Source organism: Prionailurus bengalensis, chromosome B4, assembly GCF_016509475.1.
Source record: "Prionailurus bengalensis isolate Pbe53 chromosome B4, Fcat_Pben_1.1_paternal_pri, whole genome shotgun sequence".
Lineage (NCBI taxonomy): Eukaryota > Metazoa > Chordata > Mammalia > Carnivora > Felidae > Prionailurus > Prionailurus bengalensis.
In genome coordinates this window covers 13,394,421-13,677,523 of record NC_057358.1, presented here as the reverse complement: position 1 = coordinate 13,677,523, position 283,103 = coordinate 13,394,421, and the positions used below count along the sequence as shown (strand labels likewise).

Here is a 283,103-nt window from a genome sequence, read left to right as displayed (position 1 = left end):
ATGCAGGGTGAGAGAGTTTGATGATCTGGAAACTAGGACTTTAAAGTGATCTTTGAGAAGCAGGCACATTCACATGACACACTTCTGGGTTTGAAGATGTTGCAAGGAATCGTCAAATAGAAATGACCGGAAGTGATTGGACTTCAATCAGTCATGGCCATAATGTGTTCTAGAATGCACCTGCGATCAGTAGTGAGCTATCTCTTGTGTGTGGGGTGACTCGATGTTTCTGAAGCATCCTGTAATTCTGTACACCTCCATGATGCTATTGCTTCATGTGAAATGCAGAAGAATTTAGGCCAACTGTCTTGTCAGACAACAAAAAGCCAGATGAATACGTTCCTGGATCTTTTTATTACGGCTACATGGACCAGTTGTCTGGAAACGCCTGAGAAATTTACTCGTCAGCATGTCTCTGGAATGCCTATTAACACTCTTGAAACCCAGCCATCTCAGATGAAGCACCTTTGAGTTGTGCTTCTTTGAACTAGTTTGACTATTAGTAATTGTCCTGTCTTCCCTTTTCTATTAGACAAAAAAATAATATACTATACTGTGATATTTTATTGTTCTGTTTTGAAGAGTTGCTTCTCACTTGTTTCAACTGTTCAAAAATATAGGGTTGGTTTCCTTTTCCTGTTTTCTTAGTAGTATCAATTATTTTCATCTAACCTATGCTTCTTGGAACAGACTCTATATAACTCTCTTCTGGAGGTAGGGGAAAATAGGTAATATAGTTCTTGGGAAAATCAGTATCTATGAATGTGCTTTGGTTAAAAAGCCTACCTGTGCCTTAATTTTCAGCCTAAAACTTCATGAGTCAATACTATAGTTAACAGACAAGGACACTTAAGTGCTTTTACTAATCAGTGCAGTTAACATGAATCAAATTTTTACCCCAGCTGTAAGAATGATGATGAATTGAAAATTCAATATTTTTAAAGTGACCATCATGTGTGGCTTAAGTGGAAGGATGACTGTGGCAGTGACACTTATAGACTTTTCACTCCTAAGAACTTGAGTCTTCGATGACAGTGTCACTTCTTAGGAAATGGAACCAAGCAGGAAGGACTCCTAGGATACCCTTTCTCTTAGCTTCACTAGCCCCATTGAACAAAATCAAAAGCCTCACAAAAATAACCACACAGAAGCTTACTTTCTGTTTATGCACAGAGATCCTACCTTGTATTTCCAGGAATTCCCCAGTGTTTTGGGGGTCAGTTTTGCAAGAGAAATGTCCAAGGCTCTGAATCCTCATCCTGGGCCAAGCTCTCTTCTTCTGTTGTATTTAATGTTCCCCCCAGGATGTTGGCAGGGTGATGATGGTTTGGATATGTCTGACCCAACCCTATCTTGCTTTGAGAAGCTTACATTCTTTCAGGGATGCCCCCCCCCCCCCGCAACTTCCCTCTTCTAATTAGGGAATAATGACATGTATGCAGAAACTGCCATCCCCAACAAGTGTTTCAAGAGAGAATCATTCTTTAGTGACAAACAAATACAGCAGACAAAATGGTTTCCTCTGATTCTGGTTTTTTTTTTTTCTTGCTGATTACCAATACGTCTGAATAATTTCACATGTGCAGGCGTTCTGGAAAATGCTTATAGCTGTAGGATAAGGGAAGAAATTGCAACACCCATTCCTAAGAAGACTGACAAAGAGGCCTCCTAAATCAAAGTAAAATCAAAACACTTGCTTTTTTTTTTTTCAAAAAAATTTTTTTAACGTTTATTTATTTTTGAGACAGAGAGAGACAGAGCATGAACTGGGGAGGAGCAGAGAGAGAGGGAGACACAGAATCGGAAGCAGGCTCCAGGCTCTGAGCTGTCAGCACAGAGCCCGACGGGGAGCTTGAACTCACGGACCGTGAGATCATGACCTGAGCCAAAGTCGGACGCCCAACCGATCAAGCCACCCAGGCGCCCCAAAACACTTGCTTTTAAAAGAAAGAAAGAAGATGAGGGAGACCCCTTGAAAATTTTCCAGATGCACTGCTAGAGAGTGGGCGTATGGGAAATTCAGGCCCCACTGAAGGGTCTTAATGATTTGTCCATTGGCACTAACCTTGCCTTGAATTTATCATTACTTTTGAATACTTGCATGACAAGTCTGAGGCTTTTTTTTTTCCTTCTATGACATGCAGTAGTTCACATGTTGATTTTAAACATGTGATCTTATTTGGTAGTAAAAGTGTAAAAAGGAAATAAATGTTTTAAAGGATACTAGGTAGCGACTTGAATATCTGCCAATGGGGAACTGGCTTAAAAATGATGGACGAGCGATATAAAGCAATTCTATGCAATAATTTAAAAAAAGACTGAGGTAGATTTATCTACACTGATATGGAAAGATTGCTAACATATATTTCTAAGTAAAAAAAGCAAGTTGCATTTGTTCAATACAATCCTGTTTTTAAAAACATCAATAAAGCCCCTATGTATGTACATAAACATAGAAAATTGTCTCAGATAATGACTCTCTAGAGCTTTCTCTGTATCTGTGTCTGTCTTGGTCTGTCTCTTTCTTCTTTACATGTATTATTTATTTCCTTTGCTAAACTCGAAGTTGGTGTTGAATTTTATCATACACTTTTTTGGGGAATTTTACTTTAATTTTTTTTAATGTTTTATTAATTTTTGAGACAGAGAGAGGCAGCATGAGCAGGGGAGGGGCAGAGAGAGAAGGAGACACAGAATCCAAAGCAGACCTCAGGCTCTGAGCTGTCAGCACAGAGCCCGACGCGGGGCTCGAACTCTCACAAACCGCGAGATCATGACCTGAGCCGAAGTCGGACACTTAACCGACTGAGCCACCCAGACACCCTGGGAACTTTTACTTTAAAATAGTTTTAAACCTAGAAAAAAATTCAATTTCAAGAATAGACTACAGAAGCGCTATATATCCTTCCCCAGATTCACAATTGCTGATACTCCACCATATTTTTCATCTCTCCATTTTCATCTCAACCATTTGAAATTAAGTTGCAAATGCCACAGTGCTCCATTACCTCTAAATGCTTCAATGTGTGTGTCCTTAAAGCAAGAACATTCCCTACATAGCCACAGGACACCTATCAAAATCAGGAAATGGACACTGATACTGTACTATCTTCTAATTCACAAATCCCTGCTGAAATTTCCCCAATTGTACCAGTGATGTCCTTTATAGTTCCAGAATCATGCCCTGCATGTCGTTAGAGTGTCTCTTCAGTTGTCTTCAATCTGGAACAAGCTATTCAGTCTTATGTTTTGTGACTTTGACAGTTTTGAAGTGTCCCAGTCCGTTACTTTGAAGAATATCCTTCAATTTGGACATTGTTTTGTCACGATTAGGTTCAAATGTAACTCGAGAGTACCACAGAAATGACTGTGTGTTCTTCTCAGTGCACATTATCAGCAGGTATGTGATGTTGATTTAACCTATTACTGGTGACACTGACTTTTGTCATTTGGTTAAGATGGTGTCTATCAGGTTTCTCCATAGTAAAGTTAATTAATGAGTACTTTGTGATGGGGTATTAATAAGTATTGTTAAGTATTCATTAAGATGTTAATATGTATTTTGTGGGGAGATACCTCAAGACTGTATAAATACCTGGTTCCTCATTACACCTTTCTCCATTATTTGTGGCATCCACAGATGCTTATGCCTGCCCAAATTATTATTAATATTATGGATAAGTAATTATATAATGGTACCATTTCTTCTACACATATTAGCTGGCATAAGGTAGAGTTTCCTCTTCCTTGTTTATATCAGCATGGATGCATGGATTCCTCTTTTATTAAATGAGTTAGAATCCATTACTAGTATTATTTACTGTGATGCTCAAGCTGACCCAGATTTGGCCAATGAGTGCCTTTACAAACTCCTGTGACTTTTGATAGTTACATGATTCTTGGAGAACTTCCTCATTTCTGCAATAAGAGATTTCGGGCTCATCTGATGCTTTAGCCATGTCTGCCAGGAGCCCTAGTTCTTTTTAGTTGAGAATGGTATTTAGAAATCAGGATTTAGGCATTAAAAGTGCTCAGTGCTACCAGACTGTCATCGAATCTGGGTCCTCTCAGTGGGTAGAGGTACACACACACACACACACACACACGCACACGTTATCAATATCTGTAGCAATATCTTTTAGAAACCCTATGTTCATGCCAAAGACCCTAATTACAATCCAATATCACATGGGTCTTGCCTTTTCCATATTTGTACCTCCCTTCTTCAATGGTGAGAAGACTGACTTCCATTATCCTCAATGTATTTGATTAATTCTTTTGGATGTGACCAATCTCCCATTCATGCTATCTTCTTATCTCTAGTGCTTCTGACTCATATTGGCCAGTGCAGGTCAAGAACAAAGAGATTCCCCCCAGCTCCGGTGGTATGCCAGCTGAGAATTCCACACCTGTATTGTTTTGAATGAATCTTGACTATTTAATTGAGGGACTATAATCTAATGGTTAAGTGCGAGGTCTCTATAGTCAGAATGTCAGGTCTACATAGTAGCTATGCCACTTGGTAGCTGTGCCATCCTGGGCACACTAGTTAACCTCTTCTGGTCTCTAAGATTCCTCTTTTCAAAGGGAGGCCATAAGCAGGAGAAAGCAAGCCACACTGTACTTCTTGACCAATGGGTATAGATCCTGAGTCTCAGAATAAAGGAAGCTGCCTTCTCTGATGAAGTAGCCATTGATTAAACAATGAGCAGCAACCTTCAGCAGGTCACAGGGGGTGGGGTGGAGAGTGTGATATGGCTTCAGGGCAGTGGGTGGCTGTATTAGCCATCAAAAACAGGGCTTGCCTGTGACGTCAGCTCACTTGGCATAAGTATAACCCAGTGCAGAATGATGAAGTTTGGGGCCTCATTTTCTTTATCTGCAAACTGAAGATGGTGACGTGGGTTTTCCCACCTTAGAGAATTGTTGTGTGACGGTCAACTGAGCTAATGTTCTCCAGTGTGTGAAGTGGGAGACATTTAGAGAACATTTCCCACCACCTAGCCCCCCCTTTTAAGAGTAACATATATTCACTGTAGAACATTTAGAAAACTGATACAAGCAAAAATAAAGTAACAGCTATTACTGATAATCCCATCAGGCAAAGATAACAACTGTTTACATTTGTGGATAGGTGCCCCCAGTCTTGTTTCTAGATACATCGAGTATAAGTCACTAACATGGAGTTCTCCTTTTCTTCTCTTCTCCCTATGCGAGATGAGAACCAGATTCTCTCCAGGTACCACTGTCTAATTTTCTTGAGCCTCTTGCTGGCTGGACCCAGCAGTACAATGCTCCATAAAGCAGTCGACGACGTGCAGGCCAGGGTCCATGCGTGCCCCCGGTGGAGAATACATCGTGTGCTCCTCCTGGTGGGCACTTTTGTCTACAGCAGCAACCTCAGATAACGCTCTCCTTCCTTCCCAGGTGCAGAAGGCCAGGGAACAGGTTCCCTCTCTCTTTGATCATAACGGTTTGTCTACTGCGGAAGCTGGCTGCGTCCAGCTTCCAGAGGAAACAGCAGGGCAAGCATTTTCTATTCAAGTTCTATTCCTTTGTGGCTCTCTGGGCTGAGGTGTTTGCAAGAGCAAGTGTGGCTCTAGAATAGATTCAGAGGATGTGGGGGGTTGTCTCGCTAGGAGATGTGGACACACTGACTCATAGCCTTCCCATCCCTCCTGCCCTTCCTTTGATGTTGGTGTCAGCTTATCTGGCTGATCCACTGACCATATGCTTGGCCATTTGGTAAATATTTTCTCAAACATTCCATAACACTATGTTTGTGCTTAGGGAGAAACGGGAGGAAGAAGAATTTGTAAAAGTTAGCTTTTTTTTCCCCCCTCCGAATTTTTAACCACATAACCAATGAAAGGATACTAGTCCGAGTTCACGTTGGCTCTATGGAACTTTGGAGTACTTCCTCCAAGGACTCACTGATCTTCCATCAGTTATGTCCACCAAAACTCACCAGTCTGGGCACCCTTCTGGCACTTCCATCTTGATATTGTCAGTCATTTAATACACATACTAACACGTGCTATGTGTTTGGCCCAAAATTTGTTCCTCGCTATCTATTAGTGCTTTGGAATTTCACCCTTCGAGATATGACATCTCTGTGTCTGGAAGACTTTATTCACCAAAAAGAAAGTGTCTGAATAAAACATAAATAACCCCTGAGCTATTTCAGTGTGCTGTGTCCGTTGATACAAGCTCTGTGTCAGGGAAGGAGGAGGGGGACATACCAAGGGAGATGGTAACAAGGGACCCAGGAGGAACGAAAGCCAAGCATCATCCCAGCACGTTTGTGGAGTCTGCTGGTTTCATCATTTAGCAAGAATATGGATATAGCTTGTTGCTTTTTCTTCTCCTTTTCCTTTTTTTTTTTCTTTTTCTTTTTTGACTCTTAGAGGAATGGGCCTAACCATGCATGGCACTTTATGGAAACAGTATTCACTGTTCTGTTGAAGGAATAGTTCTGGGAGGAAGGGCACATTTTAGGGATCTGGCGACGGTTGATGGTGTAGTTTCTGAGCAAATGGGTAGGACACTGATCCAGGGAATGAGTGTGAAAAAGGCTCTCAGGGTTCTTTGGCTTTCCTGCTGCATAAGCAAGGACTGTAAGACATGCATTCTCGGCTCTGCCTGCACACCTTCACAGGAGCCAGCTTCCAGAGCCATGGCAAACCTTGAGAAGATAGTAACAGGAACTGTTACTGATAGAATGAAATTTTGTGAAACCATCTACAGAAGGACTAAATTCAAGAAACTGTATGTTCGATAATTTTTGATGACAAGCAAAATTATTTCTTATTAAGGGGTTACAAATGGAACCAAAAAGAATAGTATTGAACTGAAAGAGAAGACAAATATTGTTCATAAAAAATATCATTGATATTAAGTAGATAATTCTATTTTGCTGTAGGGCGCCTGGGTGGCTTAGTCGGTTGAGCATCGGGCTCTTAATTTCAGTTCAGGTCACGCTCTCATGGTTGTGAGACTGAGCCCCACATTGGGCTCTGCGTTGAGTGCGGAGCCTGCTTAAGATTCTCTCCCTCCCTTTCCCTCTGCCCCCTTCCAGCTTGCACACACACATGTGCATGTGATCTCTCATTCTGAAAATAAAAAATAATTCTGTTTTGCTGAATGAAGATGTAAATATATGATACCTATTGTATATGTAATCTAGACCAATGATACATAACGTATTTTTAAATATGCAGTAATTGCAAAGGACACCACTTTAGAAGCAACATGTACTTGGAGAAATTCAAAGGGATAAGGAATATATAAATTGGAGGGTTATACAAGTGAAGATTGGGCATAGGCTTGTATTTTGAAAAAAAATTAATCACAAAATTACTATCTTTTAAAATATATCTTTTCTACATCTCTTTATTCTTTATTCTGTAAATCTTACCATCATGTTGGAATTTGTTTTCTAGTCTACATTTCTCATAACCTACCTCTCCTATTGTATTTCTCTTTCTTTCTCTTTAGCGAGTCCTTGATCATTTTCCGCAGCTCAGTCTTTCAGTACGTTCCTTCCTCAACTATATCTAATCTATCTATTATGCTGTTTAATCCATCAATTATGTTTTAAAATTGTAAATAAGTACATACATATTTAAATAACAGGCTTATTGAGACATAACTCACATACCACAAAATGTAACCTGGCAAAGTATACAATTCAGTGGTTTAGCAGACCATAGGATTAGGTAACGGTCACTATTACTTAATTTTAAAACATTTTTTTCACCCCCCAAAAGAAACTCTGTGCCCATTAGTAATCATTTCCCTTTTCCCTTGATCACCAACCCTAGCAAAGACTAGTCTCTTCTCTGTTTCTGTGGATTGCCCATTCTGGACATTTCATACAAACAGAATCATACCATACATGGCCTTTGATCTGGCCTCTGTCACTCAGCGTACTGTTTTCAAGGTTTATTCATGTTGTAACATGAATCAGTACTTAATTCCTTTTGTAATATTCTGCCATGTGGATATACCACTTCTTTTACTCCATTTGTGACTTGAGGACATTTGGGTTGTTATAGTCTTTAGGCTCTGATAATGAATGCTGCTATGAACACTTGTGCACAGGGTTTTTTTTTTGGGTGCACTTACTGGGGAGTTCTGCACCCTAGTAATAAATAGGAAACATTTGTGTCCACACCTAAATATGGTACAGGATTGGACTTTATCCTCACTCAGAATCCTTGGCAGTGATGATTTTCCTTTGTGCTTGTTGGCCTGTGAGAGGAGTTTTTCTGGGTCTCATAGAGCACACTGGTTTCATGACGGTCTCAGAGCCAGCCTCCTGCCTCATATGGCCAGGACACCATTCTGTGCCCATGGGGTTCTAACCACTGCCTCCTAACTGCTGGAATTTTTCCAGTACATATCTATGTAAATCACTCATTATTCACCAACACTTGCTTTTACTGGACTTGAAATGTATGTTCGATGAAAAAAATGTTGAAAAAAATGTTCAATGTAGTTGAGTATGTTATGGACTGTTATTATTGTTTTAATTTGTATCGTCTAGTAAGTTGGCTATCTTTTCATACAGTTATGTGTCCTATTCTGTGTTTTTCTTGGTTTTACCTTTTGTCCATTTGTCTCTTACCCTGTTTTTAATTTCCTTAGTGATTTGGGGAATTCTTTACATAAGTGAGAAATTATTTATCTGTCAGTTATATGCATTACAAGTATTTTGTTTTCCTGATCTATAGCTTTGCTTTTGTCTTTGTGTTGCCTTTTGCCATACAGAAAATTTTTCCTTTTAATGTAATCACACTTAGCAATGCTTTCCTTTAAGATTTATGCTTTTCCCATCATGTTAATTATTTCCTACCCTAATATCATACAAGTATTTTCCTATTATTCTTTTTAAAAAATATTTATTTATTTATGAGAGAGAGAAAGAGAGAGGCAGAGAGGGAGAGGCAGAGAGAGAATCCCAAGCAGGCTCCGCACTGTCAGTGCAGAGCCTGATAAAGAGCTCAAACTCACCAACCATGAGATTATGACCTGAGCCAAAATCAAGAGTCAGATGCTTAAGTGACTGAGCCACCCAGGTGCCCCTCCTATCTATTATTCTAAAAGAAATGTTTTCTTTTTACTTGTAATTAATTAATAAACATAGAAAAATTTTAATGGTGTCAGGTAAGGATTTAATTTTTATCTTTTTCTCCATTGTTATCATTTGGACAGTTTTTTCTTTTTCTACTAATTTATAATGATAGTTCCTTTATGATATATATCTGTCTGGGTCTAATTTTGCATTCTCTATTTTCTTCCATGGGTGAAATCCTACCATTTTAATAGCTGCTACTGTCCAATCACAAAATCTGATATGGAAATACATTTATTGTTATCACTGTTACCTTAAAAAATATTTGTATGGCTTTTCTTGGTCCTTTTCCATTCTATATGAATTTAAGAATCTCCTCATTAAGTTGCATGGAAAATGCAATTGGAAATTCTATTTGAATTGCAGTGAATTTATAGATTAATATGGGAAGAATTATCATCTTGCTGTTGATTTTTCCAAAATAACATTAAATTTATCCACTTGTTTAGGTCTCCTTTTATGTTACTTACTAGTTTGTCCCTAAATGTTTTCTCCCCAAATGTTTTACATAACTTTTTAAACATGTATTTTTAATTTTAATTATTTTTTTTTTGCATAGCTTTTGCTAGGTTAATTCCTAGGGCTTTATCTCTTGTAATTTTTGAGTCCATTTTATTTTCTTTTTACATTTATTTATTTGTTCATTCATTTTTTTCTGGAAGTTTTGACCTGTGAATATTCTTCACCTCTTTTGCCCATCCCCTTCAAGCACCCCTCTGGCAACCACCAGTTTTTTTTGTCTTGTATTTATGAGTCTGTTTCTGTTTTGTTTTGTTTGTTTTGTTTTTAGATTCCACATGTAAGTGAAATCATATGCGTTTTTTACATATTTGTGGTATAAGTATCTTATCAGATATAGGATTTGCAAAATATTTTCTCTCATTCAGTAGATTGCCTTTTCATTTTGTTGACGGTTTCCTTTGCTGTGAAGAAGCTTTTTAGTTTGATGCAGTTCATTTATTTGTTCTTGCTTTTGTTACTTTTGCTTTTGGTGTCAGATTAAAAAATAATTGGCAAGACCATTGTCAAGGAGTTTACTGCCTATGTTTTCTCTTAGGGTTTTCAGGTATTACTTTCAAGCCTTTAATCCCTTTTCAGTTAATTTTTGTACATGGTGTAAGATAATAGTCGAGTTTTAATCTTTTGCATGTGGCTGTCCAGTTTTCTCAACACTATTTATTGAAGAGATTGGCTTTTCCCCATTGCATATTCCTGGCTCCTCTATTGTAAATTAGTTGACCTCATATGTGCAGGTTTATTTCTAGGCTCTCTATACTGCTCCACTGATCTATGTGTCTTTTTTTTTAAGTGTTTACTTTTGAGACAGAGAAAGAGAGAGAGTGTGTGCACGTGCTCACGGACAAGTGGGGGAGGGGCAGGGAGAGAGGAAGACAGAGGATCCAAAGTGGGCTCCGCTGACAGCAGAGAGCCTGATGTTGGACTCGAACTCGTGAACCGTGAGATCATGACCTGAGCCAAAGTTGGATTCTTAACCGACTGAGACACCCAGGTGCCCCTGATCTATGTGTCTTTTTTTTCTAATGTTTTATTTACATTTGAGAGAGAGAGAGAGAGAGAGAGAGAGAAAGAGAGAATGCAAGTGGGGGAGAGGCAGAGAGACAGAGACAGAATCTGAAGCAGGCTTGAGGCTCTGAGCTGTTAGCACAGAGCCCTATGTGGGGCTCAAACTCACGAACCTTGAGATCATGACCGGAGCTGAAGTCGGATGCTTAACTGACTGAGCCACCTAGGAGCCCTTAGGTACCTTTTTATGCCAATACCATACTGTTTTAATTACTATAGCCTTGTAATGTCGTTTGAAATCAGAAAGCATTATGCCTCTAGCTTTGTTATTTCTCAAGATTACTTTGTGCTATTTGGAGTGTGTGTGTGTGTGTGTGTGTGTGTTCCATATAAATTTTAGGATTATTTGTTGTATTATTTTGAAAAATGCCATTGGAATTTAGATAGGGATTGCACTGAATCTGCAGATTGACTTGGGTAGTATGGACATTTTAACAATATTGATTCTTCCAATCCATGAACATATCTTTATGTTTATTTGTGTCTTCTTCAATTTCTTCAATACTATGTTGAATAAAGGTGGCAGGAGTGGGCATCCTTGTCTAGTTCCTGATTTTAGAGGAAATATTTTCAGCTTTCACCACTGAGTAGGATGTTAGCTGTGAGCTTGCCATATATGGCCTTTATTATGTTGAGGTATGTTCCCTCTATACCCAATTTGTTGAGAGTTTTTATTATAAATGGATGTTGAATTTTGATAAATGCTTTTTCTGCCTCTATTGACATGATCATATGATTTTTAAATTATTTATTTTTAATGTTTTTTTAAAATTTACATCCAAATTAGCATATGGTGCAAAAATGATTTCAGGAGTAGATTCCTTAATGCCCCTTACCCATTTAGCCCATTCCCCCTCCACAACCCCTCCAGTAACTGTCAGTTTGTTCTCCATATTTATGAGTCTCTTCTGTTTTGTTCCCCTCCCTGTTTTTATATTATTTTTGTTTCCCTTCCCTTATGTTCATCTGTTTTGTCTCTTAAAGTCCTCATATGAGTGAAGTCATAAGATTTTTGCCTTTCTCTGACTGACTAATTTCACTTAGCATAATACCCTCCAGTTCCATCCATGTAATTGCAAATGGCAAGATTTCATTCTTTTTGATTGCCAAGTAATACTCCATTGTATAAATATACCACATTTTCTTTATCCATTCATCCCTGGATGGACATTTGGGCTCTTTCCATACTTTGGCTATTGTTGATAGTGCTGCTGTAAACATGGGGGTGCATGTGCCCCTTCAAAACAGCACACCTGTATCCCTTGGATAAATGCCTACTAGTGCAATTGCTGGGTTGTAGGGTAGTTCTATTTTTAGTTTTTTGAGGAACCTTCATACTGTTTTCCAGAGTGGCTGCACCAGCTTGCATTCCCATCAGCAGTGCAGAAGACATCCTCTTTCTCTGTACCCTCGCCAACATCTGTTATTGCCTGAATTGTTAATGTTAGCTATTCTGACAAGTGTGAGGTGGTATCTCATTGTGGTTTTGATTTGTATTTCCCTGATGATGGGTGCTGTGGAGAATTTCTTCATGTGTCGGTTGGCCATCTGGATGTCTTCTTTGGAGAAGTGTCTATTCATGTCTTTTGCCCATTTCTTCACTGGATTATTTGCTTTTTGGGTGTTGAGTTTGATAAGTTCTTGATAGATTTTGTATACTAACCCTTTATCTGATATGTCATTTGCAAATATCTTCTCCCATTCTGTCAGCTGCCTTTTAGTTTTGCTGATTGTTTCCTTTGCTGTGCAGAAGCTTTTTATTTTGATGAGGTCCCCATAGCTCATTTTTGCTTTTGTTTCCCTTGCCTCCAGAGACATGTTGAGTAAGAAGTTGTTGTGGCCAAGATCAAAGAGGTTTTTGCTTGCTTTCTTCTCGAGGATTTTGATGGCTTCCTGTCTTATGTTTAGGTCTTTCATCCATTTTGAGTTTATTTTTGTATATGGTGTAAGAAAGTGGTCCAGGTTCATTCTTCTGCATGTCACCGTCCAGTTTTCCCAGCACCACTTGCTGAAGAGACTGTCTTTATTCCATTGGATACTCTTTCCTGCTTTGTCAAAGATTAGTTGGCCATACGTTCGTGGGTCCATTTCTGGGTTCTCTATTCTGTTCCATTGATCTGAGTATCTGGATCATATGATTTTTATCCTTCACTTGGTTAATATGACATATTATGATATGATATATCATATTGGCTGATTTACAGATCTTGGACCATCCTTACATCCCTGGAGTAAATCCCACTTGATCATGGTGTATGATCTTTTAGTATATTGTTGGATTCAGTTTCTTAATATTTTGTCAATGATTTTTGCATCTATGTTCATCTCAGATATTGCACTGTAATATTTTTTTTCCTCTGGCATTCTCATCTGGTTTTGGTATTAGGGTAATGCTGGCCTCATAAAATGATTTTGGAAGAGTTCCCTCTTTTATTTTTTGGAACAGTTTGAGAAGAATTGGTACTAATTCTTTGAATGTTTGGTAGAAGTTATCATTGAAGTAGTCTGGTCCTGGACTTTTGTTTGTTGGGAGGTTTTTGATTACAGATTTAATCTCCTTTTTAGTAATTGGTATGTTCAGATTTTCTATTTTATCATGATTCCTTCTTTGTAGGTTGTATGTTTATAGGAATTTATCCACTTCTTCTATGTTGTCTATTTTGTTGGCATTTAATTGCTCATAGTACTCTCTAGTGATCCTTTGTATTTCTATGGTATCAGTTGTATCACTGCCTCTTTCATTTCTGATTTTATTTATATGAGTCTTCTCATTTTTTCTTGTTAAGTCTAGCTAAAGGCTTATCAATTTTGTTTATCTTTTCAAGAATCCAGCTCTTGTTTCATTGATCTATATCATCCTTTTAGTCTCTATTTCATTTATTTCTGTTCTAATCTTTATTTCCTTTATCTCCTTCCATCTACTAACTTTGGGATTTTTCTTCTTTTTCTGTTCCTTTAGGTGTAAAGTTAGGTTGTTTATTTGAGGCTTTTCATGTTTCCTCAAGTAGGCATTTATCACTATGAATTTCCCTCTTAGAACTACTTTTGCTGCATCCCACAAATTGTGGTATGTTATAGATCCATTTATGTTTTTCTAAAGGTATTTTTCAATTTTCTCTTGATTTCTTCTTTGATCCAGTTGGTTGTTCAGGAGCATGTTGTTTAATCACCACATATTTGTGGCTTTTCCAGCTTGCTTCAAGTAATTAATTTCTACTTTCATACTATTGTGGGCAGAAAAGATGCTTGATAGGATTTCAGTCCTCTTAAATTTATTGAGACTTGTTTTGTGACCTAACATATGACCTATCCTGGAAAATGTTTCATCTGCATTTGAGAAGAATGTGTATTTTGCTTTGGGATGGAATGCTTTGTATATTCCTGTTAAGTCCTTCTGATCTAATGTGTCATTTAAGGACAATGTTTCCTTACTGATTTTCTTTCTGGATGATCTATTAATTGATGTAAGAGGAATATTAAAGTTCCCTACTATTTTTTTCAATTTTTAAAATACATTTATTTATTTTTGAGAGACAGAGTGAGACAGGGCACGAGCAGGGGAGGGGCAGAGAGAGAGGGAGACACAGAATCTGAAGCAGGCTACAGGCTGTGAGCTGTCAGCACAGAGCCTGACGTGGGGCTCAAACCCACGAACCATGAGATCATGACCTGAGCTGAAGTCAGACGCTTAACCGACTGAGCCACCAGGCACCCCTAAAGTCCTCTACTATTAATGTATTACTGTTTATTTCTCCCTTTACATTTATTAATATTTGCTTTATATATTTAGGTACTCCCATGTTGACTACATAAATATTTATAAATTTTATGTCCTCTTGTGGATTGATACTTTTATTGTTATGTAATGCCTGTCTTTGTTTTGTTTTGTTTTTTTCTTTTTTTTTTTCTGAAATTTATTGACAAATTGGTTTCCATACAACACCCAGTGCTCATCCCAAAAGGTGCCCTCCTCAATACCCATCACCCACCCTCTCCTCCCTCCCACCCCCCATCTACCCTCAGTTTGTTCTCAGTTTTTAACAGTCTCTTATGCTTTGGCTCTCTCCCATTCTAACCTCTTTTTTTTTTTTCCTTCCCCTCCCCCATGGGTTCCTGTTAAGTTTCTCAGGATCCACATAAGAGTGAAACCATATGGTATCTGTCTTTCTCTGTATGGCTTATTTCACTTAGCATCACACTCTCCAGTTCCATCCACGTTGCTACAAAAGGCCATATTTCATTTTTTCTCATTGCCACGTAATATTCCATTGTGTATATAAACCACAATTTCTTTATCCATTCATCAGTTGATGGACATTTAGGCTCTTTCCATAATTTGGCTATTGTTGAGAGTGCTGCTATGAACATTGGGGTACAAGTGGCCCTATGCATCAGTGCTCCTGTATCCCTTGGATAAATTCCTAGCAGTGCTATTGCTGGGTCATAGGGTAGGTCTATTTTTAATTTTCTGAGGAACCTCCACACTGCTTTCCAGAGCGGCTGCACCAATTTGCATTCCCACCAACAGTGCAAGAGGGTTCCTGTTTCTCCACATCCTCTCAAGCATCTATAGTCTCCTGATTTGTTCATTTTGGCCACTCTGACTGGCGTGAGGTGATACCTGAGTGTGGTTTTGATTTGTATTTCCCTGATGAGGAGCGACGCTGAACATCTTTTCATGTGCCTGTTGGCCATCCGGATGTCTTCTTTAGAGAAGTGTCTATTCATGTTTTCTGCCCATTTCTTCACTGGGTTATTTGTTTTTTGGGTGTGGAGTTTGGTGAGCTCTTTATAGATTTTGGATACTAGCCCTTTGTCCGATATGTCATTTGCGAATATCTTTTCCCATTCCGTTGGTTGCCTTTTAGTTTTGTTGGTTGTTTCCTTTGCTGTGCAGAAGCTTTTTATCTTCATAAGGTCCCAGTAATTCACTTTTGCTTTTAATTCCCTTGCCTTTGGGGATGTGTCGAGTAAGAGATTGCTACGGCTGAGGTCAGAGAGGTCTTTTCCTGCTTTCTCCTCTAAGGTTTTGATGGTTTCCTGTCTCACATTTAGGTCCTTTATCCATTTTGAGTTTATTTTTGTGAATGGTGTGAGAAAGTGGTCTAGTTTCAACCTTCTGCATGTTGCTGTCCAGTTCTCCCAGCACCATTTGTTAAAGAGGCTGTCTTTTTTCCATTGGATGTTCTTTCCTACATGGAAAATCCGATAGACTCCACCAAAAGTCTGCTAGAACTGATACAGGAATTCAGCAAAGTTGCAGGATACAAAATCAATGTACAGAAATCAGTTGCATTCTTATACACTAACAATGAAGCAACAGAAAGACAAGTAAAGAAACTGATCCCATTCACAATTGCACCAAGAAGCATAAAATACCTAGGAATAAATCTAACCAAAGATGTAAAGGATCTGTATGCTGAAAACTATAGAAAGCTTATGAAGGAAATTGAAGAAGATTTAAAGAAATGGAAAGACATTCCCTGCTCATGGATTGGAAAAATAAATATTGTTAAAATGTCAATACTACCCAAAGCTATCTACACATTCAATGCAATCCCAATCAAAATTGCACCAGCATTCTTCTCGAAACTAGAACAAGCAATCCTAAAATTCATATGGAACCACAAAAGGCCCCGAATAGCCAAAGGAATTTTGAAGAAGAAGACCAAAGCAGGAGGCATCACAATCCCAGACTTTAGCCTCTACTACAAAGCTGTCATCATCAAGACAGCATGGTATTGGCACCAAAACAGACACATAGACCAATGGAATAGAATAGAAACCCCAGAACTAGACCCACAAACGTATGGCCAACTCATCTTTGACAAAGCAGGAAAGAACATCCAATGTTTTGTTTTTTTCAACGTTTATTTATTTTTGGGACAGAGAGAGACAGAGCATGAACGGGGGAGGGGCAGAGAGAGAGGGAGACACAGAATCGGAAACAGGCTCCAGGCTCTGAGCCATCAGCCCAGAGCCCGACGCGGGGCTCGAACTCACGGACCGCGAGATCGTGACCTGGCTGAAGTCGGACGCTTAACCGACTGCGCCACCCAGGCGCCCCTGCCTGTCTTTGTTTTGAAGTCTATTTTGTCTAATATAAGTATAGCTATTCCAGGTTCCTTTTAGTTTCCATTGCATGGAATATCTTTTCCCATTCTGTCACTATCAGTCTGTATGTGTCCTTATCTAAAGTGAGTCTCTTGTAGGCAGCATATAGAAGGGTCTTGTTTTTTTAATTCATTGTCTTTTGATTGCAGAATTTAGCCCATTTAAATTTAATTATTGATATGTATGTACTTATTGTCATTTTGTTAATTGTTTACTGGCTGTTATCATAGTTCCTCTCTGTTTCTTCTTCTCTTGCTCTCTTTCTTTGTAGTTTGATGATTTTCTTTAGTGGTATAATTATATCCCTTCCTCTTTATCTTTTGTGTATTTACTATAGGTTTTTGCTTTGTGGTTACCTTCAGGCTTACATAAAACAACTTATACCTATAACAGTTTATTTTAAGTTGACAACAACTTAAGTTTGATCTCATTCTAAAGCTCAGCATTTTTACTTCCTCCAACCACATTTTATGTTTTTTTATGTCACATTTCACATCTTTTTATTTTGTGTATCATGGATATCCCTTAGCTTATTATTGTAAATATAGTTATTTTTACTATGCTTGTCTTTTAACCTTCATATTAGCCTTATAAGTGATTAATACACCATCTTTGCTATATATTTACAATTCTAGTGAGATTTATTATTTCATACGTTTTCTTGTTACTAAATTGGTACCCTATCTTTTCAGCTTAAAGAAGTCCCTTTAATAATTCTTATAAGGTCAGATTAGTGGTAATGAACTCCTTGAGCTTTTCCTTGCCTAGAAAACTCTTTATTTCTCCTTCAATTCTGAATGATAACTTTGCCAGGTAGAGTATTCTTGGTTGGAATTTTTTTTTCTTTTATTTTTCTCCTTTTTTGTTAGCACTTTGAATATATCATGCCACTCCCTTCCCTGCAAAGTTTTTGCTGAAAAACTGCTGATAGCCTTATGGGCATCCCCTGTATGTAACAAGTTGTTTTTCTCTGGCTGCTTTTAATACTCTCTCCTTGTCCTTAACTTCTGATATTTTAATTATAGTGTGTCTTGGTGTAGGTCTCTTTGAGTTCCTTTCATTTGGAACTCCCTGGGATTCCTGGATCTAGACGTTTATTTTCTTCCCCAGTTTAATAAACTTTTTGGCCATTATGTCTTCTAAAATTTCTGCCCCTTTCTCTATCTCTTCTTCTGAAATATCTATAATATGAGTGTTAGTCCATCTGATGTTGTCCCATAGGCTATCTTATGCTATCTTCACTTTTTAAAATTATTTTCTCTTTTTACTGCTTTGATGGGGTGAGTTCCACTGCCTTGTCTTTGAGTAGACTGATCCTTTCTTATGCTTCATCTAGTCTGCTAATGAGCCTGTCTAAAGTATTTTTTCAATTTAGCTATTGTATTCTGTAGCTCTGTGACTTCTATTTGCTACTTTATTATATTTTTCATCTCTTTGTTAAAGTTCTCACTGTGTTCATCCATCTTCTCAATTTGCTTAGCATCTGTATGGCCATTACTTTGAACTTCTTATCAGGTAAATTACTTATTTCTGTTTCATTAAGTTTTTTTTCCCTGAGGTTTTAGCTTGTTCTTTTAATTGGAGTATATTCCAATCTGATCCTTCATGTTGCTTAACTCTCTGTGTAAGATGAAGCAACCACCTCTCCCAGGCTTGAAAGAGTAATCCCTTATAGAAGGTGAACCTGTTGCTCACCCTTGCCTCAGCTCTTGGTTGTCTCTCAAACCTTTGTGCTTCTCCAAGCAGCCTATTACGTCTTTAATAGCCCCCAGTATTAAGGATGCACCAAGAACTGTCAGCGTCTCTAAGGGAAGGATCTCAGCACCTAGATTCAGGCTATTTGTAAGCTAGGCCCTCAGGCAGCAACTTTCAAATGCATGCAAATATATACAGTCCTGTGGGACTACAAGCATAAGCCCTGCTGGCCTGCTGATCTAGAGGCGTCCCCTGGGTGGTAGTTGCAAAAATTGGGTCTCCAGATGAATGTACAAGCTCTTTTGTAGTTGATACTGGCAAACTGGAACAAGGCAGAGAACCCAGATGGCATCTGCAGCCTACGTTCTTTGAGAGAAGCTCTGGAGGCTACTAAATGTGTATCAAGCCTGAAACCTGGTCAAATCTCCAGGACAAGCAAAGGGGCCTCCTTCACAGAAAGACTGGGGATGGTGCCTCAGTCTCTTATCTGTGTAGTGCCCTAGGAGTGGTAGCATGCCTAGAACCATCTCTCTGATTGCCAGTCCTGTGGGATCCAGGAATGCAAGCCCCTCTGGCCACTAGAGCTGGGTGGTTAAGGAGTGTTCCCTGGGCAAAAATTGAGGCACCAGACATAAAAACTAGGGCACCAACTGCATGTAACACTGCCCTCCAGGAGACACTGGTGTTCTAGAGCATGGCAGAGGGAGACTGCAAGGATAGGACCCACCCTCTGAGGTCCCTGGAAAGGATTATAGTCAACCCCTACATGCATGTTTAATTACAAGCCTGACCCTCAGCCTGCTGCCATGATGATTAGCCAATAGGCTTCCTTCACAGAAAGACTGAGCTGGGTTTATGGCCTCTTGCTATGCCCTGGGGGTTGGTAGCTGTTTAGGAATTTTTGTTGTTGTTGTTGTTGTTAATTAGATACCTGTGGGACCCATAACATAAGCCTCACTGGCCACCAGAGCCAGTCAATGTAGAGGTATTCCATGCCAGCAGCCTTTTAATCAGGGTGCCAGACAGGGGTATGAACTCTTTTCTGGGTGACATCGATTATAACAGTTCCACAGGACCAAGAATGTAAGCTGTCCTGGCCTCCAGAGTCACACAGTCAAGGTATGTCCTCTGGGCTTATTTCTTTATTTTCTTTCAATTCATCACTCCCATCCCATGCCTTACTTCCTTTCTCCACCAAGCTTACCAGGGTTATAATCACAATCATTGCTTTACATATATCCTTAATTCCTTTGATCTTTGCCCAGCAATCTCCTGGCAAACACTGATTAAATCTATCTCTGGCCATCTCTGTCCCTGCCCCTGAACTTCTAAGTGTGGTTGGAGGCCCCCAATTATGAAGGCTGTCTCACATTAGCTGCATGACTATCAACCTTAGGAAGCCCTCATTGCACCTGGCAGTTCTACCTCATTCCCCAATCAATTAACTCTTCTATTTACAGAGAAGACCAGTTCACATCTTCTGTCCTTTCTTAAAATTTCAGCACCTGCCCTGTTCTTCCTCTTAGCTCATGACCTTGATTCCAATTGAGAAACCAAACACAGTAACGAGAGAACATCCTTGACCAGATTCCCACCAAATTTGCCACCCTTCTTGGTTTTGGACCCAAGACAGTTTGTTTTCTCTTTTGTTACAAATGACGAACATCATGCTTATCCCATCTCACCTACTCCAGGACTTAGCTCCATACCCTCCTTTCTCCTGCATCCTTGGGTTCCTCTCCACTTTTGGGTCATTTCCATTAACACAAAAATAGGCTGGTTTAGAAATAAATTTTAGTTGTGATGAAGTACACACAACATAAAATGTGCCATTTTTTGTGGGCTGAATTGTGTCCTCCCAAATCCACAGGTCAAAGCCCTGACCCCCAAAACCTCAAATGTAACTGTATTTGAAGAAAGGCTTTACAACAGGTGATTAAGTTAAAATGGGGTCATCAGGGTGGGCCCTAATCCAGTCTGACAGGTGTCCTTATGAGAAGAGAAAATCAAGACACGGATGCCCACAGAGAGAGAAGATGTGAATGTACAGAGAGAAGGTGGCTATCTGCCAACCATGGAGGAGAGGACTCAGAGGAAACCCAACATGCTTCCACCTTGATCTTGGACTTCTAGCCTCCAGAAACATCAGAAAACAAATGACTACTGTTTAAGCCCTCCAGGTCTGTGGTAATTAGTTACGCAGCTCCAGAAAACTAATACACCATCTTACTAATTTTTAAGTGAGTGGTTCTGTGGCAGTAAGTCCATTCATATTGTTGTACAACCACAACCACCTTTCATCTCCAGAACTATATTCATTTTGAAAACTCAACTTCTGTACCCACGGAACAATAACTGTTTCAAATCCTCCCCTTTGCTCCAAAGAGATAATAGATTCTATACTTTGAACTAAAATTTAAGCTGTAAATAGCTTTGGGAACAAGGATTGAAGGATTGATGTGGCATGTTTTATTCTATGAAGTTTGCATTTTCTAACTGAATACATTTACTACTTTTGTTAAAATATGATATGTTAACCAGAGTAATCTGAGCAGGTAAACTGTAGCCTAATTTTGCTTGCTGTTTTCCCTTTTTATCTCTCTGAATTTCAAAGAAACCTAATACATGTTTTATTATTATTATTATTATTATTATTATTTAATTTTTTTAATGTTTACTTATTTTTGACAGAGAGAGAGACAGAGCATGAGTGGGGGTTGGGGGGCAGAGACAGAGGGAGACACAGAATCCAAAGCAGGCTCCAGGCTCTGAGCTGTCAGCACAGAGCCTGACTTGGGGCTTGAACTCACAGACCGTGAGATCATGACCTGAGCCGAAGTTGGACGCTCAACCGACTGAGCCACCCAGGTGCCCCCAATGTTTTATTATTTTTAATAAAAAGACCATATTTTCAAAACCTAGAATTTGAGTCACATTTTAAAAAAAGCATTATCAGCTAACAGAATCTTGTATTACAATCTTCTGCTTACTGCATCTTCCTTAGCCAGGGAGTCCTGTGATTACTGTTAAGAAGAAATATAGGGTACCTGGGTGGGTCAGTCGGTTGAGCATCTGACTTTGCCTTAGGTCATGATCTCACAGTTTGTGGGTTAGGGCCCAGTGTTGGGCTCTGTGCTGATGACTCAGAGCCTGCTTTGGATTCTGTGTCTCTTTCTCTGCCCCCCTCCCCTTTCTCTCTCTCTCTCTCTCTCTCAAAAATAAATAAACATTAAAAAAATTTTTAAAAAGAAGAAATAAAATTCACTCTTTCAGGAGAAGACTTGACAATTTCAAGAACCATGAAAATATTTCTATTATTTGTGCTACTTTCTTAGTAGGTTAATAGAAAATACAGGGAAAAAGCTGTATTCATGGAAATTCTCCAGTATGTTTATTATAGTGAAAAACAGAAAGTAGTCATACAACATAGAACAGATAGCTACTGAACATAATGTGAAGACTTTGTAGCAGTATGAAATGCTTATGCTATAATCAGTGAAGAATATAGGATTATTAAATTATATATAGACTATGATGTAGGAAAACATATTCAAATAAAAAGACTAGAAATTATATTAGTCTTAGTGTGGTGAAGTTATAAAAATTTTCAATATTTCCCTAGATTGTGTAACATTAAATGCATAATCAATAATTTAAAAATTTACTAAAAATAACTAATTCTTTTCTTTAATGTTTTAAAAATGTTTATTTATTTTTGAGAGATACAGAATGTGGGCAGAGAGGGGCAGAGAGAGAGGGAGACACAGAATCTGAAGCAGGTTCCAGGCTCTGAGCTGTCAGCACAGAGCTTGACTTGCGGCTCAAACCCATGAACTGTGAGATCATGACCCCAGCCGAAGGTGGATGCTTAACCCAGGCACCTCAAAATAACTAATTCTTTAAGAAAGTGGGAAGCTTTAAGAAGCAAAGGCGCTGTTATAAATTATGTAGCAAAACCACTGTACTTATGAATGGGGGGTTTTCATGGCATTACTTTGAGTGATTCTGTTAACATTTTAAGCAACATATGCTGCAAAGGAATAGGAACTATTTAAGAAACTTTAGTGACCTATCCTATGTTTGATGTGTTTTGGTTCTAAGTATTTCCGAATATTCTCTAATATTGCATGTGAAAATGCAAATATATATTTAAAACTTAAAAATACAAACTTTAAGTTTATATATAAAATATATATGTACTAACATACTTAAAAATATGTATATATATTTAAAATTAGGTTGGTGTTTCAGGATCAGAGAACAGAGTGCTTCTCCACATTATCTACTAAAGACTTTAAGATTTTTTGAATTTTGAGTACAAGTTCTTGGCATGGATGAGAATAAAGCTAGAGGTTGCCAGCCTTCTTTTGATTGTATTATTCCTTACCTTCTTAAATAATAGTTTTAAGTACATGGAATTATTTACGATCTTGGTCACAATAGGTGACATCTGAAATTAGGTCTGTTATTGTACGAACAAAGATAAATTGCTCTAAGCTAACTGATGTGATGACCAAAATCTAGAAAGTCTAAACCAATGGAACACTCTATGTGTGAGTTTCAGACACAAAAGAAATATATTTAAATCCTGGATACCCAAGACAGTTTTAGAAGGTGCATTACCACTAAGTACCTCAAAGTATAAGATTTTGAGTTCATTCACTTATGGGAATGGGTCAAGAACTTTTAGATGGTGGTAGGAAGTGGCCAGTAGAGAGTGAGAAGAAACGAGGAGTGGTGGGGGTAGGAGAACGTGGATAGAGCGATACGTTTGAGGAAACAGATCAGCACAAGTGAAGGGGTTGGTACGGGGCACCGTTACATCATCAAAGACAGAATAATAAAAGGATGGGTGGCATTTTGATTTACTTAGTACGTAAAGCAAGTTGATTAATTTCTCTTTTTTTAGCTTTTAAAAAATTTTAGCTTCTTAAACATTCATGCCTATTTTTTCTACATTAGTGACAATTTATGACATAAAGCAATGTTTAGTTATGCCTGACAGAAATGACTGTATGTACTAGAATGTTCATGGCATCACTATTTGTAAAAACCCAAACTGGGAGCTACCCAAATTCCCAGTAAAATAGATATTTTATTGTATTGACAGTCCAGGGTACTCACAACCTATGATTACAATATGGATGAATCCAACAGCATGATGTTGAGTGAAATAAGCCAGACTATACAATTACATTTACATACAGTTTAAAAAAACACAACCCCACATCTATGCTGCTGGAGTTCAGACAATTGTTTAACTTTGGGGAGTGGTAATAAAAAGAAGAGGGCACAAGGGGATCTTCTGGGACATTAGTAATATTTTTTGATCTGGGTGCCAGTTACAAGGATTTGTGTAATTTATAAAAATAGATTACACTGTACATTTATGATATATACCTTTCCTATATGTTTTTGTTATGCTTTGTAAACATTAAAAAAATTTTTTTTTCAACGTTTATTTATTTTTGGGACAGAGAGAGACAGAGCATGAATGGGGGAGGGGCAGAGAGAGAGGGAGACACAGAATCGGAAACAGGCTCCAGGCTCTGAGCCATCAGCCCAGAGCCTGACGCGGGGCTCGAACTCATGGACCGGGAGATCGTGACCTGGCTGAAGTCGGACGCTTAACCGACTGCGCCACCCAGGCACCCCTGTAAACATTAAAAAAAAAATTTTTTTTTAACGTTTATTTATTTTTGGGACAGAGAGAGACAGCATGAACGGGGGAGGGGCAGAGAGAGAGGGAGACACAGAATCGGAAACAGGCTCCAGGCTCTGAGCCATCAGCCCAGAGCCTGACGCGGGGCTCGAAGACGTGGGGCTTGAACTCACGGACTGCGAGATGGTGACCTGGCTGAAGTCGGACGCTTAACCGACTGCGCCACCCAGGCGCCCCTAAACATTTTTAAATTAAAAAAATTTAATTGGAGTATTGGCCCTGAGTCAGAGATCTTCAGTTTTTATGATCTTCTTGTAAAGCCTGATCGACATTACAAGAAAAAGAGATCATAAACCAATAGCCTTCATGAACAGAGACAAAAAACCCTGGCAAAATTCTAGCAAACCAAATTTAGCAGATTATAAAATTGGTAACACATCTCGACCACTTGGGGTTTATTCCAGGAATGCAAGGTTAATTTCCCATTCAAAAGCCGACATTATTCACCATATTAGACTAGAAAAGAACCATTAGATCATTTAGTACATTGAAAAAAAAAAGATTTGACAAAATTCAACACAGATTTATGATAAAAACTCCCAGAAAACCAGGAATAGAAGGGAACTTCCTCATTTTGATAGAAAACCTACAGCTAACATGATATAATATGGAATGAGTCTGGATGCATACCCTCCAGATTAGTAACAGGACAAAAATATCCATTTTGACACTTTAATTCAACATTATACTATAGTTCCTAGCCAGAGCAATTAGGAGTAAGGGGCAGGAAAAGACATATCAATTGGAGAGAAAGAAGTAAAACTTTTTATTCACAGGTGACATGATCATTTAAGTATAAAACCCTATGGAATCAGCAAAAATACCTACCAGAACTAATACATAAATTTAGCAAGGTCACAAGGTACAAGGTTAATAAGCAAAAATCAGTCACAGTGCTGTGGGCTGGAAATAAACAATTGCAAGTTGACATTTAAAAAATATTTACAGTAGCCCCTCAAAAATATGTAAGACATGGGATAAATTTAACAGAATATGTGCAAGATTGGTGTGTTTAAAACTATAAATATTGTTGAAAGAAATGAAATAAGACCTAAATAAATGGAGACACATTGTCATGGTTGGAAAGCTCAATTTTATTAAGATGTTAATTTTCCCCGTATTAGATCTCTACAGCTGCTATAACAAATTACCACAGACTTTGTGGCTTAAAAGTTCTCTCACAATTCTGGGGGCTGAAAGTCTGAAATCTATCCCTGGGATGAAAGCAAGGTGTTAGCAGGACCACACTCTCTCCAGAGTCTGTAGGGAAATCACTGCTTGCTTCTCATAGGTTCTGGTCGCTGCTGTAATCCCTAGGTTTGTGGCTCCATCACTTTAATCTCAGTCTCCCCGCCTCTCTTCTGTCTACAGTCTTCCCTTGTCTTCCTCTTATAAGGATACATGCGATTGCTTTTAGGGCCCATCTAGATAGTGCAGGATAATCTCCCCATCTCAAGATCCTTAATCATATGTGCCATATCAAAGTGCCATAAAAAGCATCATTTACAGGTTCTTTGGGAGGCCATTATTTAGCCTACTGTATTCCCCAAATCTATTGATTCAGTACAGTTCCAATCAGTGTCTTGGTAGAATTTTTTGGTAGAAATGGACAAATGGATGGTATATTTATATTCGATTGTGACGGAGGGAGAATAGACAAAATAATTTTTAAAAATGTTTTTTAATATTTGTTTTTGAGAGAGAGTGAGCAAGCATGAGTGGGAGAAGGACACAGAGAGAGACACACACAGAATTTGAAGCAGACTCCAGGCTCTGACTGTCAGCACAGTGCCCAACCTGGGGCTCAAACCCATGAACTGTGAGATCATGACCTGAGCTCAACTGACTGAGCCACCCAGGCACCCCCAAAAAATCATTTTGAAAATAAAGAACAGAGTTGGACAAGTCACACTACCTGATTTCAAGACTTACTACAAGGCTACAGTAAACAAAACCGTGTAGTATTGGCATAAATTTAGACACACAGATCAATGGAACAGAACTGAATCCAGAAATAGACAAACATGTATAATTAATGGTTTTTCCACAAAAAGTCTGAAATAATTCAATGGAGAAAGAATAGTCTTTACAATAAACTGTGCTGGCACATTTAGTTACCCACATGGAAAAAATAAACATTAACTGATGGTATCTCCAAACAATGAATTATTAGTATTAAAAAGGAAACAAAATACTGAAATTAACAACGTGGGTGAATCTCAAAAGCTAAATGAAAGAAGACAAGTACAAAAGGCTATATTCAGATGAGTCTATTCATGTGAAATTCTAGAAAAGTCAATATTATACACAGAGAATATCAGTGGTTGCCAGAGTTGAAGGACAGGATGAGGAGACTGACAAGGGTTGTAGGGAAATTTTAGGGTCACTGGTGACACCATGTCTTGACTATGGTGGTGGTTACATCACTTCAGCCATTTACTATCAACAAAACCAACACTTGAAATTAGCAAATTTTACTGTATGTAAATTGTTACTCAAGAAAACTGGTTTTTAAGGAACTGTCACAGCTTGGATGATACATTGCATGGTTATCCATAAATTCATCTCTTTTTTGGGGAAATGGATTCAGACAGTTGATTCCTACTTGTCACATGGGGATTCTTGTCTGGCATAGACTAAAGTCTTTTGTTTATTCCTATTACTCCCATTAGAGTAATTTAAAAAAGATTCTATTAGTAGACTATAATTTGATAAATTCTATAGAAGCAGTTAAAGGGAAAGTGACTGGAAAGCAGTTCTCAGGACTAGGTATTTATATACCTACTTTTGCCTTAAACTACCATAATCATTAGACCAGATGATAGGGCTGCCTGTTCTTCATTTCACGTTACTTTAGGCTCAGTTTTCATGATGCCTTCTATTTTTGAAGCTGTCCTTATTTATTCAGTGCTTTCCCAGAGCCTTCGGGATAAACCTCAGATTTTCAGTGACGGAAGACCAACTTCATCCATACGCCGCTTACTGTTAGAGCATTAGTTCTCACCTGTCCCACCTTTCAGCCATTTGAAGGGTTGGCCTTGCCCTAGGGAAACTTTGCTTTCTCCTGCTTCAAGACCTCACCATGTGCTCCACGTCTACCTGGAATGTCCTTTTTTCCTTCCCCCAATTTCCCTCTTTTCCCATATAATTCATCCTACTCATCTTTCAGGATTTAGTAATGTCACCTGCTCCTGGAAGCCTGACCTCTCAGGGTTATAGTAGATGTTTCTCTTGGGTGACACTTCTGTGACACTCTTCATGCCCCCAAGATCTGAAAACACCATTTGAGCCCCAGGTATAGCCTTCCCCAAAGCCGGTTCTAATACTCCCTTATGTGAAACAACAAATGTCTTACTTTGCTAAAACCATTTTATCTTGAGTTGTCTTTCTCATGCTACTAAGCCATCACGACTGATGCTTATGAAAACTGATACAATGACCTTCCAATATGCAGGGCAAAACACATTTACAAAGGCAGTGGAGAACAGGACTTTGAAATACAGTAATGTGAACAGGGAGGAAATTTAATAGATGCTGGTTGCATCCACTTACAGTCTCTGTTAGCTAGCCTCAGGCTAGCCTAAGAGGCTTGAAGCCTCCTGAATTTGCCTCTGGTTAGTCCAATTAACTCAGGTGGAAGAAGAAAAAGCCAAGGATATCAAGACTCAAACAAAGCAAAAGGGCTTCTATTACTGTGTTCTGAGCTCCACTAGTAAAGGTGATATGATCTTGAAAAGCAGACTTTATCAGTTGACAGCCTGTTCCTAAAGACAGGGGGAAGCTGGGAACCTCCAAGGTAAAGCTTCACCGAGAAAGAGCTCCTGGATGAACTCACAACTACCCCTGACAAGGCACTCTCAGTGATCCTACACCCAGGGCAGGTCGGTTGCTGTATCTGAATCATTTCTTAAGCATCTTAATCGATGCACATCATAATGCCCAAACTCCTTATGTATTACAACAATGGAGAGGTGGTATGTTTACAGATCAGGGATTTGTATATCATTTATTAATTAAAATTATTTAATAATGGACCTTACCTCATTGATCTCTGACAGAGAAACCCTTCCAGAATGGTCCCATAGCAGAAATAGGTCTAGATTTTTATTTTCCACCTGAAGAAATGAAAGCCAAGACAGACTTCATCATTTGTTCATGGTCACGTAGTTGTACAATGACAGAATTGGGACAAGATGAGACACAGCCCACCATCATCTGACATGTACCCAAACACACCTGTTTTATCCCTCATTGGCCTAGTAAGAGGAAACAAGGTCATACAAAGATGTGATCTTCCAACCAGCAAATGACAGTCTATTGGGAAATCTTAAAAGCATGGTTGGTTCCCTCTCGATTTGCAGTTTTCTGCTCCTTGATTCTTTCCAATTGGTAGCAGGCACAGCCTGGTTGTCTCAGTTCTGTCAACAGCTTGCTGTCTTTCAGCTATGCTCTCAGATATCAGACGACACATGGGATAGTAAAAGTAACATCTCATTAAAGAAAGGGTGAGGATAACTGTGATATATTAAATTTTATTAACTTCTGCTTGCAAGTTGTTTAAAAAATTTTAATTTACTGGTTATTTATGGGTAAATGTAAAAAGGCATTTTATTATGATCTGATCAGTTGTTGAAAAAATTTTTGTTTTAGTTGTTGAAATTTTCAATGTGTTATCAGCCCATTTTCTGTAAATGAAGTACATGAATGACAGTTTGCTCTTTGAAGCAAAGGATTCTGTAAGAGTCTATGTCAGCATCGATGCTCATTGTATAGCATTGATGAGGTACATTCGAGACCTAGGAGATGATATGGTTTAAAAAGGAATCCTTGAAATCATTTGTTTATTTTTTTCAAATATTGTGATCCAAAAGTGCAATACAAAGACTGTCGGGAAAGTTGTGGGTTTCACTAAATCAAAAGTTTTCTGTGTGATGGAAATTAAAATTCATGATCTCCCTTGCAATTGACATAAACATGTTGTATTTGTTTTCTAGGGCTGCCATTGCAAAGTGCTACAAACTCAAAGTTTAAATACAACAGAAGTGTGTTGTCTCACAGTACTGGAGGCTGAAGTCCAAAATCAAGGTGTTGGCAGGGCCATGCTCCCTCTGAAAAGTTTTGGGGGAGAATCCTTCCTTGCCTCTCCTAGCTTCTGGCATTTTCTGGCAATCCTTGGTGTTCCTTGGTTTGTAGACACATTGCTATCTCTACCTCTCTGGTCACATGACATTTCCCCTGTGTGTCTGTGTCTCTTCTCTTTTTTCTTTTTACAGACACAGGTCATATCGGATTAAGGGACAACTCTACTCCAGTATGACCTCATCTTCACTAATTACATCTGCAGTAACCTCATTTCCAAATAAGGTTGCTTTCTGAGGTACTGGGAGTTAGGCCTTCAACATATCTTTTTGGAGGACACAATTCAACCCACAAAACATATAAATGAAATTAAAATTTGTGATTTTTTTTCCTGACTCATGTAAACATACTCTCCATTTGTTCCCTGGTATAATTCTCTATGCTTCTTGCTCTATTGTGGGTTCCAGGAGGCTGAGCTCTGTAAATTTCTGTATTTTGGCTTTTGGTTGGGTTTGGTCGATGGGAAGAAGCACCAGGGGAGATCAGAAGGCAGGAGAGGGAGAGGTTGGGTATTTGTTTTCCCCATGCCCTGTTTGTATCGCTGCAGTTTTGGCAGGGGGTTCATTTCCCCACAACGACAGCTCCTGGCAGGCAACCCTGCATCTGGGGTTCCATCCCTCTGTGGGTCTGTGGTACCCTCCTCTTGACTTTTCAGACCCATGGCTTGGGATGCCTCTCCTTATTGGTTCCTTTAGACTTGCCCAAATCCCTGTACATAGTCCCTCATTAACTCTTTTAATGTAAGATTTTGGGTGTTCCATCTGTTGCCTGCTAAGACCTTGAATGACATAATACCCAAATTTATTGCCTTAGGGAAATGTAAATGTGGTGGTGGACAATCCCTCCCTTTGGAGAATTATGGTCCTTTGCTGAAGAGCAATTCGGAGTCCACTGGTATTCCTGCAGTGATTTTCTATTTCCCTCATTTCTATCTTTATTAATTTATATTTTCTGAAAGGAAGAGTTATCCCTTATCCCCAACTTATTTACTCAATTACTTATTTATATCATATGCTCTCAGGCATATTAATTCTGTTCTTTGGCTTATAAGCCAATATTATTGTTATTTATTTTGTTGATTAGTTTGTTCCAGCTTTAGGCATTGGAAGTTCTTTCAGGTTGAATTTTGTGTCCTTTTAACATGTCACCATTAAAAAAATTTTTTTATAATGTGTGTTTATTTTTGAGAGAGAAAGCATGCGGGGAGGGGCAGAGAGAGAGGGAGACAGAGGATCCAAAGCAGGCTCTGCGCTGACAGCAGAGAGCCCGATGCAGGGCTCAAACTCATGAACCGTGATAACATGACCTGAGCTGAAGCCAGCTGCGTAACCGACTGAGTCACCCAGGAGACCCTAACATGCCACCATTTTTTAAGTACATCTGTACTTTCTGGCATCATAAGGTACTTGAAACTAATCAGATTATTTTATTTGTCCTGACCACTCTAAAAGCCCTGTTTCCTTTCATTGGAGAATGGGTATTTGGAAACCAGGATGTTGGAATTAGGTGTGCACACTGCCACCAGGTGTCACTGCTTCTAGGTCCTCTCCTGGCAGAGCTAAGAAATGTATGTATTTATACTAATGTATACTATATACACACAAGGGTTAATATAAACACACATATATACATTTATTTCTCTGTGTGTATTCAATATAATATTATATACTGAATTTATATATTGAGATCGAATTGGGAGGAGGTGGGGTAAGGAATTAGATACCACCTCAAATGTATTCTAGTGAAGGTAGCCAAAGGCATCATACTTTTTTTTTTTTAATTTTTAATTTTTATTTAAAAAACAAAATTTTTTTTTCAACGTTTATTTATTTTTGGGACAGAGAGAGACAGAGCATGAACGGGGGAGGGGCAGAGAGAGAGGGAGACACAGAATCGGAAACAGGCTCCAGGCTCCGAGCCATCAGCCCAGAGCCTGACGCGGGGCTCGAACTCATGGACCGCGAGATCATGACCTGGCTGAAGTCGGACGCTTAACCGACTGCGCCACCCAGGCGCCCCAAGGCATCATACTTTTAACATGAGAAGTGATTTTAATATCCAATAAAATCGTACTATAAACAAGAAATATATTAAGGAACAAAGAGGGATGTTATATCTTGACAAAAGGAACAAACAGAGCAATAAGATATAATTGTCATGAACATATAGACACCTAAAAAATACCCTAAAAGTATAATAAGCAAGTGATAGTACACTTGGGGGAGATAGTACACATAGGGAGAAATATTTAAGTCAACACATGTAATTAAAAGTTTTAATATCATTAAAAGATATTGATAAATATGATTTATAAATATGATATGTAAATATAAATATGATAAATATGATTTAATATCATTAAAAGAAATTGATAAAACAAGCAGACTAAAAGTAAGGAAAGATACAGATCAGAATAATGAAATTAAGAAACTTAAACTATTAGGTGGTATTACATTTACTACAGACCTAGTATAAAATAACACAGACTTTGGGGCACCTGGGTCCCTCAGTCAGTTGAGCATCTGACTTTGGCTTAGGTCCTGATCTCACAGTTCATGAGTTTGAGCCCCACATCGGGTTTGCTGATGTCAGCCCAGAGCCTGTTTGGGATTCTCTGTCTCCCTCTCTCACTGCCCCCCACCCCCACTCCCTGCCCCTGCTCTCTCTCTCAAAAATAAACAAATTAAAAACAAAAGCAACAACACAGACTTACTGTCTTGTAGTTCTAGAGGCCGCAAGTCTAAAATGAGTTTTAGGAAGTTGAAGCCAAGATGTCTTCAATCTTCTTCCCTTTAGATTCTTGAGGGGGAGTATCTGCCCCGTGTGTCCTCCAGCCTCTGCTTCCATTGTCACATGCCATCCCCCTCTTCTGTACTCAAATCTCCCTGGGCCCCCCTCTCAGAAGGACACTTGCGATTGCATGTAGGGCCCACCCAAACTGTCCGGGATAACCTCCCCATGTCAAGGTCCTTAATTAATCACATTAGCGAAGTCCCTTTTTGCCATATAAAGTAATAGTCACAGGCTCTGGGGAGAGGACATGGATTTCTTTGTGGCCATTATTCAGCCTAACATAGACACAGAATTAAAGCTCGACACCAAGCAGGGGCGCCCGGGTGGTTCAGTCGGTTGAGCGTCTGACTTCAGCTCAGGTTGTAATCTCACAGTTGGGGAGTTTGAGCCCCACATCGGACTCTGCTGTCACTGTGAGCCTGCTTTGGATCCTCTGTCCCCCCCTCTCTCTGTACCTCGCCTGTTCATGAGCTCTCTCTCTCTCAAAAATAAAAATAAACATTAAAAAAGAAAAAACCAGGAAACTTGACACCAAGCAGAGAATACACTCCTTTCCCAAGTACACAGAGTAGATACAAAAGCAAACACATACTAGACCTAAAATGAAACTTCAATAGATTCCAAAGAACCAATATCATATAAATCTTGTGCTCTGATTATTACAGAAAAAACCCGTTAGAAATTAGTAATAAACAGATATTTAAAACAAACACCCCATGTCTAGGAAATTATTAAATACTGAAAAAACTGTATGTCAAAAAATTTTTGGCTGCATCTAAAACAATAGAGTAGTGCTGTTCCATTCTGTGATGATGGAAATGTTCCATATGTGCTCTGTTCAATATGGCAGCTACTAACTCCATGTCACTCTCCAGTATTTGAAATGTGGTTAGTGTGACAAAGAAATTGAAATTTTAAACTAGTTTTAATTTTAACGAACTTAAAGTTAAATAGCTACATGTGGAGAGTGGCTGCGAAATTGTATAGCACACAGAAAGAGAAATTGTGCCTTTAAATGTTCTTATAAGAAAATTTTAGGGGCGCCTGGGTGGCTCAGTTGGTTGAACGCCCGACTTCGGCTCAGTTCACAATCTTGCAGTTCATGGGTTCCAGCCCCGCATCGGGCTCTGTGCTGACAGCTCAGAGCCTGGAGCCTGCTTCCGATTCTGTGTCTCCCTCTCTCTCTGTCCCTGTCCCACTTGTGCTCTGTCTCTCTGTCTCTCAAAAATGAATAAATGTTAAAAAAAATTAAAAAAAAAAAAGAAAATTTTAAAAAGGTTGAAAAAAAGGGGCTAAAGAAGGGTTGAGAAAAAGCAAAGCCCTTATCTCATAGAGGTAAGGGCAAAATCAACAATAAAAGAGAATATAAATGAAACAAAAAATGAATTATTTGAATAGATTAATAAGATGGAAGGAACTCTGGCAAAACTAATTAAGAATGAAAGAGGATATGAATAAATAAAATACAAGATTACAGGTATAACAGCCAGAGAGCCACAGGGGCGGTGGAGGCCACTGTTAATAATGCGGGCTAGAGTGCCTTTACTCAGGCTGGGTGTGGTAGTATGTCCATGGGATGTGGATGCCATGTTAGCATTCTTTTTTTTTTTTTTTAATGTTTATTTATTTTTGAGAGAGAAGGAGCTGTCGGCACAGAGCCCCACGCGTGGCTGGAACACACAAACTGTGAGATCATAACCTGAGCCTAAGTCAGATGCTCAACAGACTGAGCCACCCAGGTGTCCCATTTTAGCATTATTTCTACCTGCATAGGCTTAAAATATGATTTTCTGGCTTTCTTGAAGATTCCCTGAGATACCAATATCTTATTATTTTAATGCAGGTTTATTAAGGTATAATTTACATGCAATAAAATTTCTTCTTTTCAAATATAGTTCTATGAGTTTTGACAAATGGAAAACCATTGGCCACCATCTTGGAATATTCCAGATGGTGCAATTACAAGATGGAGACAAACCGGTGTCATTGAGTCCTCACTTGGAGAAGAGCTGTCCAGAAGAGTTACATTGGACTGTGGCAAGAAAGAGAAAGCAACCTTTATTGGATTAAACTCTTGATTTTTTAAAGTTTATACATTTCTGCAAAGTAGTGTAGCCTCATCTAATTAATTCATTGCTCCCCTTCATTTTACAGGCTTTGCCTGAGCTTTAACTTTCCCTCAGTCCTAACGTGTCACTCGTTTCCCTCTCTGAGGCCTTTCTATACACTTGGGAGTGTATTCCTTATATCTCTCATGTGAATATGACTTGCTTATTTCTTATGAAGCCATGTTGGAGGCAGGCATGTAATTTAGAAGTAAATTTCAAGCTAAGGTTGTCATTACTTAAGTACTCTATACACCACTGAACCTTCTGAAAGTTAAAATTTCAGTTTCCACTCTCTTAAGAAATAAGTCAGCAACAATAAGAAGAGTAAAAATGTTATTTCAATTTTATAGCAACACCCCTCCCAACCCTGACACACACACAAATGAAATTGTCAACATTGTGTGGTATTTACCGGTAGGGAACTTCCAAGCCCTGATTCTTGCTCTACATTCCGGCATGAGTCTCAATGCTTGTTCCCATTGGTTTTCAATTCATCAGGCATCTGGTCCCAGGGAGGGGTTTATAGGACATTTTGAATTCACAACTGTGTCCAAGTTTATAGGGTAGGAGGCAGAAAGTTTCACGTGTTGATGACCAGAGATCTGAAAGATGTTAGTCTAAGCTGCAGCTCAAGCTAAGGTCATCCTTCATGACATTTATAGAGCGTTATTACTAAGTATAATATCGGTGAGACCAGAGTGCACCAGAAACAGAACCAGTGTAATTTAATGTGAGATGTGTCTTTCTGTACAATCAAGTGCTTGTCTCTTATGGAGCCAAATGTAAACATTGAGCCTGAGAGATAGAAGATTTTACGCTTTCTATTTTCTCTCAACTATCAGTCTCGGAGTTTTTGTGTGACATAGAGGTGAATAACAAGCCACATGTAATCTTTATTTCTTGGGCTCTAAGAATAGGGTAACAATAGTATCCACATAATAATATTTCTCTGTACCCCTACCACCCATTATATAGCAACCCCAACCTTCTCCCCTCCCTCAAATTGTTCTCTAACTGTTCCAAGAGCTGTTGGGAGTGCATATAAATAATGTTATGTGCTACCACCTTCAGGACCAAGGCACTCATCCCCCCCACATCAGGAGTGCTGGTGGCCTACAGTTCTCAGATGAGTCCCTTTCCCAGAAGTGCCCTCTGCCAAAGAGCTGCCCTGTCCAAAGCCCTGCCCCCTTTCTGGGAGCAGCCTGGATTCAGTAGCTGGTCACACAGGGGGATCACCTATTCCCAGCAGGAATCAATCCCAAGAGCACTCCTTGATAAGCTTTCCACACATCAAACTCCAGTTCAGAGTCGGCTTGCCAAGGAATGCAGTAGTTCAGGAAACAGACTCTGGAATTGAATTTTGATGGCGGGTCACCTACCAATTAGGCAATAGCTGCATAATTGGTGACGGTGGAGTGGTGATAACCCCTGGTGTGCAGCAGTATTACCATTGCTAAACTTTTTACTAGCCCGGAATAGGGACCAGAGCTAGTGATGGGACGGCACTGGAGGGAGGTATGAGTGCAATGTTTTAGGCAATTTGAAAAGCGGGCATTATTAATGATAAGGAATACTGAATTAGGTAGCTAATGCTAGAGAAAATCAATGAGTTGGAGAAAGACAATGACAGGCTGATAGTAATTCATTTTTTCTTTTTTCTTCCCTCCTTTTATTCTTCCTTTCTTTCTGGTAATTTCTTATCCATTATTTTCAGTGTTCTCTCTTTCTGGAATTTCTATTCACCAGATACTGAACTTTATGGGTTGATCTCATTTTTTTTCTGTCTTCCCTCTTCATTTCCACACCTTCCTCTTTCCCTAGACTCAACTCCACAAACATTCTGATTCAATTCCTCCAGAAAGTAAGTTAGTCTTCCCTGGGGGCGGCCACAGGGAGGTGGGGGGAGAGCAACAACGTGGCTGCCTGGACTAGAGAAAGGACATGGTGTCTAAGTGCTCTTTAACACATTTCCAAATAATCCCCCACTCCTAACCTCCAGATTGTTTTGTGCCCCTGGTTTCTAAGCCTTTGAGAGGGTTGGGAAGTGTGGTAGAGGAGAGGTGGATAACGGCTTAATGGAGATCAGCTGGTTGACCATCCTGTATCCCTTAACGTGTGGGTTTCTGTGTCAGCTCAGACAATGATCACTCTCCTTCCAGTTTCCTCTAATATCTCTGATTTTCTGTTCTCCTTTTCTGTCCTTTTTGTCCTTATGGCTTTAAACCCTTTAAATTATTGTTATGGAGGGTGCCTGGGTGGCTCAGTGAGTTGAGTGCCTGCCTCTTGATTTCGGCTCAGGTCACCATCTCACAGTTCATGAGTTCGAGACCTACGTGGGCCTCTGCGCTGACAGTATGAATCCTGCTTGGGATTCTCTCTCCCTTTCCCTCTGCCCCTACCCTGCTTGCTTGCATTCTCACTAAATAAATAAATAAACTTAAAAAAAATTTATTGTAATGGACTGAATGTTTGTGTCCTCCCAAAGCCCTGAATTGCAATCTGATGGTATTGGAGGTGAAGCCTTTGGGAAGTATTTAGGTTTAGGTGAGGTCTTGATGAGATTAGTGTCCTTGAAAAAACAGGAAGAGAGGCCAGATCTCGCTTGTTCCATCTCTCTCTCTCTCTCTCTCTCTCTCTCTCTCTCTCTCTCTGCTAGGTCCTAGGTGAGGACATAGTGAGAAGGCAGCCAGCCTTCTGTAAGCTAAAAACCCAATCGACTGGCACCTTGATCTTGGACTTCCCTGCCTCCAGAACTGTGAGACAATAAATGCCTGCTGTTGAAGCCACAGTCAGGGTATTTTGTTATAGCAGTCAGAGCTAAGACATTGTTTTACTGTTAAATTTTTTTACTGTTATTTTACTATTCTTTAGTTGTTTATAACTTGGACCAAAGCTTTGAACCATATCAGGAAACATATCCACTTTTAATTTCCTTTTTTAAAAAAATGTTTGTTTAAAGAGCACATGCGAGCAGGGGAGGCACAGAGAGGAAGGGAGAGAATCTGCACTGACAGTGCAGAGCCAGAATCAGCCTCGATCTCAGGAACTGTGAGATGATGACCTGAGCCAAAATCCAGAGTCAGACACTTAACCAAGTCAGCCGCCTCGGAGCCCCACTTTAATTTCAAATTCAGTGTCTCTTTAATAAATGAGATCATAAATGATGCTTTACAATCTTTTTTTTTTTTTTTTTTTTTTGGTACAGTGTAAAGATTTTTAGTCTGTAGTCAAACTACCAGGGCATCTGCCCTCCTCATTCCTTTGTCACCACCTGCCTGGGGTATGCGCCATGCAGGGAAACGGGTATGGTTACCACACCTGCCCCCTCAGGGGAGGGGAATTACAAGGGGCTGTAAGTTTTAAGTAAGGAGGGATGTGAGCACGGGATGAACCATTGTCTAGGCGCAGCTACTGAGAAAGAACATAACACATGTGGTTTAGGAAAGAAGCCTTTTTACTCTGAAACTGCGTGGAGTAAAACTTTATAGTTATCTAGCCACTCTCTATGGAAAAGACATCCTAATCACTGTATAGTGAGATGGACTATAGAAGAATACAATTCTATCTGCCTTTATTCACTCACCAGCACTGCCCTCAGTACCCGCTGTCTGTTCTTGTGGCTGCCCCCTGGGGGTGCTGAAAACACCCCTGAGTTGCAGGCTGTGGACCAGGAAGAATGGTGAACCGGGCTGGGAAATGAGCCCATCTGGGGAATCTCTGAATCCATGCAAAGATTAGGGGCCCAATGAAGGAAGCTAAGTAGGAACCTGAGAGATCAGTATTACCTCAGATGTACTGGAAGAAGCTATAATGATATAAATATCATCCTGATGCTTAGAGATTTGCTGGGCATTGAACAGACAATGTCTGCTTTTTTCAGTCTGACACATCTCACCTGTGCTTCTGAGTGGAAGCAGAAAATCTTTTGCTTATGCTCTCTAAGGAAGGTTACTTTGTAATCAGCTGGGATTTCTGTGTGAGGATTAAAAAGAGGGGTAAAAACAATTCTGGAAATGTGAGGGAGGGCCAGTCTTAGTTTGAGGCACATCCTGTGACAGTCAAATCTAGTTTTGCAACAATTAGGGCATTTTCAACAGTCTCAGAAATGTTTGAGAAATTTTTAATGACAACAAGGAAGCGTAACCTCATTTTAAATTCATTTTGATCTTAAAATGAATATGAGGGGGGTGTGTGAAATCAAACAATGACACTGTTATTGGCCTGCTCTAGAACCATGACTACGTTTGTGGGTCTTAGACTGGTTTCCTGCATCTTCCACTCCTCTCTTGCTTAGATCACCCTCCTTCCTTAACACTTAGAAAAAGGTTGACCCCTTCTACTACTTTCAGGGGTTGATACTGGATCCCTGAATTTTGTTGTGACTGTCTTGCTGGGATATGGGCTCTGGCCTGGGGGCGAGGGAAGTCTTCCCCTCAGGGCAGGGGATGTTCCCAGCATCAATCACACTGGGACAGGATGAGCCTAGAAAGGCAGTTGTCAAAGGAGAGACCGGCTCCTTTCTCTCACGGTCTTGTCTCTTGATCCTAGTTTCTAATGTGGTCTAAATGGGCAAGGGGGGTGGGAGGTGAGATGGTCATTACTAGTTGGAGACTGGACAGTAAAGAGGCAGTGAGGAAGTGCTGGGGGACACGGTAGGGATCAGTTAGGGCTTTGGGGCACTGACAATGATGTTACCTATGCAGCCAGTAAAACAAAACAAAACAAAACAAAACAAAACAAAACAAAACACAAAACAAAACAAAACCAATAACAAAAAACAAAAAACAAACCCAGGTTTTTAAGAGGAGCAATTCTCTTTTGTAATCAATAGTCTGCTTAAACGCCACTATATTAGGACTCATCAGAGAAGCGTCCTATCCAATGGGATAGACAAAATCAGATAGATAGGCATAGGAGCAGATTTATTATAGGAATTGGCTCCCACAGATCTGTTGTTTGCAAGGTGGAGAACTGGGGAAGCTGGTGGTGTAATTCAGTCTTCGTCCCAAGGCCCAAGAATCTGGGAGCTAAAGTATAAACCCCAGCTAAATCTCAAAGCCAAGAACCGGGAGCATGGATACCTAAGGGCCGGTGAAGGTGGTTGTCTCACCTCAAGCACTGAGAGCAAATTCACCCTTCCTCTGCCTGTTTGTGCTATTTTGGCCCTGGTGGATTGCCCACCCATTTTGGGGAGGGTGGTCTTTACTCAGTCCCCACTTCAAATGCTAACCAACCTCTTCGAGAGACACCCTCAGAGACACAGCCAGAAATATTGTTTCACCGGCTCTCTGGGCATCCCTTCACCCAGTCGACTCGGCTGAACTGTGGAGGAGAGGCGACAGGTGTGGCTTCTCTGGGGCTGATGTATAAAGGGGAAGGCAGTGCCTCCCAAGGTTGTTGTGGCAGGACAGGGACGAGTGGGATCCCCAAAGGGAAAGTGAATGTCAGCAGACAAGGACGTGGGCTGTAAGAGCAACCATCTTTCCCCACGCAAGTTATTTCATTTCTGGAGGCCAGCAGCTTTCCCTTATTGTACTTAGCATACTTGCTCATATGCCCTACTGGTCTCTGAACTCTAAGAAAGCAAGAATTCTGTCTTGTTTGCTCATATCCCCATAGCAGCCCCTACCTCAGAATCTTCAGTGTCATGGGTTCACAGTAGATATCTTTTGAATAAATGAGTCCTACTCTTAGTGTTTCACCTCTGAGTTCTATATGGACCATGACTAATATTCTTAAGGCATTCTGACAATGGCACCAAATGACTTCATTCGCTCTTAGGTCTTAGATCAGCCGTGTTAGTCTTCTCTTTGGAGAGATCGTTTGGGCCAAACCTTTGACTTATATCTGTGACCCTAGAAATAATTATGTTGGTACCATGTTACTTTGGAATGTTTCTATGTTAGCTTTTTATTTTAAATGGAAAGATTAATATTTGCATATGGTTACAAAAAAGTCAAACAAGAGGACATACCATGAAACGTGTCTTCTTCCCAGTCCAGATGTTTAGGGCTCTCTCTCCAGAGACAGATACTTCTTAGGCATACTTCCATAAATTTTCTATATAAGTATAAACACATATATGTATATATTTATACAGGCATATTTATAGATGTGTGCGCATATTTAACACAATTTGGAACATACAATATAACTTGTTTTTCAATTTGCTTTTATCATTCAAAATAAATCTTGGAGATTTTCCATATTGTCATATGTAAATTAGCCACATTCCTTTCTTTTAAAAAATGTATTGGAAAACTCACATATGATTTAAGTATAAACCATACATAAAGATTTATAATGGAAGAGAATCATCTGCCTCACATCCTCACCTCTATCCCTGTTCCCTTAAAGGCAACCAATTTTTATCTGTTTCTGTCTTTGGTTTTCTGATGCATAGAACCATATTATAAAGGTTTATACTTCTGTTTCTTAATTTATTGACCTGAAATATTATCTATTGAGATTCTGCTATGATAGATGACCATCTATCCCGCTAATATGGTTTTGTCTTTATTTATCAATTCTAGACATTACCATTGATTTGCTAATAGGGCAGGTGAGGATTTAGTTGGTTAGTCCGCCCTATATCTTCCTGATATGGTTCCATCTCTATTTAAATTCTCCTTCTGGTCACCTCTGCAGCTTTAGATATGACATGTAACTCCATTCCTCTTTTTTTTTTATATTTATTTATTTATTTTGAAAGAGAGAGAGGGAGAGAATGAGTGGAAGAGGTACAGAGGGAGAGAGAGAGAATCCCAAGTAGGCTCCACGCTCAGTGCAGAGCCCAATGTGGGGCTCGATCTTATGCACCACGAGGTCATGACCTGTGCCAAAGAAAAGAGCCAGAAGCCCAAATGACCAGGCCACCCAGGCTCCCCAAGTCCATTCCTCTTTGCACCAACCATAGGGAGTCCTTCTGACTTTGAAATATAACAATATTAGCAAACCTATCCTTCTCTCCAACTACATCACCACCTTACAACTTGTTCATTTCTCAAAATCTCCCAGCTCTCCTTTATTTTGCCATTGTCAAGTTGATAATGTTTTTATCCTATTCTGTAATCATAATGAAGTCTTCTGTGATTTGCTGGTACTTGTGGGCCATTTATTGAATAGGACTCTTTCACAGCAAGTGACAGAAAACTCAACTTACGCAAATGAAACAGGAAAGGAAATCCAGGGGGAAATGAAGACTATGCAAAGCTTCATTCAAAAGTATTTTCAGGACCCAGTTTCTTTCTCTCCATCTCTTAAATCCTGCTTTGTGCTGATTCTACCCTGCTTGTCTCCCCTCAAAAAGACAAGATGTTGGCAGCTGCTCCAGTCTTCTACTTTCTCAAGTTGAAATTGAGTTAATCCACTGGAAAGAAGAGGAAGTTTCTTCCAAGTCAAATTTGGGGATTTATTCTGATTGGAACAATATGTTCTCCTGTATATCCTTGAACCCATCACTGTGATCAGGGGCTTGGGGGATGTTGGTCACCTACCTCCCATCGCTAGAGCCAGGCCTAAAGCTCTATCCAAAGGACAGGAGGAGTTCCCCAAAAGGAAATCAGGGTGCTGTTACCAAAAGAAAGGGGGAAAGGATGCTGGGCAAATACCCACCATAGACCACAAGCTCTAATGTCTGTAGTGTTCCGTTTACATAAACTTGTGAACTGACTCAGTGAAAGATACAGAGAGTGGAGGTTTCTAACACAGAGAGTGGAGGTTTCTAACACAGAGAGTGGAGGTTTCTCTAACAGTGGTGGAATAAATTTTTTAAAATGTCATTAGCCAAACAAAACACATTTTTAGGCCTAATTTTGCTTGAGCATCACCAGTACACAACTCTTGGTCTGTGTATTAATTTCTGAAAGTTGAAAAAAAGAATGGGAATAGTATTTATTTTATTATAGCTATGTATACAGTTTTTACGGCAGCGCAAATGAATGTTTTCACGTTTTCTAGGACCCCTGTCATGACTTGTGCGGCACCCGAAGGTAATGTTCCTGGGATCAAGTTGCAAAGACTCTCCCCTCTTTGCTCTCCTCCCGTCACTCAGAGCTCAGCTGCTAGGTGTTGACTGCATACGCGAACCACACTTTAAAAGGCAGATACTGCTGCCTATCCCGCTGCCATTCCCTCATTCTTCCTTGCTAGGATCTTTTCTTCTGCCTTGCTTGTTGCCCTTGATGTTGGCAGTTCTCAAATGTCTTGTGATGTCTTATGATCTGTTTGTATTTTCACATGAGCGAACAGTTTGAGGATGGGGAGCTCTGTGAATGTTGACGAGACTCGGTAACTAACGGGTTCACTTTAAATGGATAGGCAGATGGGGTGCCTGAGTGGCTCAGTCGGTTAAGTGTCCGACTTCGGCTCAGGTCACAATCTCACGGTCCGTGAGTTTGAGCCCCGCGTTGGGCTCTGTGCTGGCAGCTCAGAGCCTGGAGCCTGTTTCAGATTCTGTCTCCCTCTCTCTCTGACCCTCCCCCGTTCATGCTCTGTCTCTCTGTCTCAAAAATAAGTAAACGTTAAAAAAAATTTTTTTTAATAAATGGATAGGCAGAGAACTCTCAGCTACTATATTGGGGCCGAAATAAAGCAGCAGAGGGCCTTTATTCTTGGACATTGACATCCACACTAGCTGGCCTTGTTAGTTCACTAGACAATTCATCAAATGGATAAGAACCGTAGATAAGAACTGATCAGAAAAAAACCTTTTTTTGAAGACAAATTTAAATAAAACCCTGACCCCCATACCTTAACTTTTATTTTATTTATTCACGCTTACTTATTTGATTTCATTCATTCATTCATTCATTTATTCATTCTCTTACTCATTTTGTAGCCTCTTTGCAGGTATAGGAAGGTATAGAAAAATTTGACTTTCAGAGGCAGACCTTCAGTTAAGCTCAATTTTCAGACCTTCTCTTTTTTTAAAAGAATTTTTAATGTTTATTTAGTTTTGAGAGAGAGACAGAGAGAGAGAGAGACAGAGTATAAGCAGGAGAAGGGCAGAGAGATAGAGGGAGACACAGAATCTGAAGCAGGCTCCAGGCTCCGAGCTGTCAGCACAGAGCCCAGCCCGATGCAGGGCTCAAACTCATAACCTGTGAGATCATGACCTGAACTGAAGTTGGGTGCTTAACCAACTGAGCCACCCAGGTGTCCCAGACCTTCTCTTAAGTTCCATTGTACCTGTTGCCCAAGACAAGAGGTTTCATGTGGTTATGCTCAGCATGCTGGCTTTCTGTTTTTTGAGTTTTCTTTTCATTAATTAATATTTCATCTGATTTTTGTTTTATAGGAATTTGTTGCATTTTCCTGTATGTTAACAGCTTCCTTCCTATTCTCTTTGGTATTGTAAATTCAAGTCTTTAAAAAAATTCCATTACTAGTATCTTAATGATTTCTTAGAAAGGGAAGAATATAAATCCATGTACTTAATTAGCATACCATATTAAAAATGAAGTCTCTACATCCTTCTTTTTAATAGTTGCATAGTTTTCAATTGGCTGCATTTTTAAAATATGTATTAACTTGTCTTCCACTGATTAACAATTAATTTTGTGATTCCAAACACTGCTGCAATGAACATTTCTAGACATATCTCTAAGCATAGGTATATCTGTAGAATAAATTCCTAGAGGTGAGTATGGGATTGAAGCCTGTTGGAAAGTTCCTCTTTGGGGCAGATGTGTATTTTTGGAAAGTGATATTGTATAGTGATTAACAGCATGAACTCTGGGGCCGGGCTGCCTGGGCTCATAATCCTGGCTCTCTTCCTTAGCAATTCTGTGACCTTGGGCAAGTTACTTAAGTTTCTGTGTCTTGTTTTTCTAATGGGTAAAAATGCAAATTAATAATATCACCTTTCTCCTAGAGTTGTGAGCATTAAATGAGTTAATTTGTTGAGACTCATGACTGCTAATAAACACTCAATAACCATTATCTGTTAATGTTGTTATTTTAGGTAAGACTTAGCTACCATGCTAGCTAAAAAGAAGTCACTGTTCTTCGTGGGCTGGGGCTGGCACTTTGGCCAGAGTTCCTGGGTGTGCCCCTTAAGGGAGACGAGGTGGTCCTTGTGGCTGGGCTGCAAACTCAGGGCCAAGAAGAGAGATACAATGGGTCTGAGGAAGGCTCAGAACTTTTTTGCCCAGAAGTCTACCAACTGTAGCCACTTGAAAGCTGCATTGTTAACTGTTGTCTCTCTAGTTCTAGACAGTGCTTGGCATGTAGTTGAGGGAATAAATGAATGAGTGAATGAGACCAGGTTTAGGAATGATTTTTACTTCTCTTTAATTCCTCCTATCATCCACAAGCCTTCAATAAACCATTAAACCATTGTTAATCATTATATATTCACTTGAGTGTAAACATACTTGGTAGAGAGGGGACCAAGAGGGCCCCATGTGAGGGACGCATCTTGGAGTCACCCTGCCTGAGGGGACGATAGCAACCATGGTAGAAGTGAAACAAAACACTTGGTGAGGGAGCCTGCTGAAAGCCTAGACTTCTTGCTATCTTGGGGAGGGGGGATTTACACTGCTTGTACTTGGATATTAAAAGGGGAATGATCTCTCAAGACTGGGAAATCTGGTATACCTGAGTTAGCACAGGCTTGCTGCATGGTAACCTCTCAAAAATGGTGGCTTTTTATTTAAAAAAATTTTTTTTGATGTTTATTTTTGTGAAAGAGAGACAGAGCACAAGTGGGGGAAGGGCAGAGAGAGAGAAGGAGACACAGAATCTGAAGCAGGCTCTAGGCTCTGAGCTGTTAGCACAGAGCCCAACATGGGGCTCTAACTCACAAACCACGAGATCATGACCTGAGCCGAAGTTGGACGCTTAACCAACTGAGCCACCCAGAGGCCTCATTTATTTCTAAATTTTGGTAAAGACTAAAGCAAAGTCTGCATTGATGCTGTATCTGCCTTCCTCAAGCCATATCTGACTTGGTGTATGTTGGCTATGACTGCCCATTCAGAGCAATGTTCCCAGTATAGCTGTTATGTTGATGACTGTCAGGTTGAATGAGACTCACAGATCAGATAGGGAGCAGTGATCTCGGACTTTCTACCAGCCCTTCTCAACAGTATAACCTAGCATTAGTCTCTTGAAATTTCAAAGAGTTGTTTTCTGTTTCTGTAAAATGGAGGATTAGTGCTATAATATCCACCACCTGTCTGGACTTAAAAGAACATCTTGACATTAAATTAAAAGAGAGAGAAAATGAATAAATTAGAATGGGTAATATACCCTGAAATCTTGATCTGAAAGTCACTATTAATGGTAAAACCATTACAGTATTATATTTCTCTAACATTTCTAGCAGATGTTTGGCTAAGGAAAAATCTCAATTTTGAGCATATTCTTAGAATATGGTTATAATTTGTTATTTTTCACCATTCACATATTGATGCACTGAAAAATAGAAGATCTATGTTCCAAAGGGGGTTATTTTCTAAAATTAAGTAATATATACAGTAAATGAATGGAACACGCATTCACACATAATACTTGTGTTAATTGTTCATTTGGGCTAATTAGTTTTTTGTTTCGGTGTTGTTGAAAATTAATCAAGGACCTAGATGGGTAGTGAAAAAGCAAATTAACAAAGACTCATTTATAGTTACCAGAAGGAGTAATATGGATCCTGAAGCCAGGAAGCTTGTTTGGAGAAAGATCCAGATAAGTCCCCGTGACATTAATCCCCAAAAACATGGATCTCTCCAGACAAAAGATTCAAATGTACCTCCTATTTTAATAATGAAACAGCTGCCAGGGTCGAGGACCCTCTGGGGGTCTTCGTTTGTGATGGATAAATGGGTGGTGTTTGTTTTGTTTGGGGGAATCAATATTTGAAGGGGGTAACCGAAGAAGGTTATGTTGCTGTTATGATGTTATTGATACACGGGCTAACGCTATTATGGTGGACGCTATCAGGCTACGTTATCTTTATGCCTCCAAGGTAACCTGAAGCAACTGTCTATTGACTTGGCACTACCTTACACTGGAGCGTCTGCCCGGCCTTGGGACTGTAACCCAAGCCAACACATGCCTCACAGGCAGCTTTCTTTAGCCACTGACGGCATCAAGGAAGGAAGAGCGTGAAATCACCCGGGATGGGATGGATGCTTCCGAAGGGGAGTTGGCTGCTAAGTGACTCTTAGGGAGGGTGGAATTGCCATCTCTTAATTTTGTATTTAGGAGTAACCACTAGTAAGTCCTTCTCTCAGACAAGGAGATAGTTATTAGAAGGAAACCGGAGGTGATCTGAATCCCTGGAAAAGTTTCCCCCACTTTGAACTTTGCAATGTTTCACTGCAGGTCATGTCCACCTGGAAAGCAAGGCTCACCAAGAGACTGAAATCTCCATCTAGAAGGATGCATCCATTTCCATGCTCAGCTCTGCTTGCTTGTTTCGGGAATACAAGGGAGAATGCGCCCTTTGATCAGCCCACCACAGCTGATCCTCATTCCACCATCTATGTTCAGCCCACGGCCAAAGCAGACCAGCACCCAAGTCGCTCGAGAGGGGAAGAAGGAACTCCAGAGAAAAGGCGAGATTCCAGCATCCGTTCAGAGAGAAATGGCAGTGCAAATCTGAGTTCAAGTAATCACAGTGCCAACCAGCCTGCTGAGACCCCTGAGGATTCGTCTGGGTCCTTAGAAGGTAAATCGGACTGTGAAGCAGTTACTTTCCAGACTTCTATCCCCAGACCATCAATTATTGAAATGCCAACGGTGAGTTTTCCCAATGCTGTTATAGAAGGAATAGTGTTGGAGGAGAGTTCTGATCATTGGTGGATTCCTTCGGGAAACAAACATGGTTAATGTTATTAGTGAATAAGATGTTGAGGGGAACTCTTAGTAGTGAGAGGAAGTGTGTGAAGCCTTTTAAATTCTCATAAGGTTCTTAAAGGATGTAGAGGGAAGCAATGACAATAAGCACTGGGGCCTTAATAATGGCCAAAATTGGCCTTTAATTAACTGCCCATGGTGCTTCAGAGCCAACGGTGTCTCAATAAAAGATTAAGGGTAAGGTAGTCTGGGAAAGCTTTTTCTTTTCTTTAACTGGTACATGAATTTATTTATATGAAAACCCACAATATAGAAGATTTGATCACAGAATTAAGAAATTGCCCCTACTTAAAAGGAATCACATGGTATCAAAGCAGTCTGGGAAAATTTGGAAATGATGAACCCTATGCATAGCAGTAAAGAAAGGAAGCGACCTATAAAACTATTCATAATATGGGTGTTCCTCTGACAGTTTTCCAAGACTTAGAGGCAGGAGAAGGAAGTTATTTGAAAAAAAAAAGTGCTGCTGCTCTTAAAAGGCATAATCTTGATATATTTATCTATTTTTTTAGAGGCATTACTGAATTTTTAATTGTTGAATATTCTGATTGGATTTAGCTGCACAGCCATGTCAAAGTTCTTGGTAATCCCAAGAGGCAGGGTTTCTTGAATAGTGTTTTCTAGAGATACCTCTTGAGCATTTTTTGGTTATATTTCTGGCCAAGCAGCTTAGGACCAGACTTAAAAAACTGAGAACTATTTGGGGATCCATTACTAAGACATTCTGATTTTTCAAAAATCATTTTTTTTCCATCTAGTCTAACATATTTTGTCTGACTTGCTCACCAAGAAGACTCATTAGCATTGAAAACTGCAAAACAGTGAAGATAGGGTTAAAACATATTTTAAAAAATAGTTTCATTTGATATTTTACATGCTTATCTTAAATTACTGAAGCTCAGCTCTATTTTCTACATCCTTCTATTCTGAGATTGGACAGAGGATTTCACCAAACCCTCTGTTATAGCAAGAACTGTAATGGTTTGTTTTTGTTTTTGTTTTTCCCCTAGCACCACTAAATCAAAACCTCAAAAAATAAACAAAAACCAAAACATTTGTTGGTCAATTTTCAGTTTATATACACATGCAGATTAAGATATTTTTAGTAGTACTGTAGTTAGCTGAGTGGACATCATGGCCAAGTTTTTATTTGTTGCATGTTAAAGGAACCAATGATGTACCATTTGATTCCAGCAACCTAGGACCCACCCTATATTGCTAACAGCAGCACATACAAAGGGTTGATTTTATTTTATCTTCCTGTTTTAGTGGCATATGTGATACAGGGACTCAAAGTAAATACGTGTATTCAAATATAACCAATTAAACACAGCAGAGTAACACCCATATTAATTGCCCACTAGTATGAGCAAAGGCATGGATAGACTACAGAGGTGAGGCAGGCCTTATGATGGAAACAACCTCAGTGCAAGATGAAATATAAGTGTCCCAAAGAAGACACACATGAGACAGTTGAAAGGAGGTTGGAAAGGTACATTGCAGGGGAGGTCGAATTTGAGACTGGTTTTTTAGAAGGTGGGTTAGGATTTTTAAAGGTAGAGACGAAGGGGAAGACATTACAATAGAAGAAAATTGTGTGAATAAAATGATGTGGGAGAATGTAGCATAGGGATAGGTACATCAGATTGGCTAAATTGGAGAGGTACCTTGGAAAGGTAGATTGAAGCCAAAAGTGGGATGTCTCGAATGCTGTGGTCAGAACTGAATTTAGTAGGCAGTGGGGAAGCTTTAAGAATTTTGAACAGAGAAATGTCATGCTTAGGATTTCATGAACAGGTACAGCTATGTAGGATGGATTAAAGTTGAGAAGATTGGAGCTGAGGTCACCATAACAATCCTGGCCTGAGGGATATCATAGAAAGAAGAGAGGAAGGTGAGGTGGATGGGGCAAAGAAGAATGGACCCTACGGTAGTAAATTCAGTAGCTGCCCAGGTCCCAAACTGGGTGGGGAGGGAAGTGAGACCAAACTGGCAGTGGCGAAATGAAAACATTATGAAACTAAGACCGGGCTGTCGGGGGGAAAGTGGGTCTGCGGGCATGGTAAATGGGCCTCTATTGTAGTTCTTTCTGTAGCGGGGAGCTAATATTTATAGAGCACTCACCGTATTTCTGCTTTACAGGGAATATTCCATGGACCCCAGTTACAGTGAGGTGCATATCCTTGTGAGTCCCATTTTACAAATAAGGACACTGACACTTAGAGATGGTAGGACACTTGCCCAAGGTCATGAAGGGAGGAAGAGCCAGGATTGAAGCCCAGATCCTTATTATTACTGGTGTGGTGCTTGAGGATTTACAATGAAATATTTGTCCATGATCTCACTAGACATGCAATTAAATTAAAATTTCATGTGTGTGTACGTGTATTTATATGTAAATGTATCTATGTATATAATCATCATCATTATTATTTGCTTTTTATTCATTTGCTTAACTTTAAAAAAAAACAACTTAGATTCATGGTGTATAACACAAAGGGACACTTTCCACTTTGCATCCTGCTGATGACAAGACTTTGTTGATGATAGTGTGGGGCTGTTTTGAGATCTTCTGATTAAAAGTGCCATAAGACTGCCCAGATTTTTCATTACCTAGTAATTTTGTAGTGACATGTTTTCCCTCGGCAGATGACGAATGAGCTTATTTTATTATAGTCTTGCCTGGAGGCAAAAGTACTTCCCACTGTGATACACTGATCCTCATCATTTAAGCTGCCTTGGTGGAAACAACAAATAATACTCTTTTTTAGAGCTGAGCCTCAGAACATAACCAAAGCTAAGAAATGGGGACAAGTCCCTCTACCTGTTTTTAGTTACCTGGTATTCAGACAAGAAAGTGATTTTTAAAAATCTGAAACAATGCCTTGTCTGAGAGGAAAAGCTGAAGATAGAGAGGCCAAGTGAACTAATTAAAAAAGCAGGTTTTTGGTGGTGTAGATGTATGTGCACATATATGTATTTATGAAGTGATATCAATTAGTCTTCAATCCTTTTGTGGCCATCTCTTCTATGTTCCAGGCCTGCAATCAAGGTGATAATAACCCTAAAATTGGAATGTTCTATGACTCCTGGTTTTCTTCTGATTGTAATTTTTTTTCTTTCTTGGTGGTCTTGCAATTGAAGTGTCTAATAACTGGTGGGGTTGTAGAGTTAATGAAACACAGCAGTATGCTGTTTATTTTTCTGGCCAAGAGTTATCATGTTCTTACTGTGTGCCAGGACAGCTCTAGTTCTGGGGAAACAAAGACTGAAGACAGAGTTTATGAAGTTCCCTCCATTCCAGTGGGAGATACAGTAAACAGGTGGTGTCAATGCAATATGAGAAGGTTTATGGGTCAAAAATAGACACCATAAGAGCACAAGGAAGAGACTCCTTTCCTACCCTTGGGAAGACAAGGGAGGCTGGAATACACAGAGAAGAAGGGGTTCTACCTTATTCTTTTAAACTTTGCTTCCTAGTTGAAAGGTACTATTTTCCTCCTCCCTCCCTCCCTCTCCCTTAAATGTTGGCAGTGTAAGGACACAGTTCCCACACTAAGCAAGTCTTTCTACAGCAGTGGTAAGTTTTATCTAGTTCTTACTTCAACAAAGTAGCCTGCCTGACACAGGAAGAGAAAATAATTGTGGTTTGGGAAATCATTCCTCGGTATTTTTAACTAAAAGTTAGTTTTAGGGGGGGTGCCTGGGTGGCTCAGTCAGTTAAGCATCTGACTCCTGATTTCAGCTCAGATAATGATCCCAGGGTCATGGGATTGAGCCCTGCATCTGGCTCCTTGCTGAGTGTGGAGCCTGCTTAAGATTCATTCTCTCTCTCTCTCTCTCTCTCTCTCTCCCCGCCTTGTCTCTCTGCCCCTGCCCCTGCTTGTGCACTCTTGCTCTGTCTCTCTCTCAAATAAATAAATAAATAAATAAATAAAATGAAAAAAATTTAGTTTTATAAAAAGGAAGGGAAACAGGGCCTATCTTGGAGTTGAAAACACCATTGCTTTTAGTAACAGGCTGGTTGTTGCTGCTAGACAGAGAAGTGGTAGCCAAGATATCCCTAGACCCCAGGCTTAGGCTGTCACTGCTTTTTAGGGTCTGAGTCTCCGTTATGCCATCAAGAAACACAGTTTTGTTAGTCATCCTTCTGTAAGACCTAGTTCCTTGATACCCACCCTTACAAGAGCCTGATGTATAAATCTGAATGACCGTTTAGTTGTCAGCCTGGAGGACTGTCAGGGTAGGGCTTACTAAGCCATCCATTTATTTTCTCTACAGGAAAATTATACACAAAGAGAAATGATAACCAGAAATCTGTTGGAGAGTACGAACTCAGAGGAAGTGGGGGCTACATTTTTTTTATTATAATAAAATATACATAAGATAAAATTTACATTTTTAATTATTTTTACATATACAGTTCTGTCGCATTAAGGACATCCACAGTGATGTGCAACCATCACTACCATCCATCTCCAGAATTCTTTTCATCTTCTCCAACTCAGACTCTGTATTCATAAAACACTAACTCCCCATTCACCATTTACCCTTCTTCTCATCCACTGGCAACCACCCTTATACTTTCGGTCTCTAGAAATTCAACTATTCTCAGTACCTATGTAAGTGGAATCAGACAGTATTTGTCCTTTTGAATCCAGCTTATTTCACTTAGCATAATGTCGTCAAGGTTCATCCATGTTGAAACATGTAAGAATATCCTTCCCTGTTAAAGCTGAATAATATTCCATCATATGTATATATCATGTTTTGTTTACACATTCATCTGTCAATGGACATTTGGGTCATTTCTACCTTTTGGCAACTGGGAATAATGCTGTTATGGACATGCATGTACAAATATCTCTTCAAGACCCTGTTTACAATTCTTTTGAGTATGTACCCAGAAGTGGAATTGCTGTGTCACATGGTAATTCTATCCGTAATTTTTCAAGGAATGAACATATTGTTTTCTATAGTGGTTGTACCAAATGCACCAGCAATGCACAAGGGCTCCAATTTCTCCACATTCATGCCACCACTTGTTTCTAAAGTTTTTGTTCATTTGTTTTGACAATAGCTATGATAATGGGAATGAAGTGGTATCTTGTGGTTTTGATTTTCATTTCCCTAATGATTAATGTGATATTGAACTTCTTTTCATGTGCTTACTGGTCACTTGTGATCTTCTTTGGAGAAATGTCTATTCAAGGCCTTTGCCTTTTTTTTTTTAAATTGAGTTGTTTTGTTGTTGTTGAATTATAGGAATTCTTTAAATATTTTTAATATTAATCCCTTGTCAGATATATATGATTTGCAAATATTTCTCTCCCATCCTGTGGGCTGCCTTTTCATTCTTTGGATAGTGTCCTTCGATGTACAAAAATTTTAATTTTGACAAAGTCCAATTTGTCTATTTTTTGTTTTGTTGCCTATGCTTTTAGTGTCACATTCAGTAAATCACTGCCAAATCTAATACCATCAAGCTTTTTCTCTATGCATTCCTCTAGGAGTTTTATAGTTTTAGCTATTACATTTAGATCTTTGATCCATTTTGAGTAAGGGTCCAAATGAATTCTTTTGCATGTGGATATCCAATTTTCCCAACACCATTTGTTGAAAAACTTGTCCTTTTTCCATTGAATGATCTTGGCACCCTTGTGAAAAGTCAATTCACCATATATATGAAGGTTTATTTCTGGACTCTATTACATTTCATTGGTTTATGTGTTTGTTTTTTATGTCAGTAGCACAATGTTTTGATTACTATAGCTTTGTAGTAAGTTTTGAAACCAGTAAGTGTGAGACCTCCAACTTTGTTCTTCCTTTTCAAGATTGTTTTGGCTATTTGGGATTCCATATGAATTTCAGGATGGATTTTTTTTTCTACTTCTGCAAAAAAACATCATTTGGATTTTGACAGGGATTACAGTGACTAGTTAGACTGCTGTGAGTAGTACTGACATCTTAACAATATTGGGTCTTCCAATCCATGAACACAGTTTATCTTTCCATTTATTTGTGTCTTCTTTAATTACTTTCAGCAATATTTTGTAGTTTATAGTATAAAAGTCTTTTGACTCTTCAGCTAAGTTTATCTCCAAGTATTTTATTCTTTTTGATGCTATTGTAAATGAAATTGTTTTCTTAATTTCCTTTTCAGATTGCTCATGTTGGTGTACAGAAATACAATTGATTTTTGTCCATGTGTTTTGTGTTCTGCAATTTTGCTGAATTCATTTATTATTTCTTTTTAAAAATTTATTTATTTTTAGAGAGATAGTGTGTGTGTGTGAGAGTGGGGGAGTGGGAGGGTTAGAGAGGAAAAGAGGAGGAGAGAGAGAATCCCAAGCAGGCTCCACACTGCCAGTGCAGAGCCCAATGGAGGGCTCGAACTCATGAGCCACAAGATCATGACCTGAGCCAAAATCAAGAGTCGGACACTTAGCCGACTGAGCCACCCAGGTGCCCCTCATTTATTACTTCTAATGGTGTGTGTGTGTGTGTGTGTGTAATCTTTATGGTTTCTACATATAAGAGTATATCATTTGTGAACAGATAATTTTACTTCTTCCTTTACAATTTGGATGCCTTTTATTTCTATTTCTTGTCTAATTGCTCTGACTGGAATTTGGAATGCTACTCAACAATATTGTGTTGGATAGAAGGGCAAAAGTTAACATCTTTGTCTTGTTCCTGATGTTAGAAGATAAACTTTCAGTCTTTCATCATTGGGTCTGATGCTGCCATTGAGCACAACATGGGTTTTTCAAATATGGCTTTTATTGTGTTGAAGTAGTTTCCTTCTATTCCTATTCTGTTGTGTATTTTCATCATGAAAGACAGTTAAAGTTGGTCAGTGCTTTTTCTGAATCAATTGATATGATAATTTTTCCTCTTTATTCTGTTAATGTGGTGTGTTACAGTGATTGCTATTTTGTATGTTGAACTATCCTTAGATTCCAGGGATAAATCCCACTTTGTCATGGTGTAATCTTCTTAACATGTGGATGGCATTCTGCTTACTATGATTTTGTTGAGGAGTTTTGCATCAATTGTCATCAGGGATATTGGCCTCTAGTTTTCTTTTCTTACAATGCCTCTGTCTAAGTTGGGTATCAGGGTAATGTTGGCCACACAGAATTATTTAAGAAGTGTTTCTTCCTCTTCAATTTGTTTTGGAAGAGTTTGAGAAGGGTTGATGTTAATTCTTTACACATTTGGTAGAATTCACCAGTGACACCATCTGGTCCAAGGCTTTTCTTTGTTGGAAGGTTTTTTGGTTACTGATTTAATTTCCTTACTAGTTATAGGTCTATTCAGATTTTCTATTTCATGATTTAGTCTTGGTGAAGAGGAGCTACTTTGATAGCATCACTGAAGTATGGTAATTATAATCATGATTACCAGTTATTGAGCACTATTAATAGACTAGGCATGGTGCTAAGGCCTTACATGGATTAGCTAATTTGATACTTCTAATCCTTTTGCAATGTTAGTTCCTGATAATCCCAATCACTCCTCTACTCAAAACTTTCCAAAGCCTCTGCGGTTCCCTAAAATATTAATCACGTCTTCATGGTGGCCTGCAGATCCTATACAAAGTATATCCTATTGCCTCTTGGAACTTATCTCCTACTGTTCTTACTGATGGGGAAACTAGGACTCAGTGGAGGTAAGAAATCTGAATCATTTCCACTCTAAGGGTAACCTTTTTAGCGGATAGGAAGCTCAATTCAACCAGTCAAAGCAAGACTTCCTTGGCCAGTGCAGAACTCATGCTACCAATAACTAAATAGCTGCTTATTCAGCTCTCCTTGTCTAGGCTCCATGCCCACCCTTCTTTTCTTGGCACAGTCTTTGTTAAGACCTGGGATAGTTTAATTAATTGGGTTTCAGCTTCCTTGGTTAGAATCAGATTCCAGTCATGTTCTGTTGGAGCTACATCAAGGCCACGCTAATTTGAATTTGGTGTTGGAGAGACTCCTGGATATCTATTAACAGAAAAGCTCCTGGAGCTATTCACCTCTACAGGCAAGTGATCTCATTCAACAAATTTATTTTTATTTTTAATGTCTTAAAGTTATCTTGAAGTTGATCCTTGAGAGTACCATCTGCAGAGGCTAGTACTACTTAGAAGCAAATTTTAAACTTGTGTGTGAACATCTATCATCCCTCATCCCACTGTTAACTCCACATCCCCCTTCTATAAGCATTATTGGTAGCGACTCTGCTACGCTGCATTTCCATTTTCTGGTACAAACCAGTTTTCCTGCATTTCTTTATAAGGAAATCTTCCCTTCCTTTTCTTATGGGCCAAAATAGAAGAGAACACAATTTTAGACTACGTATAAAAACAAATATCCTATTAAGGAAGTTCTCTGCTAGGCAGATGATTTTATATAAAAATTTTTTAATAGAAAAAACTTATAAATCCATGCAAATATTACTTTTCTAGTTCCTTTTCATGCTCCCTACCTCCCAACAAGGGGGGATATAAGCTGCTGGGGACTCCATCCCATTCATTTTAGGGTCTGACAATTTCTTACACTAGGTTTCTACTTTCAAAAGACGTTAAACACAGTGCCATGACAGTGCATGATATACCCAGTGTACTTAGGAATTTTCCAATCCAGATATTCAGTTTCATCCCAACTGGAAAAGAGATAGCTTTCTGGCTTCTCTTAGAATGAAAGAAAATAAATTATCCTCATAACACCATGAACATTTACATTGCACAGCTTTGACTATTGGAGACTGTCCATAAAAGACTACAGAGAATGGTAAAAATGCAAAATTTTCAGAAAATTTAGAGCTGAGGGGCATATACATTCCAAGCTAAGAAATAAAAATTGAGTGTATAATTTCATCAAATTTTAAAGCATAATTTTCAAGTGAGGTTACTCTGGCATTTACAATTCAAATAAGAATGATAAATACTATCTAAGTAGGTGTACATACGTTGGAGGGAGAGAAGTACAAAAGGAAGAGGTCAGCCCACTTTTGAGCAGCATCTATTTCTAGCTCATCAGAGAGAATCTGGCAATCTGCCCATGACCTACTTGATCTTTTGCCCTCATTTTCACAGGTGGTTAACAAAAGAGCAAGGCTTACTTTGTTCATAGTCACTGGCCTGGAGTGTCACACCAAAGAGCTACCAAAAAGATGCCAATTCATTGATTAGACCCACTTTCCCTCAATACTTGGATCTGTAGTGTTAGAATTTCCATTCTCTTGATTATATAACATGCAATTGTACCTCAGTTAAAAAAATTCCACTATTCTACTCACTGGGTATGCTGGAAATGAACATTTCTTCTGCTCCAGGACCCACAGGGGCTAGTTGAAAGAATGTGCTATATTAATCATGGTAAATTAGAGGTGGTTTTTTTCCCCCAGCCAAGGACACATGTTAACCTGATCTGAACTGCCTTTAGTTTTACATTCACAGTTCCTCCTTTCCAAAGAAAATAGAGCTCACTAAGTTAACACTCCTGATGTGAGGTTGACACACATGGTTTTGTAATTCTGTACCAGGGGAGGTGAGAGTTTGGAAATTTGGGGATTTAGAGGAAGGGGGAGAGTCTCTACAAGGGGCATAGGACTGCCATGGGAAGTGTTTATGATTTTGTTGTGGCAAGATGGTTTGTGGGTATCCCCCGTTTAGTTAAAGAGAAAATGACAACTCAGGCAACTGTTAGAAACTAAATACACTGGCATAATTTGGTTGTCCACAGAAAAAGAGAAACTTCCCCTCAAATAGACCACCCCCATAAGGAGAATCAGTTTCTGTAACTTAAAGCACCAAATCTCAAAAAGATGTGTCATACATTACTTATTACTAAGGGTAATTAATGTACTGCAATTTGGAAATCATAAACTGCCTTTAATACTTTTTTTATATAAAACAATGCATACTCTTATAAAAATTCAAATGTGATATATATACACTTGTCATTAGAGCTAATTCAAAGTTATCTCTTTTTTTAAAAGTCGCCCATGTATGTTCAAAAAAATCTTTGCCAAAGGCACCAAGAATACACAATGGGTAGAATGCACTCAAACTTCAGCACGTGATACAGAGAGATCATTCATGAAAGGAATAGCCAATCAATGTGCCAGATTTCATTGTTGTCTTATTTTAAGAAATTGCCACAGGCACCCCACCCGGATCAGTCAGCAGCCATTAACATTGAGGCAAGACCCTCTATCAGCAAAAAGATTATGATGTGATGAAAGCTCAGATGACGGTTAGCATTTTTTAGCAATAAAGTATTTTTTAATTAAAGTATGGAATTGTTTTTTTTCGACATAATGTTTTTGCACACTGTAAATAGACTACAGTACAGTGTAAGCTTAACTTTTTTTTTTTAATTTTTTTCAACGTTTTTTATTTATTTTTGGGACAGAGAGAGACAGAGCATGAACGGGGTAGGGGCAGAGAGAGAGGGAGACACAGAATCGGAAACAGGCTCCAGGCTCCGAGCCATCAGCCCAGAGCCCGACGCGGGGCTCGAACTCACGGACCGCGAGATCGTGACCTGGCTGAAGTCGGACGCTTAACCGACTGCGCCACCCAGGCGCCCCTAAGCTTAACTTTTAATATGCACTAGGAAACAAAAAAATTCATTTGACTCATTTTTTGTGCTATTTGCTCTATTGCAGTAGTCTGGAACTAAACCTACATATCTTTAAGGTATGCCTGTGCATAAAACTAAAAAGCTTCTGCATAGCAAAGGAAATAGTCAATAAGATTAAAAGGCAATCTATAGATTGGGAGAAAATATTGGCAAACCATATATCTGGTAAGGGGCTAATATCCAAAATATATAAGGCACTCATACAACTCAATAGCAAAAAACCAAATGACCCAATTAAAAGATGGGCAAAGGCCCTGTATAGACATTTTACCAAAGAAGATGTAAAAATGGCCAGTGGGTATATGAAAAGATGCTCAGTACTACTAATCATCATGGAAATACAAATCAAAGCCACAATGACATATCACTTCACATCTGTTAGGATGGCAGTTATCAAAAAGCCAGAAGGAGAGGAGAAAAGGTAATGTTTATCACTTACACACTGTTGATGGGAATGTCAACTGGTAGAGGCATTAAGGGAAACAGTATGGCAATTCCTCAGAAAATTAAAACTAGAACTACCATATAATCCATCAATCTTTTCTTCTAGGTACATATCCAAAGGAAATAAAATCACTTTGTTGAAGAGATATTTGCACTATGTTCACTGCAGCATTATTCATAGTACACAAGACATAGAAACAATTTGAGTGTCTGTCAATGGGTGAATGGATAAAGAAAATATAACCACACACACACACACACACACACACACACACACAGGTATATAACAGAGTAGAATTCTGTCATTTGTGACAACCTGGATAAACGGGGAGGACATATGTTAAGTGAAATAAGCCAGACACAGAAAGACAAATACTTTATGATTTCACTTATATGTGGAAGCTAAAAAAGTTGTCCTCATACTAACAGAGTGCTTGTTGCCAAGGGCTGGGGATGGTGGGGAAAGTATAACTTTCAGTTATAAAGTGGGTAAGTTCTGGAGACCTAGGGGGAGATAAGGGGAGGTGTTGAGCTGGGCAGTTGCTGGCCAGGAAGTGCTGATGGTGAATAGAGGGCGTGAGAAAATTGTGCAGTAGAAGCCCCATAAAGGGTACATGGGAGGCTATTTAAGGAAGAACTTGAGGGGGAGCATCCATGAACATACCCTGAACTAGTAAGAGTCCTCTTATCTGGGAATTGTTTGCCTTTCTGACTGATCTGGGTGTTTCAGGAGAAACACACCTGAAGCAGCGATGGACAAAAAAGACTAAATGATTAGACCCTGGTATGGAGTGAAGCAATGGCTCTCTCATAAGGCTCTCATTCTCAGGCCCTTTCCTAGGATTCCAGGAGGTCTGTCTGCAGGAAAGATTGTTCTTATGACTGAACTTCTACCAGGACTCCTCTGACCTGGATGTATAATACTTGAGTCTCTGTAGGGAGAAGTAACTTGGTGTAGTGGACTTACAAGTTATTCTGAGTTCTTTTGACCATTCAAAATTGTCCAGTAAACATTGGTATCCTCCAACTATTAGAGGCAGGTAGGGGCTATGCCTACCCATTCACAACCTGCTCCGTGATGATATGTTGCAATAAAGAAAGCTTCACATGAATTCTGCCACAGGTACAGATGTTTTTTGCCAAGCAGGCCCCAAAAGAGGCATATGGTGGATCCTCTTGTTCAGACGTAGCTAACCTCATTTGTAGTGCTTGATGTAGCTTAGTCTGAATACAGACCCCTGATTAGAGTCCTTCACATACTGACAACCTCTGAGCATCAACTCCGAGACTCTGTTTGCTCTCAAGAAAGAACAAGGAAAAATGTGCCCAAATTTGGCCTTTGGACATTTTGGGGTGTGAATGGGATGCTTAGTGCTGCTGTCACCATCTTGTGAGAGGAGAGAACAAACCTATGAATAAAAGCAAGTAATCTAGAGATGGAAGGGCAGGAAGGCAAGAAAGCATCTGGGTTGTTGAGGATGCCATGGGGCTACTTCAAGTGCAACTAACTATCCTTATGGGATAGATATTCAAAGTGTTTATGCGGAGGTTATGTTTTTTAAATTTATTATTTATTTTGAGAGAGAGAGTGAGCGAGCAAGAGCGCAAGCAGGGGAGGGGCATAGAGAGAGTGAGAAAAAGGATCCCAAGCAGGGTCCAACTGTCACCACAGAGCCCGACCTGAGGCTTGATCTTATGAACGTGAGATCATGACCCAAGTGGAAATCAAGAGTCGGAGGCTTAACCGACTGAGACGCCCAGGCTCCCCTATGCTGAGGTTATTTTAAAACAATGACTGTTTCGACAAGTACGGTCAGACCCACCTGTCCCTGGGAAATTTCCAGGTGGACCGACAGCCATTTCAAATTCAATGTGTGCAGAAATGAACTATCTTTCCCCCTAAACCTCCTCTACATAATCACTTAGGATGCTTTTAGCTGCAAGAGACAGAAAACCCTACTTAAATTTAGACAATATGGAAATGTATTCTTTCACTTAAAAACAAGCTCTGAGGTAGGGTGACTTTAGTGTTGACTGATTCAGCAGTTCAGTTCAATGAAGCCATCGACCACCTAGATTTTTCCATCTCTCTGCTCAGCCATCCGTAACATGGGCTTCACCCTACAAGTGGTTCCATTTGTGGTTATGAAATGACTACCAGTAGCAGCCGGGCCATGTGCTTTCTCCCTCCCGCCCCAGCACACACTTTGGACATGTCCTGCTCATTCTGCTCCTAGTCTGTCCCCCATTTCTGACACCATCCTCAACACCAGTTCCCAGTTGGTGCCCTATCCTGTCCTCTACTGGCACTTGGTGCTTACCTCACTTATGTGAGCACTTATTAAACTGCCCCATGTTTATGTGTCTGACTCTCATTGTGAAGAGCTTGAAGGGAAGGGGCTATATCTTTTTTTTTCTTTATATCTATAATGGGTGGCATCAAAAACTGTACTTGGCACATAGAAGGCACTTAACAAATGTTTATTAAATAAAGGGTGAATCAATAAAATAAAAATTAGGGGAGAGGCTTATGAGCCTTCATATATTTTTACCATGGGTATTTTATTTTGTATTGCCAATATATTTGTGGTCTATCAATTATTTTAGAAATTGATGGAAATAATTTAAGACTACACTAGGGAGAAGGGTTCAAGATATTTCCCCTTGAAGAACGAGCTGTTTATTACTCAGGTTTGAGATAAGAGACCCAGAAAAATTTATTCTGAAGTAAACTTGGCCAGAGGAAGTTTCCTTTCAACTGTCCTTGTGGTCCATTTTTTGAACCTCTCAGTGAATCTCCCACGTGGCAAAGCATTAGCCATTTCATGCTTCTGTTTTCCTACTTGCAAAATGAGGATGAGAGCTTTTATGATTCTAGTACTAGATTAGAAAGAATGACTATTTATATAGAACTTCAAGCATTACAGGAAAAAAATATAGGATATTAATAATATAAATAATGATGCCATTAAAATGGGAGGAGAACAAAGGGATGCATTTACCTCCTACTCTGTGTGACTTTAATAGCATGTGGAGAAGTGTATGGATAATACTGTTCACATTAATAAGACACCAAGCAGGGCGCCTGGGTGGCGCAGTCGGTTAAGCGCCCGACTTCAGCCAGGTCACGATCTTGCGCTCCGTGAGTTCGAGCCCCGCGTCGGGCTCTGGGCTGATGGCTCAGAGCCTGGAGCCTGTTTCCGATTCTGTGTCTCCCTCTCTCTCTGCCCTTCCCCCGTTCATGCTCTGTCTCTCTCTGTCCCAAAAATAAATAAACGTTGAAAAAAAAAATAAGACACCAAGCTGTACTGAAGACACTGCTAAGGATGGCTTAATGTTTTCCCCTAGTTCTGGCTTTACAATGCTTTTGGCTAAAAAAAAAAAAAAAAAAAAAAAAAAAAAAAATTCTGTTGAATTGCAGAGAACCCAATATCTAAAAGACCTTTTTAGTTAATCTGGTTTAAGTATCAAGCACATGATTTCCTACTTAATGGGTCACTTTCTAAGTCCAGGATAAAAGCTCATGATTTACATGTTATTGTTAAGCTAGAGAGTGTTAAAGAAGAAAAAAAGTAATTCGATTTAATGGGGAAAAATAATTTCAAATAAAATGTTCAGCAGGTTATTTCTTTTGTGCTTTCAGTAATCGGTGTGACATCTAACTCTGAAGCCTTCAAGTCTTCATTCAGTCCTCAGTTCAACAGCCCTTAATGGGTGCTGGACATGTGCTGGGTTCAGGGCTGGGCATGCCATGAAGACCCAAGCATTAGGCTTGCCTTTGAGTTGCTTGCCATTAGGACAGGACTCAGGCAAATTGACAGGTGCATTATGAGGTGATAAATGCCAAAATGGCATTAATGGTTATTTCTATGGCTTACTGTTAAAATAATTTATACAATTATACACAGATTTTTCTTTCCCATCCAATGAAATTTTCATAAACCTTAATTTGATCATATATCAGCTTCTCATACTCACAGTCTCATATTTTTCCCATTTTGTTCTCTCCTAACGGCCTGTTTCCACACTCTCCTTTATCATTCCTTTCCCTTTTTCTCTTGACTCATAATTATGTTTCAGCATTTCTGCTCTCACAGAGAATCTCTATCTCCAAGGTCATTCATTCATTCATTCATTCACCTTTGTTGTGTCAGGGACTCTGTCAGTTCTGGGGGGAAAGCCCTTCTTTTAAGGGCTTGCTGTCCAGCTGATAGAGCAGAGGTGCCACAATAGAAATCTGGAGCACTAAGAAGGGAGTCAGTGAATCAATGCTACACAAGAGCAGGGTCTCAAAACTGAGAAGGTGTTCACTAGGTGAAAAAGACAGAGACATTTTCAGCAGCAGGTGACCAAGAACCTGACTCTGATTGGCTTAAATGGAAGGAGATGTCTTATCTCACAGAACTAGAAGTCCAGAGGTCAGCTGCCTTCATAGTTGCTGAAAGAAGCAAAGGGGCAGAATTGTGAAAAGACATGTGCTCTGTACAGTGAATCAGGGTACTCAGATAGCACAGACAGGCTCTCAAGCAGACCCCCTCTTGCAGTCTCAGCCCATTTAGCACCCTGGGGCATATAAACCTATCTCAAAACATATGGCTAGATTTTTTTCAATGAAATTTTATTAAGAAATTAAGGGAGGGGTGCTTGGGTGGCTCAGTCGGTTAAGGGTCCGACTTTGGCTCAGGTCATGATCTCACGGTTCGAGCTCAGAGCCTGGAGCCTGCATTGGGTTCTCTGTCTCCCTCTCTCTCTCTGGTCCTACCCCACTTGCAGTCTGTCTGTCTGTCTGTCTGTCTCTCTATCTCTCAAAAATAAACTATTAAAAATAAAATAAACATTAAAAAAAAAAGAAGTTAAGGGAAATGAAACAAATACAGACAGTGTTGAATGTTTGGAGAGCTTAGATTTTCTTTTTTAATCCATTTGCTGGCACTATTTGTATGTTTTTCTTCAACTAACCTGAGAATGCATGTCAGTAGCTCCAGCAGCCCAGCACAGACTTTTAACTTTAGATGAAAGTTTTTGCATTGCTCACTTCTTCGGCAACCAGCTGGCTAGCATGTCCTGCAGATGGGGACCCCATGCCCAGCACCCAGGGCAAGCTGTCCATCACTCCACTCCTCTCCCTTGCAGACATTCTTAGAGAGGCACCACCACTAGCCTATCTCCCAAATGCCTGATCAGCTTCAGGCCTTTGAAACAAGCTATTCTTGTCCCAGGCTAGTTTTAAAATCTATATTTGCTTAAGATAATCACTAGCTGGTTGTTCTGGTGAATTCTTCACTTTAGAAAGAGTTTCTGTACATTTCATGTTTTTGTGTGGTACCATCTCTCTTGCTTGACCATCTGAATTCTATTAATTTCCTCCAAAGGCCAAAGGTGAAATCCTCCTTCTTGAGTTCCAGAGGCTCCTTGCTGAACGACGTACTAGGTTATTTATTCCTGAGGGATCTTCCAGTGTGGCTCATTTTCAGGACACAGATCGTTGACAAGTCCCAAACTAAGGTTGACCAGCTCTCCCAAGCATAGCATTAGCATTGTCACCATTGTATTTTTTTTTTAATTTTTTAAAATGGTTTTTTTCAATATATGAAATTTATTGTCAAATTGGTTTCCATACAACACCCAGTGCTTATCCCAAAAGGTGCCCTCCTCAATACCAATCACCCACCCTCCCTTCCCTCCCACCCCCATCAACCCTCAGTTTGTTCTCAGTTTTTAAGAGTCTCTTATGCTTTGGCTCTCTCTCCCACTCTAACCTCTTTTTTTTCCTTTTTTTTCCTTCCCCTCCCCCATGGATTTCTGTTAAGTTTCTCAGGATCCACATAAGAGTGAAAACATATGGTATCTGTCTTTCTCTGTATGGCTTATTTCACTTAGCATCACACTCTCCAGTTCCATCCACGTTGCTACAAAGGGCCATATTTCATTCTTTCTCATTGCCACGTAGTATTCCATTGTGTATATAAACCACAATTTCTTTATCCATTCATCAGTTGATGGACATTTAGGCTCTTTCCATAATTTGGCTATTGTTGAGAGTGCTGCTATAAACATTGGGGTACAAGTGCCCCTATGCATCAGTACTCCTGTATCCCTTGGGTAAATTCCTAGCAGTGCTATTGCTGGGTCATAGGGTAGGTCTATTTTTAATTTTTTGAGGAACCTCCACACTGTTTTCCAGAGTGGCTGCACCAATTTGCATTCCCACCAACAGTGCAAGAGGGTTCCTGTTTCTCCACATCCTCTCAAGCATCTATAGTCTTCTGATTTGTTCATTTTGGCCACTCTGACTGGCGTGAGGTGATATCTGAGTGTGGTTTTGATTTGTATTTCCCTGATGAGGAAGGACGTTGAGCATCTTTTCAGTCACCATTGTATTTTCCAACTGCTCTACACAGACAGTTCCCAAACCAGACATAATTCCCATCTATTCATTCCTTTTTCCAGCAAATAGTTAAGAACATAAAATGTGATCAGGCACTGGCCTAGGAGTTGGAAATCTATCCAGTTGTAAAGAAACACCGTTGTGGAGCTTCTAGTCTACTGAGGAAGGCAGGCAATAAATAAGATAAATTAGCAACTTAAGGAAAGGATATAAAATGTTGAAGTAAGTGGGTGAAGAGATTTTGAGGAGAGTGGCCATAAATTCTCTCTCTCTTACTTTGGGTTGATGGCTGTCTTATTCCCTTTGGGCAGCTATAACAAAATGGCACAGACTGGGTGACTTACAAACAACAGAAGTTTATTTCTCACAGTTCTGGAAGCTGCAAGTCCATGATCAGGGTGCCAGCATGGTTTGGTGAGGGCCTGCTTCCCATCCACAGACCTCTTGCTGTGTCTTCACAAGGGGCAAGAGAGCTCTCTGGAGTCTTCTTTATAAGGGCATTACTACCATTCATAAAGGTTCCACTCTCATGGCCTAATCACCTTTCAAAGGCCCCACCTCCAAATACTGCTACATGGGGGGTTAGGTCTCAACATGTGCATTTTAGGGGTTGGGAGGCACACAAACATTATACCCATTTTACGGCTGCTGCCATTCTTACTGTTCATGCTCTTGTTTAACTGATAGTTTGATCCCATTCTCTGTCCCAGCTGTTTTCAACCCTACTTGCGTCCAGAATAACTTGGGAAATTTTAAAAAGTTACTAATACTAATGTTGATACTCTGAGAAACCTGAGTTTAATTGATCAGAGCTGGGAATATTGCATCGGTAGTTTAAAAGCTCTCTCCAGCAATTCTAATGTGCAGCTGCTCTACCTCATAGAGACCAAAGAATTTGTGAAAGCCAGAATCTAAGAACTGGCTGATAGCATTTCTGTGAAATAAGCAATGAAAACAAAAACAAAAACAAAAACAACCAATCAACATCCTGCAACAAGATGTTCTTCTTTATGTTCTTGCACCCTCAATGTTCTAAGATCCTTAAGGTAGACAATGCTCATTACCAGGTGTGAAGGAGTCTTGGTAGTTTCTCTGTAAAGTGAATGGCAGGACAAAGTAAGAAGGGGAAAGGAAGTTTCTGTGATGTGTTAAGTGCTTTAAAATGACTATTACACACTCAGTAAGTCATACCTTGTCAAATCATCTTTGAAATGTAAAACAAAAATTGCCTTATCTGCACTTTATGTAGATGTATTTTTCACTCCTACTCTGCAAATAGAATCAATGGCATCCTTCAAATATTAGGCTCAACAGCACAGTTATATATTAGGCAACAGACTGGAAATCTTTCAAAACTTACCTTCAAGTTCCACAACTTGCCTCTAAGAAAGGAACCAAAAATTAACAACTCAGGAAACAACAGATGTTGGTGAGGATGTAGAGAAAGGGGAACACATTTGTACTGCTGTTGGGAATGCAAACTGGTACAGCCACTCTGGAGAACAGTATGGAGGTTCCTCAAAAAATAAAAAATAGAGCTACCTTACAACTCAACAATTGCACTACTAGGTATTTATCCAAAGGACACAGAAATGCTGATTTGAAGGGGCACATGCATCCTGATGTATAGCAGTGCTATCAACAATAGCCAAATTATGCAAAGAGCCTAAATGCACTTCGACTGATGAATGGATAAAGAAGATGTGGTACACACACACACACACACACACACACTGGAATATTACTTGGTGTTCAAAAAGAATGAAATCTTGTCATTTGCAGCAACGTGTAGGGAGCTAGAATGTATCATGCTAAGTGAAATCAGTCAGAGAAAGACAAATACCATATGATTTCACTCATATGTGGAATTTAAGAAACAAAACAGATGAACATAGGGGAAGGGAAGGAAAAATAAGATAAAAACAGAGAGGGAGGCAAACCATAAGAGACTCTTAAATACAGAGAACAAACTGAGGGTTGCTGGAGGGGAGGTGGGGGGGAGGGGCTAAATGGGTGATGGGCATTAAGGAGGGCACTTGTTGGGATGAGCACTGGGTATCATATGGAAGTGATGAATCATTGGGTTCTACTTCTGAAACCATTATCACACTCTATGTTAACTAACTAACTTGGATTTAAATAAAATTAAAAAAAAAAAAAAAAAAAGAAAAAAGGAGCCAGCGATGACAGAGCAGAAAAACAGAAAGAATCTGGGGCCCCAGGTATTATTGAACTATCCCTATGACAGCTGTGCCTTTGGAGCTCATATATTCCATTTTCCATCCCAAGGATTCTCTCTCAATTTATTGATATGCATCAGGGCAATTTTGGATTTGCCCTATCTCGCTTATTGAATAGTATATAAGTCAGGGTTCTCCAGAGAAACAAACCAACAGGGCGTGTGTGTGTGTGTGTGTGTGTGCGCACGCGTGTGTGTACGTGTGTTGTATTTATATACTTATATCTATTTCAGTATCTATCCATTTATGTATCTATGTATTTTATCAATCTATATATCTCTCATATATCCATCAATCATCTATGTATCTACTTTCTGTCTATCATCTATCTATCTACTTTCTGTCTATCATTTATCTATCTACTTTCTGTATATCTATCATCTATCTATTTGTTTATCTATGTAGACAGATTTTAAGGCATTGGCTCAGAAAGCTGTGGGGACTTACAAATTTGAATCCACAGGCCAGGCCAGCAGGCTAACTCAGGAAGGACTTGCTGCAGGCTTGAGGCAGAATGCCTTTTTCTTTGGAAAATCTCAGTGTTTGCTCTTAAGGCTTTTAAATGATTGGATGAGGGCTACTCACCCTACCAAAGGTAATATTCTTTACTTAAAGTCAGAGATTGTAGATGTTAAGGGAATCTACAAAATACCTATGCAGAAACACCTGGATTAGTGTTTGAGTAAATGTATGGGGGCCATATCCTAACCAAGCTGACACATAATATACCACAAAAAGTTTGATAAAGAGAAAAACATCAGATTTTGGAGTCTGAAGACCTGCTCTCTAGTCCAAATTCACCCATCAACTTGCTCAATGGGTCTTGGGCACATCTCACAAACTTTCAGAGGCTGATTTTGCTCTTCTGGAAATTTGAGGGTAGGGCATAGATGGGAGTTTCTAAGGCAGTGATGTCCCATTTGTCTCTAAAACTCTCAGAGCCTTTCAAGCTTATTCAGTATCCTGAAAGTTTCCCCCACTGTCATCTTAAAAGTACACCTGCTCTTGGGCTACAGATTTTGTGCTAGTTACCACTAGGAATTTGTAGTCGGTGAAAAGCTGTTCTCCAGGGAGGAATGGATGGAAAAGGAATTGATGGAATGCTTCCTGGAGAAAGCAGGAATTGATTGGATGGATGTCCATTGAGGATGATGCTGTAGCAGTGTGACTACAGAACTTCTGTTTTGGGAATCTCCGAGTTCTTTTTTTTCCATTGTTGGTAACTTTACTCTCCTAGAGTCAACAGTGGGCCCTTTACCTAGTTTCACCTGTTCTTGCTCAAAAATGATTTCTCTAGGACCGCTGAATCATTTTAAGCTTAATTTAGACCATGGTTAGAAAGACCTTGGAAGTGACAAGTCACCAAACCTATATATATTTGCTGACTTGGTTCAAATGGTCAGTTCCTAAGTTTCTGTTCCTCTAAAATATGCTTTCCCCTGACAGGGAAAATGTTGGCAGATCAATTAAACTGTCATAAAACAGCTCTTAACTCAAGCCCTGGCCCTGGCAAGCAAAGATTACCTCAGGCCTGTTTACTCACTACCTTGTGTCCTTAAATTTAATTCAACCTTTGGTGTTGAGAAATATTTTTCATTTTTTTTCCAGATCTGCATTTCATCTTTGACTGAATAACTTTAAAAGGAAAGAAGTTCATCATTTTCAGTATATAGTGGATTTCTTCCTAAAATTACCCACATGGTTGCCAACACACAGATATGCTGTTATCTGGGATGGTGCATTTGTGTCTTAGTGGAAGAAACCCCCAACTCAAATGATTAAAGAAAAGTACAGCTTTTATCACTGAACAGTCTGGAGTCAGGGCAGGCTTTGCAATGGCTGATATGGTAGCTCAAAGTGCATGAAGGATCAGCTCTTTGCATGTCGCCTCTCTGCTTTTCACAATGTCATTTGGTTTTAAAGGCTGGCTCCCCATAGTCACCACATGGCTGCCCGGGCTTCAGGCTTTCCCATCCTCATTTAGCTGGAGGAGAAAGGCAGGGAACAGGAGTATTTCTTTTCCACCATAAAACAAGTCTTGGGAGTTTTATTACCCCGATGTCCAAGGAAGGAGATCGAACTACTCTGCTTGGCTTGACAAACTAAGTCCTACTTCTGGGCTGGATATGAGGCCATCCTATTCAACAGCATGTTGCTGCTCATTAGCAGAGGGGCACAATGAATTCAAGGGAGGCTCAATGTCTCAGACACATATTTTTCAGAAATTATTTGGATTCACTTTTCCTTTAAAAAATATGAAAAAATTTGTTAGTTGAATTCAAGGTAATTTTTTTTTAGTCTTTACATACCTTAATTTTATATGGGGGAGGAAGATGTTGAACATTTGCAAAGTGGCTCACAAAGTACATTCTTTGGTTATCAAAATGGAAAAGTTGAAGAGTATATGTGAAGTAAAAAACTGGAATAAACTGAAAAGTCAGTCATTTAAATATTTATCCTCACCCCTTCATTCCATTCCTTTCCTCTCATTTCTTCCATCCATCCACACACAGGAAATTTAACATGAGTGTGGGGAAAACTTAAACAGCATTTTATTTTACCATTAAGTATTGGATAATTACGGTGGCTCTCTACGGTAAATGTAAAAGTTCCTTCTATATGCTGTGAATCTTGGCCAAGCATCAAGTCTGAGGAAGACCTGCCCACAGTTAAGGTGTGGGCATCCGGAGGGAGAACTTACTTTGTAATGGAATCCCATGTTTCCAGTATAATAGGAATTTAAACTCCTATTCCTAACTTGTAGTTTCTGCCACCATCCTCATTAGGGGCAAATAGTAGAGCTTGATTTGTTAGGAAAGGGGTAATCATAAAAACTCTACATGCGTGTCTCAGTGGGCGCGTGTGTTTGTGTGTGTCTGTGTGTGCGCGCACATGAATGGACATCTATTACCACTCTTTTCATTGCTACTCTTTTGATAATGTCATAAGTAGCTTTTGAACTAGAAACTAAAGAGTCAGCTTTGTAATTTGGGAGCACTTGTATTTTATTAAAATTATACTTGGGCTGATAAAAATTGCTTGTTCTTAAAATTTTCTTTTATATAATATTCTGTTTTAATGGCTAAGTTTGCATTTGGCCTTATCCATCCCATCTTAGAATCGTCAACAGGTACTGTCACACACAAGGGGGTCTCCAAACACATAATGAGATTATAAAATGCGGCACAAGTCTAGTTCCATTGGAATTGGATGTTTATCTCCTATGTCATACTCATATTATCAACAACCACGGTTTACTAGAAGCTATATGTCTTTGCATCTGGACTTGTCCCTTGAGAGGAAGTAACACTCTTTGTCTAGACTTTTTGCAGGTAGAATGGAAGAGGGAAACATTGGAGTGTAAAGCTGGGTCTATTCCAGGCACTCTGTTCCTTCCAGGGACATGGGCCAGGGTGGTTCAGAGGGCCACCTTTGAAGAGATGAGTGAGGAGCAAAAGGAAAGAAACTCTGACGTCATGGAGATTTCATGGGCAAAAAGTTCAGTCCCTTTTTCCAGGCATCACTTTCCAGGCTGCAGCAAAAACAGGAAGGAAGGATGCCCTCTCAGACCAGAGTGAATGGGCCTGTGTCTGCAGGAGTCAACTGCATTAGCAGATGGGATATCGGGAAACCTGTAGCCTGGGAATGACATCAACCTGAAATGGAAAAATCCACTGTGGCCCTGTAAATATTAAAATAGGGAGACTGGTGGGTATTTAAAAAAACATTTGGAGCTCAGAGCAAGAGATGTTGTGGATTAAATCTCTCTTCTAATTCCTTTCATTATTTTTGTAAGCTCTTTCTCTTCCCAGCCACTGGGAAAAGCTTTCTGGTCTTATTCACAAGTCTTTACCTTCTTTGGAGGTGGAGGTAGGGGCACAGGGCAGGTAGACTTCAGTCTAGGTATGTTATAATCTCTTAAGACCCTGGCATTTCTTTTTTTTTTTTTTTAATTTTTTTTTCAACATTTTTATTTTTATTTTTGGGACAGAGAGAGAGACAGAGCATGAACGGGGTAGGGGCAGAGAGAGAGGGAGACACAGAATCGGAAACAGGCTCCAGGCTCCGAGCCATCAGTCCAGAGCCTGACGCGGGGCTCGAACTCACGGACTGCGAGATCGTGACCTGGCTGAAGTCGGACGCTTACCCTACTGTGCCACCCAGGCACCCCAAGAACCTGGCATTTCTTTAAAAAAATTTTTTTTCAATGTTTACTTGAGAGACAGAGACAGAGCATGAGCAGGGGAGGGGCAGAGAGAGAGGGAGACACAGAATCTGAAGCAGGCTCCAGGTTCTGACTCCAACACAGAGCCCAAAGCGGGGCTCAAACCCACAAACCGTGAGATCATGACCTGAGCCAAAGTCAGATGCTTCACCAACTGAGCCACCCAGGTGCCCCAAGAACCTGGCATTTCTTTGCCCACTTGTCCCTGCAGCTCTCAGAGCCACAGACGAGGGCAGAGGGACACCCAGCGACAGCTCTGGGGGTATCTGGGATGGTCTAGGGAAATACCAATGTTCTAGAACTTTCCACAGTTTTTCAAAGGGTTAGCATATCAGGTCACTCCACTCGACTTGCTTCCCTTAAGAATGCTGATGCATAGGGGCACTTGTACCCCAATGTTTATAGCAGCACTTTCAACAATAGCTAAATTATGGAAAGAGCCTAAATGTCCATCAACTGATGAATGGATAAAGAAGTTGTGGTTTATATATACAATGGAATACTACTTGGCAATGAGAAAGAATGAAATATGGCCTTTGGTAGGAACGTAGATGGAACTGTAGAGTGTTATGCTAAGTGAAATAAGTCATACAGAGAAAGGCAGATACCATATGTTTTCATTCTTATGTGGATCCTGAGAAACTTAACAGAAGACCATGGGGGAGGGGAAGGGGAAAAAAGTTAGAGTGGGAGGGAGGCAAACCATGCGAGACTCTGAAAAACTGAGAATAAACTGAAGGCTGATGGGGGTGTGGGAGGGAGGGGAAAGTGGGTGATGGGCATTGAGGAGGGCACCTGTTGGTATGAGCACTGGGTGTTGTATGGAAACCGATTTGACAATAAACTTCATATTAAAAAAAAAAAGAACACTGCTCTATGTTTAATATCCCAGCCTTGTTCAGACTTCCTTTTCCCTGGTGGTTTCCCAGCCTTGATTGGTAAGCTCAAAAAGAGATGCAGAAGACAAGCTATCATAGCACACTCTGCTCCTTGCAGGACAAGGGCCATGTATCAGAAATTATAGAAAAACTGAATAGTTTCCCTAAATGTCCTCTAGTTTTAACAGCAAGGAGAGTTTCCTTAAAAATCCACATTTATGGGTTTGCTTTGGAACATTCTCCTGGGAAGACTTGGGGGTGGGGGAGTCTTTGTGTTTAGATTTAACCTTCCCCCAGAGATCATAATAAGGAAGGAAGGGAGCAGATGTGCACATCCCATCTGCCCAGCTGAGGTCAGTCATCTTCCTCCTTCTCATTACCTAGCGGATGTCCAATGGCACGGAGCTGGTCCCTTAACAGATGTGCTGACACAGAAATAATGCTTTAGACAGATCTGCTCCTAATATTTGCAGGACTTGAGCAAGAGTTAAAAAGAGCCTGAGACCAAGTTCCCTCTTTGTGCCACCCCTGATTCTGTCTTGTACCTTGAGGGGCCACTAGCACATGCGTTTGTACTCCTCAGCCTGCAGGTCCTACTGCTGTCCCATCCTGCCCCAAAGCAGGTCCTACTACTCTCCCATCCTGCCTCTTCCTGACTAGAAGTGCACATAACTGCCCTGTGGTCCTTCAGTAGTATAGGCCTGTGGAAGAAGGCTCCACCTACGATGGCCTATTCAGGGAATTCTTGGGTCCCAAGAACCTGCATCATGATCTAGAAGGGGAGAGGTGCTGAATGGGTACATCTCCTGGCCTAGGACTCCTTGAGTGGAATTCTCCAGAGCAAAGTGTTGCAGGCAGAGGACCTGATGCCTGGGTCTAAGGGCTAGATTCAGGGTCCTATGAATTCAATGATTCCTCCCATAACACATTCAGTTTCATGATATCTGTGGGATAGTATCAGCAAAAGTCATAAGCTGTGTTTGTACTTTTCATAGACTTGAATGTTGTCACCTGTGATAGCTTTACAGTGCTTGCAAAGTGCTTTTTCAGGGAATTCTATTTTTTGTAATGTCTTTCCATTATGATACAGTTTCCATGGTTTCCTCTGTTGGTTCACAAGCTTGGGAGTTCCCCAAATGAAATCCAATGGGGACACTGGTCCCCATACATGGAGGGCGAGGAGAGACCAAAGAAAGAGGCAGACCATTCCAGATTGGTAGTTGGCCATTTTAATAAGCAAAGGAACTGAAATATGTGGTTTGTCTTGACAGCTGCAAGAAGAATAGATCTCCCCACCCAGGAGCCAGACTCTTCAGAGTTTATATAAAGGCCTTAGTGGGGTTCAGCCACGTATACATTCTAGATGGTGCCAAAACACATTACTCTGTCAAGTAATGCATGCTTGAAGTGGCTCCTAGTGCAGCAACAGTGGGCAGAATGTACATTCCAAGGGAAGGGATAGGGTGAGGAGCCTCCAATTACCCAGGTCCAGCTCTTGGGTCAATTGGTGGTCATTCCTCTTGATGATCTCCTCCAGCATCTCAGACGTCCTATATCCCAAGATGTGGCTCAGGCCACAGTCAGTAGTTGTCTGGGGAAGATGTATTTAGAAGACATTTGTGAATGAAACCCATTCACTTCCATAAGAAGGAAGTCTTGGAGATGCTACCAATGGATTTTCAGACTGGTCTTGTCTCCAAATCATTCTCCTGGCCCCAGGGTTTTTTCCTAGGTAGTACTTCTTATTTGAGCTGTTGACTCTCATCTTTCCAAGTTCTCAAGTGCCTGGGCTCTTCAAGATGATCACTAAGATACCTCCTCCATGATTGGCTTCCATGACGGGATTAGACCTTTCTTTTTTCAGGTTGTCCTCTTCCCTATCTTAGATTTCATTCCCTCAAGGTCTACTATTGTGGATGTGTCAGTGGCTGTTAATGATTCCTCCCGTAACACATTTGCATTGTTATAAGTAGCTTTGGAGCTATGCATTGTCTCAAAGACATTATTGCTGCTGATTTTAGGCATTGCAGTGTAACAGTAGAGTGTGTATTATTGGAGAGGGTGGGCCCTTGATGTCTCTGCTCCCTGTGATGGCAGAGCCCCATGTTGATAAATGCTCCAGATAGAGTAATACTGGTATATTGCAACTACTGTCTTTCTAACTCATTTCACATCTCTGTATAGACGTTACTAAGACTAAGATGTGAACTTGGTTATACCTCAGCTCTAATAAGGCCACTGCATTATTCATTTGGCCAGGGAGTAAGGGTGCTGGTACTAGGGAAAATTATTATATGATGAAATATGTTTTTTACTTAGCAGATGAACTCACAGTGTAGTTTTGATCTACCTAGTGGATTTTAACCAGGAAGAAGGAATGAGGCACTAGTATTGAAGGCACTAGTGTATGAAGCCAGGTTGACTGAATAGGGAAGGGGGGGTGTCAGGGGAATGTCAAAACACGAGGATCTTACCGAGGTGTGCTGAGCAAACAATGCATTAGGTCATGTGAGCACAGAAATACTTCACTTACCAGCCACCCCTTGGAGTGTCACTCAGTTCCAAGTCCTCAGACAAACTGGCTTCCAAAGGGCTGGCAGATCACATGGTCTGTCTGGGCTTTTGTTTCTTAATGGCATTGTTCCCTGGCTTACAAACATAGCCACTCTACTTCAGCGATTCATCCTTCCCAGAAAGGCTGCCTGGAACCAAATTGCATCTGTCTTGTAGCTGTTTAATAGGTCTCATCTGGTGCTAAACTCTAGGCATGCCACGGAACATGCAGGCTTTGACTCTACAACAAGCATTCAGATTTTTTTCTTTTTTTAAAGAAAAGTTATTCTAGATCCCAAAGGTATAATCAAATCTATTCTTAACCTTGCTTTGAGGAAGGACAGGGGTAAAATCCAGGCCAGCTGCCACTTAAGCAAGCAGGTTATGCAGTCCCACTGGGTACTGCTAGACTTTGATGCCCCTGGAATTTTACTTGGGCCTTCTTTTGTGCTGCATCTTGGTTAAATGTTGTACCTTTGAAACCTTTAGGTACCAGTCAGTGTTTGTAGTTGCAAGCAACAGAAAAAAACTCTGGTTGATTTAAACAAAACTGACCAAGGGATAGCTACACAGCCCGGAACAACATCCCAAGCAGTGCTGGAAAACTTGTCCTGGGAAGATAGCTCTACTGCACTGCTAGGGTAGATGCCACTCCTGATTCTGCCAGTTCCAGGCTCTCCATGTGGCTACTCCCACTGCTGCTGTTGTGGCCTTGAAATGCAAATTACGCCTAATGGCCACTGTTTCCAGTTCCATCTATCTGAAGCTGCTAGTTTCCCACTCAAAGTCTTGGGGGAGAAGGTGTCCATCTGGATTGCAGGAAGTCAGACCAGAGCCTTTGCCACAGCTACAAGACTTGGAGAGTGAGCTACTGATATCTTCAGCATCAAGAGTGTGAGGTACGCTCTGACTCCCACTGAGAATCAGAGAAATTCTCTAGACATGGGAGGAAGGTTCAGATACTGGGTGGCCCAAAACAGTAACAGATGTCCACTACCCTTTGTCAGATCTTGTCTTGACCTCCCTGTACTTATCCTAGCTTGAAGACATTAATTCATTCAACATACATTTATTAAGCACTTGTTAAGAGGAAGACATTGTGACTGCTTTTGGCATGGGGGTGGGGGGGAGGTGGATATGCAGGGAAAAGAGAATGATGTTCTTCTCAAATAGCCCTCAATCTGGTTGGGAAGGTAGACAAAACAGAAAAAAAAAGGAAGGAACAATAGGTGTTTTGACATAAGTAAGCACTGAGGTACTTAATCAGAGAAGCTTACACATAAATGAAATCTTGAAGAATAAGTGGAAATTGCCAGAGCAAAGGTGGGTGAGGGTGTTTCAGAAAGAAACACTTCACTATAGCTACATATGGCTGCATGGAGGAATCTGGTGGGGAATAGGAGTAGAGTGACAGGTAGAGACAGATCATGAAGGCTTTGCATGCCTTACTGACGAGACTGGATTTTATACTGAAGATCATAGAGAATTACTAGGGAATTTTAAGGAAAATCATTTTAGGAACATCACTTCATCATGGGAAATTAATTGTTCAGCTAAGGAGCTCACTTGGGAAGTTCCTATAGAAACCTAGGGAATAAATAATGATAGATTCAAGAATGATATGATTAAGGAGATGTTTTGGAGACAGAATTGACAGGACTTGGAAACTGATTAAATATGGCATTGACATGAGGAGGAGAAATTATAGATGACTTGTAGCTTAAGGGTTGCACAATTATGGAGAAAGTGATGTTATAGATTTGGGAGGGAGACGATGTGTTTGAATTTGGACATGTTGAATTTGAAGTGCCTCTGAGGCACTAGAGTAGAGACAGCTGGGAGGCAGAGAAGCATGTAGAACTGAATTTTAGAAGGGTAGGTTAAGCCAGAGATAGAGTTTAGAAACCATTATTATCTTGGTCATTGTTGAAGTCATGGAGTGGCTGGATCACTTAGGGAGAAACAGAACAGAGGGAGGAAGGAGGTCTGTGGATACTGCATGGGCTTAAACTATCACCATTTTAAGAGCCAGTGAAGAATGTGAAAGGGGTCAAACTAACAGAGACAGAAAGAAAACCAGAAGAGTACGAAAGCCAGAAGAAGAGATACTTTTTAAAGGGAGGGAGTAGAAAGGTCAAGAGATGGAGAGCTAAAAAGTAACACTTGATTTTGGTAGAAAGACATCATTGGTGACCTTTAAGAGACTTGTTTCAATTAGAGTGGTGGCTGCAAGGACTATAATGAGTCTAGGAGATAAGGAGGGTTGAACAGTGGAGATGACAAATGCAGAATATTTTTCAGGAAATTTGATTACAAAAGAGAAAAAAAGAGAGACAGAGAAGGAGAACAGGAGCTAAGGAGTCATATAGGATCCAGGGAGGAATTGCTAAAGTTTGGGCATACAACCAATCCAGCATTTTATTACCTGGCCAGATACTGAGTTCTCAATGCATACAACATACTATCACTCTTCACTTACTCTCCCATGATTCAGCCAAGGGAGAAACAACTCATCCAGCACTTAACAAATATTTAGTGAGCACCTACCATATATATATAAATATATATATATATAAAAATATTTATATATATAAATATTTAGTGAGCACCTACCATATATATATACATATATACATATGTATACATATGTATACATAGATGTATGTATACATAGATGTATGTATACATACATCATATATGTGTGTGTGTGTGTGTATATATATATACACATCATATGTATATATGTATGTATATATATATACATCATATGTATATATCATATATATATATAGCTTTGGTTTTTTTTGAGGATCCAAGTGGGCTCTGTGCTGACAGCAGTGAGCCCGATGTGGGACTCAAACTCACAAACCGTGAGATCATGACCTGAGCCAAAGTCGGACTTGGCTTTGTCCGCAAGGTAAATGGTAAGGCAAGGTAATGTAACTGGGAGTCCCTATTGGGCAACATGCATTTGACATGTTAAATGGTCTGGTCAGAGTAGGCTTCATTGAGAAGTGACATTCATGCAAAACCTTGAAGGTGAGTCAAGTTCAGGAAAACTTAACTGTCACTGGACAGGTAGCAGAAGTCAAAGAATGGATGGAAGGTCATGGCGCCCGTGCTTCTACTGACTCAAAGAAGACCACCATTGAGACAGGTGTTCATTTTCATTCCTGAATTTCAGTAGCAATGTGTCTTTATTCAACTAATTTGTCTTGGGCAGTGATTTTCATGTCTTTTAAATTTTTTTCCAAGGAAAATTAGGGAAACCTTTTCAAAGGAAATTTTATTTGAAATCCCAATACATAAAACAGACAAAAACAGAGCCACTCTTGGGACACAAAGCTCCCTTTGTTACGCAATCAAGCTCCCTGGGGAACCATGTCACAACCTTAAAATGCCTCAACCTTAAAATGTGAAGAACTTCTATTCAGGTCAAGCTTCCCCTTGTTGATTAAGCTATGTCTTCACTTGGAGACATCCTGCCTACATTACTCAATCTGTATGGTGTGTGTGTCTTTATATTTTGGACTCAGTTCTTTTTGGGAAGGAAAGAATGAGGGGTTGATGGGCTATTTGACCTATCTCTCTAAAGATGACCATCAGTTTATTAAACCCATTAACGAGAAAGAAGAGAGGATCAGTTTGGCTGCCTACAGAGAGAGAGCTCTTAATTACAACCAAGATCAATAACACACTTTATTAGCATCACCTGATGTCAAAATTCACATTGAGCCTGGTCCTGAGATCCAGCTTCTTTTCACTGTCCAAGCTTCTTTGAAGAAAGAGTTAAAACACTGTTCACAGATGATTATAGAACATTTGTTAAGTCACACAAAATTTATTCAGAAAGTTGGGGAGTTAAGTGTGGAAAGAAGACAAGAGGAAGAATAATATCAACATGTCACATGTGACATCAGAAAAGAACTAACAGTGCTGGAATCTGGGTTTAAAGGAAATAGAGGGTTTTCAGGAATTCTATTTAAAGGGGACTCTTATGGAATCTGTGTTTGGTGGGCCAGAGGGTGCCCTCTGGTTTTTCTGGAGATACAGAGATTCACATCTTTCTCCACCCAGTTTGCTTTCCCTAATAGACTTTTTTGTAGGCTAGTGTGGCGATCAGACTGGATGCTCTCTGCCTGGCCTAAAACATAGAGCTCTTCTCCTCCCTTGTTCCTCCCTCCCCCTGAGGGTGGGGCAGACAATCCCAACTTGCAGGCTCACTGGCCTTCCACCTCCAGATCAGGGCCTAACTGGAGGCATCACTACTCTGTCACTCTAAGCTGCCCTCACTTCTTGGTATCTGGTTTTTGCCCTGCTCCCTGGGCTTGGCAATCTCTTCAATACTTCAGCTCCCACCTTGCTCTTTCCATTCTCCATTATCTAGTCCAGAGTCCCACCCCTGACTTGGCACCTTAATTCCGGCTGGCATATTGTCTAATCACCAAAGCCATGGGGAGCCCCACCATAGTGCTGCCTTATTGTTGGGAAATCCTCACATCCCATGCTAACTGCTGTTGTGGCTCCATCAAGTCTTGTCATAGTCTTCTCATGTCACTTCCTGGCCACTAAGCTAGGCTTTATCTCAAAACCCTATCAGAACTTTTTAAAATCGCAAGTGCTTGCTTAAGTAAAAAGGAGATTATTGACTTGCAGCTTATTCTTTACAGAAATTTTAAGTTTTCAAAAAAATAGAGCAGAAATTACAGAATCGCCATATAACCTCTCTTACACAATTTGTCCCCTGCACACAGCTTTCTCTAATATTAACGTCTCACATTAGTGTGGTACATTGGTAAAAACTGATGAACCAATATGGATACACTATTATTAACGAAGTCCATAGTTTATCTGAGGGTTCACTTTTTGGGTTGTACATTCTATGGGTTTTGACAAATGTATAATGGCACATATCCACCAATATGGTGTTATAGAGAATATTTTCACTGCCCTAAAAATGCCGTGTTCCACCTATTCATACTTTCCTTTCTCTCTCCACTTGAACCCCTCTATAATTTTGCCTTTTCCAAAATGTCATATAGTTGGAATCATACAGTATGCAGCCCTTAGCCCTTCACTCTGACTGCTTTCACTTAACAACATGCACTTAAGTTTCCTGCATGACTTTTTGTGACTCCAAAGCTCATTTATTTTATTTCTGAAAAATAGTACATTGTATGGATGTACCACAGTTCATTTACCCATTTACCTACTACAGAAAATCTTGTTTCCAATTTGAGGCAATTATGAACAAATCTGCCATAGATACTCATGTTCAGGTTTTTGTGTGAACATGTTTTTAACTCATTTGGGTAAATGAGCAAAATTGCTAGATTGTACAGTGAGACGATATTCAGGTCTTTAAGAAGTGACCAAACTCCCCTCTCCAAGGTGGCTGTACCATTTGGCGTTCTCAGCAAAGAATGAGTTCTTGTCACTCCACATCCTTGCCAGCATTTGGTGGTGTCAGTGTTGTGGATTTTAGCCAGTTAGCTGAATTGTCTTAGGGGTCAGACTAACTTTAGGCACAACTGGATGTCAAACAATGTCATCAAGACTCTGTCTCTTTTCATCTCTCAGCTTTTGTTTCCCCTAGGTGAGTTCCATTCCCTTGCAGGGATTTACCTCATGGTGTCTGTCACTAGCTTTGCATTACATGCCTAAAATTCCGAGTCCAGCATAAGGAGGATACCTCTTTCCTAGTCGTTCCAGAAGAAGTCCTAGAATTTGAATCACGTATCCCTGAAACAATCCTTGTGGCCAGAGGAATGCAATATTCCTCTTTTATTCATTCATATTGAGCACCTACTATGTGCCAGGCACTGTTCTAGGCACTGATGATGCTTGCTCAGGCCCAAGTCACATGTTTCAGGGGTAAAAGCTATCTTCTATCCAAACCATATGAACTGAGAGCTGAGGAGGTCAGGTTCCCCAAAGTGCTGCTGCCAGAAGACAGCTGGTTGAATCAAGAATGCCAGGCAGCCAAAACTGCTAGGCATGCCATAGGCTGTGGGTGGTTGTAATTCTTTGTCCTGGATCACTCCACTTCCTCCAAATCTAGTAGTTATCTGGCTCTTTTCTGGTCAGATCTTCAGGTGAGACACCGTGGGAGATCGATACTTTTGCCATTGAAAGGTGGAAGCTGTTTCCCCTCCCTTTGAATCTGGACTACTCTGTGATTACTCTGATTCACAAAACAGTAACATTATTCTACTTCAAGGCAGGGCCTTTGAGAATACTAGCAGGTTTGTCTTGGTCTTTTGGAAGCTACTGCCATATTGGAAGTATGAATAACTTGAGACCACCATGCTAGAAGAAGTCTTAGCCAGAGGAAGGGGCCCAAGTAGATGAGAAGCCGTGTGGAGAGAGAGACTCCAGACATGTGCATGAGAAGGCCATCTGGGAAGGGTATCCTCTAGCCCCAGCTACCCCAGCTGATGCATGTGGGTCAGAGTTAAACAGCTCATTCCAAGTCCTTTCCAAATTTCTGACTCCACAATTGTGAACAAAATAAAATAGTTGCCTTCAGCCACTAGTTTTGGGATTGCTTGTTACACAGCAATAATATCCAGAACAAACAGCAACTAGTATAGCAACACATTCAACTGAAACTTAGCACACCAACCCATTCAGCCCAAATAATTTGTTAGTCTAAATGTCCGGACACCCTGTATTCACTAGTCCTATAGGTCCTCCAAGTGCTGTTGACCTAATTTTGTATTTTTGCATCTAACCTCCTTTTTCAAATGGTGTGTGACATGCTTCCGGCTACCCAGAAATAGGCTACCCCTGGGAATCCTAAGGGAATGTTTGGGAGCTGAAAGGGCCCTGAGAGACCATCTCATTTTACAGATAAGATTTAAGGAGACTAAGGAGGTTAAGAGGCGTGGCTGTGGTCAGGAGAAATAGCCTGGCCTGGCATCCAAGAAAACCATCACTTACATCACGGTCTAGTCAATAATCAAGTTTCTGTACAAATGCATGTGCTCAGTGGTAGGGTGGATAATTCCAGCTTTGCTTTGAAACAGACTTCATCTCTCACTCCCAACAAACCCATTATTCTCATTGCTTTATCTCATATAATTTAAGGCTGTTTTGAAGAGAGCCTGGGCTCTAGAGTCAGATGTAGATACTGGTTTGGATTCAGACATTTATTACCTTTGTAGTAAGTTAGTTACATTTCCTGTGTTTCAGCTTCTTTAGCTGCAGAATGTGGAAAACTTGTTCCCTGGTTGTTACACATTTGTGTGTATACTGTTCAATTCCACCGAGGCTTTGTGTGTAAATTGCTCCTCACAATACTGGCACACGGTAAATGTTCCACACGGGTGGCACTAGCTGGTGCGGAGTGTCAGGAGAATGAAATTCCCAGAGATAGAGCTTTTGTCCATGAACAAGTTATGTTCCAAAATGTTCAGCATGTTTTACAACATCACCATCAGTCGGTGGTGTAAGTTACATTTTCAGATGGAGAAAAAAGATAAGCCGAGGCACTGAATTGGTACCTAGTCGAAGTAAAGCCAAGGAGCCAGCTGGAAAGAACTGTACTCCACAGGGATGGACTGGCCTATTGACCTGGGGAGCATTTTCAAAGAAGTCTCTTGGTTGGGGAAGATAAATTTATCTTAGAACATTTCCCTGTGGAAATAAAATGCTTTTTTCTGATGAAAGGAAGTGCTTTTCTTCATTCTTATCCCCTCTCCTCCCTCTCCTACTTCCCTGTTTTCCTCAGATCATCCTGACTCCAACTCTGTGACATATGAATAAAAAAGAAACCATGTGAGCAAAACAAAAGAGCCTACTGTAAAGCAGAAATGAATGGAGTCTCTTTGCTTTTTTCTCAGAGCTCTGACAAGATCTCTGGCTCCATCGTGCTCTGGGAATTCCTCTGGGCTCATTTGCTTTACTGCCTCCTTTATTTCTCCTTCCCTTATTCCTTTGTCCTTCTGTGAGTTCACAGAACTTCCTGCTTCTCACTCTTTCTCAGGCAGTGAAGTCTTTCCCCAGGATGTCAACAGAGCTACCCTGTGCTGCCTTCTGAGGGCTGGGGGATGACATTATCAAGGCTCCAGTGGGTTCTGTGCAGCTTTAAGCCATAACATACACTCTGTATTCTACTGCCAACATTTCCCATTGCATTCGTTTAAAATTTATTTTTAGTTGATCTTTTTGACATTACAGCACTGACTATCCTGAAATAATATTGCATGCTTGTGAGTAAAAATAAATCCAAGTAATAGTTAACCCTGGCTGGAGTTAAAATAAATTTTTGGAAATGAACAGTTAATGATTTATGATGTTTGTACTTAGTAAATGTTTTTAGTGTATCTTGGACTCAGAAAATAGCGGTGATTCATAGAGCCAGTGAAGGAGAATTGAGTGAAAATGGGGTTTGGGTTTTTTATTTTGCAGCAGACTTACTGTACTTATATAAAGTATTATTCAATTTAGTGGAATAGGAAGTGAAAGAATATACAAATGGATAGCCTTATCCATGAGTCTGTAAGAAAGCTATCCCAAACAGTTTGCCTTGTCCCTTAGACTGAGTGGGAGTGGGGAGGGAGAGACTACGCATATCATCAGAGACCTGAAAGTAGGTTGACAAATTTGTGGCAAGGTATTATTTCTTTTAACTTCTGCAAGCAACATAGTAGAGCATGAGTTTTGTATTCTATCATTCATTCATTTATTACTATCTCTTTGTTGTTTTCTTTTTCCTTCAATTAATTTATCAAACCATTCAACAAATACTTATTGACTAGTGCCAAGCACTGACCACATAGAATAAGTTTATACAGAAGACTCAATCATGTTACTGAACCACTGACAGAGCAATGAAGTCCCAATGCTTCTTCGGTCTTTCGGGCCTCACTTTCTGACTCAGTTGTGAACATAATCTGGATATAAATATTCTGCTACTGTGTCAAGACTGCCTTCGTTTCCTCCGTATCATATTTTCCCCCCACATAGCTTCTTCTCTTTACTATCCAACCTGGGTTCTGGGGTAGGTCACTTCTGGCATTCTCCTGACAAGACCCTCAGCGCCGTCATTTCCTGAACAAAGTGTGCATCTACCTGGCAGATCCACAATATGGATTATTCCAACCATCTACTTTCTCCAGCTCTATATGTGAGTTTCTGAGGACTGTTGAAGGAAGTGACAATTGGACCATCGTTGTCACTAACATCATACATTCATTCTACATGCCAGGCACGGTTTAAGCACAGGCATGCGATGAGCAAGGCAGATGAAGTCCCTGTTTTTCCCGAGCATACATTCTTGTGAGGAGATGAACAATAAAGAAAGGCATAAATAAAAATAGGATGGCCATAATTTCCCAGCAATGAATTATACTACATTGCCGTGAAATCCAGTGACCAAACAGCGATCCCAAATTCAGTGTTCAGAGAAGGCCTTTCAGATGTAGTGACATTGGGGCTAAGACCCAAACAAATGGAAGGAGTTAGTCATGCAAAGATCAGAGGACTAGCATTCTTAGCTGAAGAAGAGAACTGGTACCAATGCCCTGGGAACGAGCTGGGTGTACTCAAAAAGGAAGTCCAGAAGCAGCCGGAACACCATGCCAAAAGATACAGTTTCAAAAGTAGGTAATGGCCAGATAAAAAAAGTGGGGTTGTGTAAATCAGGAAAGGAATTTAGACTTCACTGGAAGTTTGAAAACAAAAAGGTTTTAAACAAGTGAATGATATGATATGACTTATTTTTCTAAAACCTCGGCTGCTATGCAGAGAAGGAGTTGAGGACAAAAGTAATGGGGTAGAAGGTGAGATAACAGTTACACCTGGAGCTTGAACAATTAGGTAGGTACAGTGGCATTTATGATGTGGGGGAAATTCAAGAAAGATAGGCTTAGGGGGAAATATCAAGGATCTCTCTCCCTTGGTCCAGCAATTCCACTTCTAAGAAAATATCCAACAGAAATGAGTGCTTATAGCCACCAACACATGTATGAGAATGTTCATAGCAGCTTTATTTGTAATAACTCAAAGTGTAGTTAACCTAAATGCCCATCAACAGGAGCACGGATAAACACATTGTGATAAAATCACATGCAGAACACACAATACACGTACCAATGAAAAAGATGAAACAACAGGTACTACAACGACCTGAAAGAGTCCCATAGACATTATATTGAGTGAAAGAACACAAACCCAATTTTTAAGAAGTTCAAGAAGAGGCAAAACTAATCAATGGTGACAGAAATCAGAAAAGCGATGATTTCTGGAGGGACAGAAATATTGACTAGAAATGTGTCTATTTCTATTTGTCTATTGTCTATTGACATAGACATGAAGGAATTTCCTGGTCTGACAGAAATACATGAAGTCTAGGTGGTAGCTCTACAGGGGTATACTTCATCAAGCTATACACTTGAATTGTATTAACTATATAAATTACACCTCATTTTAAAACATACTTTTTTGGGGGCGATGTTTAGTTTAAGATACTTATTAGGTGTCTAAAGATGCCAAATAATTGACTGGATGTAGAAGTCTGTATTCCAATAAGATGTCAGGGTTGGAAACAGATTTTTTTCAAGTTAACTTTATTGAGGTATAATTTATATATCGTAAGATTAATCCATTTTAAGTGTACAATTCAATGATTTTTAGGAAGCTTACCCAAGTCGTATATCCACAACCCAGTTTCAGAACATTTTCATCACCACAGTGAGATCCCTCATGCCCATTTACATTAACCTCTGTTCCCATTCTTAGCCTAAGGCAGCCACTAATCTTTCTATATTCATAGATTTGTCTTTTCTGGACATTTCCATATAATATGCGGTCTTATATGTCTGGCATCTTTGACTTAGCATGATATTTTTGAAGTTCACTCATGTTGTAACTTGTATCAATAATCATCAATACTTCTTTCTTTTTTATTGCTGAATAATATTCTATTGCATTATGATGCCACGTTCTATTTATCCATTCACCAGTTGAAAGACATTTGTTTCTACTTTCAGGCTATTATGAATAAGGCTTCCATGAAAATTCACATACAAGTCTTTGTATGAATGTAAGTTTTCATTTCTTTTGGGTTGACACCTACGAGTGGAACTGCGGGATCATATAAACTAACTGTTTTCCAAAATGGCTGCACCATTTTCTATTCACACCAGCGATGTAGGAGCATTTCAACTTCTCCACATCCTTGCCAATATTTGTTAATGTACATCCTCTTGATTATAGACATCCTTGCTAGTAGGTGTGACCTGGTATCTCACTGTAGTTTTAATTTGTACTTTCTTAATGACCAATGGCATTGAGCATGTCTTCATAGGAAATAAAGATTTGAGGATCATGAGCACAGAAATATTACTAAATATTAAAAGTAATATTAAGATATTAAAAATCACAGAGCAGGATGAGATCACCTAGGAAGTGTGTGGCTTAGAGAAAAGAAAATGGCAAGGACAGAGCAATAAATTCTCTACCATGTCAAGAATAAGGTGGAGGAGGCTGCAAAAGCCACCAAAAAGGAATGGCCAAAGAATCTAGAGGACAATTTCCTCAGCCTTCCAAAAGGTCTCCAGTCTTTCAGTGCATCCTACCCCCATCACTGTATTATTCCTTGTGAAATATAAATCTGACCATATCTGTCTCTCCTTAAAAGTCAACATCAAATCCCTTAGAGTGACAGTGAAGGTTTTCCACGATCTGGTCACACTTACATCTGCAGCCCTATCTCTTGCTACACTCACACTTGCTAGGCTATAGTAACACCAAGCCACACCCAAGAGTGTTTTGTTCCTTTACGCTTCTGTGGTTTTGCACACATATGTCCCTCTAGTGGGACCTATCTTGTTCATTGTTGTCTTGTTCCATCCCTTATACCTTACATAGTTGCTGCAAATGCCTGGCACTCAGAAATATTTAATGACTAGCTGGATAAATTTATCATGGAATAAAAATAGTGAATGTGGGTGTATTGCCTTCTAATTCAAAAACCTTCTTGGCTTTTGTAATTTTTACTATCAGTCTTACTATCCATAACTATTTTTCCTACTTATTTGTTATTTAAAACTAGCACTTAAAAGTTAAAATGATGTGTACAGTATTTTTCTTATAGGCAATAGGTTAAAATGATTTCTTGATCACTTATGATGTTTTAAGCTCGGGTTCCTGGTAAGAATGAGGTATGAAACGGAAAGACATCAGGATTACAGGGGAGACTGTGTGGACAAGTGGAAAGAGTAGAGCGTTGGAAGTTATGAGACTGGTGTTTTTCCTCAGTTCTGCTTCTCTCTTGACATGTGAACTTGGTCTGATCACTTCCCTTTCATGGACTCATTTCTTTACTTAAAAACGAGAATAAACTTCATGACCGCTCAGGTCCCTTTCAGCTTGTCCAGTTTAAGACTGGCTTTCCTAATATACTCTAGAGGCACACACATGCTTTGCCAAAGAGAGGAATATTTTTGGAGGACTGCTATCTTTGCTATCTGCTCCCTCTCCATACTACTCCCCCTCTTGCAGTATTTTATCTCATTTAAATTATTACCATGCCCTACCTTCCTCGGAGGTTTCCTGATGGTACTTTGGGGAATTATAGAGTAATATGCAAATTAGATGTTAGCATTACTGTATTTCCTAGGAAGGGATTCTAGAATCCTATTAAGCTAGATATCGACAGATCTGTGGAAGCTGAATATGAATGGCATTTCAGTCCATGTCCTGGTTCAGAGAAGCTTGACAGAACATTAGATGCTCTTTTGCTTTAAACCCTCTGGAAAGGAGTCTTCTCAATCTCCTCTCCCTGAATAATGCACTACAATGTGTTAGCCCCTTGAAACTGGGGAATTCTTCCTATAATCATTCTAAAAACACAGTCTTTTTGCCCCAAATTTTCTTGCTAATTTTCAATGCTTCATTTCTCTGGATCTGGAATTCAAGTTCTTTTTCCTTTACTGAACAGACAGACACCCTGAGGAGTCATCTAACCAGCCATCACCCGGTTTTCAATCAAGACCACCCTTAAATAGCTCCAACAGATGTGTGTATCTGGACCATCATGAAAGGCCATTGGATTTGGGGGGATGAATTCCACCTATTTTTCCCGCCAGCACACACAGGACTTTAGAATGAACAAACACCGAAATACAACCCAATTTTGCAATACAAGCCTCGAGACAGCAGGTTGGCGACATCTTTCTGGACACCAGCCTGCACGGCAGCCAACACTAGCTGGCTCAGGACTGAGCTGACTTGGCAGGTTAGGCTGGGACAGATGGGCTTCCATGTGCCACAGGGGGAGATGACGTATATTAATTTGTTTTCTTTGAGAGATTTGCAAAACCATACCCACTGCATTTCACTACTAAGGTAACGGAAAGTGAACTATTTAAAAGCACAGAGCTGTAAGGAAATGCCAAGAGCAGTGGTAAATTTGCAGACTCAAATTGTTACTCAGCTTGAACAATGAAGATGTGGCCTAAACTTTGGGAAACAAGTCCTGCTAATTCCTAATAATCACCTTGACAGTCATTTTAGTAGATGCTTCCAATTCCCTACTGATCCAGAAGGGCCAATGTAAGAAAAGTGTAATGGCTATATAGCTTGTGTTTGACAATGTTGGTATCCGTGAGCGCTCCAGGGAAAGTCTTCATCTTGTCATTCAATATACTTCCCCTCCCTCCCATTGTTTAATAAGCAATAAAACAATGGATTTTTGACTATGTATGGCAGGACATTTATTCTCCTTGCTAACATTTTAATTCATTACAAATGAATCAGTGTTGTTTTCAGTGAAGAAGATTCTATTGAAATGAATTTAAGTGTGTGTGCCTGAACAAATCTAGTCCCAAATTTATGGGGGTGGCTAGCAGTCCATTTATTTGAATCAATGGCTGAAGTGATGACAACATTGGTTTAGGACCAGTTTTCCTTGCCAAAGTCCTCTATAAACACCAGGGGACCAGTATTTTCAGGGACTGGGATAGTTAATTTTATGTGTCAACTTGACTGGATCAGGGATATCCCAATACCTGGTTAAACATTGTTTCTGAGTATATCTGTGAGGGTGTCTGTAGATGAGATTAGCATTTGAACCAGTATTTTAGTAGAGTAGATTACTGCCCTCCCCACTGTGGGTGGATATCATCCAATCTGTTGAGGGCCTGAACAGAAAAAAAGTTAGAGGAAGGAGGAAAGTGCCCCCCTTTGCTGCCTCACTGCTTGAGCTGGGACATCTCATCTCATCTCATCCCCGCCCTTCGGTGAGGATTTAAATCAACTTTGGTTCTCAGGCTTTCAGACTCAGACCAAATCACCCCACTGGCTTTCCTGGGTCTCCAGCTTGCAGATGACAGATTGTGGGACTTGGTAGCCTATATAATTATGTGAACCGATTCTTTTTACATCCTATTGATTTTGTTTCTCTAGAAAATCCTGACTAATATAGGGACATCCATGGAAATTAATTCTGAAGAGTTTATGCAGTTAATATAATCAAATTAGACATCTATTGAAGAAGAAAATGTTGACAAGCAGTGTGGTTTTCTGGAAAGAACATGAACGCTGGAATCAGAAAGACTTGGAAGTTGAATCTTGGCTTGGCTACTTGCTGTTTGATGTTGGGCAAGTTGCACAGCCTCTCTGAACCACAGTGTTCTCATTGTTAAATGGGAATTATAAAACCCACCTCTCAGGGTGGTAAGACAAATAAGTGAGATAACAGAAGCTGAATTTACCACAGTCTTGCCTTATCATTCATATGAACAAATTTCTCCAGCGCTATGTGTATCTATTCTAGTATTTCAAGAGCCCCATGACATATCACTTGCCAGTGTAATTTCCTGGTTGTGACAGGCAGACTGTTGTCACGATACCCTGCATCTAGGAACTAGTTTGTCATCATGTGTAAAAAATACTATCTTAGTGAATATCCTTTTTGCTGAACATGTAACTTTAGTCAGGTGTGTATACAACTTGATGGCATTTTTGTTAACAAAATACCTTAGAGATCTCTGCATGTGGCTGACAGAGATGGAAACAAAAATGTGATGTCCTTTGGCAAAACTAAATAAGATATAGTAGACTGACTCTGGGGCTATTTTATTTTAAAAAGTTGGGTGGGGTTGACTGCTGATACTATTGCTTGTATTTTTTTCTGTGAAATTGGCATAATGGCTGTGATTAGTTAGAATACTGTATGATTCAGTAATTTATTCTGAGTATCTAATGTTATATATTATATGTAATATATTAAATATCAAAATTTCTCCTAATATTATTTTAATATTATCATGCCATCAAAATATTTGTACTTTATACACAGACAGTATATGTTTTTTTTTTTAATTTTTTTTCAATGTTTATTTATTTTTGGGACAGAGAGAGACAGAGCATGAATGAGGGAGGGGCAGAGAGAGAGGGAGACACAGAATCGGAAACAGGCTCCAGGCTCCGAGCCGTCAGCCCAGAGCCCGACGCGGGGCTCGAACTCACGGACCGCGAGATCGTGACCTGGCTGAAGTCGGACGCTTAACCGACTGCGCCACCCAGGCGCCCCGACAGTATATGTTTTTATTAGCAAGAATCATAATTTGGATTAACTATGTCAATTGCAACATAAAATATCAAGTGTGTTCTACTTGCATATTTATAACACTTTACATTTGTATAGCACTTTACAGTTTAGAGATACTTTCTCGTATATTTGCTTCTCAAAAAAACCCTCTAAAAGTAGTCCAGGCAGGTGTTACTATCCCCATTTTGAAGATAAGGCCACTTACTAAAGCTCCAGCAAGTTTAATGACATCTAGTAAATGGCAAAGCGATCACTGAAAACAGCTCTTGGACTCCTGGCCCAATCAATATTTTCCCGCTACACAGCACTGCCTGCCTGACAAGTTGACTAATTGTCTATCTGTGGGACAGACTGGTTTATAGAGTGAAGAAAGAGATTTGCCTTGCTTCCTCACTCTTGCTCATGAGGTGTTCAGAATGTGGTCAATACCTGCTGAATGATGATGTCTGTCTGGAGAGCTAGCTGTTGTAAGAAAATGGAACACAGAAAATCAATAGTGGGATTGAAGGGGTGTAGAGAGGGTAGTTACAGTTAAGTCTTCATGTAATTTACCCCAGAAACTGGGGCACTTTTGAGAGTGGAAGGTGTCATCATTAATAATTACATTGGGACAGCAGGAGTAAACTGGTAATGTTCCAGGGAAGCCAGACATTTGGTCACCTTAGATATAATGGGATTAAGGGGAATGATGCGGTAAAAACAGAGGAGTATATGTTATGTGTTGAGAAAGAAATATTTTTTGCGAAGTTATTGATTTAATTCCTCTGTTCCACTGGGCTGAGAGTTCCATAAGGGCAGGCATTCTCTGTCTTGTTTTTTCAGTGCCTGGCACCTAGTAGGTGTTCAGTAAATAAATCAATAAATTGACTGGTATTTGGATACCATTATTGACAGTTTGGATTTTCTCTTGGGTATTGGAAAGTGAGCATGTTCCAAAAAAAGCTGTAGGTGAATATAAGTAGTGTTATATGATCACTGGAAACTTTAAAAGCATCTGTCCTCTTCAGCTGATTGCTTTGCAAGCTTGTATGTGATTCAGAATTTTGCAAATAAATTACCATGCAGTGAAAGGAAAATATGACCTCCTAATCCAATATTCTAGTCTATATGGATACATCAGGGTGGCGAAGCTGTTGACAAAGAAAGAAATCTATTTCTTGAGGCCCTCAGTGATGGATGGCTCACATAAATGACCCCTGCTGGCCCAGCTGGGCGTCCACACCACTTGGAATTGGTACCCTCGGGGTGGTTCTCTTCTCCTTTCTCCTTCATCTCTACTTAGTGTGTTCTGTTTTTATATTTCTCACTGCTTTACTTTCAAGTTATGACTTCTACCATTGGCAGTTAAAAAGAAAACACACACACACACACACACACACACGTAGTAAAAACCGCAACACCAAAGAAATAACCAAAAAGGGAGAAAGATAATTGTCGATTATTCTTTAAGAAAGTTGGTAGACTGAAGTGAGTTTGATCAACGGAAAACCTTTGCTAAAGAAAACAGTGTAAATGAAGTTGATCTTAAAGGTTTAAATAATAACCCAGACCATAGCTTTGAGCTTAGGTCTCAGACCACCCAGTAGCTCACAAGCATTGTGTTGGCTGGACATTTAAGTTTACATTAGGGGTTATTCCGTAAAGCTTTCTTGCTCCATATGAGGGTGAGTGTGGCAGTGAATAAGAAAGCAGGGGGAAGACACACACACACACACACATACACACACACACACACACACAGAGAGAGAGAGAGAGAGAGAGAGAGAGAGAGAGAGAGAGAGAATGATGGAATGATGACAGGGAATGCCCATGCCCAGCCCTCTTTACTTATTTGGAATTTAAGAGTTTCCTAGAGGGTATTTTGTCTTCTTACACCTGCTTAGAGCTTTTTGATGTACCCAAAATTTGCTGTAATCATTTTCTTTTCTGTTTTTCTTTGAGAGAGCGAGCATGCGAGTGGGGAAGAGGCAGAGGGAGAGGGGGAGAGAGAGAGACGGTTAGATCATGACCTGAGTCGAAAGCAAGAGTTGGACACTTAACCAACTGAGCCACCCAGGCACCCTATCTGTAATCACTTTCTAAGCTTCTTGCTTAAAATTAGGAAGTGAGTTGGGCTGCTAAAGTATGGAGATTTAGCTAAGCATTTTAGTGCCTATTTTAGTGTAGGTTTTCCCCAGAAGCCCCAGGAAGAAAGTGGAGGAAGTGATTCAAGGAAAAGAAGCCTGACACTAAATTAACTACCACAGTGGACAAACTGGAGTTTAATACCGCAGAGGAAGTCTGGGAAGTGTGTAAAACACATGACTCAGCATGATCCCACTGAGGGAGATGGGGTATATATACATCAACTCCCAAGAGTCATCAGTTGAGAGTTGCTAATGGGAGGTGTTGATTGCCTGGTAACTATGGTGTGCTGAGTCTCAGGCTACAGTATGCCTTAGTTCTAGAAAAAGTCCCATGGCACTGAGATACATCTACTGACAGTTGGAAGTCCAGGCTGGAACAAACCGTCATAGTTAAGATTCAAGAGACATGGCTCCAGCAATGCGACCAAAGCCCAAATCATGATGGTGCTATCTTTAGAATAATACACCTCTGCTTTTGAAGATCAGAGAATGATCACAGTTTACAGGACTTTTTTATGGAAGAAGGCACAAAAAGAAAGAATGAAAGAGTCATTTAAGCTGCACTTGTCCTTTTGAGTAATACCTCCTGTGTAGGATCAAGCCATTTGCAGAATGTTTGTACAGATTGCTAGCTGCCATGCAGGTAACATGGTTTCTAGGGAGAAGTGTAACACTATTGTCCTTAAATGTTGAATGTTTTTTAAAAAGTGTACCCTCAAAGATCTAACAAACAACTGTTTACAATTTGGTTCCAGGTTATCCTATACTGTGGATTCAGTCCTTTCTTTCTTTAAGGGTAGCCCAGACATCCAATCCTGCTATATTTCCCTTCTCAGCTCTGAGGCAGTACACACATCAAACCATTGTACCTGCTTTGCAACAGAAGATACCTCCCAATGAACATTTTCCTGTGTTCACTTTCCCCCCAGACTTAATTGGGAGCTGCTAGGGACTAAATGTTTATGTCCCCTCAAAATTCATTTGTTGAAATCTTCACTTCCAATATGATGGTGTTAGGAGGTGGGATCTTTGGGAGGTAACTATCTCCTAAGAGTGGAGCCCTTGTGAGGGGATTAGAGCTTTCATAAAAGGAGGCTCCAGAGAGCTTCTCCTCCTTTCCCTACACCCCTCGCTTCATGTGAGAATACAATGTGAGAATACAATGAAGAAAATGGCCATCCACAAACCAGGAAGCAGGTCCTCACAAGGCACTGGAACTGTGAGCACTTTGATTTTGGACTTGCCAGTCTCCAAATGAATATTTGTCGTTTAAGCGACCCCATCTATGGTGTATTTGTTATAGTAGCCCAAACTGATTAAGAGCTTTGACTGATCATAAAATCTAGAGTAAAAGATATTCTGTGGTTCATAAACCTTGCCTTTTAAGCAGTAAATCTCAATCTCTCCTTCTCCACCTCCCCCATCTTACTGTCTTCTTTAAGAGACTCCCTAAGAATCTCTCATTTCAAGTCAAGATTCTAGCCCCTAGAAAACCCAACCAAGCTTCATTACCCCGCCTAGTGAGGCAGTACAGGCCCTGCAGGGAGCTAGAATATTGCTTAGGGCCTGAGAATCCCAACTCTTTCTGTAAGGCTTATGGGTTTACAAACACAAAGGCCCACCCAAAGGCATATGGCCTTCAGGTGCTTTTTCTATTCCCTCTGTGGAGCTGGGTTTATTTTCATGGAAATCTAAATCATATGTGTCTGTTTCACTTGCAACAAATTCATAGCAATGTTGTTTCCTTACAACCCTTTGAAGTTATGAGAGCCTTATACATGGATTCCACAACGTTTATTTTTGTGATTTCCTTCTCAAACTAGCTTTACAAATGTCCATGCTTCATTTTCTCAAGCCAGTGACCCTGGAACCGAAGAAACTGGAGCCTCTGTGTATTTGAGGCCCAAGGACTTGTCTATTCTTCAGATGTGGATGAGTTTCTGTTGTCTCCTCCTTTATTCTTCTCCCTGTCTTCACTAGTACTGGCCTCCTGGGAATTTGTGTTAAGACTGTGTGAGGGCCAATTTTCCATCCGGGAGGATTCTGGTATAGACTTCTCATCCTAGAGGATACTCTCCTCCTGAAAATGAAATGTGAGCACACGCTCCAGACAATTTCTAAAGTTGATCCAAAATATGGAGTGGAGCTGGAGTTCTGTGTCACTCTAGATGAACTATCTGACTACATGGGATCACTGCAGGACTAGGTTCTAGGTCTCTGGAACCTAAGCCTAGGTCTCTGTGATCTCTTTGGAGCTAAGGACCATATCATACTAACCTTTATGTTCTACTATGTGCAGACACTACCTGGCATACTGTAGGCATTTTATGTTTAAAGAATGAACTGATGACTACTCAGAAGGTAAGAGAAATCCATATAAACATATATGATTACAAATACATATTCATGCATGTGGTTTTATACATGTTAATCTCTCAACATGTTCCAGTAAGCCTAGGTTCTAAAATGAGTCAAGGTTTTTTACTTTCTTCTTTTTTAATTTTTTACTATTAAGGGAAAAAGAAAACTTTCTCCCTGTATAAATGCTGCTGTGGTCTGAATGCTGGTGTCCTCCCAAAATTCATATATTGAAAACTTAATGCCTGAGGGCCTCTGGGAAGAGATTAGGTCAATGCGGGTAAAGCGTTCCTGACTAGGGTTAGTGCCCTTAAAAAAAGACGCCTCAGAGAACTAGCTAGATCCTCTCACCATGTAAGGACACAGCAAGGAGTCTCTGAGTTGGAAGAGGGCTCTCACCGGACCCTCCTGGCACCCTGCTTTCAGACTTCCAACCCCATAACTTTCAAGAAGTAAATTTCTGTTGTTTGTAAGCTGCTCACTCTGTGATATTTTGTTAGAGCAGCCCAGACGGACTAAGACAAATGCCCAGTGTAAAACAACCCTGAGTATATAAATATTCAGGGTTTGTTAAAGTGAGAGAAGTTGAATTAGGGTGATGCCAGCCATTGACACAAACACTGAACTTCCACAAGTTTAATACAACCGAGTTTTATTTCTCCCTCAGATAACAGTGCTGGTAGAAGAGTTGTTCAGGGATCAGGGGTGATGCAATTTACCACCTTTAACTCTCTAGAAGTTATCTATCTATATTCCATCCAGGATGAAATAAGAGTATGGAGAGCCCCCACAATGTTTTATGAGTGGCCCAAAAAGTGGCATCGCCTCTGTGGATGCTCCATTAGAGAACTCAGTCACACGGTGGCACCCACCTGCATGAACGGTGGTGCCTGGCTGAGTTGCCACTTTCCAGGGACAAGTGTGGCGAGGGAAAGGGAGCATGTATTCTGGGGGGACAACTGTCTGTCTCTGCAAAAAAAAAAAAAAAAGTCAAGAAAAGTTCAGCCCGAATTCCCATAAGGGGTGTTAGGGAAAGTACCCACCTTGAGAGTTAAGAAAATAGAAGAGACAGGGCTTGAAAATGGGTTGTTCCCAAGGACAGTCCGTGACCCCTCCCCCGCACTCCCAGCCTTGCACAAACGGCAGCAGCAGGCAGCACAGGAGTCCACCTCTGAGGTGGCGGGAAGCACGTCTGTGGGAGGAACTGTTCCCTCTGGGACAGGAAAAGAGGCTCATGCTCAATGTCTCTGTCTACTTAATAACGTTGAGAAGCAATATCTACAGCACATTACTTTTTCTTTTATTTCTAGAAAATCTTTTTAAGCTAATTAAAACGCTGAGGATAAAGTAAAACTGCTGTAGGCCTGGATTTTCAAAATGACCTTCAAATATTCTTTCTGTGTCTAAGTTGATCTTCAAACCCACAGACTCAGAAATGGTGGAACATTTGACAAGCTACGGTAACTGGAAGTGGGGGCTGTCATGATGGCTATTAGACTCTAACTAACGGACTTCCTTTCTGCTTTCTAAATGACTCGTTCTTATGCCTATGCAAATGCCAAACAGCCTGTGAGATGTGAAATAGAGACACAGAGCTCAGATGTGGCTAAGTTTGGGAAGCTTGGTAATAATAAGGACGATAGGAGCTAACTGTCCAAGTGTCAGGCACTAACTTAGTACTTTACCCAGATGTACGCCTCTCCACAAGTTATACTCAGATCATTTTAGATGGGGAAATTAAAGCACAGAGAGATTAAGTAATTGGCTCCAGGCTACACAGCGAGGAAAGCATGACCCCAATCCCTACCCACCTTCCACAAATATAGAGAAAGGCACACTAATGTCAACTGCTGTGGGATAACAGGAAGAAGGGACTCAAGCACCAATAGACTTGTGGTATCAATAAATAGATTCAGTTTTACCACAGTATACTTTTCTTTTTACATTTTAGTACCATGAACGCTTTATACATTATAGAACATCCTAAATACCTTTCTAAGCAGCCTAACTGCTTTGTTCAATCTGAGGGAATAAGCCAGTTAGTGGGAACAGATCAAATGTAGCTATTTGCTGTCATTTCCATGGAACTAGAAGAATAATTTAGAGTAGTAGAGACTAAAAGATTTATGGGTTAGGGCAGGGCACAAAAGTATATTCCTTTAACAAAAACACTGAAAACCAATCAAAAAAGCTTGGAATAGAAGGGAATTTTATCAACCTGATAAAAAGCATCTGAAAAATTCACAGCCAACAACACACTTCATGGTGAATGACTGAAAGCTTCTGCTTTAATATCAGGAAAAAGACCAAGTTGTCTACTCTTGCCACTTCTATTAAACATGGTACTGGTGGTTCTAATTGGGGCAGTTAGGCTGGAAAAAGAAATAAAAAGTATCCAGATTGTAAAGGAGTAAGTAAAATAATCTCTATTTGTAGATGACATGATACTGTATATAGAAAAATCTAACTGATCCACTAAAAAACAATTGAAACTAATGAGTAAGTATGACAAGGTTGCAGGCTACAAGATAAATATATAAAAATAAATTGTTTCTATACATAAGCAATCAACACTCCAAAAATGAAATTAAGAAAATGATTCCATTTATAAGAGAATCAAGAAAATACTTAGCAGTAAATTAAACAAAAGAGGCACAATACTTGTACACTGAAAACTACAAAATATTGAAAAGATGAAAGAAGGGGCAGCTGGGTGGCTCAGATGGTTGAGCATCTGACTCTTGATTTTGGCTCAGGTCATGATCCCAGGGGTGTGGGATTCAACCCTGCATTGGGCTTTGTGCTGAGCGTGGAGACTGCTTAAGATTCTCTCTCTCTCTCTCTCTCTCTCTCTCTCTCTCTCTTTCTCTCTCTCTCTCTCTCCCCCCCCACCTCCCCACACTCCTCTCCTCCAGTCTCCTTTCTCTCTCTAAAATAAAAAATAAAAAAATTAGAGAAGATCTAAACAAATGGAAAGACATCCATGTCCATGGATTGGGAGACTTTTATATCATTAATACTTCCCATAGTGGTTTATGGATTCAACACAATATCAAAATTCTAGCCACGTTTTTTGCACAAATTGATAAACTGATCTTAAAATTTGTATAGAAATGAGAGAGTGCCTGGGTGGCTCAGTCAGTTAAGTGTCCAACTTCGGCTCAGGTCATGATCTCACGGTCTGTGGGTTTGAGCCCCGTGCCGGGCTCTGTGCCGACAGCTTGGAACCTGGAGCCTGCTTCAGATTCTGTGTCTCCCTCTCTCTCTCGGCCCCTCCCCCACTCACACTCTGTCTCTCTCACTCTCAAAAATAAACAAACATAAAAAAATTATATAAAAACATAAGGGACCCAGAATAACCAAAAACAATCATTTTTAAAAAAGAATATAGCTGGAAGGCTCACACTTCCTGATTTTCTTTTTTTATGTGAGTATAGCTGACATACGATGTCATGTCAGTTTCAAGTGTACAACATAGTGATTCAACAAATTTACACGTTATGTTATGCTCTTCACAAGTACAGCTACCATCTCTCCTGATACATTGCTACTACAATATCATTGACTATATTCCCTATACTGTGCCTCGTGACTTATTCATTCCATAACTGCAAGTCCCTATCTCCCACTCCCTCTCACCCATTTTTGCCCAACCCCCTATACCCTGCACTCTGTCAACCATCAGTTTGTTCTCTGTATTTACAGGTCTGATTTTGCTTTTTATTTATTCTTTTGTTTTAGTTATTGTTTTTTCTAGATTCCATTTATGAGTGAAATCATATGGTGTTTATCTTTTCAGTCTGACTTATTTCATTCAGCATAATACCCTCTAGGTCCATCCATGTTGTCTCAAATGGCACAATCTCATCCTTTTTAATGGCTGCATAATATTCCTTTGCATTTACATACCACATCTTCCTTATTCATTCATCTATTTATGGACACTTAGGTTGTTTCCATGTCTTGGCTATTATAAATAATGCTACAATAAACAGAGGGGTGCATGTATCTTTTCAAATTAGTGATTTGTTTTCTTTGGGTAAATACCCAACAGTGGAATTATTTAATCATATGGTAATTCTATTTTTAATTTTGGGGGGAACCTCCTTAGAGTTTTCCATAGTGGCTATACCAATTTGCATTGCCACTAAAAGTACACAGGGTCCTTTTTTTTCCATATCTTTGTCAACATTTGTTGTTTCCTGTCTTTTTTGTTCTAGCCATTCTGACAGCTGTACGGTAATATCACATTGTGGTTGTGATTTGCATTTCCCTAGTGATTGGTGATATTGGGCATCTCTTCATGTATCTGTTGGCCATTTGAATGTCTTCTTTAGAAAAATTTGTTTTCAGGTACTCTGGCAATTTTTTAATGAGATTGTTTTTTCAGTGTTGTGTAAACTCTTGATATATTTTGGATATTAACCCCTTATCGTATATATCACATGCAAATATCTTCTCCCATTCAGTAGGTTGTCTTTTTGTCTTATTGATGGTTTTCTTTGGTATGCAAAAGCTTTTTACTTTGGTGTATTCTCAACAGCTTATTTTTGATTTTGTGTCTCTTGCCTTAGGAGACATATCTAGAAAACTGTTGCTATAGTCAGAGAAATTACTGCCTGTGTTCTCTTGTAGGATTTTTATGTTTTCAGGTCTCACATTTAGGTCTTTAATCCATTTTGTTTTCTTTTGTGTATGGTGTTAAAAGGTGATCCAGTTTCATTCTTTTACAAGTAGCTGTCCTATTTTCCCAATATCATTTAATGAAGAGACTGTCTTTTCTCCACTGTATATTCTTGCCTTTGTCATAGATTAATTGACTTTATAATTGTGGGTTTATTTCTGGGTTCTCTATTCTTTTCCATTGATCTTTGTTTCTATCTTTGTGCCAATACCATACTGTTTTCATTACTACAGTTTTGTAGTATATCTTGGAATCTGGAATTGTGATTTCTACAGCTTTGTTCTTTCTCAAGATTCCTTTGGCTATTCAGGGTCTTTTGTGATTCCATATAAATTTTAGGATTATTTGTTCTAGTTTTGTGAAAAATGCTGTTGGTAATTTTACAAGGATTGCACTGAATCTGTAGATTGATTGGGGTAAATGGACATTTTAACAGTATTAATTCATCTAATACATGAGCAGGGGAAATCTTTCCATTTGTTTGTATCATCTTCAATGTCTTTCCTCAATGTTTCATAGCTTTTGAAGTACAGGTCTTTCACTTCTTTGGTTAGGTTTATTTCTATGTAGTTCATTCTTTTTGATGCAATTGTAAATGGTGTAGTTTTCCTAATCTTTCTTTCTGCTCCTTTGTTATGTGTGTAAAAAACCACTGGTAGTTTCTGGGTATTAATTTTGTATCCTGCAACTTTACCGAGTTCATTTATTACTTCTAATATTTTTTGGTGGTCTTTAAGATTTTCTACATATATTAGTATCATGTCCTCTGCAAATAGTGACACTTTCATTTCTTCTTTACCAATACGGATGCCTCTTTCTTTTTCTTGCCTGATTGCTGTGGCTAGGACTTTCTAGTAATATGTCGGATAAAACAAGGTAAGAATGGACATCCTTGTTTCATTTCTTTATTTTTCTCTTTTTAATAATTTATTTTTAATTTACATCCAAGTTAATTAGCACATAGTGCAACATGATTTCAGGAGTAGATTCCCTAATGCCCCTTACCCATTTAGCCTATCCCCCCTCCCACAACCCCTCCAGCAACCCTCTGTTTGTTCTCTATATTTAAGAGTCTCTTATGTTTTGTCACCCTCCCTGTTTTTATATTATTTTTGCTTCCCTTCCCTTATGTTCATGTGTTTTGTATCTTGAAGTCCTCATATGAGTGAAGTCATATGACATTTGTCTTTCTCTAATTTCGTTTAGCATAATACCCTCTAGTTCCATCCATGTAGTTGCAAATATCAAGATTTCATTCTTTTTCATTGCCAAGTAATACTCCATTGTATATATTTACCACATCGTTTTTAATTTTATTTTTAAAAATTTTTATTATTTTTTATTTTATTCTTTTAATTTACATCCAAATTAGTTAGCATATAATGCAACAATGATTTCAGGAGTAGATTCCCTAATGCCCCCTATTCATTTAGCCCATCCCCCCTCCCACAACCCCTCCAGTAACCCTCTGTTTCTTCTCCATATTTAAGAGTCTCTTACATTTTTTGTCCCCCTCCCTGTTTTTATATTATTTTTGCTTCCCTTCCCTTATGTTCATCTGTTCTATGTCTTAAAGTCCTCATATGAGTGAAGTCATATATTTGTCTTTCCCTGACTAATTTCACTTAGCATAATACCCTCTAGTTCCATCCACATTGTTGCAAATGGCAAGATTTCATTCTTTTTGATTGCTGAGTGATATTCCATTGTATATATGTACCACATCTTCTTTATCGATTCATCCATCGATGGACATTTGTGCTCTTTCCAGACTTTGGCTATCGTTAATAGTGCTGCTATAAACATTGGGGTGCATGTGTCCCTTCGAAACAGCACGCCTGTATCCCTTGGATAAATACCTAGTAGTGCAGCTCCTGGGTTGTAGGGTAGTTCTATTTTTAATTTTTTGAGGAACCTCCATACTGTTTTCCAGAGTGGCTGCACCAGCTTGCATTCCCACCAGGAGCGCAAAAGAGATCCTCTTCCTCTGCATCCTTGCCAACATCTGTTGTTGCCTGAGTTGTTACTGTTAGCCATTCTGATAGGTGTAAGGTGGTATCTCATTGCGGTTTTGATTTGTAATTCCCTGATGATGAGTGATGTGGAGCATTTTTTCATGTGTCGGTTGGCCATCTGGGTGTCTTCTTTGGAGAAGTGTCTATTCATGTCTTCTGCCCATTTCTTCACTGGATTTTTTGTTTTTTTGGGTGTTGAGTTTGATAGGTTCTTTCTAGATTTTGGATACTAACCCTTTATCTGATGTCATTTGCAAATATCTTCTCCCATTCTGTCGGCTGCCTTTTAGTTTTTCTGATTGTTTCCTTTGTTGTGCAGAAGCTTTTTATTTTGATGAAGTCCCAATAGTTCATATTTGCTTTTGTTTCCCTTGCCTCTGGAGATGTGTTGAGTCAGAAGCTGCTGTGGCCAAGGTCAAAAAGGTTTTGCTTGCTTTCTCTTTGAGGATTTTGATGGCTTCCTGTCTTACATTTAGGTCTTTCATCCATTTTGAGTTTATTTTTGTGTATGGTACAAGAAAGTGGTCCAGGTTCATTTTTCTGCATGGACATCCTTGTTTTGTTTCTGATCTAAGAGAAAAAGCTCTCAGTTTTTCACTATTGAGTATGATGTTAGCTGTGGATTTTTCATATATGGCCTTTATTATGTTGAGGTATGTTCCCTCTCATCCCACTTTGTTAAGAGTTTTATCATGAATGGATGTTGAATTTTTCAAATGCTTTTTCTGCATCTATTGAGATGATCATATGATTTTTATCCTTTGTTTGGTTCATGTGGTATACCACACTGACTGATTTGAAAATATTGACCCATCCTTGCATCCCCAGAATAAATCCTACTTAATCATGGTCAATGTTCTTTTTAATGTACTGTTGAATTCGGTTTACTAATATTTTGTTGAGGATTTTTGCGTCTATGTTCATTAGGGATATTGGCCTATAGTTTTCTTTTTTTGTGTGTGTGATGTCTTTGTCTGGTTTTGATATCAGGGTAATGCTGGCCTTATAGAATGTATTTGGAAGCTTTTCTTCCTCTTCTACTTTTTGGAATAGTTTGAGAAGAATAGGTATTAACTCTTCTTGAAATGTTTGGTAAAATTCTCCAGTGAATCCATCTGGTCCTGGACTTTCATTTTTTGGTAGTTTTTTTTATTGCTGATTCAATTGTGTTACTTGTAATCAGTCTCTTCAGATTTTCTATTTCTTCCTGGTTCAGTTTTGGAAGATTGTATGTTTCTAAGATTTGTCCATTTCTTCTAGGTTATCCAATTTGTTGACATATAATTTTTCATACTATTCTCTTATAATTCTCTGTATTTCTGTGGTGTTAGATGTTGTTTCTCCTCTTGTTTCTGGTTTTATTTATTTAGGTCCTTTCTATTTATTTTTCTTGATGAGTGTGGTGGCAGGTTTATCAATTTTATTTATCTTTTGAAGGAGCCAGCTCTTAGTTGCATTGATTTTTTTTTTCTGTTTTTAGTTTCTATGCCATTTACTTCTGCTCTGTTCTTTATCATTTCCTTTCTCTACTCACCTTGGGTTTTGTTTGTTCTTCTTTTCCTAGTCCTATTAGCTATAAAGTTAAATTGTTTATTTGAGCTTTTTCGTATTTCTTGAGTTAGGACTGTATCTTTATACATTTCCCTCTTAGAACTGCTTTTGCTATGGCCCAAAGATTTTCAACTGTTGTGTCTTCTTTTTTTTTTTTCTTTTTAAGAATTTTATTTGAGAGAGAAAGTGTGTGTGCATGAGCAGATGAGAGGGACAGAGAGACAGACAGGGAAAGAGAGAATCCCAAGCAGGCTCCATGCTGTCAGTGCAGAGCCCAATGTGGGGCTCAGTCTCATGAACTGTGAGATCATGACCTGAGCAGAGATTAAGAGTCAGACACTTAACCAACTGATCCCCCCAGGTGTCCCTGGACTGTTATGTTTTTATTTTTATTTGTCTCCATGTATTTTTAAAAATTTTTTCTTGTTTTGTTGACCCACTTGTTGTTTAGTATCATGTTGTTTCATCACCATGTATTTGTGTTTTTTCCAGATTTTTTCTTGTAATTTATTTCTAGTTTCATACCATTGTGATCAGAAAAGATATATGGTATGATTCCAATCTTCTTAAATTTATTGAGGCTTATTTTGTGACCTAATATGTGATCTATTCTGGAGGACATTCCATGTGCATCTGAAAAGAATGTATATTCTGTTGGTTCTGTATGGAATATTCTGTATATATCTGTTATGTCCATCTGATCCAATGTATCATTCAAAGACACAGTTTCCTTGTTCAGTTTCTGCCTGGATGATCTATACATTGATATCAGTGAGATATTAAAGGCCTCTAGTATTACTTTATTACCATCAATACCATCACTTTCTCTTTTTTTATATATGTTTGTTTACTTGTTTATTTATTTAGAGTAAGCGAGCAGTGGAGGGGCAGAAAGAGGAAGAGAGAAAATCCCAAGCAGGCTCTGTGCTGTCAGCATAGAGCCCAACGTGGGGCTCTATCCTATGAACTATGAGATGATGGTCTGAGCAGAGATCAAGAGTCAGATGCTTAACTGACTGAGCCACCCAGGTGCCCCCTTCAATTTCTCTTTTATGTCCAATAATATTTACTTCATGTATTTAGGTACTCTAGTATTGGATGCATAGATATTTATAACTGTTACATTCTCTTGTTGGACTGACCCCCTAATCATTACATAATGCTCATCTTTGTCTCTTCTTACAGTCTTTGTTTTAAAGTCTATTTTGTCTGATATAAGTATTGCTCTTCTGGATTTTTTTTCTCTTCTATTTGCATGGTAATGTTTTTCCATCCCTTCACTTTCAGTCTGTATGTGTCTTTAGGTCTGAGTTGAGTCTCTTATAGACCGCATATAGACAGGTCTTGCTTTTTATCCATTTTGTTCCCCTATGTCTTTTGATAAGAGCATTTAGGCCATTTACATTTAAAGTAATTATTGATAGGTATATACTTATTGCCATTTTGTTACTTGTTTTATGGTTGTTTTTATGTTCCTTGTTCCTTTATTCTTCTCTTGCTCTTTCTTTGTGACTGATGAGTTTCTACAGTGTTATGTTTGGTTTTTTTTCTCTTGTTTGTGTATCTATCACAGGTTTTAGATTTGTGGTTACCATGAGATTCATATATACCATACTAAGTAAATAGCAATCTATATTAATTTGATGGTCATTTTTTTTTCTTTTCTTCAATAATTTTTTGTCTTTTTCCTCTACTGTTCTTTTCCTCTTTATTCCCTCCTCCACATTTTATGTAGATGTTGTCATATTTTACATCCTTTTAGTTGTAATTTTATTATGTCCAATTATAGCCATTTTTTTCCACTTAAAGAAGTACCTTTAAGGGGGCACCTGGCTGGCTCAGTGGGTAGAATGTGCAATTCATGATCTTGGGGTTGTGAGTTCGAGCCCCACATTGGGTGTAGAGATTACTCAAAACAAACAAACAAACAAACAAACAAACAAACAAACAGAAATAAACAATTAAAAAAATAAGTGCTTTTAACATTTCTTGTAAGGGTGGTTTAGTGGTGATAAACTATTTTTTGTCTGAGAAACTATCTCTCCTTCCAATTTGAATGATAACCTAGCTAGGTAAAGTATTATTGGTTGTAAGTTTTTGCCTTTTAGCCCTTTGAATGTATCATGCCACTCCTTTCTGGCCTGCGAAGTTTCTGCTGAATCAGCTGGTAGCCTTATAGGTTTTCCCTTGTATGTAATTTTTCGTTTCTTTCTTGCTGCTTTTAAGATTCTGTTTTTACCTTTTGACATTTTAATTACTATGTGTCATGGTTTGGACCTCCTTGGGTTCATCTTGTTTGGAACTTTGTGCTTCTTGGACTTGGATGTCTATGTCTTTCTCTACATGAGATAAGTTTTCAGCTATTATTTCTTCAAGTAAGGTTTCTACCCATTTCTCTCTCTCTCTCTCTTCTTCTGAGACCCCTATAATGTGAATGTTTGTTCGCTTGATATTGTCAAAGAGATCCCTTAACCTATTAAAAAAATTTTTAAGGTCCTTTTCTGTTTTTGCTGTTCGGCTTGGGTGCTTTCCGTTACCCTGTCTTCCATACTGCTGATACGTTCCTCTGCTGTTGATTCCCTCTAGGTGTTCTAGAATTTTTTTTCAGTTATTGTAAGCTTCAATGTTAACTGGTTACTTTTAACATTTTCTCTCTTTATTGAAGGTCTGAGTTTTTCCACGCTTCTCTCCAGGTGCGTATCTTTAAGATTATTACTTTAAATTCTTTATCAGACATATTGCTTATCTCCATTTCATTTAGTTCTTTTTCTGAAGTTTTTTCTTGTCCTTTCTTTTGGAGCATGTTCCTCTGTTTCCCCATTGTACTTGCCCTTCTCTGTTTTTTTCTACAGATTAGGCAGAACAGCTACTTCTCCTAAACTTGAAGGAATGGTCATGTGTTTGGTTGTGTCCTATGTAGACTGTATGTGTTCGGTGACTTTTGCTGGCTGGCTGGAGCTGTGACCGGCATAGGCTGGGCGTCCTGGGCTTTGCACATAGTGGGTGCCCTGTCAGGACAGCTAAAACTGAACTGGATGTAGGCTGCAGTATCCCAGGGTCTATGCACTGAAGGTATCCTGACAGGAAAGCTGAAGCTGAAACCAGTGCCAGCCAGGTTGTCCCAGGGTGCAATGCACAGGGGGTGCTTTGGTAGGGTGGCTGGAGTTGATGTAGTGTGTGAGCCAGGAAGTCCCTGAGCTCTTTGCACAGAGAATGTTCTTGCAGGATAGCTGAAACTAAAGTGGATGCAAGCTAGAGAGATCTGGCATTTTACACACACAGGGCATCTTGGCAGGATAGTTGAAGTAGAAGTGGATATAAATCAGGGTGTTCCTAGATTCTCCACACCGAGGGTGCCCTGAAGGGGCTACTGAAGCTGAAGTGAGGTTCAGACCAGGATGTCCTAGGGCACTCTACACTGGAAATGTCCTGGCAGGCAGCTAGAGCTAAACTGGGCATGGGCCAATGTGGTCCCGGGACTCTCTGCAAAATGTTCCCTGGAAGGACAGCTGAAGCTGAATTAAGTGCAAGCTGAGGTGTCCCAGGGCTCTCCACAGAGGTGTCTTGGCAGGTCAGCTGAAGCTGAATTGGGTGCAAGCTGGAGTGGCCCAAATTGTTCAGCACAGCAGGCAGCCTAGCTGCGTGGCTGGATCTGAGGCCAGCATGGGAGAGAGTGTTCTGGGGCACTCTCCACAGGGGGTGTCCTGTGGGGTGGCTGAAACCTATGCAGGCATGGGCCTGGGGTACTGGGGCACTCCTCACAAGGGGCACCCTAGCAAGGCAGCTGAATTTGAAGCAGATGTCAAACAAGATGTTTTGGGGTGCTCTGTACTGAGGGTACCCTAGCAAGTTGTCTAAAGCCAAAGTCGGGTGGTCCTGGAGAGTTCTTGGGTGCTTTGCACCTGTCACATTGGTGCAAAGGCTGGGGTTGTAGTGGGAGCTAACCAGGGGTGTCCCTGTGTATACACTGCCCTGGTATACCCACAGGGTATACTGCCCTGTGGCTGTCTTGGTGGGACAATTGGGGCTGGCGTGGGCTAGGGCTCCAGGGTTTACTGAAATGGCAGGCTGATTATGGTACTGGTCTGTGCTTTCACGGTGGAGGGGGAGTATAAACTGTCCCCATTAGTCCCTCCCACCTAGAGAGCAAGGGAGCCCAAAAAATGTAGTGGGGAGAGGACAGAATGAATCTGAAAACAAATGGGCAAATGACTTGTGTGGTTTTTCCAAAGCAAATTATTGACACTTTTGTATCTTTCATCCTCCACAAGATACTTAGTTAATGGAAATATTATGAATTTCTTTTAGATTCTCAAGAGGAAAAAAAATGCGTCACAGAAGGCAAAGTATTATTACATTGTATCAGGACATTTACAAACACATTTCTAATTTTCTCTAAAAATATTTATCTCTTCCCTGAGGACAGTTGAACAAAGTAGGTCAGGATTCTCATTTTAGAGCCAAGAAACCATGGCCAAAAGAGAGTATGTCCCTGGCTAAACTGAGGCCTAAGGCCCATGCTTGAGCATGTGTCACTGGGGCAGGCTTTGTCCAGTGAGCCTCAAATCAGAGGGCCAGGGATCCTGCTCTGATGCCACCATCTGATAGTGAAGGCTCCTCCCCTCCTATCACTAGTGAAGTGCCATGGGATGGGAGGTGATGGGACGTGCATTGGACCCTGTGAAGACCTGAACTCTGATCTTAGTTCTGCACAAACAAGTATGATTTCAGGAATGTTGCTTCATTTTTTTTTTTTTTTTGCGTTTGTTTCCTCATCTGTAGAACTAGGAATGAAAATTTCAATTCTTCCCACTTTTCAAGTTGTTGATCAACAACTGTAATGGCCGCATAAAATAGGGATGGTGCACACAAACCAAAGTTGGAATTATTACTGATGTAATTCACCTACCTCAAAAATCCAAACCAACGTCACAAAAAGCTGTACTGTTTTTCCATGTCCCACATCACTGATTTCATAAAAGCCAGGTAGGTTATAAACAGGAACGCACTTTGTTTACTGAGGGGTGGATGGAGAACCAAAATTAGGCCTAAATTTACCAATGAATGCTGGTCTCACTAGGGGAGTTTTGATGTCAGGATGGTTGATGACTTTGTGCCACTCACTAAATCATGCTGTTATTGACTCTGCTGTGAGGTTGGAGATTCAAACATATTTTGGCAAAAGACCTGCCAAGAACTAAAAACTAAAACATGACCTTCACTAGCTGAAGTTTCCTCCAAATCCACACACCCATATGCCAGAGGGCTTTTTTTATGGGCTCTAGGCAGAATCCACATCATCATTCAGAAATGACAGAGCAAAGCACTGCACTTGCTTAGTTGCTGATTAGTGAGGCCATCCAGAGGGGGTTTTGCTGTTTTTCTGAGTTCTGGTTTGGGATGTAGCCAGGACATCAGAATAAACCACATCCTTTCTATTTTACTCAAAGGCATTACAATATTAATAATAGTAACTGTAATTTATTGGTCACCGACACTGTGCAAGTCACCTTAAACGGTTTATTCTCAACTCACTAAAACCAAGTACAGTGGTATCATATGCATTTTAGAGGGGAGAAAACTGAAGAGAGGTTAATTTGCTTGAGGAGGGGCCAAGATTCAAGCCCATGACCATCTGACATCAGCACCTGTGTTCTTTCCACCTCATGAACCACTGCCTGGCAAAACTATGAGTCATTTCATTACCATTAATCCTTTCTAGCTCCCTTTCTCTGGGACAGACTTAGTGACTCACTTCTAGCAAGCAGAATGTGATGGAAGGGTTGGTATGTTACTTCTGAAAGGCACTGCAACTTCCTACTTGCTCTCTCTCTTGGATTATTTGTTCCGGGGCAAGCCAGCTGCCATGTCACGAGGACACTCAAGAAGCTCTATACAGAGGCCCACATGACCAGGGACAGCCTGCCAACAGCCAGCGACGAGCTGCCCTATGAGGGAGCCATCTTGGGAGTGACCCTGCAGTCCAGTCAAGCCCTATGTGACTGCAGGCCTAGCCAACATCTTGCTTGACCACAAGCTCAGGACAGACCCCAAGCCAGAACCACTCAGCTAACTACTGGGTGACCCACAAACACTGTGTGGGATAATAAATGTTTATTGTTGTTTTCAGCCACTACATTTGGGGGTAACTAATTACATAGTGATCGGTAACTAAAACAGCCCTAAATTGATCTTTTTCTTTTCCTTTTCTATCCTACTGAACTTTCTGTTTCATTTCCTGGGAGATACCTTTGATTTTTATCTTCTGGCCTCTTTTAATTTCACTGTCATATTTGTAATTTCTAAAGGTTCTTTCTTGAGCTCTGATTATTTCCTTTCTGCATATCATCTGTTGTTTTATTTTTTTTTTTTAATTTTTTTTTCAACGTTTTTTATTTTATTTTTGGGACAGAGAGAGACAGAGCATGAACGGGGGAGGGGCAGAGAGAGAGGGAGACACAGAATCAGAAACAGGCTCCAGGCTCCGAGCCATCAGCCCAGAGCCTGACGCGGGGCTCGAACTCACGGACCGCGAGATCGTGACCTGGCTGAAGTCGGACGCTTAACCGACTGCACCACCCAGGCGCCCCTCATCTGTTGTTTTAAAGATCTTCTCCTTTCTCTCTGAAGATGTTAATGACTTTAAAAATTTCCCCCCCTACTCTTTGTATTATCTCTGATTCTTCTGAGTTCCCCATTTTTTTTGTTTGTTTGTTTCTCTCTCATGTTGTTAAGTTCTCAAGTGAGCTTTGCTGAGCCTTGATTGTCCACTCATAGTTACAAGAAAGTAGCAAAAAGGAGGTCAGAAACTCTTTTTGTGAGATCTGGAGTTTGCCAATTAGTGATTTCACTACAGGATAATGGGTGGACCACCAGCTTTGTATCATAAACACTCCCAACAACAATAATCAATGTTCCCTTCCCTGGGTTAGGTCTCTGAAGAAGGGTCCTCCAACCTCCTGCCTAAGGGTAACTTGGCTATATGGTAAATGTAGTGGTTTGAAAATTTAACACAGCACTACACAGATGAGCCAAGAAATGTCATTTATTTTCCATCATTGATGTAATCTGGCCTCCAACACTATTGTAGGAAGAAAATGAAAATTCTGTTTTTTCTGGATTAAGTAATTCCATTCAGGTCAGTTTCTTTGAATGAATGTTCAGTTTCCAAGTTTCCTCCCTGAGTTTGAGTCTGAACTTCTGGTAGGACAGGTGGGGTTGTGGTTTAAGGCTTTGGATCCATATTGCCCTCTAACGAAGATTAGTGGTTTTGATTTGTCCTGGGCCTGATGTCTGTTGAGCTGTAACAGTCTCTTATGACCTCTGGAGCCATTATGTGGCTCCTACTACTGGATTTCCTGGTACCAGCCATTTGAATCTTATGTTAAAGTCCCAGCACATTATCACCTCTGTGTCCTGAGCCAAGAACACTAGCCTACCAATCCTCTGTGCCCACATTAAGGCACATAGACACTTGTAAAGTCTCTGGGCTAACAGACTGAAGGAGTCCAGGAATATATCCTTGGGGTACCCCAACAGCCCCCTCCTACCACCAGTGCTGAGATGGCAGCTCTCCAGCCCCATTTGGGACATGACTGAATGAGAACCTTCTCCCAAATGCTTGCAGGAGCCCCTAAGCTAGACAACCATGAACCCTGATGTTCTGATTTTTCTGCTCAACTCATTTAACAAGTCTTACTCCAGAATTCCGATGCAAAATAAGGAAAACAGAATACCCACATCTGCCTATCCCCAACCCCCCCCTTCCCAAGTTCCCTAGTCTCTTTCCCTCTCCTCCAGAAATGTCAAGTGATTTGCATTATTTTTTCCTGCTCAAAGACTTTCCTGTCACAAATTCCTCCAGCTCTAGGTAGCATTCCCTCCCTCCTCTCCTTGGGGCCATAAAGGTGATGGTTACAGGTAAAGTTTTTGAGAAGGAGTCCCCTGTAAAATATTTTCAAAATGTTTTCTGTGTAATATTAACCACGCTGTAAAGCAGACATCCTTATAGCTAAAGTTTTGCTGACATTTATGGAATTGCAGGGCCAAGGGACATGAACCATATAGAGGCTTTTGATGCATAGTGTCATTGTTGACAGAGAGTAACATAATAGTCCATTATCCCCCATTACAACAATGTAGTTAACTTAATCTGGTTAGCCAGAAGTGACCATGGATTTGAGTGAGATTCTAACCCTGTCTGTACAGTAAGAAGCAGCAGGGTGTCCACTTCTGTGGGAGTGGTGGGAGGAGGGAAGGGCCATCCTGAGGCTCAGCAGCCAAGACCAGGGCTGCACCAGAAACCCGGTGTTTAGGAAGAGAAGTCCAAGGAGATAAGAAGCCCTAAAGGGAAAGGGGGGCACACTGCTAGTCTCGGTCACCACTAAGGACATCTCTAGAAACTGTAGCCCAAAGCAAGTATGAATTCTGGACTCATGTTCTGAAACAAAGCCTTTCTTAAGAACTTCTGAGAAAGAATTTAGTATAAAAGCCACTTGTCACCTGAAGCTCTAACAATTTTTCTCCTTAAACCTTTTTCCAGCAATGAGTTTATAAATCATTAAGCCTCAGACTCTGTACCAATGGCCTTGGCTTCCAGTCAGTCCCCCTTCCTTCTGTGACTTCCTAAAATATCAGTAGATGTGTACACTTATCTTAAGTGATGCTGATGGACCAGTCTGGAAAATCATGTCTTCCTGACTTGGTAACTTGGGGGATTTCTTGCTCTTTGGCAGCAAACTGTGGATTTAAGCCTAAGACTACTTTGGGGAAACCCGTGTGTCAAATAAGAATCTTTGGATTAGAGCCTAGTAATCAGTATTTTTTAAACACTCCCGAATATATGTATATATATTTTTTAAATCAATAAACTTTTTGGGGGGATTAGTTTTAGGTTTATAGAAAAACTGAGTGGAAAGCAGAGAGTTCCCATACCTCCCGGCCCTTCCTCCCCCTCTCCTCACCCCCCCTTCACCCACTAACATCTTGCTTTGACATGGTACCTTTGTAACAACTGATGAGCCAAGGCTGATACATTATGCTAACTAAAGTCCATAGTTTACATTAAGGTTCACTCTTTGTGTTGTACATTTCATGAGTTTTGAAGAATGCATACTGACATGTATCCGCCAAGTAGTATACAGAAGAGTTTCATTGCCCTAAAAATTCCCCGTACTTCATGTATTTCTCCCTCCTTCTTTAGAACCCCTGGAAACCACTCATCTTCTACTACCTTCAGTTTTGCCCTTTTACAAAATGTCATGTAGTAAAACGTACGGTATGTAGCCTTTTCAGGTTGGCTTCTTTCACTCAGTAATAGGCATTTAAGATTCCTCCACGTCTTTTCATGGCTTGGTAGCTCATTTATTTTTTTTTATTTTTATTTTTTTAATTTTTTTTTTAACGTTTTTATTTATTTTTGGGACAGAGAGAGACAGAGCATGAACGGGGGAGGGGCAGAGAGAGAGGGAGACACAGAATCAGAAACAGGCTCCAGGCTCTGAGCCATCAGCCCAGAGCCCGACGCGGGGCTCGAACTCCCGGACCGCGAGATCGTGACCTGGCTGAAGTCGGACGCTCAACCGACTGCGCCACCCAGGCGCCCCAATAGCTCATTTATTTTTATACTTGAGTAACATTCTGTTGTCTGGATGTGCCACAATTTGTTTATCCTTTCACCTATTGAAAGACCTCTTGGTTGCTTCCAAGTGTTAGCAATTATAAATAAAATTATTATAAACATTCATGTACAGGTTTCTATGTGGACATGTTTCCAACTCATTTGTATAAATGTTGAGCAGTGCAATTGCTGGGTAATGTGGTAGGAGTTTGTCTAGTTTTGTAAGAAACTGCCCAACTGTCTTTCAAAATGGCTGCAACATGTTACATTCCCACAAGTGATGAATGAGAGTTTCTGTTGCTCCAAATCCCTGCCAGCATTTGATGTTGTCAGTGTTTTGGATTTTGGCCATTCTAATAGGTGTATAGTGGTACTGAATTGTTTTAATTTGCAATTCCCTGATGAAATATGTTCCATGTGCTGATTTGTCTTCTGGATATCTTCTTTGGAAAGGTTTCCATTCAGATAGTTAGATCTTTAGCCTATTTTTAAATGGGGTTGTTTGTTTTCTTATTGTTGAGCTTTAAGAGTACTTTTATCCAGAGTATATTCTGGATACCAGTCCTTCGTCAGAGGTGTGTTTTGTAAATATTTTCTCCCAGGCTATTGCTTGTCTTTTCATTCTCCTAGCAGTGGCTTTTGCAACCAGTTACGTTTTAATTAAGTCCAACTTACCCATATTTGTCTTCAAACATACTGCCAGGGTTGAGATCTGATGCCTAAAGAAAAGAGTAAATATGGCCTGGCTGCCTCTTTGCAGAAGAGGCTGTTTCCACGGGAAATTCAGTTCCATAGATTCTGAAATAGGTGGGAATCAATCTGGGTTCAAACTTCCTAAGGTGGAGAGACTGGGGAGTCATAAAAAGGTATGGCACGATGGGAAATGGAAGGGAGAAAGCAACAGAGTGTTTCAGCTGGAATGTTTTTCGGCAATTCCAGGGGCTGAAGGCCCTGCCATTCCTAGCCATTAACATGTGCTGTGTCTTCCACAGCCTGGTCTGAATTTGTATTTTTTTTTTTCCTTATAAGTTTGCCATCTCCTCCACAAGATGGGATTCATTGAGATACTCTTGAAGTTTTAAAAAATCCAAAATGTATTGGTATCTCATTATTATGGTAAAGTGAGGGTAGGAAGCCATGTTTAAGGACAGAAAGAATAAAGTGGTTTTAAGAGAATGAAAAATGAAAAAGAAAACAAATATGGGGGCCTCCTACTTACTGCAGTAATGTAGCTCCTTAATCTATCCCAGATGCCACAGCTCACAGAAGGGGGGGGAGTATGTCCTGGGAGACCGGACTTCCCCCAGTTGCAAGAGCAGCCCGTGGAGATCACAGCCGTGAGAACAGAGCCTTTTCCTCTGCGGTACCGGGCTCACCTCTCTTCAATCTCAGGGACACTCTGATGGCGATCGTTGTTCTTTTTATCCTGGTTCCAAGTAGAGAGCTCCTGGAAGTCACCTGGAGGCACAAATTCTCTGAGCTGCTGCATGTGATGAGCACCTGACCCAGAGGTCCGGTCTCTGTATCCTTGAGAAGAATCTCACTGTGGCAACAATGAAGCGAAGTAGATGAGAGAGAGGTAGCTATGACAGCTTACGAACTCACATACGGAGTGGCTGTGACAGAATCGGAGCTAGAATGTGTAAAATTATTTTTTTTTACTCTTTTATTGTGGTTAAATATAGCTAACTTAAATCCTACCATTTACACCACTCTTTTAAGAATTTTTTCATTTATTTGTTCAATTATGAGAGAGAGGGAGAGAGACAGTGTGTGCTCACATGCAAGCAGGAGAGGAGCAGAGGAGAAAGAGGAAGAGAATCTTAAGTAGGCTCCATGTTTAGCATAGAGCCTGATGCAGGGCTCTATCTCATGATCCATGAGATCATGAGCTGAGCCAAAATTAAGAGTCAGATGCTTAACCGACTGAGCCACCCAGGGGCCCCTAAACCACTCTATGTGTATAGTTCAATGGCGTTAAGTGCATTCACACTGTTTTGTAACCATAACCAACATCCACCTCCAGAGCCTCTTCTGGAACTGAAACTCATTACCCATTAAACACTAACTCCCTGTTTCCCCTTCCCCCTCAGTCCCTAGCAACCACCATTCTGCTTTCTATGAATTTGACTATTCTAGGTACCTCATATAAGAGGAATCATGCAGTATTTGTCCTTTTGTGTCTGGCTCCTTTCACTCGGCATAATGTCTTCAAAGTTCATCCATGTTGTATCATGTCAGAATTTCATTCCTTTTTAAGGTTGAATAATAGTCCATCGTATGTATATATCACATTTTGTTTATTCACTTCTCCATCAATGGACATATTTGGCTATTGTGGCAAGACTGCTATGAACATGGGTGTACAAATGTCTGTTTGAGTCCCTGCTTTCAATTCTTTTAGGTATAAACCTAGGAGAATTGCTGAGGAATGTAACACTTCTACATTTGATTTTTTGAGGACCAACCGTATTGTTTTCCATGGTGACTGCACCATTTTACATTCCCGCCAGCAATGTACAAATGTTCAATTTCTTTACATCCAAATCAACACTTGTTGTTCTTTTTTTGATAACAGTGATCATAGTGAGTGTGAAGTGGTATCTCATTGTGGTTTGATTTGCATTTCTCTAATCATTTATGATGCTGAGCGCCTTTTCATGTGTTTATTGGACATTTGTATATCTTTTGGGGAGAAATATCTACTCAAGGTCTTTGTCCATTTTTGAACTGGGTTATTAGTTTTTAGTTTTGTTGTTGAGTTGTAGGTGTTCCATATACATTAAGTTCTGACGAGATATATGATTTGCAAATATTTTCTCCCATTCAATGGGCTGTACTGTTTTGATTTCACTTCAGATACGTCCAGTTTAATTTTTAACCACCCAACTGGGCCAGGTGTCCCCCGTATTTTTTTCCTGGTTTTGTCAGGGACTTATCTCTAGGGACCCACTTTCCTGAGGATGGGCTATAACTTCTCAACATTTTTAGAGGACAGACTAGAAAACCATTTGTTAGCAGGTTCTTCTATGACTTCGAACACCTTGTTAGCTATCCATTCAAACCTGTTACTTTGTTTGGATGATTCATTTATTGTACTTATTTTGCCCAGCAATTTACTGAAAACTTTACTACTAGTCTTTTATAATATTTACAAATTTAGAGAAAATAAAGTGATTAGATTTCTCTTTCTAAGCCTTAATATCTCTCAAATCCTGATTTTGGGAGATGGATTTCGTTCAACCACTTAACATTCTTTGAGGATCTATGACAGAAGGTTGATCACATATGGGTTAGACATGGACACACATACATGTTTATATATATTAAATGTGCATATAATATTGGGTACATACATAAACAAACCATGTATTTCTTTGTTCCTTAAGAACAAATGCACTTTTTGTGGGACCGGTGGCCATAATTATTATTTTTTTTAAGTTTATTTATTTTGAGACAGAAGGAGAGAGCAGCATGAGCAGGACTGGGGCAGAGAGAGAGAGGGGGAGAGAGACTCCAAAGCAGGCTCTGCGCTGTCAGCACATGGAGCCCCAAACGGGGCTCAAACTCACCAATCATGGGCCAAAATCAAGAGTCAGATGCTTAGCCCACTGAGCCACCCAGGTGTCCCTCTTGCATTTAGTTACCAGTGTATTCTTTATTCTTCATTTGAAAAAAAGAATTAGAAGAGTTTTTATTTCTGCCAATTTTTTTTTTCGTGGACCTCTAAGAGTCGGCTTTAAAGCACTGCTGATGGTACGACAGTTTTAAATTCTGTTTCGTTTGCTAAGAGGTACGTTTGAGTGTGTTTACCTACTTCCTTACACCTTTTCGGCCCTCCCTCATTAATGTGAGTCTCCAAACACCGCCAGAGGGACAAGTCTGCAATGGGCTAGTGTTACTGAAGGTCACCGCTATGGCACCACACAATTCCCTCTTCTCTCACACATTGTGTTAGGAATAATAATAATTTAAGTAATTCCTTGCCTGGGATCAGCCACGCCGTTAGGTCTCCCCTTCCTGACGCGTAGCCCGAGCTGATGGACTGGAAGGCTTTTGCTGTCTTCTCTTTCTCAGTTCCCACAATCGCTGATCCTGGGAGAGTCCGAAAATACGATTGGGCTGTCCTTACCACTTACAATGGAGGGCTTGGCCTGGCCCCAGGGTTTTTAAAGACAAGTCTGTTAGAGTCGACAGAGATTAACGAGATGTCAGGAAACATGAGGTTAAACTAGGACATTAAAGAATTTTTTTTTTTTTAATTTTAAAGGTTTTTTAAATTCTTTTTTTAATGTGTATTTTTGAGAGCGAGACACAAAGTACGAGTGGGGAAGGGGCAGAGAGAGAGAGAGAGGGAGACACAGAATCCGAAGCAGGCTCCAGGCTCTGAGCTGTCAGCACAGAGCCCCGGTGGGGGGGTGGGGGTGGGGCTCGAACCCACGAACTCTGAGATCATGACCTGAGGAGACGTCGAAGGACGCTTAACGACTGAGCCACCCAGGTGTCCCAAGAATGTTTTAATACCACTCAGATGAGATGAATTCTGTGCTCACCTCCAGAGGAAACGAGCAGCAGAGGGCACTTTTCCAGGGCAAGTATGACTGGGTCCCACTTCCGGTTCCAGCCTGGCAAGGACACGAGGCGCTCGCTGCTCTACAGCGTGCGGAGAGGCCACGTCAGGAGGGAGGGGAGATGTGGGTGCGGGAACGTACGTAAGCGCGTGCGTGTGCGTGTGCGTGCGCGTCCGCGTGCATAGGCGCCTGCGCCGCACGCGTCTGTCACCGTCCGATGGGTTCCTGACCCCCAGGTGAAGGTTATCAGTGAGCACGGCTAAATTTTTGTGCCAGCTCCCAGCGCCATTTGTTTCCGGCCTGCTTGTAGCAGCCAAGTGACCGGCTGGGCCGAGAGTTCATCCAGGGCTGGTGCGATTTCAGGTAACTTCTGCTGTCAGAGCTGCCAGTGGCAAGTGGAGGTTATTTAGCCAGTTTCGACATCCGGGAAGGAGAGTGTCATTGCTGTTTATGGCAGGAAATGGATGCCCTGGGAGCTGCAGCAGATTGTGCTTCATGGATCCAGGTCAGGATACAGAGATAGGCCCAGGCTGGGTTTTTTTTTGTTGTTGTTGTTTTTGTTTTTAGCTGCCACGCCCTTCTTCACCCTCATTTTTATTGTCATTTTAGAATCAGGACGTTCATCTTTTTATTGGATCTCGTCTGATGTCGGCACCAATTACTCTCCCTACGTTAAATTCTCTGCAGACACTGAAATGCCCCCAAGGCTTCCATATGGAAGTAAGCCATCCAGTCAATTTTTCTGGAGTTCTGAAAGTTACAAGTCAGGGAGCCAGGCCCCTTTATCTCGCAAGGTGCCCTGGGGGATGCCAGGCTTAATGGCCGTTCATTGTGATGGTGCTTCCCTCCAGCTTCATAACTTGCCCAAAGAAATGGCTCACCTTCAAAGAATAGCCTTTCCACTGAGGATTATTTCTTGACTCTGTTGATTTTCTCCTAGATTTTGCATGACCTCATTTAGTTAGCCCCTGCATCACAGTTGTCATTACTGCCTTTTTTTTTTTTAATGGACTCTTCCCTGTCCTCCCTGCTTACAGGCTTTCCCCATGTTAACCCAGTCTGCACACAGTTTGCAGACTAATCTTCAGGATGGGCGATGTTTTTGTTCCCAAGTGGGCTTCCCAGAAGCCTTGAGAATTAAATCAAAAGCCTTAGGAGGTACTCATGCTTAGGAGGTACAAAAGCCTTAGGAGGTACAAATGGTCTGTGAGTAGAACCCATGTCTTATTATTCTCGTCACACACCATACTTTCCCTGCTTTTCCTCATGTTGTCCCTTGACTCTACAACCTACCCACCCTCCCTGATCACAGTATGCCGGGTATCCATGCTTCAACGCAAACCTATTTCTGTCACCAAGATTTTCCTAATCTCCCCCCAAATTACGGTTGTATCCTTTTCAAAACCTCCACAGCATGTGTTCATGCCACTTTTGCCGTGGTCACATCTGCTTTGTATTAGAGTTATTTGCATTTATGACTTAGCCTCAAAGAGGGCAGGGCAATGCTTTCTAATCTGTAATTCCCTGAAAGCTGGTGTACTAGTTTATACATGGTATACAGGAGCATATAGCCAGACTATAGTGAGATAAACCCCAGAATGGAAAGCAGACAGATCTGGAGTTGAGTATTAGCTCTACGATCTTGGTCAATCACATAATAACCTTTTTGAGCCCTAGCATGTCCAAGTGGTAAGTGAGTATGATAGTGTTTTCCTCCAAGGGCTGTTTCACAGCTCATGTGAGATAACGTATGTGAACTATCTTTTATAATTGTTAAGTATGATAGACGTGTGAGTGTAAGCGGTAACTATTTGGTGAATAGTTTCCAATGTTCTCCAATAGCCCTCCAGGTATTGCATTTTAGTTCCACCTACACTTGACGTTATCCCTTCTTTCTCCTTTTACTCAAATAACTCGTTCAATTGGGCGTTTGATTGCTAAATTAAAAAGACACAGGGAACTGCCCGCAGTGGGTTTCTGCCTCTCTCTTGGCAAATCCACCATGATCGAAGTTGGCTTAGGAGTATTACTATAGGAATGATTTGTTTTTATGGATTTTAAAAATACTGTGAACATTATTATTATTATTATTTAAATGTTTATTTCTTTTGAGAGAGTGAATGCATATGCATAAGCATGCGTGAGTGGGGGAGGGGCAGAGAGAGAGAGAGAGAGAGAGAGAGAGAGAGAGAGAGAGAATAAGCAGGCTCCATGCTCAGCGCAGAGTTCAATGTGGGGTTGATCTCACAACTCTGAGATTATGACCTGAGCTGAAATCAAGAGTCAGATGCTTAACCGACTGAGCCACCCAAGTGCCCCACTATGGACATTATTTTTAATCTTGGTATTTGTGTTTCAAGACCACAAGTTGAACTGGGACTGGGCCAATGTGTGGCAATTGGCCCCATGGCGATAAAGGCACAAAACCGTAGAAATAGTCTGGATGAAAGTACATTGAGATGGATGTCACAAACTCTATGCTCAAACAGTAGTTGCTCACACTGAAGCCCACAGGCAACCATTTTGCAGAAGGATAATATAGCTTTCAAGGGCACCCTTATATGTTACCCTAGAAGTAGAGGCATTGGAAAGTGGCTATTTTTATTTGCCCCTCCTCCGTTCCTCTAAAGCTGTCATAAGAGGGAGAAAAACAGATTCTGTAACACAGTACTTTATAAATTTTTGGCACACAAATTTGAATTTGGCCTATGATTAATTGTTGTGCAGGCATCACAGACTTTCCAATTCCACAAATGCAAACCCCTGTGTTATTTAAAAAACCCAGGACTCTTGCCCTGGAAGTGATTCCAGATTCCAGCCATGGCAAATCTTAAGGAACTTCCCAGTGTCATTTCTGGGACTGAGGTGGGCTTGGAGGAGGCAGGGTTGGGTGTCTAGGATGAGGACAAGGAGGAAAGGAGAAGTTACAAGAAGATGAAGGAGCAGAAGGGCCAGGGGAGCCTTTTCTAGTTTGTCCATTAAGTGGCTGAGGTATTATATCCTTTCTGTCTATACCCTCAGTAGAGGCCTAAGGATGGGATCAGCTCCCTTTCTAGGCTTTGGGCCAAATACCATGCACTTTGGTGGCTTATTTTTTCGTTGTACCTCCCTACCCCCTGTATCCCTCTAAACTGATAATTTATCAGACATTATCTGAATAAAATTGCTAGGACTTGTTGAGGAGTGGGGATTGGAGACATAGCTGACTTGAGGCAAGAGCAAACAAGACAGAGAGGAGCAGACTGTGACAGTCTTTAGGGACACTGAAGAAACAAATCACTGGATCCAGTCATGGTGCCCCTGGTTACACCTGACAGGCCCTTGGGATTGGGGTCCCCCCATCCCACCCTTCTCTGTGAAATCTGCTCATGAAGTGGCAAGTACAATCCCCATTCAGAACCCGCTGCTGAATCCAGGACGGTCACCTTTCTGATGTTTGTTAATAGGGCACTGGGGCCACTAGATATTTTCTTCTGGCAAATGCAACAAACAGACAAAGCGTGATTAGTAGTTAGAATTCCACTTGATAAAAGACTTGAGTCACCAGGCCATCAGCTCTCTATCATTTGGTTTACCTTGGCTGGGTTGAGTTGCTAGACTTCTTCAAAACAATAGAAATCTTTGGGGAAAACTGACTGGATCATTGTGATTTTTGGATGGCTCTTCATAGCCCCTGTGTGCTAAATGATCTCTCCAGGTTGTTTCTGGCTCCAAGATGTATAACTTTATGAACGATTTCTGCTTGTTATTGCTCATAAAAGTCACTGGCCACATGTTTTCTTCTCATTTGGCACATAAAGGATCAGAGAGGTTAATTGAATAACCTAGGCACACGCAGCAAGACAGCACTTATTCTGAAGCTAGACCTGGGGTATTTCAAGCTCAGGATCCCACTGCCTCACTTTCTTTTATCAATCACTTATATATAGCAAAAATAGAGTGATAATTTATCATCTAAAACAACACTTCTGAGAAGGAAAGAAGACAGCATTAATAATCATTCTGGGACAATGGGCATAAACCGTGGTATATGGGTACTTAAACCATGGTATATGGGTACTTAAAGGGAAGGGAAGGTAGGCTTTTATAAGAGCATCAACAGGTCTTAAATTTGAATTCTTCAAAATTTATGGATTACTTTAAATTTATAAGCATTTGTATTACTGGCCACTCATAAGAATCCTCTTGTGTGATTAGATTGGCTGTCCTGTACCCAAAGGAAGCAGAGAGCAAAGCTGCTCACTCTTAGCCCCAGTGTAGCTAATCACAGGTAGGACAGCCTTACATTTCTTTTTAAAAATTTTTTTAATGTTTATTTATTTTTGAGAGAGAGGGAGAGAGAATGAGTGGGGGAGGGGCAGAGAGAGAAGGAGAGAGAGAATCCCAAGCAGGCTTTACGCTGCCAGCATAGAGCCTGATGCGGGGCTCAGACTCATGAACCATGAGATCATGACCTGAGCCGAAGTAAAGAGTTGGACGTTCAAGGGACTGAGCCACCCAGGCGCCCCAGGACAGCCTTAAGTTTCCAATGTGTCCCTTAGATACCCTCCCATTGACATGCTAAACTCTACTACCTCCTGAAACTAATAATTATTAGATAGTTCAAAGGGAGCCATAGACTCCACAGAAACAAATCTTGGTGTGCCGCTGGAGTACAGCTTGTTTTGTTTGCCCCTTGACCTTCTTTCTGATCTCAGAGCAGATTGTTAGCTGAGGTCTGTTTCTACCATGCAGAATCAAAAGGAAATTCCTGTAAGGTTGGTTTCCCAGCCCATTTCTCACTGTGCAGATATAATAACAGAGAGTAAGCCAAAATTGCAGGATAGCCCTTTGCCTTCAAAGCTGTAATTGTCTCTTATTCACCAAATACCCTCTGGTCTTGGCCGTGAGTGGTCTATTCCTGGAAGAGACGTAGAATAAAGAGGAATGGGTCTTGGATATAGACTTGAATTTGAATCCAGATGCTAACTAGTACTGCTCACTGCTTAATGTTTTAAGCCTCAGCTTTCTGCAAAATGAGAAAAACCATGCCTGGTTTATAGGGGGTTCCTTGAAGAATAGATTCAATATTGTATGTGAAGCTTCTGCTGTCTGGCTCGTGGTGAGACTTCATTTTCACCACTGCTTTGACCCCAAAGCAACAGACTTACCTCCTAGCAGGTGAGGTTACCCATAGTGTAACCTGAAAAATGTACATCTGGTACTTGATCATATCTCAGACTTTCTCCACTTGCTTTTTTCTTTTATTGACTTGAACTGTAGAGAACTAAGCTATGCTTGAGTATAAACACTAAGAGAACTGATTCATCGTACTCATCTTCCCCTTGCCCATGGCTATTGAGATCATATTTAATGAACTCCAAATTAAAATACACAATCTGACCATAACAAAAAATGTTGTAACTGACACTCTGATAAAATCCAGAAAGTGTGGTTTCCTTATCCATTGTATTTTTCCCATAGTTGGTCATCAATAAATGGCTGTGGAATAAATGACTAAATCAGACACTATCACTACTGTCACTGGCATATATGTACACACATATACACACACGTTTATATAGTTTTTGCATCCTGCCCTCCCTGATATATTTGCTATTTGCTCTATCAGTCAAGATCCCAACAGGAAACAGATGGCCCTCCAATTAGAATAATTCAAGGAGAGCTTAATAAAGCAACTTTTGTTAGGTGTGGGTGGGATGTAGAGGAACCGCAAGGGATACTAGTCTCAGGGCGAGAGCTGTTACTGCTCCTAAACCCAAAGGGATGAGGGTGGAGAGGAAGCCGCAACAGGAACCTAGAAAAAAAGAGCATTTCCTAGAGAAGACTGCCTTGATGGGAGAGCGGAATAAGAGCCTTGACCTCACCATCCTCCCTCAGGCCTCCTGCACCTTGTTCCCCAGGACTGACTCCAGTGGGGGGCCAGAGGGCAAGGGAACCTGTGATTTATCCTCAGGCAGGCAGAGAACAATGGGACCCATGGAAGACATAGGGTACATAGGCTGTCTCTGAGATATAAGGTATAAATATACTTTAAAAACTTTAGGAAGAAATTGAAAGCAAAAAATATCAGAGGTGTTTTTTTTTTCTTTCTCAAAGTGGTTCCCTACCTGGAAAACCACCCCTTCCCACGTGGTGTCATCTCCCCTGAGAAGTTGTCCTTCTCTCCCCTCTTGTCACGTGCAGACTCCTGAGTCCCTTCCTCTTTACCCTCCCTAGTGCTTCTCCTGTTCTAATGATTGGTTTCCTGCTCTAGGGAGTCCTTGAAGGTCAGGGCCATGCGTTGGTCCCCCTTGTCTCTTCCACACTGAATCCACTGACAGGCACAGAGTGGGTGCTCAAATCACTGCTTGTTGAATGACTCAGTTTCCCATGAAATTAAAAATGCTTGCCATGGGGCACCTGGGTGGCTCCGTCGGTTAAGCATCCGACTTCAGCCCAGGTCATGATCTCACGGTCCGTGAGTTCGAGCCCTGCATCGGGCTCTGTGCTGACAGCTCAGAGCCTGGAGCCTGTTTCGGATTCTGTGTCTCCCTCTCTCTGACCCTCCCCCATTCATGCTCTGTCTCTCTCTGTCTCAAAAATAAATAAACGTTAAAAAAAAAATTAAAAAAAAATGCTTGCCATTCGACTATAGTACTTCTTCCCTGTTTTTCTAGATTAAAGCCCACTATTGACCCCTTCCCCAGGAAGTACATTTCTTCTCCCTTAGAGGAGTAGGCAAGGAGAAGGCAAGGCTCAGTGAGAGCACTGGGGCAGCAGTCCATCTGGAGCACGTCTGCAGCGGCTGTGGGAAGCGTCCGCCAGCAGGAAGGTGGGTGGAGGGGCGCCCCGACTGTGGAGGAACATCTGGAAGAAGGGAACTCTGGTTATTAATTCCTTGTAAAGGAACTTTGGGCATCGCTTAAGTTAACACTCAAGTTCCCAGTAACTCCTCTTTCTGGAAGCTCTGACAAAAGAGATGCTGAAATAGACAACATGGTTCCCAATATGAAGGTCAGAGGCAGGGGCAGGGGGCATGGGAGGCTTAGCAACCAAAGGATTTCGTTACCAGGTCATTCCTTGTTGTGTTGTCCACTCTGGGTAGGTTGTGTGCATGTTTGTATGTGTACTTGTTTGTGTACGTACATGCATGCATGTGTCAGTACATGTATATGTGTTTATGTGTATATGTTTATATATGTGTGTTTGTGTGTGTATGTATGTGTGTGTTTGTGTTTATATTTGTCCATGTATGTGTGTTTGAGTAGTATGTGTATGTGTGTTTATGTGTGTGTTTGTGTACGTGTGTACATGTGCATTTGTGTGTTTATGTTTATGTGTATGTATGTGTATTTAAGTGTGCATGTATGTGTGTTTGTGTATTTAAGTATGTGTATATGTGTGTGTGTTTCAATTGTGTGCATATGTGTGCATTTGTGTGGATATACTTGTGTATTTGTATTTGTGTATGTGTGTGTTTATGTGTTTGTCTATGTGTGTGTTTGTGTGTATTTATGTTTGAGTATGCATGTGTATGACCTTGACCGTTATGGTCTTGGAGTGGGTCTATCAGGCTCTATCCACAAGTAAGAATTGGGCAGAGAAGCATTTATAGGCAGAAAAGGGAATGAAAAGGGAAGAAAAGAACTCTGAGCAGCACTTTTCATTATAATCTGCCCTACCCCCAACCTGTTCCTTCTGCTGAGTTTTCTGTGCATTCCAAGCAGACCTGCAATTGTCTATTTGGTGAGGTTAGCCCACAAAATATAAATATTTGCTGAGTGATCATTGTGTGCAAGGTGACAGAATTCTATCCATTTGTGTTGATTTTGTATATACAGGGAAGTGCCTGGGCTTTAATGAAGCAAAAAGATAACTGACCTTCATAATTCTCTTTCCAAATAAGAATGTTGAGCCTTCTGTTATGTAAAAAAGCTCGGGATGCTTTTCACAATCCCTCCCTTACTTGATCTGGAAGCATTGCCCTGGCCTGGAGAAGGGCTGCATTTCTGTCCATTTTGTTAAGGAGGAAGTGAAGGCCAGGGCCGTGTGAACCTCGTCAACTTCACACAATTCTGTGAGACTGGCAGGTGGCTCTCATTTCCCACCAGATGTCATTGTCTTTCTAAAATGACATTAATGAGGACGCGTGGAAGAAAAAAATTTTTTTTCCAAAAATTCTCTTATTGGGACCACAGCCGGAAAGATGAGAGGTATATATTGACCCAGGGAAATCCTTAGTCCTCTCTGGCTTTGCTAGGTCTTTTTTGAGCATAAAGCTTCTGTGAGGGAAACTGGAAAGCCATGAGTTCCAAAACACTATTGTAATTAAAAGAGCTGGTGCAATTATATTTAAAAATGATGTTGCTTTAAGATGTATGCTTAGTCAGGACCCTGCATAGTGCTGGAGCCCAGGAGAAGGCAGGACAGCAGGTCGGCTTTCTCCTTCCTCCCTCTCTTCCGTTCCTTAGTTGACATCAAGCAACCTCCAATTTAGCCTTTTTTTCGCCAGGATGAATCTAGACAAAATTTTAAGTTCACTTGGGCAATTTATAAATAGTACTCTCTGTTGATTCAAGCTTCAGGAAAAGCAGTTGGGTGCCGGACATTGAGCCTAAATTTCCTTACCACCAGCTTCAGTTTCAGCTAGGACTAGAAAAATTTAGGTTTCCCAAAAAAAATCCACCATCAAATTTTCAGTTATTCTGGAAGGTTCTACAGGAAATCAAAAGAGCTTTTGGGTGTCACTACCTAGGGGTGTGACCTCTACACAAACATAATTCCAGCTTCCATAAATGTCTCAGCCTAGAATAAGTTCTGCAAGTAAGGCTGATCAGGACATGAAACCCAGGGCTGAGAAGTCACCTCTAGAATTCTTGTGATAGCTCTAAGAACATGTTCACACTGCTTCAGTGTGGGTCTCTGGTAGCACCGTTGCCCCCTCTCTGCTTTTGGGTCCCCCTCCTATATTCTGATCCCTCTGCCTAAACTCTGAGGGATGGATGGGAGCTCTGGAAAACTCTAGTGGTTAGTGAACAGTGTCTGGCCTTGCCTTTCTTTACAGTTGTGACTGTGGAGCCCAAATTCCTCAAATGGAAAATGGGGGTGTGAGATAGTAAGAAATATATATGTACACACACACACACACACACACACACACACACACGTGTATGATATTGTTCTCTGCCCCGGTTTTTCACAGAGCTCCTAAGTACCTTGCAATTTCCTGGCTGATAGGAGCACCTTTTGTTCTAATGAGACAACACTAGCTGAGGTCCTGGATGGGGACTGCTCACCAGAAAGACCAATCCATGATTAGGAGCTTGGAAATTTCAGCTTCCCGCTCCCTTCCCCTCCACCCCTGCTGCCAACCAATTCTCCAGAAAGAGGAGAGGGGCTGGAAATGGAGTTAATAACTGATCATGTCTACATGATGAAGCCTTCATAAAAATCCCCAAAGTACAGGTTTGGGAAATCTTATAGGTTGGTGAATACATCTACCTGCTGGGAGGGTGGTGCCCCCCAGCTCCATGGAGACACAAGTTCCTGCACTCGGGACCCTTTCAGACCTTGCCCTATGTACCTCTTGGTCTGGTTGTTCATGTATATCCTTTAAAATATCCTTTGTAATAAATCAGCAGTAGTAAGTAAACTGTTTTCCTGGGTTCTGGGATCTCTAGCAAATTATCAAGCCCAAGGAGGGAGTTGTGGGAACCTCCAATTTGTAACCAAGTTGAACAGAATTTGTAGGTAACACAGAGACCTACTATTGATTGGAGTTTCAAGTGGGACCAACCTTGGGGCGGGGGAGGGTCTGAGCCCTTAACCTGGGGGGTCTGTGCTAACTCTGGTTAGTGTCGAAGTGAACTGTGAATACCGAGCTGGTGTCAGAGAATTGTTCAGTGTGGGACAAAACCCACATATCTGGGTCAGAAGTGTAAGTATGAGCAGAGGAAACAGTACATTTTCCCTAGACAGGGAGATAATGCTCTGCCCAGCACACAAAGTTTTTGAAGGAGTCAAATAAAACCATGTATTGGACAGCTCTTTATAAATTGAGAGGTACTAGGCAGATATGAGATATTGCTAATTTTGTGAACCAGTATGGAGAAGAATAAAAACTAGTGCCCTGATTTCCAACATAAATCCTGCTTCTCATTCACAGCGTATTTTGGAAATCCTTTTGGTACATGATCTCTCAAACTTACATCTTCTCCCAGGATTATTTGGCAGTGTGCCTCCTAGTGCTTGAAGCCACATGATAGACGCATAGCTTCCTGGAGTTTCAGTTTTACAGAAAGGAAGGAAGGAAGGAAGGAAGGAAGGAAGGAAGGAAGGAAGGAAGGAAGGAAGGAAGAATATTTTGGGAAATTTTTTTCTTAAAAAAACATTCATTTATTTATTCATTTATTCATTCAACAAGTGTTTCTGGAGTAGAACTAGATGCTGTAAGTAGCTGAAGAGTTTTATGATTCTCCTGTCACTCATTCAAGATCTGTAATACAAATCTCTACGCAGGATGTATAATAACCCTCAGTAATTTAGGGTGTTAGTCTGCTCACGCAACTACCATGCACTGGGTGGCTTAAACAATGATCGTGTAGTTTTCACAGTTCTAGAGACTGGAAAGTCCAAGATCAAGGCACCCGTAGATTTAGGGTCTGGTGAGAGTTTGCTTCCTGGTTCATTGATGGCCTTCTCCTGACTATGTCCTGACAGGTGGAAAAGGCAAGGGAACTCCCTGGGGTCCCTTTTATAAGGGCACTCATCTCCTCTAACGGTTCCACCTTCATGACCTGATCACCCCCAAAGGGCTCCCCTCCAAATACCATCCCCTTGCGTGTTAGGATTTCCACATCTGAATTTGAGGGGGGCACAAACATTCAGCCTACAGCAACATGTACAGGCAACCAGACTTTACTCCTTCCATTTGCCAGGAGTCTGACAGTTTATTTTAATTTGAATATTTTTGCACTCATTTTGCAGCTTTAAATTTTTTTTTAAATTTTTTTTTTCAACATTTATTTATTTTTGGGACAGAGAGAGACAGAGCATGAACGGGGGAGGGGCAGAGAGAGAGGGAGACAAAGAATCGGAAACAGGCTCCAGGCTCTGAGCCATCAGCCCAGAGCCCGACGCGGGGCTCAAACTCACGGACCGCGAGATCGTGACCTGGCTGAAGTCGGACGCTTACCCGACTGCGCCACCCAGGCGCCCCTGCAGCTTTAAATTTTGGACCAGTGTGCTGAATTACAGTTGTAAAGACTGTGTCAAACTTCCCTCTGCTCCTGGTTCTGAAATTTCCACCATGTGACAAGGTAGTATCGTAGTATAGTTCTGTGGTTTTCTTGGCCTGGGGCTCTCTAGACCTTGAAACAGACAATGGCCTGTCTTTGAAATGGCCCTCCTTAACTGTGAGGAACAATTGTTCGTTCCTTTGCAAAGTTCTTCCTTATCCAAATTCTCTTCAGTTGGTCCTTTCACAAGTATAGCTAGGTGATAACTAGCTGTTGCCACTTAAGATGGAATTTTCTAAAAATAACACCATCAAGGAGCAGACTTTAAAGGTAGTGTGATACTGCTGAGAGACCTGGGCCTCTGCCCCAGGTAGATGGTGTGAATTCTTGCCCCTATTTAAAACATGCACCGTTAGGGGCGCCTGGGTGGCGCAGTCGGTTAAGCGTCCGACTTCAGCCAGGTCACGATCTCGCGGTCCGTGAGTTCGAGCCCCGCGTCAGGCTCTGGGCTGATGGCTCAGAGCCTGGAGCCTGTTTCCGGTTCTGTGTCTCCCTCTCTCTCTGCCCCTCCCCCGTTCATGCTCTGTCTCTCTCTGTCTCAAAAATAAATAAAACGTTGAAAAAAAAAAACATGCACCGTTAGACAAAGTCCTCAACCTGCCAGGGCCCCTTCTGTATAATGGGGGCACAAATATCAACATTGCAGTTCCCCTGACAATGCTTTCCAATCTTGTCTATAGAAGTAACCCCAAGTCAGTGACCCTGCATCCAAACTTCTTTTGACATTTCATGATCATCCTAAACATTTATGTCTGTTCTACACACCTTTCTGCAATGTCATCAGATTTGTTTGGGAAGGAATGTTTTCCTTCCCAAATATTTTTAAAATATCTATTTATTTTGAAGGGGGGAGAGGGAAAGAGAAAGAGAATTGCAAGCAGACTCCACAGCATCAGTGCAGAGCCCAGCATGGGGCTTGATCCCATGAACTGTGAGATCATGACCTGAGCTGAAACCAAGAGTCGTGCACTTACCCAGCTAAGCCACCCAGGTGCCCCTTTCCTTCCCAAATCTTTGAGTGTAATGGTACTCTAGAGAGAGGTTTGCATACCTCTGGTGTATTATAGCTTACTTCCACGATGTACTTCTATTTTAGAAGCGTGGCTGATGATACTGAGGGTTGAAAATGTTCAGCAGGTATACATCAGGAAGAACATGTTGGCTATTCCAATATCAAAATACCATTGTGTTGACTGATAAATAACTGTTCTCCAATCCCTAAGTGGCATCCATGTTCCACATCACCCCTTTTCCTGGACCTCTAAACTCTGCACGGTCCAGGAACTAAAGGGCTAAGTAAGGCCTCTCTCCCTCTGGGACCTCCAGGACCTTCCCCATTCTGGTCAGCTGGTGGCTAATCCATACTGTTAAATGTTTTAAATATTGTCTCATGTTACACGTAACATATATGAAGCTCCTGGCACATGGTAGGCATTTTTAGTCCTGTGGCTTTGGAGAATTCAGCCTACTTGGGAGTATATATTTTCAACAGCAATGTGGCCAGTATCTTTCCTCCCCTACCTCAGGACACAGCCTTCCTTCCCTTAGGGAACTGTGCCTTTCTGTTTTCTGAGGTTCTAGTGAGGCTTACAATCACAGTACCTCTCCCTCTAGCAGTCTTGGAAGGGGCAATAGTATGGGTCTGGAAAATCATAGTCCCCATTCCCTGATAGGCATGTGCTGTGACTATGTGAATCAAGATAGACCAGTCACAGTCTTCCCCTAGAACTCTGAATGTGAGCGCAGGGACTAAAATACTCCTTGTCCCCCTTTGAAGCATGAGCTGAAAGGATGTAGCTCCAGAGCTCCTGGTGGTCTTGACTGTGCAGTGAAGAGGGGCCTGAGAAGTGACACATAGAAACAGACAAATGGAGAGACAGAAAAAGAGAGAGCTTGGATGATATTATCTGAGTTCTGGGCCAAACTTCCATCCTTTACAATAGTGATTCTCACACTTGGGTGTGTATTAGCATCACCAGGAGAGCTAATCAAATATACTCATAATGATGAAAAAATAAAATGATAAAAAAAAGGCAACCTATTGAATGGGAGAAGATACTTGCAAATGACATAACTAAAGGGTTAGTATCCAAAACCTATTAAGACCTGATACAACTCAACACCCAAAAAACAAATGATCCAATTAAAAAATGGACAGAATATATGAACAGACATTTCTCCAAAGAAGACACCCAGATGGGCAATAGACACATGAAAAGGTGCTCAACATCACTCATCATCAGGGGAATGCAAATCAAAACTACAATGAGATAGCACATCTGTCAGAACAGCAAAAATCAAAACCACAAAAAACAGCAAGTGTTGGTGAGGATGTGGAGAAAGAGGAACCCTCGTCCACTATTGGTGGGAATGCAAACTGGTGCAGCCCCTGGGGAAAACAGTATGGAGGTTCCTTAAAGAGTTAAAAGTAAAGCTACCTTATGATCCAGAGATTGCACTACTGGGTATTTACCCAAAAAATACAAAAACACTAATTCAAAGGGATACATGGACCCTTGATGTTTACTTCAGCATTATTTATAATAGCCAAATTATGGAAGCAGCCCAAGTGTCCATGGATAGGTGAATGGATAAAGAAGTGATAGATACAGATTAGATATAGATATAGATATAAATAGGTATATCTACATATGTAGATATAAATAGATATATGTGGGTATATCCATATATGTAGAAATATACAGATATATGTAGATATATGTGGAAATATACACATAGATATAGATATAGATAATGGAATATCACTTGATCATAAGAAGGAATGAAATCTTGACATTTGCAACAATATGGTTGGATCTAGAGAGTATAATGCTAAGTAAAATAAGTCAGAGAAAGTCAAATAGCATATGATTTCACTCATGTGAAATTTAAGAAACAAACAAGCAAAGGAAAAAAAAGAGAGAGACTGACAAATCAAGAAACAGACTCTTAACTATAAAGAACAGATGCTTACCAGAGGGGAGGAGGGTGAGGGTGGGGGAAGTAGATGAAGGGGATTAAGAGGACACTTGTCATGTGGACACTGAGTAATGCATAGAAGTGTAGAGTCACTATATTGTACACTGGAAACTAATATGACACTGTATGTTAATTATCATGGAATTAAAATTAAAAACTTAATAAAAATTTAGGATATGTTTTAAAAAAGGAATGAGGGGCTCTTGGGTGGCTCAGTCGGTTAAGTGTCCCACTTTGGCTCAGGTCATGATCTCACAGTTTGTGGGTTCGAGCCCCGCGTCGGGCTCTGTGTTGACAGCTCAGAGCCTGGAGCCTGCTTTGGATTCTGTGTCTCCCTATCTCTCTTTGCCCCTCCCCTGCTTGTGCTCTGTCTCTGTCTACCTCTCTCAAAAATAAATAAACATTAAAAAAATTTAAAAAATTAAAAAGAAGTAATGAGATGTTAACATGAGAAATTTTAGTCTGATTTTTAGGGAACTTTCCAGATGGTAAGATGAACTGAACTATAACCATGTACCTAAAATGAATTAAGGAAAGTCCTTTGTATATGACATTTTAGAAACTGGCAAATACACAAGAAAAGAAAACAGGTTCGCTTGGAGATGTCAGATGACTCCTAACATCTTTCCATCTGTACTATCATCTTTCAGGGATCTCTTTAAGGACCACAAAAGGAGATAAAACACCAGATTTTTAAAAGCGTTTGTCAGTATAAATCTAAACACAACTAAGCAGTTGACCAGGGTCCTATTCGTGGAAACAATGAATGGATAAATGAGCTGACACAAAACTGTTCTTACATAGAGCTGGTGCCTTTGCAGGAAGTCACTTCCCTAAAAGGGTAAACCATCCGCCGCCACCACCTCACGTGCCGGGCATCGCTCCATTTACACCCACTAACAAACTCACCACACCACAGCCCTCCGAGGGAAGAGCTATTATTAGCTACACTGTCCCACAAGAAAATGCAGGCACACGTGACGTAAGGAACTTGCTAAAATCCCATGACTCACAAGTGGGAGAGCTGCGATTTGTACCTATTCGTCTGACTCCAATGTACATGCTTTTCCACTGTATTAATATGATACAAATAAAGCACTAACAAATAAAAATAAAAATAAAATCCAGAGACCCAGGCTTGTCAAAATGGAAAAGGGCTGGGTTCTCTGTATTTTTGCCATGTCCTCCACATGATTTGGATACATACCCAAGTTTGAGAACTACAAGTTTACAAGCATGAGATCTAATACCTCTTCTTTTTCTTTTTCTTTTTCTTTTCCCTGTAACTACTTAGTTTTCCTATAAGTAGAGATGAAGAAAAGCAGACTTAGCACTCTAGGGCACCATGTAGGGTAGGCTGTAAATGAACCAAGCCTCTGGTCAAGGTCCCAGAGCCTCCCTGATCTTAGGTAACTTAGTGAATTGCAGTATTTGCTCCTGAAGAATATCCTCTATGGGCCCAGCTCTGCTTGGGCTCCCCTTCATCTACAATTATCTGAAAGGGCATTCTCTGAGCAGCAAGAAGTTAGGGGTAGCCTAAACTGATAGATTTGGCAGAGGAATATAGAAATAATAAACCACAGAATAGGACACAGGACCACCATCCATTATAGCTCCCACTCTGCCTTTTGCCTCTGCTTCTCATTGAGCACTGGGTTCATTCTCTTAGGCTATCTCAGAGGATATGACTGTCACTGGCTCTGAGGCTCCTACTTAAGACTGTAAGACATCCATCAACCAAGCAGAGAAGTCCCAGTAAAGTCAGGATGACTAGCCTAAATTAAGTTACATCCTCTTACCTAGATTAATCCTTGAGGCCAAGAGATGGCAGCTCTTACCAGATGGGGTGGGTGGATGCTGGATGAGCAGACAGTCACCACTCTATGTCATGTTAGTAGTGACTAGTATGATATTCTTACACTTGTCATCTCATTAACCTTCACAGCAGTCCTGCAAGGACATCAAGTGATTACTTGTACATTTTGATGAGGAAACTGAGGCTCACAGAGCTTCTACAAGGCACAGCCAGGATTTGAACCCTGGTCTCCCTAACTCCAAGGGCCACATCCTTCCACCACCCTGTGAGATGACAATGGGCTTTGCTTCTGTCTCCACCCACTTGCTCTATTGTTCTTGGCACATTTCAGAATAGTTGTATCTGCTGCATTAATTCTTTAAAATGACAACTGTGTAGCATGTCTTAAAATTGACTGGATGCTTCTGCCACCTCACCTGTGCACTGGGGTCCAGAGTCATTTCTCTCAAGGCTCAAAGACTTGTTCATAGCTTTGGAATTGTGTTTGCCCACCCAGAAAGAGGAAGCTGAGGACATGGGTTAACCAATTTATTTATATTACCCTTCCCTTAGTCCTAAGTGCTAACCAAGCTCTTTCTCTCATGTTCCAATATTGAAATTCTTTCTACTCCTTATCCTACATGATTTACACACAACACCACATGAAGAGGAAGGGAGAGAAAGTTATTTGTTAGAGTTAGGATTTTTCATTCCCTAAGAAAACTAAGATCAATGTCATATGTCTCTCCTGTGGTTATGAGTTCCTGGAGGCCCAAGATTATATTCTATTCACTGTGGCATTACCCACGTTTTTTAGCATAGTTCCATGAACATGGAGGTTCCTCAGTAAATATATATTGACATAAATGGAATTTTTCTAGGTTCTAAATATAGTCAGGAAAGAGCTTTTGGTGGATGACCTGTAATCCTTTCCTTAGTGGTCCAGTGGACCAAAAAAATGGACATACAACCCAACAAAGTGTTTACACTGGAAGAAAAGGAAAGGTGCATAATATATATTCCCTCTGCAGCAGGCATTGGAATAGATGCTGTACAGATTTATTTTATCCTCACAAAAACCCATGGATATATATATTATCTCCATCTTCAGATGAGGAAATTTAGAGATAACAAGTCATTTGGTGTACATTATGGAGAGGTGGTTATGAGCATAGATTCTAGACCAACGGGGTTTTTCTGCAGGCTCACTTATTAGCTGTGTGACTTGGGGAAAGTTCCTTAATTTCTCTGATCTTTGTTGTTAAGTTTCCTCATCTGTAAAATGAGGACAATATTTGCTAAACAGATTGTAAAGCTCTTACAGGCAGTGCCTAACAGAGAGTTCAAAATATTAGCTTAAAAACACTCATCCATAATTAGGACTCTCTTTTACAAATATACGATATTTTTAAAGCTTTTTCAGTGCATCAGAAACATCTAGAGGATGGGGCGCCTGGGTGGCGCAGTCAGTTAAGCGTCCGACTTCAGTCAGGTCACGATCTCGCGGTCCATGAGTTCGAGCCCCGCGTCGGGCTCTGGGCTGATGGCTCAGAGCCTGGAGCCTGTTTCCGATTCTGTGTCTCCCTCTCTCTCTGCCCCTCCCCCGTTCATGCTCTGTCTCTCTCTGTCCCAAAAATAAATAAATGTTAAAAAAAAAAAAGAAAAGAAACATCTAGAGGTCATTTAAATAGCAGATACCAGGGTCACACTCCAATTAGTGTGACCAATTCATCTCAGTTTCCCTAAGACTTCCTTGGTTTTAGCACCAGAAGTCCTGCATCCTGGAAAACTCCTCAGTTCCAAGCAAATCAGGATGTTTGGTCACCCCAAACCTCATTCTTAGCAAATCAGAAACTGAGCTGGGGCCCAGGCATCCATCCATAGCTTGAACAAGGGCGAGACACTGATTGATATTAAAGAGGGATTTTAGTATAGTGGTTTATGTCATCGGACTTGGAGGCAGGTAGACCTGGGTCTGAATTCCCTCTTGGCACTTCCAGGAAATGTTACTTTGGGTGTGTTGGTAGGTTCCTGGAAAGCTGACTCTGAAATGGAGAGTAGCATATGCAAAGTTCATTAGGGAGTGCTTTGGGGATCAACCCTTGTGGAAAGAAAGAGAAGGATGAAGGATTAGGCAGAGAGAAATGATGGGATACAATGAAGTTTCTCAATGAAGCCCTCCACTAACAGGCAGCTCTGGAGCTAGGAGGGTCCTTCAGAGCTGTCTCGAGATGAAGTGAGGGGGCTGGGACTCTCTGCCTTCAAGTCAACAAGTCCAAGTGCCACCAGCCCTAGCAACTCTCCTCCAGGATGCTGACAGCTGAGTGCTGTCTACTAACCACATTTCTTGTAGCTCTGACAATAAATCTTTCAGTCCTGAGGGAGCCTCCAGGTGTCACATCATAGTATCCACTACAGGGTGAATAAGCCACTCTGAGCCTCTGTTTCTCCATCCATAAAACAGGACTGATGATAATAAGGTCACCTACCTCAGAGAGTTGTTGAGGGCTAATGAACTACTACACAGTGGGGTAGAGTTTGGGATGGAGATGGGAGCTGCTTCAGGAAGGCCTTCTTATAGAAACTATGACCTGATCTTTGTTATTAGGCGGGACAATGTTCAAAGTTTCATTGTGGGTTGTGTTACTGGGTTGGATATTAAACAAAAGTGTAATGTAGGGGAACAATTGAATCTATTCAACAATTGTTTGACAAGCACCTGTTGACAAAGAGGGTAGAGCCTGAATGAAGCTTGAAGAGGAAACATAGTTTTTGCCCTGGAAGATCCTACAAAATAGCGGGATAGATAAGGCTTAGATATGGGATTCCATGGAAGATTAAAAATGTATTTACTAGTAGCAATGCAGTGCCAAAATAAAACAAGTGAAATGAAAGATACTCTTGGCACTGGAATATGGTGAGTTTTGGATATCCATTTCTAAAATTACCTCCAATGGGAGACTTCATATCCATCAAAATGTGGACTTAGATGCTGCTAGAGAGGATGTAACAGAACTGTCACATTTTAACACATTAATTTACTGTAATATTTTGTATGGGGGGGAGTTTTACATCAAGAGCCTCAAAAACATTCATGATCTTTGATCCAAAATCCTTCCTTTGAAACTTTAATCCAAAATAATTTGAAATAACAAAAACCCTTACACTGAAAGACGTTCTTTGTAGTACAGTCCATAAGAGAGAAGACTTGAAGACTCCTCAAACATTTGGTGACAGGGAAGCAGTTATTTAAAATTAGAATTCAACTTTCTTGGGAAGGGATGGTTATATTTGGAATCCATTTTCCAGATGGAGGAAGTTGACGCCAAGAGTCAGTCATGTACTTGTTCCAACAGGTGGAGACGAATGGGACTAAATCTCCTTAATTCTTGGTCAAGAATGCTATTTTTCTCTTGAACTACCATCTTGTTTCTAAACTTGCTCTCCTAGAGTGAAATGCCAGCTGTCAGTGTTGCACTATGAGGCCAGCTTAAAATGACTCAAAGTATGTCACTGAGCTTATACAGTTAATGATTGATCGATTGGTTGATTGACTGATTTTCTATTGCTCAAACAGGTGAATCTTAGGGGAAAAAAACTTATTTGTACTAAAACATACCTTGAACTCGCTCATTGTAAACATACTCAGGTTGTGGTTAAGTGTGATGTATTGCAAATATTTTAAATTTTCTGTATATTGTAATGTTTTGACATATCTCAAAAACCTTTCTGCTAGCCATTTCTTAGAGACAACAAAGGGTCCAGCCTGGACTGTGCCTGCACGAGGCAAACTAACCAATCCAGAGTTGGACCTTCTCTGTCTGGCCTGTGTACCCCAGGAGGCAATATCCCTCTGCCTTAATTATCTCAGCGCCAGGTACCAGGCAACTAGCGACCATCCCTATGGCTCAAAGCCCACTGAAATTATTTAAAGTAGCCAATCCTAAGCTATTTACTGCACCCTGCCTTGCCTTTCCCTTGTGGAAACCCCAATAAAGTCCATGTCCTAAAGACTCCCCTAGCTCCTGTCTTTTGCCCCCAACCACTCTGGTGTCTTTCCCATGTGGCCCTCCGAGGTGGGCTGAGCCTCTTGTCTAGGACATGTGAGGGTGATAGACTTATTTTTTCCTGCTTTTCCTCTCCTCTGACTCCTCTTGTGGTCGAGCCTGACTGACCGTCTCATAAAGAATACAAAACTCATGACCTCTCAGTAAAACATCTTGGAATTAGACCTCAGAAGAAATAGATGAAAAGCTCAGTTGTTTGCCAAATTGTATTAGCACTTCCTCTGAGCACTTTGTCAGTGCATCACCCCTGTCATATTCCATTTAAAAATAGATTAAAATACAAGATAGTGTGTGAGTCACAGAAGCTATTGACCAACGCAGCCACTCTGGCTGCCCAGAGCTGAGGTGCATTGGCTGGTTCTGTTAGAAGTGACAGAAAACCTGATAGAAATGGGTTTTTATTTTTTAAATCATCGTGGTTTAAAAAAAAAATGTTTATTTATTTATTTTGAGGCGGGGTGGGGGGGAAGGGGAGAAAGAAAGAAGGAGAGAGAGAATCTCAAGCAGACTCCACACTGACAGCACAGAGTCTGTCACAGATCTCCATCCCAGGAAGAGATCATGCCCTGAGCCAAAATGGAGTCTGACCCTTAACTGACTGAGGACCCAGGTGCCCCTAAATGTGTGTGTGTGTGTGTGTGTGTGTGTGTGTGTGTGTTTAGGAAAAAGGAACATAATAGCTGACTTAGGCTGAAAAGTCCAAGGTTAAGCTTTCTTCTGGAATGCTTGGATTTGGGGCTCTAATGATATCACTGGGACTCGGTATCAGTCCATCTCTTGGCTCTGCCTTTCTCTGTGTGGATGTCTGTCTCAGCTGCGTGTGACAGCACCAGCTCCAAACCTCAAAGTCGCTTCAGGTTTTACTGGGTAAGAATAGGAGTCAAATTCCTATTCCAAAGTCCAGAGGAAATCCATCATTAGCCTTGATTGGGTCACATGACTACTGCAAACCAATCACATGGAAATGCAGTGGACTGATGGGCCTGCCCTGAGTCACATGACCACCCCTGGAGTAAGTAGTATGGAGGGAGGTCCATGGAGCTCTGGGCTGGTTTCATAGGAGCCACAGTTGGTGAAGAGTGGAAGAGGATGACTTTAAAGAGGAAACCGGGTCACACTTACTAGATAGAGTGAGTGAATGCCAGGCAGCAAAATCAACAGATGTCTACTACAGTTGGACTGTTGTCATTTTATTCTAGCTCTGCTGGGGAAAAGCCAGTGAGAACAAATTCAGCAAATCACAGACTTGCACTGAAGAGAAGAAACACAAGAATCTAAGAAGCTCAGTCTTTTTTCTCTAAATAGAACATAGTTTACACTATCGAAGACAGATGCTTGTTTATTCTATGCTGAGAGCTCTCCAGCCAAGAGGATTCCAAATATCCTTCCATCTGCAGATCATTCCAGGGCTTTGCAATTTTTACTATTTAACGAGAAAAATTGGGGGAGGGGCACTTTAAAATAAAATAGTATGTTCGGAGGAAAGCTGAAGGGCTACATTATTTCACAATTCTGGAATTCAAAGCAATAAAAAGTAAACACTGTTACAGGCTCAAAGGAGAATACTTTCATCTATGAAACAATTTTATTTGGTTATTTGGGCATTTTCAGAGACTTTCCCTATAGCTGTATTATAAAATAACTCCTGTGTTTTCATTATATACAGTCCTGTTTGGCCTTGTGAAACAAGAAATTAGGTGCTGTAGTTAGTTTATGTATAATGGGGCTTTCTATCATTTGTAAATGATAGAAAAATGACAAGAAAAAGAGGGACTACACCTGCCCTTTGGTGTAGTATTAATTCACATCCCTTTTAGAAATATAATTTTGGAAGCAATTATCATTAAAATTTCTTACAACTTTTAAATTTGAGATAATTGAACTGAACGCGTGTTTACTCACATTGCCCATACTGGTTCATGGGTTTCAAAAGTAGAATAAGTTTTTGGAACTGCTCCCTGATGAACATTTGAAGATGATTTTTGATCTCTGGAAAAGCATTTGTTCCCAACATAGGTGAAATCAATTCCCTTGTAAGTTGAGTGTGATGACAATTTAAAGAAACTATTCTTCATAAGTTGAAAAGAACACTTCTTTATCTTACTAACTAAGCCTGAGAGTATGGTGGATTCTCGTCTAGATGAGATAGTACTTAGGAGCTGCAAACTCACAACAAATGGGGGAGTACTCCTACCATGGATAATATCAATTTTTGAGTTCCATTGTTCCACTTTGGTTACAGAGTAGCCTCGGTTATCATTTATGGAACTCCACACCCCCATGCTTTGTTGTGGTCCAAAACATCTTCTAGTGGGCTACATTCTTTGGAGGAACAAAATATGTGCAGAAAGTGTGCCAGTCTGGGAAGGATGCTGAGTAGACAACTGCTTGCAGTGTAATTGAAGGGATCTTGCATAGAAATTAAGGTCCCACAGAAATAGCCTATAAGAGGCACTCAAATATTTGTTCAAGGAAGGAAAAAAATAAGTGAGGGAATCAGTGTAAAGTCATCTTGCAGACAGAATTAGAAAAGCATCTTGTAGACATTCTTTTTAATTTACCTCCCTCACTCCTAGCTCGGTCTACTTCAGCAATGCTACAGGAGTCACAATGTCATTAAAAAATACCATACCGGAACTCAGAGAAGAATGTGTTTACTCAACTTCCCAGAGATAAAAAATAACTGAATGGTGATAGATTTTTCAAAAATAGGTGAAATCAGCTCTTTGAATACTGAAGAGTAAAGCATAATTATCTTTGTTACACCATGCTGGTGGAATATCTGACTTGTGGAGGAACCTACCACAACTTTGCCTAAGTAATCGATGCTCCCAAACATGTTAGTCACTGAGGGCCCCTGGATTGTATTGCTTCAGGGACCACATCCATTGAGACTTCCCTGTGCTGGCACCCTAGAGTTTGTAACCCAGCACTCCTGTAGTTACTCTACTCAACATCTGGTGTTGAATTTGTTGCTTGTCCAAAGACTCAGTTCGTTAAGTGTTTGGTCTAATTTTTTTTCAGATCTTGAACTCATATTAATTCAGTAGGTTTGCAGAAAGTGTTTATGTAAATTAGTGCATATTTTTAATGTCTCCCTATTTTTCTGGTTTGTGGGGCTGTAACTCAGGAAGAAGAGGACTCCCGGGAAGAACCTAAATGTCTCGAGTCGGAACAGAAGATGGCATCAGGTAGAGTACATTCAGTGCGACGCCTCCTTTTCTGGGCTGCTGTTGCTGACAGCAGGGCTTGCAGCATCCAAAAGCTTTGCATGTTGCCAGAGAAAGTCTGTGTGACTTTCCAAATGATTGGAAACATGACTAGAAATGTCACTTGTGATGTATTCCAGGCACGATATCTAGACAATCTGGTCATCATGCCGAAACTAGCTGCTTCTCTTCTTTGTTTTACTGATTCCAGTTCTTGATGAACAAATACTTGCAATGAAGTAAATGATGATAATGATGAAGAAATTTCAAATTTGGGAATACTAAAATAAGTAGTGTAGCTGTTCACTGAAGTTTTTATGATTACCTTGGGAAATGATACTTAGTTGCATTTGCTGGGTTTCTTTTTATGTTAGTGCATAGTGAAATACGCTGCTTTGCTAAGACTATTTACCCCATAATAGGACTCCCTATGAGATACTATGGAAAGAAACAGTGATGAGTAAATTCATAAGTTAGTTTCTGACTGTGATCAGTAAGGATAATGATGCTCATAAAAACAAACATTAGTTGAATGGACCTAACAATAATGAAAGCTAAGTCTCTGCTTCTGTATTCAAATGGATTTTAGCTTGGTGTTTTAGATGTTTAGGGGTTAGAAGAGGGATCCAGATGTGTTTGCTGCGGGCAGAGGCTCGTGTTCTTACATTTTAATGGAAATCAGAGAGCAGGATTGAGAAAATGGAAATGGTAATGAAAAAAATGCAAAGTGGGGGGAGAGGTGGCACCCTGCTCTGATATAGATGGAGGAAAGAGATTTAACAATTAAGCATCTCCACCATCTCCCTCTATACCCCTCCCAAGTGTCTATCCTCAACAATAACAAACATTGCTTTATATTGGTGCCTCTCCCTAGGACACTCTCCCCTTGCAGATCCTTGCTTCGCTGCCTCCTTCTCATCATTCAGGTATCCACTGAAATGTCTACTCCCTGAGGCCACTTTGTCATTCCTTCCTACCACTCCTCATGTCATTGCCCATTTTTATTTGTTTCATAACTCTTATGACAATCTAAAATTATCTTTCTATGGATTGGTTTGGTTACTTATTGTTCCCTAGAGAGTAGTAACCTTGCCTGTCTTATTTAACAGTATCTTAGCACCTTGGACAGTGGCTGGAACCTGGTAGTCATTCAGTAAATTCTTACTTGAGTCCTTTGTGTCCACTATATGCAAAGTATTTTCTTTCTCTGTATAATGGAGATATAGGTAGGGTGGGTTTGATGTGAGCCAACTCTGTAGCTACTTTAGATGTAGACCCTTTAGATTGGGCTATAAAGGAGCATAAGACATGACACATGCCTTCAAGAAAACAAAAGTCTAAGGCATAGATGTGTTTGGAACACAAGAAATAATGTGAAAAGACTGATACAACCAAAGCCCTCTGGTTACATTGAGGAAGTAGAATCTAAGAAGCTTCTTTGAGTTGATGATGCTTGTAAGGAGTTTTGGAGTTTGAAAGTAGCGGTATAGAGTGGGCAGAGTTGGAGCTTGTGTATCATACCCATGAAAATTGTTCTGAATGCTACTTTTGCACACTCACTCTTGATTTTCAGTTCCTCAGCTAGAGAAGGCTGGGATAATGGCCATTGCTGGGTCAATGCAAATTTGGCCAAGAGATTTTGAGTTTCCTGGTTGCTGTTATAAATGGTATCACTTGCTCTCTTGGTATAGTGCCCACTAGATTTTGAAGGCATTTGTTCACATCCAAAGACTTGACTACCTCACATGTTGTGAAGGCACAACTACTCACTAAAGCTTTTCTAAGACATGAGTTGACTCCAACACATCCCACATGACACCTCTGAGTGAGAAATCAGGGATCCCATTCTCAAACAGTCTGCTAGCATTCTTCAATCTTTAAGTCCTTCGAGTGTGTTACTAGAAATGTATATAGTGGTAAAGATTTTCCTCCAGAAATACATTTGGAGTCAGAGACCCCAATGAACATAATTCTGCAGAAAAAGAGGGACACAGTTTAGTTAGAAATCTATAATCCACATTTCTTTGTGATTGAATTGTATGGCTTTAGAATTTGGATTGTGAGTAAATATTCATCTGTTTTCTTAAAAAACACCAAATAATGCTATTCTCTAAGTAGAAATTTTTAGAAGAAAATGCAAAAATTTCTCACTGCTTCTAAAAAGTTCTTGGGTTCACCAACTTTGGGACTTACTACAGAGCCCCTTTCGTTTATTCAGGATTTACTCCCCAAAGTGCATCTCTACACTGTGGCACTAGTGTACTTTGCCTCTAGTTTTTGTCCATTAGTTCAGATACACTGTGTTTATTAACCATTCTTTGAAATCATATTATGTGTAAGTTGTGTCTGCCAGGTTATTTGAAAAGTATGAACATAAAATACAATAACTAAGAAATGTTTATTGGATGCCTACTATGTGCTAGACATTGTGCTAGGAATAATGCCATATTTAGAGTGGTAACTAGGACAGACATGACTCCATGTTTCATGGAGTTTGTGGGAAAATGAGAAATGCAGCCATTAAACAAATAAAAGGAAAATGTAAATTATGGAGAAATTGTACCCTTTAAAAAACAAGTAAAATGTAAATTCTAGAGAAAGCAGGGTTCTGTGGAAGTCTTGCCTTTAGAGCTTGTACTTAAATAATGTCTCTAAAACATGGACACAGAGGGCTAAGACAACAGGTCTGATACAGTGCATGCTAAAACACAGACAGGAGTGGGGGGATGAGGTGAGAGAAACTCAATTTGGCGGATCCAGGAAGTTATCCAAGGGATTGCAGCATACGAGTTGGGTCTTGAAGAATAGATATGAAATCCTTTTGTGAAGAAAGACACATTAGCCAGGATATTTATAAAGTGAAAACCAAATACTATATAATGAATCTAAGCAATACCTATTTGGCATTCAGCCTCTTTTTGTGGCCGCTGACCTAATCCTCAAGCATCAGTCACTTTATCCTGAGATCTATAATTTATACTTGCAGGGTCCACCCAGGGGCTAGAACAGGTTAATTGGGAGTGTGTTTAAACTTTACCATCATCATTACCTATCATTTGCTCTCTAATAATTCAGTGTCTGTGTATATTTGAGGGTTTTTTTTTTAAGTAAGTGACCTGCGTGTAATAGAACCCTAATGCCTACTCAGAATCAGGGAGCACTTCCCCTTGACTTTATGGATATATTAGCTGAGTGGATAGAGTGTCCATTTATAATAAGTCTCTTTTAATGTGATACACCATGAGTGGCTGTCAGCTGGTGCTTCATTTTAGCAAGACCAGTGCTAGGCATGTTCATCATCAGATAGATAAAATTTACCTTTACCTCAAGACTGCCCTTTCCAGGCCCTGCCCCTCCACAGTGGGGTTCCTTCCTCACTACCTTTGGTCCCCAGTTCTGCTACCATCAAAACAACATGCAGGGTTCCTGGGTGGCTCAGTGGTTTGAGCATCTTGTTTTTGGTCTCCTCTCAGGTCATGATCTCACCGTTCATGAGATTGAGCCCACATCAGGCTCTATGACCTGCTAGCATGGAGCCTGCCTGGGATTCTTTCTCTCCTCCTTCTCTCCCCTCCCTTGCTCATGTACACTCTCTCTCTCTCAAAATAAATAAATAAGCTTTAAAAGAAAATAACATGCAATCAGGCATGTGTACATTGGTACGTAATTAATTTACCTGATTATGTTGCCTCTTCTACAGCCTATTGGTATTTTATGGTGCAAATGTACCTATGGAATGAAAAAATTTGGTGGCTGTTAAAAGGACTTTAAACATTAGCAAACAGGTAAGAAGAGGAGTGCTTTCTGGTTACAGACACAATGTATGGTTAGTCACTTTCTTGACTTGAGTAAGGCCTTGAATCATTGGGATGCTCAGTGAAGACTCCATCAGACTGTGTGTTCCTTAAAACCAAGTTTTACGTCTGTGCACAAGTGAGGCTAGATCCTTTATGCAAAGGTGCAATTTTGGAGATATCTTGCATCATTCTCCTACAACATTCTGCTTATAACTGCACAGGGAAAAGGAAGAATGAGGTAATGGACCCATGAAAAATGGTGATATGAGTGGAGATATTGTGAAGGAAAGATTTCCATATGTAACAGTTCCTTTGAGGTGGCCATGGTGTTATGTGAAAAACAGAGAAAAACGATGAGACTTTACTAATTGTGACAAGAAGGACAACATAATTCCAAGCAGAATGATCTATATGTCAGCAAGGAGCTGACAATATGACCCTCTGAAGATAAGCCAGTTATTGGAAGTATCCAAGGACACGGGGAGGGTGTACATGTTCTCACCTGATTTGGTGCCTCATTTCTCGGCTGCTACATCACAGTTGGCAGACATTTTGGTCTCTATGGCTCACTTTGCCATCTGCTCCCAGATCTTTCCTTCTGTAGGTTTTCTTTCCCTTTCGCATTGCCATGAGAGGTGTTCTTTTCCCAGAACCTTCTGTGGTTGCTCTGACTTTTGGAGAAATTTTTTTATTTTATTTTATTTTTTATTTTTTAAAATTTACATCCAAATTAGTTAGCATATAGTAAAGCAATGAATGATTTCAGGAGTAGATTCCTTAATGCCCCTTACCCATTTAGCAACCCCCCCCCACACACACACAACCCCTCCAGTAACCCTCAGTTCTCCATATTTATGAGTCTCTTCTGTTTGGTCCCCTTCCCTGTTTTTATATTATTTTTGTTTCCCGTCCCTTATGTTCATCTGTTTTGTCTCTTAAAGTCCTCATATGAGTGAAGTCATATGATTTTTGTCTTTCTCTGACTGACTAATTTCATTTAGCATAATACCCTCCAGTTCCATCCATGTAGTTGCAAATGGCAAGATTTCATTCTTTCTGATTGCTGAGTAATACTCCATTGTATATATATACCACATCTTCTTTGTCCATTCATCTATTGATGGACATTTGGGCTCTTTCTATCCTTTGGCTATTGTTGATAGTGCTGCTATAAACATGGGGGTGCATGTGTCCCTTCGGAACAGCACACCTGTATCCCGTGGATAAATGCCTAGTAGTGCCATTGCTGGGTCATAGGGTAGTGCTATTTTCAGTTTTTTGAGGAACCTCCATGCTGTTTTACAGAGTTGCTGCACCAGCTTGCATTCCCATGGAGAAGTTTTGCCATGAGGCTTAATTTAATCTCTTTCTATTCCATGGAAGGGCCCTTGGAACAAGCCAAGCACTGCACATACACACAACAGCCTATAAAAGGCATCAATATTGAGCAAGATTAAAAGTGAGCATTACCTTTTCGGTACAGAGACTCAGGTTTACAAGCTGACATAAAGAAACTCCAGATCTTGCCCAAACTAATCTTATCTTAGCTAAATGATAGAAATTATGTAGTACCACTTTTCGGAGATTAGCACATCCTATCTTCATTTATTCATTCATTCCCTTGTGGACAGGGAGACAGATGAATGGGCAGCTATGCTTTCTTGAGAGAGTTTTTTTTTTTTTTTAATGAATTGCACCCTTTCTGGTGGCTATATTTCAAAAAGAAAGTAAAATGTGTTTTTAAAATGTTGGCTCTGTCTTGCCATTTTTCTTGCCCGTGCGTTGCTTTAAAAGCAGGCCAAATATTTTTGAATGCTAAAGCAACTTTCAAACGTGTTTAAAATTCAAGAACACTTTGCTGAATCCTTATCATCTTTTTGGTTGCACTCAGCTGGGGCTTTTGGGGGCCCCAAGATTGCAACACTTAGATCATAATGGGAGAATCTTGTAAGTCGAAGCTATTTTATGACAGTCAGAACATTTCATTGGAACACTCCTTTTGCTAAAGTTCACCTGCGGCTGAGTGGGGCCCGGCACGCTTTCAGAGTTGGCTGTCTGTATCATCTGCATTTTGTCAAGTTTTCATTTCCTGTGGTTTGTAGGTTTCTTGTGTGTGAAGTAAACCCCAAACGGTTAAAATTCTTCAACTAAAAATGAATGCAATAAGGAAGAAAAAATGTATGTATTTTTGTAACCTTTATGAGGAAGTGAGACCAGGGTTCCACTGAACAGCTGCTTAAGCGACATGATGTCGCCGTGTGTGTGTGTGTGTGTGTGTGTGTGTGTGTGTGCGTGTGTGAGGCTGGCCCCCTGTGGGAAGGCGACACTTCTGGCGGGGAGCCTTGGGAGGTGAGAAAATGACCTATTCTCTGGCAATTCAGACAAATAAAGTGTTTGGTCTTAACTTTCATGTCACAGTAGAACAGTCAAAATGAGCTTTCCACCCAGCCAACTGTATTTCAGTCACACCCCACTTTGTGCAAAAAAAGGTTATTTATTTTCCTTACCGATTTTTCCGAGGTGCGGGCCAAAGAATGAACAGAGGACTGTTCAGGTAAGGAAGTTAGAAAACAGAAGATGCTGTACACTTCCTTTGTCCTGGGTTTACTCTCTTTCCATCCCCTTGACCTTAGAACTGACAGTCTGAGGTCCTAGGAAGCCTTTTAATCACAGAAGATGCTGCTGGGGGCTGTAGATGACCCGATCCCTAAATTTCTATATGGGATGGTTGGATGTCTTGGTCTGCATGGCTTCTGTCCCTACCTCCTGTTAGGGCTCTGCTCTCAGCAAGCCTTTCCCTGACCACCCTGAGCAAAAAACTGTGATCTGTCCTTCAACTCTAACCTCTTTGCCCCATCTTGCTTGTCTGAAAGCCACTTACCACTCTGGCGCACCATGTCCTTTATTTACTCTTTGTGTGTCTTCCCCTTCTAGAATGAGCTCCATGAAGGCAGCAGTGTTTGAGCATTTTATAGGCCACTGTGTACATCATGAATGCCTACAACAGAGCCCTATGTATAGTGGGTGCTCAATAAATGTTTGTTGGACGAAGAGGGAATGCTTGCTCTTTTCTTTCAAACTTTCGCTGAAGCAATGAGCTCAGCCAGAATCTGAACGCTGAGTGCATTTTTCTGTTTGTTTTTTTTTTTTCCCCCAGCTCTCAACACAATGTCTGGAATATGAAAGAGCTCAAAATAAATGGTTGTTTGACTAAAGTGTGAGTGCATGCATGAATGATCAAGTCTGGCTTATAGTACAACTTTTAATATCAAAACTGTTTTTCAGCTGGGGCTCTAACAAACATGAAGAGAACCATGGGTGGGGGGTGGTGGTCAAAGATGAGGGAGACATGAGGCTTGCCTTCAAGGAGCTAAATGTCCTTCCTGTGCCTGAGTTTACCTTCTTTCCGTTCCCTTGCCTGTAGGACAGTCTGTGGGTTCTGGGAGGCCCTTTATTAGAGAAAATGCTGCTGGGTTGCAGATGTCCTCCAGCCAAGTCCTGATCCCTACACTCCTGTGTGGGACCTAGATACCATGCTTTTGTTTTAGCCTAAGGAGTCCCACTATTTTGTCTCTACTTCAAATACTAGTTGACTGAATGTTCACTGTCATATAAATTCTTCCCAAGAAGTGATGGTCTATCAGAGGAATAAGCACCTGCAGAAGTGATATAATCCCTAATCCAAAAACGAAAACACCACTGGATGGGGAGGCCATGTTTGGGCTCTAATAGATATTCGTAAGGAGGAAGATGTTTCTAGAATTTATTCACAGGCCCTGCATTATCAGTGTAAGTAGGAGAAAGACATGGGGTGGGGGGAGAGTGCAGCTAGATTTTCTTTGCCGTTAAATCAATTGGCCTTGCCCTCGAATCCAAGAAGATGCTTCTCTGGTGGGCGGTGGTGGGGAGGGAGTGGGGATGATTCTTGTCTTTGGCAACACAAGGCAGTAATGGTTTTCCTTCACGCAGGAAAGGACACTTCCTGGCCTGCCTGTTAGAGATGTACCACTCTGCTCCTAGCTCAATATTATTTTGCATCGAGAACGTGTCAGACTTAAGAAATCCGGTTTCTGAGTTCTCAGCGCTGTCCTAGGCAACAGCCAGTAAGCGATACTACCACCCACACCTCTGAAACCACAGCGTCCATCCTCCTCAGGGTCACCCAAGAGCAGTTTCTGGTTTTTCTCCCCTCTCCATGGGCAGAGAGCTAATCATTTCCAGATTTCTTTTATTCGGGAAATTAAATAGACCATTTATTGTCCATAAATGAGAAAACACAAACGTAAATAAAAGTGAGAGTTTGATTTAGGTCTCTGTGCTCAAGGCACCCTTGATTGGGGTGGTTGGCCTGGTTGACTGACCAGACACCTGTTTCTTGAAGAGGAGCTGAAATGCACCTGCAGAGGCAATGCCTGGTTTTGGTGTTGTGCCCACGCATCCCAGAAGACACCTTGGTAGCTTTATCAAGTACTAGTCCCCTCAGCACTTCTGGAGACACGAGGCTTTCCAGAAGTTTATCCAGGTCATAAAATGAATCAGTTACTAGGAATGAATTTTCAATGTGGCAATACTTGGAGCAGAATTGCCTAATTTGTGTGTGTGTGTGTGTGTGTGTGTGTGTGTGTGTGTGTCACAAGATGTTTCTATGCTATTTTACTTTCCTCTATTATTTCATTGTTTGTTTAAAATTTGTTATTGGGTGTTTGTAAGAATCCCTTAGAGCAGACAGGATTGTGAAGGCAACACTAATACACAAAAGCAGCAATGATGAAGCAGCACTTACAGGAAATACACGAGACCACAAAATGGTGGTCTTCCAGTGTTTCCATCCTGCAGGAACCTCTCTCCCCACTTCTACCGCTCATGTCCTGTCCCCAGACTAGAAAGCTGGGGCTTGTGTCACATGCTGCGTGTTTGGATGCCCAGCCCACTCTGTCCTTGGGGTGTCCCCTTCCTCCTGTTCTCAGGTTGCGGACAGTGGAAATCATCATGTAGAGGTTCCAGCTGGTCATTGTCACAAAGGCTCTTAGGTAGGAGAGAAAAGGTGAAGTTTTTAAATCTCAAAGATTGTTGTTGGTGGTAGTGTTCTTGTTGGTATTTACCCACGTTTCCCTGCAAACGTTTATTTATTTTTTTAATTTTTTTTATTTTTTCCAATATATGAAATTTATTGTCAAATTGGTTTCCATACGACACCCAGTGCTCATCCCAAAAGATGCCCTCTTCAATACCCATCACCTCCCCTTCCCTCCCTCCCACCCCTCATCAACCCTCAGTTCTCAGTTTTTAAGAGTCTCTTATGCTTTGGCTCTCTCCCACTCTAACCTCTTTTTTTTTTTTCTTCCCCTCCCCCATGAACTTCTGTTAAGTTTCCCAGGATCCACATAAGAGTGAAAACATATGGTATCTGTCTTTCTTTGTATGACTTATTTCACTTAGCATCACACTCTCCAGTTCCATCCACGTTACTACAAAGGGCCATATTTCATTCTTTCTCATTGCCACGTAGTACTCCATTGTGTATATAAACCACAATTTCTTTATCCATTCATCAGTTGATGGACATTTAGGCTCTTTCCATAATTTGGCTATTGTTGAGAGTGCTGCTATAAACATTGGGGTACAAGTGCCCCTATGCATCAGTACTCCTGTATCCCTTGGGTAAATTCCTAGCAGTGCTACTGCTGGGTCATAGGGTAGGTCTATTTTTAATTTTTTGAGGAAACTCCACACTGTTTTCCAGAGCGGCTGCACCAATTTGCATTCCCACCAACAGTGCAAGAGGGTTCCCGTTTCTCCACATCCTCTCCAGCATCTGTAGTTTCCTGATTTGTTCATTTTGGCCACTCTGACTGGCGTGAGGTGATATCTGAGTGTGGTTTTGATTTGTATTTCCCTGATAAGGAGCGACGTTGAGCATCTTTTCATGTGCCTGTTGGCCATCCGGATGTCTTCTTTAGAGAAGTGTCTATTCATGTTTTCTGCCCATTTCTTCACTGGGCTTATTTGTTTTTCGGGTGTGGAGTTTGGTGAGCTCTTTATAGATTTTGGATACTAGCCCTTTGTCCGATATGTCATTTGCAAATATCTTTTCCCATTCCGTTGGTTGCCTTTTAGTTTTGTTGGTTGTTTCCTTTGCTGTGCAGAAGCTTTTTATCTTCATAAGGTCCCAGTAATTCATTTTTGCTTTTAATTCCCTTGCCTTTGGGGATGTGTCGAGTAAGAGATTGCTACGGCTGAGGTCAGAGAGGTCTTTTCCTGCTTTCTCCTCTAGGGTCTTGATGGTTTCCTGTCTCATATTCTGGTCCTTTATCCATTTTGAATTTATTTTTGTGAATGGTGTGAGAAAGTGGTCTAGTTTCAACCTTCTGCATGTTGCTGTCCAGTTCTCCCAGCACCATTTGTTAAAGAGACTGTCTTTTTTCCATTGGATGTTCTTTCCTGCTTTGTCAAAGATGAGTTGGCCATACGTTTGTGGGTCTAGTTCTGGGGTTTCTATTCTATTCCATTGGTCTATGTGTCTGTTTTGGTGCCATCCCTGCAAACGTTTAAATGAAGTGGCTCTTTGGTCCTAGGGGGTCCCCTAAGGTGAGCGTCTTTATTTCCCTCACTCACTCAGCCGGGTTCAATTTGGCTTCATGACAGTCAGACCCCACCACCCACTTAAGTATTCCTGGTGGCTTAGCCACTCCTCCAGAATTTGTATATGGGAGGAGCACAGATCAAGCCACATGGTTGAAAAAATTTGTTCTAAAGTCATTTTTGTATGTCACTTCATTGAGAAAATGCCATCATCCAGATCCCGAGGGGGGATGGTGGCAGTGCAGGATTGCTGAAGCTGGGGGATGTGGCCACCGTGCCCCCACCTCCACTTCTGCAGACACGCCCCACTTCCAGGCCTGCAGGTGTCTGCCTCAGGGGTTCTGTTCCAGAACCTGCTCTGACCCCCCTCGGTAGCCCTCAAGCAAGTGCTGCTGCAGCCTAGTGAAGCAATACCTCTGCTCCCTGGCCCCTTGGGGAGGCCAGCTGTGGGGCACACGCCCTGCCCTGGTGCCCCAGAGTTGCCGCCGAGCGCCAAGCCCCCTGTCACCCACAGAAGTAGCTGGTGGCCCTTCCTCCCGGCTTCTCCTCCCACTGCCACCCCTGCTGTTGCCCTCACCTCCCACATACACGGCTTCTGGGGGCATCCATAACGAGACAGGGGCCCCTGGCACCGGCACCACGTTCAACACACCACAACGTACTCAAAAGAATCAGTGAGCCTAAGATCTCACAACCAAAACAAAACCAAAACAAAAAACAAACAAAAAAAATCTGAAAATATTTTTTTTAATGTAAATGCAAACTAGCTGCTTTGATTACTACCTCATTAACTGGTCAAAATGGCGGCCTTCCTAAGCTTCTTAAGAATTCTCCAACCTTGGGGCACCTGGGTGGCTCAGTCAGTTGAGCCTCTGACTCTTGATTTCAGCTCAGGTCATGATCTCAGTGTGATGCGGTGCCGCCCCAAGTTGGGCTCCACCTGGGGTATGGAACCTGCTTCAGATTCACTCTCTCCCTCTGTTCCTCCCCCACCCCCTCCCCTTTCCCTGTGTGGTCGTGCACTCTCTCTCTCTCTCAAAAAAAAAAAAAAATTCTCTAACCTTTTCTGAATGCAGCATTCTGTCCTTACCCATTAATTGGGGGGTGTTGAGTGATTACTAAGAAGGAATAAGATTTTTCCATCTGGAAGTTGACTATCACAAAGCATAGTTGCTTAGATACTGCCACATTGTGACTCATTTCGAACTCACTTGACATGAGTTGAAGAGTGGATTTGAGTCACAAAACCATTTATTTTTGAGTCCCAAACATGAGCTCTAATGAGCTGAGTTATTGATTGGATCTATGTGAACTTGAATAATCATTTACCTTATTTTCAGCCTGTTTTTAAAAAACAGCTTAGAAAAGAACACCTCTGCTTCCTTACCCTTCATCACAGAGAGATGATGAGAAAGAGACAATAAAATACCATAGTAAAATGTTAAGTGAATTTTCTGTAACAAATTATGGCTGAGGGTTGGTATGTGGTCTGTGTTCCACACAGCTATTCAAAAACAGTGAGTAATTCTGAAAGCCCGAATGGTGATTTTTAACTGCTTAGGACTGGCGTTACCAATAGGGCAAAGTCAGATACGTTTTCTTTGGCCTGCAGTCTTTAAAATTAAAAAAAAAAAAAAATGATTGCCAGTGTTTAAAGCCTGGAAAATTTCCTGTAAAAATCTAGGTTCTGATATCTCTTGAGAAATTGAAAAATCTGGCCAAACCCGGCCTGCCTTCCTAAGTGATAAAAAATAATAATCAGCTGGTGTCGCATCCCTGAGAGGTTACATCCCCATCCTGCCTGTGTCTGAGGAGCAGGTGAGATTGTGTGGGGGCCATTGCCAAGGAAACAGGGCAGGAAATGCTAGCTTGCATCAAGCTGGTGAGCACTGACCTCGGCCAGCGATCTTCACACAGTTCCCTGAAGCTCCCCGCAGTTACATTTTCTTCTGGGTCAGAGGCTAATTCCATACTCTTCAGAGGCTTCTCATGATTTCGATAATGGAGTGGTACAAACATTTTGCGACTCTGAAGGGTACCACGGGGAAGGGGAACCACTTAATGGATGGGTGTGGCTGAACAGCTATAAGTGCAGCCCCAGCTCACACCTTAATGACACAGGACATTGGAGGACTAGGGACAGCTCTGGGGCCACACCTGCCTCTCTAGTCCTTTTCCTTTCACGGGAGCTAAGGGGTCACGGTGTTCCCACTGAGAGGGCTGTGGTAAAGGACTTCTGTTTCTGCTCTTGCTCAGCAAGACTGATGTCACATTCCCTTTGTGAGCATTTGCTCATCTGGCCGTGTGCCTGGCACCTTTTAGATGGATTTCGATCAAGCATGACTCCAGTGTATATAGTAATCGTGGAAAATTTCAGCTTTCCTATCCAAGGAGAAACTGACAAGAGGGACACATTGCCCCCTTGGCTTTTAGAAGCAGAACCAGATCAAGGACTTGAAAAGTCAGGGCACGTTTGGCAGAGGCCCAGTGCTAGTATTTGGCCGTCACTGTAAATACTGTGGCATCAGTTCATTTGGTTACATGGTTAACTCCTCCATGTGTTCAACGAACATTCTGGAGCCTGCCCTCTATGTTGAGCACCAATACAGGGCCTCAAGTCTCGCCTTGTTGGTTTTATGCCCTCAGCCCTAATAGCCACATTTCCAGAAATTCAAGCTTTAACATTTTTCTTGTGTCTGTATTCTTTTCATGGCTGCTCTGCTATAAAGTGGGTTCATAGGATGCGGGTCCATCCAACCATTGGAAAATGTTTAAGGAAAATGGAACATCATGTTACTTCCTTCAGGTGTCCACACTTTCTCTGCTCCCATTGAGTGTATCCGGAGTTCATCTGGTCCAGCTGCCATTTTTGATTTGAGCGTATTCAGGATCGCATGCTCTGAATTGTCCTTTTCTAACAACTGAACGTGAAATGTCTGGTACACATGTTTGCCGGATACTCTAACAATGACACTAGCTAGTATTTACTAAGTACTTGCAATGCATTAGGTGCTATGCTAAGTGCTTTGTGTGAATTTCTTGTGTAATCCTCTGAACAGCCCTATGGAGTGGGTACTACATTGTCCCTACTTTGCAGATAAGGAAACTCAACCTTAAAACTTTAGTTTATCCCAACATAGGCCCAGTTGAGTCCAATGCCCTATGCCCTTAGCCATTTCAGCAACTCTGCAAATACCAATATGTCTTCTGAACAGAGCTGAGAATTTCTGAGCACTACCATACTGAGGGAGTAGATTTTGTCTCTGCTTTGAGCACGTTTATCAGCAGGGATCTTAGATCTGGTGCCCTTTAGGAAGGCTAATGCTCCTGGTTTCCTGTAAGGAGGGCACCCTGGAGTAGGGCAAGTTCCTGGAATTTCCCCTGGGTATATGAAGTCATGCTTTGGTTGAGATGAAATAAATGAGTCTTGACTTCCCCCGCCCCCCCGGCCCAAGATTTGGCGAAGTTGAGGATCTTTGTTTTTTAATCTGCTTCACTCTATTAAGATATTATGTTGAAATCTAGAAGAAGCAGATAAGAACAAACTCCCCCCAAACTTGACTCTTCTCTCCAACTGTATAATTTCTGTTTCCCTCCATCTTGGTTTTTAGCTTCAATGTTATGTTTGATTCCTACTTTCCACTTAACCTCTGTATTGAGTTTCTTTGCAGTATTTCTCATATCTATTCCAACTTTTCCGGTCCTGCTGTCACACTCCAGTTTACGTTATTATTCCCCCACCCCCATGCCCAAAGTATTTTAATAGTTTCCTAATGATTATTTATTTATTTATTTATTTATTTATTTATTTATTTAGAGAGCACATGCACAACGTGGGAGAGGGGCAGAGGGAGAGAAAGAATCTTAAGCAGGCTTCACACCCAGCCTAGAGCCTGACACGGGGCTTGATCTCACGACCCTGAGCCAAAATCAACAGTCATATGCTTAACTGACTGAGCCACCCAAGTGCTCCTCCTAACTGATCTTTCTGCCTCTGGATCTTACCTACTCTTGTCCATCCCACACATCACTGTCAGAGTACTTATTCATCTATTAAAATCATACCTAGGCTTAAAAGGTCCAAATCAAATTCTGAGGTCTTGATGAAATAATGGAGTATATACTGAGAAGTAATCTCCCCAACACCTCTCTTATGGCCCATAACTTATAATTATGTGTGGACATGACTTATCTCTGCCAATTGTTTATCCAATATTCATCTTCTCTTCTTTAGCCACAGGATTGTGATATTGTTGGGTGTGGTTTTATGCCCAGCTATAAAACTACATTTCCCAGCCTCCCTTACAGATAGGGCTGCCAATGTTATATAAGCTAAGTTGTCAGGAGTTACCTTAATTTGGTTCCCCAGAAGTAGATCCTGGGACAAGGATTCTAGCACAACTTCTTTGGAGGAGATCCCAGGAAGCATAGGTAGTGGGGAGGGGAAGTGAAATAGCATAAGGTAGGCAGTCAATCAAGGGTTGGTTATTAAGAAAATAATCATGTTTGGTGACTAGAGTTTCATCCTACCAGGGAACTATGGGATGTACCTCAGGTGCTGACGGTTTCAAGTTGGGACAGTGTGTAAGATGGTAAGAGCAAAGGAATATGGCTGAGTTTTATCTTCAATAGAGTTTTTTTTTTTTTTTAGGGTAGTTTTAAGTTCACAGCAAAATTGAGCAAAAGGTACAGATATTTCCCATATGTCTCCTGCCCTGACACATGCATAGCCGTCTCCATTATCAACGTCCCCGACCAGAGGGGAACATTTGTTACAACTGACAAACCCACACGGACACATCATAATCACCCAAACACCGTAGTTTACATCAGAGTTCACTCTTGGTATTGTACGTTCTATAGTTTGGACAAATGTGCAATGACATATATCCATCATACAGAGTATTTTCACTTCCTTAAAAATCCTCTGTGCTCTGCCCATTCATCCCTTCGTCCTCCTCAACCCCTGGTGACCACTGATCTGTTTACTATCGCCATAGTTTTGGCTTTTCCAAAATGTCATATAGTTGGAATCATACAGTATATAGCCTTTTCAGATTGGCTTCTTTCACTTAGTGCTATGTATTTAAGATTCCTTCCTGTCTTTTCACAGCTTGATAACTTATTTCTTTTTAGCACTGAATAATATTTCATTGTCTGGATGGACCAGAGTTTACTCATCTACTGAAGGATATCTTAATTGTTTCCAAGTTATGGTAGTTATGAGTATCTGCAGTAGACATCTGTGTGCATGTTTTTATGTGGATGAAATTGGTAGATAAGGTTTCAACTCCTCTGGGTAAACACTAAGGAGTGCAATTGCTGGACTCCATGGTTAGAGTATAATGTCTTCCATAATGGCTAAACCACTTTGCATTCCCACCAGCAATGAGTGAGTGTTCTTATTTGTCCACATCCTCACAGACGTTTGGTGTTGTCAGTGTTCTGGATTTTGGTTATTCTGAAGGTGTCTAGTGGCATCTCATTATTGTTTTGTGGCTGTTTTTTTTTTAATTTTTTTTAACGTTTATTTATTTTTGAGACAGAGAGAGACAGAGCATGAACGGGGGAGGGTCAGAGAGAGAGGGAGACACAGAATCTGAAACAGGCTCCAGGCTCTGAGCCATCAGCACAGAGCCTGATGCAGGGCTTGAACTCACAAACCGTGAGATCAAGACCTGAGCCAAAGTCGGACACTCAACCGACTGAGCCACCCAGGCGCCCCTGTGGCTGTTTTTTTTTTTTTAAATAACATTTCATTTTTACTATAAGCATATGTTACTTATTTAAAATTTAGTTATATAATAAAATGGAAAAAAAGCTAATGATTTAATGTGAAGTGCAAAAAGTAGGGTATAGAATTATTTACTCTTATTACAACTACAAAACACAAAAACTGATGCATAGTTTTACAAAATGGAGAAGAAAATCCTGAATGCTTGTAGTGGCCTTTCAGCTCACAGCCCTAGCTCCTAGTGCAATGAGTGTGCAATAAGTATTTGTTGTTCTTAAATAAATGTCGGTCTTGGGGACAAATTAATCTATTTTCCAAATTTGCTGTAATACGATGCTATAATTTTCACAATGAAAAAAATATATAACTGTACAAAATAAGACTGATTTCACACCCCCCAAACAATAACACAGGGAGAGAGGGCTTTCACGTTGTTTATATAAAAAGATTTCAAATGCGGTGTCTACTACTGCGGGGTTCTGGAAATCTCCCTCAAGAGAGCACCCTCCTCCCCTCCTTCCTGCCTAGAATGTTGACCGGGTATCGTGGTGGCCATCTTGGACCACAGGGTAACTGAGGATGAAACTGCCACCTAAGGATAGTGGGGGGAAAACACAGGAGACACTTGGGTCTCTGTGACCAGGGGGCTCAGTACCAGCTCTGGATTACCTCTCTGCAGGCTTCTTTTATGTGTAAGAACAGCAACAACAACAAAAACCTTTCTATCTTCCTCATGCTGCTGTTGTGTGTGTTGCTGCCATTTGTAGCCAGAGTCCATCCAGGCTTGTGTTTCTCTTACAAGACCAGGAAGCTTCTCGCGGGGAGGAATCTATCCGTTCATTTTTGTACGCAGCATAGCACGCCACACAGTGCACATAGAACCAAATCCTCAGTCATCTCTGTGAAAAGAATTGAATTCAACGCACATGGAGAACTGAGCGTAAAGCACCGCGTTGGATGATGTCGGCATCTGAAGATGAATAAAACCTTTTCTCCGCTCTGACTGATGATACAATTGCTGGATGTGCTCGTGTGCGCATGTTGTCGCTGCTTTGCAACTGATATACCTAGGTAGGCAGAGGGGAGAAGGGAGTCAGCCCCCTGACCGTCTGAGTGAAAACAAGATGCCCATTCACTTCTGTCCTCTCCCGGCATCCTTGGCTCGTTAGCGTCTGCTGGAAAAGCCAGGCCTTGCCTGGTGTTACCATGACGTCTGAGCTTTGAGAGCTGTTTCCTTTCTTCCTAAGCCTAAGAAAGATTATTCTAGTGATATCTGAATAGCTTGAGTTAGCTGGGTATGAGCACAGAGGAAGTGGTTCCCTAGCAACAGGAGCCTCTGAAAGCCTCTGAGCGTTCAGTGCTTCTCCCTGCTTTTTGTTTTCTCTCCTCCATGTTGCCTGTCAGCAAACAGCCCGAGTGATTGCACCTGCTCTGAATTAGGGCCAGTCAGTAAAAAACTCCAGCAGTTCAGTCTTTTTAAGTGAAACGGCTCTGTTCCTCTTTTGGTCAAGCTTCCTCATGAGGTCTGGGGCCTGTCTTGCTCCTGGGCAGACCATAATTACCTCAGATCATACTTCCTTTTTGCTGTTCAGATCTTGACCAGAAATGGAAAATATTGAGATGCCTGAAGAAAATTTTAACTGAGTGTTTTTTGGACAAAAATCTAGTTGTTGTACATTTTTCTCAAATGTGCTAAATCTCTTAAGAAAAAGTTTAGTAGGCCTTTACTTTCTAAAGCATTTATTCTCACCCCATTCTTACTTTGTTTGTTGACAGAAGCCCAATGAATTCTTCATTCCTTATATTTGTCAGCATCTCAATATGATAGTGAATATGCAAGATGATTGGGGCAATAATAAAGTATCTTCTTTTTTTAAAAAAGTTTATTTATTTTGAGAGAGAGAGAGTGCACACGCAAGTGGGCGAGGGGCGGAGAGGGGCAGGGCGAGAATCCCAAGCAGGCTCCAAGCCATCAGCACAGAGCATGACTTGGGGCTCAAACTCATGAACCGTGAGCTCATGACCTGAGCTAAAATCAAGAGTAAGACGCTTAATTGACTGAGCCACCCAGGTGCCCCTAAAGTATCTCCTTACAACATCGCCTCAGTCTAGCAAAATATTACTAGGTTCTAGCAATAGATACCCTTACTGGGGGGGTGGGGGGCACTGATCCTGTTCTTTTTCCAGCCCCAGGAGGTATCTGAGAAAGTAAATCTGCACAGACTGTATCACATAGTGCTAGCATGGAGTCAGAATTACAGTGGAAATGTCTTGGTTCATTTTCAAACAGCAATCTGGATGAGAATAGTGATCTTATAGGAAGTGGTTATACAACCATACCTACCAATTAATTGGCTAGTATAATTCGCAGTCCCGAATATCTGGCCAAGACTGCTGGTGACGAATGATAGCCTGCACCTCATTATAATTGAGCCTAACAGCTCCTAGAAGGCTTGTCATCTACACCTACTAAAATATTTTTATTCACTCATTTGTTCAACCGACAAATATTTGCAGCCAGTTGTCTCCTATTGTGTGTCAAGAGACCACGCTGTGTCTTGTGGGAAAGACATGAACGACACTGTCTGGAACCTCAGGGAGGTCTCAATCTAACAGAGGAAGTAAGTTATGTACCCACACAACTGTCAAGCAAGATCGTAGCCTAAACAAAGATAATCCGTGCAATTCTAGACATTCTCTTTAATTGACTCTTTCTACGAGAGGGCAGAGGTGAAGGTAGGGTGACCTTACCTTTCTGAGTAATCAACTACAGTGTAAGGAAGGGGAGCTGAGAAGTTACGTCTGTTCTGTAGATAAACAGGGGACTCGGTCTCCAAGACTATTTATCTAGGTCTTTTATTACCCTTACACTTATTAAAACAACGGAATGAAACAGCAAAATTCCCTTGTGTTGCGATAGTCTGTTTCTATCCGAGTGGTCTATTTTTAATCAATGTTAAGAGCTTGACATATGTCAGCCAATGTGACATAAAACAGAAACCAGGAAGAAAATTTATCTGGGATCTGGGAAAAATAAAAATAAACCCTAGCTCAGGGGAAATTTGAATTGCCACTGTTTGTCTTGTTTTCCTCTCAGGCATTATTTTCCACTAGGAATTGAGAAAGGAAGAAAAATGCATCTCAGTAGCCAAACCCTCTGGGAGCCAGGCTGTCTTGTTAATAGCCATATCCCCTCCAACAAGCTGAGGAGTCTATTGAGGGTACTGTGCGTGGTCTTGACCATGGTCACGGTTAACCAGAAAAAAAATGAATTATAAATCAGTGGAGATGTGGGGGAGGGGAAGAAAGCACCAAAGTCTGGCAACCACGGTGTGTTCTTTCTCAGGCTGGCTTAGACCAAAGGAGAGCAAAAATCTAAAAGTCATTCATAATGTACCCAGGTGACAAGCCTTTGGGGACCATTTTAGACTTACTGAATCAAGCCACTGCCTTCTGTGGTGTTGACACCTATTCAAGATTGATGAAGTGGAGAATGTGAGACAGGCAATAAAAGAGTCTTTTGCAGCCAAATAAGTGATTTGCACCCTAGGACAGAAAGGACAGTGAGGTCCTAGCCATGAAAAGAATTGGATTCCCCAAGGATATGTCCTGAATCATGACGGTAGGGCTGTGATATAGCCAAGTGAGTCCTAGGGCATAATTCCCCCCTCCACCACCCTCAGGCTTTTCAATTTTGAACCTAATGGCATACAGGAAGATGGTGGCTGATGATTGTTTTATAATGTTGCAAACATATTTTCCCGTGGCACTCAATGAGCCTGTAGCAGGCTCCGTTAGTCACGGTTCTCTGAGATACAGAATCAATAGGATACATCTTTGTCTGTGTCTGTGTCTGTGTCTGTTTCGAGAGAGACACAGAGAGAGACAGGGGGAGGAGATAGATTTAGTATAAAGAATTGGATCATGTGATTTTGGAGGTAAGACCCAAGATTAGAAGCTATGCAGGGTAAAATGGCCAGAGGTTATTTTAGGTCATTTAGAGGTCAGAAAAGCCAGTGGTTCAGTGCCAGTCCAGGGCCAGCAGGCTGGAGACCCAGAAAGAGCTGACATTTCAGTTTGAATTCAAAGGTAGAAAAAAATCCTGTCATTCAGGGGAAGGTCAGACTTGTTGGTCTTTTCAGGCCTTCAAATGATTAGATGAGGTCCACCCACATTCAATTGGGCAACCTGCTTTGCTGGGACTACTGATTTAAATGTTAATCTCATCTATGGGGGGCCTGGGTGGCTGAGTCGGTTAAGCATCCACTCCAGCTCAGGTCATGATCTTACGGCTGGTGAGTTCAAGCCCCACGTCAGGCTTTGTGCTCAGAGCCTGGAGCCTGCTTTAGATTCTGTGCCTCCCTCTCTCTCTGCCCCTTCCCTGCTCATGCTCTGTCCCTGTCTCTCTCTCTCTCAGAAGTAAATAAACATTAAAGAAAAATTTTTTAATGTTAATCTCATCTAAAAACACCTTTACAGATTGTTGAAACAGTTTATTGTACACCTGAAACTAATATAACATTGAAGGTTAACTATACTGGAACCTAAAATATATTTTTAAAAAAACCTTACAGAAACATCTAGAATAGTGTTTGAGCAAATATCTGGCCACTCTCACCTAGTCAAGTTGACACATAACTAACCATTGCACAAGCTTTGCCTCCTAGGCCCGTTCAAACAAAGTAAGGAAGTTAATATTTATTGAACATCTACTAGACCAGACACTCTGCATTTATTCCTTCTTATAAATAAGGGGTGATTTATTGCCAGCTTTGTGTAACTAGTCATTAAAATAATGGGATGGAAGAAGTATATATGAAAAGACCTTTCCTGTCTGTCAAGGAGAAAGAAAGGTTTTTGTATTTTGTTTTTGTGTTTTGTAGTAAACACAATCATACCAATGCTATATATGTGCTACATCCTTCATGATGCTTTCACAATTATTTTATTCGATCTGTGATTAAAATACCTTGACCTAGAGTAGGACAGGTAAATTTTCACTGTAGAGGAGAATTATAATTTAATCCACTGTAATTTTCACTGTACAGGTATAGAAACTGAGTCATAGAGAAAGTAAATTACTTAAGATTATATGGCAAAGTTGAAGCAAAACAGGACAAGACCCTCACATTTTCTGGCTTCTAGCATAGAGGAAAACATTGGCCATGTTTGCAGTATGTATGTATGTGTGTCTGCTCATGTAGACAGTGCTGATGGGCTTTGCAGTGGCAGGCAGAGTGAGTGGGACACCTGGTCATGAGTCCCCAAATCAGACAAGGCGGCTATGGTTCCTAGCTCAACCTCTGGTTTGTTGTTTGACTTCAGGAAATTTCCTTAGGTTTAAAATTGGAGAACTAAAACCATCTCATTGGCGAGGTATGAGGATAACACAATATAATACATGGAATGCACAATGCCAGGTACACAGTAAGGGATTAAATGGAGAATTAAATTGGAATATTAGGCATTCCATAAATGTTAGCCAGCGTTATGACTATTGTTGAATCATTATAGATTCACAGTACCTGTTGGCCTCTCCCTTCACAGCTCTGCCTTATTTCAGAACAGGATTGGGTAGACAGAGGGAGAGAGAATAAGAAGACAAAGAAGGGTACATATTCCTCCTCCTTACTGGCACCATTAGGTAATTTCCAAATAAGTCATATGACAACAGCTTTAAAAAAATCTCACATTGGACAGCTGTTTTCTTATGTCTTTGCCCACGGTGACCTTAAATTGCCCTTTGGAATTATTTCCTGGCTGCTTGGAATGTCTGCTGAGGTCCTGTACCCGAGGGTCAGTCATCTAAAACTGGCCTAACTTGGCTTTGCGTCACTTTGTCTAACCCAGTGTTGGTCCTCAGTGCAGCAACTTATATGTTCCCAAACCACTGCTGGCTTCAGTTATTCAGGGGTCTCATGCAGCAGAGGGCCACAAACTCCAAAAACGTGTTTTATTGGTTTACCTGTCAAAATCGTAGTTATTATACATGATTGGTAGTTACTCTATATTGTATTATTGGTATTTATTATATACAACACATATTCATTATATATAATAGTATATTATGTATATTATATATAATAATTATAGATAATATACAAGTATTGTATGTACAGTAATACATTGTGTGTGTGTGTGTGTGTGTGTGTGTGTATTGGATAAGGGCCATTAGGAAGTATCAACTTGGTTATTTATCTACCTAAGAAGAAACTACAGAGTGTGGTAGAACTTTGTTGATGATTAATTATATTATTTAAGGAAGCACATTTTGTTAAAACACATTTGCCCTTCAGCTAGAGCTACTGAAGTAAAGAAAAGTAACCTTTTCATTTGTGAAGCAAAAGAACATTCCTCTCGTAGGATATTATAGAACCACCATAAATCTTTTGACTCCAATCCCCCTTGGAAGTGGGAGCAAATTATGCTAAGTAAAGGGTGAAATCATTGTAATTGGATCACAACTCCTTTGAAGCAAGTTTTCTATTTAAAAATTTTTTTAATGTTTATTTATTTTTGAGAGAGAGAGAGAGAGGGAGAGAAAGCAAACATGAGTGGGGGAGGGGCAGAGAGAGAGGGAGACACAGAATCCGAAGGAGGCTCCAGGCTCTGAGCTGTCAGCACAGAGCCCAATGGGGGGGGGGGGCGGTGCTCAAACCCACCAGCCATGAGATCATGACCTGAGCTGAAGTCGGCCGCTTAACCCACTGAGCCACCCAGGTGCCCTGAAGCAAGTTTTCTATTTTAAAAAAAAAGGGGGGGTGGCACCTGAGTGTCTCAGTCGGTTAAGCGGCCAACTTCAGCTCAGGTCATAATCTCATGGCTGGTGGGTTTGAGCACCGCCCCCCCCCCCCCCCCATTGGGCTCTGTGCTGACAGCTCAGAGCCTGGAGCCTGCTTCTGATTCTGTGTCTCCCTCTCTCTCTGACCCTCCCTTGCTCACACTCTGTCTCTCTCAAAAAAAAAAAAAAAAAAGAAGGATAGGGAAATAGTGTCAGATTTTGGAGTATTTTGTCTCCTCTGGCCTTTGGCCTGGGAATCACTAACTAGCTGTGTGGCCGTGGGAAGTTTGATGACTGCTGATCTGAGCCTTGGCCTCCTTGTCATTAAATTAAGGGATTGGAATGCATCATCTATAAGACCCTTCCAGCTCTCAAATTCCATAATTCTTGGGGCACCTGGGTAGCTCAGTTGGTTGGGCATCTGATTCTTGATTTTGGCTCAGGTCACGATCACAGGGTTGTGGGACTGAGCCCCGCATCTGGCTCCATGCTGCATGTGGAGCCTGCTTAAGATTCTTTCTCTCCCTCTGCCCCTCTCCCCTGCTCTCTCTCTCTTGGAAAAAAAATTCTATAATCCTAGCTAGGAATTATACAAGGTGCTATCCTAGGAAATTCAGCAAGCAAAAAAAAACCTCGCTGTTTTTTTTTTCACTTGGGAGGACATCCGTCCAGGTCACATTGGGCACTTGAGAGCTCTAGTGGCCTACAGTTTGTCAGTCCTCTGCTTTATTCCCAAGAGAACTTAGAAATAAAGGTTTGAATAAGAACCTCCCTGAGAGATGTGGATCCAAGAAGAGGTCATGTAGGATGTGCTGACGTGAGCAATGAAGGCAAAAGAAAAAGGACAGTCGATTACCTCCCATCTTTCTAGAGAAGTCATTCATCGGTGCACACATTTGTTTAGTCAACACTTCCTGAGATGCAGGATAGTGTGTGGTTAATGGTTCCGGCTCTGGAGTCAGATGCCTTCAGTTCAAAGCTTGGCTCGACCACTTCTTAGTGGCCTTCCTTAAGGCTCCGTGGCCTGAAGGAAACTATTAATTGCTCTGTTTCCTCATCTGTAGTCTTCATCTCAAAAGCTCATTGTCAGGGATAAATGAGTTAATACATGTAAAATATTGATAATAGTGCCTGACACATAGAAATCATTCAATAAGTGCTGTGTGTTACCGTGGCCGTGCTCTATGCTGGATACAAATGGAGACTCAGAGAGATGGACAAGATAGCAATAGACAGGTAAGTGAGGGAGGGAGTGGCAGTTGGGGAAAACTTCATGGAGGAGGTGACTCCGGCTGAGTCTTTTGTTTTTAATACAATTTATTGTCAAATCGGCTAACGTACAGTGTGTACAGAGTGCTCTTGGTTTTGGAGGTAGATTCCCGTGATTCATCGCTTACATACAACAACACCCAGTGCTCATCCCAGCAAGTGCCCTCCTCAATGCCCATCACCCATTTTCCCCTCTCCCCCAGCCCCCATCATCCGTCAGTCTGATCTCTGTATTTAAGAGTCTCTTTTGGTTTGCCTCTCTCCCTCTCTCTTTGTAACTATTTTTTCCCCTTCCCTTTCCAGCTGAGTCTTAATGTTGAGATAAGCCTTTGTGGTTCAAAGGAGAAAGGTCATTCCAGGCTGTAGAGGCAGTGTCAGTGAAAGCAGGAGGGTGCAAATTCTCCTTACATTCAGATGCCTGTGTTGGCAATGGCTGGAGTTTAGGAAAAAGGAAAAAGCTTGTGGCAGACGAAGCTGGAAGAATAGATGAGGTTATGGAGGGCTTCGTAAAAGAGGGTACTCTATGCCACTGAAGCTGGGGTTTTCGGCTAGAATCAGTAAGCCTTCTGGTTTGGAGCCACTCTGGGAGCAGGGCTAGAATTGGAATAAGAAAGAAGTCAGGCATGGGGTTGGGCTCGGACCCAGGGTCTGGTGGATCCCTGAGTTAGGCTGGTGGCAGTAAGAATCTTGTGACTTTTTGCATATTTTGTGAATCCCAGTTCTGTGGCCCTTTCTACTACCAGATTTCCTGACTCACTTCCTAATTTTTCTGAGCCAGGGATCAGGTAGTCTTTCACATCTGAGTCACAGTCTCTGGAAGGCACTTTACCAGGCAAAGACACAGGGAAGTAAAGCATGGCCGTTCCCAGATCTAAGGTTTCAGGTACTGTTTGAGTGCCGAGGAGTCAGAGAAGGCTTCCTGGAGGAAGCTGTCTTTGGGCTGGATGTTTAAAGATAGGTAAGAAGGAGCACCTGGGTGGCTCAGTTGGCCAAGTGTCCAACTTCAGCTCAGGTCATGATCTCACGGTTCATGGGTTTGAACCCCGCATCAGGCTCTGCACTGACAGCTCAGAGCCTGGAGCCTGCTTTTGATCTGTGTGTGTCTCTCTTTCTTTGCCATTCCCCGACTTGTGTGTGTGCGCTCTCTCTCTCTCTCTTTCTCTCTAAAATAAATAAACATTAGAAAAAAAATTAAAGATAGGTAAGATATTGACAGGATGAGCAGACTGAATGGAGGTAGCAGCATTAGCCAAGGTGAGGAAATGAGGAAGCACGGAGAAAATACCACAGGCATCTAGACAGTGAGCCCACAGTGAGCAGTTGGCAATAGCTGTGAAAGGGAAGAAGCAGATGTGGGAAGTGTTGTAAAGACAAATAAAGAGCTCTTGGCCGCCAACTGGGTGAAGGGGTGAATAAAAGGGTATATTGGAATCTGATTAGGAGATAATCAATCTGAAGGACTGGCCAAAAAAAAAAAAAAAAAAAAATGGAGAAGTAAGCTGCCTTAATGTCAAGATAAGACTTCCAAGGGAAAGGTATTTGAAAAAGGCAAAAGAAGATATAGATTGGGTTTCTGAGGGAAAAGTTAGACTTTGAGATGAAAGTTTGAGCGTCTTCCCCAGAGAGGTCATATTTGAACTTGGGAAGCAGATACATGTTCTGTGAGAAGAATGTAAAGAGAAAAGAACATGAGCTTCCGGTTTGACTGGAGTCCTTCCATTTCTAACCACAAGGAGGACTATGACCCCAAAGCCATCCAGCCTAAACACAAACAAACAAACTTTAAAACACAACCTAAATATGCTGCACCAAAAATAACAAAGATTTTTTGGTGAATAGACAGCTAATTGTTAAAATAACGGGAAGTCCTAGGAGCCCAGAGTGAAGAGAGGCAACAGAAAACCAGATAGCAGTGGTGTAAGTTGGTGCTGTGGGTGCCCCGGGGCTGGGAGGTCTTGGGAATCTCAAGACTTGGGCTGGACACCTACATGAGCTGGGGAGGCGTGGGGTATGTTAGTTATTGCCTACTGTGTAACAAATTGCCCAGACCTGTCTAAAAATGACATGCATTTGTTAACTCACATTTCTGTGGGTCAAGCCTCTGAACTGGTCCTCTGCACAGAGCCTACAATGGCTGTCCTCAATGTGTCGGCTGGGCTGAGGTCTCCACAGGGGTCCTCGCTGCCAAGCCACACGTGGCAGACCTCAATTCCTGTGGTTATAGGACTGCAGGACTTCAGAGTTTTCCTGGTTGTCAGCCAGGGGCTGCCCTCATCTGCTGTGTGGGCTTCCTCATAGAGACAGCCCCAACAGGACAGCTGGCTTCTTCAAAGGAGGGGCTGTCAGCCTCCCACAGGATGGATCCTAGAATCTCGCACATGTCATCATGTATGTCCAATCACATACACTTAATCTTTACATATACTGCTGTACATATACTGAGGGGCTCAGACTTGTGAACCTCAAGATCATGACCTGAGCCGAAGTCAGATGGTGAACCGACTGAGCCACCAAGGCACCCCCCAAATCCGTACGTTAAAGTTCTAGCTCCACTATCTCAGCAGATGACTGTATTTGGCCATTATAGGAGTGATTAGTTCAAAACGAGGCCTCTAGGGTAGGCCCTAATCCAACCTGATTGTGTCCTTATAAGAAGACAAAATTAAGATACAGACCCACACAGGGGCACGTGGGTGGCTCAGTCAGTTAAGCATCTGACTTCGGTTTAGGTCATGATCTCACTGTCTTGAGTTTGAGCCCTGCATCCAGCTCTGTGCTGACAGCTCAGAGCCTGGAGCCTGCTTCGGATTCTGTGTCTCGTCTCCCTCTCTCTCTGCCCCTCTCCTGCTCGTGCTCTGTCTCTCTCTCTCTCTCTCTCAATAATGAATAGACATTTAAAAAAATTTTTTTTAACAAGCTACAGACCCACACAGTGGAAAGACCATGTGAGGACACAGGGAGAAGACAGCCATCTACAAGCCAAGGAGAGAGATTTCGGAGGAAATCCACTCTGTCAGCACCTTGATCTTGGCCTTCTGGCTTCCAGAACCGTGAGAAAATGAATTTCTGTTGTTGAAGCCACCCAGTCTGTGGCATTTTATTATGACAGTCCTGGAAAATTAATACAATATGGGAAAGGCTAAAAAACAAGAATGTTAAAAATGATTAAGAGCAAAAAAAAAGGGGGGGGGGGCGGTGGTGGTGCCTGGGTGGCTCAGTCAGTTAAGCGTCTGACTTTGGCTCAGGTCATGATCTCACGCTTTGTGGGTTCGAGCCCCACATCGGGCTCTGTGCTGACAGCTCAGAGCCTGAAGCCTGCTTCAGATTCTGTGTCTCCCTTTCTTTCCGCCCCTCCCCTGCTTGTGCTCTCTCTCTCAAAAATAATAAATATTTAAAAAAATGATTAAGAGCATAAGCAAAGGAATAAGAAGAACACAAGAATTAGATAAGGGGAAAAAAGGAATAGGCACATTTATTGAAGAACCAAATAGAATTTCTATAAATGCAACATACTGTTGAAAAGGATGAGTTAACAGATTTTATGATTAAGGAATTACTGAATAGTAAGATAAATCTAAAGAAATTACACAGGTAATGTAGAGCACTGAGAGATGACGGCATGTGGAAGGTGAAAGAGAGGTTGAGAGGGAGTGAACGGAGCCTGAGAAGACAGGATATACCTATAGGCACTCTGTACTGGGCTGTGGAGTGCAGCGGAGTTAGATAGGGCCGAGGATCTTCCAGAATTGTTTGAAGACATGAATCTTCAGATGCAGGAGTCAAAAGAAGTCTTAAGCAAGACAACAAAAAGTAAGCCTACACCTAGGCATATGAAGGTGAAAATGCAGAACACTAAAGACAACTAGGTCTTGAAATAAACCAGAGGAGATGGGGAGGAGGTGGGGTGGAGATACTTACAAAGGAGCCACTGTTAAACCGGGGGAAGACTTACTGATTACAAGGAGAGAAAGAAGAAACAAACAAATCATATCATCAATGTGTTAAGAGAATAAGAGACAGCGGCTGTCAACCTGGAATTTTGAATCCCAGTAAACTGTTACTCAACTGTGAGGGTAAAATAAAGACAAAATATAAAACATTTTAGGACATTTTAACATAGGACATATAAGACATTTTAGGCAAACAATGACAGTTTGCTGCTACAAACCATCACTAAAAGGGCAACTGGACGAGTTCAAGGGAGAAGGAGATTAAACTGGAGGAAAGAATAAGAAAGAATAAATGGTAAGAATGAGACAAACAAGTACATTGGTGAACATGAGAGTAAATTCAAATGTAACACTGGACTATTTAAAATGAAACAGATGAGTTGGGAGCGAGGTAATTGCGTTAAGTTGAGAACTTGATTTTGCACAGTGTTCAATGCTTTGCTTCTCTACCGATTCTTATTTTATTATGATTTTTTAATGTTTATTTTTGAGAGAGAGAGAGAGAAAGCGTGAGCAGGGGAGAGGCAGAGAGAGAGGGAGACACAGAATCCGAAGCAGGCTCCAGGTTCTGAACTGTCAGCACAGAGCCGGATGTGGGAGTGGAACCCACGAACCAGGAGATCATGACCTGATCCGACATCGGCTATTTAACTGACTGAGACAACCAGGTGCCCCACTACCGATTCTTATTTTAAAAAGAGAAATAATTACCTTGAGTTATTAAATAGATCATATACTTTCCCTCCAAAAGGTGCTGGAGACATGTAGAGAAACGGCAGAATGCATTATAAGTTTAGTTCTGTGGGCATGTGATAGTAAGTCTGTCTCTCCTCTACCTCTCTGTCTGAAACATACACTTGGATTGTTTTCTTTTTCAGAGAGTAACGTTATGGCAAAATCCTGACAGCATAGTTATTCTATCCTGACTGGGTAGGAGATGATGCTCTTGTGTGTTCAGGATCAGAGGGGATGGCCAGAGAAACTGGTGAGCGTACCTGAGCTTGAAGCAGAAGCAGCATCTAATACATAGTTATGTTCCGGATGTTTCAAAGTGAGTTGTGTGAAATAGAACATCAGAATGTATTCTCGCATAGAAGCAACATCACAACTAATGGTATTGTTTCTAGACCTGGTTTAAAGACTAAGTCATCTTGCGCCTAAATGAGAATTAACTGTCATTCATAACAATGTTTAACCTGGAAAAATACGTCCCAGTTCTAACAAGGGAGGTCTGAAACTTCTCTGAATCTTAGAGCAGCATTTAAGGAGATACTGACATGTGTGTATTAAAAAACATAATGTACGTATATAACATAGAGTTTACCATTTAAAAAATTTTTGTTTTATTTAATTTTCCAGAGAGAGAGAGAGAGAGAGAGAGAGAGAGAGAGAGAGAGAGAGAGAGAGAAAGAGAGAGAGAGAGCATGAGAGCAGGGGAGGAACAGAAGGAGAAAGAGAATCTTAAGCAGGCTCCACACTCAGCACGGAGCCCAACACGGGGCCTGATCCCTTGACCCTGGGATCATGACTGGAGTGAAAATCAAGGGTTGGTTGCTCAATTGACTGAGCCACCTAAAATTTACCATTTTGGTGCCCCAAATTTACCATCATAACCACTATTATGTGCACAGTTCAGTGACAGTAGTGCGTTCATATTGTTGTGCAACGATCACCGTCACCCATCTCCCGACCTCATCCCAAACTGAAACTCTGTACCCATTAAACACTAACTCTCTGTTACCACCTCCTCCCAGCCCCTGGTGCCCACCGTTTACTTTCTGTTTCTATACATTTGAGACTATTATAGATACCGCATATAAATGGAATCATTTATATGGAAATAGGATAAAAATGGAAATCATTTTTGTCCTTTCGTGTCTGGCTTATCTCGCTCAGCATAAGGTCTCCAAGGCTCATCCACGTTGTAGCAGGTGTTAGAGTTTCATTGCTCTTAACAGCTAACATTCGATTGTCTGTACAGACTACATTTTGTGCATCTACTCATCCATTAACAGACACTTGGTTGTTTCCACCTTTTGGTTGTTGTGAATAATGCTGCTTATATACATGGGAGTACAAGGATCCGTTCGAGTTTCTGCTTCCTGTTCCTTCGGGCATGCACCCAGAAGTGGAACTGCTGGATCCCGTAGTAATCTCTGTCAAACTGTGAAGCACCAGCCTGTTTTCTGCGGCAGCCGCACCATTTACATTCCCACCAGCAATCCTAAGGATTCCAGTTTCTCCACAACTTTGCCAACACTTGTTTTCTGTTTTCCTGATAATCTGTGGGTGCAGATAGGGTGATAACCTGTGGCTGTGTTCTCTGCCACCCCGCGGCTGTGAAGTGGCAACTGACAGTTTGAGTGAAACGGTACTTCGGTATGTAGCACTGTCTCTTACAGGCGGGAGGTAACATCCCAGCCACTCCCCAGCCCGCTCAATGGAGAACCGCTGACAGAGAATATTGATTTTTTGTTTCCCGAAGTAGTGAGCAGCAGCTAAAATCTCTGTTTAGTTCTTTTAAGCCTTGAAGTCTAACGGTGAAGACAGAGTTCAGGGCTCAGCCCAGAGATAACGGGCAGCATTTATGCAGAGAAATCGAGGCTCCCTCTCTCCTGCTTTCCTTTCTCAGGTTTCTTCCCCTCACTTTGCAGCTGCCGTGGCTCCCCTGCTTCTGTCCTCTGGTTCCCAGGGCCAGAAAGACTGTGGGTGTCTGTTCAAGTGTTAGCCACCTCCCCCTTGCCCGTCATCCCAAAGGCACCACCTAACTTGAAGCTGTGAGCTGTGGAAGGGGAAAGTCAGCTGGTGCCTTTCCTTCCTCAAATGTAGACCTCTCTCCAAGTTCTGCCCGCTTTTTTGGTCACTCGCCACGCCTTCAGGGAGGCTGTTTTTGGATTTTCTCTGAAGTTGACAGTTGTTTGCGTTGGGAGATGTGACTCCGCCATTCCGAGAAGCAGAACCTTGTCACCTCTCTCACTACCCACTCTCATCCTCTTGCAAGGCTGCTACTGCTGTGGGAATAAACCCCAGCTTATCTGCCTGGTCTCCAAATTTTGGACACTTGGGCATATATTTTGTTTTTTTTTTTTTTTCAATGTTTTTTATTTATTTTTGGGACAGAGAGAGACAGAGCATGAACGGGGGAGGGGCAGAGAGAGAGGGAGACACAGAATCCGAAACAGGCTCCAGGCTCTGAGCCATCAGCCCAGAGCCCGACGCGGGGCTCGAACTCACGGACCGCGAGATCGTGACCTGGCTGAAGTCGGACGCTTAACCGACTGCGCCCCCCAGGCGCCCCACTTGGGCATATATTTTGAAACCTTGATCGCTGTCTTGTATGGCTTAGAAAATCAATTAACGATGCCTTAAAAGTATAACTCAATTACAGAAAAAACATCACAGTCCGCTTCTTCGCATTCAGTAAGAACGCTGCCAAGGCCTCACATTCCTGACTTCTGGGAATGTGAGCCGAGGCTTCATCTTTCTACTCATTTCATCTCTTCCCTAAGTTTTATATTTGCGCCACAAAGTGGCACAACGATTGACCAGAAGTGTTTTAAATTTCTCGCCGTGTGGGAAGTAGAAGAAACAGGAGGTTAGTGCTGCCAATCAAACGTCTTTTGAATCAATATTTTCTCTGGCTGCCTTGTGAAAAGAAGGTGTCGCGTTTCAGAATGGAAAATTACAATTCTGAGATTTGGGGGCTAATAGGGGATTTGTCTGAGGTTAGCCATTTATTCATTCGTTCAACAATTATTTGCTGGAGCCTTAGTATATATTATTTAATTTCATTTGTTCGGTGGAAGCTAATTTAGTAATTTGTGGATTAGGCATTAGCTGGTCGTTCCACACTTTCGTTCATTGAGAAATGAATTCACAAATTTAATTGAGTTAATTTAGGAATCCATCAATGAAAAAATGTAATTCATCGATGAACACTTAATGAATTTCTATGCCAAGGCACTGCAAGATCTTGTCATGCCTCCTGTAATACAAAGTTGGTTGTTTTGCTTGGGCCAGTTTCGGCATCATTGTATCCTCTTGCATTATTATTCGAGAGCCAGGAGCCCACCTGTAGTATGCATATAGATTCTCTTACACTATAAAGTAAAGTTTCTCTTGTCTGTCAGTCAGTTTCACAATTAGAGATCTATTTAAACTACCGGTGGTCTCTTGGTGGGGGGGGGGGGGGGGCCTTCATTCACTAAGATGCTTTTGACTAGTGGATTATTTATTCCTGAACATGGGCCTCCAGCTCTTCTCTGAACCCCTCCTCTCTCTGGCCCTTCTTCTCCTGCACCCCCTCGTGTCTGTCTTCTGCTGGCCAGGCTCTCCGTTCCTCTGCCATATTCTGTGTCTCTCTCTCTGCCGTCCTCTATTCCTGGCCTTTGTTCTTCCCCATTCTTTCCCTAAGAAAAAGTTACTTTTGGATTTCCTTTACATAATTAGTTTCATATGCCCATTTTTGAATCCTATGGAGGGGATTCTGATTCTGATGGTCAGAAATCTACACTTTTTATTTTCATGGACATACTACCTGCACAGTCAGATAGGGGCCTGAGCTTAGAAGGGCCCTGCACTGGACTTCATGCAGTACTGTGGCCGTCTTGAAATGCTTCATCTTTGGGGCACCTGGGTGGCTCAGTCAGTTGAGCAACTGACTTCAGCTCAGGTCATGATCTCACGGTTTGTGAGTTCAAGCCCCGCATCGGGCTCTGTGCTGACCGCTCAGAGCCTGGAGCCTGCTTCAGATTCTGTGTCTCCCTCTCTCTCTGCCCCTCCCCCACTCATGCTCTGTCTCTCTCTGTCTCAGAAATAAAACATTAAAAAAAATGTAAATGAAATGCTTCATCTTTTTTTAAAAAACAAGGGAACCCGTATTTTCATTTTGCACTGGATCCCACAATGTATGTAGCCAGTCCTGCATTAGAAGTGCTCAATGGGTTTAGGAGTGTGTGATAAATGAGGGACGGAAAAGGGACAATCAGGATTATTTATGATGTCAGTAGGGTGGGAGACAAAAATGTCCTGGAAGGAGGAAAGATGGGATCATCTTTCAGGAATGTTCTCCTTTCTCTGGGAATCTCCTGAAATTGAAAGGCCAGAGTGGGAGGGCATGGTGGTAGCCCTCTTGTAAATCAATCAGGGAACTTTTCACATGACCATAGTCAATCTGATCTACTCTTGAGGAATCCGTGCCAAATTCTAGAAAAGGAATTTATCTTTAAAAAATGGATAGATTCTTGGGGCGCCTGGGTGGCGCAGTCGGTTAAGCGTCCGACTTCAGCCAGGTCACAATCTCGCGGTCCGTGAGTTCGAGCCCCGCGTTGGGCTCTGGGCTGATGGCTCAGAGCCTGGAGCCTGTTTCCGATTCTGTGTCTCCCTCTCTCTCTGCCCCTCCCCCGTTCATGCTCTGTCTCTCTCTGTCCCAAAAATAAATAAACGTTGAAAAAAAAAATTAAAAAAAAATGGATAGATTCTAAAAGCGCCCCCCCCCCCATAGTATATACACGCTGGCTCATTTCTTTCATCTAAACAGGTAACTTAACAGAAAAGATGGACAAGGAAGCCCAAGTTTATCCAAGTTTATCCAAGTTCGTCCCATGAGCACAAGGTCATCCTGCAGAAATGAACAATGGCAATAAGGCACTTTTTATGGATGCTGGCTGTAAGGAGATGTTATGGTGGTTCAGGAAGGAAATCCTGGGAGAGTTGCCTGGGGAGAGGATCAAGGCGCGGATCTGTTGAAGAAGTGATCTGTTGAAGAAGTGGTAGGATGGTGGGCAGGCAGAGAAGGGGGGAAACGCTGAGATTCATATGTGACAAGGAAATAAAGGAACATATGTGAGATCACTGCAACCTGTCCCAGAAAAAAGATGGGCTGTTTCAATTTAAGTAGAAAGGACTTTGTAATGATCTGTACAACAGGACAGAAGACAGAGTTGAGATTGCAGATTCATGCCTTTCTGTTTCCTTTTGTTCAGGCGTTTTGCTGGCTCTCAATAAATGCTAAATGATAATAACCATCCATGAAGTAAACCATTTCAGACAGACTAGATCCCATTCAGGGAGTTTCAAACCAGAGCATTCGAAAGCCCTTTGCCGAAGTTATTTCTTTTAATACACAGAATTGACTGCTCTTGGAGAGAGTTCTTTATGAAACACAGTTTTGAAAATGGGCACCAAGTAAAACATATGTATGTAAAATTCAGGTGCATTGTTTTATTTTTTATTGGTTGGGATTCTTTGGGAGCAGTAGGCATTTGTACGCAATCATGTATTTTGCTAATGATTCTGATGGTCAGTCTTGCAATTCAGATCTTTTTCTGCAAGTCTGTTTCCAGTGAGTCTTTTTTTTTTTTTTTTTTTAACACTGAGGGAGAAGTGATGGCATATTGAACTCAACAACCAAGTTTTAACTTTGCATTTGGGGCATAAAGTGCTAAATTTAATACAACCTGCTGACGTGAGCAAGATAAGTGCATTTTGCATGTTTTCTTAAAAGTCTTGATTATTGTCCTGAGCTTGAGGCATAAAGAACAGGAAATTCTGCAGCCAAGGAAACCTCTATCCATATGCAGCATCCTGCGGAAGAAGATAAAGCTCCATCAAAGAGTTTCACCATGATACACATTGTTCATTTACAGTGAGACCTCAGAGAACATACTGTATGTATTTTCATGCATCTAAGGTAAAAAGATTGCATTTCTATGATTTACGTGCTTTTTAATATTAATACTCGATTTAAAAGAGTAAATTTAAAAGTAATGATTAAGTTTATAAGTCTCATTTTGCAATATATAATGCTGATACGTTTCTAAAAAAAGTCACTTTAAAGGCTCTTCAACTAATCTTTGGTCCCATTTAAATCCTTTAAGTTACACTTAATATTTTTACTGTTTATGACTTTAGCTTTATTTCTCAGGCCTTGCCTTGTCTCTATAACACCAAAATCTTCCCAAAACTTACTTAAGTAATAAAAATCTAATACATATAATAGCATAATATAGAAATTATACGAATAATATTAAATTCCTCTAAAATTTTTATGCTGTTTACAAACCAGGTTTTACCTTGTCTAGGGGCGCCTGGGTGGCTTAGTCGGTTAAGTGTCCGACTTTGTCTCAGGTCGTGATCTTGCAGTTCTTGAGTTTGAGCCCCGTGTTGGGCTCTATGCTGACAGCTTGGAGTCTGGAGCCTGCTTCTGACTCTGTGTCTCGCTATCTCTCTGCTTCTCCCCTGTTCATGCTCCGTCTCTCTCTCTCTCAAAAAATAAATAAACATTAAAAAATAATTTTTTAAAAATCATAAGTCTAAATCAATTATCCGTGCCAATTATTCTTTTAAACAATACAAACATTTCAAATACAAGGTACACAAAAGTAAACAAAAAATTAGAAATACGATGACTTCTACTTATGTCATTGTCTTTAGACTTAGTTCTAAGCTGGCCTGTGGTCAAAATAAACATATCCACCGAAGAACCAATTCCACTAGACCACTTAGATGTCATTTTTCTTTCCAAGTGTTTTTTTTCTAAGTATTCTGGGGAATGCTACTCCAAGGAAGTGGGATTTCCACCCCAGGAGCATTGGGGCGAACTTCTCAGAGGCTGACCACACATAAACTAGAGAGACTAGCTTGGGTGTGCAATGAAAAACTATAGAAATTCAGCATAATTTTTCTCACCAATAAACTGCTACGTTGAGCCTTCAAAAAAGAAAAGAGGTGAAATTCACCTTATAGAAAATATACCATTTTAAAATAAAAAATCAGTGGCATTTAGTACATTTACACCCTTGTCCTTACTTTACTTAAACTGCTTACACTGTAGGGGCATCTGGGTAGTTCAGTCGATTGAGCCTCTGACTCTTGATTTCAGCTCAGGTCATGACCTCATGTTTCGTGAGATCGGGCTCCGTGCTGTTAGCACGGAGCCTGCTTGGGGTTCTCTCTCCCCCTCGCTTTCTGCCCCTTCCCTGTGTGCACACTCAAGTGGTCTCTCTCTCAAAATAAATAAACTTTAAAAAATTCTAAAAAAATTTAAAAATTAAAAAAATAAAGTATTTTTAGCACTTACACCTTTATACAGTGACATCTGTATTTAGTTCTGAAACATTTTCATCACTCCAAAATAAAGCTCTGTCCTCATGAACAGTTACTCCCGATTACTCATGACCCCGGGGCCCCAGGTAACCACCACCTGCCCTTTATTTTTATGCATTTCCCTATTCTGGATATTTCAGATAAGTGGAATCATACAATATGTAAACTTCTGGTCTTGTTTCTTTCACTTAGCATAATGTTGGTTTTTTTTAAGTTTATTTATTTATTTTGAGAGGCAGAGACAGCACAAGTGGGGGAGGGGCAGAGAGAGAGGAAGAGAGAATCCCAAGCAGGCTTTTGCCAGCAGCACAGAGCCAGACATGGGGCTGGAACCCATGAAACCTTGAGATCATGACCTGAGCTGAAACCAAGAGTAGGACACTTAACCGGCTGAGCCACCCAGGCACCCCCACTTAGCATAGTGTTTTTAAAGTTCATCCGTGTTGTAGCATGTGCCAGTCCTTTCTTCTTTTTATGGTTGAATAATATCCTGTTGTATGAATATACCACAATTTGTGTATTGATTCTTCCATTGATAGACATTTGGGTTGTTTCTACCTTTTGACTATTGCAAATAATGCCGCTATGAATGTGCCTGTACAGGAATCTGTGTGGATATCTGTTTTCACTTCTTTGGGGTACATACCTAGGAGTGGAATTGCTGGGTCATGTGGTGAAAATCTATGTAAGTGAGGATTTATAATGTGATGGCTAAAGAGATGGTTTAGATTTTAAAACAAAAGTTTTTTTTTTATTTTGAGAGACAAAGAGACAGAGCGTGAACAGGGGAGGGGCAGAGAGAGGGGGAGACACAGAATCCGAAGCAGGCTTCAGGTTCTGAGCTGTCAGCACAGAGCCCAACGGGGCGGGGGGGGTTAGAACCCACGAACAGTGAGATCATGACCTGAGCCAAAGTCAGACGCTTAACTGACTGAGCCACCCAGATGCCACCCCACCCCCAGATGGTTTAGATTTTTGAGGAACCACCAGACTGTTTTCCACAGCAGCTGAACCCTTTTACATCCCTACTAGCAACATATTAGTGTTCCAATTTCTCCACATTTTCACCAGCACTTGTTATTATATATGTATATATAGCGATCCTTTTGTGTGGGAAGTGGTATCTTATGGTGGTTTGGATTTGCATTTCAGATGACTAATGATATTTTAGACTTTCTTATTAATGGCTCTGCCACCATGGGACTCCAAGTGGATGTCCTACGTATGTTCTAGGTCCCCTGAATTCATGCACATTCTTTTCTAAAGTTCCTTTATTTATTTTGAGAGAGAGAGAGAGGGAGAGGGAGAGAGAGGGGCACAAGGGAAGAGAGAGAGGAAGAGAGAGAGAGAATCCCAAGCAGGCTCCGCACTGTCAGCACAGAGCCCAATGTGGGGCTCCATTCCATGAACCTTGAGATCATGACCTGAGTTGAGATCAAGAGTCAGACGCCTAACCAACTGAGCCACCCGGACTCCCCTTTGCTCATTCTTTTCTAATTACTTTCAGTTGTGTCCTCTGATTAAGGCATATCATGTGACCCTTCCACCAAACCCCAATTCTGTTCCCCCTCTTTGCCTCACAACCTGTTTGGATTCAACCAATCTGTTTAATGTGCCTTTTACTCTGCATTCTTTGTGCATTCTTTCTATCTGGCAAAACTGCTACTTTAAACTGGTATTTGGATGACATCCTTAAGATTCTGTGTGTCTCTGCTGTATGTTCAGCTATGTGATCAATTTCTAAAGCCATTCTAACTATAATACTCTAAATATAATATTAAATATATTGGGAGGTAGGAAATTTTGGACTGCGGTAAAAATATTTTTGGTACAATCAGATTGCCGTACTATATAAATTAATAACCATTCATTTCAGAAATTCTCCTTTTTAATCATATGACCACAATTTAGACTACAGTGTTTGAGCAGTGGCAATTTATCTAAATTGCCTGGGTGATAATTGGTGCCTGCTTCGTAAATATCCTTTCTGAAGATCACCTTCAGGCCATGGTCATATCTAATTAGGAGTGTCTTGTGAGGAGAGAGATGATGATGAGAACAGGGAGCATAGGCAATTGGTAGGGAAGAAAATCTGTGTACGTGAGGATTTATAATGTGACGGCTAAGAGACAGAGCAAGGTTCAAATACGTCATATCAGAGCAGATCAAAAACCACATGAACCACATGGGTTCAGTGGTACTGTTTATACACAGCCCAAAGAGCTTTACGAAGGTACACAAAGACTTACAAGACACCTAAAGCTATGAAAGGATCCATCCCAAATGCCACCATCTGTTCCCATGAAAGTCAGGTCCAGTGATAACTGTGACCCCAAATGAGAAACCAAATAGCAGAAGTGTTAGAGGAGAATACACACTTTTGCATCTAAATTCCAAGATTTCCAGCTCTTGGATAATATAGTACAATTGAAAACTCTAAATGGCCATTCAAATATAAGACAGCATTGTTTTTATTGTTCTCTAATGAATTGTATATTGAAGACAGAGGAGAGGGGAGGGGAGTCTCGGCTAGTTCATGCTACAAGCAGAGTGTTGTATAAATCCAAGGCCACCCAGGGACTGGCAGTGGCCAGCAGTGACCAGCCCTCAAAACACAAAACAAAATCATCACCATAACAGGAGATCGCTTTTCTCTTCTCTTCTCTTCTCCTTTGCCAGCTTCAAAACAGCCACTGTCTTAAAAGAGTCCCGAGTGTACTTTTGGGGGACCCTGTGTCCCCAGCCTCCCCCCGGCCCTAATGAGAGAGGAGGATGTGTGCCCCTTTGATGTACAGCTGGAGGTTTTCTAATGAGGTAGGCAAGAGAGCAGATTCCATTAGGACGTCTCCTTTTAAGCCTTGATTATTCAGCAGCCCTGTTGAAATTAGCTGTTCATTTATCCATAAGCAGCTGCATGCGGGGTTGGACGATTTTGCTTGTAGTGTCAAACTGAGTGGGTCTGGGCTAAAGCACTGCTGAATATTTATTTAATTCAATTATTCCTCTGTGTCGATTTTTTCTTCTTCTAAGCAATAGCACTGGATCCTGAAACTAGAATGTCACCATAAAAATGACCAAGAAATCTGATCTGGATTGTAAACCACAGCTCAGTTCTAACAGGAAGCAAATCCTTTCTGTTCCTTACGCCTGTTTTTCTTCCACGCGACATTAATGCCCGTTTTGGCACATCACGTCACAGCTGCAAAACAGGGCTGTTCCCTCCTGTTTGCCTGTTCTTATGAGCTCCCTGAAGGGCTGCCAGAACAGTCATATTGATGACCGTCAGGCCCTGGCTGGAGCAGTCACAAAGTCCTTTCTCCAGAGCCAGGGCCAAGTTCTGCTCGCTGTCCTGGGGAGGTGTGGGGGCTACAGGAGGCTCTGTCAGAGGGTCAAAGGAGAAGGAATGAAGGATGACCTAGAGACAGGGCAGAGATTTAGTGCCAGGTTGGAAAACTGGCAGGGCCGGAAGACATTCACACACACATACACACATGGAAGTGACTTTCCGATCAACAGAATTATTGTCTTGTGTCAAGAGCAATGGGCTACCAGGAACAAATGTTTCTTACTCTTGAATACTTACTGATCAAGATTAATACACTTTTTTTATGTGTGTGCTTTGGGTTTATAAGATGTCTGTGTTACTGATTTAATAGTTCCACTACCCTGTGTTCTTCTCCCTACATCGTCAGCTGCTTGTGTTGTTTTACTGCATTTGTCAGAAGTGCAGCTTGTCCCAAATATGTAAGACTACTCAGGGCGCTTCAAGCTCCTTGGGAGTTGACCCCTATGTATGTATATACACATATATTACTCATATATACACATATATTACATGTATATACATATATTATACATACATATGTATATGTATATGTATATTATTATTATTTTTTTACTTTGAAATAAAGGCTAAACAACTCCATGATCCCACTGGAGCTGGCTCCTCTATTTTTTCTGCAGCCTTTCCAAGCCATGTTTGAATTCTTCTACGCTTCTCACATCTTCTGATAGGTTTCATGGTTGTATTTATTATTCTTTCTTTAAAGTTTATTTATTTATTTTGAGAGAGAGAAAGAAATACGAGCTGGGGAGGGGCAGAGAGAGGGAGTGAGAGAGACTCCCAAGCAGGCTCCACACTGTCAGCGTGGAGTCCGATGCGGGGCTCAATCTCATGAACTGTGAGATCGTGACCTGAGCCAAAATCCGGAGTGGGACGTTTCACCGACTGAGCCACTCAGGCGTCCTGATTCTTACGACCACTAGATTGTTTGTGTTGTTAGAGTTCTCTTTCAGCACTTCCAGTGGTTTTTTTAATGGTCCTCCATTTCTGAATTGGGCGCTGGCTTCACCAGCCTCTACATTGTTTTATGTTTGTTTGTTTGGTACCACTTCGTACCATGGCAGTTGATGACACAGGCAACTGACATTTTACAATACTCCATTACTCAGAAGAATGCTTTGTAACTGATGTTGGCAAGTTCATTAAAAATGGGTATCCTCAGCAATGTTGAGCGTTAATACTGAGAAAGATGAGGTTTTTGTTGACGGATATATTAAGGAAAGATGAGGTTTTTGATGATAGAAATATTAAGGAAAATGGACTGTCTTATATGCCTTTACAATTCAAAGCCCGATCGTGAGATATTTAGTTGAAGTCTGAACCCACCACCATCCTGCACATGCCTTTGTGTCGCTTTTGTGCCGGTCTCCATATCTCTGTGCTACTCACTCTACTTGGGATGTCTGTGCCTTTTCTCTAGTAGATATCCTTTTAATGAACCTGAACTTAGCACCTCATGGACAAACTGTCACTAAGTTCTCCCTGTAGGATATAATGGGTGAGCCCCATGGCTAGATGCTTGCAGCTGATACCCTCTTTTCCACACACTTCTGCTTCTACTGATTGAGTTGTCTGCTTACTAAGATGTGTTTGCTTCACACTGGTTTACACCTGGAGTACTTATTATTGTAATACTGTAATATGATTAAACATTAAGTAAATCAACAAAACATGACTGTCAGAAGAAAGGGTTATTATTATGAAAATCAGATCAAGTGCTTGGAAAAGAACGAAGATGAGCTGCTTAAGACAAGTTGCTGTCCGGGTGCCTGGGTGGCTCAGTTGGTTAAGCGTTGCACCGTTGGTCTCGGCTCTGGTCATGATCTCACGGTTTGTGAGTTCGAGCCCTGCATGGGGCTGTGTGCTGAAGGTATGGAGCCTGCTTGGGATTCTGTCTCTCCTTCTCTCTGTTCCTCCCCTGCTTGTGCTGTCTCTCAAAGTAAATAAATAAACTTTAAAAAAAAAAAAGAGAGAGACAAATTGCTGTCAAATTAGGTGTGGGCAAGAGAATTATATAAAACGAGCAAAGTAGTAAAAATCAAGAAGGCTTCTTTACTCAGATTGCTTTGCAATTCTCTCCACATTCTTGCTCCCATTTGAAGAAACAAATGGGAAATTGTGTAGTTAATGCATTGTAAGCATGATTTGTGTGAGAAAGAAAACAAGAGAATTCCAATTAGAAAGGCTTACATTTAAAAGGAATCCTTGACCGTACAATCACGTCAATGAGTGAACAAATGCCCCGTAGTTATGTTTACACTAAATTAAGTGTGTAAGGCAAAGATGACTTTTTTGAGAATTCCCTGTGCTGATCAACTGACCGTCTATCCGAACCAATAGCCAATAAGAGGATTCCTAGTGTACAGATCCTTTCACATACTTCTTATGTGCTGGATCCTTCCAGAAGCTTCCTCTGACTCTCCTCTCCAATCTGGATTCAAAATCCCTCATCCTGGCTCCCAGCTGTTTGTCCATCACAGCATTTTATTGCTTCATAACTGGTTTGCTTAGTTGTCTATCTCTTCCCCTGGACCATGAGCTTGCTGAGGGCAGTGACCTCATTTGTAATATTCTACATATTTTAATTTGGTATTATTAAAATATTCTCATGTTAATATTCTCTGGAAACACTGCATGGCCCCCGTGTGGATGCACAAATGTTCGTTGAAATGCATGTTGAAAGACAGACTTCATTACTGGTGTTTATGAAATAACCAAGATTTGAAAAACCAGGTATTACTTACTGAAAAAATTATGTGGGTATAAGGGGGTTGTTTCTCCTGTATTTAAGATGTGTTATGTAATGAGCAAAGAGAAACTACCTGGGGATCACAGAGCAACTTGAATATACTTCATTGTCAGTGTATGTTGTCTTGACACATCTCCTCTCAACTGCAAGGTATTTTGGTATGTATTTTTTTCACCCTGCAGGATTCTTCTTCCTCTTTCTTTTAGCTCCCCATGTGCTATATTATTTCCAGCAGCTAACAAGCAAGCTGCCGAACAGGGCTGGTGCCACCCCATATCAGCTGGGAATACCTCAAAGAATCTGAATCCTTCCATTTCAAATATTGTTTATTCTCCTTCTGTCTTCCCCAACTTCAAATCAACATATGCTTCTAGTCTGGGAATCCGGGGGAGGTCTCAAGGCTCTGTATCTGTTTCCTTTAATAGACCTGTAGCATGATTAAGCTAAGCATTAGCTTCCTTTTTTGTCCTTTACATTCTTTAATTCTTTGGTCTTAACTCTTTAATCAAATGTCTTGCTTTAATTTCCCCTTGCCCTGCGGCATTTGGCTTATGTCTAGCCACAAAATGTTCCATTTGGTGTACGTTTTAAAAAGTGGCCAGCAAGAGGAAATATTTCATCCAAAGTGAGCATTACAGTTTGAACGCTGAAGAGCTTGGAACCAGATAGTCTGCGGTAGGAGTCAGTCACAGACACCGATGACACAGGAACAGTTTAACAGAAAAATTGTACAATGAATCTTTGTAATATAAGCAACAGTTTAAGGTGTGCTTTCAGAGCATAGAAGGGAGGAATGGATCCTATTCTTCTCATCTGCCTCAGGCATGCCCCTTCCCTTGGCGTCCCCTGAAAGCAATTGCAAATTGAAAAAACAGACAACCTAAGAAATAAAACTCTCTGTATTACAAATGACATTATTAGCTGCATCACACATCCCAAAGGATTCTCAGAAACAGCTACTGGAACCAATATGAGAGCTTATCAAGTTCATAGGAAACAAGGAAATCAACTTGTGTATTTCTGTACACTAGCAACTAGTAATTGACAACTGAAACTTAAAAAAAATTTTTTTTTATGTTTTATTTATTTGAGAGAGAGAGAGTGAACGGGGGAAGGGCAGAGAGAGAGGGAGACACAGAATCTGAAACAGGCTCCAGTCTCTGAGCTGTCAGCACAGAGCCTGATGTCGGGCTCATACTTACAGACCATGAGATCATGACCTGAACCGACGTCAGAAGCTTAACCAACTGAGCCACCCAGGTGCCCAGAAAACTGAAACTTTTAAGAAGATATCATTTATAATGGCATCGAAAGCATGAAATACTTAGGAATAACTTTAACAAAATACGTGCACATTTTATGCACCAAAGAATATAAAAATTGATGAGCAAAATCTAAAAAGACCAAAATAAATGGGGAGATATACCATGTTTATGGATTATAAGACTAAATATTGTGATGTCAGCTCTCTTCAAATTGATCTATAGATTTAATACAATCTCAATTAAAATCTCCGCAAATTAAAAAAAAATCAACATGTTGATCCTGAAATGTATATGGAAGGGGTGCCTGGGTAACTCAGTCGGTTAAGCATCTGACTTCAGCTCAGGTCATGATCTCACGGTTCATGGGTTCGAGCCCCACGTCGGGCTCTGTGCGGACAGCTCAGAGCCTGGAGCCTGCTTCAGATTCTGTGCTTTCCTTTTTCTCTGCCCCTCTCCCACTCACGCTCTGTCTGTCTCTCTCAAAAATAAATAAACATTAACAAAAAATCTTAAAATGTATATGGAAGAGCAAATGACCTAGCATAACCAAAATAATTTTGTGGAAAAACAAATTTGAATGACTCACACTGATTTTTAGACTTACTGTAAAGGCAAGGCAAATAAAATAAAATTAATGAGAGATACATAGACACGTAGTATAGAACAGAAATTCCAGAGATAGACCCGAACTTGTACAGTCCATTGATTTCCCACAAATCTACCCAGGAAATTCAACGTATGAAAAATGGTCTTTTCAAAAACGAAGCCGAAACAATTGAACATCCCTATGCCAAAAAAAAATCCCACAAAAGTCCAAACAACAAGCTCACCCTTACCTACCACCACATGCAAAAATAGATCATTGACCTAAATGTAAAAACAAAAACTATAAAATTTCTACAAGAAAACATAAGAGAAACTATTTGGGACCTTGGCTTGGGCAAAGTCTTTTTCACCTAGGACACAGAAAATACAAGCCGTAAAAGAAAATAAGTGAGTGAATATGACATCACACTTCAAGTTTTTACTTCTCTGGAAGACACTGTTACAAAAATAAAAAAGAACAGTTACGTACAGGGAGAAAATACTTGCAAGACATACAATTAATAAGGGATTTAAACAGTCTTACATCTTCATCACTAAGAAAACACACAACCAGTAAAAACAGGATAGAAGATTTGAACAGATGCTCCACTAAAGAAAATATATGGAGGGCAAGAAAGCACATGAAAAGATGTTTGACATTATAAGCCATTGGGGACATGAAAATTAAAACCACTTGAGCTATCCCTACACACCTGTTAGAATGGTTAAGATAAAAAACACTGACAACACCAAGTGCTGACGGAGTGTAGAATGACCAAAATCCTCATGCAGTGCTGGTGGGAATGTAAATTCAGGTGCTTTGGAAAACAGTTGGCAGCTCCTATCAAGCAAAACACACACTTACCATGTGTATTAACTTCCTAGGCTGCTGTAATAAAGGATCACTAACTGGGTGGCTTAAAATGACAGAAATTTATCACGTGACAGACACTGCTGGCAGCTGCAACGGTGAAATCAGGGCGTCAGGAGAGCCGAGCCCCCTCCGAAATTTGTAGGGGAGTATCCTTCCTTGCATCTTCTAGACTATCAGAGATTTAGAAAACCTACACGTTGAACAGCAGTGAGACCCCCAGCACTGGCTCCTGTGTGCACCTCAGGCTGTTTCTTTGGCATTTACCTGAATGTTCCTTCCTATTTCTGCAGACAGCCCTTCTGGGACATGGCTGTGTTCTGTGCTCCCTACCAGGACAACTTTCTCTCGGTTTTCATCCGTCTTGCTCTGGCCTTATCCTTCTGCTGTTGTCTGCATTCAAATATAGATAAACGACTTTCATGTCTCCTGTCTATTGTGAAATTATGATACATCAAGCTTCACAGGATAGAATGCACAATTTTATGTTAAATCATATTTGACATGGGCCTTTTTTTTTTTTTAAGACTCTGTTTCCTGGGGGTGCCTGGGTGGTTCAGTTGGTTAAGCATCTGACTCTTGATTTCAGCTCAGGTCATGATTTCATGGTTGTGAGATTGAACCCCATGTCCACCTTCACGCTGAGTGTGGAGCCTGCTTGGGATTCTCTCTCTCGCTTTCTCTCTCTCTCTCCCTGCCCCTTCCCCACTCTCTCTCTCTCAAAATAAATAAATAAAACATTAAAAAAAAAAAAAAAAGACTGTGTTTCCTGAACAGCATGGCTCCTTTCTGAATAAGCCCAGGGCTCTCTCTCACTTTCCATTCCAAGGTTCAGAGTCCTGTGTCGTGGGGCTCCTGTGTCGTGGGCTCCACCCACGTCGTGGGTGTCAGTTAAGTGTCCTACTTCGGCTCAGGTCATGATCTCAAAGTGTGTGGGTTTGAGCCCCTTTTCCGGCTCTCTGCTGTCAACAAGGAGCCCTCTTGGGACCCTTGTCTCCCTCCTCTCTGCCCCTCCCGCACTTGTGCTCTGTCTTGCTCTCTCTCAAAAATAAACTTTAATTAAAAAAAAAAAAGTCCTGTGTCTTCCTTAGGGGTTGAAACTAGAGAGGGCCCAGCCTTCAGGTGCAACCCCCCTGTCTTTACAGATACCCTTCTCTTAATGCTCAGCAACTGCTGAGGAGGAACCTAACAGGAATCACACACATGCCTCAACAGGAAGGTTTGTTTCCTGAGGCTTTCATCCATAGTGAAAACCAGGGATTGACCTTCAAACAACATCTTAAAATATCCTATGCCTTTCTCCTGCCAATTTCCTTTTCCTCATCCCCTCTCTATTTTCTCTTCCTCCCTCCTGCCCCCCTCTTGTTCCGGGTCAGCTCTTCCTTCTTCTCATTTCCTTTTCTCTATCCTTCCTTCCCCCCTCACTTCTCTTCCTCCTCCTGCTCGCTGACCATCTTGTGTTTGCTTTGTATTTTCTATTTTCCCCACTCTATTTAATTTTTTTACTGTTTATTTTTGAGAGAGAGAGAGAGAGAGAGAGAGAACACAAGTGGGGGAGGGACAGAGAGAGGGGGAGACACAGAATCCGAAGCAGGTTCCAGGCTCTGAGCCGTCAGCACAGAGCCCAACACGGGGCTCCAACTAATGGGGAGTGAGATCATGACCTGAGCTGAAGTCAGATGCTTAACCGATTGAGCCACCCATGCTCCCCTCCCCAGTTTATTTAAACTGATTGTGATGAGGGACTCAAGCGTATTTTTCATCAGTGCTGTTCTTGTTTACTGAAGTTTGGTGTTCTCCAATAAGCAGCAGAAAATCTCCACAAACCTGCCCACAGTATACTCACGGGACCCTTCTACTTAGCGGGCAGACCTAGGCGAGGAACAATACCCTTTATCAGCTTCTTGGTCAGGTTCCAGCTGATGCATATTCATATTTCCTAGCTCATTAGTAGTCCCCTGGGCTTACTCTGTGTCATCAGGAGAGCACTGAGAATAGTGGGAATCTCAATGAAGACAATGCCCCTTGTCTCTTTATTGGCCTTGATATTTTTTGAAGCACAAGTTTCCAATTGCTCCACAGAACCACTAATCAGATCCTTCTCTTATATATAAAACTGAGTCTTAAGAACAGTTATTCTAGCAAACATGCAATGTGCCCTAAGTTCAGCTTTATCAAAATTCCCAGTAAAGACACCCAGTTCTGCCTTCCATAAACAGATTGCAATCATTTATTTTTTTAAATAATGTCTCTAAGGACCTTTGAATAACACAGGAGGGAAATACCTAACATCCTTTAGAAAGGTTTAAAATAATGATTATAAAAATATTTGAAGAGGGCATCTGGGTGGTGCAGTTGGCTAAGAATCCAACCTCTGCTCAGGTCATGATCTCACGCTTTGTGGGTTGAGCCCCGTGTCAGGCTCTGTGCTGACAGCTCAGAGCCTGGAGCCTGCTTTGGATTCTGTGTCTCCCTCTCTTTCAGCCCCTTCCCTGCTTGTGCTCTCTCTCTTTCTCAAAAATAAATACACGTCAAAAATTTTTTTTAAAAATATTTGAAAAAATAAGATGTTAAGAAAAGTTTTTTGTGACCATTTTATATAATTGGGAAGTGATCTAATAATACTTTATCATAATGATTTTTTAATATAATTCAACAAAAATCTATAGCTCCACTTATGGTGCTAAGCCCCAAGGGGGTGAAAATGCTGCCTGCCCTCAAGATTCATGAGAGAATTAGGGGAAAAAAGATACGCACAAAAAATATCATGTACAACAGATAACACGTTTGTTAGCTTCCTGAGGGTAGATACTGTGCCTTCCATTTAACTTATTCTCCTCCCAAATCTAGCTCAGTCCTTTACACACAGAGATACTTAATAAGTGTGTTAGAGATACTAAGTGTTATACAAAGGAAATAAAAGGGTGCCTGGGTGACTCAGCACTTAAGTGTCCCACTTCAGATTCTGTGCCTCCCTCTCTCTCTGCCCCTCTCCTGCTCACACTCTGTCTTTCTCTCTCTCTCTCTCTCAAAAATAAACATTAAAAAACTTAAAAAAATAAACATTAAAAAATAATAAAGTAAATAGAAAGGAAATAAAGGAAGCAATTAATCTGGGTTACAAAAGTTAGGGAAGGACTCATAGAAATAGGACTTGAGCTGAAACTTAATATATGGGTAAAAATCAGCTCTATTAAAGGGAGAGCCACAGCATTCCTGCCAGAGAAAACAGCACGAAGGAGATTCAGAGGTGGGAGCGTGTATGTTGAGCAGGTAAAAGGCAAATCAGCTGGAGCAGAGCGTTGTGCCGGGGTTTAATGTTTAGAAGGCCAATAAAGATAATCACTAACCCTCTAGATACAGGATCATTCCCATCAGCTTAGAAAAAGCATGCCAAGGATTACACACAGGCCTTGATATGCCATTAATTTCTTCCATCTTTAATTTTTTTTTTTTTAACGTGTATTTAGTTTTGAGAAACAAAGCGTGAGCCAGGGAGAGGCAGAGAGAGAAGGAGACAAAGAATTGGAAGCAGGCTCCAGGCTCTGAGCAAGAGGTCAGCCCAGACCCTGATGCGGGGCTCGAACCCACGAACTGTGAGATCATGACCCAAGCTGAAGTCGGATGCTCAACCGACCGAGCCACCCAGGTGCCCCAATTTCTTCCATTTTTAAAACAAAACGAAACAGAACCTTTCTTGGCTCTATAATCCCCTCCCTAAAAAAAAAAAAAAAAAAAAAAAAAAAAAAGTCGCCAGCTGCCTCCAATTATCCCGCCCTTGACTCTCTCTTGAAGTCACCACGGTAAGGCTTCTGTGCCCACAGCTCCACCAGTGACACTTGGGTGGGTAAATCCACCCGTCAGGCCCCAGCTCCCACCTCCCCGGACCCGGACTTGCCCGTGGTGTTTGACACAGGCGACCACTCTTTCCTCCTCGGATCCCGGCCTCACCTGTCGTCCATACTCTCCTGGTTTCCATTCTCTCAACGGCCATTCCTTCTCAAGGTGCTTCTCATTCTCTTGTGCTTGTTTCCACATATCTCCCTGACCCCAAAATGTGGGGGTGGCCCAGACCTCAGTCATTCCCTGGGTGATAGATGCAGTCTCGCCTTCAGTATCATGTGCCCGCTGATGACTTTTAAATGTATAGCTCTGGCCTCACCCTTCTCTCGGCTAGCAACTCCTCTCCAACCACTGGCTTCATACCTTTGGCTCACTGAGGGCACCTCAGATTCAGCACACCCCGAACTGAACTCCCGATATCCTCTCCCGAAGTGGTTCTTCTCAGAGCCTCCCCTTCTCGGAAAAAGGGATTCCATTCGCTCAGGTCTTCAGGCTGAAAACTTGGAAATCACCCTTGACTCTTTTTCCCCCTCCCGTTTTCCACATCTAATCCATTAGCAAATCCTGTCGGCTCCACCTTCAAAATAAGTATAATGTGGCCACTTCTCATTATGCTGATTCAAAGCACCACCTTTTCCTTCCTGGATTAATTCAAAAGCCTTCTTCTTCTTTTTTTTTTTTTTTTTAATTTAATGTTTATTTATTTTAGAGAGAGAGAGAGAGCGAGAGGCAGGGGCAGAAAGAGAGAGGGAGACACAGAATCTGCAACAGGATCCAGGCTCTGAGCTGTCAGCACAGAGCCCAACATGGGGCTCAAGGGGGGCTCGAACTCGGGAACAGTGAGATCATGACCCGAGCCACCCAGCCTCCCCAGTACACAAGCCTTCTAAGTGTTCTTCCACCTTTGCTCCCCTGCAGTCTGTTTTCAACCCAGCAGCCTGGTGAGCCCTTTAAAGTGTGCATCAGAACAGGTCTGTCTTGGGGCGCCTGGGTGGCGTAGTCGGTTAAGTGTCCGACTTCAGCCAGGTCACGATCTTGCGGTCCGTGAGTTCGAGCCCCGCGTCAGGCTCTGGGCTGATGGCTCAGAGCCTGGAGCCTGTTTCCAATTCTGTGTCTCCCTCTCTCTCTGCCCCTCCCCCGTTCATGCTCTGTCTCTCTCTGTCCCAAAAATAAATAAACGTTGAAAAAAAAAAAATTTAAAAAAGAACAGGTCTGTCTTCTCCACACCTGCCAGTGGCTTCCCAGCTTGCTCAGAGAAAAGGCCAGGCTCTTCTTGCCACAGCCCACAGGGCCTTATACCATCTGTTCTGCTTTCCTCTGCCCCTCTCCTTCCTCATCATCTATCATCCCTCCTGGCTCTGGCTCTCCAGCCACACTGGCCTCCTGCCGCGCCTGGAATTTGCTCCGTGGGCGCCTCAAGACCTCTGCACTTACCAGTCTAGCTGCCCAGAGGGCCTGTCCTCCAGAAGCCTGCACAAGGAACCCCCTCACGTCCTTCAGGTATTTGCTCAAATGGCAGTGTCTCAGAGACGCCTTCCTTGCCATCCTGCTTAAAATGACACAGTCCTACCGCCACTTTTCATCCCTGTCTCAGCTTTATTAGGTGTTTCTCTAACATAGCAATAATGAATGCTATCTGACATACTATATGCTTTTCTGGTTCTTTTTTCCTTTTTCTCTTCCTTCCTTCCTCCTTTCTCCCTTTCCAGCTTGATTCCCTCTTTTAGAATATACACCCCATAATCGTAGCGATATTTTATGCTTTGTTCACTATTGTATTCTCAGGGAGTAGAATAGTACCTGGGACAAAGAACATGCTTGAGAAATATTTGTTAAATAAACAAATTGAAAAAAAAAAAATTTAGTAAACAAATTGGGTAACGCCAATTTGGGTAAACGCCAAATTGGGTAAACGCCAAACAAATTGAGTAAATTAGGGCACCTGGGTGGCTCAGTTGGTTAAGGGTCCGACTTCGGCTCAGGTCATGCATGATCTCACGGTTTGTGGGTTCGAGCCCCACGTTAGGCTCTGTGTTGACACTCAGAGCCTGGAGCCTGCTTCGGATTCTGCGTCTCCCTCTGTCTCTGCCTCTCCTGCACTCGCACTCTATCTGTCTCTCAAAAATAAGTAAACATTAAAAAAAATTAAAAATATAAATGAATAAATCACCACTTTACGAATGAGGAACCTGAATCTTAGGGAAGTGGATAACTTGGCCAAGTTCACTCAGCTGGGGGAACAGGGGATACACAACACATAATCAAATCTGTTGGACTGTGGACCTAATCACTGTAATATTTGGCTCTCTGTAGGCAAACCAAGTATCTTTATCTTACACAAAGTGTGGCACTGTTCTCCAAGGCATTTTGTATTATCTTATTTGATGACTTCTCTATGATTGTGAAAAAATCTGATTTTTTCCCATTGTTGGGACTATCAACTTGTTCAAAAGTAAATAAGGACAATAGAAGAAAATATTCATTCCAAATCCACCTGATTATCGATTACTAAAGGTTTTATTTTGTGATTCAGTTTTATTTGCTTGGATAGGAAAAATCAGGAATTGAATTAAATTTGTTATCCAAAGTAGTAAAATAGATCAAAAAAACTTCACGAAAGAAGAAATATTCAGAATTCTTCATGATCTAGCTCATCTATTTTCATCCTAAACATACAAAGAAAAGAGCTAATTCAGAAACCATTAGCTAGACATGTTTTGATAATTGTTTATAAGTAAGAATATTAGAGACCCAGCTCCTTCTAAACCCTTAAGAAGCTACTATTTCTGGGGCGCCTGGGTGGCGCAGTCGGTTAAGCGTCCGACTTCAGCCAGGTCACGATCTCGCGGTCTGTGAGTTCGAGCCCCGCATCGGGCTCTGGGCTGACGGCTCAGAGCCTGGAGCCTGTTTCCGATTCTGTGTCTCCCTCTCTCTCTGCCCCTCTCCCGTTCATGCTCTGTCTCTCTCTGTCCCAAAAATAAATAAACGTTGAAAAAAAAAATTTTAAAAAAGAAGCTACTATTTCTGAGGATGTGTGGAGTTCTTCTCTCATTTCTGATCAGTAACTATAATTCATGGGAGAATTCATTATTCTATAAGAGTGAATTTCCCCTGCCTTTATAGATTCAGCTCAGCTGAATTTGTTAGCATTGTCTTTCAGGACAACTGGTTAGGGAAAAATAAAACCATTTCTTTTTTAAAAATAAAAACTGTATATATTTAAGGTGTATAACATGCTGATTGGTATACATATACATAATGAAATGATTACTACAGTCAAACCAATTAATTCATCTCTTGACGTAGTTAAACCATTTAAACCATTTGTGTGTGTGTGTGTGTGTGTGAGTGTGTGTGTGATGAAAGCATCTGAAATCTATTATCTTAGCAAATTCCCAGTATTCAGTAAAGTATTATTAACTATAGTCATCATGTTGTACATCAGATGTCTAGACTTACTTGTCCTATATAACTGCAATTTTGTACCCTTTGACTAACACCTCCCCTCTCTCCCTACTTCCCCACCTCTGGTAACCATGGTTTTACTCTCTGCTTCTAGGTATTTGACTTTTTTAGATTCCACATATAAGTGAGACCACCCAGTTCTTTTCTTTCTGTGTCTGTCCTATTTCACTTAGCAAAATGACCTTCAGGTTCATCCATGTTGTTACAAATGGCAGGATGGTCTTCTGTTTCACAGCTGAGTAATATTCCTTTACCCGTTCATTTGTTGATGGACACTTAAGTTGTTTCCACATCTTGGATATTGTGAGTAATGCTGCAATGAATGTGGAATACATGTATCTCTTCAAGGTACTGAATCCATTTCCTTCGGATATATACCCAGAAGAGGGGTTGCTGGATCGTATGGTAGCTCTATTTTTGAGAGAGCCATTTCTTAAAGAAAGCAGTAGCTTTGAATTTTAGTAAAATAAAAGCCAGTGGTCTGGATCAGAGGGTGGAAGCCTTGTGTACTTTGTTGTACTGTGTTAGTCTGGTGGATGTGGCCTGCTGGAGCTATGACTTGGGAGGCAGTGTTCACTGTGTGGGGCGGGTAGAAGGACCGCATTGTGGGTGTCCACTCAGTGAGTGTGAAGTATCTATAGTCTGGGCAGAATTTGATAGAAATGAAGAGGAAAATGGGGATTTGAGAGAAATAATAGGGAAAGCAGTGGCTTGGTTTTGTGACCTACAGGGAGGTGGGGCCTGAGAGAGGAAATGAAGACTATCTGGAAGTCTGTGGGTTCAAGACCATCAGGGGTCCTCTTGGTAAGGGGACAGGCATATGGTAAGTAGAGAAGTTAGCAGTGAAAAGAGGAGTTTTGCTTTTCATTATTCCCATTGATAAACTGTCAAAGAGATTAATGATATTTCTAACCAAGCTAAGAATTGTCATTAGCAAATAATTTTTTATTTTATTTTATTTTATTTTTTATTTTTATTAAAAAAAATTTTTTTTTCAACATTTATTTATTTTTGGGACAGAGAGAGACAGAGCATGAACGGGGGAGGGGCAGAGAGAGAGGGAGACACAGAATCGGAAACAGGCTCCAGGCTCTGAGCCATCAGCCCAGAGCCCGACGTGGGGCTCGAACTCACGGACCGCGAGATCGTGACCTGGCTGAAGTCGGACGCTTAATCGACTGCGCCACCCAGGCGCCCCTAGCAAATAATTTTTTAAGTTTATTAATTTACTTGGTGGGGGGGAGGGGCAGAGAGAGAAGGAGAGAGAGAGAATCCTAAGCAGGCTCTGGGCTGTCAGTGTAGAACCCAACACGGGGCTCCGTCTCAGGATTGTGAGATTATGGCCTGAGCCAAAATTAGAGTGGGATGCTCAGGTGACTGAGCCACCCAGCTGCCCCAGCAAATAATTCTTAAAATCAATTTCCATAGTACTAGATTCCTCCCATTCTGTGAGAAATCTAATTGCTAATTCAATTCATTGGAAGTTTATGGGACCCTCCAAGTTTCCTATGTAATCCTGAGTTGGTTGTATTTTCGCAGGGATGTTTCTGTATCATCTGAATTTTCAAATGAAGTTGCTCATAGCGTTTCTGCATTTACTTTTTAGCCTTTGCGTATCAATAGTTATGTGTCCGTTTTCATTCCTAATATATTTTTTACTTGTTTTCTGGGTGTCTGTCTCTCATCACTTTGGACGGAGGTTTGTCAATTGTATTGGTCTTTCAGACAAAAAGATAGTTTCTCACATTTCTGCAGAGTCTTTCTTTTATCCTTTTAAGTAGTTGTTTATGCTCTCATGCAGGCAATGGCAGATGCCATAAGCAGTTGTTGTAGAGAGAAATGAGCTGGGGAGGTAAAATGCATGTCAAAGTTCTGTTTCCTGCCATGTGTCTCAGCTGTTGACTTGCAAAAGGCTGGTCACTGGGGCAAGTTGGAATCAGGACAGGCCAGGTTGTCCCGAGCTATGAGGGTGGCTGTCTGAGGTGAACAGGCAGCATTACAAAACACTTCCAGGAACTGCCTTCAGCTGTCGGACAAGGGCTCTTGTCCTTTTGTTATTCATTCTTCCTTTCTTTTTCCTTATACAGTTTAGCTATTTATCAACATTATCCAGTGAGCATTAACATTAGTTAGAATTGTAGTTCATGCTAAATTTTGGTGGAACAACTTAAAGAATGTTATCACCCGAAGAGCATTTTTTAAAGCCCAGGAATCTTTAGCATTTCTAATGTGTGGTGATACGATTCTCTAAACAGAGTTAATAAGCAAACTTTCTCTGTCAAGATTTAACATTAGCTGCAGTTTGGACTTTAGTTGTCAACTCAAAGTGGACGGAGCAGTCTTCCTATCCAGCCAAGCCTGGACAGCAACAGAAACACCATTAATGGTATAAATTCTATAGAAGAAACATGCACCTCTGTCTATATGTATATAAAAGTGCCATAATTTTTTCCAAGTTTTTATTTAAATTCTAGTTAGTTAACATTTAGTGTAATATTCGTTTCAGGTGTAGAATTTAGTGATTCAACACTTAACATACAACACCCGGTGCTCATCACGACAAATGTCCTCCTTAATCCCCATCACCTTAAAAAAAATTTTTTTTTAACGTTTATTTATTTTCGAGACAGAGAGAGACAGAGCATGAACGGGGGAGGGGCAGAGAGAGAGGGAGACACAGAATCAGAAACAGGCTCCAGGCTCTGAGCCATCAGCCCAGCCCAGAGGCTGAGCCATCAGCCCACTCACGGACCGCGAGATCGTGACCTGAGCTGAAGTCAGACGCTTAACCGACTGCGCCACCCAGGCGCCCCCCCATCACCTTTTTAAGCTACCCCCCTGCCTACCTCCCCTTTGGTAGCCATCAGTTTACCTAAGATATAGGTAGATATAGATAGGGATATAGATTGCTATACCATCACTAACCATCAAAGCCAGAGGAAACAGCCTCTGGTGAGTTGAATATCTCATCCGAGGTCACAAAACTAGTTGGTAACAGAGCCATGATTGAAATCGTTTCTGTCCAACTTAGTCTTTATTCCATTACTCCATGAACTTTATGCATCGCCTAAAAGGTAGACGAGAATAAGGGTGCCTGGGTGGCTCAGTGGGTGAAGCTTTAGACTCTTAATTTTGGTTCACGTTATGATCTCACAGTTGTGGACTTTGTGTTGGACGTGGAGCCTGGTTAAGATTCTCTGATACTTTCTCTCCCTTTACCTCTGCCCCTCCCCACTTGTGCTCTCTGTCTTGTGCCCTCTCTCTCTCAAAAAAAAGGTAGATAAGAATATATAAGTGGCATTTAACTAGTTATTACCAATGCAAGAGTTTTAAGGAATACTTTCTGCTAAAAGAAATGTATGTATCTGGAATGCATATTAGAAAGAAGAAAAGAAAGTTGGAGCAAAATGTAGAATATTCTCAGTGAACTGGCTCTTTATTTTACATGTTAGTTATTTGAATTGGGAGACATATAGGAATTATCTTCATTGTGCTCAAACATGAAGTTGTTTGTTTACTTATTAATATCTACTACCAAAATGTCTTAATATTTTTGGCAGGATGAGGGTTTGAGGGTTTTCCTCCCTCTTGCTTTTTAGAGATTTTTGTTTTACTATACAGGAAGACTCTCAGGAAATCCTCTTTCCTGGTGTTGGATTCATGTGAAGAGAAAGACATAAAACTCAGATCTTTGCACCATTCAGGAGTTGTTGATGTGGCTAACAGCTGTTTCTCTTGATTCTGATGTGATATTTAGTTATAGCTTTCTAATCACTATTTTATAGTCCCTTTGATTTTAAAATTGTCAATAACAAAGAGCAAGTGTTTTGTAAAAGCCAAATTAAGTATTTTAAGGCAACACATATATTAAAGATTTTGAAATTAAAACTTAAACTTTAAGCTCCCTAGAAATGGCAGAGGGTTCAGTTTCAATAGGAATTGTGGCTCTGTTGTAGAGTTTGTAAAATGCTTTGCAGTGGATGACTCTTAAAGGGGAGAATATTCATTTTTATTGTTGGTGCCATTAGTATATTTAATAAAGTGGTTCCACTTTTTTTGCTCACAAATGCTCATGCAAAGAAGCTATTTCAATGTAACAGCTCATGATGTTGCTTATAGCACATACTTTTTGATTTGGATGTATCATTCTGATCCTTTCTAGATGCTCCTCATTTTAAAAGGTACACACACCGAGGTACTGCTGTGAAGGGACTTTGCAGAGGTGAAGAAGTTCTCAAATCTGTTGACCTTAAGATAGGGAGGTGATCTGGGTAGGGCCTGGCCCAATCACACTAGCCCTGTAAATCTGAGTCTAGAGGCAGAGATGGAAGGAGAGGGAGGTGGAGGGAGGCACAGAGAGGAAGCCTGAGAAGGATTTGATGTGCTGTTGCTGACTTGATAATGGAGAGGGCCACATGGGGAGGTATGTGGGCAGCCTTCAGAATCTGAGAGTGGCTGGTAATTGACAGCCAACAGGAAGCGGGGACCTTAATCTTACAGACTGGACAAACCGGACAAAGAAGGAACTGAATTCTGCCAATGAGACCTTTGGGCTCCAGATGAGATGAGCCATGGGCTCTGCCAAGTTCTTGATTTGGCTTTGGGGGACTTTGAGCAGAGAACCCAGCCCGGCCATGCCTGAACTAAAGCAAAGATGAGCTGGTATGTGGGTATTGTTTTATGTTATTAAGTCTATGGTAATTGGTTTTGCAGCAATAGATAACTAATACACTGATTTGGAATTGGGTCAAGCTTAGCTTCTTTAGAGACCTAAAGCCATTTTTCCTTCTAATCTCATTCTTATTTGAAAGCAAAGACAAATAAGCAAAACTGAAGTATTTACTTTGATCTATCGGTTCAGTACATGAGGCCAGTACCAATTATAGAATCTGTTGTTGTGGGCTTTATGTTCAACTTCCAAGTGGCTTTTGCCTGTTTATAAATAAGAATGATTTCCCTTGAGACTACCGCTCTCAGCTGTCGCAGCTACCCTCCACTATGTGGTTCCTCAACTGTGATTCGAGGGAAGATTATTTGCAGGGATGACCGCCATGATTCCTCCTGTCCTAGGATCCTGGTACTTAGGTCCCTTTGTAATGTGACCACTGCTTTTACTACCTAGGGGTGGAGTCTGTTTCTCTGAACCTCATATTGGGGCTGGCTCTGTGTTGTTTTCAAATGATAGGATGTCACAGAATGACCTGGCTGCTAGACCTCCTGCTAGGCCCCTCCTGGGGCCTTATGGCTTCCTCTTTCACCCCCACTGGACACAGCTGACCTGTGAGGAAGTCCCAGCCATCCCCCCGAGAGGCTATGTACAGGGCATCTGAGGTACCCAAGCAGACAGCTCCAGTCAACATCTGGACTTTGAGGCCACCCACAACAAGCTGGTCTCTGGCAAATGCATGACAGAGCCTCGCTGAGACTGAATGGAGCAGAAACGAGCTAATCCCAAAATAGTGGATTTAGTAAATTGATGTCCTTTCTTTCTTTTTTTTTAATTAAAAAATTGTTTTAATGTTTATTTATTTTTGAGAGAGAGACGGCATGATCAGGGGAGGGACAGAGAAAGAGGGAGACACAGAATTCGAAGCAGGCTCCAGGTTCTGAGCTGTTAGCATAGAGCCTGACATGGGGTTTGAACTCTCCGACCGTGAGATCATGACCTGAGCCAAAGTCAGATGCTTAACTGACTGTGCCACCAGGTGCCCCTTAATTTTTTTTTTAATTTTATTTTTATTTTTGAGAGAGAGAGAGAGAGAGAGGGAGAGAGAACACGGGCAGGGGAATGACATAGAGAGAGACACCGAATCTGAAGCAGGGTTCAGGCTCCAAGCTGTCAGCACAGAGCCCAACACAGGGCTCAAACCAGGAACAGTGAGATCATAACCTGAGCCACAGTCTGATACTTCACTGAGCCACCCAGGCGCCCCAGTGTCCTTTCTTTTAATGACGTTGACTCAAGAAGTTCAAAGAAAACATTTGATCTCCTCTTACTGTTTTTGTTTAAATTATGTTTCCTGACACAAGGGTAGGGTGATGGCTAAGAACCTGTGGACATTTATACCCCAGACTATGGAATGAGCTACATATTCCCATTCCTCTCAGAGGGCAGGGGAAATGCCATGTAGTTACTTACCACATCCAGACACTCTTCTCACTGTGTTGGCATGATACAAGTGTCCCAGGCTGCTTTAAGGGGACATTACGGACTCACTGGTGGGTTAGTGCTTTTCCCAGGTTAGAATCTAGAATTTAAAGCATGCTCCTTGTATTAGTTCACTCAGGATGCCATAAATAGTGCCTTCTTTTTTAAAAAAATTTAATGTTTATTTTTGAGAGAGAGAAAGAGATATTGAGAGAGTGAGTGAGAGAGAGAGAGAGAGAGAGAGAGAGCGCATAATCAGGGGAGGGGCAGAAAGAGAATGAGACACAGAATCCGAAGCAGGCTCCAGGCTCTGAGCTGTCAGCACAGAGCCCAGCTCTGGGCCTAACTCATGAACCTTGAGATCATGACCTGACCTGAAGTTGGACCCTTAACCGACTGAGCCACCCAGGGGCCCCCATAATGGTGGCTTCTTAAACAACAGACATGGGGGCAGGGCTGGTTTCTGGTGAGGTCTCTCCCTGGCATGCACATGGCTGTTTTTCAGCTGTGTCCTCACATGACCTCTTCTCTGCATGTTTTAGAGAGAGAGAAAACTCTGGTGTCTCTTCCTCTTAAAAGGTCCACCAGTCCTACCAAATTAGGTCCCCACCTTTATGACCTAATTTAACCTTAATTACTTCCCTAAAGGCCTTATTTCCAGATACAGTCATATTGAGGGTTAGTGTTTCAACATAGGAATTTAGGGGGGACATAATTCAGTTCCTAACACTTCTTATATGCCAGATAGTATGTTAAGGATGAGGGGTAAAGATACATGTATATATCAAGCACAAACTCTGCTCAAGGAAGACACATATTTACAATATAGTGCAATAATTACCAGACTATGCAAGGTGACAGATTCTTTCCTCTATTCTTGTGTTCACAGAGCAGGGCCATTCAGCAAATACAGCATTCTGGCTGAGCTAAGCCCTGGGCATTTGGGGGATGTAGGAGGTCAAGGTGATATCAAGAAGTATACTGCCCTATGGGGTACTGTAGCAAGGAGCTTAGACTTGATTATGTAGTAGGAATTGGGCACTTGTTAAAGGGTTTAAATTTGAACAGATTTGTATTGGGAAAGTTCACTGGGAAGCAGTTTGGAGGGAAAAAGTGTGTGTAATTGGAGGCTGGGGACAGTTGGGAGAGAGACCACTGCCAGGGTATGGTTACACACCCCAAAGGCAGTTGTGGCAGGGCGGGTAGGATGGGGAGGATCCCTGTAGGATTCCTAGGACTTGGGGTTGGCTCCCTTGTGAGGAGTGAATAGAGAATCTAGTCTGGATCCCCAGTTCTGGTTTGGTGACTGGTGGACCCATTGTTAATTACAGAAACAACACAATCCAAGGACAGGGAGAAAAGAAAGACTCAGAGGAAACACTATGGATAAAGTTCACACAGCCTCTTACTCTCTAAATCCTGTGGTAGGTGATTCCACCCCTCAGTGGGCTTCAGGGACCTAAGGATGGCCAGGCCCTTAAAGGGCTGGCTTTAGAGCATCTTTGGAGTAATTGCTTACTGAAATCCATAATTGATATGACTGTTCTGTATGATCATGACCCACGCTCTTTAGTCTGAAAAACTTCCCAATAAATAAAACCTTATGCGTCTGTTGCCAAGAAAATTAAAAAGCTTTTGATTTAAAATCCATCAACCTGTCCTTGTTTGCTACTCTCAATTTCTTAGTTTTGTACCTGTTGTGATTCAGGCACATGGTAATCTGAGAGTCTTAGGGTTGGGCAGAGAAGCAATTTGCTGTAAAAAACGAAAATCAGAGAAGGAAAAAAAAAAGCTGAAACAAACCTTTCCTCCTTGTGCACAAATCAGATCTCCAATTACTCTTTGATGGGTGGGGACAGGGAAGGAATCTAGGTAAATTTCCAGGTCACCGGGTTTCAAGTCCTGGTTTGACAGTAAATTTATACAATTAAGCCTGCTTCCTCCCTGATTTCTTCTGTGACATATTTGTAGGATTTCAATAGGGACAGTCTCGCTAAACCTCACAAGCGTGGAGTGAAGACAGAGGCCAGACACCCACGAGCCGAGAGCCGAGTAGTTCAGGGGAGAGACCGAGACAGAGAGAGGTGGGGGAGAGAGAGATCTTTAATTGTGGGCTCCGGGAACGTGCTCCCGCCACCTTCGATTTCCCATTTCTCTCTCTCATCTGGTGACACTTAGTTTTTTTTCTCCCAACATTCCTTCTCCTCTTTCCAAGTTTCTGAAGCCAATCAAACTAGAACAACAGAAGGAAAACCTCCCGGAACCGAATCCCCAGACTTTCTCCGAGCTCCCCGCCTGGCGTGGCGCACTCCCCTCGGGCCGCGGCGGTCCCAAGCGCGGAGCCCGCAGCCAGCGCGGCGGGGCGGGGTCTGGGCGGGGCTTCCGCAGTCGCGCCCCGCCCCCGCCCCGCCCCGCCGCTTAATTCGGAGCCGCGGGGCCGCGGGGTGTGAAAGAGCCGCCCAGCGCTGGACTGGCCGCCGCTGCCGCCGTCGTCAGAGCCGCCGCCCGCGCCGCCTCGGGGCCGCTCTGAGCTGCCGGGTCGCTGGGCGCCGCCGCGGCCGCCCGGAGCGAGCGCCGGGGAGGGAGCCGCGCGCCTTTGTGAGCGCGCCGAGGTAGGTTCGCCTCCCGCACTTACTTTGCACACAAAGACTGGGAGCTCGGGGGAGGCGGGTGCGCTCCGGGGAGACTGCGCGGCCGCCCGCCCTTCCCCGACCCCCGGCCCGGGGGACCCCAGGGCGGAAAGGGCCGCCGGCTTTCCCTCCCCGCGGCCGGCCGTGAGAGCGGCGCGCGCTGTGGGGCGGGGGTCCGTGCGTGCGCGAGAGGACGACGCGCAGGGCGGTGGGCGTGCGGGGAGCCCCGGTCGCCCCGCGCCGTGCTCGGTGAGGGCCTGGGGTGCAGGGCTGGGGCGTGGCAGGGCCCGGTGCCGTGCCCCCCCGCCCGAGGGGTGCTGGGGGAGGCGGGGGGCGCCGCGAGGAAGGGGAGCCCAGGCGGCCGCTCGGCTCGGCTTATTGTTGCCTCCTCGGCCCTGAAAATGGAGAGACCCTGTCTGGAGCGGGATGCGCTGCCCACCGGGTGCGCCGCGCGCGGCCAGATGCCGAGCCCTCGGCGCCCGGTTGCCCCTCGCTGCGCGGGCGCGCTCGGGGTGGCCGGAGCGGGCTCCGGGGCCCGAGCGAGCCTGTGCCTGGGCAGACAAAGGAGGGGCCGAGGGGGGTGGGGGTTGCCCCGTTGCTTTAAAGGTGACTGTCGCACTGTTTCCAAACAGTCTGCAAGTAACTTTTCCATTTTTGACTCCTTTCCGTTGCTACTCATCCAGAAACCCGGTATGTATCTTGGGCGGCGTCTGCACCCATGAAGTCCTAGAAATTTGGTTCCCATAGTATCTCGCTAAGCATCTTCGGGTGCCTCGGGGATCGCATGGATATGTGTGGCCAAGTTTTGACACGCTCTGTAGGGGATGGTAAGAGCCACTTCTGAAATATGAAGAGGAATCCTGTTGAGGGTATAAATTGCAGATCTTACTCTGAGCGGCAAGATACCATACCCTTCCTTCCTCAGAAAGACTTAAGTCAGTGACGGTAGAGCAAAGTTCTGTGATTTGAGTATGATATTAAAGGGAAATACAGAAAAACGGGATGCTTGTTAGACTTTACATTCTTTAACCTGAGGATTTCTCACCAACGGGGGTGTTCGTTTTCTCCCCTGGCCACGTTGCCCTGGCCATGACTTTGGAGATCTTAGTTATCCAAGTTGCTTTAAGTTGAAATAGTATCTGGGATGGCTGTCTGGAGATTTCTTAGTAGTTTCAAGTTGAAAACTTTCAAGTATAGAATTATGTACGTTTATTATAAAATTGAAAAAAAAAACCCAACAGAAAAGAAGGTCACTTATGTCTACTGTCCAAACACACCGTGAGGATGAAGGCATTTTAGCTTGATTTATGGCTTGGCAGCCATGGTGTGTGTGTGTGTGTGTGTGTGTGTGTGTGTGTGTGTGTGTGAGAGAGAGAGAGAGAGAGAGAGAGAGAGAGAGAGAATAAATGAGTTACTGATTCTTAATCTTTACCAGTCACATCAGATTGAAATATATCCATAGTCTACAATAGTGGTTAGCCACTTTCACACAGAATTAATACCAACAAGTTGTCTGAAATATATTTTCTTATAGCCTTACAAGAAACCACCTGTACAGAAGGGGGGAGGGAAGAAATAGGAAAAACAAGGTAGTTTCCACTTAATTTGGAAGAATGAACTGACAAAAGTTTTAGGGACTGTGTTACTCAGGTTTCAGGACTAGTTTTGGATTGACTATTTTAAAAAAAGGTATTTCAGCTTTTAAAATATTTAAAAAGTAAAATTCTCCGATTTCATAAGAAATGTTGATGGAAGGACACCTTTTTTGTAGAACAAGGAATGATAGAGGTTTTATAGCCAGGTATAGGCTTACTTCAGAAAGACTTTGCCTTGAGAAAGTAAAAAAAAGGATTTCCCTGTGAGTAGTGAGTGGTTTTGAGTGCATGTGTTCTGTAAAAAAAAGCCAAAAAACAACACATTGTTCAACCACAGATTTGGCACTGAATGCTTTTGTTATTACGTACTTCTCTTTACCACTTGTAAAGTTTTCGGACATTTCATTTCTACAATTTCCACTTGGAAAGTTTCTGGACATCTTCATTACTCCATGCAAAGTAAAAAGAGGTCTTGGAGACAACTGTTTAGAAGTAGATGGATCGTGAGGATGATGCAGTCCTTTTCGAAGTTAGAAGAACTTACGAGAAGGAAGTTGTGGCTATGAACTATCAGGTGCATTCTTTGTTCCTGTTCTAACTTGGGGCTCCTTTATCTGCACACATGCTTTAGAGGGAGCTTTTGCAGCTCAGTAGTGACCTGTAAGTCAGGGTGTGAAGTTTATCGGGAGAAGTACATTGTCTGCTGTAATGATCAGCGTTCCTTCAGAAATAACGGGGCCTTTCCACGTACAGAAGTCAAAAGAAACTCAAATAGGACATTTCAGAATTCTAGATATTATTTTTCAACCCTCCTGTGGCCTTAGACTACATAAGCACTGTAAACGCAACGTAAACCCAGCAGGACTAGAGGTCAGAGTTGAGTAGCTTTGTTCTTTTTCAATAACGTTTCTGGGGGTGGGGCGGGAGGGGCGTAAAATTTGGGAGTGGTCCAGTGTTAAGGGCTTGCTATGGCTGTTTGTGACGGCCAGCCTCTTGCCCCTGTGGACTGCAGAAACCATTCTTGGGGATGTTTAAAAGTAGACTTGGTTTATGTTTTAGGGAAGTGCTATGGGAAATCCTGTTCCTGAACTGTGGTAGGATGGGTGCTCTTATTCATTCATTTCTTTGATTTCTTAATTGTTTAAAATGTCCCAAGGGAAAAGAATTTATGGAAAAGATTGATACTGGTTTTCTGTGGGAGTGGTTTCAGGGTAGAAGACTTTTCTCTGAAAAGAACGTCTACAGTAGAGTCCTGTTGTGGCTTAGTGTTCTTGTTAACGTCCGGTCTGCACCTTCCTCCTTCCAGGATTCTCTGTGCAGAATGTTGTTAAAAATGGATCAGGAAATTTGGTTCAGTAAGATCTAGATTTCAGGCATTTGTGGAAGTCCCCAGATATGTTGGGGGGTGGCCACCCCTCTTGAAGTCTAGAGAAAGTAGTTGTGGACACTGGCCTATTTCGCATCTCACTTTGGGCATCTGTGTTGAGAAACCTTCGGTGCCAATGAGAAGTCTGTGTGAACCACAGCCCAAGGCCACGTGGTTCTCAAATGACCCGATGAAGCTTCATTTTCTTGTATAATTTCCTTGTCTTATCTTGGCCTATTTTTGCTTTTCCTTTGTGAAAGCAAATCATTTTTCTCCCCTTTTCCTTTCTGGTGCAGAAAGTGCCGGGTCTTATCCATCTGAACTTTTCCTTATGCTCAATAACTTAGGACACTCGGCTGAAAAGGAGTTGAAGCTTTCTGATTTCATTTCCCATTAGTAAAAGAAATAATTTGGCAAGCTGGTGTAGGTTGCCATTTAGCCTTGGCAAATCTGCGAGGGGCTGTTTCTAAGGCTGGTGGGGGAAGCTTTGCTTTTCATTCACTCCTTCGTGTAACAGACCTTTACTTAGAGCCTCTTCTGTGCCAGCTCTGGCCTCGCACTGGGTGTATTGTAGTCGACAGCGGATGCGGTCCCTGTCCTCATGGCGCGACGGGTGAGGACGCTGTTTAAAGAATTGCACAACATTACACAGACATGGTTTAATGACAGTCATGTTAAGAGCTGTGAGGGGAAAGTAGCTCTTGGTGAGTTAAGGTGTCTCCGAAAGAAAGACTAAATCCTGGCCAAGGTTGAGGGGTTGTGTTGCTAACTCAAGGTGAAGGCTGGGGAGAGGCATGGGAGGGAAGTGAGGGTGCTTTGCTGAGGGCTGAGCAGTTTAAGAGCAGGGTGGTAGGGGTGGGGGCTGAACCCAGGAGGAGGACCTTTCATTGTTGTCTGGAGTGTGGCTGAGGGGTCGGGGCACTTTGTGGCCCTGATCCAGGAGAAACGGGGAAAGGATGGTGTTGTCCCCATGTTCTTGTTGGAGGTGAACCTCAAGAAACCAGTTTGGGGACATGGGGTCCTGACCTGAGGGATTCCCAGGAGCTGAGGGCTAGTGTCATGCGGGGAGGGGGGAGGGGCACTGACTATGACTGTGGTGACCAGAAGTTCTGTTCCAGATGAGAAGATAAGATGGGGTTTGTGGGGAGCTTGTGGGAAGACTTAAGAATGTTTTCCAAACTCTGGTGAGCTCTAGGAGGGAAAACGGAGGGGAGAGGTTCAGAGAAAGGAATGTTGCTTTAAAACTAGGTGAACGCATGGGGCGCCTGGCTGGCTCAGTCGGTTAAGAGTTGGACTCTTGATCTCCCCTCGGCTTGGGTCATGATCTCACGGTTCATGGGTTCAAGCCCTGTCCGTGCTGACAGTGTGGAGCCTGGAGAGAGAGGCTCTCTCTGCCCCTCCCCCACCCGTGTGCGCATGTGTACTCTCTCAAAATAAATTTAAAAATATTAAAAATAAAATAAAACTAGGTGAACACCTTAGCTGTTCTAAAGATTTCATTTAGGGGGAAGCAGTGGGCGCAGAGCACTTGGAAAGCAGTAGCCATCGCCTGTGCTCTGTGGTGATGTGTAGGTGGGGAAGAGGAGGGAGGCGTGGTTTGGTGACAGCCATGTAGCAAAGTCTTGGGCTTCTGCAGTGTGAAGGAAACCCTCTTGTAGAGTCCGTGAAACAGCAGGGGCCTCTGGGCTGCCCACAGTGCTTTTCCTGCTTGTGCTACTGAATCATAAACTCCGTCGTTAGAACCAGAGGTCTTAAATAGGGGGGATGCCCAGCCTAGGCAACTTTCTGGGTTGAAGACGTGTTGTGATGTCTCCTCAGAAAACAAGAATGAGAAAATGCGGGTTAGAGACCAGCTGTCTGCTTCCTGGCTGGCTGTAGGTACATGTGATTTGGAGGGTTCTCGATGATCTTTGCTGTTGTCAGTGCCAGCTTGTGTTGCCAGCTCGTGTTGCACCGAAGTTTCTGCGGGGACCACCCTACTCACTCCCGGCCCTGGGCTGGAGGGTGGGACTGGGGAGCGGGGTGCATTTCTTAATGTGGGGTAGGGGAGAGGTTTGGAGCTTTAAAGCCAGACATATCCGAGTTAGAATCCAGGCCCCAGCTTTGCGACCTACAGCAAGTTACAGAACCCTTAGGAGCTCTGGTATTCTCAATGTGTGACGTGAACTTAGTAAGACGTACCTCCCGGCACGGCAGGGGCAAATGCAAGGTCATGAAACCCCAGAGGGTCATGGTTCCCGAGACGTGACTGGAGGCTGTTGTGCCATTGCCTGCAGTCTTATAATTCTGATTTTTAGTAACTCCGTGGCCATGGTGCCAAGATGCGGGACCCCCCCCTTCTGCTCCCCCCCCCCCCACAGTGGTGCCAAGATGAGGGACCCGTAGGGAAGGGGGAGGGACTTCCTTCTCCCTTTTCTCCTCACCTGTCCTCACCTGGCTCCTGGTAAAGATAACCTGGCTCTGATATTAGAAATGACACGTTCTATTCTATTTTTGGACACAAGGTTTGTCATAATGAAGTGTATAGGAGAGAGGGCTGTGACTCTGGTATAAACCTTTCTGAGTCATTATTAACATAACAAACGGAGAGCACACTCCATAAGAGTTAAGGTTAAAACTTAACATTTTATCCAGGCACCTGGGCCTGCTGTATGCTGATGAGTCTATGAAACTGTACAGTGAGTCGTGTTGTAAAACTCCTGCAGTGTAAATAATCAGAAGTTGTTTATGAATGTCTAATGTGGATGAATTAAAATTCCCATGTCCTGGAGGAAGTTAAGAATGTCATGGTGGATATGTCTATGTAGAAAGACGTTCTTTATAATATTCTTTTCCCTTATAACTTAATTTCATTTAAAACAGCTAATGCTGTGGTCAGATTTCTTATTTTTCTTCCTTGTTTTTTAATGGACTTCCTTTTTTTAATAGTGTAGTGTGTTGGAGAGAGAGAAACCTAGATTTTTAAAATGTTCAGAATCCTAGGGGTGCCTGGATGGCTCTGGTTAAGCGGCCGGAGTCTTGATTTCGGCTCAGGTCATGATCTCATGGGTTCATGAGCTCCAGCCCCACATTGGACTCCACGCTGACAGTGCAGAGCCTGCTTGGGATTCTCCCTCCCTCCCTCCCTCTCTGTCCCTCCTCCCCTGTTCCCTCTCTTTATCTCTCTCAAAGTAAATACATTTTTAAAAATTAAAAAAAAAATTCAGAATCCTAAGCGCAAGCTCCCCACTAATTAGTAGTTTCTGAGCAGGTCATTTATTTGCTTTTCATCTGTAAAATGGAGGCAGTCACACTTGACTACCTCTTAGAGCTGTCTTGTGGGTGAGGTCAAGTTTGCATGCTCTATAGCTGGTGGGTTCTTCAACTCAGGGAGTTGGTCCCTGCACTGGGCGTGAAGCCTACTTAAAAAAAAAAAGATGGAACCATCAAGACTCACTAATGGATTGGAGCTAATATTCAAGAGGGAAAGGAATCTTCAATAACATCCACACTTTTAGCCTCAGCAACTGTACAAAGGGTGACTCCATTTATTGATATGCAAAACCCTGGGGGTGGGGGCAGAGGGGAAGGGAGGATGATGCAATGCTCACAGCAGCCTCTGAGAGTAATCCTTTTAGGTTCCCATTTCACAGATGTGGAAACTGAGGCTTAGAGAAGTGAAAAGTTTGCCCCGGAAGGAAGCTGGGTCAAGATTGGGATCCAAGTCTGATCCTGCCAGGCTTGCATTCTGAACTGTTTTTGCTATGTTCTGTAAAATACCTGAATTTGCTGTTATCACGGAGTGGTATGAAATGCCTGTGCAAACTTTTTGGAAACACACCTCTTTTATTTTATGGTAGTGTAGCTTTATTGAGATACAATTTACATTCACACAATTCACCCATTGTCAGTGTGCAGTTTTATAGTGTGTAGTTTATGTGCTTGAACAACTATCACCCCAGACCCGTTTTAGATTCTGTAGTCCAAGGGCAGCTGGGTGGCTCAGTCATTTAGGCGTCCAACTTCGGCTCTGGTCGTGATCTCGCAGCCCATGAGTTCAAGAGCCTGGAGCCTGCTTCAGATTCTGTGTCCTCTTCTCTCTCTCTGCCCCTCCCCTGCTCATGCTCTGTCTGTCTGTCTGTCTCTCTCTCTCAAAAATAAATAAGCATTAAAAAAAATTTTTTTTTTAAAATGGATTCTGCAGTCCATTCCTGTTCCCATCCCCAGTCTTCGGCAGCCGCTTATCTTTCTTCTGTCTCTAAAATTTCGCTTTTGTAGAAATTTCATCCACACATAAGAAATCACACAATATGCGGCCCGTTGTGTCCTGCTTTGTATATTTTAACAGAATGTGTTTGCAGCTCACCCACTGTTGCACAACGCATCTGCTTTTGAGGAGTGTTTTTTGCCTTTGTCAGAAAGAGGTGCTTTTTGCTGATGAGAATGATTTCCACAGAGATGGGCCTTGAGAAGATGATGAAAATCGTTAATAGCTGGCATTTACTGAGCATTTACTGTTACGCTGGGCGTGGTGGTGCTCATGGTCTTCTGTGATCTTCTAAGTGATTCTGTGAGGCAGGTAGCATTATTCGTGTTTCACAAATGAGACACTAAAGCACAGAGAGATTTAAAAGCTTGCCCAAGGTTACGATGATCAAACTCGGGACTTCTGTCTGCAGAACCGTGTCTGTTTTCCCTGGACTCTGTTGTAACATTTTTGACTTTCTAGGCTCAGAAGGGGTTTGGGATCCCAGTGGGGGTAGTGCACTTGCCAGGTAAATCCAAAACTATAGCTTTAAGGAGAATATCTGCTCTGCATTTTTATTTTGGCATTGCCATATGGAAACTATAGCATCTAAAAGTGATTCATTTGTGAAGTTGCTTTCTTCTAGGCATAACGTAAGGATGGCACCAAATTAAAAACACATAATTATGTCATTAGAGCTTGTGTATTTGAGTATTTTAAATATTATGTTTACCAGAAATGCCATTTTTGTACAAACTGTCCCCAGGCTACTGCTTTATTAATGGATGTAATTTAATTAGGCATCATGCATTTTTCAAGATGTTTATATAATTATATTATACATTAATACATTTTCCCCTCTTTGTAACAAAATCTGTATTTAAACAGTATTTTTCCCTGTTCACATATAACTAGTATTGGAGGATTTCATATTCCCTATTGAAGAATTCTTTGTGTATCCCTAATATTCTGAAAATTTTCAAACTGTTTTAAACACCTCCTATGTGTTTTTCTGTTTGTCTTTTTTTTTTTTTTTCCCCCCTAGATTGTCAAGGAGCTTGGTAGGAGCTGGTTATATAATTTTAGCCATCATGAGTGATAACCTCTTTGGCATAAGGACTAACTTTACACCGGGATTCTGCCCTTCGTTTCTGGGGAGACACTTTTTACTGGCCCCGTAGCTTCCTCACTTTCTAAAATGGGATCACGGCATCGTTAAACTAACTGCGGGAAAGTGTAGTACCTTTCATTTTTTAGGGATTTTTAATTATGGTCCCTGTTTACTAAGTTCAAAATAGCAAACGTAAAAGCTGCTCTTTATTTTAGAACACATGGTTTTAAAGAGTGAAACAATGATACTACATTTGGATCTGAAAAGATTTCCCTCTGATCTTTAGAAGTCTCCATAGGGTTAGAACCACAGGGGCATCTGCCGTGTTTTAAAAGAAGATTAAGTGGTGAAATGGCAGGTGTTTGGAACTGGCGAAAGGGGACGGCCAGTGTTCTGCACCCATTGGGAGGGGTTCCGCGGAGCCGCAGGTGAAAAGCCCTGTGCCTTGAGCTGGAAGCTTTGGGAAAGTGGGGTTTGGGGACAGAGTTAGAGACTCACAGGTGGCAGTAAAGAAGCCGCATCTTCAGTTGCCATCACCGTTGGCTCGAGCTCACTGTTTGGCTGGCCGGACAGCCCGCGTCAGCTGTGGAGGCCACCAGCGTGCGGGGCTTGGGAGTTGTAAACAGGCCCTGACCTGTTTGTTCTTCCATTCCAGGCTTGCTTCTGACTGGCCCTACTAGTCTCGAGGAGAGGGGATGTTATATCGGAAAGGCCAATCAAATAAAATTAAAATTTCAGGGAGTAAAAATTGATGGAGCTGTGTGCCCTTTACATTATGTAAGTTATACCTCCAATAGATTTATTTATTTATTTATTTATTTATTTATTTATTTATTTATTTATTTATTTATAGAGTATTTATTTTGAGAGAGCGTGAGCAAGTGGGGGAGGGGCAGAGAGCGAGGGAGGGGGAGAGAGATTCCCAAGCAGACTCTGTGCTGTGAGTGTGGAGACTAACTTGGGGCTTGATCTCACGAACCTGTGAGATCGTGACCTGAGCAGAAACCAAGAATTGGACTGAGCCACCCAGGTGCCTTTCCATCAGATATATTGAAACAAAGAAAGGCGAGAAGCCAAAAGAAACTCGACAGAACTCTCCAGGGAGTCAAGGCGGTAGGTAGAGGACCGCTCAAGACTGCAACAGGGAGTTTGCCACTTGGGTGTTGGTCCTATGTTTTCTCCCAGTACACAGGTAACTTGCTTCGAATGCTGATTTTCCTGCTCAGAGCAGTGACTTTATGCTTTTTACATGAATGGGTTTCAGATGAAGCTGGGGGCTGTTGGAAACCTATTGGCAAAAATTGTTAACTAGAGGAACCTGTAAACTTCTTTGGGTAACCCCAGGAACTGCCTCTTGTTCTATCAGCTGTGAATCTTGTGAGTCTTCCTACCTGAGAGTTTCCTCTTCCTGTACAGGACTTGATGGGGCCCAGCCATCCGTACCCTACTTTCTGCCGATGTGCCGTTTCATCGCGGGGCGCCTGAACATGCAGTTCCAGAAGCATCAGACGGCAAAGGGTGGTGGAAGCCCAGGGACCTGTAGAATTCCCAACTCCCTAGGGTAGCTGTCTACCTGTTAACTTAAAAATGTCTTCTACAGTAGGTTTCTTCAAACTGGGTTCAGAACAGAGCCCACACTTGCATTTGATTGTGAGCATCCTGAAGCTTTTTAACTCTGGAGAGCTCTTCTGCCCCACCCTTCTCTCCCTAAGCTACTGATTTGTTGAAGAATCAGGTCAGTTGTCTTGGAGAGTGGCCCACATTCTGGACTTGGAACATTAAACCTGTTCCACTCGTCTCTGTAGGTCTGTACACCGGAAGTTAGCCCTCGAGCTGGATTAGATTCATGTCCAGTTATTTGGGTAGGATCAGTTTGTTGGTGGGGTTGTGTATTTCACGTTGCACCATCTCAGGAAAACGGGTGTCTCCCTTTCGGTGATACCGTGGCGGGTCACTGCGTTCACGGGGTGACTACTTGATCCTTCCACTGTGAATTTCCACTTCATCCTTTCCCCTAATGTCTGTTAGTCCCTGTTGAGGACTCTTACCCAAATCACGTATTTCATGAGAGTTTGTTGATTCTTCTCTCTTCATGAACATGGTTAGTGAGAGGGATATGGAATTTACACTGGCCAGGGATCAGGGAAAGCCAGCCATGTTGATGCAGCTTTGGGACGTCTAGAGGATTAATAGAGAAGCAAAATTGGTCTGGCTTCATCCAGGTATTGTGCGTGAATACTTCTTATCATTAGAGCGAATTGCCTTTTGCACAATCTTTTATGAATGCTACTGCGTCAGGTTAATTTTATTGTAAGTTTTGCTTAGTTAGCAGCAGCATTAAATCCTGTCCTGTTGCTTACATAACTTGGGTGCCTGGCCGCCGCCTCAATTAGGAGCTTAAAATGTGGGTTTGTGATCGAATTCCATGTGATGGTGCACACCATGGCACATTATCCTTCTGAATAGTCACTTTAAATCTCCTGACGTGTAAGGACATTTAAGCCCCATCTTTCCTTAGAAAAGGTAACTCATTGATGAGTTTAAAACAGCGGGAGGAGAATGATAAATCTGAATTAGTTTAGTTTCTCTTCCACCCTGATTTAAGAGAAGTAGATTTAGTGGCAACTTTTTGACTTCATTGTTAGGCTCAGAAGGGAGAGATTCTTGCAGTGTTTCCAACAGGAAGTAATTGAGAGCTCCTTTGAAAGGAGGGTCATTATGGCAAATGAATTTAATTTACATATGCTCCATCGCCCCAGGACACAGCAGACACACTATACCAGCATTCTGATTTGGGGACAGCCTCAACGTTTGAAAGCCACCGGAAGGGCAACACGTGGATTCTTTTGCCACGTATTCCTTTTTTGCCACTGTGTGTTCCCCGGAAACCACTTGTGAGAGGGATCGTCACGAAGCAGGTTCTGGGGTTCCCATAAGGCACAGTCTCACACTGTGCAGTTGTGTTTATGACCACACACTTGGTATCAATCAAGTCATGGCTGTGAACAATAAATCCTAAAAGAAAGGTGTGGGTACCAGAAGCCTAAAAGAGTTTGAAGTTGTTAACCACATCACGTTGTCAGAAAGGGTTTGAGCTTGGAGAAGCCATGGAGATCAAGAGATCATCTAACCCAGACTCCTCCTTTGTTAATGAATAATCTGATACTCAGCCATGAAAACTAGCTTGCCTCAGACCACACAGCTCATTATGGGTGGAGACGGAACTGAGCTCAGTCCAGAATGACAGTCACTAATACTCAGTGTTTCTTGTGCACATGCTAAATGCTTTATGTGTGTCACTCTTTTGATCCTCATCTCATGACTCTATTTTACTGAGGAGGTCACTGGGATCTAGAGACCTTGAGTAACTAATCCAAGATCACATGAAACTCTTATATGCTTGCTCCAGAGAATGTGTACTAGCTACCTGTGGCACCGCCTTTCTTAACCCCTTCTTTCTTTTCTTCCTTCCTTCCTTCCTTCCTTCCTTCCTTCCTTCCTTCCTTCCTGTTTATGATTATTTTTTAAACCATTATTCTTTACTAAAGGGATGCCTTATTCCTTATGGCCCATAAACATTACCATTCTAGAGCCTTCCACATACTCTAAAAATTTACATTAAAAATCTATAAGCTCTAATTTATTGCAAATATGGCCAATGGAAAGTGATGCACTTGCCCTAATAAGTATTTAAGTAATTAATATGTTTATTTAGCAAGTAGTTCTGCTTGGCTTCTTAGCATGGTGAGCTCTTAGGTGATAGATTGTTTAGGACTTAAGAGATACCTACGTAGGTTTGAACGGGTGGCTTTTTTCTTTTGATAAATGCCCTGTGCCAACCCACAGCCTTAAAGACATAATTCCTTTGATCATTACTCACAACAGATTGCCCCTCGTCCTTTAACTGCTTGAAAACATCTCCGAGGCACTGGCTGGTGGTGGGGTCTGGGAAGCAGCAGTTTCTGGGCTGAGAGCCTCGCCCTCTCCTGCTCCTCCTCTTCCATGTTGTGTTTTCTGAGCATTATTAGCCTCTTGCTTCTAATGAATGAAAGATTCACCTTTTTCTCTGTCCACACTGTTCCCGAAGAGCCTGGTGTGGGTGCCACAGGGGTGTTCATTAGACCAGTTGGTCTGTGTTAACTGAGTACACAGGGAGGGGGAATGCGGAGACACTGCTAATGACCGGGGACATGTCCCCTTGGATGTCTCTTGTACTCTGCTCTGTTGGTGACTTTAAACAATTTGCAGTAAAACAAAAACACAGTTGGCTTTGCAGCTGTCCATATATATGCCCAGAATAGGGATTTTTTTGTTTTGTTTGATTTAAATGCTTCTAAATTGCATTCTTCGTGAGCTTCCTGTTTGATTTGTACAGCTGAAATCTGTAATGATTGGATGTACCAAGACTTTTTTTTTTCCTTCTTTCTCTGTTTGTGCCAGAAACAAAACAGCTTACAAATAGTCCGGAACATGTTGCATACATGTGCTTCTTGGTGAGCCCTAGTGCATAGCTGACTAACTTCACATCCTGCCTATTTATAGCCTCTTCAGAATAATTGTAAAACGTTAGATATTCCCTCTACGAACCTCATGTAGATAAACACGACTCTTTAAATGGAGACAAATGAGTTTTTACTCATAGATGTTTCCCTTGATAATCCTCTTTAAATACACACCCACCATCTTCTCGGAAGTGTGTGGCTCTAGTCACCAGCCCCTGCTAAAGTGTTTCCGGTAGTCACAGGATTGACTGGGGGATGAGGCCTCACAGAACATGGAGCTCTCACGGGGCAGCTGAAGCTCACTGGTGCTGAGTAGACTAGCGTCTCACGGCTCCTTAGTGCCTGTGAAGGACTAGAACTCTCTTCCCTTGATCCCCAGTTCAGTATGGCTTCCTTCGCTCTCCCTCGCCTTGCCTCGCCCTACCTACTGCCTGTGCTGGCAGTTGCCACCACAGAAGAATATAAACCAAAATCAAAATGTCCTAGTTACTGGGGGGGGAGGGTGACGATTTTACTGCAGAAAAAGAATAATGTTAGAGGGAAAAAAACCAACTCACAATTCTGTCATCCTAAGAAACTGTCTTTTTTATTGATGTGTTTGTTCTTAGTGCTTGTTCATACTAATATAAAATCTTAGAGATATTAAACTAGTTATTTGTAACCCCAACAAAAGCCGAGGAGTTCGTTTGAATGTATGACAACTATTGTGGACTCTTGCCAGTTCCCATTTTGACTTTGAGTGCAACAACTTCCTAGGAGTGAATGAATTAAAGATTTTTTTCTAAATGAATAAATATGTGAGAATGTATTTTTGTAAGTAAATATATGAGAATGTAGTTCTCTAGGAACAAGTTTATGAGTTCTTTACATGATTGTGGAAAGATGCTGTTCACATTACCTCCCTGCAAGGCTTTGTAAAGTGTTGGTTATCATTGGGGCACCTGGGTGGCTCAGTCTGTTAAGCATCCGACTTTGGCTCAAGTCATGATCTCATAGCTCGTGAGTTTGAGCCCCATGTAGGGCTCTGTGCTGACAACTCAGAGCCTGGAGCCTGTGTTCGATTCTCTGTCTCCCTCTCTCTCTGCCCCTCACCTGTTCGGACTCTGTCTCTCTCAAAAATAGTAAACATTATAAAAAAATTTTAAAAGTGTTGGTTTTCATTTATTCAAACACTTGCATACTAGAAAGAACATGAGGCTTATTTTAGGTAGGCCTGGTGTAGTGTAGTAAGTTCCTTGACCTCTGTGAACTCCAGTTTTCTCATCTCTACAATGTGACTATGAGGCAGGGAATGCAGGTAAAGCCCCTGGCACCATGCCTGCGTATAGATAGGTATTCACAAATGGTAGTGTTCTTCCTTTGTGTGCTCCCCCCAAGCTGGTGTCTGGATATGACCTTATACGTGATTGTTTTCACTCACGCAGTGGAACAAAATATTCAGTCCCATCGGACTCCACTAGAGTTTGCCCAAGGTTTGGGGTGAGTGCCCACTTCACCTGTACCATCATCCTGGGCCTTCTGTACCTGAAATGCTGAGCCAGTTTTATAAGTGCTGGTAGAACAGAGAGATGGCTTAGGAAGTTGGGGGTGAAGGGCCAAGGCTGGACTCTGGGCCCTAACTGGAGAGTGGAAGAGAGAACACTGGACCTGAAGGTATGGATATGGCTGTGTTAGTCAGCTCAGGGGCTACAACAAATACCATAGACTGGGTGGCATAAACAGTGGACATGTATTTCTCACAGTTCTGGAGGTGGGAAGTCCAAGATTGAGGTGCTGAGACATATGGTGTCTGGTGAGGGCCCTCTTCCTGGTTTGCACATATGCAAGACGGATGGCCGTCACATGGCGGTGAGAGAGGTCATTTCTCGTCTCTTCTTATAAAGGCACTAATCCCATTCACAAGGGCTTCACTCTCGTGACCTAAACGCCTCCCAGAGGCCCCACCTCCAGATACCATCCCAGTGGACTTTAGGGCTTCAACATAGGAATTTTGGGGAGATGTAAACATTCAGCCCAGAGCAACGGCCAAGCTGAACAGAGGTTTAGAATCTGTGGACAGGCAAAGTTCTTAGAAACCAGGATGTGTTCTGCAGAGAAGGTAACGATTTCAGTGGTGCAGCCTGCAAAGTGGAAGTAAGGAGGACGTGGTGAGTGGGCTGGGAACGTCAGCCGGCAGAGGAGAAAATCAGGTCAGTAGGTCACCAGTAACCTGGAGTTGGCAGTGATGCCCAGTGGAGGTCCTTGCCTGGTTCGTTTGTGGGTCATGGGCTCCTGTAAGCGCAGGGACTGACTCCTGGGTGAGGGGTCCAGGGTTGGTGATTAATGGCAGGAGAGAGCAGCCCACCGGGTTCATACACAGGGATGAGGTACCTTCTGTTTTGTCTGGGATAAGCTTGGTCTGTGTCTTTTGTGTCGTGTATAATTATTAGTAGAGCCTTCCTCCGGACTCCAAAGTGACTTGGTATCATTGACAAATAATTTAGCTTCCTAGGTACATGTCCATGGCTGCAGGTAAGTGTTTGTTGTGTGTTTGAGCAAAGGTCCCCATTAAAGGGTTGACTGACATGAGGTTCTCTGGTAAGCCCACGGCTTCCTGCCTCATTGGAGGAGCTTGGCTCCCATCTCTTTGTCTGCTTATTATTTGGATTCCAAAGAACATCCTGCATTACGGTTTTCAGCGTTCTTTTCTCTCTGGGTTTATGTTTTTTCCAGTGACTGTTTTGGCAGCAGTCCACGAGCTGTTCCCTGTAATCCGGTCACACCTGGTGGCACCATCATCGCACCTCCTTGCCTGGACCTCCTTGGGGGGCTGTGCTTTCCCTGGGGCTCCTGCAGTGCCTCAGCTCCACCTAATGCCTGGGACTAGTGAGAGGCAGAAAGGAGTGAGAGAGGCAAGGACGCTTGGCCTCCTTTTACCACTCAGCCTGATTAGAAGGGTCTCAGGAAGTCTTGGCTGCCTGGCAGTTGGGGTGTGCAGCAATGGCAGGGGGGAACAGGACTCAGTGCCATCTGGGTACTGTTGATAACGTGCCTGTGTGTGTCTCTTGTTCCCCTGGGCACGGGTTCTCTGTCCCTTCTGCTAAGAGCTCCATTCCCCAAAAGAGTTGCTGTTCCTTCTTGACGTTCCAGAAGCACCATTTGATGTGGGTGCCGGCCTCCCACAGCACGTCGTCCTGTTTGAGACTGCTTCGTTTATGATGGAACCGAGTGAAAGGTTCCGCGCACTGGGGCGCCCCAGGGTGAGAAGGCAGAGCTCTCCCGCACGTTGTCCCTACTGGCAGGTGCTTTTCCTCCCTTGGATTTCTGTGAGGTCCCCTGCTCACGGATTGCATGTTTCCGTGCCTGATTGGGAACTCTGAGTTTGGGGCCCCTCTCATCCTAATCTTGGCCTCCAGAGTGCTGCTGCTTAAATTCTGCCGTTGCGAGTCAGACACTGAAGGGCCCACGGGGTTCAGGCGTGTCGATGGGGCTGGGCTGGCTTCAGTGATGCCGTTCACACTATGAAACACAAGAGGAGTGCTCGGCCCCTGTTTCAGACTCAGAGTGCTAGGAGTTCCTTTTTTATTTTCTTTAATATTTATTTATTTTGAGAGAGAGAGATAGCGAGCAGGGGAGAGGCAGAGAGAGAGGGAGACAGAGAATCTCAAGCAGGCTCTGCACTGCCAGTGCGGAGCAAGAAGTTCCTTTTAAAAGACCTCCATTTACATCCTGTTTTATATCATTTTAGTCACACATTTCCTGAGCTGAAACCCTCCCTCCTAAGAACTACCCTAGAAACATCCCTCCCCCCGCCCACCACCATCACCACCACCACCTCTTACAGCAGATCCTTTCGAGGGAAAGGACTGTCTTGTACGTTGTGCTGTGTCCCCGGGCCCAGTGATACCCTGAGGACTGTCCCATCCACGTTGGAACACAGAGGGCCCTCCCGGTGAGCGGACAATGTACGGTTGTGGGTTTGCCTGCCCTTTGCTTCTGTTGCTTCACTTCCTTCATGAACGTTTCCCCTTTCTTCCTGGCGGCTGGTGTCGGCAACTCAGCATGCAGGTTGGCAGCTTGGCCGAGCCTCTTCTACTTCCTCCAGCCCCCCTCACCCTGTGACTTGGGGTGGGGTGGCGTGTCAGGCCACAACTTCCGTGGCCCCTTGTAAAACAAACGGAGAGCTACACACAGCCAGCTCGCGATCTTCCCCGGATGAAAGAATACTGAAACATAAAAGGAGGGCAGCCGGTGGGTGCGTGGCTGTCTGCCCAGAAAGGTGAGCTTACATCCTGTTTTTGGAGTCCTGCGGTCCGTACTGTGGTTTTCTGCATGTCATGTCACTTGTCATTAATGAGCAGATTCTTTCTCCTGTATGCTTAGCTCTGGGTTACACATATCTCCCTAAAGAGTCCTGACTCTGGATCTTAAGACACAGGTTGTCTTTTTAGCCAAATGGGGAAGGCTATGTCTTCCCCTCTCTCCCTGGGTAACTTTTGTCAAATGTTTAATTTTTCACTGTCCAGTTCCTTAAGGAGAAGCAGTGTGATTTGGCATCTTCTGGGATCAGAGTGCTTGGGCCCACTTCCGGGTCTTCAGGTTACAGCTCTGTCAGTAAAATGGGGATAATAGTGTACACTTGATCGAGTTTTACAGAAATAACAACGAGCACATTAATAGTGTGCCTGCCTACAGCCAGCACTCAGGCGAAGGTTGAAAAACGTGGGTATGTTATTAATGACGCCCGCCTCACCATTCTGGTTTTGGTTTTAGAAGAACTGTTACCTGTCTCCTAGAGGGATGGCCACTGTCTAGTCGCTAATGATGTCCAGGGTAAATTGAGAACGAGGCATGCGTTTCTGGGGACGACGGCAAAGAGTATTTGAGATCGGCAGTGCCCCAGAAAAGCCGATCTCTTTGGTAACCTGTGGCAAGTGGGATGATGATGATGTACTCTGCGACTGAAGACAGGATTTTATTCTAATGCATCATAACCTGGAGTTTCGGTGGTTGTCACGAGCAGTGTGTGGTCAGTAGGCCAAATCTGAAACTGCCCACCTGGGCGAGCAGCCTGCACAATCTCCAGCATTAATCCTGAGCGCCCTACTTTGTGTCTTCTTACAGGAACTGGGCACTGGTTCCACAGCTATTATGGGCGTGGACACCCGCAGGTGCAGCTGAAGTGAGATGGTCCCTGGAACCTCCCAGGGGCTTTATAATGCTGGGGCAGTGGGGGTCGCTGTAAGGAGTTGATTTCCACCACGTTTGGTGGTGTAGAACTCTGATTCCTGAATCAGCCATTTCTCCAAGTGTTGGAGTGCATCAGAAGCTGGTCTGGCTCCTGCCACCTCCCTGACCCAGTTTCCAACCACTTTCCTCCTCCCCTCGTTCCAGCCACATTGGCCTCTTTTCTGTTTTTCCTAAACAGGCCAAGCACACGCTTGCCCAGGGTGTGTGGGGATCTCCAGATCCTCTCTCTGGAAAGCTCATCCCAGATATTGAGAGGCCTCTCCATCACCCCTTATAAAATCGGCCCCCTGACCTGCACCCTCTTACCCTGCTTTATTCGTTTTCCTAACACTTGACTGGACTCACTGCGGATACCTTATAAGCTCCTTTGCTTCTTGCCTGTCTTTCCCCTCCCCCTGTACCCCCAGTAGAAGATGAAGTGCATGAAACGGGTGTTTCCAGCAACAAGGACTCTGCTTTGTTCTTGGTTTGCTGTAACCCCAGGTGTTCTCCCACTGGAGGCGATGCCTAAGCCTTCTCTACTGCCCAAGCAACACGGGATAAGAGTTCCTTAGGTTTTAGTCCTCAAGTATAACTAAATCGTTTGTCTTCTCAGTAAGGAAGGAAATTCTGCAGAATGCATTATTTTAAGTTCCATTTTGGTATGAAGTCAGGGTCTTGGGAGGCCAAGTATGAGGATCACATTAGCATTTCCTTTTGGTAAATTAAAATGAATGAAAGGCCAGTGAATTAAAGGCCAAGCATAATCCTATGGCTTTGGCCTTTAACAGTTTGCATGTTTTTTAATTGAAAATAGCCATGTGTTCTGTGGGCTTTTATTTGTGGGTAAATGAGCAGGGGATGCTGTTGACACTGTTGCTCATTGCTCACACTTTAGCTGTTTCTTCTGTAGTGTGGCCTTGACTTTTAAATTCCATGTATTTGGTTGCACACATGATTTATTTTGAGGTATCCCATCTCTTTGGAAAGAAGAACTGGGGAATGACAACACGATTTTATCCGTGTCTCATCCCAGGTATTGAGTAGTCAACCTGGTTTTGAGATTCTGTTGCCTCTGTGTGTTTTTGCTTGGGTGATGCTACTGATGGGAAGTTCTGTGTTCGCTTAGAGTTTCCATTTGTTCGGCTGATAAGCTCAGGGAAGCAATTTTAGGGTCGTTTGCCAGCTGGGCAGGGAGGTAGGAACTTGTAAGTCATGAGTAGGGTTTGGAGGTGAATCTTTCATGGGTTTTATCTGGTGTATTCTTAATCTGGTAAGATTTTGGTTACTTTGCAGTAGAAGGCTTCAGAAGGAATCTGCACTGTAATAGGGAAAACAGATAACTGGCTTCTGAATATTAAAATACAGTTTCTTTAAGCATTGCTGTTTCCAACAGATTGGAGTCCATCTATTCAGTAACTCTGTGCCTTCCTGTGTTTAGAGACTTAACGTCAGTTGCTGTGGATGTTGAGAAGTGATGCTTAAATAGCAAAACCTACTTTTGCTTATGTTCTTAGAAGCTTACGTTCTAATAAATTAGTTTTCAAAATCGGTGTGTCACTTTGGTAACTGTTTCATAAACCATTAAGGAAATATCTTTTCTCTTAGAAAATCAGTTTATTTACTGACTTGAGCTTAATGCATAACTTAATGAGTGGGCGTCCTTTCCTGGTGTCTGGTTCCAGGGTTTTTCCGAGATGTCTGTAGAAGTTAATAGCAAGTGAATGTGGGGTTTGTTGTTGTTGTTGTTTTGTTTTTTTGCTTTGTTATAATTTTGGTAAAGTCTTAAGATTTGTGAACAGGGCTGTCCTTTTTAGTGCACGTTTGAACAAAAACATGGTCTATTTTGTGGAGAGAGTGATTGGAAGAGGGATTTCGGATGGTTGGTAAATTGCAGGTGAAGCAAATCACTGCCTTCTGTGAGTTGACATTTGATTGTGTCAGTGTTGGTTATCAATGATTAGTCAGGCATGATGTGCCTACTTCTCTTCTGCCTCTCCCTCATCTTAATCTCTTCCAAAATTGTCATGTTTGTCTTTGAACAGGAACTCCCTACGCTTTGTTCTGGTGACTGAGGTGTGGTTTGTTTTCTAGCCTTATCAGTGGCCCTTACTTGCTTCCTGATAGTGGACTGACTATAGATCCTAAATAAAGAATCCTATTATTGACTTTATAGAAAGGAGCAAAAAATGAACAGTTTGCCAAGATCCCATCTCTTTTCATGTTTGAGATGGATTTTTCTTCCCCGAGTAAAGACCAGTCATATTTATAAGCTGGTAGTATTATTTCAGCATCTTAGAAGGAAATGTGTGTCCCTGATAGGGAAGGAACTTGTTTATTGTATGCTTTTCTTCTGTATATTTCTTTTTTTAAACATGTTTACTTATTTATTTTGAGATAGAGAGGGATAAAAAAGGGAGAGAGAGAATCCTAAGCGCGGAGCCTGACGTAGGGCTCGAGTCTACGAACCTGTGACATTATGACCTGAGCCGAAATCCGGAGTCCGATGCTTAACCGCCTGAGTAACCCAGGCACCCCTCTTCTGTATATTTCTAACCTTGAGAATATCACTTAGAGAGATGTGGCAAGGTGAGGAAAGATAAATAAAAATGGATTGAGTTTGTGGAAATGTAGTAACTTAGGTTTATTAAACTCCTAATGGAAGACCCAGTGTCTTGGGCACAGATCAGTATGCAGGATATTTACCCTTGGGGAGCTTACATCTGTTAGGGAGGCTAGGCCCATGTTTGGGTTTAACAAATAGGTTAGACAAAGTAGTTGCTCATTCGTTGCAAGTGAAGTTGGCACCATTTTGTTTATTGAGCTTGCCTGATTGGAAAAGGGCTTCGTACTTTCATGTACTTGGACCTAAAGTTGGAGACCCCTGTGACGCCCTGTGTAAGCACAGAAATAGGTGCCAGCTCTAGGACTGAGACCATTTGGGAAGAACTGAGGAAAGGGGCCACCATTCTTACTGGTGTTAATGCTAATACCTTTAATAAAACTTAATTTAACTCCTTGTATCTCCTGGCCCGCAGCCATAAAAACATTAGTCGCCCAAAGATGGTTATTTGGAGAAAAAATGTCTTTAACATTGGAGTTATATGTGAATAGAAAATTGTGGATTGTAAGTGCATATGTTCATTTACATTTGTGGAAAAGACGTTGGGCCTGCTTATCCAGAGTTGCCTCTGTGGATGTGTGTTGTCATAAATATAGCTTTATAGATCTGAGTTTAAAGGACTTGGCATTTGAGGACACTGGGTGTGAAATCAGGGTAAGAGAACACGGCCCCTGCTACCATTTTTTGAGAGCTGAAATCCTCAGCTCTCAACTTTAAAAAAAAAGCAGGGGCAGACACTGTGGTATCAGTCAGCGTGTCTTTGAGATAAAAAGAGTTTTTAAAAAGAGATAATTTTTTGATCAAAGAGAGCCTTGGATGATTATACACTTTTTGAGCTCCTGCTTGAAATCGGTGTTTATTCTTTTTCCTACTTTTTAATAGCAGTGACCCATATTAACCCCAGAATACTTTGGGAAGATTTTTCTAAATTTTCCAATAACATCCCCTTTTCCTAGTGATCTGATAATGTCTATTCTTAACTAAATTTTCACAGTGTTCTCAACTTTTTCGTCAACAAACATTTTCTTGGGGCATTGTGACTTTAATTTATTAATAAACCTCCCTGTTCCTGTTTTATAGTTGGAGCAAACTAAGACTCAGTAGTATATGTTGATTGCAGCGTTAGGATTCTAGCTGTAAAGAAAAACAAAACTGCCCAGTCTCTCCTCCTGTGGTTCTCCTTTACTCTGACACACGACTGCCACGCTCACCGCTTGTGACACCAGGTGTGTGGGGGGTTTTCCCCACTAAGCGTTTCTCAGTGACCTCAGCTGTGTGTCCTGCAATTTAACTCAGTTGTGACGTTCTCTGCCTGGATGTGGTCTCACGTGATGGCCACCTCCCCGCTTCAGACACCAGCTGCAAGTATTTGGTTCCCAGGTTACCTCCAACTTCTGCCCTGCTTGGCCACACATTAGAGGTTCCCGTGACCTCCTCCCCCTTGGATTTGATTATGTGTTAGAATGGCTCACAGAACTCAGGGAAACACTTGGTTACCAGTTTATTGAAGGATATGGTGGAGGATCCAGATGAAAACCCAGATGAAGAAATACATAAGGCAAGGTCTAGGAGGGGCCTGAGTGCAGGAGCTTCTGTCTCATAGATTCGAGGTGCATCACCCCCCGGTGTATGGGTGTATTCACCAGCCCAGAAGCTCTTTGAGCCCCGAATGCTGGGAATTTTTATGGAGGCTTCCTCATGGAGGCACGATCAATTATTAACTTTCTGAGAACTGAGGGCTGGGGCTGAAAATTCCAAATTTCTGATCATGGGTTGGTCTTTCTGGTGACCAGCCCCCATCAGGAGTACACCCAGAGTTGCCTCAGTTGGACAAAAGATGCCTCCATTGCTCTTACCACTTAGGAATTCACCCTGGTTTCAGAGCCCCATTCAGTGGGGTCAAAGACCAACTCCTAGAATGAGAGATTCTCCTAGTGCTAGATTTTTGGAACTCTGTGTCAGGAAGTCGGGGCAGAGACTAATACATGTATTTTTTACTATCTCACATGAATGCTACAGAATACTACTGGAAATATTTTTCCTAGTTGTTCCGGTTTCATTAATACCATGTCGTGTAGAAGGCTTTCATTTTTTAGGGGGGTTTCTCAGCTGTTGACTCTCAGCTTTGTTTTTTATTGTGCTAACATAACATAAAATTTGTCATTTTTTAAATGGTTTTTTGAGTACAGTTGACACACAATGATCTTAACCATTTTTAAGCATATGGTTCAATGCCATTTAGTACATTCACATTAAAAAACTTCTTATGTTTATTTATTTTGAGAGAGAGAGAGAGAGAGAGAGAGAGAGAGAGAATGAGTGGGGGAGGAGCAGAGAGAGAGGGAGAAAGAATCCCAAGCAGGCTCCACACCGTCCGTGCAGAGCCAGATGCAGAGCTTGAACTCACAAACCATGAGATCATGACTTGAGCTGAAACTAGGAGCCGGACACTTAACTGACTGAGCCACCCAGGTGCCCCAGTGCATTCACGTTGTTGTGCAGACATCATGACTATACCTCTCCAGAGCTTTCTCATCTTCCCAAATGGAAATTCTGTACTCATTAAACAAAACACTAACTCCCTGTTCTCTCTCATCTCCAGCCCTGGCAACCCCCATTCTACTTTCTGTCTCTCTAAATTTGATTTTTGTAGATACCTCATATAAATGGAATGATATGGTATTCATCTTTGTGTGTCTGCCTTATTTTAGTCAGCATACTATCATCATTGTTCATTCCTGTTGTAACAGGTGTCAGAATTTCCTTCCTTCCTTCCTTATTTATTTTGAGAAAGAGAGAAAGAATCCCAAGCAGGCCCCATGCTATCAGTGCAGAGCCTGATGCGGGGCTCCGTGTCAGGAACTGTGAGACCATGATCTGAGCCAAAATCAAGAGTTGGACGCTTAACCAACTGAACCATGCAGGCGCCCCAGAATTTCATTCTTTTTAAAGGCTGAGTAATATTCCACTATGTATGTCTATACACATCTTGTTTACATATCTATTTTTGATGGATCTCTTATTTTATACCGCGGGTCACAATCAGTACTATTATAACATAAAACACCATAGGAAATATGTACCGTATTAGGGATCAGTATGGTTTGGCGAAACGTGTGTGTGGTTTACTAAACCCTGTTGGTTGTCCATGTTTTTTCACAGGTGGAATAGACCTGAAATCTTAAGTATCAGGTCTTATGACACTTCGCAGGTGGGGAGGTGCGCCATGTTTCCTGTGCTGTGGGAGGGGCAGATAGAAAGAAGGAGCAGGAAGAGCTGACTGACTCATGTCCACAGTGATACATTTGGAAGGAATGCTCGTGAATCACATGTGAGCCAAGCAGCATGGTTTGTAAACAGTTTTCAGGGTTTTCCATGGAGCCTCCTTCTGTACTGCCTTTCAGGTTCTTTCTGTGTCACTGCTGTGTCAAGCTTGATTGGGGAGCAAGTGTACTGTGGGCCAGCACTGAAGTTAGCTCACTAAATATGTCTCGTGTGTGCCTCCCCAATGGTAATTTCGCACCCTGTGCCTTGGTCTAGATTTGATATTTCCTAATAATTTAATAACAATCTAGACCTAGAAGGAAATGTCTCTGGTTTAGAGAGGTAGACCATTCCTTGCCCAGAGTTTCACACAGGTAGTTGGACAGAATTGGGACCAGAGCTCAAGGCCCTTCTTCCTCTGGTTGTAGTTTTTCATTGTGTTAAACATTTCCCCCACAATAGAAAATTCCCAGCACATTTCGCAAGTAGACCATATGTCATGAATTATGATCCTTAGGAGCTCAAGTTTTAGTTGCCTTAAAGCCTTCATGCTATAGGTATTGGTGGTGGCGTTACAATGAATATTAAAGCCTAACCTCTTGTAGTTGGGGAGGGTGACTGAGTTGGAAAGGTGACTGAGCATGGTTAAGGTGTGTGAGTGTTGGGCAGGGGACGGTGCACATGCAGGCTTGGGGAGACCCCCATGCATTTGACTTGTTTATATATGTGTATTGTCACACCACTTAAAGAGGGCGCTGATTCATAGGTGGAAGTGTTTGCTTTTGTTATTAGATTTCAGTGAATGTGTGTAGAAGGTATTTGCTTTCAAGCAGAGTAGCTGCTCTCTTATGCACATTCTGCTTGTGCTGCCAGAGACAGCATGTTCCATTGGTCTGGAAGGTCAGTAACTGGTACCAGAGTTGGAACAGTTTGTTTTGCATTGTTTGCTCGTTTCTATGCCTCATGAGGTCATTCATTTGCACACAGAGATGGATATGCCAACTTTCCCGCCTTCTGGACTTGCTACAACATCTCCCTTTGAAGTTGAACTTTGTCTGTTTTGATTTTCAGAAAAAAAGCTTCTTGGGGAGGGGCAAGTGGTGGTGGTAAATTCTTGTTTGGGGGACTTTTCCTTCCCTCTCCAAGGCACCACTGCTATTGGGAGGTGCTTTCTTGCCCGGATCTTTTTTATCTGTTGCCTTGAGTGAGGAGCCTGCAAATATCCAGAGTTTAGTGTTCATTCTCAGTAACCTGTTCGTTTTCAGTAACCTATTGTTGCTTGTGCCTTGAGTAGGTGACAAGTGTAGTGCAATTTCTTGGGCAAACTTTGTCTTACTAAAGGTTGGGTTTTTTTTTTTTTTTAACTTTGAATGATTGGGGGGGTGGGGGGGCTCCTGGGTGGCTCAGTCGGTTGAGCATCCGACTTCGGCTCAGGTCATGATCTCACAGCTCATGAGTTCGAGCCCCGCATGGGGCTCTGTGCTGGCAGCCCAGAGCCTGGAGCCTGCTTCGGATTCTGTCTCCTCCTCTCTGCCCCTCCCCAACTTGCACTCTGTTTCTTTCTGTCTCTCAAAAAGAAATAAACATTAAAAATTGTTTTAAAAAGCATTAAAACTTTGGATGATCATGAATAAAGCCTAAACAAGAAAATGTGTATCTGAGGTAGGAATAAATGTTGAGATCTTCCCATGGGTCACTGAATAATCTAGTCTTTCAAATGTGTGAACTTGAACTTGTGGGTTTAACAGAACAGCAGACCTGTATGATACGAGGCTAAATAAAAAGTGACATCTTGTTACAGTTTTGGACATCATGTCTTTGCCAGGGAGAGCGTTCCGTAAGAGGCTGTTTTTTCCCCCCTGAAGATTTCTTCAAATGCCCAACCATCTCTGTCATACTCTGGATGAGTTGTCCTTTACCTTTTAAAAATATCTTTTGTGTGTCCAGTATGTTTTATCCCCATGTATTTATTCATCCCCTATTCAATGTTTGGGAACCCGATGATTAAATTGTGGAATTTTTTGGAAGATACGCGCTTCTGGTAAAAATGCCACTATTCCATGGACATTATAGGATGGATAAGTATTTTGAAGTATTTCATTTTAGCTAAATAGCCCTTGATTTGAAATTGTTTTGCTCATTGCTTTCCCCTTCTCCCTAGTAGTTGTGGATAGAAAAAACACATGTGTGCAGGAACAGCAAACCGCTCTGACAGGCTCCGAGTTGAATTTGCTTCTTGTTCCTTGGTGGGATCACGAAAGATGGGTTCTTGGGTGTCCATCATGAAACCGTTCAGTCTCTGTCAATACCTGTCTAAGACGACAAGGGATGTAAATGCTCTCCTTCATCGTGGTGTACTATTTTCACAGTGGCTTTGACTTGTCTTGCTACCTATTCCCGCACCACACTGCTGACTGGCACAAATATTTGGTGACAGTGTAATGTTGATAGAGACCAATAGATCTCTCTGTCTCCTTCCTATACTGGCTTTTGGGTTTTTTTGGGTTTGGGTTTTGGTTTTTGGTTTTTGGTTTTTTGGTAGGTGCATTTGCAATGTCTTTTCATTGGAGAAAAAAAATATGAGTTACCCTTATTAACATAGGGTTCCTATCTTCCTTGTTCACATTCACATTTATTTATATATAAATTAAATTTTATATATTCTGGCTTAACTTTTGAAAGCTTTACTTTGTAAAAGAATTCTCTTTCTGTAGTAATGAAACTAATTTAGAAATATTTATTTGTTGGTAACTGCCTTTGTAGGAAATGAACCTGGTTGGTGGGAGTTTCTGTTTCAGGGTCTGTGTGCTGGTTTTTGAGGAGTTCTGGCTTAACCAGCCTGCGTGGTGGGGGCTGTGCTGGGGCTGTGCTGGGGCTCGTAGGCTACCCTATGAGAATAGGGGCCCATTTTCCTTCATGAAGCCTGGTCTTGAATTAACGAGAGGACGGGGAGAGAGAGCTTGTTTGTGGGCTGTGTGAGGGGTGGCAAAGGGCCCTCAGTTTCCTTCCCAGGCCCAACCTGTTGAGTAACCATCTGATCTCCTGGCACTTGTGAGCTCACTGTGCTTTTTTGTTTGGTTAGTTCTCCCGCCCCACCCAAGGCCTGGCTGAACTCTGTCTTCTCCAGAACTTGAGAGCAAGGTTAGACTGAATAGAAGTACTTGAATTGTTCTTCAGTTGAGGAAGTTTTTCTGCATATATATTTTTGTAAATAAGGCTAAAAAGGTTTTGTTGAAACAGCGTTCTATTATTGAGTCTTTCCGAGCTTCTACAGGACTTAAATCTCCAGATGGTATATACTCTTAATACCTATGCATGCTTGCACATGTGCATAAACACACACACACACACACACACACACACACACACACACATGCCAGAAAACACAACTCCCTGTGACACAGCACAACATAGCACATATTCTCTCCTTCTCAGTTCCATGGTGATGTGATAACTTTGGCACTTGATTGTCAAGAAATATATTCTGTACTCGGTTTCTGTATTAGTTATTGGCCTCCATATCAGTTAAATCCATGAGGATTTTCTGGATTCAGGTAACATACAAGTTATTAGTGAAATGTGAGAGGTTTAAGGAGAATCTCAGGGTTGGGTGAAGGTTTGAATATCAGAAAAAAATGATTATTTGTGAAACAGACATCTGAGTATTGAGTCCCAAGCAGAAAGGACTTTTAGATAAGGACCAGAGGAACCCATGGTGGAGCTTAGAAAATTCCTAATTTCTTTTCTTCAGGATAAATGTGTATGTACCACATAGCAGTCTCATTGTGTTAAAGTACACCTACCTGTGTGTGTCCCACAGACTTCATGGGACACCAGCTCCTTTGGAGTGCCATTTAGTATGTCACCAGCAGCCACCCCACACCCCACACGGGGTTACCTCCCACCCTATTCCCTCTCTCCCTGCAGTTACCTCCGTGGGCTCCTGTAGCCCTGGAACTCCAGGGACTTTCCTCTGAGGACTGTCCTGTGCTTCCCCTTCTTACCCTAGATTTTTGCACTTGCCTCGTGCTGTGACTCCTGCTCCGTGATCAGCCTGCTTATCCTCCAGAAGTCTTCACCTCCTGGTCCTAATGGAACCCGGCTCTTGGAGTTTGCTGCTGTCTGTGCCCTGGTGGGCACAGATGGCACCTTCTGCCACACCCAGATAGCGCCCCGGCTCCTCGTGGCTGCTTTCACATCCTTCCTGTCTCACTCCTTGGCCTTCTGGGCTTGCTATGGTTAGTGATCATCTCCTGCCATCTGTGCAGTCATTTACTAGTCCTGGCTCCAAAGTTTTGGCCCCTGGGCGGCAGTCTCCTGCTCCAGCCTTCAGGAGTTGTTAGAGCTCATCAGTTGATCCCAGTGGCCGCCAAGGTGGGTGACCAGCAGGCCTCATTTGCCTGGGACTGGGGGCTGGGGCTTTCTTCAGGGACCACCTTCAGTTATAGAACCATCCCAGTTTCCCCAGACACGGGACTTTCAATGCTCAAACTGGAACGGGTGGATCACCCTCAAAGAGTCACTGTCCGAGATCTTGCTAACACGGTGAGCTGCTTTGGGTCTGAAATTTGTAGCCTCCAGAACCTCCAATCCAGTTCCTCTGATGGGCTGTCCCAGGTGACGTCGGATATTTGCCCTTCTGGGTCCATTTCGAGCCCCTTGTCCTGCTCCCACCCTCAGTGTCAGTCACGGTGCCTCTGGTTTCTGACTCCACGGCCAACGTTTCACGGTGCCCTTCTCAGTACACCAAATCCCCTTTTCCCTTCTGCCTGCTGTGAGGGCACATCCCAACCCTGGAGGATCAGGCAGCTCACTGTCCCCATGTCTGTGCCTGGACTGCCAGTTTCTGCCAGACCACGTCACAGATGCCACTGTAAGATCCTGGTCCCCACCTTCACCAGGGACTTAGCCCGGCTAGAAAATTAAATGTTTTCCTCCTCAGCACTCCTGCTCTCCACGGTGGCTCTGTCCAGCCTTCTCAACATGCAAATCTCCAATTTTATAGTCAGCTACATCCCTGCTTGTCCCTCGCTGTCAGCAGACCATCCTTCCACCACTAATAAAATGGTCATTTCCAGGCTGTGCCCTCTTCTTCCCACTGCCCCTCTGCAAATCTGCCCATTCTTGGATCCTTTCTTATTTTTCTGTTGATGGTGCAAGAAGTATCCCCCTCACTTCCTGAAAATCAGTTTCTCTCCCACCACCCTCTCCCACCTCCTGTTTCCACCTCTGCCCTGGTGTTTCTTTATCATAAGGATTTGCCAATGCTCACGTCTTTCCCATCTTAAAAACAGAATACAATGGACACCGTGAAACCCATACCTTCCCTGGTGCCCTGCACTTTGGCTGCTACTTTCTGTCTCCTTCCCTTTGATGAAACGTCTGGAGAGGATATTCTCCTTTCTGGTTTGTATTTCGTTATCTACTGCTGGATGACAAATTATCATAAATGTAGTGGCTTAAAATGACATGCATTTATTATCTCACCATTTCTGTGGGTCAGGAATCCAGGCCTAGCATATCTGAGTTCTGTGCTTCAGTCTGCGGTCAATGGGTGTACAGGGCTGTGGTCTCATCCGAGGCTCACCTGGGGAATAATTGCTTCTAAGCTCATGGAGTTATTGGCAGAATTCATTTCTTTGCAGTCATGGGACTTAAGTTGCCCTCTTTTCCTAGAGGTCCCTGTACTTCATGGTCCATGGGGTTCCACTTACTTCATGGCAGCTCCTGACAGCTGGTAAGAGAGAGACTCCAGCAAGATGTAATAATTATGGGAGTGATAATCCTGTCACTTTTGCCATATCCTGTTGGGTGGAAGTGAGTCACAGGTCCTACTTCCACTCAGAGGGAAGGGGTTGTACTAGGGGATGAGAGGTGGGGGATGAGGTTCATGGGGGCCTCCTTGGTCTCTCCACCACATGCCTCATGTCTCAATTTGCTCATTCCCATTCACTCCTCACACTACTGTATTCCTTTTTTTTTTTTTTTACCCCCTTATCTCCACCACTTTACTGAAACTGCTCTCAGGCAGAATTTGCTACATAGTGTGCTGAGTTTAGTGCAAAATGAGAATGCAGGGTTCCTTGTTCAAAAGTTATTAAGAATTTCAAGATGGTGGCAGCAAAGCATGAAACCACGTCCCAGGTGCATGCTCGCGAAGCCAGCCTTGAAGGAAAGTCATCCTCCCTATTGCTGAGTTCAGAGGGTGCTTGCTTGTGCTCTCGATGGACCGCTCAGCACTTCTTGCTGAACACAGTTTACCGCGGCTGAGAACGTGTTCCTCTGTGCAGTAGTCGCCTATCTCTGAGCCCTGAGCCCTGGATTCCCTGCTCTTCCTGGATACTCCCCTTCGGTCTCTTTTGCAGGCTCCTCTTCACCCATCCTGTAGATTTTTGGCTCCCAAGTCCGTGTATCTAGCCTGTTTGTGACTCTCGAGCTCAAGCACTTTCGCCAGTGCCTCCTTTACACATTCACTTGCATGTTTTATGGGCGTCAAAAGTGCAGCATGTCTAAAACTCCTATTTTCTCTGATCCACCGAGCTTGTTTCTCCATTTTGGTGGCTGGCCTCATTGTCTCCCCAGGTGAGTTTTTGATTTCATTATATATAAATCTCTGCCCTTGAGCTCCTTCTTTGTTTTTCTGATTAATCTTAAACTTCTTAAGATCTGCGCTGCCACATGTCCATGAAGGGTTGGCCACCGGGACTGATTTCATCCCGAAGGTCTTCTCGACATCTGCAGCCTGTTGTCTCAGGGTTTCCTGGGCTTCCTCTGTTACTACCCAATGTAGTTCATTGCTGCTGCTTCCTTAGTTAAGTGTCTGCTTCCCCCATTAGCATGTAAACCTCATGAGAGTAGGAACTTCGTTTGTTCACTGCTTTAACCTTGGTGTTGAAGTGTGCTGGGCACCTGCTACAAATACATATTCTAATAATGAAAGAGTATTTAAAATTTTCAATCTGATTTTTTAAAGTGTGATCATTTTGGAGTGTCTGGGTGGCTCAGTAGGTTAAGCACCTGACTCTTGCTTTCTGCTCAGATCATCATCTCACCGTTGTGAGATTGAGCCCCATGTGGGGCTCCACACTGGGCATGGATCCTGCTTAGAATTCTCTCTCTCCCTCTCTCTCCCTCTCTCTCCCTCTCTGTCTCCTCATCTCCCTCTCTCCCTCCCTCCCTCCTCTCCCTCCCTCTGCTCTGCTCTCTTTTTCTAAAAAAAAGAAAGTTAAAAAAAAATAAAGTGTGATCATTTTGTTTCTTTGTAGAAACTGAATGTTACAGAAAAACAGGACAGGGCGCCTGGGTGGCTTCGGTCGTTAAGCCCCCACCTCTTGATTCTGGCTCAGGTCAAGATCTCACAGGGGCGCCTGGGTGGCTTAGTTGATTGAGCGTCTGACTTCAGCTCAGGTCATGATCTCGTGGTTCGTGGGTTAGAGCCCCGCATAGGGCTCTGTGCTGACAGCATAGAGCCTGGAGCCTGCTTTGAATTCTGTGTCTCCCTCTCTGCTCCTTCCCCGCTCATGCTCTGTCTCTCTCTCTCTCCTTCAAAAATAAATTTAAAAAAACATTAAAGAAAAAAAAGATCTCACAGTCTGTTGTGAGATCAAGCCCTGTGCTGGGCCCCATGTGGGGTGTGGAGCCTGCTTGAGATTCTTTCCTTTTGCCTCTCCCATGCATGCATGTGTGCATTCTCTCTCTCTTTCTCACTCACTCTCAAAAAAACCAAAAAACAAAACAAAACAAAACAAAACCCAAGACAGTGGCTTAGTAGCCTTGTAGTGCTTGAATATAAGGAATATCTGTCGTGCCGTAATCGTTTTGGGGCTTTGGATTGTTGATTAGAAAGTAACATTAGTTACTTAACATAACTAAGTGCATGTTTTCTTATTTCCCTTGAGTTCTGGGCACTGATAGGTGGAAGGGTGTATGTGTGTATAATTTGGTCTGTGGAATTCACAGAATTGCCTGTGTAATTTTGATAAGAGGAAGTAAAAACAGTGTGTGTCAGATACCATCATCTGAATCACTCTGCTCTTACCCAGATGTATTTTGATAGTTTTTTGTCTTATTGTGTTTAACCAGCAAGGGAGAGGTAATTGTCGTTAGAGATCTTACATCTCTGACTTTCTGGGGTCCTGTTTTCCTTGCTGTATCTGCTTGAAGAAAGTGTTTGGCAATAGAATGCTGAAATATATTAAGTATCTGGGAGCCTAGTTTTTTAGAGACTAAATGTGGGCCAAGAGAGGAAGAATTCCACCCGATGCAGATAGGATGAATTTCTCAAAAGCCTTGGAGCAATCTCATTTAAGCAGAAATCAGTCACACACAAACAAAATAGTACATGGGTGTATTTGTTAAAGAGAGCCTTCATTCTACAGCCCAGGATTTTTAAGCTTTTTGATCTCAGGACTCCTTTACGCTGTTAAAAAGTATTTGAGGACCCCAAAGAACTTTTTCTGTTGTAATGTCTATTGATTCTTACTGTGTTAGAAATTAAAACTCAAAAAAAATAAAAAATGTACTTAAAATGACAAAAATAGCAATACCCTCATTATATCTAACAAACTGGGAAAGGTAGGAGCATTGAAATAACCTTTTTGGATAACTATGGATATTCTTTGATACTTCATTAATATATGACTAGCGGTGGTTTTTTAAAGGTTAGGTACAATGTAGGTTCTGAAACCATAACATAGATCTTTTCCTGGTCTGTTACTTTACAATTCAGTAGTTCATCTTGCATTCTGAATACACAGAAGAGGTATAATTAAGTCAATTACAACACATCTGTATAATGAAATATTATGCAACTATATTTAAAAAGTATTTTATCGCAGATGAAATGCTTTTAAATGTAATAAATTGTCTACTCAGTATGATCCTAATTTTGAAGAGGTGTGTGTTGTACTAATTGAAAGGAAAATAGCAAAATATGGGAATGTGTCCTGATGCATTCATGGATGATTTTCTTTATACTTTTATGTATTTTCCAAATTTTCTACAATCAGCACATTGCTTCTAAAATCAGGGAAAAAATTAAGGCCTTTTTTTTCTTAAAAAAATTTTTTTTAGTGTTTGTTTTTGAGAGAGCACAAATGGGAGAAGGGCAGAGAGAGAGGGAGACACAGAATCTGAAGCAGGCCCCAGGCTCTGAGCTGTCAGCACAGAGCCCAATGTGGGGCTCGAACCCACAAACGGCGAGATCGTAACCTGAGCAGAAGTCAGACACTTAACTGATTGAGCCACACAGGTGCCCCAGGGTTTTTTTTTTTTTTTAATAAAGAATAAATGTATCTATTAAATGATTTTCCTCATCCCTGGACCACCTGTTACAAGAACCCCAATATGTATAGTTGGAGTGATAGCAAGATCATTTCTTCCTCTTAAGTTTTTGTTTATTTAACAGAACTGATGTAACCTTTCTGTGGCTATTTTAAGCCTCAGGAATTTAACTTTTTAGTTTAGTGGCAATTAATCGATGTATTAAAGAAGCTGTATTCAAGGAAAGTATTAATTGCTGAATTTTATAGCAGGGACATAATTTGCTTTTTCTCATTTCTGTCACACCTCAGGCAAATCCTGTTTCTTATCTAGGTAAATTGGCAAAAGGATCTTGTACTAGGTGATAAAGCTACTGTCATAGTTGAGAAATATCCTGGAAATCAGCGTGTAATTAACCTCTCATTTACTGCCTCTGAGTAGTTTGTCAGTGAGGTGAGTGTGGCGTTTTTCTCTTTATGGTTTTATGGCTGGAAGTTGAAGTGGCTTCAGAGAAATGCAAAGGGCAGCCCACATCTGGGGATTAGTTCCCTGCTTACCCATGGATTTAGAAAGGATGTTTGCTCGCTATTATGTCCCTGATGTTGTATTGTCCAAAAATATTGCTGCTTTAAGGCTTTTGTCCTCAGTGTGTGGACAGGAATCCAAATCTGCTGATGGGTCTCTTTTTCTGAAAATGGAGGACATTTCTTTGTTTTATGTTGGCATCCTGTTGGCATTTCTTTGTTTATGTTCCTTATGATATAATTAAGTGATTATTAGATGTCTACAGAAGCTACGGTGCATCCACGAAGAAGGAAATTAGCAGTTTTGCATCCTCCACTTATCATCTTAAAGATGAGAACATCCCTTTGATATTTCCAGCTGAGCATACAGGTCTGTGGCTTTAGTTAATGTGCTGGTGACGTCTTGCAGTGTTTGCAATCTCTCCAGGGCTGTTTACTAAGGCATAGCCCACTTTAAAGTGTAAACTGTGATGGGAAACTAGTGCCTATTCTAATATTGTTTTACATTAAAAGGCCACTCTATCCTCTGCCTAAAACAGTCGAGAATATTCTACTCGGGGGCATCCTTAATGGTTAAAGTCATCGTTAAATTTGGAAATCTTCTAATATCCATCAGATTTTATGAGTTGAACATTTGGGAGGCTAGGGAATGCACTCCAGATATAGGTAGTGATTTCTTCATGTTGTTATTGAAACCGCTGTTTGCACTGCATTTATTTCTCAGATCTGTCATCATCTTTTGTGTAATAGAGCGGGCTTAGAAGAATTTGCAGGCTAAGTAAGGAAGGAGGAGTGTTGTTATTACTGTATTACCGTAATCATAAACTTCATGAACTGCAGGGGTGTTTTACCCTTGCCTGCCTTTGGTATCGATGCCAAAATCCTGTTCCTGACCACTTTTCCATCTTCCCTCCTGCTGGCTCCCTGTGCTGCAGCCACCCAGGCCCCCTTGGTGTCTAGTCTCAGCTTTTGCTCATGCTGGTGGCTCTCCCTGGAGTGGATCTCTCCCTACACAGCAACTTCATTCAGATAGTTGCTCAAATACCACTCAGGTGTCTGTTCTTTCCTTAATGAAATCTTCCCAGAATATCCCAAATAGCCCAGCCTTTCATTCTCTGTTTCCTTCCCTGTGTTTGCTTTCCCTAGTCCTTACTTACTCCTTGATAAACACATATATGGCAAAACCTTGCGATGCAGGTAACTTGTGCTGCAAGACAAGCAAACATTTCTAATAAATTTTAATTTGATAAAAAAGTGACGTCTTGTAATACGAGTAGTACCTGATGGCAAATGTCACAGGATCACAACTGAGCAGGTGGTTCTTGAAATTCACCTTGATATTCAAGTGCTTTGGATTACAAGCATGTTTCCAGACGAATTAGGCTTGCAAACCAGGGTTTTACTCTATTTCTATTTGCTTGCCCGCCCCGCCTCATGTGGGTTTCATGAGGGCGGGGGCTTTGTTTCCTCTGTCACTACTTCCACACTGTTTAGAATAGTGTCTGGCACTTAACAGGCACGAAATAAATACTTGATGAGTTAAGGGAAGAAGGAATTCACCAGATTCTCTGTCATGGGCTACTATAAACAGATTGCATTTAATTTCCTGATGTCATATGTCTTTTGAAAGACAGGGGATGAAAGGCTTGCTGTGTTTATACCTTGATTCAAACTGTGCCAAACACCATCCCGGACAGGCAGTTGATGGTCACATGTTCTGGAACAAAATTAGATGTGAGTGGCCAGATAGTTGTTTATACTCGTGTCTGTCAGTGGCTTCCAGAACACCAGTGTGCTCTGTAGATGGTGCAAATGGGAGCACGAAAAAGCCCGAGAGATTGGTGGGAAGCAGTTTGATTTTTTAAATTTTTACATATTTGGACTCTGGAGTAAATACTTTGACTTGCTTTTTAATGCTAGTGTTATGAACAACTTTGATGAGGTTCTTGTTGAAAGTAACTGGTGTGTCAGATATATATGTTGGGCTAAATCGGAGAGTTAGTGACAAAAACAGTTTCCATCAGTGCCTTTCTCCTTCTCAGGGAGCTGCTACAGTGGTCGTACAGTGTCAGAGGTAAACCACATCTGGATTCAGAGCTCTCTGTTAAACTCGTCCTCGTACCGATGTAGCCTTCTTTCCTGCCATTTATTTACCTGGTGAGTCCTCCTCAATTTGGTCAGGCTGGTATTGCCATTATTTCTCTTGCCTCTGGGTCCCCTGGTGTCCCTTAAAATACCTGCTTGGTCGTTGCTGACCCTGCCTGGCCAAACCCTTCTTTCAGGGCTTGCTTCAGTGGGGTGCTCACCCTCTGACTAATCTGTGTTCCCTGCTGTTTACACAGTTTAGTTCTGAATCAGTATGTGATATTAATGTGTTACAGATCTTCTTTAGTTTTTACCAAAAGACTTTTAAAAGGGGCTCTTGTGTATCATTTGTTTTTCTTTTTTAGATAATATTTCTTTTAGGGGCGCCTGGGTGACTCGGTCGGTTAAGTGCCAGACTTCAGCTCAGGTCATGATCTTGCGGTTTGTGGGTTTGAGCCCCACGTCAGGCTCTGTGCGGACAGCTCAGAGCCTGGAGCCTGCTTTGGATTCTGTGTCTCCCCCTCCCTTTGCCCCTCCCCTGCTTGAACTAACTCACTCTCTCTCTCTCTCTCTCTCTCTCAAAAATAAACATTAAAAAATTAAAAAAAAATAATATTTCTTTTTTTACAAGTTTCTTTATTTAGAGAGTGAGGGGGGGAGGGGCAGAGAGAGAGAGAGGGAGAGAGAGACCCAAACAGTCTCCACGCTGTCAGCATAGAGCCTGATGTGGGGCTCAAACTCACAAATTGTGAGATGATGACCTGAGCCGAAATCAAGAGTCAGATGTTTAAGGAACTGAACCACCCAGACGCCCCTCATGTATATCCTTTGTATCCCCCAAGCCTGATACGCAGTGAAGAAACGAGAAAATATAAGACCCAGAATGTTGACTGGACAAACTTGACTTTGGGACATTCCAGTCACCCTCTCTGAGGATGTGGGGCACATAGGGGCACTGAGGAAATAGGGTTTGATTACCTGGATCCAGCCTTTGAGTAGAGCAGTGTGTTGGGTCGTGCCAGTTGAAGCAGAGCATAACGCAACAGAAAACTTAGTTCTGAGGACTGAATGAGAAGCTGTGGCCTTAAGGGACTTAAGTTCAGTAAGACCGATTGAAATTGCTTGGAGGGACCTTTTCAGCTGCCCCACCCCCCTCCTTTTAAAGGGGTAACTTAAATCTCCATGCTGTGGTTTCACTAGAATGGAAGCTCCTTGAGGGCAGGTCTGCCAGTGTTGTCTGCCATGTGTCTCTGGTACTCATTGCTGGCACAAGAGGTGCTCACGGAAGGGTAGATGGATGGATGGTTGGTTCAGGTGGCTGGTCTTGGGGATGGAGGGAGAGGAGACGAGTGGACAAAATGGTTCTTGCCACCCTTACCAGCCTTTCCCCTATACATGGTCGTGTTCTAGCCCAGACCCTGTTCTGGGTGTGGCTGGTCATGGTTGACCCTCCTTTCATGGTTCTCGACCAGAGCTAGACCCTGGTATTGTTTTTGAAGTGCCACAGGTGATTCCGATGTGCAAGCCAGGTTTGTAAATCACAGCTGTGGAGTGTTTGAAGGGAAATGGAGGTTAAGTCAATCCAGTGGGTTCACATGTAAATAAGCAGAATCAGCATGTCCTGTTGAGGAATGTGTTATTTTGCTGCTCTTTAGTTGGAGCTGTACAACTCAGTGGTTGAAGTGTTTTTTTCCCTTACATCTTCATCTGCTACTTTGGGCTGCCTTTCACATTTAGCTCTTGGCAGCTTAAGAATTGTGAAGCTCTTTGGGCATACTTTTATTATACCTGGCACAACATACTATTAAGGTGTTGAAGGGTTTTTAAAAATTCAGCAGCAAAATGTAGGTGGTCTCCAGCTCCAAACACTGAATGTACAATCTCCCAGCCCAGTGCCCCTCCCATACCCAGTTTTCTAGTCCCCCCGCTGTTCTCCCCACAAGTATACCTGTGAGCAACTTGGACTCTTGAGTTCGGAAAGGGAGGACTGTAGATAGGAAAATCGCAGTCAGGTGTACTGTTGCCAGTGGCCTGCTTCATTTAATCATTTAATTATCATCCTGGACACTTCTTGAAATTTCCACCTGATTTGGGTCATGTTCAGGCTGTGTATTAATTCAAACTGTACTTTGTGAACAGGTAACTTTTTATAAGTTACACATTTTAGGATCTCCAGGAAGGTCAAGGAGTTATTTTATCTTTTATATCTCAGGCTGAAATAGTTCAGGTAACTTATTACCTTCTGACTTCTGAAAGCTAGAGAGAGCAAATTGGAGTTTGGAAAGAGGTTTGCATCTGCATGTAAGAGGTTTGCACGTTTGATCGTGTGCGTGGGCACACTTAGACGCTCACACACTTGTCGTAGGCTGGGTTGGAAAATAGTTCCGGACTGTGTGATGAATGGCAAAGTGGTAGAGATGCATGAATGGGGGGTTCAGGGAAGTGGGAGATGCTGAGGACTAGGAAGGCAAGCTGGAAGAATTAGGACAGAATTAGCTGGACTGAGGCCGAGTGGGTCAAAAGATGAATTGTCTTTTTTCCCTAAAAACTTAGCAAATAATGGCCTGGTTCCAAAATGAGAAGAGACAGCACTGCCTGGTCTCTTTCCCCTGGGAGTGGACTTCTCTAGGAGGGAAAGAAGCCGGCTGTGGTACTGAAGAAGCCAAGGCTCTGGCCGCACCCCCCACTGGGCTGACCCACCTCTTCCTGTTGCATGACCTTGAGCTAGTTGCTAAGTCTCTGTGCCTCAGTTCCTACTCTGTCAGTGGACATGAAAATACCTCCCTCATGGAACTGTCTTGGAGGTTACATGAGATGAAATACACGGTGTTTGAACGGTGCCTGGAACGTAGTAAGGACTGAATAAATGTTAGTTAGTAGTAGGAGTATTTCTGTGGATTACCTGAGAACCAAACCATCACTGATAATACAGTTTCTACTACCCATTTCAAATTATTTTTTTTTAATCCCATTTGAATCAAGACATTGCAGGAGAGCACAGACCCAACCAAGGGTGGGTATTTAGTAGAGAGAAATAGAGAAGTTAATTTAGCCCAATACCAGTGACTACAGTTTTTTTTCTTCATCATGACCAATTAAGGACAAATAAAAAGGTTTCTGGGCTGCATCTTTTCTCCATGCAAAATTTATTGAGATACTGAATTAGTTTAAGAAATGATGGTTGAGCATTTAGTATATTCTAAGCCCTGGAGATACAGTGGTGTACAAGAGAAATGGCCCTGGCCCTCCGGTGGCTCTGTATCTGGAGGGGAGATGATCGAGTAACCTGTGTCCAGCACTAGATAAACAGTTCCAGGCTGCGAGAGGTGGGACCCGAGCTCAGGACAGGGACTGATGGTGGAGGAACCCCGGTTAGATGGGGTGATCTGGAAAGGTTTGGGTAGAGGTTAAAAGGGTGAGAATGAGCCAGTGTGGGGAGAAGGTGGGATGGGTTGGGAGGAAATGCTGTTGGGTGGGGGTGATGGCCTGTGCAAAGACTCAGCCAGGTAAGTTAAAGGATGGCCAGTGTGCCTGGAGCGCAGGGAGCGAGGTGAGTTTGGAGCCTGGGGTGTGGTGAGAAGCAGTCCCTGGTCCAGTCAGGGGGGGAGTGGGGGGCCGCTGCCAGGGGTTCCGAGAAGCTATTGTGCAGTGACCCGACCTAATTTACATTTTAGGATAACACTTGGGAAGAAAGTCAATTCTTGGTGCAGGCTTCCTGCTCTGGCGTTTTTCTTTTTAATAATGAACCTCTTGGTGCTACTTTTTTAGCCACAGAAATGTTGGTATCTGGCTGTGTCTGACAAGTGGCAGTGCCGGGATGGCCTTCTCCGATTTTACCCTGAAATTGCACTGCCGCCAGTACAGCCAGGCCGGTGGCCGTGGCCCACACGTACCCTACAGACTGCAGTCCGGAGGAACACACAGTGAGTCGCTAATCAAGCTGGAGGTTCTGCACAGCTTTGTTGTGTCAAGAGCAGAACTCTCGTCAGTCAGGGCTGTGACAGATGAGAATATTGTGACCCGGCTGATACCTGGCAGGCTGAGTGCTGACTGGTGTATTTCCTTTTTCAGTCCAGAGCATCCTGGCGGAGCCAGGAGCAATTCAGAAACTCTGTGATCAGCACCTGTAGATCTTCTGTGCTTTTGGGAGGAGTCATCACGGACTACTTTATTGTAGATCTCTGAGATCAAATAACTGACTTTCACATCAATTCTGATGACAGGGAAGGGCTCTTTGGAAGGCCATTTGAAGTGATGGTTATTAATCAAATAGTGCTTCCCCCCCCCCGCCCCGCCCCTTGAGTAGTGAGAAAGGAATGTAATATTCTTTTACTGCAGTTTACTTTCTCTTGCTGCCTGATCACCTCAGACTATTGAAAACCCCAAGGTGGCAATGAGGGGCTGCATTTCATAGCCAGGCTGTGGTATGCATTCCTTATGGGTCATAGGTCTTTTAGGAGTCACCCTGTTTGTATTATAGCTGCAGATAGATAAAGAGCAGATTTCTCACGTTTCCTATTTTGGGGGGGATAGGGGAATGTGTGTGGCTTTGAAAAGTCTGTCTCATGGAGGCTGACTGTGTTGCCCAGTGCATTGCATTGCATCGTGTGTGTGTGTGTGTGTGTGTGTGTGTGTGTGTGTGTGTGTGTGTAAAAGTCTCAGGTTTAGATCAGACTGCCCCAGAACCTCCAATCTCTTGGTTCGGGGCTCATAGGTGATGAAACTGATCCTGAGGGGCACGAACATTTTCTGAATGCATGGAGCCTAAGGAATGGCAGACCCAGGAACAGGGCCTGGCATTTCTGAGGTTTGGACCTGTGCTCTTGGACCTGTGATGTTTAGTTAATTGTAGGGAAAAGGGGCAATGACAGATTTAGTAAGGAAATAATACACAATTATCCCAAGTCACGGAGTCGAATATTTCTGTCTCTGCAGTGAACCATTTTAAGAGAAAACAAAGTTTGTTTCTTGATAATGAGGTGGAAATAGAACTTATCTTAAAATAAGCACAAGAGGCAAAATAAAAGATCAAAGACAAAATCTAGGATACTTTGTATGTTTATCTTATAATCAGGCATTAAATTATAACTTCAGTAGGAGTGACATTAATGATTCTAAGCTCACAGTGTAATCAGTCCTTCATTTCCTTAAAATAATAGGTGTATTAGTAAACTACTTTTTTTAGATAATATTATTTAATCTGGCAGTTAGTTTCATGGTTAATTTTTTGCCGAAGTCTGAAAACAAACTTTTTATCTCTTGAGATTATTAAATAGTTTTATAGTAACAATGTCTTGTTTTCTGAACATTCATAAATTCAATTTATGTCATTTAGGGTTCTGGGTGCTTTTTTTCCAGGTGACACTGTTGGTTGTATTTCCCTTTGGTTTGACAAACTAGTGATATCTTAATTTTCAGAAGTTGGTTTTTATAATAGTGATAGAAGTATAAGGTGAAACAAAGAGGTAAAATGCTAACTCCTAGTCTGAGCAGGCATTGTCTGCTGTTGCTACAACAACAAATTGAGCGTCACGTTTGTAGCTGACTTGTTATACCATAGGAGCATACATACCTACACGGTTACTCTATATTTACTTTTAAAAATGGTCTGATTTCAGTAATCGGGTGATGGTGTGTCATTGGCCTGTCTTTCAACAACTTGGTTAAATTAACTTGATTGTAGTACTGTGGTTATGTCCTTTGAACACCCTGTCAGTGCCTCTGTTTACCCACCTTTTTTGTGTGAAGAACTGGAGGGGAGGGCATTTGCCAACTAACGTGGAAAGAAAGGAGAAGGTAACCCGATTTTGAAAAATTCTGTCGACACTTACTAGCTACTTGGTACGGGTACTTCCTGTTTCCAAAACCAATGTTAATGCAATCCTGCTTTGCATTGTGTGGTGGTTTATTGCCCTCAGCAGAATTCCTGGCATATTTGAGGCCCTGCCCTTTTATTTCTGCCAGATCCCCCAGCCACAACTGGCCTAGTCCATTCCACACCGGCACTACGCGCCTAGGCTCCCTCCTGCCTTCATGCCGTCCGTGGTAAAATGAGCATAACCGGGAGGATTGTTCCAGCACACTCCTGCTATGCTGTCTGAGTCCCAGCCTCTGTGGCTTTCAGCCCGTCACTGTCTTGGCTCTGAATTAAGCCTGACAACTTTGCTCGTCTTATAAACGTTAGATACCCCCGCCTTCTTTCCTTCAGTAAATATACTCATGATCCAAGTTACGTTGCTCTACCCTCCAGTACATATTTCCTAAGGTCAGTGAAAGGTATTTGTGGGGGAGGTGTGTCTGAGGGGGTGGGGCAGTGAGAGGGTAGAAGAAAAAGAGATAAAGTTTGTAACTCTGAACAGGTGAAGTTCGGCTTGCGTGAGACACCCTGTGCCTTGTGCTGGGGCAGCTGTGACACTGGATCTTGGTGGTGATGGGTCCTTATCTGACAGGCCGGAGGTGTTAATCCATACAGCGGCCCTGAGAGGGAAAGATAAGGAAACCTGGGGCTCAGAAGGCAACCCCCACGGAGGTTTTGGGATGAGTTGGGCTGTGTTTGAATTCTGGCCTTCCCATGACTCACTGTATGAGCACCGGCAAGTTTCCTAGTTTCTCTCTGGTCCTCCGAACCTGCCTCAGAGTTTTGTTGTGAAAATTCAGTGAGTTGGTGGGTGTGCACATTTAGGACTGTGCCCCGCCCACTGTTAATATTTATTAAGCAATTATTTTAAGTGTTTTTATTGTTGAACTAAGGTCACACAGCTAATGTGTGGTAGAGCTGGTTTGCGTTTCTCAGACTCTCGAGCTTAACTTCCTTCTGCTGTTCCCTACTGCCCGTACTGTTGCCTTTCCATCTTTGACCGGGACGAGAAATAGATCAATTCTAGTTTCTCCCTTATATTTTCTGACCCGTTTCCTCTGTGGTGGGGCCAAATGGCCTTTGTTTGGTTTTGGGTCCCCGGGACTGCAGCCCTTCCTCTTACTCATTGTTGACGTTAGCTCCCTGTGTAGAATTTTGTTCTGCCTCTTAAGAGATTATGCAAATAGAATTACTGTTTTGGTATTAAGAAACATATTATCTGAGTTACACTGTGATTTTTAAAAAATAGGCAAATGACATTAAAGTATTGATGTACTATATAATTTTATTTGTGGGTAGAGAAATTATTGAAACTGCTTTTTATTTTATTAATTAATTTTAGTGTTTTATTATTTATTTTTGAGAGAGAGAGAGAGCGTGCACAAGCAGGGAAGGGGCAGTGAAGGGGACAGAGGATCCAGATCCAAGGCGGGCTCTGTGCTGACAGCAGTGAGCCCATGTGGGACTCGAACTCATGAACTGCAAGATCATGACCCGAGCCGAAGTCAGAAGCTCAGCTGACTGAGCCCCCCAGGTGTCCCTGAAACTGCTTTTTAAAAATATTTTAGAAAGTTGAGAAAATACAATACTTCCTCTATTGCCCATGTTCTGTCATAAGCAGGGAAAAAGACTTACCTAACCAGGAACAGATAGAATTCTCTAAGTAATCTTTAGTTTGTCTTCCTTTACTCATTCACACACAGCTAGAAGGATGTGAAGTTGTTCTTTAGTGACTGGAGTCAGGATAAAGATTAGGCAGAAGAGAGGTGATGACTCTAGTATCAGTAATACTCTTCCAAATAAAATTTTGAAAAGGTAATGGATTTTAAGTGTTTTCTATTTGGAAGGGATGATGACAGTTGGCATACAGCAGCTCATCCAATTTACATTTTCAGATGCCTTCTCTGGTCTTGAGAGTGCTGCTAAATTATTGTAGCAAGTTCACATAAATGAGTCAGGGCAGGATTTCTCAAGCTGCGTCCATTAGTGGGTCATGAAGTCAATTTAGTCGGTCACAACCAGCATTACAAAAAAATAAAACAGTGAAAACATCAGAGTGTACAGCATATAGCAAAGGCAGTGTATTCCTTCTGGAAACTTCTACTTGAGCTGATTTTAGTGCGGGTGTTTATTGGGTTACTCTATAAAGAGGATTACAGACAGAAGTTTGAAAGCCAGTGATTTGAGGTAATTTAGAAAGTTTATTAACTTTAGAGCAAGTCTGATAGTACATAGAAGGAAAATGCTTATAACTATCTTTAACATTGGTTTTTGTATATTGCTATCAGATGTAAAGAAATTTAAGAATGGTAACAGATCTTTTCTAGAACTAATACATTTTATTTAAACTTTCTTAAAAATTTCTTTATTTTTTAAAGTTTATTTTGAGAGAGAGAGAGTGAGCAGGGGAGGGGCAGAGAGAGAGGGAGCCTGTCAGTACAGAGCCTGATGTGGGGCTCCATCTCATGGACCCCGAGATCATGACCTAAGCCGATATCAAGAGTTAGATATTAACTGACTGAGCCACCCAAGTGCCCCAAAACGTTTTTTTTTAAATGTTTATTTATTTTGAGAGAGAGAAGAGGGGGAGGGGTTAGAGAGAGGGGGGAGGGAGAGAATTCCAAGCAGGCTCCTTACTGTCAGCTCAGAGCCCAACACGGAGCTTGATCTCACAGACCATGAGATCATGACCTGAGCTGAAATCAATAGTTGGATGCTTAACTGACTGAGCCACCCAGGCGTCCCTAGTACTAATACATTTTATAAAGAGCAAATGAGGTTTATGACTTCATTTCTGAAGATTCATGGATAAAATTAGGAAAATAAGGTCATTAGTGTCCTTCCTAATATGTCACACGTACCATTGTGTTTGCAGATTTTGTATTATAAACTGAATTTGAAATCTTAGCTATTTTGGTCCCAAAAACTTGGAATCGTGTTCATTTTGACACTTGTAAGATTACAAACTTTATAAAGAGTATTTATTTCCAGATTTTGAACCCTGAATTGCCTTGCAGAAATTTTGAAAAAATTACCTCATTTTTCATGGTCCTTTAGTATACTCAACTTTGAATACTTAATCTAAGTAGGTAAAGCTGTCCTATCCTTATTAAGCTTTTCAGATAAGTTTTTACCCCCCCCCCCCCAGCCAAGGCATAAGGGAAGTTAAGCTATCGTGATACATCTGTAGTTTCTTGATAATGATTTTATAATTGTTCTTCTGGAAGCGATGAATGATTTCCTTTATAACCAGCTGTAAGTAAAGGACAGGTTTTCATTGTGAATGTGATGATATGTCATTTGTCCTTGCCCTTCTCACTGAACTAAATTACAGTAGCTACTATTCGTGTGGATTTAAAAACAGACACTGTTCAAACCAAGTTCTGAAGTTCTTGACAGGGGCTCTGAGATCTGGTGGGAGGTTTCTGGATGCTGAGTTTTTTTTTATATATATATATATTTTTTTTTCTTCTTCAACGTTTTTATTTATTTTTGGGACAGAGAGAGACAGAGCATGAACGGGGGAGGGGCAGAGAGAGAGGGAGACACAGAATCGGAAACAGGCTCCAGGCTCCGAGCCATCAGCCCAGAGCCTGACGCGGGGCTCGAACTCATGGACCGCGAGATCGTGACCTGGCTGAAGTCGGACGCTTAACCGACTGCGCCACCCAGGCGCCCCATGGATGCTGAGTTCTTGAGTAATGAATCCTCTTGCAACGAGAGAAAGGAAAACATTTAAAACCTGGGCAACTTCAGGGAGAGAGAAGCAGAGTTCTCCATCTTATGTGGAACTAGTGTTGGGCAGAGCATTTACTGTTACCAGCCTGTCCTGTTCTTTTTCTTAATCAGTATTGCAGCTGTAGGATTTAAGTAGCTTGACGGTATGGCAGGGTTGGGGAAAACACCATTTGACTGTGGTATTATTAGGTAGTAATAGATTTGACTGAAATGCCAGAGTGAGTGATGGAGGATATATTAGTACTTGGGGGCTGGCGGGGGGGGGCACGGTGTAGACAGTGGTAAGTGGTTTGAGTTTTGCATAGTTGCATGCGGGGGAAGAAGGTGTGATTTACCTTGAGAATTTACTTGAGGGTAGACACTACGAAGTAAAAAGGAGACTACTGCAGTAGTTATAAATTGGCCTTAAAAGCATTGTGTTTGAATGATGAATGGACTCTCTCAAGTTCTTTAGGATCTGGATTATGACTTAAGTATTTTTTTCTCTCTACTAAAATTAAGTGATTATTTCTCTAAGGCCTCTACTCCAGAAATACATGCATTATTGAAATCTTGAATATTTTCTAAAACAGCCTCTGGGGAGCTTGGGTGGCTCCGTCTGTTGGGCATCCGACTTCAGTTCAGGTCATGATCTCCCGGTTCATGGGTTCAAGCCCCGCTTCGGGCTCTGTGCTGATAGCTCAGAGCCTGGAACCTGCTTTGGATTCTGTATCTCCCTCTTTCTCTGCCCCCCACCCCCCTTACGCTCTGTCTCTGTCTTTCTCTCTCTCTCAAAAATAATCATTAAAACAAAACAAAACAGTGAGCCTCCTTCCTATTCCAGTAAGACTAAAGGCCGTTACACTTTTTAGACATTGCGGCACCTGAGGTCTGCTCGTGTAAATGCTGGCCACTTGTTTTTAGGCTTTCATTTTCCTGTGTTCCTGGTTTGCCAAGGAGGTTGCTCTGATTTTTTCCCCATTCTCACTTTGAAAGCTTTCCTCTGCCTGTTAACTGTAGGCAGAGATAGTCAAGGCTTCGGAGTAGCCCCGTGGGAGACGCCGTGTGCCTGTGAGATGGGGTGACCGAAGTAGTGGCTTGTGGGAAGTAAGATGCTTTCTGGAGCTGGGGACGCCGTGTTCTGTTTTCCTGTGACTCCGCCACAGCCGTGGGAAACGGTAAGGGCTGGGGTCTTAGAATGACAAGCTTCCGGAGGGAACGGAATTAATCCTCAGAGTTCAAGCAGAGCGAGTTAGGAGGCAGAGTAGTCTACTCCCTTGCTCCAGGGCCCACGCCCACTACTAATGTGTTTACATTTGAACCCTTGCCAAACTTCCCCCCCAGCCCCCGCTGCCCCCCAGTTTAAAAAGGGAGGTTTTATGTAGGGGGAAACGCTAAGGATAAAAGGGTTTCCGTTAAGAAGTCTCCTGTCTTTGTTGCTTATTGCAGCTTTTACTCCTGATGCTGTGAGGGCTACACGCTTCTAAGAAATTAGCGTTGCTGTGGTTTCCCTTTCAGCTTTGGAGCCCACGAGTGACCTCCCCCAGAGGGGCCCAGCGAGCCTCTTGTCAGGATGTGTTCGCTCCGGCTGCCATAACAAAATACCACAGTCCGGGTTTCATAAACGACAGACGTGTCTCTCACGGTTCTGGAGGCTGCAGGTCCAAGATCGGGTGCTGGCCGACTTGGTTCCTGGTGGGGACTCTCTTCCTGGCTTGCAGACGGCTGCCTTCTCACGCCCTCACACGGTGGAGGAAGAGCGAGATCTGGTGTCTCTTCCTCTCACAAGGACGCTAGTGTCATCATGGGGTCCCACCCTCGTGACCTCACGGAGGCCCTGCCTTCAGGTGCCATTATCCTGGGGGATAGGGCTTCACCATATGAATATGGGGGGGAGGGGACACATTCAGCCCATAACAGTCTTGTGTGTTTGACAGAATTGACTGTTCACGCGACAGACCTCGTGCTCCCCTCCCCCCTCCGCAATGCCGTCTTCCCGTTTCCCCAGTTTCCGTTGTCTCTGGTGATCACATGACCTCGTTCTGGCCAATCAGGAGCAGGGAGACCCCCAGGGGCTTCTGGGAGTGACCCCCCCCCCCCCCCCCCCCCCACCGACGGCGGGGGAGACTTCTGAGCGGGAGGCTTACCCAGCCGCGTCTCCTCCTGGAGCTGCCGTCTGGGGCTGCCGAGGCGCAGCGCCACAGTGAGAGCCCGGGCCCCCGATGACGCCACTGAGCGTCGGAGCAGCCCCGAGGCATCTGACGCCAGGTTCCTGTGTGTGTTACAGATGAGCGCCCGTGGTTTCAGCCGCTTTTAGTCGGGCGGCGTCCCGTGTGCCCCCGAGCGTCCTCACTGATGTGCGTGTAGCCCTCAGAGAGAACCTGGAGTCGGAAGGAGGTGGTCTTAGGAAGACCCTGCCTCCGAGACGTGCGTGCGCCCCTCGCCCTCCAGGTGTACGTACCACACTGCCTTTGCGGCGTGTGCCCGTGTCCCCCGCCGGCTGCGAGCTCCAGAAGGCGGCGAGCGCGGCCCCGTCCCTCTCCTCGGGGCCTGAGGCGAGGCCCACGCGTAGGAGGGACGGGGTGGAAGTACACGGGAGGAAACCCGGCCCCAGCCCTGCTGACAACAGGTGCTTCACTATTCCCGAAGGTCTTGGTTGTGGTGGCTTCCGTAACAAGACCGGCTGATGTTGTTCGCGGAAAGCCCAGGAGGTAACCTGAAGAGGAGCAAGTGGGAAAACAGGCTTTAATTCAAAGTACCCGGGCCACGTGCATAGCTGCTCTCGGGGGCTTAGTTCGAGCCAGACGATCCTCTCAAGAACCAGACGGGAGACGTGCCCCATTTTCCTTGTGGAAGCAGGAATCGAATAAAAGTCCACTTACATTCTTACAATTGTGGAACATTCTAACCGTTCAGAAAAACACGTCATTGTAACGATTGTTTTTGGCCCGAAGTTCTCTCTCCCCGCCCCCTTATTTTTAAAGGTGAAAAATGAAGTTCTCCAGACAAACTCTGTCAGCCAAAGGGTAAGGTGAGTGACCGGAAGCCAGGGCACGTTCTCCCATAGAAACAAATCTGTTGGACGCACATGTGGCCGAAATGTGGCAGACTGGAGATGAAAAGTTGGAGATGAAAATGATAGGATTACGGGCTGTCATTTTATCAGTAAGGAAGCAGACCCGGCAGAGTGATGTCGGGATTTACAGGTTTGTGGGCCTTTTATTTCAGGTTCTTTTTCCTCTACCACTTGTTACTGTAACTTATTAAGACAAAAGCGTGTTGAATCCCATGAGCCAGCAACCACCAGGATTAGGTATAGTCCCATCAAAGTGGGCTCATTTAACTCGCTGATGTAGACAGACGTGGTCCAGAAGAATGTTGGGATTCTCTTGGAAAGCAGAGTTGGGTTTGTGCTTGAGCTGCATGTTTTGAAGGTGGGATTGGGGAATGGGGCCAGACCTGGGTTGGATGTGGTCAGGAAGCAGGCACAGTTCAGTGATGGGGTGTACCGACAACCCTCATCTAGGAGGCAGCACGTGAATGTGGACTGAGAGCTGTCACTTAGGAAAAAGTTAGCAGTCCCACCTCTTAGTGAGATAAGAGGGACGTCTTGTCGTGTTTCTGGTGGCATTGTGGGCCTGTGTTGCATTCTGAGCATACTCTACGTTCTGGTGGCAGTATTGGGGACAGCTTATAAGGTTGGTCTTTTGTTTCTCCGGTTGTCAGTAGGGCAGACTTTCACTTCTCCAGTAGTTTTTTAAAAAATTTTATCCTAAGTCCTGATAGTTGACGAAGGGTGGGATTTGACAGAGGATGGGAAGGTAAATGGGGGTCTAAAGGGGATGTCCGAAGTTACTGCATCTGAGCAGTCACTGGTGGTTGTTGTTGTTTACATTGTAGTTCACCGCTAATGTATCAGGTCAAAAAAAAGGGGGGGGGCAAACATAGTTTTCTCCTACCTTGAGAGGATTTTTTTTTTTTTTTTTAATCACCACAGTGAATTTGTACTTTTTTGAAATCTGGCAGGATACCAAAGGAGGTAGAGTCTTGGTGCCGTTATTAAAGCATACTTGTAATTTAAACATACCATCTTTAACGATGCTGTCCAGTTATTGATCAAGAGGTAGTGTTCATGGTGGTGTTAGTGATTGTGCCAAATCAGTAGAAAATGTGGAAAATGAACTGAGAAAGTTGAGTAGAGTCGTCAGAAGTGAGAGAGCCAATGTGGAACACAGAGTGTGGACCAGTCAGATATTGGTTCTGGCCCAGGCATTGCCCCTTTCTCTGTGAGCTTCGCCAAGCCATTTTGTTTTCCTGGGCCTCAGTTTCCTTATCTGTTAGTAATGAGGAAGCTGGAAAAATGGTCTCTCGTGCTCCTTTAAAGTTTTTGTCACTAAGTCCTTTTAAAGATAGTCTTCTCTTTTGAAAATACTTGGTTAGTTGGCCCAAGTCATAAATTTTATGAAACTATTATTCAGCTCTTGAAGACAGGAATATTTGAGGGCTTTGAAAACTAGTCCAGCTGGACATTTTTTCTGTTCTGTGTAGTTTCCTTCCTCTCAGGAGTGATGAGGCCTAAATCAACCATCTTCCCAGTCCGTTCCCTTTGTAGTTTCCTGAAATGAATGACCGAGGTGTTTCTTCCTTAGAAAATAATACACAATAAAAGTGCTGAGGGAGGTCTCTTTTATTTAGAAACTTGCAGTTTGGGAATAAGATCTGGTAGCATTTTTTTTTTTTCAAATTTGAATTTTGTGAATATAAGATAGCGTAATACAAAAATGTGTTATGTGTGAATTTTGAAATAACGCGGAAGCCAGAAGAGAAAAAGAAATTGATCAAAAGTTGCATAATTTCGTAAATGGTAAACCACGTGGTTTGTAAAGCGTGTGTATGGGATTGCCGCGTGGCAGCTTCCTTTTAGCTGGTAACAGAAGGGCCTTCTATATTTATTTATTTATTTATTTTTTAACGTTTATTTTATTTTTGAGACAGAGAGAGACAGAGCATGAACGGGAGAGGGTCAGGGAGAGGGAGACACAGAATCCGAAACAGGCTCCAGGCTCTGAGCTGTCAGCACAGAGCCCGACGTGGGGCTCGAACTCACGGGCCGTGAGATCATGACCTGAGCCGAAGCCGGCCGCTTAACCCACTGAGCCACCCAGGCGCCCCAAGGGCCTTCTATATTTAGTCTGTATCATGGTCAGCGTTGTCTGTCGCTGGTGGGCATTGAGGTTTCTGCCATTGTGGGCTGGTATTTAATGTAGAGATCTTTTTATAGCCTTCAAAGATGTCAGGCAGGTGCTCACCACGAGGTATGTTAATGGAGGTGCCAGTGATGGTGTCAAAACACCCCCACTCCGGTCAGGAGCTTTTTGTAACAGAAGTGCTAAAACACAACGAAGAAGAAAAACCAATAGATGGGATGCATCAGGCTGTTAATTTAAGGGAAAGAGCACTGTGCACACTTCCAAGTATGAGTTCACCTGGGGAGGCACTAAGCAAAGTGGTTCAAAAGCATGGACTCTGGAGGTAGCTGTGTGATGCTTCCACTTACTAGCCTTTTAGCCTTGGGTGAATTAGCTAGCTTCGGTGCGCCTCCGTGTCTCCGTCCCTCCAACAGGGGGAATTTCAGTATCTTACCCCAAAGGTTGTGTGCCACATAGTGAGCAGGAAAGCATAGACTGCTGGGCCTGCCTGCAGCTGTCCTGATTTAGTCTCTCAAAGGCTGGGCATTTGCATTTAGCAAGTTCCCTGGTGGTGCTGATACATCTGATCCTTGCACTACACTTTGAGTAGCTCTTGTACACGCAGACGGGCATACTAGAAAAGAGGGGGCATACTGTTTTGGAGCCTGATATTTTTTTCCTATTTGATATATTGTGAATATTTCCAATTTTATTGTGTATTCTAAAAATAGGATGTTTAAGTCCGTTAAGTCCATTATCCCATTATTAGATATTTAAGTAGTTTCATTTTTAAGTTGATTTCTTTATTTTGAGAGAGAGTGAGAGAGAGCACAAGTGAGTGGGGGGAGGGACAGAGAGAGAGGGAGGGAGAGAATCTCAAGTGGGCTCTGAGCCCGATGAGGGGCTTTAATCTCACAAACTGAGAGATCATGACCTGAGCTGAAATCAAGAGTCAGATGCTTAACCAACTGAACCATTCAGGTGTCCCAGGTGGTTTCAAGGTTGGTTGGTTTGTTTGTTTTGCTATCATAGATCATAGATAAATATTCTTATACATTCTTGTCTACATCTCTGATTATTATCTTGGAGTAAATTTCTAGAAGTGAAATTATCAGGTTCCAGGGTGTCTTTGTGTTAAAGCCTTTTGCCACAGACTGCCAACAAATTCTTCAGAAAGGCTGCTTCTTCAGCAACACAAGTTTATCTTCTTACAAGTGGTCCATGAGAGTAGATGCTGGTTTTCTAAATGTAGGGGAATGAGGAGAAAAAACTGTTAATAACTTTATAAAAGTCACAGGTATTTGGAATTTGGTGGGAATAAGCAAGAAGAATATCTATGGATTTATAGAGAAGACAAAGACGTGTTAAGAGAAACTAGCTGGTAGGGGGAGTAAGGTCAACTGTGGCATGATTCCACTGTTGTTTTTAGGGGTCAGACTTCAATTTATTCATTTATGGTACAATACGTACTTGATATAGGAGACTATGCAAAGAGGAATAGTTTTTCATTTTTATTTATCCTGTATGGTATAGGTCTCTTTCTTCACTGTGATATTTCAGAGCTCCCCCCTCCCCCTCTGCGATTTGGAGTTTTGGTCTAATAAAGTCTGGCCCATGCTCCATTCCTATGTGGACCTCTCTAGCCCTGGGCCAGGCAGTTGAGACTCTTACAGGCGCACTTGGAGTGAAGGTGGCTGCATCCGGGGAAATTCAGTATCACTAGCAGAAAACCTACTCACTGTGGATTGCATGTGGAGAAGTGCATGGTTCTGAGGAACAAGGGTGAGCCAGAGTGGAGGCCAAAGTGGGGTACGTGAGGAATATCACAGGAGCAGCTTCTCATGTCCATCTGGCTGTAATGATGGGGCCAACCTCTGCAGCTCTTGGCTCTAAGCTCCTGTGGTTTAGAGCAACCGATAAGCCGAACTCTTCCGTATTATCAGAATGTTAGAACTAGTAAGGGATCTCAAGGGTCATCTGTTCCAGCCTTCTCTTTTTACAGATAAGGAAGTTAAATAATTTATTATTTTCAATTAAACTTCACCTTATAAGTATTTAAAATCAGATAGTCAGCCTTGGAACAGAATTGGCTGGTTATTCTTTCCTTGTTCTGGAAGATCTGTTTTTGAGAACTGAAGTGGCTGAAGGGTAGACAATAAAGCAGATGGCGGAGTGGGGGTTGGTGACTGCGGTCCTGTTGCTCAGCCCCAGGACTGAACTGATTTAGAGTCAAACGTGCACTGCCCCTGAGTCAGGGAACTTCACTTGTGCCTCTCTTCAGATCTGAACAGTGTTGTATGGTCCCTGAGGGCTTCAAAGTAACCTTGGCTGTAGGGTAGCTCTCTGTACCAGTTCCGTGTTTTCCAGGATTTACACATAACTAGTTTTCTTTGTGCAATTCAAAACAGTGGTTTTCTTTTTTCCCCTTTAGTAAACACATGTGTCAAATGCTTCTTTTTAAAAACAACAGCTGCTATGAACACAAGCTGTGCCTTCTACCACTGGGTGACACTGTTAGACCACAGAGGAGTCTTCTCTGGTAAAAGCAGGGTCCTTGAACTTCAGATCTCATCAAGCTGCTTTATGTAGGAGAGAGAGAAGCTCTCAGTCACTTAATGGTCATGTATCAAATGTTACTTGATAAGTGTAATTTATCTGTCTAAGGCAATTTTAAGGCCAATGACTTTAAGGTAATTAATTATTAAAGAAATCTGTTAATTGGACAGCATTTCAGTTGCTTAGAGGTTTGTGCAGATTAATGGGCTGCATATTAATGAAGTACTAATTGCTTTTTGGGAATATTTATGCAAGCCGATGTATTAATATTTATTTCTCACCAGACAACAATTTGAGTTAGCTTTCTGTGGCAAAAGACTCATTTTTTACACACAGCATTTGATGTCGTGGGCTTTTAGTGAGCATTTTATTGGGTCATCTTGTTCAAGAGGGAGGATAATCTTCTGGGTTAGGAAAATGTCTGCTGGACATTTGGTTCCCTGTACTCATCTTTATTGAGAGAAGAGACTTCACTCCAACTCATTCTGTGCTCCTTCAACATAAGATGAGGACAGAGAATGTGTTTAAAGTAAGGGTTGACCTCCCCTCCACCCTCTGTTTTTGCCCCTTTTTTGTAAATCTGAGCTCTGTACTTGCTGCATATCACCTGGCCGATTTTAGTTGAACGATATATGGAAAGCACACAGAGATGTTTCTGAAGATGAGAAATAAGTAAAAGTCAGGTTTCCCCTTTGTGAGCTTAATGTGAGGGGAAGAAAACTTCAAATACAGTTTTAATAGAAGTAGACTTAAGTAGCCTCAGAGAAGTAGGAACAGTGTCCTGTTGGGCCAGAAGAGAGGGAATTCTTATGAGGAGTCAGGAAAAGCTTCGGGAAAGGAGCTACTTAATTTGGATACTCTCACCCTTCGGTGTTTTCCCCCATCATTCAGTCCACTTTTATGGAGTGGCCATGGGTGACACAGGCATGGTGCTGGGCACACAATAGGGAGTAAACACAGATCTGTTGCCTGCATGGTCCACAGCCAAAGTCACAAGGAGTTAGCGGCCCCAGCTTTCTTCTGGTTCTTTTGCATCATGTAGTCCCTGTGTGTCTGACTCTCCTTCCTGTGGCTTATGTTTGAGGCACCGTGCTAGAGCTGTGGGGATGATTTACGTCAGTCGAAGGTCTCTTCCCTGCCAAGGGACACTCATCTGTTCTTGAAGGACACAACATGGATACATAGGAAAAATTAATTCATGGTAAGTGTCAGATTCGTGGGGTAAGGGGTCAGCGAGCAGAATTGCCCACATCGGTGCAGACGAGAGGAAGAGGGCTCCTGAGAAGTGGCAGTGGGAAGATTTTTGGCGAGGCAAGCTTTGAGCTGGGTCTTTGCAAGGACTTTTCATTGGTCTTGAGGAGGGAATTTTACCTGAGAGGAAATGAGGAACAGAGGTGGAGATGGGAATGTGTGCGGGTTCAGAGTAGAGGCTTTGTGTTGGAGAGGAGCCACAAGTTTGCAAGGGTGATTGAGGACCAGATTGTAGGGAACCTTGGGAACTAGGTGGAAAGTTAAGACTTTATCCTGATGTGGCAGTGATATTTGGCCTGGCGGTTCTTGATCTGATGAAATAGTGCATCGGATGTGGCTGGGGTGCAGTGGGAAGAGTGATCGGGAGGAGTGGAGGCCGGTGAAGGGCCAGCTTCTTGATTCGGAGACGAGGGGAGGAAAGCGTGAACTAGGACTATAGCAGGGGCAGTGGGTGACGGTCTCAAAAGACATGTATTATGAGAAAGAAACACTGACTGGTTGATTCCCTATCAAGGCTGAGGTATAGGACATTTCAGAGATAACGTCTGTTTGAAAACTGGCTGGCCTATGGTGAAGTTAGGAAGTTAAGGGACAGCCACAGGATTATTTCTGACAGTGGGAGACAGGTGTGTGTGGCGTCCTCTCTGTTGCTATTGAAAACAAAAATTTCGACTCCCAATTAGCCAGGGAGGATTTCCACCAGAATATAAGGGGTTGGCTCTGTCCTGTTTAGTGTTCTATTCTTATCTGGCCCAAAGGGGGCACTTCTTAATCCAGCCACCGAGGTTGAGCTCAACTTGACACGTGTTTGCTTCAGATGTGAAGTATCCAGTTGGCAGTTGAAACTTTTGACATGGAGCTTGGGAAGAAAGGAAGAATCTTCTATACCCTTCAGAAATGGCTCATATAGCAGAAAGGCCAAGGGCATGTTGGGTCACCAGAGTCAAGAGTATAGAGCTAGGGACCTGTTCTGTAGAACAATGGGCACTGAGAGAGCGGGAGGGAAGAGGACGCTTGGGCAGACAGGTAGGGAGGGTCAGGGGAGGGTCGTCCAAGGGGCTGGCTTTCACATCGAGGAGGACATGGACAACAGCTTTGAATTCCATGGAGCGGCTGAGGAGCCAGGAGGCCTGAGGAGAACCCTGTGCATTGGCTGCTATGCAAATAGGAACACAGTGCACGGAATTTGTTTTCTCTGATCTGTTAGTGTTAGTGATCCACTGGTAGCTTTTTGTGCTTGGCTGCCTCATGGATCACTGTCCTTGTGGACAGACCTGAGGGTCAGAGCATAGGACCTCCTATCTGAAAGAATGTCTGAACGACCCCCTGGCACAGTCCACCCTCTTGATAGCAGCCCATAAGGAGACCCCCCATCTCAGTTTGAAATATCTCTGGATGAGAGCTTGAGCCTCACCATTTTCTTGTGCTTGTTTGGTTGAGAAACCATTCTGTGCTATTGGGGGCTTCAGAGAGGACTAAGCAGGCTGGGACATGCGGAGCCCAGAAGGCTGGCAGGTGGTGACATGCCCTGTGGTGTGGGCTGCCGTCATGCAGCTGTGCTGCGTGTCATTGCCCACGATGGTGATGCCGGCCACCCGGTTGCCACTCTCTTTTCTTTCAGATGAATGCTTCTGTTGGCCAGGGCTGAGGAGATGTCTCCCTCCCACCATTCACTCCTCACAGAATTAGGGTAGTACCAGAGGGCAGCAGGGAATTCTAGAATCTGCCCTCAAGGTAGAGGGAGGGAATGTGCAGGATTCAAGTCTTACCTGAAGGGCCACGGGAGGTTAAGCAAATTGTGAACATAAGTAAAGTTGTCTTGATGTTTGAAGACTTAAACTCTATATTGGGCCAAGTTAGGAAATGTTATGTTTTTGGAGATCCCTTATATTCATATAATTGCTCTATGCTCAGAATAGTTATTTGCAACAGATTACTGAGAAGTTGGAGAGAAATGGCCATCCAGTTCTGCAGATAAGACTGAAGCGTAGTAATTGGGAAATTATCAAGATTTTCAAGGCATTGGCAGGCTCAAGCTGCAGGCTCCAGTCTGTGCTTTGGCCTTATCTATCAGGGATTTTCATCACCCCCTCCAATCTGCCCCCCTCCCACATCCCTCTCTGTCACATGAGTCCAAATCGAGAAGATGAGCAGAGACCAAGATTGGGTTTATCCATTAAATTTTGTCTTAGCTAGTATACCTGTGGCATATGGCCATCCATTTTCACTTAAATAGAACATTAGTTAATGAAGAGGTAGATTAATGAATTAATTTGTTGGAACTATTGAGCTGTCTAATTTATTGAGCATATGCTGCAGGGGCAGGTACTGTGTGTGGTGGATGTTTTCCAGAAGTTTTCTTTTAATGCTTACAACTGCTCTGCAAATGTAGGTATGTGAGCTCTGATTCACAGTGGAGGAAATCAAGACCCAGGTTAAGTAACAAAAATCACATAACTGGTAGATGATGTAACCAGGATTCTAATCCAGGATGGGTGGTCTTCAAGCCTGGTTTTCTTTTCCTTTATACTGTATTATTTCTCAAGGATTGAACAAGGTTTAAAATGGATGAAATGACAAAATTCTAATAACATAGCAGCAACCAAATAGTCTCTTAGATAGTAATTTTAATAGCTATTTGATATGTACAGTATTTAACGTGGTTTGATGTATATACAGAGAAGGACATAGGCCTTAAAGGTGTAGTGAGTGGTGCATTTTCCAAGTGAACAAACCTGTATAACCAGAACCTATATCAGGAAACAGAACATTATCAGCACTCTAAAAGTCATATTCCCTTCACTCCCAGCCCACTCCCAAGATGTCCTTTATCCTGATACCTAACACCAAAGATTGGTTTTGCCTGTTTTTGGACATTATGTATGTGGAATAATGAAGTATGGACTCTTGTGTCTAGCTTCTTTTGCTCAGAGTTACATTTATGAGATTCAGACTTGTCGTCCATTCATTCCCATTGCTGCGTAGTATTCCAGTGTATCAGTGCGCCCAGTTTGTTTATCCATCCTCCTGATAATGGACATTTGGATCACTTCCTGTGTGGAGCTATTAAGTATAGCACTGCTGCGAACATTCTTCGAAAAACCTTTGTGTTTGAAAGAACATGTGTCTTTCCTGACTTCTTTCCTCACTTTAATGCAATTTTCTGCAAGATGTCTTCTGTTTGGGGTTGTAAAGCTGTGATGTTAAAAGGCTTCTAAAATCTTTTCAAGAGGTAGAGAAGATCATCCTGTTAAAAGCGAAACTTAAGTCTTCCTTCCCATTATCCCAATCCAGAAGAATGGACTGCTCAAAGAGCATCCCTTTGGAATCAGGCAGATCCAAGTTCAAATCCTAGCCCTGTCCTGTAGTGACTGTGTGACCCAGTGCAGGAGTAACAATGTTATTATTACTAATTGTTATATATTGCCAGTGATGGCGCTAATATCAGATGACATCTGCTGAAGGTTTATGATTTCTAGTCATTGTATTTGATATACGTTTCTCATTTACCCTTCTTAACAACCCTACGAGATAATCTGCCATTCTTGGTTGTTGTTTTTTTTTTCTTTAACTGCTGAGGTAACCTGCCCAAAGACACAGTAGATGAGAAATCTAGAATTTAGACCCATTCAGTACGTTCTGGAACCCATGTTCTTGAAGCTGTCTGAGCCTCCTTTGTAGGCCATAGGGAATAATAGTAACTCCTACCTCATAGGGCCTCATCCAGAATTAAATGATGGGGAGAAGCTTAATGTACACCTTCTAGGGGAGATCCATAGGGACCCCAGAGTGGATTGCTTTCGTGGCATATCTCTGCACTTTTAACAGTGCTGAGGGTCAGGGGTGAGGCCTCCCTGCTCTCCTGGTGGTTGTTAGGAAGACGGACATCTAGTTATTTGTGGAGCCGTCGCCACCTTCTGGTTGGTCTCGCCTCAGCCAGACCGGCTTAGCTTTGATAATGGCCTGTGTTCCGTCTTCCCCATGTTTCTTGCCTCCTTTCCCATGTTCTAAATATAAAATATGTGCCTTTTTTATAAAAATACATTTTTAGGGGATGAAAAAACTGATGAGAAAATGAGTTTGGTATTTTCCCAAGGGCGTCACCATTTGGCGTTTGTACAGCAGCGTATTTGCAGCCACTTTATCGAGAGTTTGAAGTGGCGGCAGTTGTGGGGCCAGGCAGAGGTGAAAAAGTGACATTTCTGTGTGCAGACCGCTCTGGTTAGGCGCCATTTCTAAGCCTTAGTTTAGGTTTGTGGCCACAGAGGTCCCCTGGGCTCTTGTCTAATGCCTTCAGGTGCCAGATGGTGTCACTGTCCCTGATGAATTTGTAGGTTCACCCAGGCAGGTCAGGAGTTTGTCGTTGCAACCCTTGGCTGTTGGGGAACAGTTCTTGTCTTAACTCACTCACCGCTCTCTCAGCTTCCTCTTTATAGCCTGCCTCCCTCTTGGGATTAGTGGGTACTGAGGGCAGGCGTTCCATTGCCAGGTGACCTAGGCCTGGGGCTGGCCTGCCTGCTATCTTAAGTGATCGGGCTCTTTCAGAGTATTGTTAGAGGGTTGCTAGAATCTCTTTAGAGTCAGCCTGGGAAACAATTGCTCCTCAAGAGTGCTTTGGAATTACTTCTAACTTGCTGGAAGTAGTTGTAGCAATTCAGAAGTTTACTTGTTTCACTTTGATTGGTCACAGGACACCTGTAGCCTACAGTACACCTGCATACATTGCCATGTTTCAGGTGTTGTTTTCAAAAAGGCTTCAATTATTAGTGCTTCTAGGTAGAATTTGATTTTAAATATTAAGGTAAACATGAAATTTATCATAATTTCAAAATGTGGTTTTTAAATCTCATGGGATTAGGTTTTAAATTTTATCTTTCTGATGTAGAAATAGCAGATAAAACTGCTGACTCCAAAAACGGTGTGAGGAGGAAATTCAGATGCAATAAATATTTTTTATTAATCCACTTGTGACGTATTTCTGTGGGAATGGTTATTTACCTCTGGAAAGCAGTCAACACAGAATGCCTGCGAATAGGCATGAAGTGGGCCCAGAGTGAACCTTTTTGATCGGGACAACAAAGCCAGGACTCAAAATCCATCTCTAATGTTGGTATTTTCTTTTCTCCTGGGATAGTAGAGTTTAATAATGACTTCTGTTTGTGGATTTCCAGAAGTTAAAGCAGAATTCTCATCAGGTGGTATTTTTCAGTGCACCGTGTTTGGGCTTGTGGCCTTGGGGGTCTTCTGGGTTCTTGTCAAATGCCTTTGGGTACCAGATGATGCCACCGTCTCCTCCTGGTCCAAGGCAGAGTTTTTAGGTTTGCTTTCAAATCTCTAAGATGTGTTTAGTATTAGGGTCAGTCTAAAATGCAGTTCTCTATTACTCAACTTGTTAAGGTATTTCAGTGCTGCCTTGGTCTCTGAGCGGCATAAAAGGACCTTGCTATTGGGGCCTATGTCTTGCTCTACCCTGCCCTCTGGCTAAGCCATTCACAGCTCCATGTAGCACCTTGAAGGTGGGATAGACCTTTTTACACTTTTCAGAAGGTTTGTTTTTTTTTTAATGGTCATTTATTTATTTTTGAGAGAGAGCATGCAAGTGGAGAAGGGCCAGAGAAAGAGAGGGAGCCAGAGAATCTGCAGCAGGCTCCAGGCTCCGTGCTGTCAGCTCAGAGCCCAAAGCCGGGCTTAAACTCACGAATCATGAGATCATGACCGAGCCAAAGTCAGATGCCCAACCCACTGAGCCACCCAGGTGCCCCTTTTTGGAAGGTTCTTAATGTTTGTAGCATGAATGGGTCTTAGAATTACTGGATGTTACCAGTGAGAAGGGCTGTGGGTCATTTAGTTGAACTCCTATGTTTTTAAAGAAACCAAGGCCTAAAGAGGTGGAGTTTTGTATGTAAGGTTTCTCAGACCTCTAAATAAACTGTGTTAGTGGTGTTGGTCACACATTTTATCTAATAATAGCTTCTATTTATTGAATTTCCATAGACATGCCAGAGATTGTATGGAGTACTTAAATAAATCTACATTTCAACCAATTCTTACAACACTCACTTTAACAGATCGGAGAACAGAGGGTCACGAAAGTTAAGTTTTATACAGGATCTCAAGCCAATTTTATTTCTCCTACACTGAGCCAACACTAGTTTTCCTTTATTGAATTGAAATTTAAAAAAATACAAATCGGTTTATTTGATCAGGAGAGTATGACAAAAATATCTTCGTGTTATTCTTCATGAAGAATGTGTCATGTAGTAATAATGTCGGTGCACAAAGTACTTTTCCTTCCAGACAGTTCTGTCTCATCCTCTTTGTCTGTCAGGCTTCAGGATTACCTGATGCTCAGGGAGGAAGCCCTGACCTCCCAACTCCACTTTCTGCGCTGCACACACAACTTGTTGCTAGGACTTCGGACAGCTCAGGGGCTCCCTCTACTGGTAGTTACTTCATTTGACTACTATTTATTGACCCTGTCCAGGGAGTGTGAGGAATGTGAACATAGACCAGATGTGGTCTTTGCAGTGAAGGGATGACGATTTTGTACACATTGCTGTAATAGAAGGTGGGGATTGGTGACTGTTAGGGAAAGGGGACAGAGAAAATTCCTTTGGGGTTGAGAAGTCAGGGAGTTTAATCGCAACTGGGGAATTAGGAAAGGTAGCTTGGGAGATTTGACATTTATCTGGATCTGAAAGGCTGAGTGAAATTTGGCTTTACAGCAGTTCAGGGGTAGGTATTTGAAGAGGATCAGCATCTCTGCTGGAGAGAATGGTGCTGACAAAGGCATGCTGGTGAGGAAGGCAGGGAAATGTGAACATTTGGGGGCAGTAAGTGTTCATTTCAGTTTAAATTTTTTTTGAAGTTATTTATTTTGATAGTGAGTGAGCAGAGGAGGGGCAGAGACAGAGGGAGAGAAAGAATCCCAAGCAGGCTCTGCGCTGTCAGCACAAAGTCCTATGCGGGGCTTGACCTCACAAACCATGAAATCGTGACCTGAGCTGGAACTGAGCATCGGCGCTTAACCAACTGAGCCACCCAGGCACCCTCCATTTCAGTTTAATTGGTGGATAGGATCCGTGAAATGAAAGAGTTCCTTCAGGATCCGAAGGGCATTTTCCAGTGCCATTGACTTAGTAGCGATTAGGAAGATGGTTGACAGAGGGAAGAAAGTTGAAGAAGAAGGTCATTTACGTTCCATGTGTTGGTCATGGCTCGAGGGTGGAAAGTCACTGAGAAGTGGCCAGAATGCAGACGCCAGATCCTTCAGTGGCCACCGCCACTGCCATGAGTACTAGAGGTTAACAGAGGTTGCTCCCTGCTGGTTCATCCCCAGGGCTCACCCCACTAAGTGACCTTTTCCCAGACCCCGGCAGGGTCTACTCCGTAAGGGGCCACAAGGACTCCTTTAGCCTGGTCCACAGGCAGGCCTCAGGTCACACTTGACTGAGGCTGAGGGGCCTCGTGTCTCCTGTCCTGGCCCCAGTTGTGCAGAAGGGCCAACCAGTGAGAAAGGGTTTGAAGGGGAGCGTCTGCACCTTCGTGTGCAGCAGGGGGTCTGCTTCAATCCAGGCGGGGACAGGCTGAGGCCCGCCTTCCTGCCCTGGTCCCCTGGGAGAAGCAGCACTTCCCAGATACTAAACCTAGAGAGGAATCCAAAGAAAATTCCAAGCTAGAGCTTGTTTCCTAGATTCAGAACCGAAGCCTTTCCCATTCTGCACACTGAAAGCTCAACCTCTGTCTTGGCATCAAGACCCGAGATGTGCTTGTACCCTGGCACCAACATCCAGGAGAGACTGGGAGTGAGCACCCTGTTTGTTTGCCTTTGCTTGCAGGAATTGTGAGAAAGGAGGGCAGAGGGAGGGGGGCCTGGGGAGGCGGGGCGGGGGGGGTGGTGGCAAGTGAGAGACCATGGAGGTCAAACCAGTGAGGCAAAGGAAAGAGTCAGCCAGGGTTTGAGCACTGATTGCCTTCGCCTTTTTGCTGTCATCACCTAGACGTCTGTCCAGCAGGTACATCAGACTCTGCATGTCCACCTCCACTCCCAGCACCCCTGCATGATGGCGCCGACCCTTTCGTAGCTTAGGCCAGGGACCTTGGAGTCCCCCGAGCTTCTCCCATGCCTTTCGTGACTCTTGTCCAGTCCTTCAGGAAACCTTAGAGGCTTTCCAGTCAGCACCTGTCCTGACCCGTCTGACCTGTGCTGCAACCATCCTGGTCTAACCCATGTGTCACCCATGTGTCACCCGTATCACTGTTCCTGCCCAGTTTTTTCCCCGCCTGCTGCTGCTGTTTTAAACTCAGTAACTACAGTGGTCTTTTAAAACCGTGAGACTCCTAGGGCGCCTGGGTGGCTCAGTCAGTTAAGCATCTGACTTCGGCTCAAGTCATGATCTCACGGTTCATGGGTTTGAGCCCCGCATCGGGCCTGGAGCCTGCTTCTGATTCTGTGTCTCCCTTTCTCTCTGCCCCTCCCCTGCTCACACTGTCTCTGCCTCTCAAAAATAAATAATTGTAAAAAAAAAGAAAACAACCATAAGAGACTCTTAAATACAGAGAACAAACTGAGGGTTGATTTGGGGCGGGAAGAGGGGGGAAAGGGTGATGGGCATTGAGGAGGGCACTTGTTGGGATGAGCACTGGGTGTTGTTGTATGTAAGCGATGAATCACGGGAATCTACCCCCTAAACCAAGAGCACACTGTACACATTGTATGTTAGCCGATTTGACAATAAATTACATTAAAAAAAATAATTATAGGGGCACCTGGGTGGCTCAGTTGGTTGGGCGTCCGACTTCAGCTCAGGTCAAGATCTCGTGGTCCATGAGTCTGTGAGTTCGAGCCCCGCGTCAGGCTCTGGGTTGATGGCTTGGAGCCTGGAGCCTGCCTCCGATTCTGTGTCTCCCTCTCTCTCTGCCCCTCCCCCGTTCATGCTCTGTCTCTCTCTGTCTCAAAAATGAATAAACGTTAAAAAAAAATTTTTTTTTAATAAAAAAAATAATTATAGACGGAAAAAAACAAAACAAAATCAAGATGTAAAAAATAAAAAAATAGGAGTCCGATCTGGTCACTTCTCTGCTCGAAATCCTGAATGTCTTTTCGGCTGTCTCCAGAGTAAAGGCCAAGAGTCCTTACAGTGGCCCTCACATTCCCCACGACACGTGACCCCTCCCCGCTTGCATCACCTCTCTGTCCTCACCAGCACTCACTCCTCCAGCCCCGCTGGCTTCTTTGCAGCTCCTCACATCCCCCAGGCACACTCCTGCCTTGTGGCCTTTGCATGAGTTCTTTGCTTTGCCCCACGTCCACAGGGCTTCCCTTCCCCCAGGTGATACTGACCTTAGGAGGCTGTGACCTGTTTTGATTCACTGTCATGGAGATTATTCATGGTTTGGAGCAGAGAAACAGATCCTTTTATGGGATCCTGTAGGCCTTCTTGTCTGCTCATTAATGAGAATGGAAAGACCGCTGGGGCCACACAGAGGTGTGTATGGTGACTTTCACCTATCAGTCAAAGAGCACACTTTGGCGCGGGGCAGCGTATTGAAGCCAGGCTGGCCGTGATGGGCTTGCTGACTTGCCACGGTCAAGGTTTGTAATTCTCCAGTCAGTGCGGTTGCAGGCATTCTGATTTAAAGGATCCATGTCAATAGCGTTCAAGGAATATTTGGCGTAAGTTGTTACGCGCGTCTCAGTGTTCAGTAATTCTGAGCCTCAGTTATGTCGTTAAACCTAAAATATATAAACAAATAGTGCATCCACAGTTTTTCTATTTTAGCTGATTTCTTTATTCTTTGGATTTTTAATCTCTTTATTTTCACATTAATCTTCAAGAGATTTTGCTATAAAAATAGCAAATTTGGTATAGAGAATAGGTTTGAGACCAGAGACATTCATTTTAGTTTGAGCTTCCCATTACTAATAATATTAGCATGAACAAGTTACTTTTTGTTTCCCCGTTTTATTGTTTGCAAAGTGAAGATTCTAGTTCTTCTGTTCGTTGGGTTGTTGCTAGGCTCACACATGGTCACGTCCGGGCCCTGGGTGATTGCTGACTGCTGCTTGGAACATCTTTTCCCCTTGGGTATGGAAGAACACACCAGTGGTTTGGAATAGTTCAGGATCTGGGAAAGCATCTTCATGACCTTGAGAGCAAAACTCCTGCTTGTGACTGACTGCAACTGGATCCAGTTTTTGTTTTTGTTTTAAAATTTTTAGTTGGAAACACATCTTTATTTTTTCCACTGCCTACCCCTTCACTCCTGTGCCCAGAGTCCATGGAAACAACACCGTGTGTTCTCTCCTCCCTTCATCCCACCCTCTTGTGTGAATATACGTGCTTTTACTTCATGCTTGCTCGGTGGGTTGATGTCATGGGCAGAAATAAAGATGGAACGTGTCTTCTGTCGAGGAGCTTATCCCTGGAAGACCTCTCCACTTTTTTAGTTTAGACCAGATTTGATTCAGTTAACATTTATTCAGCTTCTGCCATGTGCCAGGCACTTTGCTGGGCCTGGGGATTTAGAGCTGTAAAAGAAGCAATTCTGACTCGTGGGGAGAATAGGCAGAAACCCCTGGCTCCTCTGTGTCATGGTGGAAGTACATCTGCACCACTGCTGGGCCAGGAGGCGTGGAGGGGATCGTTCTCTCCGTGTCCCTGGAGAGGTGGGGGAAGGTGGCCGTTTTGGGTGTGAGCCCATGCACGTGCGGGTCTTCCCCCAACCTTGGCCTGTTCTGTGGTCGCTGTTCCGTCTAGAGGCGTCAAACTGGCCAGAGAATTAGTAAGCATGTTCTCTGGACTTTGAGGGAAGGCCCAGTGTCAAATACTGTGCCATAGTCAGACTCTGCATCTCATTTTTGGTTTGGGAAATAAAGTCATCATACAGGGACAGGGAAGCATGAAATGGCATGTTAATTATCTTGAAATATTGGACAGATTTGTTTTGGGGGCAGGGGAGCAGGATTGAGGTCAACACCAAAAGTGCCTAGGGGTCCACAGCAATGGAGTGCCTGCCGGCTGGACCCATCAGCTTCCAGCCTGATGCCCAGCCAGCCTTCTTCCTCCCAGCTCTTGCCCTCTCTGAGTTTGTTCTTCTGTCTCATTAAATATCATGAATGTTCGTGGACTGCCCACTGTGCGCCACACACTGCCCCTGCGTAGCTACAGGGGCGTGTGTGGGGGAGACCTGTGCCCTGAGCATCTCTTATGGGGGGACACACACTTAAATCATAGAATGAATGACTAGAATTGAACACGGGGTAGGGGCGGGGGGGGGGGGGGAGGGACCCTGGGGATCGTCCTCTGTTCCTTTTGCTTTACTGATCAGGAGTCTGAGCCCAGAAAGGCCGTGGGACTCTGCCCAGGCATTCCATGGAGTTGTTGCGCTGTGCTCCAGTGACTGCCTGCCCTCCCTGCCAAAAACCTATACAGACGCGTTCTTGCCGCGAAGTATTCTCCCTTTGTCTTCCCTTCTTGTCACTTCCTTTTTTTCTGGCACTGTTGTAGGGCAGCTGGAGAGGGGGTAGGTAAGACAAAATTCTCGCCCTCGGGAGCATTTGCTTTCGAGAGCCAGTAACCAAGAGGCCAACTCACAGGACTGACAGCAGGGAAGAACTGGGGGCCGGGTTGGGTTTAAGTAGGGTAGGGAGAGGTCAGACCTCACTGAGAAGGTGATGTTTGAAGAGGGAGCGGAGGACAATGTGAGCTGGGTGCTCATGTAAGGGGAGAGGAGACCCCGGCCAGTGGCAACATCAGAAGCAGTGCTCTGTGCTCTAGAAGCCTCGCAACATTGATGGGTGTCATGGGTCTGCCCATTACTGGTGCACATTCATTGTGGGGGTGGGGGGAGGGGGCTGAAAGAAGCAATGAAGGATCCCGGTCAGGTGTCCAGGTGCTTGTTATGGGGTTAAGTTGGTCTTTTGACATGTTGGCAGGAAGCATCCTGTGTGACCTGAAACTTAAAGTGTGAGCAGTAGTGACCAGAGTCAGATTGTGGGTCCCCTTTGCTTTAGTCACCCAGAAAACCACGGCCATTGTTGTGTCTCTTTTTCTCTGCTTCCTGCTTTCTCGAAGCTTCATAGGAGTTTTCAGTGAAGCAGTGAAGTGGGCCCTGGGGGATGGCACGCCTCAGCAGGAAAGACCAGAGACCGTGTCACCTTTCTCTTTCAGACGGCCCGTCTGAGGACAGTGACCTCAAGGACGCCTATCTCATTCCGAGAAACATCATGGCTGAGCCAGACTACGTGGAAGATGACAATCCGGAGCTAATTAGGCCTCAGAAACTAGTCAATCCTGTCAAAACATCCCGCAACCATCAGGATCTTCACAGGGAACTTCTCATGAATCAAAAAAGGTACGGTGGTTTCTTGAGCAGAATTTTCCTTTGGGGACTTCAGCTTCAGAGATGTTTACCTTTCCTGATGGTTTTTAAGGCTGCCTTGTTCCTTCTGGTGTCCTTGAGCCAGGGCACCCCCTCTCCCCCCCATAAAGTCCCATCATCTGCTGGAATGACTCTGCATTCTGCAGAACTGTGTCCTCTTTGAAAATAGACACCTGCTTTAGAATTTGGATGCGAGGGGATTGATTACGGATAAAAGAGTATCCTAAGTTGAAGAGGAATACCTTATTTGTTAGATTTGTAAAAATTCTGAATTTGCCCCTTACATTTGGGGCATTTATTATTTTTTTGGAAGAGAGAAAACATTTACCTTTTATCTTCTTTGTAGACAGTTTGCTCCATGTGTGCTATAAAAAATTTGGATGTTGGGTTGGTATAGTTTGCTTTTTAAGTGATTCTGGGCAGGGCAGGTTGACTGGGAGAGCCAAGGATACAAAATTATTTTTATTTCTTAGGACACAGAATTACTTTATTTAAGAGCCTTTAAGCTTCCTTTGGAGCTCTTCTTGGATCTTCAGAATGAAACTTTTGATCTTAACTGTGGGACCTTATGGGTCATTCATTGCCCCACTCTTTACTCAGCCTTAGTAGGTACCCATTGAACTGAAGGATATACAGACCAAGTTAAGCAGCCGGGTCATATTTTATCAGGAAGGCCTAATTTAAAAATAAAAAAAAAATGTGAAGAGATGTTGGCGGCAGTTCTCCTTCCCTAGTGCACCCCTGCCACGCATTATTCACGTGCCCCAGTATGCTGTTAGATTCATGCTGATTAAACTGAATGCACGTCTGATCCTTTTTGAATAAGTGCTTAGCTTCTAACCATCTTTGTCACATAAAAGAAAAAATATATAGAATTGATATCATGCCCAAAGCAAAGCAGAGCTGTACGTTCCTAAATAGACCACAGAGTTTGAAGGCAGTCTTACCTGGGAAATGATGCCTGCATTTTGGTACAAAGATCGAAAGTTTAATGTACTCCAAAAGAGTAGCCGTTGCCACTGAGTGGTTTTCTGATCATCTTTTACCTCTTGGTCCTCAGTTGCCTTATCTGTAAAGTGGGAGGAGGGGACTTGGTTGATCTCTAGTAAGAGACATTCTGGCCCAAGCTGTTTTTGTTTTATTTGGTTTGGTTTTGTTCTTCTATTGTATCTATGAAAGGCTCCAAGTCAGAAGAGAGGCAAAGGTAAAACCAAAATTGGCAGACTTGTTCTCTGAATTATAGCCTACAAATTATTCCACAAAAATGTACTTAGTACCCTGGGTTATATCTAAAACGTATAGGTTTGTACAATCGAATCTGGTTCCAAATTTTCTAGAATAGGCATTTTCTGTGAAAATAGACCCTCCTTCTGTCTGACTTTCTCTGGCCCATGATTTCTTTTCCTTGTTTACACAGCTGACTCTTTAGCCAGGCCCAGCTCAAGTAATTTGGGAGAATGCTGGTGTTCCCTCAAGTACCATGGTGTAGAGAGGATGTTGCTCTGAGGTTAGAGGGAAATCATCTAAATCCTGGTTTGCCATTTAACTTGACCTATCTTTATGACCTTGGACAAGGTCCCTCTTCCTGATACACGTTTCTTCATCTATGAAATGGGGGATAAAAATATCCTTCTTACAAAAAATAAATAGGGGATGGGGCACCTGGGCGGTTCAGTTGGTTGAGTGTCCCACTTCAGCTCAGGTCTTGATCTCATGGTTTGTGAGTTTGAGCCCTGTGTCCAGCTCTGTGCTCACAGCTCAGAGCCTGGAGCCTGCTTTGGATCCTGTGTCTCTCTTTCTCTCTGCCCTTCCACTGATCATGCTCACGCTCTCTCTCTCTCTCTCTCTCTCTCTCTCTCTCTCAAAAGTAAATAAAAACATTTAATAAAAACAAAATAAATAGGGGCGCCTGGGTGACTCAGTTGGTTGAATGTCCGACTCTTGATCTTAGCTCAGGTCTTGATCTTAGGATCGTGAGTTGAAGCCCCACGATGGGCTCCATGCTTGGCATGGAGCCTACTTAAAAAAAATTTTAAATAATAACATGTGTGAATACCTGTTAAAATGACTGGGGTATAACAAATGCTCAATTCGGGGCGCCTGGGTGGCTCAGTTGGGTGAACGTCCGATTTCGGTTCAGGTCACGATCTAGCTCGTGGTTCATGAGTTTCAGTCCTGAGTTGAGCCCTGTGCTGACAGCTCAGAGCCTGGAACCTGCTTTGGATTCTGTGTCTCTCTCCCTCTCTCCTCCTCCCCCACTCTCCCTCCCTCTCTCTCTCTCTCTCTCTCAAAAATAAATAAACATTAAAAATAAATAAATTAAAAAAATAAATGTTCAGTTAGTCCCATCCATGTTCCACCTCCCATGTAGCATCTTCTGAAAATTCCCATTGCTTCTTCCCCCTTTTCTCTGAAGGGCTATGGCCTGGCTTTTGAAGTATATCAAGAGGGGGAAAAGAAACCGAAAAGGCAGGAAGGTGGGTTTCAAAATCCAATGCATGTATCTCATCCTATGTTTTCAGGTTTTTGAAGATAAGATCTTAGTTTGGTGGGGTCCTCACATTAGAAATACAGTTGGTTTGTGGAGTGAAAATGTCTCAAGCAGTTTCTTCTCTGATTCATCTTCTATCATATATACTTACTAGAGACTCTGGGGTTTTTATTTAGAAATAAAATTTCTAAATTTAGAAAATCAAGAAATTTTTGTGCCAAATGATAGGAAGTTTCAGACGGATAATATATATATTTGGTTAAAGGATAATTGTACTTGGTTTTTGGCTTGAATCATAATGAAAGTCTGCTTCCTTTTCTACAATTTGTAAAGGACCTTCCCATATTTTATCTTAACCAGTGATCTTTCCAGTAACCCAGTGTGTGTTATCTTGGGGTTACCCTAATTTGACATATAAATACAAGAAAACCCAGAGAATAAACATAGAATAAAAAGCAATTCATACAGATAAACCAAATAGAGTAATAGTATCACTCAGAAAAAAAAGTGGAGAAAAGAAAGGGAGACAGAAATGAGATCAACGCAAAGCAAGCATTCCATGGAGCCCTGTACCTTTGCTCTACTTAGGCATAAATTTGGCTCAAAACCCGGGAGCATTTGGTTCACAGAGTTTTTCAGGTTACATTTTAGAGATCATAAGATAAAAGCAGATTCACTGTTTAGGAAAACAAATACTCGTAGATACTCGTAAATACTCTGAAACCTACACCCTGTCAAGGATATAATTCTCCTCTACTTACCGTCTTTTGGACCTAGATCAGTTTTAGATTAAGAGTTTTTAAATTTTGATCTGGTTACAGTCTGCCATTAGGTCTGATTATGAAGACCTTTGGTCAGCTTCTCAGGTTCTTTGGTCAGCTTCTCAGTGGCTTAAAGGGCAGATTTCAAGAGGCATTATTTTTTGTAGTTGGCAGATTTCAAATTTTTTTTTCAACGTTTTTATTTTATTTTTGGGACAGAGAGAGACAGAGCATGAACGGGGGAGGGGCAGAGAGAGAGGGAGACACAGAATCGGAAACAGGCTCCAGGCTCCGAGCCATCAGCCCAGAGCCTGACGCGGGGCTCGAACTCACGGACCGCGAGATCGTGACCTGGCTGAAGTCGGACGCTTAACCGACTGCGCCACCCAGGCGCCCCTGTAGTTGGCAGATTTCAAGAGAAATTACTTTTTGTAGTTGAAAGATGAGTGTTCGGGACACCTGGGTGGCTCAGTCGATTGAGCATCTGACTTCAGTCAGGTCATGATCTCACGGTTCATGAGTTTGAGCCCCACAGCAGTCTTGATGCTGTAAAATGTAGGGATTGAAGCGCAGAGCCCGCTTCAGATCCTCTGTCCCCCCATCCCTGCTCGCCTCTCTTTGCCCCCCCACCAGGCTCTCTCTCTCAAACATAAAAATGTAAAAAAAAAAAAGTGAGAGGTCTTAAAAATATAGGGATATTTCTTATATAACTTAGATTCTATCTTCTCTACAAAGTACTTTGGGCCACAGATATAGAATATCCAATCACCTAAACACATCTCTAAAATTGGTTCTTTGGCTTGTACCTTCCAGTCAGCAATTTCGTTTCCTGTGATTTTAGTTGTTCATTTTATGTGCTTTGCTGGACAGATAGTTCCTCAGTAGATACTTGTTGCTGTACCACGTGGCAAAAAATATGGGAAGTTGAGTTAGGAGTATTTGCATTTAGAATCCATGCAGGTAGAAATGACTCAAGCCAAAAATGTAGATAAAGACAGGTCAAACCAGAAGATTCCAAGATTTAAAGATCAAGGACTTGAAATCCAAATGCAACCCTCCCCTTCCACCCTAAGAAAAAAATTAGGCCAGGAGATATTTGGCTGGGTGGGGAGGGGAGCTGTTCCGTTAGGGTTTGAGCCAGCCCTCGCCTCTGGCTCCGTGCTCTCCCATGTGAGGAGAGAGGGAATTTCACCTTTATGGGTTTTATGTGTCTGGGGTGGGGTGGAGTGAATGAATATAGACCCTTCCAGTCTGCCCCTTGATGTATTCAGTGGTTTATGTGAAATGTGAAATGTACCTTCAAAAGTTGTCTGTACATTTCATCGCTAGTGGTAGAAAGATAAATTGTTGGAGCCTCTCTCGGAGGGCAGTTTGGAAATATCCACTGAAATGTAAAATGTGCTGGTCAGCCAGCAGTTGCACTTTTTTGCATCTAGCCAACAGAAATAGTTCTATAAAAGGGCAGGTATACATGTATAAGGAAGTTCATTGCTGCATTGCTTTTAATAGGGAGCAATTGGAAACAACCTAAATGTTTGTCAGGGGAGTGGGGAAATGATGGCACTTCTGTACCATGACATCTTAGGCAGATGTTCAGAAGAATGAGGAGGAGGCCATAGAAAGTATGGAAGAGGACAGACCAAAGTGTTAGTTATCTGCGGGTGTAAGAATGGGAAAGGGTCCGTGGGGCAAGGACTCTACTCTGTACAATTCTAACCACATGGAATACAGTGTATGTGGTGCTCCCAAGATTTGTGTAACAGGGAGTTTAGGTGTGCTTTTACTTTTACATATATGGGTGTATATGTTACCTACCTTTTTTGTTTGTTTGTTTTGTTTTTGCAAAGAGCACATACGAATTTAAAAAACTGTCTTGGGTGCCCTCTGTCACATTATAGTCACAGGAACTAGACCCAGAAATAACTGTTGGTGTTGAGTGGTTCAAAGCCATCAGGACTTAAGCACCTGTCAATCATAGAGGAATTGAAAGTGCTTGTTAATTGTATCTGTCAGAAGTGATTAAAGAGAAATCAGCTGTTAGCATGCAAAGAATGACACTGTAGTCCATGAGATTTGGAGTGGCTTGTTTTTGTCTCTGGGCACTCTCTACAGGCTGATCCAGTTTTCAACTCAGAATCATATGGGCAGTGCTTGACTTTCCATTCAGCACAGAAAGTGAAGTGATCTTCTGTGATAAAATATTAACTAAATTTGCATGACTTTTTGACTGCTGTAAGTGCAGAACATTTATCAGATAAGCACCATTTCCCTGAGCTTTCTGTGGCTAAATATTTTATCTTACTGTCTCCATTGTGTAAAGTCTTTGACTAGAAAATGAATACTGGATGTTAGTTAAACCTATTCATAGGCTGCAGCAGAATGCCAGCTTAGTGTTCATACATCAAAGTTGTTGAGCATCCTTTGCATAATCCAGAAGAATTTAATAATCATTGAGGTTAGTTTTGCCAGTGAAATAAAGGGAAAGGAAAAGTTTTGAAATTTAAATTATGTAGATAGCTAAATTCTTAATCCTAAAATGTAAGTCCCTTAATTCTGTCTGTGGTATCCTACTGAAGCTTTTTAATAGTCATGGAACTGAGTGGGTCTTTACTCAGATTATTTACAAACAAATTTTCTTATGCTCAGGTGCCACTTACATTTATTGTGAGCAAAGTACCATAAGTAGTTTTTATTACACTTCATATTTAACTTCCAGAATAGTTCCTTGATACTTCTGTTGACACCGTAAGATCTTTTTTTTTTTTAAATCTTTATTTTTAAATTTATTTATTTTGAGAGAGACAGAAATAGCGTGAGTCGGGTAGGGGCAGAGAGAGAGAGGGAGAGAGAGAACCCCAAGCAGGCTCCGCACTGTCAACAAGGAGACTGATGAGGGGCTCAAATCCATGAAACCGTGAGACCATGACCTGCGCTGAAACCAACAGTCGGACGCTCAACCGACTGAGCCACCCAGGTGCCCCCATCATAAGATCTTAGTAACTGCAAAACACACTAATTAAATCACAGAAGTAACTCATCTCCTTTCCTTTGTTTCTTCTTTTTTTTTTTTTTTTTTTGGCTGAATTTAATGTTTTTCATTCTTCTTTTTTACTAAAAGTTCTGCTAATGAAAATTGGGAAAGTGAGGATACATGTTATTTTGACTATGCATCCTTTATCTGTAGTGATGGCATATACTGATCTTTACTCTGTAAACAACTTTGAAACATTTGTGATTAAAAAATGGAGATAGGGGAGATGCCAGAATCTTAAAAAATTATAGTTAGATAAATGAAGAAGTGTGAAATTGAGGATTTGTTTACAGATGAAATAGTGTGAACTTGAAAGACATTGAGAGGAGTGTGTTGACGAGTTTCTTGCAGCCAGAGCCCACACTCGGGAAATTGTTATTTGATTTAACAGTTACTCAGATGACTCCCAGATGCTGAGACACATTGGTTGATTGAAATAGTTTAGAGAACCACCACCAAGGTAGACATTCCTGAATTACAGACTAGCAGTCACCATCAGCAGGACCAGAAGGTGCGTGGGAAGGTGCATGGGCCCATCTCAGTCCTGAGTTGATTCAGTAGGGCCCTTCCTGCTGCCCAGAAAAGCCTGGGTCACTGACAGGTCAAGTGTGCATGCGTGTGGGTGCGTGAGAGTGAATACGCCCACCATCACTTCCACCCTGTGCTGCCTGAAATTGATGATGTTCTTCCTGTTCTGTGGTTTGTTTCATTTTTATTTTAAATGCTCTTAGTAAATGTTAGTATCAAGTTGAGATTACTTGAGAGCTAGTGGAGACTTGCTAAAGAGAGAAGGAAGACAGGAGGAGATAGGCTGACTGAGCCAGCACCGTGGAAAGCCTGGACTGAAGAAATCTTAAGGAAATGGTAGAAAAATAGAAACCAGCAATGTCCTAGCTGACAGTTAAACATAGAAGTTCCACCTAAGGAAATGTCCTTGACTTACCCCAAACATTTTGGGTGCAGGGTTGCTAGGGAATGGTCTAAGTTTTGCTTTTGTTTCTCCCCATCTGCAAAGAAGGCAGCCTGATTTATCTCTTAGAAAAGTAAAATTTCCCTGAAGCCTGATTTCCGTGCATCATCAGTAGTAAACTACACATCTGAAGCAGTTCCACTGTATGGAGCACTAGGAGTCAAGGGATCAGAATTCTCTGCACCCCCCAGCAGTGATGAAATCTTAGACGTGCCTTCTGGTATACAAGAGCCCTATGACAAATTTGAGAATTTTGGAAGAGGAGTCCAGGGCCATTTTGCTGTTTACATTTCTGTGCTAGCCTAACTCTAGGCAATATGTATGTGTTTGTGTGTGTGTGTGTGTGTGTGTGTGTGTGTGTGTGTGTGTGTATTTAGTATTTATTTTGAGAGAGAGAAAGAGCAGGTTAGTGACAGAGAGAGAGAGGGAGAGAGAATCCCAAGCAGACTCTGTGCTGTCAGCACAGAGCCCGACAGAGGGCTCAATCTCACGAACCATGAGATCGTGACCTGAGGTGAAACCAAGGGTCGGATGCGTAACCAACTGAGCCACGCAGGCACTCGATTCAAGGCTATATTTAGTATGTGGGATCGGGGGCTCCATCTTGGGAAGGTTTCCCTAAAACTTCAGGTGCAGGCACCTCATATTCTGGGTATCTCCATCCTCACCATCTCTATCTATCTCCATCATCTCTGTTCTCCTCTGTCATCTCCATCCCCATCATCTCCATCTCTGTGTTCTCCATCTCCACCTTCCTCATCTTGTGTCATCCCTGTCCTCCTCTTCTCTGTCATCTCCATCTTCTCCATCACTGTCTTCTCCACCATCTTCATCTCCATCTTCTCCGTCTCCATCAGCATCATAAGCGATCATAATACCCATTGAATGAGCCCGCTATTCCGACCTTCCCCCCTCCAAACCATCCTCACTACCCTTTACATAGCCTAGTATCTGGCACACAGTAGGTGCTCAGTCCATTTTTATTGAATGAATGCATTTTGCGTACTCTTGGAAGTTGTTCTTGTCTTTCTTCCGTGCTCGTGAATTTCTGACACGACCCGTGCTGCTAGCTGCTAGTAGGCATCATAGTGATGCTGCCAATTCAGTAGACCCCTTTTCTGTGGCTGACGCCATAAATTTCTGTTGATGAAGGATGTGCCCATTAGATTAAAACTTTCTTTTGTTTTTGTTTTTAAGATTAAGACTTTCTAATTTTGTTATTTATTTACTTATTTATGCAGGGGTCTTGCCCCTCAGAACAAGCCAGAACTGCAAAAGGTGATGGAAAAGAGAAAACGAGATCAAGTAATAAAGCAGAAAGAAGAAGAAGCACAAAAGAAGAAATCTGACTTGGAAATAGAACTATTAAAACGGCAGCAGAAGCTGGAGCAGGTGAGAGTGAGATGAAAGTTGTCTTTTTCCTTTATTCAGATCCATCTGACATTCAGTATCATGTGAGTTTAAGGTGTACTGCGTGCTGACTTGGTGCTTTTATATTGAGGTGTGTTTGCCACTGAAGTGTTAGCTAGCGCCTGTCACATCACGTAATTATCATTTCGGCGTTGGGAACTAAAGGTCTAGTCACTTAGCATGTTTCTCAACGTTTATTTATTTTGGGGACAGAGAGAGACAGAGCATGAACGGGGGAGGGGCAGAGAGAGAGGGAGACACAGAATCGGAAACAGGCTCCAGGCTCCGAGCCATCAGCCCAGAGCCCGACGCGGGGCCCGAACTCACCGACCGCGAGATCGTGACCTGGCTGAAGTCGGACGCTTAACCGACTGCGCCACCTAGGCGCCCCACTTAGCATGTTTCTGTTCATAGTGTACTTTTGTTTGTTTATGTTCATAGTGTAGTTTTGGTGGCTGTAATTACTGTGCTGTGCTGTGTATTACTTCTCTACTGGTTGCAAGTTCCTACCCTTAACAAACATCTCTCCCGTTTCCCCAGCCCCTGCTAGCCGCCATTTTACTCTCTGCGTTTACAGTTTTGGTTTCTCTAGATTGCACAAATAAGGGAGATCATGCAGTATATGACTTTCTCTGGTTGACTCCTCTCAAAAGTTATCTCTTCTGTCCTGAGAAATAAGAATGTTGGAACAAGCAAAATTTGCCAGACATGTCAGATGTAAATGCTGATTTCACAAAAGGAAACTATGAGACAGAATGTCAGCTAATGGGCTACATAAAATACATTCAAATGAGGTAAAGACAAGGATTCAGGAGGCAAAGCCCAAACTGGGGAATATCACTGAACTCACAGCAGAGCACTAGGGAGCTCAAGCAATTGAGTGAGATTCAGCCTCACCAACCAACTGCACATTGGTCTCGGGATCCTATTTCTGTAGCCTTGATTTTTGGGTTTTTGGTTTTGGTTTTGCTGGTAGTACCACCCGGGGGGGCTGCTGCTCCCTCACAGGACGACCCCAGGGCCTGCACGTGTCCGTACATACATACACCTAAGGTGGAGACTGGGAGAGAATTTCCTGCACTGGGAAATGAAGGTGTTAGGGACTTTGGAAAGAGGAGTGGTGTTTCGAAAAGCCTCTCATTTTGTAAATAATTTTCCTGTTTCTGAATTTCATTTAGCATGAACTTGAGAAGCAGAAATTGCAAGAAGAACAAGAAAACACCCCAGAGTTTGTGAAGGTTAAAGGCAATCTCAGGAGAACAGGCCAAGAAGTGGCCCAAGCGCAGGAGTCGTAGGCCTGGGCCACAGAGACCGCACGCCCAGCACACCACACGGGGAGGCCGTGTGCAGGTGTCTCCGCAGCACTTAAGCTCAGGGCAGAAGCCCCTGGAGAGAACCCCAGCCAGCAGAGAATTGTTACTTTAAAAAGGATTTGGTTTTGGTTTTCCTACAATCTGGGTGGATAAATGACCTGTGACAGTTGATTTCTATTCGCCAAATGAAGGACGTTGACCAGCACTTAAGTTGGGATAAGTGAACCTGTGTTCAAAGACTTAAAAACAAAAACAAAACCACAACAGCAAAAAAGAAAGAGGACACTGGAATAAATTCTTCAGAATTGCACTACTTGGTTTTTCTTTCAGTCCAGGTTTAGTGGGGCAGAGAGCCTTTCTCCTTCTAAAATCTAAAACAAAAAAACAAAACGTGTTTTGTTTTTTCCTTTAGGTATCTGCTAGATAATTTAGATCACATAGAAAGGCATTGATCTGTTACATCTTATATTTGTAAATTCTCTGTTGAGAATCCAGAATTGTCTTGTGTAGTCCTACTGTCACCCGTGTTAGGTTGACACCTGAGAATGTTGATGTTAATGTTGAGCACAGCTGTTACCTTTGTTGGCATTAAGATTCAGACATAGGGTGAGAAGGTTAAAAAACATGGACACAAAAATACCTAAAAATACGCAAACAAGTTACATGTAAAACATACGGAAACAAAAAACACATAAAGGTCCGTCTTGATCTTATTTTAGTTGCTTTTGGTTCTCTGATACTAGAATGCTCCATAGTGACAGTCCACTTCAGAGAAGGCACATTGTATAAATCCAATTCTTGCTTTGATAACTATTAGGATCTTGTTTTGTTTTGTGTTTGAATTTCTTGCCGAGCCTAGTCCCTTTATATGAAACAGTCCTTCCGCTCCTTTGGAGTATAAAAACTAGTTCCATATAACCCAACTTCAGTGTCAAACGTAGAGGGTCCAAATCTTTGAGAACAGTGTGGAGGAAGCTCCCATCGGGAGCCAGGCAAGGAGGACTTGTCTGGGTATTTTAATGTGAAACAAACGTAGATCGGTCTCCAGGAGGCCTAGGTGGAAGGTTGATAGCATCTGTACATTTTGGATATCATTAGAATTCCCAGTTTTGGAAATTTCGGATCAAGGATCACATACTGCTTTGCCTTGTTCCCCCCCCCCCCCCGGTGAAGAAAGACTCTTTGGCTGCTCTGTCAGCGGTGATGACCACTGTATGCACCTCAGGAAACGCTGAGGTGAAGGGAGAGGCCGCCCAGCTTCCGCACACCAGCTAGCTTGCTATCGTAAGTGAGTCCCAGGCGGACAACAGCGAAATCCTTACGCAAAGTACGTTTTATTACCGCTGGTACATTTTACTGGGGGTGGTCTGGAAGAATTCATGTGGATTCAGTATGTTCTCCATCCAGGCGATTCAGCCAGTAATTTCTACATTGCAGAGTCCTCTCCTTTAAAGGCTCATAGAAAACTGGATCCTGAGCTTTTAATCCTAATAAGCATAGTAGAAATCGGCTTTCTGTGGGAATGCTTTAGTTTTCATAGTTGACAGACAGGCTCATACTCAGTCCTCATGTGAACAAGATGAAGGTAAACACAGAGACAGCACATACTGCCAGTTAGAGGACATGTCGACCACACCCTCAGTGGGTGATTTCTCACCAGTGGGTATTATTTGAACGAAACATGAGATGCTGAAGATGAAATGTTGCTCTGTAATAGTCTACTTTTGAAGGATGGAATGGTAACTTTTTTTTTCCATCCTCCTCCTTTTTGAGAGAAGAAGGTATGTCACGTGATCCTCTTGAAGGTACATTTCTGATTGCACGCTGACTGGAGTGCTGTCTTTGTGTATATGGACTAATGATGAGATTTGCAGGATGAAGATTCAGGACTAGCTCATAGCCTTTCACCTAACTGGATGCTGGATCTTAAGTCCTGCGTCTCTGAAGTAATTCTGCCACTCGATAGAATTCTCAAGGGTCCCCGACAGACTCCTTCAGAAGGACCGATTCTGTTCCTAGAACTTACCTAGAATTCGTTCTTCACTGGCAAGAAAAAGGACAAAAGCATCTCCCTCCCAGTCTCACTCACCAGTCTGCACAGTTACGTGTAGCGAGTAGTACACGGTCTGGCCAGAAGACTTGTAAATAGCGTGAGGTGATGTCTTACGACCAAACAGTGGGATGTACAGGTCAAGAAGCTCCCTGAAGCCGTCAGCTCAGCTCAGCTCACAAGCCCGAGTTTAAAAGGGTGCCAGTCTCCCCTCCACACGTTAATACTGTGCGGCCCAAACCCCTAGGACTCCTGAACATCCGGGCAGTTTTGTGCTTTGAGCCACTTTTTGACAGAAATGGCTCCATTTTTCCACTCTGTGGTTTTCTTAAAATAGTTCAGTGTTTTATAGTCTCCTGGTAGTAAAGTAGTGTTGCTTTCTAAGCTGCAACAGTTGACTTTATTCTTCTACTCTGAGAAATCTTGACTTGTTTGAGTGTATATAATATATATAAAGGGAGCCTTAATGGATTTGTTTTCATAATTTAATATTTTTTGTATTTGCTCTTGTATAATTGTTTTTAATGGAAAGTATTACAGAACTGAGGGTGGAATTCTTAGAACCAAAGTTATTCTTAATAAAAATCACCACGCGCTTGGACCACGCAGCTGTGTTTGTCTGATCTGTTGGAGGTGGATATCTGGAACCGAAGGGGGGTTGCTGTGTTCACCTTCAGTAGAAGGTGGTTTTAGGGTCTTCCTTTGGTGACTGTCCTCTTTGACACCCCCCCCCCCCCCCCCCCCCCCCCCCCCCCCCCCCCCCCCCCCGCCGCCCCCATCAGTTATGTCCTCTGTCTTGCTTCAGTCAGGCTGACAATTCATTGTGTCAAATTCATGGTAAGGGATCATGCTACTTTTTGTATAAAATATGTGGTATTTTAGCAGCAGCTCGCTGTCCGTCAGGTCAAAGTATTCTGAATTCTAAGTAGCCTGGTAGAACAGTGGGAGGTGTATTTTGGCAAGGGCCAGTTCTTAATGCCATGAGCTAGTACATATAACCTATCTGAGGTGTGACCATGAAATTATTCCGCTTATTTATCTAGGTTAATGTTATCCTCCAAAAGTGACTTCGGGAAACTGTACGCTTGATTATACTGCACTATTAGTTAAAATAGTTTGGAGATTCCAGTCTCTCTGTGCCTTTTTTTTTTTTCCAGCCCCGAGTTATTACTCAGTTTGATTACCCAGCTGTATTAGACTCTATTTGAAAATGAAATGTACTCAGGGCAGTGAAGATTTTCTACATCCAGGGGTAAACCATGAATTCTAAAGGGCAGTGCAGAAGATGGGTTACAAACACGACTGGAGCTACAGCTGCATTCTTGGAATAACCAGGCAGTTTCCCAAGGGGGCAGTTTTGAGGCCATTAACTCCATTTCATCGAACCGCTCTACGCTTGCTTGTTTCTTCGAGTAAATAGTAATAGATGTGAAAAAAGCAGAGGGCAATTAAAGTGTTTGAGAACGTTTAAAATGCTAATTGCAGCTAAAAAGTATTGGAATACAACTACCAGGCTTACATTTACTGGTATAAGGAGAAATGAAGTGTTTTCTCTCTAAGGTCTTGGGTAAATAACATCTTTCTGAGGTAGCCTCACATTTACAGTTTCTCACTTTTTTTTGTTTCTTCTCTTGAGAAGATGCAGTCTGATTATCAGTTGAGATGTTTTGAATGTCTTCCTACTTGTTCCTAGGTCTCCTAGCAAGATGGTAATCGTCAACCAGAGTCTGGGAAAAAGGACGCTTGGTTATTTATCGAGACGATGTTGATTGCTGCTGAGTGGTGTTGTTCCCAGGCCCCTAAGGGTTAGGGCACATATTTGTGTGTGTCAGTGTGAATGTGTATTTACACATTTGTATTGATTTTATTTTTACATCTATGGTGATCAAAAATTACGAGTTCACATTGATAGTCTCAAATGTAACCCAGTAGTACATGCTGGCTTTTCCATTTCCATACTTGTTGCTTCTTTCTCTAGCAGTGAAAGCCTTCTCCATGTACCTACTTATTTTCGTAGCCCCCCCATATGTCTCCCACCTCCTGCCTTCGCTTGGCCACCATCCCCACTCTGGCCCTGCTTAGTGGCTTTGTGACTTGATTTTTTTTTTTTTTAACTTTTCATTTGTTTATTTATTTATTTTAAGAGAGAGCATTATTTTGGGAGGGGCAGAGAAGGGGAGAGAGAGAGAACCCCAAGCAGGCTCCATGCTGTCAGTGCAGAGCGTGACTCGGGGCTTGATCACCCGAGTGATTGGGGCTTGGGCCACCCAGGTGCCCCATTGGACATTTAAGCATGTATTGTAAATATAAACTAATTAAATTGTCTAAAACCTCTTAAAGTGTGATTACAGGTTTAGTATGCCTAATTATTTTGAAACCTTCAAGCTCTTGAAACAGGATGTGAACCATGCTTGATGTATCAAGGGTTTTTGGAGAAACAGAGCCAAGAGGAAATACCAAAGATTTAGTGGAAGATCTGATTGGTTGCCTGATTGGCAGACAGGCAGACAGACAGACTTATGAGGAATTAGCTCACGCAGTTGTGGAAGCTGAGAAGTTCCCCCGTCTGCTGTCTGCAACCTGGAGACCCAGGAGAGCCAGTGGTGTGAGAAAGTTGGGTTTTGAAGGCCTGATGACCAGGGGGAGCTGATGGATGATGTGACTCCTAGTCTGAGAGCAGGAGAAGACTGATGTCCCAGCTCAGAAGTCAGGCAGAGAGAGAAAGGGAGTGAAACCTCCCTTCCCCTTTTCTTCTGTTCTGCCAGGACCTCAGTGCCCTCAGCGGATTGGACGAGGTCCCCCGCCCTGGGGAGGGCAGCCTGCTGAGCCCACTGACCCAAATGCCACTCTCTTCTGGAAACACTCTCATGGACAAACCCAGAAATAATGTTCAATCTGGGTGCCCTGTGGCC

General features: G+C 42.2%; 1 protein-coding gene and 1 long non-coding RNA gene across 6 annotated transcripts; one reads left to right on the top strand and one right to left on the bottom strand.

The window, feature by feature from the left end:
• Positions 1-34,012: 34,012 nt before the first annotated feature.
• LOC122472884 lies at positions 34,013-40,328 on the bottom strand. Its single transcript, XR_006294543.1, has 2 exons — positions 40,266-40,328; positions 34,013-34,215 (listed from the first exon to the last, which is right to left on the bottom strand). It is a non-coding gene; the product is annotated as an uncharacterized LOC122472884 (long non-coding RNA).
• Positions 40,329-46,618: 6,290 nt separating this feature from the next.
• Positions 46,619-280,797, top strand: FAM107B (family with sequence similarity 107 member B). 5 transcript variants are annotated; one of them, XM_043563531.1, is made up of 5 exons: positions 46,619-47,032; positions 140,251-140,311; positions 267,955-268,138; positions 276,660-276,810; positions 278,007-280,797. In XM_043563531.1, the coding sequence occupies exons 1-5, from the start codon at positions 46,619-46,621 to the stop codon at positions 278,121-278,123; spliced, it is 927 nt and encodes a 308-aa protein (XP_043419466.1). In that variant the 3' UTR covers positions 278,124-280,797. The 5 variants fall into 5 exon arrangements, with proteins under 5 accessions (XP_043419466.1, XP_043419467.1, XP_043419471.1 ...); XM_043563534.1 differs by lacking the exons at positions 46,619-47,032; positions 140,251-140,311 and adding exons at positions 248,945-249,061; positions 249,770-249,816; XM_043563532.1 differs by lacking the exons at positions 46,619-47,032; positions 140,251-140,311 and adding an exon at positions 201,323-201,429.
• Positions 280,798-283,103: the final 2,306 nt, after the last annotated feature.

Bases quoted from the DNA above. Each gene is read 5' to 3' on its own strand.
- FAM107B (XM_043563531.1), top strand. From the start codon at position 46,619: ATGTCCACCTGGAAAGCAAGGCTCACCAAGAGACTGAAATCTCCATCT. The intron at 47,033-140,250 runs GTGAGTTTTCCC...GCTGTAACTCAG, and splicing joins CAATTATTGAAATGCCAACG to GAAGAAGAGGACTCCCGGGA. The intron at 268,139-276,659 runs GTACGGTGGTTT...TTATTTATGCAG, and splicing joins CTTCTCATGAATCAAAAAAG to GGGTCTTGCCCCTCAGAACA.